Source organism: Nylanderia fulva, unplaced genomic scaffold, assembly GCF_048542155.1.
Source record: "Nylanderia fulva isolate GAGA-0341 unplaced genomic scaffold, ASM4854215v1 Scaffold60, whole genome shotgun sequence".
Classification (NCBI taxonomy): domain Eukaryota; kingdom Metazoa; phylum Arthropoda; class Insecta; order Hymenoptera; family Formicidae; genus Nylanderia; species Nylanderia fulva.
This window is the reverse complement of record NW_028190699.1, coordinates 127888-340148: the sequence shown is the minus strand read 5'-3', so window position 1 is coordinate 340148 and position 212261 is coordinate 127888. Positions and strand designations below refer to the sequence as shown.

Here is a 212261-nt window from a genome sequence, read left to right as displayed (position 1 = left end):
ATGAGTGGGAAATTACAACTAACATATACGTTACATGTAACATGCTTGAGTATATAACATTTATATACTGTGTTTGCTGAGGCAAATTCCAATTGGTGTCCCAAATCTCAATTGTGTTCCAAATCCCAAATGTGTCCCAAATCCCAATTGTGTTTCAAACTCCAATATTGTGTCCCAATATTGCGAAGAGGAAAATAAACTTTCTTTCCAGAAAAGAAAAAAATAGGAAATAGCAATCAAAAGATCGCGATCGAACGTGGGTATGAAGATTTTAACCCTTTACGTTTAGCGGTGATGCACCATCATCCCCCTTTAGCATCCCTCTCTCTCTCTCTCTCTCTCTCTTCCAACTCTCCTCTCCGCGCTTCCGCGTCCTCTTTCCACCCAGCCACCCACCTCCCTCCCTACCCTCCTCTTTCTTCCCGCTACATCTCCTTCCGCGGCGTAATGAATCCAGTTTGTCGAACTCCACCGCCTTCTCTCTCTCTGACGCGGCGCGGCCGGGGCATTTCCCAACCATCCTAAACCATCCTAACCATCCGTCTGTCCATATATACATATCCCGACCATTCCACAGTCCACAGTCGGTATAACTGCGCCGAACACGTGAATCACTGTGCTTTTCGGTGCCACCCGCCCCGCGGCGGCGGCCAACCCGCGCAGTCATTTTGCATCTCTCCACTCCATCTCATCCCCCTGCTCTCACCTCCTTCCCCGCCACGCTACGCGGCGCGCGCTCTCGATGCCCGTAATTACATCGAGTTCCCTTGACGATGGCCTGGCAAGAGAGAAAGAGATGGAGCGCAGAGGTAGAGGGTTCTAATTAATCAGCTAGCCGCACCGCGCGCGAATCGTTCTCGGTATACGTTGCGGCACGCCTATAGGTTGACCGTCAACCAAAGCCCGACCGTAGGCACGAGGGGGTGAGGGAATGGTCTTCCGGATCTGCCCCTTTCGTCCCCGCCGCCTTGTCCAGCCGACGTTGTTAACCCTTAGTTGGTCGCGTAGCATAATTAGTCACGATACCAATTTATATATATATATGTATATGTTGAACGGGATTCCTCTCTCTTTAAACTCATCATTTCATTCTTTTATCATCAAACACTGGAAAAATTGTATATAGTTTCATTTTTACACGAATTTTTCTTCACTTGGAACTCTTTAGGAAACCCTCTGTTTTTAAATAGGCGCCAAAAGGATTCTTATCTTAAGAGGGGAATTCTCTGAAGATTTTTAACATCAGATATTTCTATAATTTATAAAAATGTAGACGAAGTGAGATTTATTTTTACATTTAACACAAAAAGGTACATTTATTTTAATTATTTTTTACAGCACGTAGACAAAGGAAAATATGAAGCATAAAATAAAGAAGATAAAGGAAACCAAGACAAGACCTCTGGATCCAGAATGATTAATCCTGAAAATTAGATTGTGTCACACTTATTATTTTTAGTCATAAACACTTCTTTTAAATTGCTCAAGTCTTCGTTCTTATAACTTTTATATATATTATCTTCATTCACGTTCTTCTAATAAACTTCTAATGACAAATATATACTGCACTATAAATTGATGTTCTGGAAACACTGAAGAACCTGTTTAAGAGAGTTTTTTATAATAATATCTTTTACTTTGAGAATATGCAATTTTTTTGATAGATTGTTACACACGTATTTATAAGAAAATGGCTGAATAAAAAAGAATTGTACGCAAGTACACAATTAGTATAATACAGTGAAAGACAAGAAGACACATGATAGAAAAACTGCACAAATAGCATAGCCCATACAGCACAGATTATTGCAATTGTATTGCAGCAACGTTGCAATGTTGCAAGTTGCAATGCAACATTATAAAGACATTGCAGAGATATAGGTGCACAAAATTCCAGCACACTTGTAGCAACATGACATTAATATTTCGGAAATATTGCATGTAATCCAAATTCTATAATTTATATATTGTAATACATATAAATTAACTACAACGTATTTTCATTAATGATTTATTTACATTTATATACCTGTATATGCAAAATTAGTTTATGGTTGCAATAACAATGCATTATTGCAAATTTATAACATTGCAATATTGTTGTAATATTTTGTTGCAATCTTCCAAAAAGCGGACATTTTAACATTGCTGCAAGTCAACAGCAATGATGTAGCAACATTTTGCAGTAAATTTGCAATATTGCAATATTGCGGTGAAAGATTGTTGTAATGTTTTTGCAATCTATCGGTGCTGTATGGGAGATGAGTAAAAGCTTCATAAAGAGCAGACCCATACAGCACCGATAGATTGCAAAAACATTACAACAATCTTTCACCGCAATATTGCAATATTGCAAATTCACTGCAAAATGTTGCTACATCATTGCTGTTGAACTGCAGCAATGTTAAAATGTCCGCTTTTTGGAAGATTGCAACAAAATATTACAACAATATTGCAATGTTATGAATTTGCAATAATGCATTGTTATTGCAACCGTAAACTAATGTTGCATATACAGGTATATAAATGTAAATAAATCATTAATGAAAATACGTTGTAATTAATTTATATATATTACAATATATAAATTATAGAATTTGGATTACATGCAATATTTCCGAAATATTAATGTCATGTTGCTACAAGTGTGCTGGAATTTTGTGCACCTATATCTCTGCAATGTCTTTATAATGTTGCATTGCAACTTGCAACATTGCAACGTTGCTGCAATATAATTGCAATAATCTGTGCTGTATGGGGAGTTGTATTCCCGAATAGGAAACTGACGTCATTAAACGTTAAAATGACGTCTAATGACGTCATTTTGACCGAATACAACTTTGCTCTTTCTGAAGCTTTATACTCTTCTGCTATTTATTGTGTAGTTTTTTGATTTAAAAAAAGTATTTTAAAACAACGTCATTTTGACGTTTAATGAGGCCATCAATTTGCTACTTTTGGAATATTTTAAAAGATTCTTTTTTTAAATTAAATGTCCTAAAATATTTTCACAACAAACGTAAATCATCTATATATGCATATATATCAATCCTTGTTATAATTTATCAGAAAAACGAAATATATTTGGCTAAGCAGACCGATATTTTTAATCAGTAATAAATATCTTCCGTAGAGAAAATTCCCGCGATTATACCTATATAAGCACCTATCATTGATATCAGAGGTCGGCCTGAAAATTTCGCAATGAACACGCAACGAAGGGTTAATCGGCTCATCGCTCTTCAGAAACGAAGAAAATCGACGTTCTTTTGTTGTCGTTTTATCCCTCCCTTTCTTCTTCCTCCCCCTACCCCTTTCAGCGGTGATTTATCTTCATCGCCCTTTCGGCGTGCAGGAAAGAGAAAGAGACAGGGAGAGATTTCGGGCGCAACACTGGTTTCTCGGGCAATAATTACTCGCCGGAAACCACGGAAGCCGAGAATATATATATATATATATATATGTGTGTGTGTGTGTGTGTGTGTGTGTAGAGCCCGGGGAGGTTTCGGCCTGGCCGCAGCTGCACTGATGTCGTGCTAATGAATCTATTTTACCCGTTCTCTATATCGGCCCCTTCACCCTCTCCCACCATCCTTTCCCTTCCCTTCTCATCTTCCTCTCTTCAGAGCTTCTCCATATTAAAAGACTTTTACATTTAATATTCATCAGCTGCTCGTCCACCTCCTCCCATACCGAAAACGCACAACCGCGAATATGTTAAATATAAATAATTTGATACATTCTCGGAACAATCAAATATTTTTTAATAAAATGTAATATTTTTGGAGTTTAATAATAATTCATCATCATTATATATTCTAAAAAAATTGCAATCACTGCATTAATTTTGATACTAAAAATTAAAATTTGCATTTTTTAATTTATATAATTTTTTAAAAGTAATTTTAATAAATTTCTAAAGTTTAAAAGACATTATATTAAATTTAATATTAATATTCATATATATAATTTTAAATTAGAAACAATAGAAAGATATTTTATATGTATATCTAACAATGTATTATGTTACGTCATTAAACAAAATTTTTTTAATTATTTAAATTTTCTTATTATTTTATTTCTAATTTTTTAAAATTATTAAATTTTTTTATTATTTTATTTTTAACTATTTATTATGTTTTATTGCTTTATTAAAAAAAATTTTTTTTATTATTATTTTTAAACTACAAAAATCTCATAAATCAATTAAAATTATTTTATTTAAAAAAAATAAAAAAAAATATATAAAAATAATTTTAGTTTGCATATATAGAGATAAATCGAGATGGATAAATATAATAATAATAGTGCTTATTTTTGTTGCAGTATAACGCGTGATAGACAAATAATTATAAAAATTATTTATTAATTTAATTTTTAATTTTCAATATTTAATTTTAAATTTTATTTTTGAACTGAAAAGTTAGAATTTAATCTTTATTTAAATTAAATTTCCAATTTTATAACATAAATACACATATTTCATTATTTTGATTTTTTTATCACCATGTATTATAACGACTTTTTTATATAAGAAATTTGAAAAATCACATATATTTGATTAAATATATAAAAAATTATTTTTACCAACGATCGATAAAGTTGATCGCAAAAATAGTCGATAAAGTAACTATCATATTTATCGACTGAAAATGGCGGGTACTATATTAAATAATTTTGAGCGCCTTATGCGTGTTTACGCTCGTTTGATCACCCACAACTATCAATCAATCGTATTTTTTTTTAATCGACATGGATGGTGATTATTACTTCACTGTGTATACATGGTAAATATACATGTAAACTGTGTGTACAAATAATATATTATATTTAATTTTGGGATAAAAAAACATCAGAAAAATTTATGTCGAGGTTATTTATTATATATTTTTGCAATTTTTCTCGAAACGATTTTTACGTTCAACGCCAATAAAAGTCAATTAAATTATCTGTAACGTATTACATAATTTGTAATAATAATTTATAAATCTATTAATAATATATATATATAACTCTTGTGATATATAAACAATTCTATATACTTTATTTGTCATCTGTCTATTTTACTTTCTTTCCAGGTTTGAAAAATGTGGAATTATATCCAACATCAGAACACACCTCCGTCAGAACTTGGTGAATGCTCTGAAGCACAAGGATTTAACGCTGTGTAAGAGTAGAGAGGCAAGATCAGCAAAGCAGTATGTTTACGACATGTTGATAGCCGAATATCTGTTCAGCCACAATTATTCTTTCACTCTGTCGATATTTGCCAGCGAGGTACCACTTTTGGTGAACTTTTGCAACAGCGTACCGCAACAGCGCACCTCTAATGACAATGATGGAGGTGGTTGTGGCAATAAGTTGCAGAGTGATTACATAGTACATACTCTGGAAACATTAGGGATTGATCCCAGCAAGCCAGAAGGCCAGTACATTATATCAAATTATATGAATACCGAAGCACCACTATTGCTGTCCATTCTGAGCTCCATAGCTTCACTGCTCACGGTCAACACTCAGTCTTCAAGCAAAAGTTCCTTGTGCGACAAGAAAACACAAGCTAATTTACCTTTGGAAGCAAGTTTTTCAGAGGCAACAAAAATGCGTGCAGCGAGGAAGAAGCTTATGCAACAGAAACAACAGTACGATGATGAATTGAGGATAAAAGAAGGCAAATTGAAGCAGCAAGCCTCCATTATAAAACATCAGCTTGGTTTGTTAAATGCAAAAATGGTAGAAGCTCAGGTAAAATATCTCTTTTCAGTGACATATGTATTTAATACAAAATATCCTACATTCATCGTTATTTTATGATAGAATTTCATTCTATTATTAAAATATTTTATTAATGTAAAAGGTTATTTCCTATCATATTTCAATTATATTATATGAATTATGAACGTGTAACTACTTTTTTTCTGTTTATGTACTTAGAATTTAATGCAGTCTTTAATGCTGAAAGAGAAGCAACTGAACGAAAAGAAAGACAGCAATGCACAATGCATCTTGCAGAAGGAGATGGAGCTCTCTATGAAGCAGAATTTCTTAACACAAGAAGCCAACAGGTACTCGTTGTCAGCTTAATTTACTTCCATATAATCTTACAATTACAATTTCTAATATTCTTCATTTAATTTTGCTCTCCTAATCTTCCTTCTTTTATTTCAGCCGAATTAGTCATTCATTGAGAAATATAACAAATAATTATTTTTACAGATTGCAGAGAGAGCGGGATAGTTATAAAAAATTCGAGGGCGGTTTGAAGAAGCTGCAGCGGGAACTCGTCAAGATGCAGAAGGAGATGCCGCAGCAAGGCACATCGAGTCAGAACAACGTCAGGGATATTCACGTACAAACCGATCTGGAGAGCCACACGATAATGGACGAATGCAGAATTCTGCAGCGGGAGAACCTGGAATTGACGAGCCTCGTGCAGGAGCAACGATCGAGGATCGAGGAGATCACGCTGCGCAGCCTCCAGCTGGCTCGCCAGCTGGAGGCGGCGCGTTCGATCGGCGTTGAGAGACCGGCCAAAACCGCCCACGCCGACGAGGCGATCGTCAGCGAATGCAGTTCCGCGGAGAATCTTCTGCAGGACGCGAAGATGCGGCTGAAACGCTTGGAAGAGGAGACAGCGAAAGTAGACAAATATTTTTGCAGCTTCATCGACATCTCCTCTTCGTAGCCGGAATAGAATATTCTAAAATAGTTATGTAAAATTAATCTATTTATTTATTTCATTAATATTATGTGCATGTATAATTATTTATTTATCGTTATATATACACAGACTGTCATTTTAATCGATCACTTCCATAAACGTTTTTAAATGGAACCACTAAATTCTTTCAAAATAAACATTCCTTGTAATTTTCAGGATAAAAAGTTATAAGGGTAAGATGGTAAAAAAATGAATAACTTAAAAGATATTTTATACTTTAAGTTTTAATATATAATTTTACATAAAACTATGAAATATATATATATATATATATTCCATAAAATATTCATTTTTTATCGATCTTACCTTAAAAATCGATTTTTATAAAAAAATATGGTGGTTCCATTTAAAAAAACAAATGACCTTGAAAAACGCCTTTTAGAAAAAGTCAGTTGCATTTTCTGTCCTCTTTCTTCAAATCAAACTTTTTGTTTGAAACATTTTGTCGGACACTCAAAAATGAAAGTTTTTGGAGATAATCGATTTGTATATAACGATAAATAAATAATTATACATATAAAATAATATATATACGCGCACAATCGACGTTGCAAATGCATTTTGCAATTATATGTCGCATATGCACTCGTGTGATCTCTCTTCTATTCTTGAAAGAAGAGAGAGAAAACGAATTAAAAAAACAAGTATACACAAAAAGTATCGGACATTTAAGATAATTTATTTTCTATAAAACTGGATGTTTTTTAAAACATTAATATACAAATTATCCACTATCTTTTTTTTGCTTTATTTCGAATTCTACGTTCATTACATGCAACATCAAACATAGCATAAAAAATGTTAAGTCGAGCTCCCTTCGATTGTTGTACATCATCTTCGCTTTGGGTCTGAACTTCTTCTGGTGCACTTGAATTAAGGATTATACCGAGCATTTGTGCTTTCTCGTGCACAAGATAAATCATACAGTTATTGAGCAGTTAAGGACTTTTTCTTCCACAAAAGAAGATAATAAAAATTATCGCAAAAAAAAGATAAAAATATATATATATATATAGAAAGTTCAAAAGAAATAAATTGCAAATCTCATTATGTATATACAAAAAAAAATTCAAACATTTATATAAGTTAATTAAGTGCTAAATTATTGTCAAATGTTATAACCCATCTACAACCAACAAAAAAGTGCAATTATGAGAAACAACTTATATACTATATATTTATTGGTAAATCGTGTTAATAGCACGTTGAATTATTTATTAATATAAAAGTAACATATATATGTATGTTATGTGTGTGTGTGTGTGTGTAGAAATAAAGGAAATGATCTCCAACTCAATAATTGTACGATTCAGTCTATGTACATGAAACGTGAATTATTTTAACACTTAATTAGTTGCAACGTTTAATATATCAAATTGCAAATATTATGGTGCAAAATAATCTTTGTTGTAAAAAAAATAATATTTGTAACACTGCTACGAACATTTAAGGCTCTCGGATCCGCGGATATGTTAGATTGTGACGTCAGAGGCGAGAGTTTAGCGAGGAGCCAGGAGCCTTAAATGTAGAAAATATTTAATATAGAAAAGGATATTGTTTGTCACGGCTTTCGCGTCCTTCGCGTTCGTGAGGACGATCCTTTGCATATGGGGATTTCTCCTGAAAATATATTCTTGAATGAGTCTCCCGAATTCCAATGATTTCTTGCGACATTGAGAATACTTGACACCTATGTTTTTTTCTTGTTTTTTTTTTTTGCTATAGCCGTCCATTTCGTCCTTTTAAAGTACTTGTAGTAGACATCTTTATCAACTATGAGAAGTCAAGTAATAGAAAATTATTAAGAAATTACTTAGTTTTTCTTTTTCTTTTTGTGAAATAAACGAATTAGTGATAAAGTTCTACAGAAAAAAATGTGTACACTTTATATGAAGAATTGCACGACATACATGTAATAGTTTTTATAAATATATTAAAGTGTGCATATAAAGTTAAAAATATGCATATTTCACGAAACATGGAGAAAGAGAAAGAGATAGAATTGCAAGAACATTTTTGTATATACAGAGTGTCCCATTTTAATGTTCCACCCCAAATAAGTTTTTTATTTTTGATTGTAGAAAAAATGTTTCAGACAAAAATTGTATGGTTTCGTCACGTAAAGGTCACCTTGAGGTGAGGAGATCTTGTCTTATAACTCAAAAAGTACTTGAGATAAAAATGTTTCATTATAGTGTTTTGGAAAGTTCTCGATGTCAACTACAAGAATATGTAATAAAAAGTAGGTGGTTCCATTTAAGAAATTAAAGACCTTCACATGACCCTCAAGCAACTATTCAAGGTCAAACTAATGGCACCACCTTATGTCCTTCTCGAAACCATACAACTTTTGTCTGAAAAATTTTTTTCTACAATCAAAAATAAAAAAACTTATTTGAGGTGGGACATTAAAATGGGACACCCTGTATATTTGAAACATAATCTTCGCAAATGCATTAGTATTTTTTAACATATTTTCATTTAGTGTTAACCATCTAATTGTACCACATATTTCTTCTTCAAGTATTTTCTTTATATATTCTTTAAAAAAAACAAAAAAAAGGGGTATTGAAATTAAATCTCAAATATGAGATTATTTCATATTTAAAATCTTGGCCGTGTCCAAGTAAAATTTGGTGCCTTGTGCACCGGTATTTAATTCTAACGAAAAAAATTATTTAGTTTCGTTAGGATAACGCATTGTCATCCGCGATTTGGCTCTTGTTGCCCGTCTTATACGTTAAAAAAAAGAGTATTCTCTTATAAACTTAAAATAATATTGTACATCTATAGAAATATACCTTGAGAAATCTGAAAAAAAATTATGATTTCTTGAAACTAGCATTTATTGTAAAGAATGATTTAAAAATAAAAAAATATAATTTAATTTTATAATAATAATTAATACTTTGACTTTTTAATAATAATTAATAATTATTCATATAATTTATAATAAAAACGTTAAAAATATAAACGTAAATTATAAAAATATTTTAATTATATAATTGTAATTTAATAATTGTATAATTAATGTAATGTAGCAAAAATAACTGTTTATAGAAAATATAAAAGAATCAACCGAAAAAAGATCAAATATTTGCTATAAAACGGAAAATGAATGATTGATTATTAACCGTTGCTGTAATATTATTTTTAAAAAATACTGATTAATAATACTGACCTTACTGTAATGATGCTTCTCTCTATGTTCGGGAATGTCACCGTTCTGATGCGTACCTTTGGCTGGAAAAGACAAAAAAAAAAAAGTATACCCATATTTTAATATATTTATTCCAATTTGTTTACATTTATTCTTTTTATATAACAAGAATTAAAAATAGTTACCTCTTTCATCATCTTTTCTTCGCTTTTGTTCGGTGATTACCATAGATTCTTCCGTTCGATCCTGCATTATTATAACAATTTATTTAACAATAATAAATATATTATATAATAGTTAAATAGTAGATGATTGTACAAATTAATAATAAAATTAATTATACATTATATATTATAAATAATTATATAATTAATAAATAATTAATTTTTTTAAATTATATATAATTAATAAATAATTAAATTAAATTTATTTTTATTATTATATTATATTAAATTTTTTATATCATATAAATAATTAATAATAAAATAATTACCCTTTTTCGTCCCTGTTTCTTTTCTCTACGCTGCTCCTTCTGTTCATCACGCGTTTTTCCTTTGCTGGAACGTTCTTTTTTATCGAGGACAGCCTCTGCACGCCTCCCTTCCTGCTAGATACAAAATATTAAATTTATGCGTCTTAGGAAAGACGAAAAAAAGAGATTATAATATAGATATATAATATAGATTCTATAATCACCTTCGGGGTACTCTCTATTTTTCTTCTCTTTGTATCTGAAACTAGTATCAATTTATATTAGAATATGCAAAAGAAATGAAAAATATATTTTAAAGAATATATCAAAGAAATCAATAAAATAAAAATATATATAATTATTGGAACAATTTAAAAATAGAAATATTCAACGTGTTCGATTGCTATATTAATTATAATACAAACCTCTCTCAGGACCTTCTTGCGTAGGTCCCGAACTAGCGCTACTATTTGACACACTGGAAAGATCTCGATCTAAATTATCTATACCACTGCTATAATAATGCTCCTCCTAAAAATGTAAAATTTTATATTAAAATTGTACATCATAAATTAAATTGTGAAAAAGGCTTGAAAAATATAATAATAAATATATATAAAAATATAATAAGTATATATATATATATAAAATATATAATATAAATAATATAAAATTTTGAGTAAATCTAATGAGTATTGAACAACATGTTAAAGTTACAGTAAAATTTAATGTTCAATTATTTTTAGTTTAAAAATATTTTTCATGCAATTTCTTTAGTGGCTTATTTTATGAAAAATTTAATATAGTGCTTTGTATTAACATATCACTTACCTTATAATATTTGCGATCTTTTTTGTCTAATCCTTCCTCATCTTTTACTTCTTCTTTTTTAATATATTTCTCTTTTACTTCCGAGACGTCTTTATTATCTTCCTTCTTCCTGAATTTTTCAGAGTTTTCACTATTCAAAGAATTGATATTGCTGTACAGTGAATGATTAAATTTTAGAAAATATTCAGTTTGAAATATACTCGTACGATATTTGTAAGATATTTGTATGCATAGCTATTTTTTAATAATTATACATATCTCCTAAGACTGAGATAAATAAAGTTACTGAAGACAAAACGTATGCACAAATGTTGAAGTTCAAGAAAAAACATATTTAAAATATTCAAACAATCATAAAATATATAAATATAAATATTCGTATAAATAATTAAATATTCATAAATATTATAAACACTTATAAAATAAATTCTGACTTCTTGAAGTCCAAGAAAAAACATATTTTAAATATTTATAAAATATTATATATAAATATATAAATATTCGTATAAATAATTAATATACTTAAATATTCACATAAATATTATAAACGTTCATAAACTAAACTTCCATGTATTGTTATAAAACTTATAATAAATTACGATAGGTGCTTATTAAACTCTCCAGTGTAATGCGATAGATGTATGCATCTTATTTAAGTTATATTGCACTTACTGATGCGTCTGATTAGACGAACTTCGTTTTTCTCGTTGCTCCTTGTTTTCTTTTTCCGGCCGAGTGTCTCCGTTATTTTCTTTCGTCGCTACTCCATTGCTAACTTTTTCGTTTGTATCATTATTCGTAGCATCTGACGTCTTTCCAGTCTGCACATGAATATGATCAATAGTTCTCTCAAACACTTTTACAATTTACATATAATTTTTATATACGCAATATAATTTCTTAGATTCTTTTAAAATATATACATATTTCTTAGATTGTTTATATATAATTATTTATATAATTATTTATATATAAAAAATAATTATTTATATATTTATATTTATATATAATTTCTTAGAAAATAATTTAATCCCCATTAAAGATTAAAAAGGAAGATACACATCTTTCAACATATTTTTTTTCACAAGAGTTTAAAATATAAATTACAGAAATATTGAAAGATATTTTTATACGCAGTTTTTAAAATTTAAAAATAATTTAAAATATAATTTTTATAAATTTTTCGAAAGATGTTTCTTTTATACATAGTATATAAATTTCTGTATGTACACAGCTATTTTATATTTAAAGTATAAAACACAAACAAAAAATTAACTGATGTAGCCTTAATATTCCACCGTAAATAAATGATGTATCAAGACTACCTTGTCGCCAACATGATGGAAGTCGGATTCGCGTATCATGTTGGGAGTTTTAGCCTTCAACTGTCCACTGTATGATGTAGCTAAAACATGCAAATCCTGACGCTGCCCACGCTCTTCCTCTCTTACCTTCTCTACCTTCCGCTCCAAGATCTGAGAGAGTTTCGCCAGGACAGGAAAATGCGGCAATATTTTGATCAATATTATCAGAGAATTTCTTATTTGAACATAATCCTTAGAATCTAGACATACTACAATAGCCTATAACAAAAAAGAATAATTAAATTATTGTCAGCATTGAAATAAGATACTTTATTAAATATTATAATAATTTAAATATAAGATACTTTACTGTATCAAAGATACATACATGATACAATACATTATATAGGGTGCCCCATTTATCAATTTCAATCAATCATCCCCAGAATTTTCTTTATTTTAACTGTTTAACTGTTTATTCTACCAATTGATTCCTTACATTATTTTATGCATAAAAATATTCAGGTAAGATTGTCGAAAAATAAATATTTTACGAGATGTTTTAAAATTATGTATATAATTTAAGTAAATTTAAATAAAATATTTTATCACTCTTATAACTTTTTATGCCGAAAGTTGCAAAGAATTAATTTACATTAAAAAATATAGTAGTTCCATAAAAAAAGACCTTCAAATGACCTTGAAAAGCACGCTTTACAAAAAAAAAATCTGTAGAACACCATCTGTTCCCCAAATAAATTCAACTTTTGATTGAAACATTTTGTTGTACAATAAAAAATGAAAAACTTATTGAAGATGATCAATAAAAAAAATATTCATTATTACGTTCCTAATACCTTTGTAATTTTGTAATGCCACTTGTGACACACGTGTCTGTAATTTTCAAATCCGACCATATCGTTTGCTTCGGAAAATTGATTGCTCACACGAAACTTGGTTACAAACCCGGGATAATTGCTGCATTCCTATGACAAAAAAAAACATCAAATTAATATAGACGATAAATCTTAGAATTCAAAATTATATCTAAAAAAACGTATAATTATTTCTTTTAAACCATTTATTTTTTAAGTCTTAACAAACAGAATAATTTGTTAATTAATTATTACCTTATCAAATATGGCTTTCTCAGAATGCCATCTCATCACAGTTTCCAGCATGGCGCACAAAAATCTACCATACCGATTAGCTTCATTCTCTGTGCACGAAGTGACTGAATACGTAATATCACAGAAGAGCTGGAAAGATCAAATAATTTATATAATTAAATCTAACAAACTACAAATTTGTATAGTATATTCCAAGGTTGGGTAATAACTAGTTAATTAGTTGAAAATTAATTTTTAACTTAGCTTAATTAATTTAAAATGTATTAATTTTTAACTTTAACTAATTATTTTTGATCTTAAATTTATTAACTTTTTTCCTAAGTTAAATTTTTTTATCTCTGAATACTATAATTGTTTTTTTATAAACGTATTATTTTTAAATTAAAGTATTATTAATTTTTATGTCCATTTGTCATCAATTGTAATTACTAAAAAATATATTTCTATATAAAAATTAAAATGTCTTTGTTATTTGTTATTATAAATTTTAAAAGAATTAACAAACAAAATTCTAATTTAATAGAAATAATGTTTTGAAAAATAAACTTTTGATTTAACTTCAGTTAATTTAATCTTAACTTAACTGAGTTAATTTTTTACTCACATGCAACTTTTAACTTAACTAAATTAATTTTTCAAACAACTAGCTTTAACTTAACTTAATTCAAAAAAAAAAAAAAAAAAGAAAAACATTAATTTACCCAACCCAATATAATATTCTTGAAAAAAATTTTGAGACATAATTTTTTTCAAAATAATTTATATTTTGTTAAGATCGTAAATCATTGCTACCAGAAGGAAATGACTTACGCGATCATAGCAAAGCAGGGTCGAAAAGTTTGCAGTCTTCAGGGAATGGATGGTATGTACAAATTTCGCACAATACATGGCGTCCACAGTTGTGAATGTACATCGCGGAAACAGGCACAACTGCAGAAATTGCGTAATCGTTTCGTTCTTCGCAGACTTGGCGCTTCGTGACAAGAACCATGTATCCTTCTCTTGTCTACAGAACAATAAAATGTATCAGCTTAGTTTTCAAAAATTTCAGATGGCCTGAAACTTTTGAAACACCCCCCCCCTGTATAGATATATAATAAGACATTATGTATATTATTATATATCTCATATATAAAAATATTTTTGAAAAAGGTAGTTACATTTTTTACAATATATATTTTTTAATATAAAAAATGTGACTACCTTTTTCAAAAATATTTTTTAAAGTCTAAAGAAAGAATAATGTAAAGAAACAATGAAAATGATGTGCATCAGTGTTTTACCTCAGGTACGCAAAGACTTTTTCGACGTGTTCCTCTTGCTTTTTCTTTTCGTCTTGCAGCTTCTCAATAAGAGTAGTGTACTTTTCCTGTTCCTTCTTTCCTTTACTTACATTCTAAAAATCACAAGATGCCAGTGTCAAATTCCCAGTTAAATTAGAGAAGATAAGAAAAATATTATTCTCTTAAGAGGATTAATGTAATAACGTTAAATTTTTGCAATAATTTTTGCGTTTACCATATCTTTGGAATCAGCCGTCTGCGCTGCAAGTTGCTTCAATTTGCTGATTTCCCTCTGATAGCTTTCCACTGGTACATATAAATCGTACATCGAGAGGGACCAGAATGTGACTAAGAATTGCGGTGATATGTCCTCCCATACTTTTGGCGGATGCAATGGCCTGACTGACTGGGCCACCGGTGCCATAACAGCTTGAGCTGCTTCTGCATATTTCAGTTGCTTCATAGCAGTGGACATCTTCTTGTAATTCGGATCGGCTTTACGAAGAGCGTCATATTTTATCTTCAAAGACAGAAAAAATTGATTATAGATGCGTTAAATTGATAAATACAATTATAAGCAATATTTATAATAAATATTATGTAGTAAATATTTTTGGGACAAAATTTGGAAGTGATTTAATAATCAGCTGTGATTCTCTAATGTACAGGGTGTCTAATTTTAATCGACTACCTCCAAAAACCTTTTTATTTTCAATTGTACATGTTTCAAACAAAAGTTCTTTGATTTGAAAGAAGATTAAAGATGGCACTACTGACTTTTTTCTGAAGAATACATTTCAAGATCATTTATGTTCTTTTAAATAGAACTGCTATAATTTTTTATATAAATCCTCGTAATTTTTGCATAAAAAGGTATATATTAATATTCTAAATAATCAAATAATCGATTTATATAAAAAAATATAGTAGTATAGTTCTATTTTAAAAAAACATAATGACCTTCAAATGAAAAGCGTCCTACAGAAAAAGTCAGTAGCGTCACATCTTCTGTCTCCCTTTTAAATCAAACAACATTTTGTTTGAATATTTTGTTGCATAATCAAAAGTTTTTGGGGAGTGATTAAAATTGGACACCTAATATATATTTAAAATTGTTAGGTCAAGGAAATATTGCAGAAAAATTTAAACATATAAGTATATATGAATGACTCGCTCACATTTATGGCATGTGCGAACATCGGCCTCGCCAGAAAAAATGCAACATCGGCATGTATGTGATTATCTTGGAGCATAGAATGGATCGAAGGTAGTCGCTCCACGTATTCGTCTACTGTCATGGTCGATCCTAAGAACGTTCCGAATTGCACCAGCGTATCTTGACACTGATCGTACAACTTGCCTGTTAAAGATACGAAAAACAAAATTAATACAATTAATAAAATTAATAAAATAAAATAAAAATTAATAAAGTAAAATAAGAAGAAAAAAAGAGATAGCAATAAGGATTTTATTTTTATTTCTACTTGCCAACAAGTTTCAGGTGAGATTTATCTGTTTCTCTATAAACGACGCAGTGCTTCTGCTGTGCCATTAATAAGCATAAGGCGACAGCGAGATCGTGCTCGGCGAGAGCTTCCTTCAAACGCTGCGAGGATTTCTTCGTGTTACGGACTTGACTGAAGTAACCGGCCTTGAAGGAAATTATTTTCACACATTATTATTGATCTATGTACTGTCAAATTTTGAGACACCCTGTATATTTTTCCAAATAGCAAGCGTACGTTATTCTCATGTCAAATAATGTCATTAGACGTCAAAGTGACGTCATTTGACATCTAATGTCAATTTACAATTTACAACTTAGGATACGCCAAATTTTGCATATAATATATAATAAGATGTCCTAAAAGTCCTGCAACAGTCAAATATCTTGAAAACAAACCAAAAATAAATGTTTCAAATAAAATTAAAGTAATATTAGTGTGACTATAAATAGCATATAAAAACGTCTATTTTTTATTATATATTCATGTAGCGTTTATTTTATTAATATTATTACTTCATACTAATATTATTATTTAAAAAGCTCTACAAACTTCTTTTTGAAATATTTTTCTCAAAAAGCCTCTTTGTTTTCGAGATATTTAACTGTTGCAGAACACCCTATTTGGGACACCCTATATATTCAGAAAATGCCAGGACTTATACCTCATTTTTTAACAAATCTCCACCCGCCATTGCATCTAATTGATCAGATGTCATTTCTTCGGCTGCTTCGATACCAGCCATCTTTTGTACTATTTCCTTTAATATCAGTAAATCTAGGCTGCAAACAGATTGTAGAATGTTATTATTATAGCAATAAATTAATTTAGTAATTTATTTTGTATTTAATAGCGATGGGATTAAATAGATACACATTTATTTGCATGTTTCGAATTCTCTATTACTTAAAAAAAAAAAAAAAAAAATCAAGTAGATTCAAACCTGAACGACACAGATTCGAAACTCTCTGTAAGTACCTCAAAAAATAAATATATATAATAATTGTTCTAGATGTCCTTTTTAAGTATTAAAATTTGATCCCATCCCTAATGTTTAATCAAATACAGGAAACATACCTCTTTTGAGCTTTAAGTTGATTTGCTACATACTGCAACAATCCTGTTAATTCAATGTTATATTTTTTGAATATCGCTCCGCAAAACGAAGCCAGAGACTGCAACCATAAGGATATACTGGTACCATCGTGCTTGAATCTGTCTCTGTCAGCACCAGCCAGCGCCTCCACAAGACAGTATCCCAACACGTCATACGAAATATTTGTCAAGTATTTTAAAGAGTCTACCACAGGTCCTGAAATATATAAAATATGTTATAATCATGTTTTTCTTCAATTAAGTTTGAACGTAACACTGTCAAATTTTAATATTGAATTTTAAATGCATACTTAGTCATTTAAAAAATCCTTTTTAAATAAATGTATATATACTTAATATAATTCACACAAACAAAATTATTATATTTTATTAAAATAAAAAAATTATATTTTAAAAGTTATTATATTTTATTTAAATTTAAAAGTTTTTGCAGGTGGTTAAGATAGGAGTTTAAAATTCTATATTGAAATTGCAAAATTAAAAATGACGAAAATAATATGGATATTAAAATTTAAAAATATTTAAATTTTTTTATAAAAATGGAAACAAATTATATATACATATATACATTTTTGCAAAGAAAATTAAATATTTTTAAATTTTAATTTTGTCATTTAAAAAATTTTTAATTTTAATATCGAATTTTAAACCCCTATTTCAGCAACTTCCAAAAACTTTAAAATTTAAATCAATGTAATTGTTTAAAATATCAATAAAAATGTATACATTTAAGATAAATATAATAACACTCTATCAAGATACGCAACATTTTATCAAGGTACTCCACATCCTCCTCTACGTACCTATGAGATTATCGTACAACTGGATCTGAATTAGAACATAATCAAAGAGCACACCCGGCGAGGAGTGGGTGAGCTTGCCTATGGATCGGCCGACCGGCTTGATGGTCTCCTTGCTGACCCGCTTCATGATCGACTTGATCTTCTTCTGGGCGTCCGCCCGTTTCCGCAGCAACGCCGCGTGCTGCAACGGGGTGTCGTTCTTCCAGCGCGCGTACAGGCAGTAACGATTTTGATAGGGATAGTACTTGAGGATGTTCCAGAGCTCCTCGGCGACGCAGCAGTTGCAGTCCATGAAGGAGAGCGAGGGCAGCAACGCGACGTCGAGGATCGTCAGCACGTCATAATACAAGCTACAGTTCTTGTTCAACGGCTGCTTGCTCGCGTCCAGGGGACAGTGCTTCATCACGGTGTGGCACAGCCTCATCACTTTGTACATCAGAATGGGATCGTGATGCAGATTCGGCCCGAGAACGATCAACATCGGTAGCAGGTGCTCGTGAATATCCTCCAGGTTGTGTATCAACGGCGGCGCCAGGGCGCTCTTCAAGGGCGGCACCTTACGACCCGGCAACTTCGGGGAAACGATGCAATGTCTGCAAAAATTGCGAAAACTCGTCACTTGGAACAAATTAAAACACCTATTGTATTTTGAATATGAATTACTTATATTAATATATTTTTAATTATTTTATTATTAATATATTTATATTAATAATATTTATATATTAATATTATATATATATATTTTTTAATTTTATATAATATAATAATTATATATACAACATATTATATTATAGATGCTAATAATATATACTATATTTTTTATATACTATAATATACTATATTTTAATATATTTATATGTATATATATTAAATAAATATATTAATTAAATAAAAATTAATTAATATTATACACTAAATAAATATATATATTTTTGTGGCATAATGTGCAGTTTTTCTGCTTAACTGTATGCGTGTGATTCTTTCTACAAGTTGCCTTCTCTTGAAATAAGCGATAAATGTGAAAAAGAAAATCATTAATGACTTACTTTCTGTACACGGGTTCGATAAGGGTCTGAATCATTTTGCACAAGGCTAAAGCTATGGGTCGTTGATCCGTAAAACAACAGTCTGGTAAACGATTGAATAAATTTTGTGCCACTTCCCAAGCTCCGATTTCCAGAAGAGCCTCGCATAATACAAATTTTTGATTGTTCGAATATTTGTCCTTTAAATTGAAAGAGAAATTATGCAATAAATAAAATTATTTATTCAACAAATAATTAATAAACAAATATTATAGTTAATAATTAATCATCAGTCAACAAATTCAGTTTAACAAATTTAATTTTTAAAAAATTGAAAATCTCGAATTTGTAGAAAGATTGTTCCAGCAAAACTAAATCTTTATCAAATTTGATAATAGAATCATATATATTTAATTCGCATTTAAAATAAAATTCCGACATCAAATCATGTTTTCATGGATTTGCAATTTTGAAAGCTTAATTATAGAGAAACCAGTGCACAAAATAATTAATACATTATTTATATATATATGAAATATATATATAATTATATATTTATATTTATATAATATTATATAAATATTACATATTTATATAATATTTATATAATATTATATATTTGTATAATATATATTTATATATATAATATATATATTTATAATAAATTAATTTTGAGCAGAGATTCATTCCTGGATACATTAAATAACAATTGAGTAAACTCAAATTTGTGACGCAATGAGTAATTAAATAAAAATGTCTTTTTTCTCGCTACTTGTGCAATCTCCTTCTCTTCCACAACATCCTCTTTATCCTTCGTCGAGATGACGCTCAATTTTCGCACATATTCCTTGGCCTGTTTCATGCCCTGTTCGTGATCCGATATGATAGTCTTATCATCCGGCACCAGCCAGGGCAATATGTCATCCAGTTTAATCACATTGTGCTGCAGCATAAGTGCAGTGACCTTCTGCAGGGAGAATGGGGTAACGTTGACGGTGGAGCAATACTTGAATCCCAGCACCTCGCAGAGTACCTGTTGATCACTCATGTACGAGCGTATTAAGGGAATAAATAGAGCATCATCTTGCGGTCGGTTTTCAAAAGTTTCCAGCAAGATGTCGAGCACTCTGTTAGGATCGAGATTAAAATAACCTGCAAGGACAATAGCTTATATTCTTATTGCTCCTCCTTCCAATTTTTGCATAACACATCAATTCCTTGAGACATTTGATGCGTAACCAGCAGAAAGAATTAAGATGTAATTTGTACCGATAAGGGATTTCACGATTTCCAGGCTCGAGGCTACCTCGTTGTCCGGGCGATCTTGATTTAATTCTACAATAAGCTTGGAATAACCTTCGCTCTCTTCACGAAATAAATTAAACTTCCTCTGCTTATAACTGCAAGATGGGGTGGGATGTTTCTTTAAAAGTCGTTTGTTGCCTAATAAATTTTCTAATTTTTGTATACATTAGTGTGAAAATACTCACTATAATTTTGTCTTCACTTTTATAAACTTGGTTTGAAAATTTTTGTTTTTCAAGGTTCCTACATCTTGCAAAGTTTCAATTTCTAAACGTTCTTTCAATATTCTGTCGGTCAAAAACTATGAGAAACATAAGAAGGAAATATAAGAAGTTGAAGTGACGTATCAAGAGTCTTGCTTTAATTAAAATAATAAATCTATTTTAAAAACTGTAATATATATCTTTTCTAATGTATCTCTTTCGCTAATTTTATAGTATTTTTAAAGTAAGAGTATATGTTTAAAAATAAAAAAAAAAAAAAAAAGATATGTACGCACCTTTTCAGACTCTTTCACAATATAATAAAAGTTGTTCCTTTCTTCATTATACGCTTCTGCATCAATTAAAGTAAATATATCTACTATTGCAGATGGTATTGCACCATCAAAATTCTACAAAAAAAATTTGTATACATTAATACATATTATTTCATTTTTTTAACAGATTGTAACTTTAATCATTTTTTTTACAAAACTTAAAATAGTAAAAAGAAAACTTTATCATACCATAAGTTCACCTAATGTCTGAACCACACTGTCCTTTTTTATATTTCCATGGGTTCCATTTGATATTAATTCGTACAATCCGCGCTTCCATTCTATAAAAAAAAAAGTAAAATTTTTTTATTACATAGAACATTAAAAATGCACAATTATATATATATATTATATATGTATGAAATCAGTACAATAAAATCTGAATATAGAACATGTGTGAAAAAGTAGCAATGTATGAGGAACGAATGGAAAAAATTATAGTAAAAATTTAAAATAATTATAGTATACTATATATATTTTATTCTTTAATCTCTCTTTGCAATAATAGTCTCTCTTATGTATAAAAAAAATTTTTTATTATCATAATATTTATCACTGTAATATTTTAAATTCTACAAAATTTGTATTGTATAATATTATTACAAATTATTTTACATTTTATATTATATAAAACATGTATTTACATATAATATACAGGATGTCCGGTAACTAACGGACCAATGATTAAGGGCGGATTCTCTGGCCAATATATATATATATATATATACATAATATAGAAAAAAAATACAAAGAAAATAATACTTTAAACTTAAAAAAAACAAATTTCATAAAAATTGCAGTTGTTTTCAAAGAATTTTTCTCTTGCAAATTCAAAATATATATATACATATATATAGAATACTACATATTTTATAAATTTATATAACAAAAATATAAAGATACAATATAGAAAAGAAATTAAAAGTACTTAGAAAATAATAAAAACTTCAAGCTTAAAGAAAAAGAAACACAGATTGCTTCGAGATTGCAGATATTTTCAAAGAAATATTGTCTTGTTCCAATTCAAAATATATAAAATACTACACATTTTATGTATTTATATATATAATTACATAAATAAACGTAAAGGAAATTAAAGATACAAAGAAAATAATAAAAGAACTTTTACAAAGAAAACAATAAAAAACTTAAAAAAGAGAGACCTATCCATCCTCGCTCTAGCCCAAAGTGTATAAAATATTCATAAACAGTGGAATAAGTGGAAAAAAGATATTACTAGAAAACTTCGAGAATAAAATATATAAAAATTTCAAAACAATATACATGTTTCGGGCCAGTTTAGGAATAGATACAGATATTTTCAAAGAACTATCCTCTCGTTCCAATTCAAAAAATATAAAATACTATATATTTTATGTATTTAAATATATTTTATATATATATATATATATATAAGGGGAATTACATATATATAAATATAAAAAGAATTAAAGGCACAAAGAAAGTAATAAGAAACTTGAAAAGAGAGACCTATCCTTCCTCGCTCCAGTCCAAAGTGTATAAAATATAAACATAAATAGAAAATAAACAGAATAAATAGAAAAGGTATTACTAGAAAATTTCAAGAATAAAATATATAAAAATTTCAAAACAGTATTAATGTTTAGGGATAGCTAGGTAAAAACAATAATGGTGAAGGGAAGAACGGCATGTTTAGACGCTTTTACAACGGACACACATATATATATATGTATATACATATATATGTATAAATGTGTGTATATTTACCTGATGCGTGGCCTTCCTTAAATTTGTGCTTGATTAGCTTGAGGCTGCAAACATGCGTGAATTGACAAGATTAAGTCTTCAAGTAGTGAGCGAGTTAACAGGAGTGAGATAAGTGTTTTCGCGAACCAGCAAAAGGCACCCTGTCGATCGCGTCGACCAGGTGACGCGCCAAACAACACCACACTTACAAATCGTTTCTTCCGTGTTTATCCCACGACTTCCACAATTCTGTATGCCATACTTTGCTGGCCATATTTTATTCTCTTTTTTTCTTTTCCTAATCCGGGCTTCCAAGCGACTTTCAATCGAAAACTTCTCAATGGGAATTAAACTCATCAGCTCGGCATCGCAGGTGCAGGTTAACGTGTGCGACGAGAACGTATGTATCTCTCTCTCTCTCTCTTTCTTCCTCTCTTCGATTCGCCAATCGCGTTCTCGAACTAAGCTTCTCGAGAACTCTCGATGATGAGTTCGAAAAATCACTCGTTCGAGCGATCGCGCTCGATCGACCAATCGGGATGATAGGAACTAGATTCTCCATGTTCGCAACAGCCAATCAGGTTTGGTTGCAAGAGTCGTTAAGAGTGTTTATTTTGTTTTGTATGTTATTATATTATTTTATTATATTTATTTTTGATTTTATTCTGCAAGCTTTTCACAGCAAGAAACACTCCAAGTAGCAAACTGACGTAATTAGCCGGGTCTACAATAAATGTAGTAAGCTTTAAGCCTTAAGAAATTGATCAATCACAGTCAATTGTTCTCCTCATTCTTGACTATGAATGATGAATTTCTTAAAGCTTAGAGCTTACACCTGTTGTAGATCTGGCCTAAACGTCAAATGACATCATTAAACGTCATTTTGAGTACGTTTAAAGGGCCTTCTACAATGGAGTGTCGTAGGCTGTAGTCGTAAGAAATTGACAAACCACAGTCGATTATTTCAAAAATAATCAATTGTGATGGATCAATTTTTTACGACTACCACCTACGATACTCCAGGTTTGTTCGCGTCGCATTGCTCCAACATGCTCCTTCTTACTCCAATACGCTCGAATTGGTGCGCTCCTCGAATTGGACCAATACGAGCGCATTGAAGTAAAAAGGAGCAAGTTGGGGCATGCGACGCGAACAAACCTTTCATTGTAGAAGACCCTTTAAGGCCGTTCTACAATGAAGTATCGTAGGTGGTAGTCGACCTAAAAATTGACCTATCACAACCGATTATTTTTGAAATAATCAAATGTGGTTTGTCAATTTCTTACGACTACAGCCTACAACACTCCATTGTAGAAGGCCCTTTACACGGCATCCTTAATCAGGTTTAATAACATCCGTAGTTGTAAGACTGGCCAATCACAGCCGTTCCATTCTTCAGGGGAATGGCTGTGATTGACCAGTTTTACAACTATGGATGTTATTAAACCCGATTAAGGGTGCTGTGTAAACGTACTCTTGACATCTATTGACGTCATCGACATTAAATTAAATTAATTATTAAATTATTAAATTAAATTAAGAATTAAATTATTAATTTACATTATTAATTAAATTATTAAATTAAATTATTAATTAAATTATTAATTAAATTATTAATTAAATTATTAAATTAAATTATTAAATTAAATTATTCATTAAATTATTCAATTAAATTATTTATTAAATTATTCGATTAAATTAATGTAAAATGAAGTTAGTAGTTCTTTGTAATTCTCAGAGCTGCCGCGCTGTGTCGCCACATTCTCTTTTCCCAGGAGATTTTCCCCTAAAATTTCCCTCCTCCTCCTGTTCTTTCTCGTCTCGGTGTTTGTAAAGAGGTAACCGCGATTGTGTTGTCAGATTTATAATCTATTAACATCTTATGGTATATTCTTCATAAATACTTAAATTCTACAAAATATTATTCCGTAAATCTTTCTCTCGCCAATTAATATCGTAGTAATTGTCATATCTACTTCTTTTCATCGTTATTTGACGTTTGACACGTGATGGATGCGTTTGTTGTTGAACGTTAGATTTTATTTCTTGCTATTAATTAGGATTTAATAAATTTATTGTGTCGCACGAAATAGTTATTATATTTTATTTTCTTTTATTTTTTAAGAATTACTTTTTTTCAAAATATTGCTTAGATATTTATATCTGATTAACCTATTATATATCTCTCATTTATGCAATTTATAATTTTACAATATTTTGTTTCGTTAAGGATTAAATTTTCTTTTTTTTTTTTTTTTTTTAATGATTCGTTGTTTAAATATTTATATTTGATTAACCTATTACATACATTTTTCTCATTTATTTATAATTTTACAACTAGATAAAAAATGGCAAAGTCTTCTGAGAAGAAAGGAAAGAGTGCCATCAATGAGGTGGTGACTCGTGAATACACAGTGAATCTTCACAAGCGTCTTCATGGTGTTGGATTCAAGAAACGTGCTCCACGAGCTATCAAGGAGATCAGGAAGTTTGCGGAGAAGCAAATGGGAACGCCTGATGTCAGAATAGACACACGTCTCAACAAGCAGTTGTGGTCCAAGGGCATAAGGTGAGCTTGCGATAGAATTCAAATTTAATAATTTCACATTTACGTGCTTAAGTTATAGTAAATCGATATCCATTGAAAAGAAGTCTCATAAGATTGTAATTTCTCACTTTAATTAGCAGATATCAATAATTACTTGATGTATGAAATAAATTGTTGAATTTTTTAATGTAATTTTTTATACATAAACAATTTAGTTATTATAAAATTAATACTTTGTTGTTAGACAAAGATAAAGCAATAAATACGCAAAGTAATTTGCAATTCTTTTTTTATTTGATTTTTTTTTATATCTTTCAGAAATGTTCCCTTCAGAGTTCGCGTGAGATTAAGCAGGAGGAGAAATGATGATGAGGATTCTGCAAATAAGCTCTACACTCTCGTCACATATATACCTGTTGCGACGTTTAAGGGTCTTCAAACTGAAAATGTGGATGCTAGCCAAGATTAATGTACTTCTGTATAATAAATGATGACAAATTATTAATACGTGAGGTTTTATCTTAACTTTAATTTATACTATTTTTTTTCCATGATATTTGCATTATGTATCTTTTAGATTATTTAAAGGACAGTCTTTTATAATATTCTATTTTTAATTCTTCCAGAACTTTCTAGAAAATTAATATTGCAACTAGTATTTGTCTTTTTCTACACATTTATATCTAAAAATTTGAAAACTTTCCAGTAATTTTGATTAATAATGGAGATTTGTAGTTTTTTTTTATTATTATTCGTTTCTTTTGAGAGATAGTTACATATTTCTTACATTCTTTTTTTTTAACTATATTTTATTTCACTTCATGCAAACTTAAGAATTGTACAGTTTAACAAAAGTATTTTGAAAAATTTCCAGTTGCAAGAAAGCTATTTTAAAATATTTTATCCTATCGTAGTTACAATTTATGATATATTAGAGAAATTTTATTCCAATTGCACACAAAATTAAATTAATTTATTGTAATTGCATACAAAGTATTACAAAGACATAATCTTTGAAAGGAATATGTTATTGCTTAATTTAAAATTATTTATTACTAAATATAAGGTCTATTGTGAAAAAGTTACAAATTAGATTGAGGATTTACTAAATATAATTTGTATCATGTTTTCATGTTTATTCTTAAGCATTTTTTTAGATTGTTGAATCTAAAAAATGCTAAAACAAAATTAAAATATACATACATGAAGTTTTGCAAAAATCTAAATTTTTTTAAATTTAAATATTTATATCAAAATTCGTCATTTTTAATTTGTCAAAATTTTAAATTTATATTTATTCATTTAAAAAATCCTTTTTAAATAAACAATAAATTTTTTTGTTGGCTAAAAATTCTAACGATACTTAATTTCAATTAAATAAAATTTCTTAATTATCGAGAAATGCTTTTCTTTGCTAGGAAAATTATATCTGGATATATATATATATTATATACAGGGTGTCCGGTGACTCGCGTTTAACACGTTAATGAGAGATTTCTAAGGTGATTTGGAGACAATTTTTTTTCAGCGAAAATGTTCAGGCACCAATAATTTTTTAGTTATAAATGATTGAAAAGAAAAGCTTTTTTGTCAACTAAATCTTGTAAAATAAATTAACAAAACTACATTTTTTAGTTAATTTCAGGTAAAGTTTACTGTAATAGAATTTTAATTTAAGGCTTAGTTACATATATATATACATAATTTTAAAAATTGGGAACATTAAAAAAATGATGACCTTTCTCATCATTTTTACTGAGGAAAAATCGTTTCCAAATCGCCTCAGGAATCTCCCATTAACGTGTAAAACGCGAGTCACCGGACATATATATATATATATATATATATATATATATATATATATTATTTAAATTTAAAAGTTTTTGTAGATGGCTGGAATAAGAGAGTTTAAAATTCTATATTCTATAGAAAATGACGAAATTAATATGGATATTAAAATTTAAAAACATTTAAATTTTTATAAAAATAAATAATTTTTATAAAAATAAAATATATATATATATACAATATATATTTTTGCAAAAAAATTTAAATATTTTTTAATTTTAATATCCATACCTATTAATTTCGTCATTTAAAAAATTTTTCAATTTTAATTTTCAGCCACTTTTCTAAAAACTCTCAAATTTAAATAAACAATTTTTTAATATATCAATAATGTATAAATTTAGATAAATATAATAATTTTTATAATACAATAATGTTTAAATTTAAATAAATATAATTTGTTTTGTTCGAATGATATATATAATATATAAAAATAGTATATATATTTGAGAATACATTATGCAAACACTGTGAAAAATGAATCATTAATCGACCAGATTTACAATTTCAAGTGGCGCAACACATTCGTCTATATATGTACAATATGAATTAAAATTTTTTTGCTTTCTCATTGAGCTTCTTCATCCGATTCCTATATCGTTCCCGAGGAGAACCGCGCAGGCTTGGCGCGCAAACTCGCGACATCCGCATTATCGTACGATATCGTAGGCCGCTGGAGACGCTGGATCCCATCAGTATGCGCTCGGTCTGACCCGGGCGCGGATCGCGGCCCCCGAAGAAGGTGCGAGGGTGCCTCCTCCTTCAAGGAGTCCAGAGCGATGGAGCTGCGCGAGGTGAATCGCGCGTACGGCACTGCGGAGGAAATGACGGAGCTCCTGCCGCAGCGCGACAATAACGCCGAGTACGAGAGCTACTTCATCGAGTACGCGATGCAGAAGGAGATGATCAATCGGAACCGATGCCCCGCGAGCCGACGATTGCTCAGCCAGGCCGCACAGTTGGACATCAATTTTTCCAACAGCAATCACCTCAAGGTCGGTCCTTGGCGGTCGTCGCATCGCGCCGAGGATCCGATGATGCTGCATCCTCATCAGGATCCCGATTGTCATCCGACGAGGCGCTTATTATATAAATCTATATACATACCTTAGTGTAGGATTTGTAAATTCGCACGACATTAATTAAAGAGCTAGATATTCGCGCTAATCTTCTGAGATCAGAAGATCTTTGCTTGGGAAATTGTAGAAATTTGAAGATTTTTACAAATTTGTGATAGAAAAATTTTTATTTAATATCTCGCCGTCTGCACGTCATTTTTTTTTTATAAACATAGTTATTTATTGAGATTATTACGAGCGACATTATGTATTACATAAGATTACATAGATGCTAGTTTAATGATTTTATTTTAGTTTTATTAATATTTTGTTTTATTTACATTTTTATTAATGTTTTATTATAATAATATATGATTTCTTAAAACGATGTGACTCTACATACGTTAATTAATTTTTTTACAATTAATTCATATTGATTGTTTATTATCATGCAATTCGAAAACTTGATAAAAAACCCAATTGTATTTCTAAAAAAATTTCCTATTTTTTCTTAATTTTAGCAATACAATTTTTTAATATGCATTTATATATTTTTAATATACAATTTTAATATATATACATTTTAATATATTAATTGTTAATAAATTCCCAATTATTAATGATAGTCACTAGTATTTAAATAGGAGTTTTAGAAATAATCGACCAAACTAGCAAGTAATAATCGTTTATTAAATTTCACGACGTTTCGACCATATGGTTGTGATCCTTTTCAAGTGAGACTAAAATAATTTATTACATACATTTTATTATTATCAACGAACTAATATAAAATTCGCAATTGGAAACGAACGTAATACAAGTAAATTTAGTAATAATTAACTCATCATACAGCAATAATCAATATCAATTTTTAGTGAGAAATATATACAAGCCAAATTAAAATTAAATTGAGATTAATTGTTAAATTAATTATTAATATATTAAATTTATTTAATATATATTTAAATATATATCAAATATATATATTTAATATATATATTTAAATATATATTATATAAAAATATATCGATATATTACTTTTATTTTTAATAATTTCCTTTATAAATTACATATGTATGTATAAAGAAATTATAAATATAATATAAAGTATATACATTTTTTTTTAATTACAATTTTTTTTATTTTTGGAGCAAATGAAACTATACATATTAAGATACAAAAAAACTGAAATATTACAAATAACAAAATTAAATCATTTAATATATATTTAAATATTATTATAGATCTATAAACAAAATCTGTTAATTAATCCATGAATATATGCGCTCCTCAGGATTCACCATGTGCCGGAATCAGCATGATCCACACCTCGAGCGAAAACTGGCCTCCCTCGAGGAAGCGCGAGGAGGCGACGGCGTTGGAGAATCTCAGGAAGAGAGTAGAACAAAGCAAATTGTATAAGGCAGACCGAATCACCGATCATCCTGTTGCACCCACTTCGTCCTCATTCAATTACGAACAAACTCAACAACAGCTAGACAATCGGCCAAAACTTCTGAAAAAGGTAGGTGGTTTAGACATCGTGGAAACTTAAAAATAATTTTATTTTATAAAAAAAAAAATAATTTTACCAGACTTTATTTCATATTAAATAAAAGTTATAAATTAATTTTTTGTTAATATATATGAATATTTATATTTTTATATGGTATATGTAAATACATATTTAGTATATTTTTTCTTAGTATATATATATTTTTTTTCTTTCTTGAGATAAAATAATATTTAACAAAATTATAAATATTTTTTAATATAAATTCATTTTATTAAACAAATTAATTTTTATATGAATTTATACATGAGTATGTATTTATATATATTTATAATATATATTTTTTTAATACATACTTTCTATAATTCTATATATTTTATATAAATATTTTTTTAGTATGTATATTTAATATTTTTTATAGTATACATTATAGTATACATTTATAGTATACATTTTATAGTATATTTTTTTCTTGAGATAAAGTCATATTTAGTACACTATTAAATATAATTTATTTAATCAAAATTATTTAATAATAATTTTTATATTATTTTAAAAAATATTTTTGTTTTTTTATTAAATTTAAAGTAAATTGAATCTTTTATTCAACATATACCTAAGTATAATAGATATAAAAATTATAGATGTAAAAATTGTCATGTTTTGTTGTCAATAATCTTGAATTATGTCACATTTTATTGTCAAAAATCTAATATATAATTAAAACAAATTGCGAAATAAAATTAGTAATTAATAAACAATAACTGTAAGAACACATCTATGATTACAAACTTGATGAGTGAAGCATTAAGAATAACTGGACGAAAACGCTACATGGGATGTTTCTTTATAAGTTCGCGGAATATAATTTCTGTTGTGTCTTTGGTTCATTCGATGCGATGCGACTGTATTTTCGAAATAGAATCTGAAATCAAAAGTGCGAAGGAGCACGCGCACAAAAGTACTTGGGTCGATACTTTAGAATTCGCATGCAGGAACGGCGCACCGATATCTCAGTTCCTATGTATACATATGTTATTTTGTCTCCGCTTGGAAAATTACATCGTCGAGTCTGTTTTAGTCAAATTTTTAATTTCGCCAACTTTTTCAAACACTTTATAGCTAGTCGTATACGAAATTATTCGATTTTAGAAGCTGCAGTGTTCTTATAAAAATTAATTTTCCTCTCTTTGTAATGTTTAAGATTGTAAGTTAAATTCTTATAATATATTATGAGAAAAAGAAAATTAGATTAAAAAAATAAATACAAATTAAAGGATTTATAATTTAGAATTTATGAGGATTTGATAAATTCTCATAAATTTACTTTGAACTGTTTGATTCTTGAATCTAAGGGAATTATAAATTGAAAGAATATTCAGAAATCAGTACTTAGCAAATATTTGTAATATATTTTGAAGAAAATGAAAGCAAATAGTAAAAAAATTTAGAAAAATTTAAGAATATTCAGATATCAAAAAGTAGAACGTATATGAAGAAATTATAAGAAAATTATGAGGATTTTTCAAATCCTTATAATATATTTTTCTTATAATTTTCTTATTAATCTTTATAATTGATCAAATCCTTATATTTTATTATAAAGATTTGAGATATATGTATATATGGTATATATATATATATATATATATATATATATATATATATTATAATTTTCTTCGAATTGTTTGATTCTTGAATCTAATGGAATTATAAATTGAAAGATTATTTAAAAATCAGTATTTACTAAATCTATATTGAGGAAAAAAAAATTAGATTTAAAAAATATAAATAAATTTAAAAATTGAAGGATTCAAAAATAAAAAAAAAGTATTATGAGGATTTATGAAGATTTGATAAATTTTCTTCAACTTTTTAAATTCATAAATCTTAAGGATGATTTATAAAATGAAAGATTCAAAAATACAAAATTAAAGGAAATTTATGAGGATTTAATATATATAATAAGAATAAGAAAATTAGATTTTAGAAGAAAATAAAAGGAAATTAAAAAAAATAAATGAATAATTTTTAAATTTGATTTGATGATCTAAAAATTCGAGAAAATTCAAGTATTGGACATAATTTAAGAGATCAAAACATTTAAGAATATTAAATTTCAAAGATTTAAAGATCTGCAAATTTTATTTAAAAATTTGAGACTGAAAATTTTGCATTTTGATTTGTACTTTTTAATAAGTAGTTGAAAAATCAAGATCTGCATGTTATTCAATAAAATGAGTAGGTGTCTTAAAAATTATAGAAATCTAATGAATAATAAAATAATATTTAACATGTAGAGGCTTTATTTAAACAAAATATTTAAAAAAGTAATTCTTTTTGTCAAAAAATATATTCTTTTAATAATAAACATGTGATAAAGAAATTAAAGAATATTAAAACTGAATAACAACGTTCTAAATAATCATATACGTAGTTGATCATCGAAAGTCGTCGAAACTATTGAAACAAATTTTTATTAAACAATTTTTTATTTTTACATATATCGTTCTCAATTAATTTTAAGTGGATTTTTTCGAATTTTTATTTTTTCCACAAGTTAGTCAAAAAACAAAATAAAATTGTAAAAACTCACAACGCTTAAATTCAGAGTTCTAATATTGCAAAAAATAAATTACTGAAAAATCCTCTCCGAAAAAGTGTGTAAGATGAAAAATACTTATTTTAATATCTTAAAATTTTCTCATTTGTATTTTATTATAAAAAAAATATTTTTTAAGAAGGATAAAAAAGCATTTTTAATTATGTATTTGTTTAAATAAAAATTCTACACGACGTTGAATGATATTCTATTTTTCCTTACAGTCCTGCAATTTCTCTTAAACACGCGAGATGTATTTTTTCAACTTTTTCATTTGTATTTTATTATCAAAAATATATATTTTAAAGAGAATAATAAAAGCATTTTTAATTATGTATTTGTTTAAATAAAAATTTCACACGACGTTGAAAGATATTTCATTTCCCTCACAGTCCCGCAACTTCTTTTTAAACACGCGAGATGTATCTTTTAAAATTTTTAATCTTATTATCAAAAATATATTTTTGAAGGAGGATAAAAAATCATTTTTAATTATATATTTATTTAAATAAAAATTTTACACGACGTTGAAAGATATTCCATTTCCTTTACAGTCCCGCAACTTCTCTTAAACACGCGAGATGTACAGAATGAATAAAGTATGCGACATCGCGTGCGGCATATTATATCGCGTATAAATCAGGTGAAAAGTTTTATATTGCGTGGCTTCTCGATATCTCAGATATCTCTAACATATCTCACGAATTTTCTTTGCAGATACTGAGTAACCGGCCGATGAGTATCACGCACGACAGGAGCGACCTGGAGACCGACTGGCGCGACAGCGAATTTATCACCGAGTGCCTTTGTTGGCACAATGTCTATCGACAACGGCATAACGCACCCCCGTTGACCATGTCGCCGCAGGTAAAAAAAAAAGGAATAAAGAGAATGAGAGAAAACATTTGTAACATGTGTCGCGAGTTTGAAACGATACTTGTTATGATTACATGGTTTAACAAAAAAATATGTAAAAATATGATATTATTTTAATTTTTTTGTAATTGAAGGATTTAGAAATATAAAAATTTAAAGGATATTTATGAGGATTTATTAAATTGAAGGATTCAAAAATAAAAAATAATGAGGATTTATTAAAAATTTAAAGGATATTTATGAGGATTTAATAAATCCTCATAAATGTCTCTTAATAAGCCATAAATAAATCCTCATTATTTATTAAATCCTCATAAATGTCCCTTAATAAGCCATATCCTTTAATTTGTTGCTATGAATCCTTTAATTCGTTTTTATTTTAATTTTCTTTTTCTCATAATATGAGGATTTTCTCATATTATTTCCTTTCCTCATATTATGAGGATTTGATAAATCATGATTTCTGAATCCGTTAATTTATAATCTTTTAGATTCAATAATTAAACAGAAGAGAATTTATGGAGATTTATCAAATCCTTATAAATTATAAATCCTCATTTTTTAATTTTTTAATTTTTTAATTTATTAAATCCTTTGTTTTTATTTGTTAAATTAATATTCTTTTCCTTATAGTATATTATATAAGGTCTCGGGTTTGATTCCCGATTCAGCGACTTTCGGGTCTATATTTTTCTCTCGTGTTTATTTCTTTATTTTTTTTAGGGGGGTATAGGGGTTTATGAAATTAAATCTCAAGTATGAAATAATTCATATTTAAAGTTTTGGTAGTAAACCAAGAATAATATGTGACTTGTGCACATTTTCGTTTATTTTCCAACGAAAAATTAATTTTTGTTGGAGATGTACGCAAGAAACATTCGAGTATAGCTCTTAGGCCTTTCTTATTTGTATTTAATATTTAATTAATATTATATAAGGTTTTGATAAATAATATCTAAATCCATTGATTTAATAAATCCTTTAGATTCAAGAATGAACAGTTCAAAGATTTATGAGGACTTATTAAATTCTCATAATATATTATTTTAATATAATATTATATATATATTTAAATAAATTACATATATTATATATATTAAATAAATATATAAAAAATATATAAAAAATAAAATATATATAAATATAAAATATATTAATTAAATTAAAAAAAAAAACAAGTTATTTTTTTCTTACATTATATCATCGCATGTACTTATGTATATTACTGTCTTTGCAGTTGTGTGAGTACGCTCAATCGTGGGCGAATCATTTGGCGCACACGAATACGTTCTACTACAGAAATGATCGCAACGTAGGTCATAATCTTTATTGTCGCCCCGGGGGCGGCGTTCCCGGCGATGTCACAGGACAGGAGGTCGCGTCCTACTGGTACTCGGCCGTGAAGCAGTACGATTTTCTTAAGGAACCAGATGTTCTCCACGCCAACGTTAATGCGGGTAAAAATATGTTTTTCTTTTTTTTTTTCGAAATATATCAGAAAGTTCGACGTCATGAAAACATTTGACTCTATTTGCGAGATATTTTTAATATCACTTTTACTTATGGGGTCTCTCTTACGGAAATAACTGATTAACAAAAAAGCTTTCACTTTCCAGGCCATTTCACCCAGCTGATATGGGCGAGCAGCCGCTACTTCGGGGTCGGGAAGGCTCACAGCAGGAGCGGCAAGATCATCGTGGTGGCGAATTATGAGCCGGTGGGCAACGCGTCCGGTCAGTTTCAGAGCAACGTGTTACCCCCATTGCCGGAGAACGTGAACGCGGTGCTGATGTCACCACAGGCGACGCCCAGGCTGGTGGTGCCCCGGGGAGGCGGCAATTACGAGCTGCTGAGGACGACGGCGACGGCGACAGCGCCCTTGCCTCCGTTGTCGGACACCGCGTCCACCGGCAGCGACACCATGTCCGTCAGCTCGGGCCAATAATACTACCGAGGTCGCGCAAAATGCCTTCTCTGTATCTGCACGCGATGGGCCGGACGCTGATGAGATCCAAGGGTGGCCGAAGACTTGTCGCGTGCCGCCGCGAGTCGAAGACTTCCGGACACGCGAAACACGATGACCGATATCTCTGTCGCGAGCCGATGAGGTTTCCAAGGTCGTTCGAAGGTGAAAGTTTTTATAGGGGAGACCTTCGTAAACAGGGTGTATATTCCCTGGAAAACCTGGAATTTTGTTCTTGAAAAATCCTGAAATATTTGATGGGAATTTTTAAAAAAATTGCCTCTTTAATTTTAAAATATAGTTTTAAAGTATATAAAAAATTTATTAGTTTTATATAAAGTATATATATTAAAATATATTTTATTATAATATAATACTATATTACATTATTAATTATTATATTTAAAAATACTTCATTTATGTTAAAAAATTATGTATAACAAATAATTACTTTAATTTTACCTGGAATTTTAAACAAAAGTATCTGAAAAATCATGGAAGTCTCAGGGAATTTATTTCTAAAATTTGAGTATACACCCTGGTAAATTAGTTGACCTGCTGAAGATGATGATCTTTATTATATGAAGTGGCTCTCTACAAAAATGTCGGTCGTCAGGTTTTACTGCCCTCAACTACCGCTTGCAAAAGCAGTGATAATCAAAAAGTACATCGAGCTTCGTCTTGATAGCTGATAGTACGTAAATGCGATTATTAGATCAAGCGGAGATCAATCTGCGATGATCTGTGATTATTGACAGTGGCGTAGCTATTTTAATTCGCTTATCTGCTCTGCACGTGATTAAGAAATGTCATGCATAGGCAAAAAGATGTTTGAGGAGAAATGGACATACAAACTTGGAGGAATAAAGGGATATCTCGAGAAAAGCGATTATACAATCAAAATTCGGTTTGAATTAAGGCTCCAGGAATTGTGACGTCAGATAGCTTTAGCAAACTTTTAAGATACCTCTAGAACTATTTGATCCTTTCCCTTGACAGTCAAGTAACAACTGTAAAATGATCGAGATGTCACTTTGATTGACTATGAGTATGATGTTGATTGATTATAAAGGGAAAAAAATAGTTTTCCAGATATTTTAAGAGTGTGCTAAAGCCATCTGAAATGTTGTTTCATCGAAATATATTTTTATTTCGAAACGGCATCTAAGAATTTTTTACGTGTGCTTTATCGTCTCTGACGTCACAATCTGACACGACCGCGGCGAGGACCCAGGAGCCTTAAAAGAATAAAGCTAGAATTATAATATTGAATAATATAAATATAAAATAGTATAGCAAATACCACTCATATATGAGAAGAAACTTATATTTCTTATATAATAATATAATATCTTATATAATTAACCTAGTCTTTTTGAACGAATGCAAGAACCTCTTAAGATTTACTGTCTATTATTATACTTGTGTATCTGACTAAAAATTCATTTCAATAATATCATTGATTCGATGTCATTTTAAATCGATAAAATAAAAAATACATTTTTAGTTTAAAATGTATAAATTATAAGCGACTTAATTTTATTGATTTTTGCATATTTTTTATTTTATTTTTCTTGAAATTAATTGTTATATATAAATTAATAAAATTTTTACTATTAAAGTGACAACATTATTCTAACAATTTTTAGTTGGATACATGACAAAAATATAATATGCTAAACATTTTCTTTCTTTTTTAATTCTATTAAAAATTACTCTCAAAACGACAAGATAAAAATACATATATAAATTTTAATTTTTATTATGATCAGATAAAAAATATATTTTTTTTTATTATGATATTGTGCATTTTTAGAACGGGGCTGTTTTTTAAATAGTTGCGTCACTGTCCGTAATAAATAACGGAAGCTCAACTTTAGTATCACTATATGTATTTCCGGTTTGGAAAAAAACGGAAACGACTGTATTAAACTCTTGTTTTGAGGCTTTAAGTTTGCGTTTGCGCTGATTATTCGTTGCGTGGGATCACGCGTGCAGGAAAACGAGAGAAACAAAAAAATTATCGAAAAGAACACCAAAAAATACTCTACATGCTTATTTTGTATATGTCGGTTTGGAGGGATGGGACTCACTCGTTTAAGGGACTCGTATTGTAAGATATACATATAATAATTGTATATGCGAAGTGATATAGTTCGAAGAGCCTAAAGCGAGACGAATTTTGCGCCTATAGAGCAAGGAAATGTAATACTTTGCACATACTTTTCCGTCCTGTTATACTGGAGATCAATGGTTTTTGCACGAGGATAGACGTTGAATTTCTTATAGCCTTTAGTATTAAACAAACGTTCCTATCGAGCGACGAGGAAATGTAGGAATTCGTCTGGGAAGATTGTAAAGTCGAATTAAGATCGTAAGAGGGCGAGATTGCAATCACGATGTATCATTTTTACGATTCTATTTTCTAATGTGCTCAAGAGAATTTTTTAAAATGTTTATTCTAAGACAGAGGAGAATAGAATCTGACGAGGAAATTGTAAATCTGAAACTTCTGTTTTTGATAAAATTTTATACATATAATAGCGAAGATAAATGAATTTTATAAATTTTATTACATTATATATATATTATTTATATATTATTTATTTATATTATATTAAATATTTATTATATTATATTTAATATTATTATTTTTAATATTATATTAAATATTATATTATATATATATATATATATATATATATATATATATATATATAATAAATATTTATTATTTATATTAGATATCAAAAAATAGTTTACACAAAAATTTCATGGTAAGAACGATTCTATTTAATTACATGAATAATATAAATATTTTGAGAAAATAATTGTGAAAAAAAATTTTATTCTTTGAAAAGAAAATATTTTTTCAGAATTTTACTAATGCGATTAAATAGAAGTGTTCTTATATTATATAAAATATTTTTGATATCTGGAATACTTCTCAAGATATATGAAAAAAAATTAAAAACCGCTTTACATATAAAGGAGTGATTTCACCCCTTAGAATCATTTTTGGATCGCATAAAAAATTTCTAAATTTATCTATTTATCCTCCTTGTATATATGTAAAGTTTCATCAAAATCAGAATTTTCAGATTTGTGAGGTTCTTTGTGAGTGAGACTTGAATAAAATAAAAAAAGAGCATTGTTGGTGGAAGAAAAAAATAAGGTATATAAGATATCAATTTCGTATACTATGAATTTAAAATGAAAATTAGAAGCGAGGCAGAAACGGCTTATAGATCTATATTCATATCCTATTTAAAAGCACTAAATGTCAGGTGTGAATATAAATTTTTTTAGTGATTTAATTTAGAGTATTTTATCTTCACTTAATAAAACGATTTACTATTTCAATAAAATCTTGAAAGAATAGATTGAAAATAGAACTAAACGCACTTAAAAAAATTCTAGGACAAAAATTGAACATAATGAGGTCTTTAATTATCGATTATGTAAATCTAAATAATATTTAAAGATGATATATTACTCATTTTGAAAACGACAATTATGTCAATGAAGATTACTTCGTTCAAAAGAAAAGGAACGCACTAAAGTCTAAAGTCTGCCACAGTGATAATCATTATTAATATATATTATATATAGAGACGGCTAGCTGAATATAATTGCGTTTAATCAATGATAATTTTAATCAACGATAAGTATACGGTACGAGAGAAGAAATCGATTCTCTTTCGTTTCTCAATTCTTCCCAAATATAAACAAAAACGCTAAAGGACAAACAGAAGGTGAAACATTTTTAAATCGACTCGATTGACAGACATTGTAGTCGCTTCGAATGTTGTTGCATCGATTTTTAGCATCCTAAATAAGATATACAACACCTGTGTAAGATATATACAAATTGTTCTTCGCGTACAATGAGAGATTATGCATATTTATTAGCGATGGGATTAAATATCTCGCAAATAGGTTCGAATATATTTTCATGATTTCGAATTTTTTATGATTATTTAAAAAAAAAAAATATATATATATTTTCAAGTTCGAACCTGGACGAGATAAAACCTACCTCGAAAAACAAGAGCAATATATATTTTCAAGTACATTCGAATCTAGATCAAATATATTTGAATCTTTTATGAGTATTCATGTAGTAAATGACGTTATTTTGACGTTTAATGACATCATTTGGACGTTTAATGATGTCATTTTGATGTTTATGACGTCATTTTGCTACTTGCGAGTACTTATGAGAAATTATAAGGATAGATTAATGTATCTGTTAGTAGAATAGAAAGCTAATATTATATAATAATTTTTTTAACTTATTGTTCGAGTATCATTTGTAAAAGATTCGATTTTTTACAATAGAAAATATTTACAAGTATTTTTTCGAATCTTTTATTGATACTCGATCTAAAATTCGAATATATATAATTATTCTAGATTCAATTACTATAATCCAGATGACAAGCATAATACGTCATTTTAGCGTCTAATGATGTCATTTTGACGTCATTAATATCTTCTCAAGTAGCAAACTGACGTCATTTAATGTAATCAGTTTGCTACTTGAGAAGATATTAATCGAATCCTAGAAAATGGAAATGATTATTAGATTTGACTCTATTTTTAGTACGTATATATACATTGAACTAATATCCCATCCTAATATTTACAAGACAAAACTTGGATCGTCAGAATCTCTCAGGTACGCGACTTTTATTACAAGATGATATATAAAGATACATTAACAGGTCTTGTAATTCGACCTTGTTGGCCTCCCGATTTGCTAGAAAATAGATTGTTATGTATATATATGTATATATATATACATATATGTATATATATACACACACATATATATATATATATATATATATATATATGAAAGATATAAAAATTATTTTCTACAGATAGATATATTGTTATAGAAGGAAAATTATTTTTTCCATGCGTAGTCGATTAGAAACGCGCTTTTTACGATGAGAAGTAGAAATGTAAAGTGTAAATTATCTAAAAAGAGATATATATATTATGTATATATATTTCATCCCTTTAATTAGATATATCTTCGCTTCTATAGGATCTTATGCGGATGTGACGTGTTACGTAAAAACGATCAAATCGTTGACTAATCAATATCAAGTGATTTGAGAAATGAGAAATTTATTTAATCAGTTAGTTCAATCGTGCTTTAAATAAAATTTAATGTGAAATTATTGCCTGGGCTCACACGAATAAAGAACGACGTTTCGCAATGTCGATAGTAAATATTTAATATAGCGTATATATAGGATTAAATGATAAATGCTCGATGTGATAAATAAATATAGTGGCTAAGAGAGACTTTTTCGTTATAATCTCAAGAGGTTTACTGAATCAAATTATATATCAAGTTATACGTCGGAAGGATCGACGGGGTCGAAAAACACGTTATTGTTCGCTTTTGATTTTGCCATTCGATGCATGCAAATTAAAAAAAAAAATAAGAAAAAAATATGCGAATGAAGGAAGATATTTTAATGCATATGTAGAAATGCTCATCTGTTGACAATCGATACTGAGACGTCGTTTCATTTATATACACATATAATATAGTAATAATTTGCAACTAGGAGCTACATATTTTCTTATTATAAAAACAATTGTGTTTTCTTTACAATAATTGATTTCTCTCATTATTTTGTGTATAAAAGTATTATGAGATAAGATTATCGGAAAATGAACATTTTACAAGATATTTTATAGTTTAATTAATAATAGTAAAATTATGTCAAAGTATACGAAATATTTCGTAAATTATTCTTTTTTTGATTATCTTATCCTTATAACTTTTATATGAAAAAAATAAGGTAGTTTTATTTAAAAATCTAGATTGACCTTCAAATAATCTTAGTTAAAACTCAAGATTATCAACTTTTTCCCCCTTGAAATTTTTTTATTTTGTATTTTGATATAATATACATATATACATTAACTCGCAGTGATATAAAATCAATCACGCTTAATTGTTTAATTAAATTATAGCAAACTTTATCAAAATGCTACAGGGAAAAAAAGAATGTATTAAAGGTATAACAATAATTTTTTAAATCTTTTATTGACGTGATATATCATATTATAGAAATGTACTTTATTAGCTTTAGGGCAACGTTTTTATTTTTAACTATTTACCCCTATTAATCGATTATATAAGTAAAATAATATCAAGAAAAAATTTAAAGATGGAACGACGTTAATGTACTCGTTATTGTTAAAACGCAGGGCATAAGCCTTAACAAATGAATTAAATGTATCGCAAGCCAACGCGTTTTATAATGATAAATGTTAATAAAATTATCTCTTTGCAGAAAACATTTCTTGCATATATAAGTTTTATCCTGTTCTCTCTTTCGATATGTTGTATATTAAATTGTTGCAATATTTTTATAGCGAACGAGAAGATATATATTATGTAGAGGAGAATGAAATAAATATTTTTTATGATGCAAAATTCAATATTTTTTTATAATATTAGATAAGACAAGAAAATTATTTGGCATATATCGATGAAAAGAAACAATATCTTAAATAATTAAATAATCGTATTTTGCTGATAGTATATGAAGATAAATATGAAGATATATGTATATATGTACAAAGCTAAATTCACAATATACGTTTTTACAATATTATAATATAAGAAAATTATTTACTGGGTTATATTGGTTAAAAGGAAAACAATATCTTAAATAATTATATAATAATCAGCGTACTTTGCTGATAGTATTTGAAGATATAAAGATACATGTATGAAGATATATATATATATATATACATGAGAATACATGTATGAAGCTAAATTCAATCATTTCTTTTGCATTATTATAAGATAACAAAATTTATATTTGATATATATTGGTGAAAGGAAAATAATATCTTAATTAAATAATCGGCGTATTTTGCTGATAGGATATGAAGATAAATATGAAGATATATGTATGAAGCTAAACTTAATAATTTTTTGCATTATAAGATAAAAAAATTTTAATTTGACATATATTTAAAAGAAGAACAATATCTTAAATAATTAAATAATTGGCGTATTTCACTGATATAAAGATAAATAAATGAAGCTATAAATGTATGAAGAAAAGAGGATTTCGAAAAAGAAGAAATACCGAGTGTTTTGAATACAGCTAACATATATTTTCCATCGTATATCATATTTTGCTAATAACATTACATGATACAATAATTAAAAAATATACTGTACTTTGCGAAAAATTAGACAGTCGGTACTATAAGTAAAATATAGTATTAATATTAATATAACAATCGCGTGTGTGACGGGGTAAAGTTGTCTCTTTCTCTCTCGGCAATCAATCGATATATATCCTCGCCTCTCCTTTTATTTCTTTTTTTCCCTACAAGATATTATGAAAAAATAGTTTTACAAAATATATAGTGCAAATATATATACTCGTTCTATACACAACAAGAAGGGAGAGTCTTCTCGATCATCTCTCTCTTCTTCTTCCTTCTTTCTGTCTCCTTCTTTCCCTTTCCCTTCTTCTCTCACTTACTATATTTGATTAACAAGTTTGGGCTTCACTTCGACGTGGATATACATTTGAATACTCTTCTCTGTCAATAATAATTAATTCCTATTAATATGTCGAGTCACCTCGATCGGCTCGATATGGCTAATTAAAATTCAAAAAAGATTTAAGACTACGGACGATAGATCCTCGCTCGCGCAATTAATTGTACAATTACAGTGTATTGTTAAAAAAAAAATTCGTTGTGATCACGAGCAAAATCATTCGTCGTACGACAGCGTATAATAAGCTGCTCAGTATTATCACTATCGCTCCCAAGTAGAGGAATAGATGTAGATAAAGCCGGAACAATAGATCTTGACAGAGGCGCATAAAAGTGTGTAACAATATATAAATAAAACAAAAAAAATGCATTTTTTTATTCTAAATACGAAAAGCGATAATTATTGAAATCAGAATTCTGAGAAAACAGAAAAAATGAGATACTTTATTTATGGAAAGAATTTATAATAGGCATCAGCCATTGTTTTTGGAAAAGAAGATCATTGTCTGTGATGATGAATACTCTTTCCAGTAACAAAATATAGCGTTACTTGTAACTACTTAACTTTCCTACTTGCTATTTTTAATTTTTTTTACCACGAGAGGGCGGAACAGTCTATTTCAACTTTGTCGAAATTTAAAATTTTTTTTATCTATCTTCAACTCCCTAAGGAGTTTTTAATACCGTAGAAAAGAAAATTAATATTAGTGTAATATTAGTGTTGCATTTTGTATGCATCTCTTTTTTTTAAATTTTTATATATAATATTCATGAATTTAGAGGAGAAAATAAAAATATAAAAGATGAATCAATTTTCGCAAAATAATACTCAAAATTTTCAAGAATACTGTTGAAAAAAAGAGCCTCTCTTTATAATAATTTTTGTTTCACTCTGTCGTAACACAGATTGGACGGCGAGGAATGCAATAAAATATTGCATAATTTCAACAAATTCACCAAAGCGCCGAGTTGGAACGTGAATATCTGTCGGCTCAACCTGCGTGACGATTTCTATTGCGCAAAAATCGGCTAACACACGATCTCCATATTTGTACAGAGTTTACTCTACATAAGTTGTTCCTTAAATCCTAATATTGCTACGCTTTGTTCTTCACATTTTTTATTAGATCACTAAGCTCTTTTTTGGAATACTGCGTCACTATCCGCCACAAATATCTTCTCCAAATGTGAAAGAGTCTAAGAAGAATTAAAATTTAAGGTCTTACAATTAAATATTTCAACGATAACATTTTGATTATCACTTAATCGAGAAGACTAATACAAACTTAGAGTAGAGTGAGTCATTTAAGATCTCAATTAATCATATGCTGTAATTCTTTTGTAAAATATATATCTCATAAAGTATAAGTGAAAAAAATTATTTATGAATTAATTATACAATGTATATTGTACGATAGTAAGTAAAAGAAAATTTCCCCTGTTACACGATTTAATAATAAAATGTGTCAATACATTTTTTTTCTCGAAAAAATAAACTCGTTGATTTAAATAATGTTTTATACTTTTATTTATTATTTAAATTTAATGTAAGATGAGTTTTGAATTTAAAAAAAAAAACTTTATATACGCAATAAACATATATAGCAATATTCTATATCATTACAACAAAAATCTTTTAAGGCAATAATCTAATAATAATATCTTTATACGTTTTACATTTATTTAGACCTACAAATATATATTTATATATATATTATATACAAAACTAATATTTGAATTAAAAACAAAACGGTTAGAAAGATTTTTAAAAATAAATACACCGTGAAATGTCTTAAGTGATTCACTCTACACATTGATGAAAAATAAATTCCTATACAAGGGCGAGTTTTAACAAAGTATAATTTCTTCTTCTAAGTACTCTATTAATAAAAAGAGATAACTGTCGAAGAAAACTGAATGTGATTCCTCCACCTCTAGATTTAGATAAAAAAAAAAAAAAAAAAAAAAAAAAAAAAGTATTTTTTTCATGGAATATTTTATTTATCCTAAAAAAAAAAAAAGTGAAGTCTTATTCGAATTCTAAGATGCTATCCGTCAAGATTCTATAGGACGTATAGAGCTTCACAAATTCTATGGAAAATAGAACTTTTATTTCAAACTCTACGCAAAGTAGAGCCTTGATCTGAGAGCTAAGCTAGTGCTTGTCTGTACTTGTGAAATACGCATTATATAAATATAAATCTTTCTATCCGTATTCTTTTCTCACACACACACTCACACTCACGCACACGCACACACACACACGCACACGTACACATACACGCATATATGCTCTTTTTCTTCTCTTTTTCTATTTCCTAACTACCTTCACTACTTTGTCGTATTTCTTTTTAAGTGCATAATGGCGTAAGAGTGAGTAAATCGTATATATAATCGTATAATTTAAATATATATCTTAAACCTCCCCATCTTTTCTGCTGCTGAGAGATAAATATAAAATTAACGAATACAATTATATATGTGTATATATACTGTATATATACACACATATATACATATAATGTTGCCCAGGCTATTATTTGTCTCCTTTTGTACACCCACGACCCAGGTAGCAAACGTGCGTCATTTTGACGTCGAATGACGTCACTTTGACATATAATGATGTCATTTTGACGTTTAATGACTTCAGTTTGCTACTTGGGGAGCTTTTTTCGCAAAATCTGCATTTCTCGACAAAAGCTTGTTCAGTACTCGTGAGTTTTATCCTATGCCGTATCAGAGTCTCGACAAAGAGATTATACAATAATTATTTTATAATAAGATTATGTTGGTCCGGAAGTAATCAGGAATATCGGACGCGTCGCGCGCAAAAATCTCCTTCTCGTCGCGACTGTAACAAAAATACGTCCGCAACGTTTTATCGTTAAAATATGTTATTAATGGTCCTTCTTAACAGAACACACGCGACATTTTTTTTGGTCAAAGAGCTATACAAAATTTGTTTGTACTTTGACGCTACGTCGGCTAATCGGATTCATTCTGAATATTCTTATTCCCTATCAACGTCTCGTTAGTCAATAAAACTAATTATCTTACCATGTGTGGAAATACAACTATGCTCAGTACCTATACTTCTTCGTTTATTTGTCTCTCTCTCTTTCTCTCCGGCAGAAAATGCTCGACAAAGTATCTAGGATTTTCGGAGAAGAAGAAGAATATAAGGCAAATATTCGGTTATTAATTAATAAGTTGATATGAAAGTTATGTCTCATCAAAATATCTTTTTATCTAAAAATGATACGCAAGAACTTTGCGCTTTCTTCTCTCTGACGTCACAAATCCAACAGAGCCCAACCGGATATATCGGATCATATAAAAACGTTACTTTCTGTCTTATATATCTCTACAATATTCCAAACTCTTCCCTCCAAGTGTCCTAGATACTTTGAATATTTGAATCGTATCCCAAATAGCAAACCGACATCATTAAACGTCAAAATGACGTCATTCGCCATCAAAATGACGTACGTTTGCTATCTGGGATATCTTCCTATATCTTCTTGCTAAAGCACTGAAGAGAATACGATTTCGTTTAATTTTATCAGGTCCTATTGTTGTTGGTGTTATTATTACCGCTGGTGGTATTGTTGTTATTATTGTTGTTGTTATTATTACTACTGGAATTAAGCGGGCTACTGATGTTGTCGATTTCGCGCTGGGCCCGCGATATCTTCACTTTATCCCGCGGTGTGCCGTCCTCGCCGGTTTCCATCGCGAACATCTTCATCTTCTCCTTGAAGCTAAGCTTCTCCGGCACCGCGCCGATCTGCGAATTCTGCTGCTGTTGTTTCTGCTTCTCCGCTAGTCGTTTTTGTCTCGGATCCCTGAACAAGCAAAAAAATAGTTCAGATTCTTCCCCAGATAGCAAGCGTGCGTTATTTTGATGTCATTAAACGTCAAAGTGACGTTATTTTGACATTTAATGACATCAGTTTGCTGCTTGGGTCTTCTTCCTCATCAGAAGAATCCCAGGTAGCAAACATACGTCATTTTGACGTTTAATGACGTTAGTTTGTTACTTCGGATTATATGGTCTTTTTTAAATCTTAAATCCATAAATATACTTACTTATACACCTCTTGAGCCCCGATTACCCCAGGAGTAGCGCCAGTAAATGAAGCTCCGGATCCATCCGGCGTCTTCGGAGATGCCAATAGATTCTCCGCGTCGTTGATAAAATTCTGAAAGCATAATCAAACAGAAATGTTAATCAATATTTAAAAAATTGTAAATATATATTAACAGCAGCACATTTATATTGTATGGATTAAATTCTGCCAAAAAAGCTCGACTTTGAATGCCTTTTATGACAAATATGCAATTTTTTTGAGAGCATAAAGCAACGATTATTAACAAAAACTAGCATCGATCATGTACAACATGAAACGAAAACGTATTTAGAACACGACGAATAAAATAAAACATCTAGTAATGAATATACAGCGTATGAGACATACAAATATATATCCCACTAGAAGACAATCATCAACTATGACTGATCATTCATGCATCGTTAAATTAGACATTAGACATTTATAATGACGTTGTAACAACGATGAATATCTGTTTTGTGAATTATATCTTACTTGTTTATATGTATATCTGCCATTTGTATGCATTTCGAGAGAATATGCATATTTATAATAAATGCGTAATTAACAAGAAGTTAAGAACTCTTCGAGGAATTAAATTTTTGCTTAAGTTATTCATCAAAAGTACAAATAATAAACAGCGAAAGAAGTGTATATCTAACCAGGTAGCAAACTGACGTCATTAAACATCAAAATAATGTCATTTTGACGTTTAATGACGTCAGTCTGTCTCCTGGGTAGCTTCGAATAAGATAAATGTCTAAAAAATATACATAATTTTAATAAATAATATTTTTTACTTCTCTCCAGAGGATTAACAAAGTACATACATATATGTCATAATTATATATAGATACTGAAATATTATAAAAAACTGAACTAAAAGAGAAATAATAAATCGACAAATAGATAAATAAAATAGAAAAATAAATGAAGATTACAGAAAAAAAAAATACTTACGTTGGGATCCTCTCTAATAATGTCCATGGACATCGATGGCGGATTCGATGTTCCTGAGGAGGACATGTTGCGCAGCATAGACTCGCTATTTGCATTCGAATCATGAAAAGAGACTCTTTTCATTGATGCTGGCTGCTGAGAAGATACGGGAAGCAGATTAGATGTGGTGGATCCGTTCGACCTGAGAGCACTTTGCTGAGACATAACGGCGTAACTGGAGCCTCGTTCCGGTGGTGGAGGCGCGTCGTTGACGCTATTTTGTGAAGCTGAAATAAAGAAAACATTATATTTATCGAGATCAGAGAAGATTGAAATAGAACAGAAAATGATGTTAATTTGACGTCATATCGGTGAAATTTCGACTTCAAATTTGATCAATATGACTCTTCTGTTCCACTTGAGTATATATTATAAATATTACAAAAGAATTTTCTTAAGGAAAATATAAAAATAGAGTCAAAGTGCCTTCACTAAAGATGGAATCAAGCTCGATATGTACTTAAAAATTAAATCTACTTGCAAAATACTTAATCCTATTGCTAGCTCCCTTCCAATCCATAGAAGCTTCACTTTGATAAGAGCCTATAGCTTTATAATTAATTTACTAATCTCAATTTACTACTACTCTTAATTTACTAACGCATAGACACGCTGGGTCCATTGATGATGAGGTTGTCCAAACGCAGCATCCCCGGGTGCAGCTGACTCCTCGGCTGCTGGCTCTGGTAAGTTTGCTGCTGCGGCGGGTGCAGTTCCTCTTGCTTCTTCTGGCTCTCCTCGATCTCAGCCTGTTTCCGCTTCACCTCGTCCATGGAATGCGACATAGGATACGGCTTCTGACCGGAGCCAAAGTGGCTGGAAAGAGACGAGCCGTAACCAGGTGATACGTCCTGACTCGTTGTCGTTTGCTGTTGCTGCTGACTCGATTGCAGGTGCAAGCCGCTGCTCTCTTGACCGAGATTATTATTTATTCCGAGGTTTTGAGGCGCAGCTTGATGGGACAGGAGATGAGCTTGACTGCCGATAGGCTGGAGAGGTAGACCACCACTTCTTAGAGACTGATTGCCCGTGTTCGTTCTCGACAAGATCGGCAGCTGTTGAGTCCCTTGGACAGTCCTGTCCTGACTGGCTGCCATTCTCAGCAGACCTTGAACGCGCTGCGCGCTCTCGTTGTCCAGATCGTTACTTTCTTCGTCGTCGTCTTGATTCGCAGCCTCCTCCGCTCGCTTCTGAAAGTCCCTCTCCAGTTGGAGCGCTCGTAGCTGCTCCTCCTGCTGTTGCGTTCGATGCGTCAACCCGCTCAGCTCGGCGATCTGCTGATCCCGCCACTGACGGGCGGCTTCTCTTCTGCGGGCCTGTTCCTGAAGGATTACCAATAACGTTGAATGGCTCGTTTTTATTTCTATCAATTTATTTATTTATTATTATAATTTAGATGATTTCAGGTAGCAGACTGATGTCATTTTGACGTTTAATGACGTTATTTTAATGTTTAATGATGTCAGTCTGCTACCTGAGATGTTATTTTATAAATATAATAATAATTATAATCATATTATAATTATTTTAATTTTTTTATTAATTTCTATTTCCTTCACTATTAATCTCTATTACCTTCTCCCTCTCTTCTCGTTGCCAAGGGTTGGTCGCGCTGTACTGATACTGACGCGGTTGCTGCATGGCGTTGATTCCTCCCGCAGGATAATAACTACCCCGTGGTGGATCTTGCATGCTGGCGGTGTACCTGCAAGAAGAAATATCCTTCCGTTAGCTAGAAATGAAGGGAATTTGTCGAAGATAAAAAAGAAGAAAAAAGAGAAAAAATAAAAAGAAAAAGAAAGAACTGAAAAGAAAAAAGAAGAAAAGAAGAGAAAAAATAAGAAAAAAGAAGACAAGACTAGTTAAATTTTCTCAAATGACATGAACCGAGACACACCTCGTGTCGGCCTGCTTGTACAGAGGATGCGTCGAGGTGCTCGGCGGCGGCGGTGGCGGGCTCTCGTTAAACGCGCCGTCGGACGGCAGAACCGGTCTTGACGGCAGAGTCTCCGACGTCGTTATCGAACCTTCCCCATTCTGCGCTCGATTCAGGACGCCCGATTCATTTGCGTACTGATCTCCGTTCGGATAGATGGAACTATTCTGGGAGCTGACAAAATGTCGGTTCTGATCGGCGTACAACGGCCTTGCGTCCTGGCCACTCGGGTCCCGGGTGCCCAGCAGATTTTCACTGGGCATCGAGTGGTGAGCGCGAACCATCCCCACCTCTTGCTTCGGCTTAGGCATCATTTGGCCGTATTGTTGACCTCCAGCGGCGTTCGGATACCGATTGGGATACTGATTCGAGTACTGACCGTACTGTGGACTGTTGTACTGAGGGTACGGAGTATCCGGATAGTTGTAGCCGGACGCGTTCTGCCTCGTAGCCGCGACGTAGCCGGGAGTACCCAGACTCGACGTGGAGCCGAGCGGCGTCCTCGGCGAGCGGACGTTGGACATCAGGGTGTTCGGGACTTGCTGGATCGGAGGCGCAGCCACTCGCGAGCCCACCATGTTGTACATTGGCAGTCTGTGCTGACCGAGCATCGGAGCGCCGCCTCGCAGCTCGCGTCGGCGAACCTCCTCCTGCATCTCCTGCATTTTCGCCTCCTGGCGGATTATGTCGCGCGAGGATTGGGAACGCGGCGGTGGCGGTCCGCCGCTCTGCTGCAGCTGCTGACTGCCAATCATCGAGTAGCTCTGCTGACCTTGAACCGGCTGGGTGATATTGTACGCGGACGTCGGACGGTCCCGGATGTGGGCGCCGCTTACTTCCAATGCGGTTGGTCGGTTCAGAGAGTTCTGCGAACCTCTCAGGGAACTCTTTTGAATGTGCTGAGGGTTTCTGTAAAAGAGCGTGACGATGAAAAGATTTAAGCGTTAAAGAGAAAACATTTTAAAGCGTTTAACAAAAATGTTTAAAGCATTTAAGACTTGATTGCACCAACGTTATTTTTAAATAATAAAAATACAATATTATGTATATTATATATTTTTTGAAATATTAAAACAATTTTGAATTTTAATGTACCAGAGGACACTTTTTTTCAAAGAAATTATAAAAATATTTTTTTCTTAAGGTTTTCAAATTTAATGTAAATAAAAAAATATTTTATTAATTTTTTCTTTATATAATTTTAACTTCAAGCGGAATTTAAATATATGTCTGTCTTTATTTTTTTTTAAATAAAGACATATTTAAGTCTCGCTTAAAATTAAAATGACGTTGGTGAAATTAGACCTAAGAAAAAAGTTATAAAATTCTTCTAAATTAATTGTACGCACGATAATATTTTCATTCTGTCCCAGGTAGCAAGCATACGTCATTTTGACGTTTAATGACGTCAGTTTGCTACTTAAGGCGTAATCCCAAATATAAGTGAAATGAGAAAGCAAGTGAACCTGATGAAAAATGAAAAAGAAAATAAGAAAAAAGAACGAAAAAAACAGAAAAGAAGACAAAAGAAAAAAGATAAGAAAAAAGATAGAAAAGAAGATAAAAAAAAGACAAAAGAAAAAATTTTTTTCTCTTCTTTTCTTCTTCTATTCTTCTGTTATTCAGTTTTCATTTATATTTGGTCATACGTAGAATGAAAATAAATTGTGTGTACAATTAATTTCGAAGAATCTCATATATACATTTGATACATATATATATGAAATTAAGATTAGAGAATTTGATTATATTTTATACCTGTCTTCCAACTGTTGTGGGCTAATTTGCTGCTTCACCATCGAGTCTTGATTCCGATAAATGCTCAGATTTTGGTAAAATCTTTCTGCTTCTGCATTTTGCATATTCGACGGTGCAGTCGTGTGCGTCGTATTTGGATTTAAATTGGGCGACGATTGCTGTCTGCTAACCAATCCACTAGGCGGTAAAGTTCCGATTCTCATGGGATCGTGCAAGTTATGACTTGACCTACAACAGAACAATATAAAATATTATCCTCTTACAAATACATTTTTATTATTACTAATTTTTAATTGCGTTGCAAATTCATTTAATATTATTAATTAAACTATTTATATTCATAATATTATTTTAATTTACATTATTTCCAGTCCAGATAGCAAGCATACGTCATTTTGACATATATTGACATCAGTTTGTTACTTGGGAAACTATACACAATCTACTAAAATTTAGTCGAATTTTAATGGGATAAAAAGATAAGAAAAAAGAAAAAAGAAAAGAAGAAGAAAAAAGAAGAAAGAAAAGAGAAAAAAAGAGAAGAAGGAAGAAGAAAATAAAAGAAGAAACGAAGAAAGAAGAGAAGAAAAAAGAAAAAAGAAAAGTTAACACATATTAAGTTGCCGACAGGTATATATAATATTCACCTGGAACGTAAAGAAGTTGCGCTGATCGTCGCCATGGAGGGTGGTTGAACTGGGGGTGTAACGCTGTTGCTGGAAGAGGCTCTGCTGTATCCTGGGTTAAAGACCTCGTGTTGCTGCTTGGCCTCATTACCCATATCTAAATAAATCAAATTCATAATAAATACTCTCTTTTTCACTTGTTAAATATCTATATTTTCTTATTTTATTTAAATCCTATTATTATAAATTATAAAATAAGTTTCTCTTTCCCCTAAGTTGGGTTCAATCGAGTGTCAAAGTGATAAAAGCGAGTGAAAAGCTGAGTGATTCGGATGCGCGCATACACATACACAAAGCACGGTTTTACTTACTATGCAACGCCGGTACGGATTTGCTGCTGTGGATTTGCTGAGGAGTAGCTTCGCGTCCAAGCTGCGAAGGTAGATCCCGCTCGCTCATGCGACGTGGACCTGCAGACGTAGCCGAAGCGGGTACACAAAAGAGAGAGACAGCTTTGAGTTAATGCATCAGTGAACGCACAAAAGGCGCGATTATTATTAAATTACAACTCATATGCAAAGCACACATTTTGTCGAGAACAGAGAACGCTCTTTTCTCTTCTGGGCTTGCCGGGGTGTTTGAGGGTTTGCGCTATTTCAAAGCATATGTAGGAAGAAAAATTTCAGAGTTGGGAAAGTTATTGTATGAGAGAGAGATTCGTTAACAATTTTAAAAAACAACTTCGATAATCCAACTCAAAAAACGATGAAAATCATTATGATATCATAAATAATCGTTAATAAATGATAAAAAATATATATTTATTTTTATTATTTATATCTTTATTATTATATACATATAATAAAGATATAAAAATATAAATATTTTTAATAATAAAAAAGTATATAATAAGTCGTTACTTATTTTTTGACAAGGCCAAGTTAGACACCTAAAATTTACACTTAAAAATGTTTTTATATTATAAAATATAATAAAAATAATATATTTTTATATTAAACTTGTTATCGATATAAAGCAATATTATTTTTAAATAATAAATATTTAATATTATATATATTATATATTTTTTGAATTTTAATGTACCACAGAGAATTAAAAAAAAATTATAAAAATAATTTCTTAAGAATTTCAAAGTAAATAAAAAAATATTTTCTTATTTTTTGTTATAAATTTGTCGAAAAATATGGATAAAAATAAATTTATTCAACTAAATTTCTGGTTATCGAAGTTGTTTTTTTTGTTACACGAAATGTACGTACATATTGTTTATATTTATTACAAGTAATATAAAAATTCCCAATCCTGTTAATTTTATACGCTAAAAGTGTGAGACAATACTTATTAATTATGATCATAACATGCTAAGCTAACATTGAGTGAGCAAGAGTTTTGCATTTGCACATTATATTATTTATATTATTTTATATAAGATGATTTCCAATTAAAAACTTAAAAATCGTATATACATATATTCAGATAAAAATCCTAATTCCGTGTTATTAAATATCGACATAATCATTCGTTCATTGATTAACAGAAAGACATTAGAATTTTGTAGAAAAGGAACCATCTTGTATATATATTAATAAAGAGTAAGTGATATAAACATGCATGTTTGCAATTATATAACTAGTTTGTTTAGTGTAATTAAGTAAATTAAAAATAGAAATAAATATGCAATATTAAAAAAAATTATTCTGTTGCAATTTTCGCAAAATCCATAATTAATTAATTGATATAAAGCATTCTCTTTACGCATTCACAGATTATGTGAATAAAATTATATTTATTACTCTAAGAACATTAATAAGATAAAACAGGCAAAAATATCACAAAAATATAATAAATGTATTAATGTATATCATGATAGCGTAATTAGTGAAAAATCGTATTATTTATTGGAATAAATCTGTATATATATATATATATATATATATATATATAATAATTTGCAAAATAACTTGGTTTCACTTTTGCATAAAGTTAAATTAGATGTTACATACAAAAACCAATTTGACACAAATTATATGTACATTAATTGATGCATTTTATATTCATTCAAAAACTGATCAAACTAGTTTTTTAATTATTGAGAACCCTGTTAAAGAAAAAAAGATTTGACATTGTTTACAATTCTTTTATACAAGAATTGCAATGTTTAAGAAATTTTATATTATTTTAAAGCATATTATGTACAATATATTTTAAAATACTCGGTCAACTTTTCAAATAATAAAAAAATTATCCAAAAAAATTTTTTATCAATCATATGCTATAAAATAACGAGTTGTGGGAATGATGATTATATTTGGCATGTTAGAATCGCGTTATTAAAAAAAACAAGAAAAAATATATAAATGTATAAAAAAAAAGATTAAACTCTACATACAGTATGATTCATTTTAATCTTGACTTAAAAAGTAAATTTTATAAAAAAGATTGAATAAAAGTTATATGTTGTAAAAAAGACATACAATAATGATCTTGACTTGACATTTACCTAAGACTATATAAAGGTCAAACTTATTTTTTTTGTATATATATAAATCGATTCCTTGCAATATTCAGCATAAAAAATTATAAAGAAAAAATAGTTAAAAATAAATAATATGAGATACTTTAATTTGACATTATAAAATACCTCACAAAGTGTTCATTTTTCGCTTATCTTCTCTTAATGTAAGAAAAATATATAATCATTTTTCAGAACAAGTATGCAATTTAACAACTATATATTTTTTTCTTAAAACGAATCATTCTTCATATATATATATATATATATATATATGCACCTAAATATATATATATATATATATACCTAAATTTAAAAAAAACACAGGTCTAAAAAATCGTGCGACATTGATCCATCTGCGAATATCGATTCTCCATTCTGCGTTTAGGCAAAAAAAAAAGTGCTCGAGTAACGAAGTTTGACTAAAAATGCACATCGAATGCATAAACGTGGTCGGGTAGCTTACGCGAGGTGGATCGGTGGACCGATTTTAGTTCTTCTAACGACAGATGGCGCTTCGGTCGCATCTTCTCCGCGCTATTCTCGCAATCCGATTTATCACCGAAGAATTTCCCAAATTTTGCTCGATCTTTAGTCTTAGTGGTTCGAGTTAAAGCAGGATTCGTCGAGTCGTCCCGCTTCCTCGATCCCTTCTTCGACTTCAGCTCCTCGAGGGAACGCGGACGGTACCATCTCGGTGTCTTCTTGCGAACTGTACGAGACGAATCGACGTCTTTATCAAGACCTTCGACGGAATCTGATAGGAACTTGCTGCTTGAGATGCTCTCGCAGCTGCGGGTCAATTTGACGGACTCGCCGGGAAGATTTTTGGTTTCTTCCTTCTCGCAAATTACAGCCCCGATCAGATTACTCTCGCTGCTGCAGAGCGATCTGGCGATTCGCATCCGCAGAACGTTCAGTTTGTTATGCTTGCGACCTGGGGGAAGCGTTTTCGACGGATTTTCCGAGGAGTCGGAGCGAAGCTTAGCGGAAGAGTGACGAATGTCGATGAACAGGCAAGATTTGAGACGTTTCCCGCAATATTGACGAGCTTGGGAGTCGATTTCTTCCGGGAATGACGAGCTTTTGGCAGCATTCGAGAGTGACAGTACAATGGAAGATGAAGAAGACGAGGAGTCGGAAGTTTCTCGCTTCATTCTTCTGAAGCTATCGTTATCGATCAATTTTTCTCGACATTTCGCCGAATTATTTAAATCACCGAGAGAGGAAGAAATTCGTTTCGCGCTTCGTTCCGGTATGAACAAGGGCGCATCGGTGTTATTCAGATTCGAAAACTGCTCGAGTTGCTCCGCGATCGCTCGCTGCTGCTCCAAGGAAAGCTTGGAGCTTTCAGCGTCAGTGGAAATCTGAGCTTTATCATTATCTTCATTCCCCGCAAGTGTTGGATCCCTCTCGGCGAACTCTTTATTAGACATGTCCTCCATCAAAGCTGAACTTCTTTCTTCAGTACTAATCGCAGTTGGATCTTTATTGCTATCCATTAAATAAGGAATCCTAGCAATGGTAACTCGTTTGGCACCGCGATGATGAGATTCCCCCATCGCAAAGTCATTTCTATCATCATCAACGTCGATGAAGATGACGTGTCTTCCGGCTGGGCAGACTCGAGAGTTCTTGCTCGTCCAGTTTCCAGTCAGATTCGAATCTGATTTGCATTCTTTTTGTGCGTAGCAAGACGACTGGTGCAGGTGTCGCTCATCATCCCTCTCCGACAACGCGATGTTCGGCTCCGACACGAATTGACGGGAGTCGGTCAGTTTGGTGGACTTGAACTTGATCAGACCGGCGTCGCCGAGTTTCGAGAAGTGCTTCGCTAAAGCCGCGACCCTGCCGCACCCTAAACGCACTTCCTCCGGCGACTTCCAACATTTCTCCGGCTTGGACTCGTCGCTGGACACGTCGCTATTCAGCCCGCTCAGGTCCAAATGCAGCTCCGGCATTATGGTGTACATCTTTGGGGTCGAGATGCCTTCCTTCTCGACTCTGCTTGACGCGCAGTCGTCGTTAATCGTGGAACTGGACTCTTCCGAGTTAAAAGCATCATCCAACATCCTATCTTCCTTTAATACACGTCTCGGGTTGTCAACCGATAAAAAGTTGGGATTCCTACACGCAGCTGCTCCAAAATTGGACAGTGGCACGTTTAAGGTCTGCTTCTGGAACTCTCTAGAGTCGCGATCAGCCTTGCTACAGCTCTCGCCAGACCCTATCTGGATTCTACACTCTGCCAGGTTGCCGTCATCGGTCTGATCGATGTAGGGTATAGCGTCGAAGCCGTCGAAGGTCAAGGAATGTTTGAAATCATCCGCAGCCTCTGCGTACTCCTTCGGCGGAGCCGTGATGGTATCGAACGGGTTCAAGGTGTCCGGATGGTCCAACCTACTCGTCGGGACCTGGTCCAGGTTCACATCATCCTCCTCCTCCCCTACCACCCTATCGTCGCTCGCGTCGCTCTCGTCCTGATAAATGACGGACGAGATCTCGTTGTCGCTGGTGACGGAGATCAGGGGACAGAGCATCCGCGACCTGGGAAACCGCGCCGGGGAAACGATGGGAGTGGAGGGACGCGGGAGGACGCGCTTCCTCTCGTCTACCGGGTACGCAAACTCTCTCTGACGGGGGGGAATGGAGCACGGATGCTCGTCGAAATCATCGAAAACCCGTGGAAACGCTTGATTACGGTAAACTGAGGCCTCGGCGAGGCGCCGAGACAGGCTCGCACCTGGTTGAACGAAATCCTGACAACGCGCCGCCTGCTGCGGGAAGGACAACAGGTCGCCCATCGAGTGTGACGTGGCTGGCTGACCGCCGACCGCCGTCCCCGTCGCCTCTAGCGCCGGCTCTAAGAGCTCGGACCTCGGCCGAGTCTTGTGCGCTGCACGAAACAAGTGGTTAGTCAAGCGTTAATAAAGCGAGCTTCTTTCGAGCGAAGCGAAGCGGAAGGCTAGTTATTAACTCTGGACAGAGAGAATGTTTGGATTAGAAAATCACTGTGGTGATTTGGTGGAAAAAAAATTTCTTTCTACCGACACGTGTGCTTCGTAAAGCGAAAAGGTGACTTGGTAGCGTTTTTAACTTAATTCCATTTTATAATAGATTCTCTCTTGCAATTGCGTCATAAAATTCACTTTCATAATGAAAAAGTTTCTATAACTTTCCTCAAATACTCTATTATCAGTGTGAGTGAATTATTTACAAAGAAAAAAGATAGGAATTTTATTGAAGGACAATCGGATATAACCAGATAATAAGATTTCGATTATTTATCTCTTACTCCGGGGGCTAAATTAGCGTCGCGAATTGTAGGGTTAATTATTAATTTGTACTTACCTCGCGTCATCACGGGAGAAGGTTGAGACAACAATGTCGCGAGTCCGTGATATATAGCACCCTGCTTTGCGACCTCCAAAGTTACGATCGGACCGGTACGCACAAGATACTCGGCAGCCCTGAATTAAAAATTTAATAATAAAACTGTTGAAACACTTAAGAAGATTATTACGCTTTTTCTAGATTAAATCACACAAAATCTGCCGTACTTTTCTTGCGTAATCCCGACCAGACATTGTCCGTCCACCTTGAGCAATTGATCGCCTGCCGTCAATCTACCGTCCTGAAAAAAAATAAATATGCAAAAATAAGTCAAAAATCAATGATGAAATATATTAATTTTATTAATTTTAATTTCTTTTAACCTCGTGTAGCAAATTGACGTTATTAAACGTCAAAATGATGTCATTAACCGTCAAGACGTCATTAAATGTCAAAATAATGTTATCAAACGCTAAAATAATGTCATTAAATGTCAAAATGGCGTTATTAAATGTCAAAATGACGTCAGTTTGCTACCTGGAACAATAACAATTACTTACAGCATCAGCAGCGCCTCCAGCAACAACGCTTTTGATGTAGATACCCAATCGTTCCTGTCCTGCCCCCTACATACAACAAAATAAAAAAAATTATATATATATATATATATATATATATATATATATATATATATATAATGTATATACATAATAGATATGCAAATATAAATAGACAAAGATACATACTTTTGCCGCAACAATACTCAGACCCATGCCGTTAGTACTTTTGTGCAATTTAATGACAGTTATTTCTGGTTGAGCTTGACTTTGGTTGACGTGGCTGGTGTAGCCGCCGGATCTATTGCTCATCGCGCTGGGGCTACGCATCTGTAAAAAAAAACCGCGCGTTGTATTATAAAAATATTTTTTATACAAATTATAAAAATAAAAGCTTACATTGTTATGATGATCTATCATGTAAATGGTCCAGTAGCCGCTGCTGGTGGGTTGGGCCGCCATGCGGCATAGACCATCTCGTTGCAGCGGCGCCAGAAACTCGGCTAGTCCTGGTGGAACACCTCTAATTACCTCGCCACTATAACCATCCTCGGGAAGCAGCAATGCCAATCCTAGGATAGGTTCTTCCTCCAGTCTTATTTCACGGCCGTCTGCACGCGCGAGTGTATCTGCGACACTCTCCGCCACCTACGACATAGATTATAGTATATAATAATACGTGCTATAAAATCAAACAATGACAATTCTTAGGATTTTACAATCAATGACGAAGACAAAAATGATAGTATCTTCAAGTCTACTCACCCTCACAACATTCTCGATCAATTCGGCAGGTAACCTGGGCTCGTCGGCGGCCGGCTGATACTTCTGCAACAACGCTCTGACCTGCAGAGAATTCAGTTTAAAGCAAGTTGAGCTCAGCGTGGCTAGCTCTTCTGCATTGTACTTGGGAGCCTGCAGGAGATGAGTCGCCTGCATAATCGTCGCCAGATGACACTGACTGGCCAGTTCCAGTCCCTGCCTCTCGGCCCAAGTCTCCAAGGCATTCAGCCTCGCCTTGAGCCTGCGTCCGAACCACCTGACGCACAAATTCCCGTTTGAGACGAGGGTGTTGAAGGCCGTGGCATTGATCGCGTGAAACAGATGACTGAACAGCTGTATCGTCAACGCGGCGTTCACCCGGCACCGTCGCAGCAGCGCCATCGTGTTCGAAAAAATCTGCAGCACCCCGGCTTCCTTCGCCGGCTCGTCCGCGTCCGCCATGAATTGCGTCATCGCCGGCTTCAGCTCCTGAGTGACGCAACGGACCAGCGAGCCAAAAGCCGTGTGCACCGCGTCCGCCAGGATGTCCTGGGCCCGCGTGGAGAACGCACCCACGTGCCGGTCGCTCTTCAGCATGTGCAACAGTTCCGAGCCGTTCGCCAACCAAAAGGCCAAGGACGAGGTATTCATGCAACGGTCCTGGAAAGGTGCGATCCTCTTTGAAAACTCCGCAAGTGCAAATTGACGCGTTAAACGTCAAAATGACGATAATGACATCCCAAGTAGCAAGTATACGTCATTTTTACATCGACGACGTCATTAAACGTCAAACTGACGCCATTTTGATGTTTAATGACGTCAGTTTGCTACTTGGAATGTCTTTCTTTTATTCGAGCATTCGTATACGTGAATAGTAGACCCAGGCAGCAAGCGTACATCATTTTAACATCTAATGACACCATTAAACACCATTAAAATTAAAAAATGATATCATTTTGACGTTAAATGATGTCATAAAATGTCATTTTGACGTCGATGATGTCATAAAACATCATTTTGACGTCGCATGATGTCATGAAATGTCATTTTGACGTCGAATGATGTTATGAAATGTCAACATCAAATGACATTATTAAACGTCAAAATGACGTTTACTTGCTACCTGGGTCTATTATTCACCTTATACATTGATCAAATAAAAGAAACAAGTTATATGTCGAAGTATATACCTGGATAACGCGTTGAATCATAGTAGCGACGTTTGCGAGCATGACGGTGAGTCGGTGAGCTCTCTCCGTAGGTTGAAGTTCGGGTCTATAGTGCGTGCTGGCGCGATATCTCGCGGCCAGGTAGAGGGTATAAGTAGGCGCCAACTTGAACTGAGGCGCCGAAGGCTCCACGTCGGTAATGACAGTGTAAAAGAAGGTGTCCTCCGTCTCTTCGAGGAACTCGAGAACAGCCGGCAGAATCGGATCCGTGCCTCGCGGCTGTCGATCGTACTGCGAAAGCCTGTTCACAGTCGATACAGATTAATTCTCTTCCTTGGATAGGAATTTTCTATAGTATTTTTTTTCCTTTTAGAAATTCTTTTATAAATATAAATAATTTTCCAAATACTTCTAATTAATTATAAAGAAACATCAATAAAACATACATTACTACACTCTAACATTTAACAACACTTATAATTATTGTGCGTTCAATAAATCTGAAGGGTTCGACAAGTTGTTCAATGTAAACCTGGCGAAGAAAAATTTTCTAGAATATTTCTAATATATAGAAGCTTTACACAATTATAATTCTTTAATAAGGCTCTTCCGACAACAACTTCCAAGTATTTATTTTTCCTTAGCCAGAATCACAAGCAACCGTCGTAAACTGGCATAGATTTGCATCTCGCTACCTATTGCCGTCTCTGCTGCTGCTGAGACTCGCGGTCTCCACGTTCCCGTCTAAATCGAACGTGGTCTCGTAATTGTGCGTGGGTTCCGGCGGGTGCGTGGGACTACGTGGACTACGAGCTGCGACGGCGGACTTGGACGGACTCGACGGGGCCGCGCGCTCCTGGACCTGGCTCTGGGCGCCACCCCCGTTCAGCGTTCCGGTTCCCGGGTGGAACTTCACCGAGCTGACGTCCTGACTACTGACTGCGTCCGGCGAGCGTCTGTTGTGCGCGCGAAGCAAAGATTGGGTGACGGGGGAAAGCGAACGTAAAGCGAGCAAAATAAATATCAATGATAAACAAGGTAGCAAAATGTGATAAAAATCTGTTGGAAAGTGTATATCTTTAATGAAGCTTCAGAGCCAAAAATATGGAGAACCTTTAATAAGGTACAATAATTGAATTGGATATAAAGTCCATCGACATAGCAATTATGATGATAATTAATGATTCTAATTCTGATAAGCTAAACGTACGTATATGTACATCTAAAATGCATAATAGCTAAAATGCAACATTCGTGCATCCACATCTATTTTCATTCAATTACAGCAATAATAAAGTGTAAACATTTTTTTACAAATTTTAAGAACTTACCGATCATAAGCATAGTCAATTTGTTTGTTGGAGTCATGTCTCTGTCTGATGCGCTCCTCCGGCGCTGGGTCGATGAAGCGAAAAGTGTGCATCCTGCCGAATTTTATAATAGCTCCATTCTGTAAAAATACAAAAAAATATACTTTATGATTAAGTTATTTCTCGTCGAAAAACAAATTTTATACTTAAAGAATATTTATATTTAATTAAATTATTAGGCAGCACTAAACATGTCTAAAATCGGAAGATAAGACGTCTTTAAGAAATTTTTAAGATGCCTTTAGATATTATATCGTAAGATTTCTTAAAGATATCCCAAATAATAAATATACGTCATTTTAACATTTAATGACGTCAGTTTGCTACTTAGGGTCTTAAAAATGTCCTAAAAATATCTTATGTACAAATTTTAGATGGTACTGTATATCTAGGTAAATAGATCAATAAAAAACCAATTTAAAAAAATTAGCAACACACTTGTAGTATAGTGGTCTGGTGTATCCTTTGATTATTGACGTATGTGTGTGCATCTCTGGAGCACGGCGTGAGAGTGACAATGTTCTCGGTGAAGGCTATCACGCAATGCCTGGGCATCACCGTAGGTCCTGGGAGCGTCAAGGTTTGCGCCTGTACCGCTTGGGGCCCAATTGGCCTCTCCGAGCCTACCTCTGTGACATTCGGCTGCAATCGGTGACGCACTCCTACGCCATTTGGGATATCACTGCCGTCAGGATTGAGCTCCAATAGGAACGGTAACCTCTCGTCCTCGTACCTGATACAGATTAAGAGGTGCCAATGTTATCATCGTCCAGATATTCATAGAAAAGACCTGCTACGAATACACTAAAACGATCCCAAGTAGCAAATCCAGGTAGAACATAAAACTTATAATGACGTCATAATTATGTCATCATGATTTTATTCATTCACTTAAAAATGATTTAAAGATGACGAAAGGAATTATAGATTTAAAACCCTGTAATATAAAATAATCGCTTTATATAATTTTCAAAAAATTTATGTTGCTTGAATCTTATTAGAATATGTGCGAACAATAGAATAAATAAATAATTGCAATATATAAAAATGTTTTCCCAAAATAATTTTTAAGTAACGTCATCATAATGTCATGAGTTTTATGTTCTACCTGGGAACTGACGTCGTTAAACGTCAAAATGACATCATTTTGACATTCAATGACGCTTCGATATCAAAATGACATCATTTTGACATTCAGTGACATCAGTTTGCTATCTGGGATATTTTACAAGTAACAGATTAGTTTCGAACTCTCTAGATTATTCGAAAACAAAAATCTACAGTATTTGTAAAATTGTAGGAAGGAATGATTGTCAATGTTTTGACTTGAATTTTTAAGTACATATCGATCCATTCCTAAAATCCGGTGATCATAAAATTTTAGGATAACTATAATTAATACGATAGACATTATTTAATAATTGTCAAAAAAATAATCTATCGTGTGGAAGAAAGTTTTGTTCCCTTGCGGAAAAAAATTTCGTACCTGTGATCCAACTCGTTCCATTTTCCGGCAGGTTTCTTTTTACGTTTCCGCGGCATATAATCCGCGGGCCTCCTCCTTACATGAAACATAATGGAACCTGCAATAAAAGCACACATACATTTTAATTTAGCAACGTTATCGCACGAGCAATTTACACGCTATATACATTTTTTATCTACATAAATAAATAAAGACACACAATCATGAGTTATAATTCAAGATATATATAAAAAATACATATACATGAAAGATAATAAACATTATATAGAGCGTAAATACGTTTACAACAGAGCTTGTTCATGAAAGTATAGTAATACTTCAGGACTACTATTTCACGCACACAAAATTCACGCGAAAGAATCATATTTTTTTTTAAATCAAATAAATAAATCGCAAATAGCAAACTGACGTCATTAAATGTCAAAATGACGTCATTCGACGTTTAATGACATCATTTTGACGTTTTATTGTAACATTAACATCTAAGACGTCATTCGATGTTAAAATGACATCATTTTAACATTTAATGACGTCATTCGACGTCAAAATGACGTACACGTTTGCTATCTGGGATATGAAGCGCTTTTGCGAAAAATAAATAAGAATGACAAGTAAAAAATGCGATAAGGGGGAGGGGGGTATTTTATCAGGTATACTTCTGGAAACACAACGATGGGAAGAAGAAAAAAGGGGGAAGCTTCATCAAAGCGCCGTCGTACGAATGCGCATCGTTAAATTCAGAAATAGCGTGGCATACAATAAACGGGAGAAGCCCCCCGGTAAATCGTCGAATTAGTATGATGGACGAGAGATAGTGATCGTGCATTTTTTTTCTCGCGTTCAAAGTATTAACCGCGCACCACCGACCGTTCCCCCTTTACGCACAGAAACGCACGTGTGCTCCCGAAGCGCGGTAACTTCTCACGGAAGAGGACGGAAGAAAGGGAGAACGACTCTCGGCTTCTCGGGTCAGCGAGCCGCACAGTCATTGCACCCAGTCCTCGTCCAGTCGGCGGTTTTCATCAGCGTTTCCCTCTTGATTTTGCAAACGACGTTGTTTTCTTACTTTCGATTGGGGTACACCAATATAGGTTATAGGGTAATACATTCACGAGTGCCACTCATTATCAGAAATACAATTTTTAATTTTAATGACCTCGAAGGATGGTATAGTAGGTCAGGTTCGAGAAAAATTAATTTTCCATTGAAACTTATCAATTAATTACGTAAAACAAAGCAAAAAATCGAATCCCAAAGTGCGGTTGGGGTCAGAATTGCTCAGTTACTGTTTTTGTCTATGGCTTTTTTATAAAAGGTCAGAGGAGTTTAAAATCAAAATTTTGAATTAAGATTCCTACTAGATCCTCGAAATTTAAATTTATATTTTACTTTATATTGAGAGCCTTACTAAAATCCTTAACCCCATTAAGAGACTACTGATCCAAGATCCAAGAGTCTGTGGACTCTTGAAGTCGCAATTGCTTGAATAAGTTCGATAACTAACTAAACATTTATAATAGAATCCGAACATATAATTTTGGATTCACCAGCAATCTAGATTGGAGGGATTTGAAGGATTTAAATTGTTTTTCCCGAAGACACTCACCCAACATTACCTCCACTTTGCCGCTTCGGCGTGGCTTAAATGACCAAAGTCCGATCATATCTTCATATCTATGAAATATCCGATAGCACTTCTAGATCTAACAATTCGTACGTGGATAATAACACGAATATATTAAAAACGGGTCTCTCAAAATAAATACAATTTAAAATCTGTAAAACATATCTTTTGCAACTAGCTGCACCTGTCTGTACATAGAAATATACTTTTCTGGCTTTTCATATTTTTTTATTTTATATACTTAATTAATTTAATTTAAAAAGCATTTATAAATAATATACACGCTTTGCCTCGTATTTTTTATTATAATTGACTGCTGTTTGCGAGAATTAATATAAAAAATTAGTATGAAAAATTTAATAATGAAATGTAATGTGAAAATATCTGGCAGACATTTATAAATAAAATATTTAAAAATTGCACATGTAGAAAAAAGTTGATTATGAGTAATTAAAGTCACATTAGAGAAAGACAAGTGAAAATAATCCATCTAACCGATCGATTGTATTGTCTCGAGGACATCGAGGATAAGTATACGTTTCATGCTGATTTTCTCCTAGTAATGTACAGTTATATATAAATCGACTAGCGTATTATTCTTATCGATATAAAACGTCCCTCTAAAGTTCCAAGAACGACATTTTGTCATTAAATTACACCTGTTGCAATTTCTACGCTAGCTTTAACCTTTTCGGTTCACTCGATAGCAAATGCCAACGTCATAGTACAATTCGAAAGATTTGCAGATATCGCGCACGCAGTCAAACTTGATAAACACGCCATGAGCGTAAAATAAACAAACGATATCACTCTCAATATATTTCAAATCACCCATGACAATCTCGATAAAATAAAAAGTAAAATAAAACAAAAATGTAACCCTTGTGTTTTTTTCATTCCAAATAAGGATATTTTGTTAATCACTATATAAAGTTTCGATGTCTTATTAAGTTCCCGAATATTAGAAATAATAAATGATTTTTAGATAAGAATGATCAGCAAAGGTCCAAACTAGTTGCATTTTGAGAAAATTTTACCGCGAATGATGTACTTTGTATTCACAACCGCGCCTCTCATTGTTACTCAAGTACAACAGAAAATCAAAATAATATTATTTTGACGTCATTGATCAAATTTGAACTCTAAATTTGATCAATGACGTCAAAATGATATTATTTTGATTTTCTGTTCTACTTGGGTACTAATCAATTAAACAAAAACTTTGATATTTAAATACAAAACTTCAGGTAGAAAATGGATATGTCAATATTTATATACTATATAATGGAAATTAATCTGCTGAAGATGATTTAAAGGGGGAAAGATCGAAACGTTAAAGAAGATATCAAGATAAGTTTTCCAGGTAGCAACTGTATGTCATTTTGACGTTTAATAACGTCAGTTTGCTACTTGAGTTGTTACACCTGACTCTTATCAATCCATTTTCTACCTAAACGTTTGTATTTATAAATCAATTAATTAAGTAATAGATACTTTCACGAAAAATTGATTCAATTAAAATGAGGCGACTTTAAAAAAAATAATTTATTTGAATATTCGCGTACAAAATATATATTCAAAAAAACCGTGTCTAAAAAAACAAAAGAAAATAAAAACTGTGCAAATGTAACTTCTAATCAAATAAAAAGCTGTACGCGTGATAAAGAAGAATGAAACCTTGAACAAATTAATTAAGTGATAAGTTTCATATATGTACATATAGCCTACTGAGAATTAATTAATTGTATTTCATAGATGTAGATAAATTTTCTCTAGCCCGGCTATAGATATAGCTGGGCTATAGATTGTGGAGTATATTTTTAAATGCACTATAACACCGAACCAACAAATGGTGCACTTGAAAGAGCGGCACTTTCGAATTTTAACGCTAGCACACGGCGCGGATCAATGCAACAATTATGCAATTATAAGTAATTCGCGTAATAAAAAAAAAGAACGAACGTAGCGAGTCCTTTACTCGTGACGCGCGAAGCGATACTCTTCGTGGCTCGCCCGTTAAAACAACACTGGGGCGTGTGTTGTTCCTCTTGTTACTTTCGTTCCGTGGAACGTACACAGGATGTATATAGAAACCTAGAATACGATAGAGCGCACGTGAGATCGGCGCAAGCGTGTTGACGGGTGTCCCCTTACACGGAACTATAGTAGCTCTCCTTCTCCTGGCGTTTATATTCGCCGATTGAAATTATTTATTAGTTTTTTGCGTCGGATCGAGATGGATTCGTGCGCGACAGTTTTTCATCGAAAATAGGGCCGGGGAAGAAGTGCATACACATACAGAGGAAGATATTGGGTTCTTTATTGGATTACTATATGTTGAATCTCATGGGAATATTCGTACAAGAGTTGTAATTTTTTTATCGTCAAATGGATATTAGAGGAATAATATAAATAACTTCTAAAATTAGCCAACGGTAACTTTTTCCTCTCTATCTATGAAGATACGAACTAAAGGAAGCCATAGGTGAAGGCTATATGTGATTTCAAAGATGTAAGAACAATCATTTGTCACCATCTTGGGAACTTATTAACTGGTTATTGCTAGAAAAGTAGAATTATTACTAGTTATTTCTGGAAAATGATAATATATTCAAATATATGACAAGAATTGATTCCCAGACAGCATCGTGTCCAAAATTGGTATATAAGTTCTTTAAGAAGTCGTATCCCAAACAACATCACGTCTAAAATCGGGGCATAAGGCGTCTTAAAGATCTTATTGACGTCTCAAAAACATATTTTAATATTTAACTAAAAGACATTTTGATGACTCCTTTAAGACTCTTATATCCCGATTTTAGATGTTCTGTTGTCTAAGTTTCGATTTTAGTCCGAGTTATTCCAGATAGCAGCATACGTCATTTTAATGTTGAATGATTTTATTAAACGTCAAAATGACGCCATTTGACGTTTAATGACGTTATTAAACATCAAAATGACAGTTTGACGTCCAATTATTGCTTGGGATATATTCCTAAGCAAGATGGTCGTGATTGAATCCCCCTTAAGTCTCAGGAAACAGGACTTATAACTTCTTTTTATAACATTTTATTTTTATGTCATTTTTTGCTAGACTATTCATGTCAATCTACATTTATTTCTTGCTATCATTTTGCCATTTATTCGATATCTATGATACTACAATAAAAACAGGTTTCATCTTGAACAATAAAACATCTTACGATTCTGATATGATCTTCTTTTCATAAACCTATTTAGAATTTGCAATATACTATATTATTATTATAAATAATGAGATAAATGGAAGTTTCTTTAGATCAATTTCATCAATAAATATATATATAATGTGTATTCCGAAATTAATCATCAAACAAATATCAAAAGAAATCATCATGCTCTCTTAATTATCGCAAAAAGGCCATAAGAACTTTAGAACAATTCCTGTATAATAATAATTACAGTTAATCTTACTAGAAAATTCAACAACAAGATTCTTAAAAACTTCGTTTCCAATCATATTTAATTAATAAGGTATTCTCTTAATAGATACTCTCTCAGAAGTGAAAGTAATTTTGTGGTCAACTAAAATTCCTTATATTTCAGTTGTAATTTTAGTCATCATCATCATCATCATCATCATCGCAATCTCGCGATCGTAGAAGCTACGAAATTTCGCTTCATCGCGTAGAGGAGGGGGAGGAACGATCGGGATCGGCGCACGCGATTATTACCGGAAAGGAGAAACTCTATACCGAAGATATATCTTTATAGAGAAACGAAGGTAGCACGCTAAGCTAGGTGCGCTCGAATGTAGGTCGGCGTACAACGCCAGGTCGTTCCGGTGTTTTATTGATTTTCCGCACACCCCACAATTCCAGCCAGAGCGTACGTATATATACACATATACGTATATATAGGTATGTATACATACATACACGTACACCGGCCGCCGTCTCGCGATGCGTACGCGATGATGCACGCGAAAGGTCGCGAGAGATCGTCGCTGGTATTACTTTCATCCTTTGACCCTTCACCCGAACTTTATCGGTCTTTCGAATGCGATACAAGAGTGATATTCTATTTTAAATTACTTTAATATCGCTTCTATTATTATGTTTTTTCTTCTTCTATTCGATATTCTCGAATTAATTTTCGTATGGTTTAATGTAATTACTCAAGTAGCAAACATCATTAAACGTCAAAATGATGTCATTGTGACGTCTAATGGCGTCATTAGACATCAAAATGACGTATACTTGACGTTTAATGATATCATTTTGACGTTTATATATATATATATATATATATATATATATATATATATATATATAAATAATTTCAGGTAGCAAACATCATTTTGACGTCTAATGACATCATCAGACATCAAAGTGACGTCAGTTTGCTACTTGAAATATTCTATTTTCGATTACTTTAATATCTCTTCTACTATTCTTACTTTTCTTCTTCTATTCGATATTCTCAAATTATTTTCCGTATGATTTAATGCAATTATATATCTTCAGTTTTTATATAAAAATCTTATATAAAATTTCAGGTAGCAAATGTCACTTTGACGTCACAGACATCAAAATGACGTCATTTTGACGTCCTAAGCCGTCAGTTTGCTACTTGGGATCTCAGATAGCAAGCATACGCCATTAAATGTCAAAGTGACGTTATTTTGACGTCTAATAACGTTAGTTTGCTACTTAGGATTGTTCTTAAAAACATGATAATGCAAAATGTAAGAGATACATGCAAACAAGACAAGATGAGACAAGCTTTGACAATGATCGAAACATTCTATAATACGTAAAAGTTTATATACACGATGGAACATAAGATTTGCTTCTAGCTTCTAGTTTCATAAAACTTTTATCAATATAAAAAGCAATAAAAACAAATATTATGAGAAAGAATATCTTGCATATCTTGCAGACATCAAATGAAGAGTAAATATATATACATTGCTAAATAATTTTTTAAAAGGGTCTTAGATATTTGCAAAATACAAATATTATTGAAAATAATACGCCTCGATAAATGTTTATACATCGGGTTGATAACACATATATAGGATCACATTTGCGATCAAAAAGAAGTTCAGCTTATGCGTCATGCATGATTCTGTCAGCTTTAATAAGAGCTTACGTCGTATTCCCCAATCCATCATGTCGATCGCTTTATTTATTAAACTTCGTGGTCCCTTTGTCGATTATTGCTGTTGCTGCTGCTGAAATATTGGTCCCTTTCGTTGTCCCTTTCCTTCGTTGTTCCTTGCGAAACTGGGAAAACTTCCTCTTGTAAACTGGTTAAGCGAATCTTATCAACTAGTTGCAAAGTCAATGGAGGTGTTGAGGTATATAATCAAATCTCTTTAGCGTCAATTGCCACCAACAGTTGCTGACGAACTTGAAATCGCGATCAGACCCTCAAGTTTAGACCCTTCGTTCTATCTTCATCGAGAAGTTCGATGACGTTTGATTTATATCTTCCAGACACTTGAATATAAAAATAAGAACACTTATTCCCTCTCTTTTCCTCGCGCTCTCTTCATTTATTTTTCATCCCATTTTTAACAGTAACACAAGATACAAAGTTAATCAACTTATTTAGCTAATCGTTGTCAACAAGTATCGATGTGGACTTTCTTTGGACGTAATATTGATGACGATACCCTTCAGGAAGATACGCTAATAGTCGCATAAACACATCGCAGCAATATACAAGGCCGATACGCGCTAGTGATCGCATCAAGATTTCGCCTGGGAGATATAACGAACGACACTTTACACAATTCTGCTGTTTCCCGCAAATATTGCAATGTATTTACGAGACACTCGATTTATCAAAGAAAGTCATATTGACGATTGGAAATGAAGAAATTCCCCAGTAGTAGTCTGCGACGACAAGTCAATAAGTACGTCATCGATCACACAGTCGACGATGTCCTTGAGAATCAGCCTCTTCGTTATTTTTTGATAGATATAAATATGTGACATTTATAAAGGTATACTTGGAATACAGATTGCACTAATGTGGTCCGCATAATAAATCACAAGGATAATCAGCAACGTTCATCAGTAGTGATTAATGGTCACCATGAAAATGTTGCCTCAAAATCGTGTGTGTGAAGTTGGCATATCATTTTGCGGAAACTTATTATATTTTGAGAGCTCTGACTTCCTTTTTAATAGTTCTAGAGTTCCTGACAGGTAAAACATGTAGTTCTGCTCGTTAAAGCGAAAAAATTGCTTAATGCAAAGTAAGACGCAAACTTCACGCAGCGTCTCACTTTGTCCTACGACATTTTCCGTATCAGAAATGATCAGAAATGAAAAGATCTATAGTTCTACATGAGTTCTAAGAAGAGTTCTACCTTCTAAAAGCAAAAAATATTAATTAAACCAAAATTAAGATAATCGGATACCTGTATCTATAGATGTCGAAGGGAGACGCCAGTCAATTTTTAACAGTTCTGTTTTTTCTAAAACAGTTCTGGTATAGTATTCTGAACTATCGAGAACTGTTTTAGAAAAAACAGAACTCTCGAAAATCGACTGGCGTCTCACCTTTAGAGTCGAAAATAGGCGTTTTTCGGGTGAAATAATTAATTAAAATAATTTGTGTTTTAATTATCAGAACTCTTTGGAAACTCAATACACATGTCAAACACTATACAAGAACTGTTTTAGAAAAAAACAGAACTCTCGAAAATCAACTGGCATCTCACCTTTAGAGTCGAAAATAGACGATTTTTCGGGTGAAATAATTAATTAAAATAATTTTTAAGTGTTTTAATTATCAGAACTATTTGAAAATTTAATGCACATGCCCAGAATTATACCAGAACTGCTTTATAATAAGCAGAACTGTTAAAAATTGACTAGCTTCTCCCTTCGACATCTATAGATACAGGTATCCGTTTATCTTAATTTTGGTATAATTAATATTTTTTGCTTTTAGAAGGTAGAACTCTTCTTAGAACTCATGTAGAACTATAGATCTTTTCATTTCTGATCATTTCTGATACGGAAAATGTCGTAGGACAAAGTGAGACGCTGCGTGAAGTTTGCTTCTCACTTTGCACTAAGCAATTTTTTCGCTTTAACGAGCAGAACTATGTGTTTTACCTATCAGGAACTCTAGAACTATTAAAAAGGAAGTCAGAGCTCTCAAAATATAATGAGTTTCTGCAAAATGATACGCCAACTTCACACACACCTCAAAATCTCTTCAAGAGATACAATAATAATCAATAATGCTGAATTGGTCTCGTTTCTGATTAAGATCGACTTTGTCACTCGCAGTCGAATTTGATTGGAGATTAAAAAAAAGAGAGCTACACACTTATCTTTCACATATATAATTTTCTATTTTTATATTTCAATACTAATAGGTCATCACACAGCAATCTTTTATACTGTGTGTCTGTTATATTGTAACTTATGCATGTAATCAATAGAATCGTTTTACCCTTTACAGGAGAATTATGAGAGACAACATCATACTTCTGCTGTTATAAGATTCTCCTTTCCTTCTTCTTATATCGACCAAGCTCGATTACGTTAAACTACGAGCCAATGGTGCAATTAGATAAGATTAGTAAATCGTTTTTGTGTCATTTGGTCCTTCGCACTTGCAGAAAATCACGAAATCATCATACATAGATAGATGAATCCATCATCTTCCTTCATCAATTCCTTTTGATATGTCGATGTAAGAAATGAATCAGTTTTGCTAATATACGACGACACTTCAGATCGTATCTGCGCCTCCAATTGCAACAATTCTTTACACTTTCCTTATGAATTAACAAATCGTGCGTGGGTGGTGGATTCGCTTTCACTGTTGTATATATCTTTCATACGTTGACTAATTCTAATCGGATTCAATGAATGACGCCACGCCTCGGACGTCTCGCATCATAATGCGTGTAATTGTGCGACGGCTGTTTACTTCTTCTTCTTCTTATATGATTATAGGCAATTACAGGCCGCGCGAGTGGGTGGATCCAGTTTTATCAGCGCCGTAAATTTTCCTTGCCGCGCTTCGACGAGTTCGTCGTTGGCTATTAATACTCTGCGCCGTATTTATGCAAGTTGTTGCAAAGGATAGAATATATATATATATATATATATATATATACACACATATATATATATATATATATATATATATATATATATATATAAACTTGTCGAGACCACAATGGATCACCAAATGCGTGGGTGAATACACTTTCGTCGGGTTTTTTCGAACGGACGCGAGACGCAGCACCCGACGATTAAACGTTGACCTCGAATTCGTCGTACAAACATCTTTCTTTAAATAAAAAAATGTCACGCAAAAAATGTATATAAATTAAATATGTCCAGAAGGTAGATGAACGCCGGACCGAACTGTTACATACTTCATACATGAGGAACAATTGTAACTTTTTTTTTTCGTGAATGAGAACGTTCGTGCAATTTTTTTTTTCGACTCAGAATCACCACTGACATTTATCGAGATCGCGGGCAATTATTTCGTCACGAACGATGACGTTGAAATGAGGGCAAAGAGGACGACGAGGCGGCGACGACGGCGCCCGCGCACTGCCACCACCAGTGCCGACGACAATAAGCCAACTGAGGCGATGGTGGCATCGACTGTTCTCTTTGCACTACCCTTGCATCTCCCTTCGACCCTTCCCCCTTCCCCACCCCCTCTATTTTCTTTTCCTTTCGTCGAATTTCCCAACTGAGATCAACTTTCCGGTCTATGATCGTATTGTTATTTTATTAACTGTTTATTGCGTCCCCTAAAGGTTTACAAGGGCGCTTTTGAGCGTTCCCGAATCTTTACTCTACCCTTGCATCCCCCCTCTTCCTCCTCTCTCTTCTAATCCATTCATTGCATTTTTCAGCTTCAACCTTTTGGCCTATAATCACATTATTATATAATATATATTATTATATGTATATATATGTATAATATAATATATATTTACATAATATATATGTATATATAAATGTATATATATATATATATATATATATATATATATATATATATATATAAAATACATTAATATATATTTATGTTTATGGTGTCCCTTAGAGGTTTACAAGATGCTTTTGATGAGAAGGGTTTCTGAATCTTTACAGTATCTGAAAATTTTCTTGCGTTGTTTCTTTTAACTGTCCTTCGCATAAATTTAATTTCTTCTTCGACGTAGATTTTTTTAGTCTTAGTCTTCTCTCTCTCTCCCTCCCCCTCTTTCTTTCTCTATCTCCTTAAACTTTCATTCCTTTCTAGTAAATTTTGACGTCAATCTTTTCCGACGAATTTATCCTTCTATTTTATTCTACTGTTTCTTTTTTTTGGTAGATTCTTTCTTCTATTATTTTTCTTCTTGTATTCTTTCATTGTAGATATATCATCTCCATCACGTTAAATTTTAAAAAAATTAGATTATTTTTATAGTTTATATTTGATTTATTATTTAATTTTTATTATTTTCGTATAATTTTTTGAATTTTTTCTATGGGGAATTATAATTTATTCCCCTTACATATAACAGGTATGTTTAAAAATTTATATTTGCATTTTATGTACAAAATTGTTTATTTAATTTGCAAGATTAATAGTTTTTTAATAACAATTTGTTCAAATTGAAATTAGAGCTATTCTGTTTAAATAGCCTACTTAAAATTACTTACTTCATATTATATAATTGACAAATAAATTAATTATTTGTCATATAATATCCAAAATTAAAATTCATATCTTTCTTTGTCACTTTATATAATATATAATGTGCTGAAGAATTAAAATTAATTCCTCCAAAAATAACTCATAAATATAAAAAAGATAAGCAGACATTTTCATATTATTATTCTTGGCATGCTTTATATAGAATTATCGCTTACACAATATCAACTCGGACTATATTAAATTCTCGATAAAAATTGATAGACAAAAAATGAACTATTTTTCATAATATATAAAGATAAATTTCCTTATATAGCCTCGAAAGAGAGGAGTTAAATATAAATTTAGATTAAATACTTTAAAGCTCATAGTTGCATCTGCTTTTCTTTTATTACATTCTATTGTATATTATATATTAAAATTATAATATACAAACAAAATCAGAATCATAATTATGCAATTATAAGTCTAAAGCATTAAACATAAAAGTTATAAATATAAAAAAGATAAAAATTGTAAATTCTTACCTCGTGTAGAAGGATGGTTCATTAAAATCGCCAGAGGGCATTCGTCGTCGTCCAATATATACTCCTGATGCGCATTGCCATTCACATTTTCACTATTAACCTGTATCATAAATAAAATCATTATTTATACAATATAATTTTTAACAAAAAACATCTAATGTTTATACTTAATATTATATAATAAGTTAATGTTATATTTATCTCATATAATTTCCAAAAACTAGCAAATTAATCATATTTTAATATACCGAGAATATACATATATTAAAATATTTAATGTAAATACTAATTACAGTATTTATTTATAGCATATTAAAAAAACTTTCTAATCTTTTCCAATCAATTTCCTTTTCGTATTGCAAGAATAATTTTGCTAACATCTATTATTGTTATTTATTCTATTATTTTTATTATTTCTATTGTTTCTATTATTCTATTATTTCTATTGTTTTATTCTATTATCTATTACTTGATTTTAATTAATTTCATGTATATGAATATTACTTAATAAATTTTTACTATTAAGCCTTCAGTATATCTTTTTATCTACATCCTAATCTTATCTAATAATAATTTTTATCTTAAAAAAATCTGACGTCACAATTCCAACATGGTTAATGAAGAGTTAAGAGGCTTAACTTCATATTTCTGTTACAAATTGCTGATATTATCACAATCTATTTTATTATCATAATCTCTATTCTTGTTTCTGTTTTCATCGGACTTACTTTTATCTTTTTTTCCTATCTTACGGTGCAATTATTAAATCAATCATTACATACATATATATTTAAAATAAAATTCACAAATAAGTGACAATTTCATGTATAAATGCTGACCTGCACAAGGCAATACAACTGCGGATCCACTTTTTCTAGACCGTATTTAGCCAACATTTCCCGCACAACTTGAGCGGCGGAGTCTCGCACGCTCAACAGCAACGTTTTGTATGGCACGTCCTTACACAACGCCTCGCCATAAATTTTCAATGTACCACCAGTGTCGGGTCCGCCGTCTTTGCTGCGAAATTGCTGCAGCTTCCTCTCAAGCTTCTGCTGGCGACGACGTCTCATCACCGCTTCCGGATTCGAAATGCTCCTGGTGAAACTGGTCTCGGGTAGTTCTGCAAGCGATAAAACATTATCGTAAGTATCTAATATTTATTGCAATAAGGAAATATCTATATTCATCGCGCTTATTACTAAACAATCATCGAAATGACTGAATTAAAATAATTACGTGTGTCTGGCGTATTAAACTATTATTAGAGTTTGCATTTATCTTAAAAGAGACAAGATGAGAGGGTATCAAAATATTACAATGAGAGACAATAATCGAAAAATGTTACAATTAAGAAACTTTGGAGAGTAAATCTCTTTCAATCGATCATTCACCGAAGAATTTCATTTCGTTTCTTCAATATTTTAATGATCGTATACAAACGGTCTAAAAATAATGTTTGCTAACCCGTATAGAGCTTTTCGGCGACGCCGTTCTGATCGCCAGGCGCGGCGTTCTCGTCTTGCTCCAAGCTCTTTAGTCGACTGAGCTTCTCCTGCTTCTTGATCTGCTTTTTCTCCCGCTTGCTCAACTTTCTTCGAAAGCTAGAACCCTCGGCTGAAGAAAAACCGACGCCCTGGGCATTGGTCTTGTCGTCAATTCTCTTCAACAAGAAGCGTCCCTCGCGATCATCTATGTGCCAATTTAGTTGAACCAGCAACGGCTTCTCTTCCAACCCAAGCTTACGTTCTTCTGTAAATGAGGAAAGCTTCATTATAACAAGCGCTTATAAACATGTTAATACTACATAATTTAAATAAAAAATTAAAAATAATACAAAATTAAATATTAAATAATAAAAATTAAATAATCACCTCCATTCTCGTGAATCTCGTAAAGAGCATATTCCGGGACGGATAACATTCTCATGTCGGGACGAAACTTTTCTATGAGCGTTTCTATCACCGCCTGACTGGTTGCGTCCGAGGCAACCCTGATGCATTTGGTAGCGACCTTCTGACCGCTATCTTGGAAGTAGAATCTCATTACGCCATGAAACTCCAAATCCTAAAAAATTCGAAAAAAGATAATAAATTATAGGTGAAATAAGCCGCGCAAATTATAATATTGTTGAATTAAAAATTTAGATATTCGCAGAGCTGCCGTTGCGATACTCACCTCATTAGGCTCCGAAAGCTCGAACAGGTCCAAACGATTAGCATTCCATTGTTGTATGACCCCCCTGAGAGCCTCTCGCTCTGCCTTCTTGTTCGCCAATTCTGTCGCCATCCTGAAAAACATGATATATGAGTTATATACAATTGCAAGTAACCGATATAGTTGCAGAAGCTATAATGTATGTGTGTGATTTTTTTTAGACATAAACCGTAAAATTTTTTTTAGAATTAAATAAAAATGATAAACAAAGATACCTTCAATCAAAAGGTTTCAATCGTATTAAATTAATTAAATAAACCATTATAGATGCTTAACAAATAAATCTTTGAAAGATGCCTAGGGAATTTAATTAAACTTTTCGAAAAACGCACGAGCTATTTGCTGATTTTGTTTTTCGTCTCTTTTAGAGTTTCCTAAAGCCTTCCCTAATCAAACAACTATGAAGTTTTGTTAAAAAAAAAAAAAATAATAATAATAATAATAAAAAAAGCCTAGGACCTAAGAAATTTAATCAAACTTTTCGAGGGAGAAAAACGCGAATTTCTTGCTACTGGATTTTACGTCTCGCTTCTTTTAGAATTTTTTAAAGCCGTCCCTAATCAAACAACTATAAAGTTTTGCCTAAAAAAATAAATAAATAAATTTTTGAAAAATGTCTAGGGAATTTAATCAAAATTTTAAAAAATCGCGAATTTCTTGCTACTGGATTTTACGTCTCGCCTCTTTTAGAATTTCCTAAAGCCGTCCCTAATGGCCAGCCATCGTCTGTGTTGTGATACCTCGTCGAGATAAATTATCTCAGCAGAAATAAAGTACGAGGCGTCTGTTCGGTGCGCCTGGCTATCCCAAGTATTACGTTGTCTGTTATGAATCTCGCTATGCAGCACGAATGTCCGGTACATGTGCTGCATCAGAAACGACTCCATTGAATACTGCGAACTATACAGTGTTCGAAAAAAAAGATGGAAACAGTATTAACACTTTCAGTTTCGCGTAATTTCTTGGAATTTCACTGTTCGTTAACTAGTCGAAATTAAGATTACTTGACTAAATTTCATTATCTAAATTGATTCTTGTTTATCTCAGTTAAATTGCACTTAAAAAAAATTCGTTTAACTTTAATTAACAACTTTTAATTAATTAGTTACGATAGAATATAGACTTTATTTAATATATTAATTGGCAGAGATTAAGACGCTTATCAAGTAATTTATTTAAAACCTCTTAATTAACAATAAACAAAATCTATCTCAATTAAAGCCTCCGGAGTTTCCAGACGATTTTCGAGAGAAGGCAGTCACGTGCCTAGCATTCCTGTCATATCTCTCCCCACCCCTTCTCTCTTGTCAACACACGTCTTATACCTCGATCTTAAAACCTTAAAAGCGCGTTAACGCATTTCTGTTTTAACGGTTCGCTGCATTTTAACCCTTTGATGTTATTTTTATCTTTTTTTATATGTATATTAAAAATATTTAAACATTAATTATATTTTAATATATATATATATATATATATATATATATATACATATATATACATATGTTAATACATTCAAATATATTAATATATAAGTATTAAAATATTATACATAATGTAAAAAATAATGTTGTATATATTGTATAAAAATTATATAATTTATATGTAATTTGATTAATTTAAATTAAATACACAGCCTGGGTAAAATTTAATAGTTTACAATTATTATAATTTAGAGTAAATAAAACTAAAATTATGTAATATACAAGTTGGAATATATAATTTTATTCCTACTCATTACAACCAAAATTAAATTAAATTAAATAAGATTTCTTTTTTTTAATTTATTTTTAAATAATATATTATATATATATATATATATATATATATATATATATATATATATATTCTTGCTCAGTGTATATATACAATTATAAAATTAAAAGTAAAAAATCCTAGTATACTTATTCTAGTATACTATCGTAGTTTCGTATTCAACTCACATATTCAACTCGGAACGCTATCTTTCTGCGATTGAATTTTGCTTATCCAAGATTACATACAAGGGAGGGCCAAGATAAATATAATAAATGTGCATGAACATAGGAGTAAAATTACAAGCTGAAAACTTTAATATTAATATCCTAAAAGTTGTATGCGTAATAAAAAAAAACTATAAAAAAACTATAAGAAAAGCTGCAAAAGAAGCTATAAGAGAAGCTACACAAGAAGCTACAAGAAAAGTTACAAAAAAGTTATAAGAGAAGCTATAAGAGATGCACAGGAAATATATTGAAGCTATGAAAGGTGTACAGAAGCTACAAGCTGCAAAAGCAGCTACAAGAGAAGCTACAAAAAAAGCTATAAAAGAAGCTACACGAATAGCTGCAAGAGAAGCTGTGAGAGAAGCTACCAGAGAAATTATAAAAAAAAGCTATAAAAGATGTACAGAAAATCAATTGAAACTATAAAAGATGTACAGAAGCTACAAGAGAAGCTATACGAATAGCTACAAGAGAAGCTATGAAAAAAGCTACCAGAGCAGCTATAAAAGAAGCTATAAGAGATGTACAGAAAATCAACTGAAGCTATAAAAGATGTACAGAAGCTATAAGAGAAGCTACACAAATAACTACAAAAGAAACTACCAGAGAAGCTATAAGAGATGTACAGAAAATCAACTAAAGCTATAAAAAAAGATATACAGAAGCTATAAGAGAAGCTACAAAAAGTTTACGAGACATATATATACTGTATAAGATAGAAAGATCTGAGGGAATAGATTAACGCGCTTCTTGGATAAGAAAATGATGGAATCGATTGCGATTCTAGGCCACCTCTCTATTAAGGTCTAATTGCACGATCGCGCTGCGATAGCGCCGCGTAATCATTGCAGGTAACCTCGCGCAGATAAGTAAAACCGCGATGACTCATACGCTAAAATATGAAGCGCGCGTCACTCGTTTGCCTTGCAAACGTCGCGCGAGCATCGCGAGCATGCGGCGATGGCGAAAGAGATCCCGCTCGCGAGCGATCTCCGTGACAAAATTTACAACAATACGTATTACGACAAACGCAACCACGATTTTAAATCGCGGAGTTCGCACATTGCGCGATCCCCGTCTCGCATCCTCAATGGAATCGTGATATCAACTTTCTCGAGTGCCAACTTCTCTCGAGGAGTGTCAACCTCATGATACATTCGAAGCACGTAAACGCCTCTCTCGCGCCTCGATCAACATGCAATCAGGTACATGCATTAATAACTCCTGCATTCACGTGATGATGGAGGATAAATTCTCTTCTTCTTTCTTTAAATATAAGGCTAGTTTTCCATTCCCGCACTGGCTGAACTGTGCACACTGGTGCAGGAATAGAAAACAAGCTTATAGTGTTTCCCAGAAACGTATGTAGGTGACATTGGATGCTTTTTAGCAAGCAACACAGGTGTCACAAAGTTACACTATGTGTGCAAGTGCTTTTCTGCATCTATACAATATAACACAACCCTACATAGCTCTTTAGTTGAGTCCCTTTTCTTTTCAATTGTGCTATGGTGTCTTTTTACTGAAAAGGGTCCACTATGTATCACAGTATATTAGAATCCCTATAATCAGAGTTTGATCAACTGCTAGTTTTGGCAAAACTCTGCAAAAGAGAAAAAAATATACACCATCTTAGAATTTTGCCAAAACTGGCAGTTGTCCAGACTCATATCAATATTGTTATATTTGGTACTATTTTTTTACAGTGAAAATATCCTCTGAGATTTTAAATTATTACAAATTATTGATCTAACATCATATTCATATATAATAATTAGAGAATTAAGTATATTTAATAGCCTTTGAAAAATGTATTATATTGATGGTTTATTATGATTAAGTATGTGAAATCTATAATGGGGAAATGTTGCGAATATAGATCCTAATAAACAATATTCAATCGTATTTATTCAGAAGACTTTTTAGATCGCTGAATAAATTTGATAAAAACAATTAAGATAGATAAAAAATTAAACAGTTCAATTTAAAATTAAGTACATACATTGTGATTCTAAATAAATGCGAAAAATTTTAGGAGATGATTCTTTGTCAAAAATTAAAGAGTCTTTCATATAAACAGGAGTTACACTCCTTCAAAGAAAAGATGAAAATTTTATTTTCCTCAAATTTTTAGAATAAATTTAAAAAAATAAATAAAATTTGGTGCAGTTTCTATTAATAAAAAGGATACTTTTTAATATTTTTTAATTCCCCCGTATCATTATACGAAGCTATAACTAGCAACTTCTATTCAATTTTTTAGTAGAATTTTGTAACGTATCGGAATATGATCATTTAAAAATATGCGTTAATAAGCTTGATTCTTTTTGAAACTTTTTAATTTCTTTTATCTTATTTTATAAAATCAACAGTTTGCAAAAAAAGAAAAAAAAATTAAAATACATTATCATGCACAGCACGATGTTAAATGATATAGGTTTCAAATTACGAGAAGTTGCATTTTATTCTTAGAATCAAAAAAACAAGCAAAATAAAACTAATAAATGTTGGAAAAATGAGGTAAACAAAATTTGAGAAAGAAAATAAAAACCTAATTTCTGTCTCTCTCTCTCTCTCTCTCTTTAAAAGAATATAATTAGGGAGTATCTGTATATGTTTGAAATACTTTCCTTAATTTTCGACAAAGAATAAATATAAATTAAATAGATATAAATTAAAATAAAGATTAATATAAACTAAAAAAGTAAAATGTATAGATTTTTGCAGGTATTTTGAATTAATCAATTTTTACTCGTATTTAGCGACTTAAACGAAATTTCTCGAAATTATAATGTAGAGAAAGTTGATTCCGGAAATTGGGAACTCGCATTCAGCATCGAAAAGGCTATGGAAAGTGACTTCTATTCTTTTAAGAAAAAAACCTTTTTGTTGGATTATTCAAGCGCAAAGCAAAGTGTCGCAAACTCTTAAGCACGAGAACATAATTTCTACACCTGTCTATACAACTCGGCTTACTACAACGTAGTTTCCTCCCTCCCCCAACCCATGCCATCATCGCTGTACCACATATATACGTTACTCTTTTTGTCTCTCTCTCTTTCTTTCACTCTGTTCCTCACTATTATACGTCGCAAGGCGAGAGAAGAGACGACAAGCATTCATCAGGTCTCCCGCGTCTCGGTAAACACTGGACACTAAAACGAAGGCAAATGCGTGTACCTGAAGGCCCTATTTAAGCAGAACGATCTTTTTTTAAGTCTTTAAGAATGTAAGCGCCTCTGACCAGGGTGACAAAACCGTTTTGTCCCTCGAGGACACGTTCTTTTTTTTCGAAGAAACGTGACCTCGCTTAATTTAAAGTTTCATGCAGAATTCCTTTGTCCCGATGGATCCTAGTTCTGGCATTTGCAATGAACGATTGGGAAGTTACAAATGGAAAGTTATTTTTCCTTGTGTTAAAAACTTTGAAAAATGAATATGTTAATATTTAATATTCTATTTTGGTTGGTTTTTCTTTAGAAATAAAACTCGCTTTAATATCAATATTAATGTAGAATATATAAATATGTATCTAAAATTTTCCTCTTTAAAAAATTTGTGAAATTTCCAAGATTTTTTTTCGTTGGTCAAAATACGTAAGAAAAAAAATATGTTCTACATATGTATCGCATTTTCGTGTCGCTTCAAATTTGTGCTCCATTTTGATATTGTACTCACTCTTCGGATACCGTCATTCTTTCAGCCACGAAGAGATACTCTTCACACTTTTCACGTCACATGAAAGAATACGTCGTCGACCGCAAAGTCAATTTGCCACTGTATGTTCTGGGAACGGAAGGAACGATTCACAAAATTGAATTCTCTTTGAATTACAAAACTTTGTAACACCCGTTAAATTATAAAAAGAAATTTATATATATTTTTTCAACTAAATTCTAATGTAAAATATATATCCTTGAGTAGATTAAATAAAAAATAAATATTGTTTAAAAATGACTGGCTGTTAAACATTGCCAAGAAAAAAATATAAAAAAAAATTACTCTTGCAAACAATTCTAATTGAGAATAATAGAAACTTATTTGTATTTTTGTTAAGCTGCACATCTATTATAATCATTTCCACATCTATGACAAAAATTTCGACAAATAAAAATGTTTCAATAAATTCAGGAAATGTATAAGATAACGTGTAATCTCTTTCACAAAACTCTCGAAAATATTCAAGCCCAAAATTCCTCAGACAATGGCTTTCCGGCGGTGAATTCCGACTCCGAAAGAGTAAAAAGACTCGAGACTGACTCTGCAAAAAGGTCCCTTTTTACGTGCAAATATTGTCTCTTTCCCTTGAGTTTTCACTATTGTACGCAGAAAATAATGTTGGGCGCGTCGGAATGTAAGCGAAATTTATCTCGCGGACTCGGCCGGCACCTCCGAACCTCCGGCGGCACCTCCGATCCTCCGGCGGCACCTCCGAACTTTCCGGTGGTACCTCCGAACTTTCCGGTGGTACCTCCGAACTTTCCGGCGGTATTTCCGAACCTCCGACGACACTTTTGAACCTGCGGCGGTACCTTCGAACCTCCAGCGACACTTTTGTACCTCCGGCGACACTTTTGAACCTCCGGCGGCACCTCTGCTCGGCTTTTCTTTCATCCGAGTAAAAAGGAGAAAAAAATGATCCTTCTGCGCACTTTTTCGGCACCGTCAAAGCGATAACAATCCAACACACTCGCTCTGCCACACCCAACAACGCTCTGCTCGTTGAATTCCACGCGTGACGAGCACCGCGCGTTCGTGCGTACGGCAAAGCGACTGACAAACCGACGAGGTAACCCCGTCGGGCCCCGGGAAGGGAAGGAAGGGAGGGAGGGGAGGACTTCCCTTGCTACGCACGGTATCCCCTCTCTTCGCTCAGAGTCCCATCGGCCGTTAGGGCCGTTTTCATGAATCGTGTATCCTGCTACGCGTCGCAAGGCTAAGGATTGAAATTGAGAGTATGATGGGAAATTTTTTTTGATGATTTTGCATGAAATTTTTTATGTATCCACCAGATTAAAACGACATAAATTACTGGAAATTATTTACTATTTTTTTTCCATCACTGAGATTAGGATATAAGCTATATCCTGCTGCAGGTGACCCAAAGAAAGAAAAACGTTGAAAATAATTGGTGAAAAATTTAAAAACAAGTTCGTTGCATCGAATACAAAATTTAAAAAATTTAAAAACAAGTTCGTTGCATCTGCGCCTGGCTCTAATTGGCCCTTCTTCATACTTGATCTTGATATTATCTTTCATTCGCGATCCCGTTTTATTTCATGCCATTTCGCTCCGCTCTTATACCACAAAATTCAACTAAATTATGACGAATTTCTCTGAATACGTACACGATGGTAGTACGTTTCTACCTGCTCTCGCTCCCCCTCCTCTTTCCATCTCCCTCTCACTCTCACCCTCTTCACTCCTCGCTCTCTACTACTTTACGATACGCTCGCACGTGAGATACACAATTTCAGTGGTTCCCAAATCTTTATGTTTGATGCACTGAGAAATGACCTTAACCTTAAAGTTAATTTAGGATGTACTAAATCACTCTAAATGTGCTCAACTTCTATATGTAGATATATTCACAGCGTAAGTTTAGAAAAAATAATTGCACTTAAAAATAAATTTTTTCTTGAAACAAGATTATCGAAAGACAAACTCTTTCTGACACGTAATCGATTGAAAAAGAAAAAAAATTATTTTAGAAATATAAAATTAGTCATTAAACTTCATGTCAGAGATTTTGACAAAATTTTTCTTTGAAACATATTTGTTTTCATTTATAAAAATTTCATAAATAAAAATTTTGAAAAAATATATTTTTTCAAAATAAGTTCTATACAAATATTGGAGTTAATTAATTTGGCTTATGAGACTATCATATATATAAACAGATAGAAAATATATACATAAAATATATATATATATATATATATATATACACATAAAAAATTTTTTCAAACTTCTAAAAATTAAAAAATATCAACAAACCTCGGCCATCAAATTTTCAATCGGTTTTCGAGGGTTTGTAATATTATTCAAGAAAGATTTGGAGACCATTTATAGATATCGAGAATGCTCTATACTGGCACCATCGAATTCGGTAGTGCGTGTAATTGTTGTGTGTATCGTGCTCGTTATATTGCTCATTGTCCTTAGCCAGTTCCGGTGCATCACGACGTAACATCGAGAAAAGATTCGTATATGAAAGATTTAGATTTCGATCAAGAAAAAATCGCCGATCCTGCTATATATATATTTTATATTATATCCTATTTATTAGAATTGGTTTTCGGGTTTACATCGCATATAAACTTTTTGTTTGACTCCAACATTTCGTGAACAGTTCAGCTCATTTCAGGAAGGAACAGCCCCTATATATATATATATATATATATATATATATATATATATATATATATATATATATAATAGTATATATTATATAATATATATTATTTTATAATAATATATATTATTAATAGTAATATTAGGTAATAGTATACATTATAGGAATAGTATTATACAATAGTATACATTATATATTAGTATATACTATATAATATATACTATTTATATACTATTGTTTAATACTATTCCTATAGTATAAACTGTTGTGTAATATTATTACTAATAATATATATTATATAATAGTACTATATAACTATATAGTAGTATTACATAATAGTATATATTATATATAATATCTAGTATATACTATTTATATACCATTGTATAATACTATTCCTATAATATAAACTATTGTGTAATATTACTACTAATATATGTTATATAATATATACTATTTCACACATTATATATTACATTATATATTAGTATATACTATTAGTAGTAATATTACATAATAGTATATACTATAGAAATATTACACAATAATACTATAATATATTAGTATATATAGTACTATATTTTTTTTCATTAAATCAAAAGTAATATTAAAATATAGAATTTTTAAGAGAAATACCATATTTATTTAGTAATCGTCGTCACGTGTAATAATATAAATAAATGATAACTTCCTGAAATACAATGTGCAATGAGAAATATTTAAAATAAAACGTAAAAAAATGTCTTCCTCCTATTAAAATAATTTTGCATCAAAGTCGTTCTTTTGTATAAAGTTTACAAGTTATACTCGGCAATGTGCATTCATTCGATCGATGAACGGTCCGTCTCGGACGAGTAATACCTGATTTTATCCTTCGAAAACCGGTAGGAGACGCGAGGAAACAGTCAATGGGAATATAATACCTGCCTTACAGGAACATTCGAAAGGGTGAGCACATGCTCGTTCGTATATAATGATATAATAACGCGAATCGCCGCGAATGTCATCGCGCTCGTCTCGATTTACAATCAGAAAGTTTAGTTTAACGGTAAGTGAATTGGATGACGATGCAGGATGTGTGAATTGAGTTAACCATTTCCTTGATTTATTCGAACATATCAAGGTTAGATACTAACTAGTTAATTAGTTCAGAGTTACATAAAATATTTAAAAAGTCAATAATTTTTAATTAATTAATTAACACGGTTACTCTTCAAGTTTCGCCAGTCAAAATAAAGAATAAATAAATTTAAAACACCTTTTTCTCGACCAAACTGGCAATTCTTCTTTATTAATTCAAATCATAACGTTTCGACTATATTTTTAGTCCTTATCAAGTGATATAATTGTAACAAAGAAAGAAAAGAATTATTAAATTCCAAAAATGTTTTAGGAGAATAGTGTCTAGTAGACAATCACGTCATGTATGTTAAACAGATAAAGAGTCTAATAATTCGTTGTGATTTGAATTAATAAAGAAGAATTGCCAGTTTGGTCGAGAGAAAGGTGTTTTAAATTTAATAATTTTTAACTTAGTTTAGTTAATTTTAAATAAGTTTATTTTTAACGCTCATTAACTCTTTTCTAAGTTAAAAATTATTTCAATAACAATTAAATTTTAATAAGAGCATTATTCTATGATAGTATGTCATTTCTTACAAATATATAAAATAAATAAATATTAGTTTTTATTTTTTACATTTTACAATTGTAGTTAAAAAAAATGCATTCCTATATAAAAAAATTTCTTTGTTATTTGTTATTTTATATTTGAAAAAAAATTAATAAATAAAATTAAAAAATTTTAAAGTTATGATATTCTAATTTATTATAAATGTTTTTAAAGGTTAACTTTTGATTTAATTTAATTTAACTTTAACTCGACTTTTTACTGAGTTAGTTTTGTTGTTCATGCAATTTTTAACGTAATTAAATTAATTTTATGAGCCATTAATTTTAACTTAGTTTAAAAAAATAACTTATCCAACCCTAATATTGATATTCAAGTGTCGTATTTTTTAGTTGATTACAATTTTGTTCGAATTTCGTGATAGTCGAAAACATTATTATGTTTCTATAACAATGCAGTCTTTTAATTGTTATTTGTTATGGAGAGAGAGAAAATAATTATAAATATAGTATAAAAAATAAATAAAGTAAAATTAGAAGCAAATCGTAAAATAAATAATAAATAAATAAAAAAGAGGGTTAAAAATCTGATATTTTACAATCAGTTTTCTATAAAATATTTAAAGCCAAAATATTTGCAAATTTTTGTAACTTATTTGAATATGATTCCTTCTTTTTTATTAATCTTCGTAGTCTGATAAATAATTCACAAATATTGATTAGCTAAAGATGGTTCAGAAGAGACGGAGATATTTCGAGATGATTAAAGATTTTTAAATAATTCTTCTTGCATCTCTATTTTCTGCGTTTGACCCACTTTCTACCTGATATTTTATACTGATATATTTATATTTTTTATTCTTTTATTGTAAAAAAATATTACACAAATCTATGAATTTTCGGAATTCTCTAGCATCATCACATAGTATTTTAATTAATTATTATAATTATATTATTGTGATAATAATTCTCAAAATAATTTCTTCTAGCTTTGAACTCTTCGTCAACAATATTTAATTATTTTAAAATTATTCGTTCGTGAAATCATGCAATTGTACATATAGTTTTATCGTGCGATACAGCCATCATACATTCGCATATCTTTGAGAAAGATTTATGCTTTTACGCTCGTTCTAATCTCTTGCCGGATATTAAATTCATGATAATTGAATATAGGAACAGTTGGCAAAATCAATATTTGAACACATGCGCGAAAATTAATTTATGAATTTTATTAATACTCATTAAGAAAATTTCGCGAAAAATATTAAAATTCTATATTTAAAATAAGAATATATTAAAGCTCCTGGATCCTTGCCGCAATTATGTTGGATTGTGATGTCAGAGAAAGCACACGTACGCTAAAAAATTCTTGATAGATGCCATTTTTAAATAAAAAGATATTTCGATGAAACATATTATATTTCAGATGGCTTTAGCATACTCTTGAAATACCTCGAAAACTATTCTTTTCCTTTGACAGTCAATCAACAACCGTAAAATAATCGTGATATCAAACTTTACGCAAAGACCAGATGGACTAGACTTCATATCACAATCATTTTACAGTTGTTGATTGATTATAACGGGAAAAGGATAGTTTTCAAGGTATTTTAAGAGTGTGTTAAAACTATCTGACCTGCTGTTTCATCGAAATATCTTTTTATTTCGAAATGGTATCTATATCAGAATTTTTAACCTGTTTGTTTTCTCGCCTCACAATTCAAACATAGCCAAAAGCCAGAAGCCTTAAATATATTATATAAAAAATTCTGTATACAATATATAAATATGTATATATTTGAAAGATAATAATATATGTTTTATATATAAATATTATTGTATGTAAATATATATATTAAAAATAATAATAAATATATAAATATATATATATATATATATATAATAATTAAATGATAAATATATATGAATATATGAATATATATATATTTATAATTAAATGATAAATAATTTATATAAAATAAAAAAACTTGTGTTTGTACAATTTTCTCCTTTTTCCGGTGCAAAAAAGGACACTAGCTACTCATATTTACGAATAACTTGTTTCCCAAGCAATACGATTAAAACTCTAGCTCTTTTGGCGGCTATTATTATTGCGCATTTAATTAATTGTGCTGCCCGACTGTGTTGCACTATCGCGTTAATATACACATTAGAAATGATGTATATACTAACGGCTTGTTTATTGCACTTAAGCGACCGTTTCCTGCCTGTATCTAGGTATCGTCCCTCGTGTATGTACATATTCTATAATGCACATTCCTGCAGTAAAAGAGCACGCATCGCCTTCCTCCTTCTTCCCCCTTTTTTATTAACGTCCGTATGAATGTCTACGTCACGAAACATTGTTGCGAATTAAAACGACAAATTATATAGCGGGTGCAATTTATCCATCAGCGCACTTTCTCTTCGCGTCGATAGATTTTTTCATCTCCTAAATAAACTCGTGCTCGATGCCTAGCGCACTCTGTGCTATAAATATTTGTAGTTTCTTTCGTTAATTTGTTTTGCAAAATTTGTTTGAATAAAAGATATTCCAGAACTATATAATTTGCCATTTTTTATCTCTCCTCATTTTAGATTTATTTAATATCGAAAAAATTGAAATTTCTATAGATTATATTTATAAAATTTAAAAATAAAAACAATTTTTTTGCAAATAATTTTGAATAAAATTTTACATTTACATGACCGTTCCTATCACAGCACAATTTTTATGTTAAAACTTAACAAATTTGCAGAGATTATGGTCTTCTGTTTAATCTTTAACAATAGAAAATCGATTTAGTTGAAAACAAAATGTAATTATTATACATAATAATTAATATAATAATTATTATTATACAGACACTTAATATATTATATAACTATTACTATATAAATAGTTATAATTATAATAATATAGTAATAATAATGGTTACTATATTAATTCATGAAGTTACAACTACATTAATATAGTAGCAGTTATATTATTACAAAATTAATACAGTTGCAACTATATTAATTTAGTAATATAGTTAAATTAATATAGTTGTAACTATATTAATTTAGTACGATATAGTTAAATTGATACAGTTGTAACTATATTAATATAATAATTATATTAATTCATATAATTACAACTGTATAAATTAATATAGTAATAGTTATTTTACTAACAATAAGTTAATATAGTTATATTAATTTTTATTGCAATTACTATATTAATTAACAACAACTAAATTATCGATGATAAATAAGACGTGTGTAAATCGAATTTCTTATTGCTATATTAATTAATATATAGCGATAGTTATATACTATTACAATATATTAATTTTATTTATCATAGTTATAACAATATTAAGTATACTTATAACTAATATTAAAACATTGTGTGTAAAATCGAATTTTCAGTAACTTGCTTTCGAAAATATGCAACGCAAGTTTTTTTTAACTTCATCGTCGCGCTTTCGCGTTCGCGGCATCAGATTTAACGGTATAACGTCATGGGGATACTTTCTACTCTCATTCATACTTTCTATACATAAACGCTATCTCGCTGGAAATGTCTATCAATCCCATTGGTATATTTTGATTTGCGTATATTTTTCCTAAAAAAAAAATGCGTAAGAGTACTGATTCTACTTTCATAAATCATTCCTTACAATACCGTGAAGGAAGCCACGAAGCAACAACGAAGGTTGGATGTCATTGCATCGTTGCACCACGACGTCATTAGCTTGAATACCTCCAAGTGCCTAAATCTACGGAAGCACGTGTCACTGCGAGCAACAAATCCAAACGAGAGAGCAGAAGAATTTTCTTGCACAAAACCATTGTATCAGACAAAAATATTACATATTAATCGGGGTTGGGTTATAACTATAATTAATTAGTTAAAAGTTAATAACTTTTAACTTAGCTTAGTTAATTTAAAATGTATTAAGTTTTAACTTCAACTAATTATTTTTCACCTTAAACTTATTAACTTTTTTCCTAATAAGTTAAATTTTTTATACTCTGAATTATTGTTTTTTTTTTAAGTTATATAAATATATTATTTTTAAAAATTAAAGTATTATATTAATTTTTATGTTTATTTATCATCAATTGTAATTACCAAAAAATATATATTTCTATATCAAAATCAAAATTTCTTTGTTATTTATTATTATAAATTTTAAAAGAATTAACAAACAAAATTCTAATTTAATATAAATGTTTTTAAAAATTTACTTTTGATTTAACTTTTAATTTAATCTTAACTCAACTTTAACTGAGTTAATTTCTTGTTCATGCAACTGTTAACTTAACTAAATTAATTTTATAAGCAACTATAACTTTAACTTAATTTAGTTTTAAAAAATCATTAATTTATCCAACCCTGATATTAATGAACAGCAGTAGTTATGTGTCAAATGTTTAATTTAAAATAAGACTTGATATTCGCATTTTATTATATTTTTTTACATGTTTATATGTATGAAAAAAAAATTAAGTTGTTTAAATTTGACAACATAATGAAAAATTCAAACGCACGATTTATTTTTTGTCTTTGAAAATGCAAATTAAAGAATCCGTAATTAAATGATAATTCGCTAATGTTTGTGGAAAGAATCATGAATAAAAAATATCAGCGTGAATAAAAATATAATGATATATATAATTTTACATTAGTTCAAAATTATTTTAAATTAGATAAAATTTTTTGTAGATTTTTTAATGTTGTGTAAAAACAATGCTGCAAATCAAATTTTACTAGTACGATTTCCAAAATAATTGAAGTTTAATGTGTAAAAAATGGCTTTTTGGCAATATTTGAGAATTTTTTGTAAATTATTTTTTTTTTATTTTAATCTAATTTTTATTTAATTTTCAAATATTCTAACTTACTTTATCTTTCAAATGACGTATATAAATTTTGATAGATAGCACATAATATTTATCATAGCACATAATATTTGAAGATATTATTGAAGCCTATATATATTCTATATTAAATATGTTTTATAATTATATATTATATATATATATATATAATTAAATGTCAATCATAAAAAACTGTCTAACAAAGATAAATCGCAAACAAATATATGGTGCGCATTTTAATTTTTGTTTAAAAGAAGTTCACGCATTAAAAATAAAATAAATATATATGTATTTACAAATAAATTTATATGTATTTACATGAAAATTCGTCAATGCAAAATTCGGAATTCCTGTATACCGATTCATCGTAGATTCCCGTAAGAAATACCCGAGTGAAAGGCATCAATAATCGGGAGCGCGTATATAAGGAGCGTTTAAAAAATTCTTCTATTAGTTGGGCTGCATATGTATGCGTGTGAGTGAATATTGAAAAAGTGCAGCACAATTACGTTGCTTTTACTTCCTCTCTTGTAAAATGATAAAATGTTACTGCGTATATCGGGTCGACCGTATTTCTTCAACTAAATCTTTGTGTTTGATCGATCCCGTTCCCGTCTTTTCTCTCATGGCCTCTCCTTCTCCGATTATATTTATATATTACAGATATATAGTAATAGTTATGATTTTTTTATATATTATATTATATAACTATTATAATATATTAATATAGTTATAACTATGTAACTATTACATTGTTACAATATCAATATAATATTAGTTATATAATATAATCAGGATTAGGTAAATCAATGATATTTTTCGACTCAGTTAAGTTAAAGTTAGTTGCTTATAAAATTAATTTAGTTAAGTTAAAAGTTGTGTGAACAAAAATTAACTCAGTTAAAGTTAAGATTAAATTAACTAAAATTAAATCAAAAATTTAATTTTTAAAAACATTTATATTAAATTAAAATTTTGTTTGTTAATTCTTTCAAAATTTATAATAACAAATAACAAAGAAATTTTTATTTTTATATAGAAATATATTTTTGATAATTACAATTGCTGATAAATGAACAGAAAAATTAATAATACTTTAATTTAAAAATAACACATCTATAATTTATTAAGAAAGATAATAAGTTTTAGGTTAAAAATAACTAGTTAAAGTTCAAAATTAATATATTTTAAATTAACTAAACTAATTAATATAAATAAAATAAATGTCATTATTATATTATACAGAATGGCCCCGAACGTTCCAGTCAGACTTTGAGATTTTATAGAAAATTTAATTCTGAACAAAAAATTTCCTATACTTAAACATGGGTCGAAAAATGCTTCCTTAAGAAATTATCGCTCAAAAACCTCTAATAAAAAAAGAACAAAAGGTGAAAAGAAAATGAAACTTAAAAGGAAGAGCAAAAGGTAAAAAGAAAATAAAACTTAATAAATTTTTTGAAAAAAAAAAAAAAAAACAATACAATAAAAAATAAAAATTTTTTCTTTTATGAAAATAAAATAAATTTGTTAAAACTAAAATAGTACGTAATAGTAGAAAATGAATAAAGACGTTATATCAAAATCTATGGAATGTACAACAATCATTTTGATCTCATTTGAAAGATAATTAAAATTTCTACAACTTGTTTCGATAATTTTTGTTTAAAGATTTTTTTTACTTTTTGTTAAAATCTTCCATGATATTTGAAAAAATGGGTAAAATAATAATAATTTCAGAGGTTTTTGAGTGATAACTTCTTAAGGAAGCATTTTTCGACCCGGGTGTTTATAGGAAATTTTTTATTCAGAATTAAATTTGTTATAAAATCTCAAAATCGGGCTGAAACTTTCGGGGCTACCTTGTCTAGTCATTATATTAGCTAGATCTAAATAAGATTGAACGTTATTCTCCTCTAAAAAGTTTTATATCTCAAGAAACTTCGTGACTTCTTGTAGCAACGTAAATTATTTGACTTTCATCATCATATATATATAATAAATCATGTATAAATATAAATAAATTATAAATATTTTGCTGTAAATTAAACATTACATATTACATCTAAAACGGCGCTTAATCATCGTAAATAAATAGATACGTTTGTGTAACGTTTCGAGAAATTCAAAAAAATTCTGAAAAAAAAAACAATGACGCGTATAATATTCTTAATCCCAATCTCGAGATAGCTAGAAACGACAGGAGGTAACAGTTGACGATATCGCGATACTGCGATTGCAATTCGAGGCATCGTCAAGCAAATGCAACGGTGTCGCCGATAAGGAGGTGCGATATCAACAGGTCCGTCCGAGAGAAAGAGATATATATATATACATATATATATATATAACGCATTGTTGTCGCGTCTCATCGCCGAAGCGGACAAAGCGGAGAACGCAAATTTACTACGCACTAGGTTCATATTTACCTGTCAGAATCCAGGTGAGAGACGAAGGCGAAGGTTTCCTCAAGGTTTCTCCTCGAAAATTCCACACTAATACTATCACACCACCACCACCACCACTGGCATCACCTCCCGTACATGTAGTGGCACCGCTCCTTCCCGCCTCTCACCAACACACGCGAGGAGGAAGAATCTCGCGCGGCTGCTTCTTCGCCGGTCCTGCTTCTGCGTCCTCTTCCGCTCGTCGACGACCCGATGCGAGCGAACGCATATCTGGGCGCGCTCAATAGATTTCTCACGGAGAGACGATGCTCCTGCTGGCGCGAATTATAAATGCGGACGCGCGAGAGAGTGATACACACGTCCCACTCGCGCGCGTCGCCTCGCGGCACTGGCGGAGCCGAACCAAGTGACGTTTGACGTTCGCGTCAGTTCGGGCGCGCTCGACTGTCACCGCGACGCGCTCGCGGCCCGCTACGTAACTGCGAAACGCGTGCTAGAACGTTGTGTTGGAACACGCGCAAGCGTGAGCACGCGCGATCGACGAGGTCGAAAAGGAGTGTTGATGCTGTGTTGCTGCTGCTACGTTGCGAACAGGAATGACGAGTCGAGGAAGGAAACCGAGTTTGGAGACCCCTCGCGGTGAAAATGCGAAACTTTTTTTCAAGCTGTAAATTATGGACACGTAGAGAAATTAAATTCCCTATGTAGAAGATATTTGGGGATGTCAGGTGGGACCTGATTGGAGAAGATTATTGGGTTTGTTCTTTTTTGCTGCACCGCGGTGAATTAATAAATCAGAATGAGACATATTTATTTTGTCCCATTCTGGGCCGATTTTTCTAACTTCTCGGTAAGTTTTACTTGACAGGTAGCATATTTTCGTCTCTTTTCAGATAAGTTCTAAACAAAGAGACAAAGATATGCTACTTGTCGGGTAAAACTTACCAAGAGTTGGAACAACCGGCCCTCTAACTTGCATCACTGTGCACTGTTTATCAGTGCGGAAATAAAAAAACAAACTTGCAAGTGCAATATCAATAAGTGTATTTAACGTCAAATAACGTCATTAAACGTCAAAATAACGTCATTTTGACGTCTAATGACGTTTAATGACGTCAGTTTGCTATCTGCGGATTTAGGCATCTTCGCGTATCTTATTTTTTATCAATGCGATTAACATTAAATTAAAATTGAAAATAACCCAAGCAACAAATGTTATTAAACGTCAAAATGACGTCATTTTGACGTTTAAAACTTACCCAGGTATCAATTAAGTGTACATTTTATTTTGACATCTAATGACGTCATTAAATGTCAAAATAAAATGTACACTTGCTACCTGAGTAAGTTTTACAAAAAAAAGATTGTAAGAGAAGAAAGGGATAAGAATTGAAAAAGCTGAAATTTGTTTAAAAAGAAGTAAAAGAGAAGAAATTTAAAAAGAAGAAATTTATCATAAGAGAAGAAGAAAGAAGATAAAAGATACAAGATTTATTCAAAATATAAAAATTTCACTTTTTCTCTCTTCCAAAATTCAAACGTCAAAAAAATTCCCGCCAAATGTCAAAAGTACCACGTGAATCAGGCGAGTGTCAAAAATGACAAACTCGGGTCACGTGGTATATATATATATATAAAACACGTAACTGACGTAACACTTCCGCTTCCGCAGATGGTTGGGTTTCGCCATTTGGATCGTGACCATCGAGTTGAGGTTAAAAGGGCCGAGAAGACTGTCGTCGTCCACGACGAAAGGGGAGGCCGACTGCTCCCTGAAGACGAGCGCCCACGCTCATCGCCCAATCCACCCCGCTTCTTCCGTTTCGCGCCCAGCCACTCGCATCGACCTGTCGGCAACTTCGACAAATCGAGACACTTTTTACCTTTGGCACCTGACGAAACATGGCTTATTGAAGAAGATGACGGGCATGCGAAGGGATACCATTTCTCCGAGGAGAGGAGACGGAGGAGACCGCAGCTTCGACGAGGCGAGTCGCCAGACCGACTGTAATCGATTTGCAGATGGATGTAAAGATGAAACTCATGCCGTCCCCCGCCGAGGGGGCTGCCACTGATGCGAGAAACGATCGAGGTTCATGTCTTATCTTTTTTCAAGGTCATCGCTAAAAAGTCGGTTCCACCGAGGTATCGCGTCTTCTCACGCGTCTTAATGCTTCTTTCAGATGTTAGTGACGAGCTCTACCTGGGAACTTTGCGCAAGAAAGAACCTGTCGGCGCCTGTAATTTTCCTAAAAATGAACAACCAACGAAGTACAATAATGTACAGAAAGCAAAAGATTCTGCTAAGAGACCGAGATCTAAAAGACAACATCATGGCAGTGCAGAGAAGAATTCCAAGGTCGATTTACATGTGGATACGCTTTTATCCTTTTTCACATTTTCAAATTACACCCCAAGTAGCAAAGTGACGTTATTTGACGTCTAACGATATCATTAAACGTCAAAATGGCATTATTTTGATGTTTTACGATGTTATTAAATGTCAAAATAATATTATGACATTTAATGAAGCATAATAACGTTAAAATGACATTTAATGAGATCAAAATGATGTTTAATGATGTCAAAATAACAAGCTTGCTATCTGAAATATATATAAAATTATATATATGATATAATATATTTACAGGTAGTGGAAGAAAAGTTTTCTGAGTATAACTCAGTATTGGTCCAAAGCAGAAAAGCAAATGGCAATTTTTTGCTGAATTTTCGCTATGCGCGAGATGCACAAAGGGATATAGGGAGACATAGTTGCAACAATGATAGATCGCATCCACCGGTGCAACGGCATAAGTACAACAAAGAACAATTTATACAAGCCTGGTAATAATCCTTCTTGATACATACAGTCATCTCATTTAGCAAATGACATTAAACATCAAAATGATATCATTTGACGTCAAAACTTGCTACCTGGGATGGCAACTTCTTGAATATCCAAAAATTATAGATATTTTTTCAATTATTGTTTAGGTATCCAATATAGATAATAATTGAATATTCATGTATATGTAACAAGATAAAATAATATTCATTTGTTTATTGCTTTCTCAGTTCATTAAATAACAGAAAATTTAACATTAATAAATGAAAACGAATGAATCTGTTAGCTTGTCTATGCAAATAAAAAATATTTCAAATGATAATATTGTAAATCAAAATTATATAAAATTTTCCATGTAAAGAATTAAGAAAAATTCGTTTATTCGATTTCTTGAATTTTTTTTCAAAATAAATTATATACTAGAGAAAATTAAAAACTCAAAATCGAGTATTAATACTATTAAATGCATATTATTTATATGCATATATAAAAAAATACAAATAATATAGAAATAATTTTAAAATTCTATACATACACATATTCAATATACATTATGTTTTTATATCAATAGCTGCCAGTTTGTTGTAACTGCAAGTGGAGATTATTCCTCACATTTGACCAACGCTGATACTCTTGTTGATTGGAAATTGATCGAGCAAATTGTAAGTTGTTTCCTGATTCTTAATCTTGTTATTGTGCAAAATTTTCTTACACGCATATATATATATATACTGATTTATATTAATTAAGCCTTATTTAAATTTGATCTATTTTTAGAAACTACACAATTCAGAAAATCTCTCTTGCCCCATTTGTTTACACCCACCAGTTGCAGGAAAAATGACTCGCTGTGGTCACGTCTACTGCTGGTCCTGTATTCTTCGTTACTTACGTTATTGTCAAGAAACAGGCAACTACAAATGCCCCATTTGTGATGAATACCTTCATAAAAATGATTTAAAAAGGTAAAAAGTTGTCATTATTATATATCATAATATGTTGAATGATGAAATGTTTATATATTTATTAATTTATTATATATTTTATTAAATATTTTATATATTTTATATATATATTTATGTTTATATTATATATTTTTTAGTGTGGTCGAGATTACACGAAGGACGTATAACCTGGGTGACACAGTTACTCTACGTTTGATGCGTCGCGAGAAGAATTCCTTATTCGCGACACCTGTAGAGTCTACGATTCATCCACCAACAACATTTTTATCTGTTTCAAAGAGCGCCGCTAATCAGATATATTCGAAACTTCTCATTGCAAGCGTAAAGGATGTAAGTTTATACATAAACTCTTGATGATATTCACTTCTAAATGCAAGAGTGAAATGCAAATGATGTTTGTATTTTTAGATTGTGGATATCATAGAGCGCGAGCGATCTGAATTGGAACTTGAACTTAGGAATAATCCAGATATGGCTTCTGACATCAAGCAAGCGCTCGACGAATTATTAAAAAGGGAGGACCAGCTACCATGCAAGGTAACATTAATATTAATTCTGTAAATAATTATATATATATATATATACACATCTTATGTTATATATATTAAAATATATATATATATATTTCTATATATCTATACATATATATATATACACAGGGTGTCCGGTAATTGTCGCCTCAACCATCGTGTGCAGGTAAAGTGAGTTAAACCGAATAGGAAAGTTCTCTACCGTTTTGTGATTTTCGCAATAATTATTGAATTATTAAATAAAAAAAGATCGGCCAATCCACGCGAATAGAAGCGCGCGACGAGAAGAGACGTCCTACTGTAACACGATACACGGCACGCCGCAAAGCGGAAGGAGGAGCGAACGATGACTGTCGAAGAATCGTGTTCGAAAAATCTTCGTGTATCGTGTTACAGTAGGACGTCTCCTCGTCGCGCGCTTCTATTCGCGTGGATTGGCCGATCTTTCTTATTTAATAATTCAATAATTATTACGTAAATCGCAAAACGGTAGAGGACTTTCCTATTTGGTTTAACTTACTTTACCTGCACACAACGATTGAGGCGACAATTACCGGACACCCTGTATATTAAAATATATATGTCAGTATGAGTAATAAAAAATATGTATGTAATGTAAAAGAATATAGAGTCCAAAGATGCTGATGCGGAAAATACAACGAAGAATGATATTACCGAAGAAACACTACAAGGGAGTGAAATAAATGCCTATACATGCAAAGAGGATACTACATTGTTGGCAAAACAATCGTCAACGGACAGTGTCTCCAGTGACAGCCAATCTGCTTCGAGTCCTCCTAAATTTTTGTACTTTTATCAAGGTAAATAATCATATGGATTATTAGAAATTATTTATTGTCGAAAAATGAGAACTTAAAATATTTCAGATAATATATTCACAGATAAAAATGTCACATTTTTATGAATTAATTTTCAGTCGAAGATGGACAACACATATATCTTCACGGCTTGAATGTGAACATGTTGAAGGAACAATATGGCAGTCTCGAATATTGCCCGTCTGTTATAACGGGTAAACTTCTTGGAAAGTATGCAACCGTCTGCACGGAATACTTGAGAAGGAAATTGCCATATATTTGTCACTTACCACTCACTAGTATATTCGATTCAGTCGAAATTGAATTAAAACCACCATTTGTATCTGAAGAAGTTCTTCGTAATTTCAAAGGTAACTATTTAAATTATGTTTGTATTTTATTATTATATTATTGTATTATTATTATATTATTATTATATTAATTTTTTTACATTACCAGAGACTTTGAATAAGAGGCAGTCCGACAGAGAAGAGAAAGAACGTGAGGAAAATAAACGGGAAAGGAGAATAATAGAAAATGAGAATAGATTAATTGGTATTTATCCAACACCCAACATAGATATTGAATCGTATCAACATTTTCCTCAATTGCAAGCAGAACTACAACAGTTTTCCACGTGAGCAATTATTATCTTATCTTTATTATGTAACATTGTCTTCATTAATACATGAACACTATTTTATCCTGCTTTGTATCTATAAAAGTTACTCAGAACTCGTAGAGCCTCGTCAGAGACAAGAAAGCATGAGCTAAAAATTTTAAAATTCTTAAACTTATTTTTTAGTATTTTAAAAGTGTACTAAAATCTGAAATATTGTTTTATCGAAATATCTTTTTATTTCAAAAGTATCTAAGAATTTTTTGCGTGTTTTCTCGTCTCTGACAATTTGAATATTGGTTAGCAAGGAGCCAGGAGAGTATTCAATGATATAATTTAGTATAATATAGTGATATAATATTATATATATATATATATATATATATATATAATTTTTATATAACAATATATAATTACAATAATATATAATAATATATAATAATAATATATACATTAATATATAATAATAATATATATAATAATATGTAATAATTTTATAAATATGTTTTTTAAATCGGCCAACAGAGCCAAAGCACGCAAAATTAATTATTCGGAACTGTATCTCTTGGTTTGAGATCACTAAGTTCCATATATAAATTAATCTCGAAACTGTCGCTGAAGCGGCTTTTCGGACCTATATTTTTCGCGCCTATTTCTCCATATGTAAGTTGCGAGATTAATTTATATATGGAACTTAGTGATCTTAAACCAAGAGATACAGTTCCGAATAATTAATTTTTCGTGCTTTGGCTCTGTTGGCTGATTTAAAAAACATCATATTTATATTCTTAATATTGAGAGCCGATAAAAATATTTCTTTCTGGTAATAATTTTACTTATTTTTTGCATACATAGCGAACATGTGCTGTCGCAACTCGCAGAATCGGCAACATCGAGTATCGCTAGCAGTCCACCTCTGAGTGCACCAGCTTTCGAGGAAATTCCAAGACAAGAAACGGATCACTCGTCGCATGGACACACCCGAACATTTGCCGACATAGCGAAAAAATCACCAACGTCAATGATACCGATGAAGACTAAGTCTACCAATGCTTGGCCGTCTGTAAGATCAAGAAAACACCCCGGTACAACGTCATTCAACAAAGACGAAGAGGAAATCTCGAAAGTAGAGACAAGAACGGATGATAAGTCTAATGCTTGGTCCGTAAGACCAAAAATATCGACATATTCTGGTACAACGGGTACCTCTTCGTCCAATGAAGATGAAAAAAGATCTTATGCTTCTGAACGTGAGTTTTTTTCAATCTAATCAATAAATTATTATCAGAGTCAAGAATAATGTACAGAGTGTTCAATAGGAAATTGCTAAAACTAATCAGTCATCATTTTTTAATTCATGCAATTATTGGAAAAATAAAAGTTGTTGAAAATTGTTAAAATGAGGAAAGTGTAGTTTTTAATGGATATAAATAAATGTTTGTATACCAGTTTATTTTATTGAAAATAAGTAATGAAAAAAGTGCTAATAATAACATTTGTAAACTAATGATAAATATTTTCAAAGTGAGCACCATTTGAATTTTTACAAAATTCTGTTCTTTTACGAAAACTTGTAAAAAAATTTTTCTAACATCTCATTTTTAATGTTATTGACGATCCATTTAATAGCTGCTATTAAATTATTAGCACTTTTTTCATTATTTTTTATCAATTAAAGAAACTATTATAGTATACACACGTTTTATTTATATCCATTAAAATCTGCAGAGTTTCCTCTTTCCAATACAATTTTTATTTTCTCAATAACTGCATGCATTCAAAAATAACAGCTGATCAGTTTCAGCAACTTCCTATTGGACACTCTGTATATATCAGGGTTGGGTAGTAACTAGTTAATTAGTTAAAAGTTAAAAAAAGTTAAAAGTTTGTTTTAACTTAGTTTTTTAATTTAAAATGTTAATTAATTTTTAACTTTAACTTGTTATTTTTGACTTCAAACTTATTAACTTTTTTCCCAAGTTAAATTTTTGATCTCTGAATACCATCTATTTTATAAACATTTTTAAATTAAAATATTAATTTTTATGTTTATTTGTCATCAATTATAATTACCATAAATATATTTATTTCTATATAAAAACCAAAATTTCTTTGTTATTATAAATTTTAAAAGAATTAACAAACAAAATTCTAATTTAATATAATGTTTTTAAAATTTAACTTTTGATTTAATTTCAATTAATTTAATCTTAATTTTGAGTTATTTTTTTGTTTTTTCTAATTTAACTAAATTAATGTAATAAGCAACTAACTTTAACTTAACTTATTGCTAGTTTTAAAAAATGATTAAGTAACCCCAGCCTGGTATATATATTTTGATTACACTTGTTTAAAATGTTTCCAACTTTTTTCAACTAAATCATTGTTTTTCAGAAGCGAAAGATGAAGGTAATGCAGTTGGTAAGAAGAAGAAGAAAAAGAAGAACAAAGGAACTGTACTGTTAACGACTGGGATGACATCCGGTTATTCTTTGTAACTACCTGTATGATCGCATATTTTTATTTGCGTATAAAATTACTTCTTTGCTATGTAAAACGATAATTGGTAGAACCTTCATTGAATCAATTGTAGAAAATGGCAGTAATTAATTTTTTCACAACTCTTGCGTGGCTATCATCGTTATTATTTTTAACATTATTGTACGAAACATATGTGCAACATATTGAATGTCTTCACTTCTGTGCTGAAAATTGTAATTATTTACCGATATAAGGAACAATAATTTGTTGTAGAGTTCTCGCATATTGTGCTTACAAATAAAATTTTATTTTATTTCACACTGTTTGATATTTGAATCAATCACCATTTGTAGGAATCTCCGATAGTTCTCTCCAATATCTAAATATATGCTCATTTTAATTTTTTTTTTTTGAATTTTTCTATTTTATTCAAGCTCTTCAGAATAATAAAATTAAAATAAATTAATTATATATATATGTATATGGAAAATAAAATTAAGATAATTGGTAAATTGCTGATTAATTAGTAATAATATACATACATATATGTATATATTGCTAATATTATTAATATTTTTACTTTTTTTATATAATTAATACTTCTTATTCTTTTCAATAAAATTCTAAATTACATGCTGTCTTAAAATACTCTTTTTTTAATGATATTGTAGAAATAAAAAACATGTGTTTCTCTAAGTTTAAATTTTTTATTCAAGTATTTATTTTTCATCCAAGATCGCTCTGTGAATATTACAAAGTAAAAAGATAACAGATTCACAAATATTAAATATTAAAGTGATATTCACAAATATTAAATTGTTTCAAATTAATACATCAAATTATCGTGCTTTACTAAGTCGATTCTTTCCTAAATTATCGGGATAAAAAGAATAATACAATTTTCTTGAAGGGGAATCGCCCTATATATTTATACGAAGCCTGGAACATAGAAGATTAACAATGCAGATCTTTTTCTATATCGTCATAAATTATAAGTACACAATATATATACGCGAATAGAAATAAATAAAGCGTATGCGCAGTTCAAGTTTTGTATTCTCCTCCTCGAGGAGAATACAAAAGAAAAGGAACTTAATAAGAGACGCGTCGAAGAGGAACATAAAAAAAAAAAAAAAAAAAAAAAAACCCGGAATGATCAAAGCGAGCTGGCCGGTGTGTAATTAATTGTTCTATGTTCATTAATTGTTCTATGTTCATTAATTCGTTTAAAATCGCTGGCTTCAACGTGGGCAGTGGCGAGAATCGCGAAAAAGGTAACAAGGTGACGACGACCTCCTGGGGGACACCCCTTAGTCGACCTCCTCGATGGTGGGTCCGGACGCGCCGCCGCCGCTGGGCGCGCCACCTGGTGCGGCGCCACCGGCGCCCGGGAAACCTCCAGGCATCCCGCCGGGCATACCGCCCGCGCCTTGATACAACTTAGTGACGATCGGGTTGCAGATACCCTCGAGCTCCTTCTGTTTGTGCTCGTACTCCTCCTTGTCAGCGAGCTGGTTCGCGTCCAGCCACTTGATAATCTCGTTGCACTTGTCCAGGATCGTCTGCTTGTCGCTCGCGCTGATCTTGTCCTTGAGCTTCTCGTCCTCGACGGTGCTCTTCATGTTGAAGCAGTAGGACTCCAGGCCGTTCTTCGCCGCGATCGTCTCCTTCTGCTTCTCGTCCTCGCTGCGGTACTTCTCCGCCTCGTTCACCATCCTCTCGATGTCCTCCTTGCTCAGCCGGCCCTTGTCATTCGTGATCGTGATCTTGTTCTCCTTCCCGGTGGACTTGTCCACGGCGGAGACGTTCAGGATACCGTTCGCGTCGATGTCGAACGTCACCTCGATCTGGGGCACGCCGCGAGGAGCCGGGGGAATCCCGCTGAGCTCGAACTTGCCCAGCAAATTGTTGTCCTTCGTCATCGCTCGCTCGCCCTCGTATACCTGGATCAACACACCCGGCTGGTTGTCGGCGTAGGTGGTGAAAGTCTGGGTCTGCTTCGTCGGGATCGTCGTGTTCCTCTTGATGAGCGCGGTCATGACTCCACCGGCAGTTTCGATACCGAGGGACAGCGGGGTAACGTCGAGCAGCAGGAGGTCCTGAACTTCCTCGGACTTGTCGCCGTGCAGGATGGCGGCCTGGACAGCTGCGCCGTAGGCCACAGCCTCGTCGGGGTTGATGGACTTATTGAGCTCCTTGCCGTTGAAGAAGTCCTGGAGGAGCTTCTGGATCTTCGGGATTCGCGTGGAGCCGCCGACGAGGACGATGTCGTGGATCTGAGCCTTGTCCATCTTCGCGTCCCGCAGGGACTTCTCCACGGGCTCGAGGGTGCCGCGGAAGAGGTCGGCGCAGAGCTCCTCGAATCGGGCCCGGGTGATGGAGGTGTAGAAGTCGATACCCTCGTACAGCGAGTCGATCTCGATGCTGGCCTGGGTGGAGGAGGATAGGGTGCGCTTCGCCCGCTCGCAAGCAGTGCGGAGACGACGCAGGGCGCGCTTGTTCGACGTGAGGTCCTTCTTGTACTTGCGCTTGAACTCCTGGACGAAGTGATTGACCATACGGTTGTCGAAGTCTTCGCCACCGAGGTGGGTGTCGCCGGCCGTCGACTTCACCTCGAAGATGCCGTCCTCGATCGTCAGGATGGAGACGTCGAAGGTGCCACCGCCCAGGTCGAAGATCAGAACGTTCCGTTCGCCGGTGGCCTTCTTGTCGAGGCCGTAGGCGATCGCGGCTGCGGTGGGCTCGTTGATGATACGCAGCACGTTCAGGCCCGAGATGGTGCCGGCGTCCTTGGTCGCCTGGCGCTGCGAGTCGTTGAAGTACGCGGGGACGGTGATTACGGCGTTCGTCACGGTCTTGCCCAGGTAAGCCTCTGCGGTTTCCTTCATCTTCACGAGAACCATCGAGCTCACCTCCTCGGGGAAGAAAGTCTTCGTCTCTCCTTTGTATTGTACCTGGATCTTTGGCTTGCCACCATCGTTCACCACGGTGAACGGCCAGTGTTTCATGTCGGCCTGGATGGTCGGGTCCTCGAATCGACGTCCGATTAGCCTCTTGGCATCTGAAGCGTGTTTAAACAATTTTATTAGTAAGCTGGAATTTCAGTTTCTCGTTCAATTCATCATGCAGATGACAAAAGCAGGCATTCTCACATCAAATCACGTCAGTTTGCTACTTGGGAGTGTATTTTGACATCAAAATTATGGCAAAATGATATATTTTGGCATTAAATGTCATAATAATGACCAAAACTACCGCATACATTCCAGATAGCATAAATACCTCATTTTGATCAAATGGTGTCATTAAATGTCAAAATTATATATTTTGGTGTCAAAATGATGTCATTATAATTACTGTAGCTTTCTGGATATTGTATACATCCTAGATAGCAAACCTATCTCATTTTGATGTCAAATGATGCCATTAAATATCAAAATAATGTCACTTTGACGTCTAATGATGTCAGTTTACTACTTGGGAGTGTATTTTGACATCAAAATTATGACAAAATGATATATTTTGGCATCAAATAATGTCATAATAATGACTGAGGCTACCGCATATATTCCAGATAGCAAACCCATCTCATTTTGATGTCAAATAATGCCATTAAATATCAAAATGATGTCACTTTGACATCTAATAATGTCAGTTTGCTACTTGGGAGTGTATTTTGGTGTCAAGTAATGTTATAATAATTACTGTGGGTACCTGGATATCGCATACATCTCAGATAACAAATGTATCTCATTTTGATGTCAAATGACACCATTAGCGTCAAAATGATGGCATAATTACTGTGGTTACCTGGGTATCGCATATACCCCAGATAGCAAACATATATCATTTTGATATCAAATGATATCAGACGTTAAAATAAATATTTTATAAAATATGAAGACAAAGACTACAAAAATAATCCTTTGCAATGTAATTTTACATTCATTCAAGATAAATTTAATCTCATTTATATTTTTCAAAACTAAATCATTATTTATCAAAATCGAATAGATGTGGAAACATTTTTTTCTCAAATAATAATGCAAGATTAGCAATATAACATGATTTCATGGCACTCCGTGCACATTATACATTATTAATTTTAGTGCTGATCAATAAAGAATCCAATTAGATAAGCTTTACATCTACACATACACATACACACACACACATGCATCCATTATGAGTGTGCAACTTCCGGTTTGGCACCACGAGGTGACTCGAATCGACCGAGAATTACACGAGTCACGATTCACCGCGATTAATATTTCCGGATATGGCGATCGAACGAAAGGGAGAGACAAGGAGAGAGGGGAAAAGGCAAAAACTTACCGAAAATGGTGTTGTTGGGATTCATGGCGACTTGGTTCTTGGCGGCATCCCCGATGAGCCGCTCAGTCTCGGTGAAGGCCACATAGCTAGGCGTCGTGCGATTTCCCTGGTCGTTGGCGATGATCTCGACCTTGCCGTGCTGGAAGACCCCGACGCAGGAGTAGGTCGTGCCAAGATCGATACCGACCGCGGGTGCCTTCGCCGCCATTTTTTCCCTTTTCTTCGATTCTGCAACCACGAGGAAAGATATATAAATAAAAAAAAAAATATATATATATAAATAAAAAATAAATATAAAAATATATATATATAAATAAAAAATATATAAATAAAAAATTAATCTATGCTTCCGTTAAAGAAAGATAACCGGGCACAAAGGAACACAATTATACCTTGGTAGCTTCGTTAGAGATTCGATCACTTTTGCAGCGGCTGGACAAAGAAGCACTTCGTGTCTACGACTCACGGTGTTCAGTGTAAGAGTAACCGCGTCCGCGCCCCGGGGGCGTATTTATAGGCCGAGGCTTCTGGAACGTTCTCGCGACGCAGGCGCCGCTCGGCGGCCAATCGTGCGGCGCGCCCCACCGGAAAGCCGCGTCGCGATTGGCAGAGCAGACGCGCGTCATTCCCTCCCTACGTTGCGCATGCGCCGCGCGGCCAATCACCGCCGACGTCAGCCGAGCGTCCGTAGCTTATTCTGTTATCGATCGGAAATGAAATTTTTCGACTCGACACGAGTCCGAATTCTGAATTCCGATTCATGGGAATTTGGAGTGATTCCTGGATGATCGAGGACATCGAGGAAGAACGGATTTTTATATGACCGGAAGTGGAACGGATGATGGAAATGGAAGGATGGAGAAGATTCGCGGGCCCGATTCTAGAAACGTGTGGAATGTATGAGAGCAGAGCATGCGCGAAGCGCCCTCAAGGTTTTTCCTTCTGCTGTCTCACCTGCCTGCGTGACGTCACAGGTAAATCGGGAGGCCGAGCCTTCCCGCGTTTTCCGGAAGAGAATTTCACGCGGAGCGAGGTTATAGGATATACTTTCACGTAAAAGACAAAAATATATATACGGATATAATTAATTTTCGCAACAACTCACGGATTAGATATTGCAGATTTTATCATCTTAGGTTGTTTCTCGTGAGCGAAAAATTACACACTGCAATTAGATATTAAATGCACGGCTATAATCATATATCGTGAGAAATAGAAATAAAGAGAATAAAGAGTGAGAGAGAGGAGAAAAAAATTCCATATGCGATTATGTAATGTGGAAGTTCGATTTTCCAAGCCAGCAAATGCATGCGTCACTGTATATTAGATATATACGATACACGTGGCTCTGGGCAACTATGAGAAAAAGAGAGGGAGGGAGAATAGAGAGAGAGAGAGAAAAGGAGATCCAATAATCAATATGGATAGTACAATAGGAATTTGGAATATCCCCAGTAAGCAAGAAATATTTAATCAACATTTTATAATGTTGATTTTATATAAATTTTCTAAATGTTATATGTTTTTTATATTTATATATATATATGTTTAAAATATTATTAATAAATATTATAAAAAAATATTTTAACTGATGTTTTATAAATATGTTTTAAAAATATTATTTAATAACATATATTGCTCAAAATATTAATAAAATATTTTAAAAACGTTAATTTCAACATCACCGAAACCTCTAAATCGATGTCAAAGTTTGTTCATAATGATGTTGCATACAATGTTAAAAACTATATACTTGCCAACAAAAATAACATTGTAGCAATGATTTTTTGCTTACTGGGTCTGTTCAATTTCCACATCGCGACAGTAATAATTTACTGTCGTATAAATTGAATAGAATTCTTTATATATATATGTATAAAAATTACATTTACATATTACTTTTTAATATATATATGTATGTCAATTTCCAGAAAAAAAATTTTAATGTAAAAAATTACTTTTTTTATTTTAAAATTTTAATTTTAAATATATTATTATTTTAACATTAATATTATTATATTTTACAATTTTATAATTATATTATTGTATTTTTATAATTATATTTTATCTTGTAATTTTTATTATTTTTATTTAATTTTTAATTTAAAATACATATATATATATATATATATATATATATATATATATATAGTCATTTTAGGTAGACAGGGATATATTAGTTTACCGCCTGAAAATTAATCGTAAAATAATCGCGATGTCGCGTCGATGATCTCAAAAAATTACACAGGGGTGAGTCATCTTATACACGTTCTTTTTGTATAAGAGACGTCTGACAATGAGGTGTACGAGCAACTTTATATGTCCACACATGTGATATCATGGACACGCGCGTTTCAAGTTTTATTGTGTTTGTGTGAAAAAAAACTTGCAAGAAAGTGCAATTCATGCGGTCGATATAACGATAAACTAAACGATGAACGAAACTCTTGAATGTTTTATCGAAACAATAGAAAGTTTTCAACAGAAATCTATATGTATATATACATATATATACGAAAAGTACATCATAGGAGAGATAAATTTAATATATGCGAGAAATGGTGATAAAAAACATAAGTGAATTGAATTAAAAAAAACATTTACTTTTAAATATAATTAAAGAGATACTTACATTTTTATTTAAAATTTTTACATTTATATTTATGTATAATTAATATATTTTTTATGATTTTGTTATTAAATTTATATTTTTAAAATTTTAAAATATGTATATTATATAAAATGATTAAATAAAAATCTAAATAAATTTATATATAAAGTTTAATATTGAAAATATTTAGGAAAAGAAATTAATTTACTTTTGATTTACTTTTAATTACTTTTTATAAATTAAATATATTTTATAAGAATGGATATATGATATTAAAATATAATTCCTATTATTAAAGACATTATTTTTATAATAAAAATAAAATAAAGAATTAAATTTTTATGGAGAAATTGATTGATTTAACTGGAAGAATAATTAGATTTAATTTCTCGCATAATTATTAATAATAATCTTTTTTTTTGTTTTAGTCAATTATTTTAAAAGAGTAATAGAAGAGGGAAATTATTTATGAGGAAATCAATTATTTGTTTACAAATCCTCTTTTTACAAAAACAATAAAATAGTAACATTTTTTACATCAAATTTACAAGTCACCGATGACACATTTAATTATATTTAATTATATTCGCGGTAGAATTAGCGAATTATTTTTGACGTAGACGCTTATCTCGAAAAAATTGCTTATAATCTACTATTTGAAATGTACTGTTGTTATATCGGCAATAAAAAATTTTCAAAGATAAGAGCTAAACTCGACGTCGATTAATTGTGACATTAATAAGAGAAACAATGGGAAAAATAGGAAGAAAAATATTCGTCTTTTTATTAAATTTTCCTCCATTGAGTTTGTAATATAATTTATATTATTTAAAAAAAAGGACGAAAGAGATTCGTCAATCATCAGTGTTAATTTATTCATATTTTAAACAATGTGTTGTTGCTATAAAAAATATTTTATAAAAAAATGGAATTTTTAAAATATATAATACATTTTTTTATTATCTATAGCTACGATATGACTATTTGTTTATTTTAGAGGAAGAAACATCTTCAAAATATTTTTGAAGATAAGCATTTGTATAGATAGGATATCTTTTCTTAGCTTGATTCCTATAGAAACAGCCGGTATATTTTGTTCAACACGTGTTGCGAAGTTAAACCTGACCAGGTACGTTTCTCTGTAAACTTCAAACGGTCTTCAACGGTCGGCTCCTGCAGGATGCTGTGACACAACAATACGAGATAAAGAATATGAGACAAAAAGAGAAAGAAAACAAAGACGAAGGTTCAGGATTTCTCAAATAATAATTTGCATGCAAGGGAGACAGAATCTTCTTTCACAAGGAGAGAAATCTGATAAATATTTATTTTTGTAATTATATTTATATAAATTTAAATAATAGTTTAAATGAAATAATTTAAATTATATAAATAATAATAAATTAAAAATTTAAATTAAATAATTTAAATTATATAAATAATAATAAATTTAAAATTAAATAAAAATAAACAGAAATAAATATAAATAAAAAAATTAATATAAATAAAAATAAAACGGATTTTTTTCCCGCGTGATATATGAAACAAAAATATGTCAAACACATTTATGAAAGATATATACGAAATAATGACTCTGACGTCATCAAGATTAAATCATTTGTCGTGCGCAATTAAAAAAAAATCGTACTCAATTAAAAAAGATTTATTTAAAAATAATTCTTTTTGTCATATATACATATTTTTTTTTTCAAAATTGGAAGGCTCGTATAAATTAAACAAATTATTTAAACATAAAATGATATTTAGGCCAACTAAACGAGCAAAAAGAAAGTGTTATTTATTTATTAAAAATATTTTTTTTCTTTTTCCGATCTAATTTTTTCTCTACGAAATGCTAGCATTTTTTCAGTTATTTCGTCACGCAGAGATTTTTAATGGTCATTACTGAGAATGAAAAATGATATGAGAAGATAAAAAAAAAGCCATACATTGACGTCTTTGATTACTTATAATTTACTTCACGACTGAAACACAGTCTTTTGTCGAATTAACATTCGTTCTCTTCGAAATCTCTCATTTATTCTGTTAAAAAGGAGATGATAATAAAAATCATCCTTGTCCTTGTTCTCTCTTTTTTTATATCTCTGTCTTTCTCTCGTTTTCTGATCACGTGTTTCTTCCAGTAATTCAAGATGCTTTGAAGTCATCTGCTCTTATTTGTTTCGAACAAAAGCGAATTATTTAATTAATATCCGCAGGCCAAAATTATGGAAATATTAGAAATATTAATTAGACAAATTAGAATAAATATATCTATATATTATTTATACATTTAAATTTAAAATAATTTTTTTTAATAAAATTTAAATTCTTTTTTTCTGTTATGTACTTTGCAATTTTTAATAACTATAATAACTGTTTAAAGATATGTGTTTTGTTAGGGAAAATAATTTATTTGAACAACAGTCCTTATTTCTAGTTTTTGGTAGTTTGCAAAAAAATACTCGTTTTTTTCACAGAATTTTATATTCCAAAAATTTTGAATTAAGATAAGATTGGATTTCAATTTTATACAAAAAATTTTATAAATAAATAAAAATTTAAATATAATTATTATTTTAAGTAAATTAAATAAAATTTATTGTGTAAATAATATATATATACGCACACAAAGTATCAGATGTGCATTATTGTGTGATTCGGAAAATATATATGTATATTTTTACGCGAAGTATTTTTGATTTTCATTGAAACTTTGTCACTGAAAATAAGAGTGAAGACCTCGCGAAATAAATATAGCAGCAATATATAATGAAAGACGGTATAAATTTAAATTTTGAACGGAATCAAATATTTGTTCTATCTATATAATAGAATTTTAATTTAAGGCTTAGGTACAAAGATATATATTATTAATATTTATCAAAATTAGGTAAATTAATTCCTTTCTTAAGCTAAGTTAAGTTTAAAGTTAGTTGCTTTTATAAAATTAATTTAGTTATAAGTTAAAAGTTGTATGAAAAATTAACTCAAAGTTAAGATTAATAAATTAACTGAAGTTAAATATTAATAGTTAATTTTTAAAAGCATTATATTGATATTCAAGGTATTTTTGTAATTCGACCAATACTAGCTATAAATTCGTTTATTTTTTCCAACGTTAAGACCAACATAGATTTTGATCCTTTTCAAATGACCAAACCTTCTTTCTTTTATAAAATTAACAAAGGTGTTTATAGTTCCGGTGGAAAATCTAAAGAATAAAGGATCGTTCCGCTTTAATTATATTATATTGCAATCTTTTCTTGAAAAGGACCAAAACCTGATATGGTCGAAACGTGTTGTAAGAAATAAACGAATTTATAGTTAGTATTGGTCAAATTACAAAAACATCTTGATTTATTAATTTACTATAGAAGCTTATTTAGACAATAAAATTTAACTATTATTATTGATATTAAATAAAAATTTTATTTATTAATATTTTTTAAATTTATAATAAAATTAATAACAAATAAAGAGAGAAATTTTGATTTATATATATAGAAATATATTTTTTGGTAATTACAATTGATATGACAATAAATGATCATAAAAATTAGTAATATATACTTTAATTTACAAATAATACGTTTATAACTTATATATAACTTTTATAACTAATGATATAATAAATTATATACAACTTATTATATATAAATTTATAAAAAAATAATATAATATTCAGAAATTAAAAAATTTAATTTAAGAAAAATTCCAGGTAGCAGACTGACGTCATTAAACTTTAAAATGACGTAATGGCCTGGGATTTCATATATATATATATATATATATATATATATATATATATATATATATATATATATATATATATATATATGTATATATCAAAATATGATATATAATAATATATATTTCATATATTATTATGTATCATTTTGATAAATATTTATGACAACATTATTAACTTACCCAACCTTGTTATATATTAATATAATTATGTGAATTTATATAATAAACTTATTTCAGGAAAATAAATTCTCTATTTCCAATATCAAATTGAAATTGTGGCGTTCCGATTCCTACCTTATTGTAGGAACTTTTGTTGTTACCAACCTCATTCAATTAATCTGTCACTAACTTCTTATTAATTAAATATTGATTTAAACAATATGTTAGATTATATTTTGTTAATAACATTTATTCAATTACATACCCACAAAATTTGGAAAAGTGACGCCATCTGACGTACGTTTTAACGTCACAAGTCTCAGTATGGTCGGTAAATCAGAGATCTAATTTGAAAATCACATATGGCCGCGTATCAGCTGTACACGAATATTTTCCCGCAAGTGAATAATTCTTCGTTTTTGACGTCTCATTTGGTTGCAGCACCGGAATTAAAAGGTCAACTTAGATTCGATGCGATTCCCCGTAATAAGGAGCGTACCGAGAAGAAAAACCAAGGACGACGACGACCCGAAGGGATCCTGAAGGACGAGTTATGAGCACCTGGTGCTCGAGCACGAGTCTGTACTCTTACATGGAAATTACTCGTTCGGAACTGGAAAAGTTGCTTGCTTATCACTGTAATTTTTTTTTCCATTTGTTTTAAAGTGAAAATACACATTAATGTAAAATTACTATTTTTATGCAAAAATCATACGTAATTTTAAATTCACTATTTTTTTACTTTATTAAAACTTTATTTTATAATTATTTATCCATTTTATTTATAGCATTTATACATTCTAGCATTTCTCATCTGTAATTCCGCGTTCGGTGGAATATTTGTAATCTTGAAAATATATAAGAGTATATTTTTGGTAATTACATTAATTGATGACAAATGAACAGAAAAATTAATAATACTTTAATTTACAAATAATACGTTTATAACTTATATATTTCATATGAAATTAAATATAATCTGTAATCTTCCATACAAGTAGCAATATTGCATGATTGTGCTGGGTCGGGAAAAAACCTAATCATGTAATTTTACATAAATATTTTTTTCAGGATAGTTCTCCCCAAGTCGCGAATGACACATCTAGTTCGAGGCTAAAGGATGATGAGAAACGGCGATAATCCTGCGGCGATAATCCTGCAGTTATCATTACTCCTGCTCCGGACCCTGGGGTCCCACTGTCTGGAGGTGATATACGCGATAAACGCCGGCGGCGAGGCGCACGCGGATAGCTACGGGATACACTACGCCAGGGACCCACTGATGAGCAAGGTCGGCACCGCGTCCGATTATGGGAAACAGCTGATCATAGGACGTGTCAACAACCAGGACCAGATCCTGTATCAGACTGAGCGTTACCATCACAACACCTTTGGCTACGATGTGCCCATCAGCCAGGATGGCGATTATGTGATGATACTCAAGTTCTGCGAGGTCTACTTCAACTCACCCAATATGAAGGTGAAGCTCTGAAGATGTCCGCTCCCTGGAAAAACCAGGGAAGATTTTTTTAACCTGAAAATTGATTGGAAAATTGATTATATGTGGAAATTGATTGAAACTCGTGGAATTTGCTCTCAATAATTGTCTAAGATAATTTTTTAAATTTTAATTTAATTTAATTTAATTTTAATCAAACAATTTTTTTTATGTCTGACGTGATTTTTTATTGACGATCTCTTTTTAGTCTCTCTCAAGGTCTTGAGTTTCATATAAAATTGTTCAATTTTTTCAATGATATTTTTACGTAAATTAGAGTACTTCAGACTGTAATAAATATATATTATTCTTCTGCGACATCTACTTCAACTCACCCAATATGAAGGTGAAGCTCTGAAGGTGTCCGCTTCTTGGAAAAGCCAGGGAAGATTTTTTTTATCTTGAAAAATGTGGAAATTGATATTTTAATTTAATTAAATTATTGACATGCATGCGATATTTAAGTTTTCATTAAAATCTCGTGTGATTGTTTATTGATTTTTTTAGTCTCTCACAGTTTTTTAAATAATATTTTTAAGTAAATTAGAGTACTTTAGATTGTAATAAAATATTTTTCTGCGAGGTTTACTTCAACTTCTCCAATATGAAGGTGAAGCTCTGAAGGTGTCCACTCCCTGGAAAAATCAGGGAAGATTTTTTTATCTTGAAAAATCTGGAAATTGATTGTAACTTGCGAAATTTTCTCTTAATAATTGTGTCTTCGATAATTTTTTAAATTTTAGTTTAATTAAATTTTCTTTTATTTTAATTTTAATTTAAAACCAATTTTTTATGTCTGACATGCATTTTTGCGATATTTAAGTTTTTATTAAAATCTAAATGTGATTTTTTTATTGACTATCAAGGTCTTAAGTTTCGTAGAAAATTGCTTAATTTTTTAAATATATTTAAATAAATTAGAGTAATGTTATTATCGAAATTAATTTTACGATTAATAAATCAATATTAAATGCTAGGAAAATTGTATTCTTAGTAACTTTCTTTGCAATCATATAAAAAATATTAAATAAATATACAACATTAGAAAAACATTAGAAAGCGGATACGATAAAGAAATTTACTTTAGAGCTGTATTTACAGATTTTCTAATTTTTTTTACCTTAAATTTTAAATAGAAATATTTGGAAGAAAATTTTTTTTACAATATTTAAGCAAATTCTGATAAATATCCTTAAAAATTCGAATTTTTAAAAAATTTTCTGAAAAATTCCCTTCCAGGTATGTTCATTAAAAATTCAAGGTGAAATAAGAAAATTAGGACATGCTGTTTTTTTTTTTTTTTTTTTTTTTAATTGTAATTGTAATTGTTTCAATTTATTACTTGTAATGTAAAATTTCTTGCATAGGTCTTTGATGTCGTACTGAACGGTGATCATACTGTGGTAACTGATCTGGATATCTTCGAGAGGGTCGGCCGAGGAGTTGCACACGATGAGTACGTCCCGTTTAGGGTACAGGGTGGAAAGTTGATATACAATGATGAAGAATCGGACATTTTAGCAGGAAAGATAAGAGTAGAATTTATAAAGGTAATATAGTCTATTTTACATCTTTTTTTCTTCATATATATATATATATATATATATATATATATATATATATATATATATATATATAATACAGCGAATATAATTGGATCAATTTTGTGATTTTACAGGGCTACAGGGACAATCCAAAAATAAATGCTATAGCTGTTGTGAAAGGCGCTCTGAAAGGTTTGCGTTACTCTCGTTTTAATGAATCTTAAGGTTGAGGCTCCTCACTGACCATGTTAGATTGTGACATCATATTCGAGAAAGCACGCTAAAAATTCTTAAACGTCATTTCGAGATAAAAAAATATTCAGCATGCTTTTAAAATACCTTGAAAATTATCCTTTTTCTTTTATAATCAAAGACAAAGTCTGATATCACAATTATTATTAATATTTAATTAATTACTAATATTTTAAAAGTGTGCTACAATCATCTTAAGTAGTATTTCATCGCAATATCTTTTCATTTAAAAATGGCATCTAAGAATTTTCTGCGTGTGCCTTCTCGCCTCTGACGTCATAATCTGACATGAACGCAATGAGGATCCAAGAATTTTAATCTCTCTGCATAGCAAAAATTTATTAATTTATATATTAATATTTTAATTTATATATATGTCTACGTAGATATACCACAGTTGGGACCAATACCGCAAGATCCGGAAGAGTATCACAGCATGCAGGAGGAGGAAGAAGAGACTACTGTGCGTACACGACACACGAGTGGACCCAGGACACCGGATCCGTACTCGATAGATGATTCGTCTGTAATGTTACCTGTTTTCGTAGCTATTGGTGCTTTTATCCCCTTATTATTCTGCCTGTGTAAATTATAAACGGGCGATAAACGCACACGTGCATAGAAATGCTTTGTACTTAAGGGTACAACGTTGTGCCCGACTGTTTAGACTCGCTTGAATCATGAGAGAACGTCTAAATATGTAAATAGGTAATTAATAATTAATAATGCATCCTTTGCGTTGCATTGCCAGATTTAAAGAGAACATGTGTGAAAAAGTATTTATTATTAATTTATAAATCTAAATATAGAAGTTCCCACTTCTTCCTTCCTACTTAAAGTACTTTCATATGAATTTTTTTAGAACATTTCACATATTTTTCTGATGAAACTTATATTGTCTTTTTTACACAAACATTGTAATATTTAATTATTTAATGAAAAAATTTAATTTGTAAGTATACATATATGTATGTATAAATCTTCGACTCTTAAAATAATTCCAACTTTGATTTCAATTCTTAGAACTTAAATAAATTTTACTTAAAACTAAATTGTTATCTGTTCACAGTGCTGCAAAGTGCTTTCAACAATTTTTAATTCTTTCAATTTTAGAAAAACAAAAGAAAATTATTGATACTTTGACATTAATTAAATTACTTAAAATATGAAGAATATATTTGAGATATTTAAATATTTCAAAATATTTTTCCAACCTTATTTTTAATGTTGGATTATCAATAAATTTGTTAATATACATAATAGAAATTTGATTTCTGCAAATTTAATTTCAATTTATAATTCAAAAACTTGAGATTTGACGTTCTAATTAAATCTACTCCAAATTGAAGTTGTTAAAAATATATAGTTGAAAATTTTGTAGACAACCTGCTCATATGTATTTTACATATATCAGGTAGATATAGTTGACTCAAGAGAATACATCTTGAAACATATATATATATATATATAATTTTCAGAATAATGTAATGAATTCTGTTACAAAATCTTTTCGTTTTTTTATTTTATTTTATATTCTAATAACCTGTTTTATACTATTCGTTACGAAACATTTTATATACAAGTTTCGTTCACATGTTTCCTTTTTCAGTTTAGAGTATAGAAAGTTTAGATATGTTAACATGGATTATATAATTTTAAAAAACATTTAGTTTATATCATAGGATATTATTAAACAGATCTTATAGTCCATTAAATACCAAAGTATATATGGATTCATAATACATCAATTTTTTGCATGTTTAAAAGAGAAAGAGAGAGAGAGAAAGAGACACAATAAATGAGACTATTATTATATAAATGATTCTCTACATTGTATTTATCTGTATTTTTCATACGAACGCGAGGCCTCACGTCATGCATTTTTATTGGCTCAAAGTTGTAATCTTATATCGCACATATATATAGTAAAACGATATTATCTAATATCAGATAATACAATTCAATAAAAAAATACTTTTTCGAATAAGGATGATATTTCCTGCATTTTTTATATTTAATATCATGTTACAGTTTTTCAGAAATTTTTTGCCAAAAAATTTCCTGGAGAACGACCATCCATCACTGATGTACGAGTTCGTATAAATTAAATTCTCTTGTGAAGTCTTGGCGATCGAATGATCTTATTGACGATAGAACCTATTTGAATTGTACAAACGGTAATACTCCACGTTGTTATGGACTTCCAAAGATTCATAAGAACGGATATCATTTACGTATCATTGTCTTTTTTTATAGAATAATTTATCACTAGTAACGCCAATTTATCACTTATTTCGAGTACTTAAATTACTGTATATCAGTATTTTAAATACTCGAAATAAGTGATTAATTGGCGTTACTAGTGATAAATTTCTACAAGGGTTGACACTTGATAGTCCGGGATATAATATTGCAAATTATATTCACAATGTTATGCAATGTTCGATTAAAAAATCGAACTCTTACATTAGTGATGGATGGTCGTTCTTCAGGAATATTAGAGATAGAATTATTAAAGATAATAAAATAATGATATCGTTGGATGTTACATCATTATTCACTAATATTCCTAAGGATCTAGTTTTAAAGGGAATCGAAAAACGCTGAAACGATATTTCGGAAAAAACAATTTTTACATGCTGTGGAAACCATTCTTGAATCGACCAGTTTTTGTTTTGAGGGACAGTTTTACGAACAAAACTTTGGGAAGTCCAATGGGTTCTCCGTTATCTCCTATCTTGGCGGATATAGTCATGGACGATCTTAAGTTATTCTGGTTGAGTTCTTTGGATTTTTTGGTTCCTGTCTATTATAGATATGTGGATGACATTTTTGCTATAGTTCCAACTGGCAAAATAGGCGAAATATTGTCTACTTTTAATAAACTACCACGAACGTCTTAAATTCATGTGCGAAACCGAACTTAATTCTTCACTTAATTTCTTAAATACTACAGCACTCCGGTTTAATAGACTTATAACGAATTGGTTCAGAAAACCGACTTGGTCGGGGAGATACATGAATTTTTTCTCTTGTCACTCTTTAAAATTTAAAATCAATACGACCTATAATTTAGTCGACCATGCTATTCTATTATCTGATAAGTGTTTCCACCATGATAATATAGAAAATATTAAGAATACTCTATTAAATAATTGTTTCCCCTCAAAAATCATTAATCGCTATATATACAAAAGAATTAAAAATAGAAATGAGGATGATATTGAAAATAATGAATCTTTTGAAAAAAACATTTTTTATATGTCGATACCGTATGTGAAGGATGTTAGTGAAAATATTGCACATTCTTTTAAGAGGTTTGGCATTGATGTTGTCCACAGATTACCCAAGAAACTCAATTCTCTTATTAAATGCGGTAAGGATGTTCTGTTTAATGACCGTGCGACTAATGTTGTCCATAAAATAAATTGTAAGGATTGTTCTGCGGCATATATAGGACAAACTAAGAGGCATCTTAGCACGAGGTTTAATAAGTATCAAAAAAATATAAAATTAGATATTACTTCGCATTTAGTTATTAGCAAACATCGGAATTTGAACACAATTTTGATTGGAATAGTTTTAATATTTTACTGAAAAACATGTAAAGAAGAGAGAGATAGCAGAGATGTTTTTTATTAAAAAACTCAATAACAACATTAACTCACAGAAAGATACAGAGAGTCTAAATGATATCTATAACAAAATAATTAAGGTCGTATAAAATAGCCTTACTGACAAAAATTTTTGTATTACACGTGCAGGCAAAGTGGCACTTTCGGTGCGTGTTTTCTGTGCGGAAAGCGGCCGATTTTCCCCGCCGCCATCTAGCGACGACGCGGTGAGTGAATAAGCCGCATTCAAAGCCATTATCTACGGCTCAGCCGCGTTAAAAGTCATTGTATACGGCTGAAACCGTAGGCAATGTATTGAACACGGCTATTCCCCCACCGTGCCGCGGCAAGATGGCGGCGTGCGATCGGCCGCCTCACGCACAGAAAACGCGCAGAAAAAGTCACTTTGCCTGCACTTGTAATACAAAATAGTATGTGTATCACGTGCGGATTGACAATTGTTCACTCGTCCCACACAACACATGGACGTAATTACAACATAATTTGGATGTCCGAAGCGAGCACCAAGGACATCCGATGGACGTCCCGTGTACATCCTGTGGATGTATTAAGGATGTCCTATGTTCCGCCTAACAACATCCATAGGCTATAAATGGGACGTCCAGCGGATATCCTTAGTGCTTACTACGGACATCCAAAGTATGTAATTATGTGGATATAATGACTGCATTCAACAGAAAAAGAGCACAATGGCCAGTATTCATAGTCAGATCTTATATTTAAGATCGTCTTAAGATCTCGTTCAACCAATCAAATGACGTTATACGGCTATTTGATTGGTTAAACGAGATCTTAAGACGATCTTAAATATAAGATCTGACTATGAATACCGGCCAATGAGTGCTTATTAATTCTTTAATGTGATTAGTTTCTATGTTTAGATCCAACGAAGAACTAAAGGAAATAATCACATTAAAGAATCAACAGTCGCCGCATGAGCTGCTTTTTCTGCTGAACGCAACAAATGTTTCAATAATGCTCATTGAAAACTATTAAGACCATATTATATATTTAGATAGTTAGAATTTATTTAAATCAATAAAATACATGTATATAATTTTTGCAATATTATCTTAAGTATACTACTTTCAGCATTATAACCAGTAGCTCATCAAAATTATCAATATGTTTATTTATAAAATTTATGTTAGTGTAACAAAAACAAAATAATATATTACTGACGTGCTATTTTTTATATGTTCACGCAGTTTACTTAGTATAAAAAAAATTAAAATAAAAACTCCAATTAAAGTGTTCAAAGTTAACGTATACAATTATGTGTAAATTTTTATAAACTTTCAGTGTTTTTTGTCAATTTAAATTCCTTTATCATTTCTAGAGTAGTAAAATATGAAAATAACCCATGCATTACTGTTTTCAGAATTCTAGAGTACGTTATATAGTTCAATTTTTACATCTACCTGTATGAAAATTTTATCATAGAAAGTTTTTAATCAACACAAACTGTAAAATCTGAGGTTATGATTGTTGTCATTCAGTAGTATTTTGGCGGTGCGTCACTGACTTACACAGAATCCGGTATTATTGATATTTTCACTAAGACTTTTCTATATATTCTCTGCAATAAATATCTCTTTGTTCAATAACACGAGGTATGAGAGATACGAGCGGCACACGAGAGCACGAGCACGAAACATGTTGTGACACGTGAAAACCCGGCCGACCAGGACATGCGCAGCGCATTGCGCACTAGCGCCTAAAATTATCAGGATTAAAAGTCATTCTAAAAAAAATTGTAAAAAATAAAAATTATTGTAAGAAAATTATAATTAATAATAATAATAGAATTAGAATCTTCAGCTCAGACGTCCTCACAGAACTAAACGGAGGATGTCTACAGGACATAAAATAAACGTCTTATTTTGGATATAAAAAGACACAACCAAAATTTATATGTATTAAACGAATGTTATCGATAAAAATTAAGTTTTCAACTACAGGGTATACATATACTCGATATATTGTAAGATGTCCGGAATATGTCTTTTTAAAGTCCTACAACTGTCCATCGCAGTTGAAATTTTAACAGGACGTCCGACTAACGTACTTTGGACGTCCCACAAATGGGGACATGTGAGGACATATATCGGACGTCCGAATAACGTACTTTGGACGTCCCACGAATGGGGAACATGTGAGGACATATATTGGACGTCCAAAGGACGTACATGTGTTGTGTGGGGTGTGGGGTGGTCGCACTCGCCTTCGGCTCGTGCGTCCATCCCCCGTACTCGTGACCAATTGTCAACTTTCCGCACTTGTAACACAATATACTATTATTATTCTGTTGACGATTGTTACCGTGACATGTTTTATGTTGTCTCTCGTCTTTTTATTTCTGACTATGCTGTCATGATGTTTTAATTGAACAATAATTTGTGAACTTTTGTTATGACTTAGTAATATTATTATACTAAAATATCGGTTCTGCACATTATTATATGCAATTATTTGAATAGTTATACTTTTATTTTATTTTTGTATTTCTAATATTATTTTTAATTTGTTTTTTTGTAGTATTTTTCACTTGACAAGGACCACAATCACATGGTCGAAACGTCGTAAAGATTAATGAAATTAATTTTTGCTGGTTTGGTCGATTATTTAATTTTCCTATAAATTTTTAATTTAAATTTTAATATAATGTACACTCTCCATCCCCTCGTGTTTTATTGATATCAAAATTAGATATATATTATTAAAATTTTTAAGCCTTAAATGGAATTTGTTGTGATGATAATTAATAAAATATTTGTGATTTTTAATTATAAATAATTCAGTCTTTGTTGCGGAAATATTGTAAATTAGACTATTATAAGAATCTATCAAAAATTATCAAACATATATTCACTTAACAGTGTTTGATAATATGATTTTGATGTCAATACAAATTGAATATGATGAAATCAAACAGATAAATAATCTGATAATTTTTTTTTAAATTTTAACATTAATTTTATCATTTAAATTTATCAATTTCGACGAATTCACATTTAGCAGTCTGATATATCGGATTGTTAAAGTCATTTGATGCTTTATATAATAAAAATTCTTAAAATATCTCGTAAAATATACATTTTTCGCCAATTTTACAATCTTAATGTTTTTTTGAGGTTTAATGAAAGAGAATTAGTACACAGAAAACGCAGTCTTTGAAAGAAAATATACATTAATATTAATTTGTATATTTCCTGTGAAGAAACAAAATGTGTGTGAATGATTATTTCTCTTCTGTTGATCTTCGAACAAAGCAAAGGTTTCGCGCAAAGTTCAATATTATACTTGTAGAGCAAAACGTAATTTAAATTTTTTGCATCTTGTATTTTTTTAGCATAATTAATATATAAATATATTAATTTTTTCAACTGAGAGATTTTCTTATGGCTTGTACATTTAATGCTTTATACAAGTCTATACAAATCAATCAGAATTATCCCGAACAGCAAACTGACGTCATTAAACGTCAAAATGACCAACAGTTTGCTACACTTGGACGCAATTTTTATTATTATATATTCCCAGATAGCCACAGTAATTATTATGACATTATTTTGATCAAAATGATGTCATAATAATTACTGTGGCTATCTGGGTTATGTATTTTTTGTGTAACTAAGTCTTAAATTAAAATATTCTATTAAATTAAACTATCTAAAATTAATTATAGAATATAGTTTCGTTAATATTTTATTTCTACAAGACTTGCGAGAAAGCTTTTATTTTCAATTGCTTGTAACTCGAAAGTGATTGGTGCCTCGACATTTTCGCTGAGGAAAATTCGATTCCAAATAACTCCCGGAATCTCTCATTAATTCATGTGATACGGTGTAAGTCTGGGACACCCAGTATAGGTACAATAAATTCAATTGAGCATCGCGCAACGTAAAGAATCGTATGTACATACATACGCGATCTTAATAATAGGAATAAGCTCATTCATCTCGTATAGACACGAGACGTCACGTGACCACCAGCGCGGCAGAACGCGTCGTGTCTAAATCTTTGATGTATGCTCGTCGCCGGCAATTAGCTGTCAATTCATGGCTATACTTATATAGTTTTGGAAGGCGGAGACAAGCAATCTGCGCGAGGAGTGGCTATATATTTTGTACCCTGCTGTCTCTTCTTTTGAAGAGCCACAATATATATTTACATATAATATATTATATATTATTTATATATATATATATATATATATATTTTTTTTTTATATAAAAATATTATATATAATATATTAAAATTAATACACAAAAATGTCTATTACAGTTTTTTTCCAAAATTTTACTGTTTCAATTTAAATGATTTTTATTTTATTTTAAATGTATTTTGATACTGATATATCCCGAGTAGCAAACTGACAACATTAAATGTCAAAATAACGTTTAATGACGACAGTTTGCTACTTGGATGGTTAAATTTTTATATAATATTCGAATGACGTCAAAATGATGTCAGTTTGACGTTTAATGACGTCAGTTTGCTACTTGGGCATGTAAACGAAAAGTGAGGAATTTGCTTTTTGAAACCCTTATTTTTTTATAAGCACGTCCCATTTTTATAAAGTACCTATTGAAATTAAAATATTATTTTAAAAGAATCATTGAATGTCAGGGTAAACAAAATATAGGATATACATAGATGTAGATATAGACAGATATAGATAATAGAAATAGATATAGATAAAACAAGATGGATAGAAATATTTTTTTGTAATCTAGCTCATATATAAAATATAATATTCAATTTTTTGTAATTCAGCAAATTTATATTAAAAAAAGAAAAATTTATACATATATAAATAATAAAAAAAATTATTTTTAATTAATGTTATTTAAAAAATATTCATTTTTCATTATTTTATTAACTCATACAGCACAAATTTTAAAATCTTTTAAAAATATGTCTTAAAACATAAAATAATATATTTTTAAAATTTATACATATATAAATAACTTAAAACAAAATAATATATTTAAAAAATTTAAACATAAATAATAAAAAAAAATTATTTTTAATTAAAGTCATTTAAAAAATATTCATTTTTCATTATTTTATTAACCCATACAGCACAAATTTTAAAATCTTTTAAAAATATGTCTTAAAACATAAAATAATATATTTTTAAAATGTTTCTATGTCCGCTTTTTCATGTTTAAAAAATATTTTCAGAAATATTTTTGAATATAGATATTTAAACTAATATTTCAAAAATATACGTATCAAATATTTAAGAAAATATTATCTGAGCGATAAAGAAAAACATTTTTTAAAAGTTTTTTAAAATATTCTAAAAAATGTTATCACAAAAAATTTTTAAATTATTTTAAAATATTCCTAAAACCATTTTAAAATGTTTTTATGCAATATTTTATAGAAATATTTAGAAATATTTTTTGAAAACGTTCATAATATTTTGTGCTGTATGAGAAATGAGTATCCAAAAAGCATTTTACATTTTTCATTTTTCAATGGAAATAAGGTTCTATTTTAATATTCTAATTTAAATCTATTTTAAACATGATCTGACTTTCTTATCATATCGATAAGCGCGATTAATGGTGACAAAAATTCACGTGTATGTATATATACATATATATATATATATATATATATATATATATATATATATCTGTGTGAAAACAAAAATTAAAAATATACCGAAGATAATGTATAAAATTAATAAAATTATATCGCGGGATTTTCTTCTATATATTTATCTGTAAATCTACATATATATGTATATATATATATACTCGTGTATGATTCACTCGCTTCGTTAATATTACATAATAAAGATGATGTGTTTTCCGCATTGATTAATGAAAAAAACGTAATGAATAATGATCACTGATCTCGTCTAGTGACCGTGAAGCATTTCGCTCTCTGGAACTGTTTTCTTGATTCTTTGCCGAGAGATACGAGATGTACGTGTATACAAGGTGTTCGAAAATTATACTATAAGGTGTACAATAAAAGTTCTTTAAATGAGTTTTTTAATTAAAAACTTCTGATGCATATTTATTAGTGTGATATAGAATTAATTTTAATTTAAGGCTTAATAATTATACATTAAAATACGAAATAGAAGTATTGGAATTTTTAAATATTAAAATAAATAATTATACTTTTCAAAAAATTGACCAAATTAATTTTGGTGTAAAAAACACATAGTTCTTAAAAAAATTTGTAGTTACAAATTACAGATTTTATTTTCTTAAAAACATTCTGTATTTTCTCTACACTAATTCATTCCTCTTATTTTATTTTGCAAAGTATTGAGGTAAGATTATCAAAAAATGAATATTTTATAAGATATTTTAGTTTATAAAAAGTTGCCAAATTAAAATATGAAATAGTTCAACAAATTTATTCAATTTTAAAATGTTTTATGATGCTTATTGAATTTGTCTCAATATCCGCTGAAAAAATATAGTTAATGTTAAAATAATAAAAGACTCAAGATGACACATACACATCTTAAAAACTGAAAAAAATAACTAAAAAAGTGTATGATTAAAGACCTTTTTGAACTATATTATGCGACGTAAAAAATATTGATCGTCCATTAACAGCAGAATAATTTAAGGTAGTCACGTTACGCGAATCGCACCCTCTCTCTCTATTTTATTATTATTATTATTATTTTATTTAAAATATATCAATATATACTTAGTTACAAGAACGTACACTATTTTTAAATTATAAAACTTTAAAGTAAAAATTTACATGTATTTACAATGTTAACAAGTAAATTACTTAAACTTTTTTTCGCAAAAGAATCCTTTCGATTGAACCGTATACTCTTGCTTAATTTTTAGATAGTTTCTGCTTTCAATATATAGCACCAAATTTTCGTAGATCTCCTGTAGAATTTTTATAATTTTTTAAATTTAATTATAATTTTTATAATAGAGCTCTGTCGAGTTTTTCCCATGCAATGTCATATTTTTTAAATTACGTTATTTTATTTTGTTGCTTTCATTTTTAACTTTATCAAAATAAAATAAATAATTATAAATAAACATGGTTTTTATCAAGAAAATAATTTTGTATTGGTGAGAAAAATATATATAATTATAATTATATCTTCTAAAAATTTTAAGATATGCCAAACATTTAAACGATAGTTATAGAAAATGAGGAAAAAGTTCTTATAAGATATTTTGCACTTTAAAATATATGACATAATTTTACATAAATTATTCACTTTTTGATCATCCAACCCTTATAATTTTTCATGCCCAATATTGCAAGGAATCGATTTATAAAAGGATTATAATATGGTTCCATTTAAAAAAAAATTAAGTTGATCTCAAAAAAGTAAAGTTGATCTTGAAATGATCCCTATTAAGTCAAAATAAAGGTCACCTTCAAATGCCGGATTTATATATATAAATTGTACTATATTTTTATATATTATATAATATACATCTTATACATTAAACGAGAATTTTTTGCCAATAATGATGTCACCAGTTATTTTTGTGCATGATTTCATTGTTAATAAATTGTTACGTATGTTTCTGCGGATAAAAATTATGGAAAAAACCTATATATATATGTATATATATATTAACGAATATGTGATGGATATCCGGTGCAGCTCGTGTACTTTCGTATCTCACACAGACAAACACACACACACACACATACTTATATGATCGATGCTCCGTCTCAAAGTCTCAAGTGTTATTCAAATTGCCGCGAAATTTGCCCTGCCCGTATAACACTTGAAGTTGCATCCATCTGCTCATCTGTGTTTAACTTTGCTCCTTTGCGATAAAAGCGATACGTAAAATTAAATTTTTAACTTAAAAAGGTGTACATGCAGACATATCTCGAGACAAATAAGCGATAATAAAAAGTCCGAGGGGAGATTATCGATATAATATATCAGGTCGATATATATAAGATTATAACTAAATTGGGATTACCTCATCATTATCGAATTTGTGATGATATTTTACGAAGATACAGTTATTTATTCATTATTGTTGTGATGAAAACAATTATAATGATCATGTTTATTGCAATTTCAATTTTTTGCATCGACCCAGATAGACATATATCAGCAGATTGCCTGCATAATGACAACATTTTAAGATTGAAAATGCTTGCATAAACATTAACAGATGCGTCCTCATGTATGATACATGAGTATTATCAGCAAGTGAGAGGATCTTCTAATTCTGTGAAAATTGCGGAAATATGCTGCTTATTTTGTCAGAAATATAATAATTGCAGAGAGCCAAATTTAGTAATTTATAGTCTTATAATAATTGCGTTTATAGTGAAGTGCATGATATTGCTATTTTATAAAATATAGAAAATGTATGTTAACAATATAACATCATAATGCACAATTAAAATTTATTAAAATGATTCGTAATTTTATGCTATTTTAATAAAAATAAAAATATATTTTTTATATCCTTTTCATACTTTACATTTTTTTATAACTGTATTTATATATGCACAATTAAAATTTATTAAAATGATTCGTAATTTTATGCTATTTTAATAAAAATAAAAATATATTTTTTATATCCTTTTCATACTTTACATTTTTTTATAACTGTATTTATATATAAGTACTTTTAAAAATAACATTATCTGAAAATTATCTAAATAAATCGCCATATAATTTTATCTTTTATCTAGATATATTTAAAACAAAATTATTTTTATCTTATATAAGATAAATTTACAAATTTTTATCTCATCTTTATCTAGCTAATTTTAAAATCACCTAAGCGCAACTGTATATATAATAATGTAATATAAAATGCACCATAATTTCTGTATAATAATATAGAATTCAGCAAATTATATAATATTTATGTACAAAATTATATAATAAGCAGATTTATAAATATATACAAAATGATTTTATTTTAATCTTAAGAGGCAAAAATTTATAAAAAATATATATCAGGCAAAAATTATAGAATTTCGAAAGGCATATACATATAATATCGTGATCTAAAGTTCTTCTTGGATGGCGTCTTTTATAAGGTCATTTGAAGGTCAATCTAGTAATATTAAATAAAACCATTCTATTTTTTTTTAAATTGTTTACGAGATATTTTATACCTTTAATTTGATCTAATTTTATACAAAAAAATAGTACGATACGAAGTTGACGTCAATTCCTTATGGAAATTTATCACTATAGTAAGTCCAAAAATAATTATTTATTTCGAGTACTTAAATTACTGATATACAGTAATTTAAGTACTCGAAATAAGTGATTATTTAGACTTACTAGTGATAAATTTCCATAAGGGATGATGAATGCTTGTATACATCAAGAAAGATATAAATTTACCCACTCCGAGAGTCGGAGCAGGATGTAAGTTGCAAAGTAACCAACACACACAAATGGACCCGGCAAATGGACGCGAATAAATGCGGCATCTCCCTTCCGTCGCATATATACGACGACAAAAAAAACGATGGGTCTCTATCCGCCTGTCGACTCGGATAATCCGTCGAATACTTTGTCCGGAACCGTATCAGCAGATTGGGTTTCTCCCTCTCTTGCGGAGAGAGATATCCCTTAACGAAATCTCTCTCTTCCCTCTCCCTCACCTAGCCCCCTCTTTGAATCTACGGATGTCGTTATAAAAGCCGGCGCGCCTCTCACGCGCCGAGTGTCTCCCTTTGACGGCCAATTTTCCGCCATCTCTCTGATTTGTGCGCGCGCGAAACGTTAGATAAAATCCTTATAACCTATCATGGCGCACATTGTGGGCAAGTACCAGTACGAGTCGAGCGAGAACACCGAGGAATTCGTCAAGACCATCGGCAAGTCCGAACTCACGGACTCGTTCATACAGTCCAGCCCGATCGTGGAGATCCAGCAGAACGGAGATCAATGGGTGGTCTCGATCACCAATCAGAACAAGACCGTCTCCAGCACCTTCAAGCTCGGGGACGTCTACGACGAGCGATTTCCATCTCAGAGCGTCCCTTTTAAGGTAAAATATAGACCCAGTAGATTAATCATTAGTCATTAAAGCCTAATCTACAATGTGACGTTTAGTGACGTCAATGACCGTTATTTTGACGTTTAGTGACGTCAATGACCGTTATTTTGACGTTTAATGACGTCAGTCTGCTATCTGAGTATCGCTTTTGAACGGGGAGTGGTATACGTCAAATTTAATAAATTAACAAAAAAATTTTAAGCTTTTGAAAGCGTTCAGGTTTGCTTGAGATTCCCAAGTAGCAAGCTGACGTTATTAAACGTCAAATGACGTACGCGCTTGCTACCTGGGTTGGAACTTGGAAGATTTTCTGCATCCACCAAAATTCTGGAGACGCTATATATATTACGATGCGATATATATATGATCTCTATTTTATTTTTTACCAAAATATAATTTAGGGGTAGTTTCATCATCTGCGGTTAACTTATTAATCGACCGATTAAATTTAAAAATTACCAACTGCAAAGCACAGACATATGTTATATGTAAATGTGGATAAAGTTAGTTAATTTTAAGCTTTGAAGTTGCAATTCTTAAATTTAATTATGACTGATTAAGTTAACCAGAGATGGTGAAATTGACCCTTAAAATCTCTGGATTCTCGCCGACCATGTTGGAATTGTGATGTCAAAGATGAACATCACTTTAGATAGCTTTAGCACACTTTTAAAATATTCTGAAAGCTATCTTTATCTTTTTACAATCAATCAACAGCTATAATAACTATGACTATGTGATATGAATCTGTATATAGTCTTGCATTTTGAAGAAAAAAAGAGATAGTTTTCGGAGTATTTTAAAAATGGTGCTAATGCATGAATAAGTCTGAAGTTGTCTTTTATCAAAGTATTTTATCTAAAAATGGCACGCAAAAATTTTTAGCGCGTATTTTCTCTGACGTCACAATCTAACATATGAATTAGGAGTCCTAAAAAATATTTATCTTCTTAAAAAATTATATAAAGTAAAAATTGAATAAAATAATTTATATATATATAACATATATTGATTTGCTCGGTTTGGAAAGAATCTTTCATTGACAAAAAGGGACAAACTTCATTTTTGAATCTTGCTGCAGAGCGTGACTACGAAAGAGGGCAACGGCTTCAAAACGGAGACCTCCTTATCCCCAGAACTCAAATTAACCAGAGTCTACGAATTCACAGACACAGGAATGGTCGCGGTAAGTGTGATTTTTAGTAAAAATAAATGCGTGAAACCTTTGAATCCCTAATAGCACATCCGAATCATATCCGAAAAACATTCTGAGGATATCCAGAGGACATTCGAATATCCTCAGGATGTTCTCTGAACATCTTCGGGATGTGTGCTGTTAGGAATGCTAGAACTCGGTTCAAGTTTTCTTGATTAGAGTTCTAGCATCCTGGACACAAAACTTAATAATATAAAAATGTTCCTATATGTATTTTCTCTTTTTTCTTTTGTTTCAGCACGTATCCACCAATAGAAGCGATGTTAAAGCCAAACGTATATATAAAAGACTGTAAAACCACTTTCTAATTTAAATAGTATGTAATACTTAATACATCGGATTGTTCTATTAAAGAAATCAAAGGATAATGAAAACATTTTCTTTTCTTCCTACATTATTCTCCTCTTAAAAAAGATCCAATTGATGTAAGATCAGATAAAAAATTAGAACTGGGATCAAGTACAATATGTACTTAAAAATCCGAGTTGAATCCAATAATAAAAAATCATCATTGAAAAATGGTTATTTGGCATTTTCTATCCTGCATTGGTTCTTAACTGCCCAGAATTAATTTTAAATTTTAATATTTTATTGAGAACCTTATATCATTATTGTTTAATTTCCAATAATCAAGTTCAATTTCTTCTAGGATTAGAATACTCAAGAAATAATATCTTATATATATTGTATTTGTGAAATAATCTCTAGAACAATTATTCAAATTTTAGATAGAGTTACACCTGCAAGATTCGAAACAATTCTTATATAAATTAAATACTATTTATTAGGTTTTTCCATTTAATAATGAAAGTTGAAAAAATCAACTTTTTTCCACATTGGAAGAAAAAAGATAATTTGGATCGTCTTGTATCGTTAAATGGAAATCACCCATTGTAAAGATTCAAATCTTTTACAAATAGTGTATTCTAAGATTTTTTAATTCCATAAATAAAAAATTCTCAGAAAAGTAATATCGACATACTCTTAATCTAGGTTTTTATTTACTTTCGAATCTACTATTTAGTTCAAGTTTGGGTCTTGATTTTTTTTCGGGTCTTCGCTGGCCATGTTGGAATTGTGACGTTCACAAAGGCAATTATTGTTTTACGCTTGTTGATTGACTGTTAAGGGAAAAAAGCCATCTGAAATTGTCCTTCATTAAAATATCTTTTTATCTACAAATGATACGCAAGAATTTCCAGCGTATATATTTAATTTGTCTAACGTCACAATTTAATATGGCCGCGGCGAGGAGTCAAGAGCCCCAAGAGAATAAAAACGTACAAACACTGACAACATTATAAAATTCAAACGTAATATGCCATTTATTTAAGTATGAATTCTAAGAGAGAAATAAATGGTGACAAATACGCGTAGATATAAGAAATCGGAATATCACACGCATTCGCGTGCAAAACGCTCGCTCTTTCTTTGATAAACACACGAGAGACGTTACAATAATATATATATATATATAACGGATTGAATATTGTGCGTGTGTGTGTACATACAAATATCTCATCGGGTATCGCAAAAGGATTCTCGCGAGCGCATTCAAACATATTATTTGTTCGTTCGCTGCATATTTGAAGGCCATCAGTGCAATAAGAATAATTCATCGGGGACGAAATAAATATTAAGCTTCTCCACGATCAGATGTCAAGTGCGATAAAAAAGGAAAAGAAAAATTTTTTTAATCTCCTCGAATGCCTCTTGAATACATCATCCGTTCCGAATGTTTTTATCATTTGTGAAAAAAAACCTTTCTTTGATTTGATTTTATTTACTGATATTTGATTTTATTTAGCGACTTTCATCAAATTTAAATTAATTTTTATTTATTTTATTTTTTTTACTTCGTTAACATAATAGAAGCATATTCGATGTCTCTGTGTGAATAAACTTTAAAAATAAAATTTACGATTTTTTTATTATGTGGTAAAAAAAAGTTTCGCGCGCGTGCAGCTCGAGAAATAAAAAAAAAGGAACGAGATTTGAAAATTTCGATGAGAGAAAAAATTAAAAATAAGAGAAACAAATATATATATATATATATATATCTATACATACACATATTCATGATATATATATATGGTATAGTATAGTGTAATATATGTATTTCTTACGTCTATGTTTCCTTTTGAATTTTCTCTCATTTTAAAGTTTCGAGTGAGGGAATCTCGTTCCTCTTACTTTTCCCCTATATCCATATACATATATAAAATTCTCCCCCTGTATCATTCAAATTTACTTAAGAAGTATTTTAAGGTATCACATTAAAATCATAAAGGTGCTGTACATAGATTAGATAGAGATAGCGTTGTATTATCATGATTACGAGTCGATATATAATCTCGCAATGAATTCAACTTCAAAAAAAATAGGAACAAACAAGAATAAATATGTTTTTTATCCCTCTATTTTTCCTTTCCCTCCTCCACTTTTCTCTTTCTTTTGTCATTCAAGTAAAAGTGTATCGCGAATAATTGTTCATCAATTGCAGTTGCGCAATATAAAATTAAAAAATGATAAAAAATCCATACATGCGTATTTTATGCGTTAAATGTTTAAAGATTAACGTACTGCCGTATCAGAATTTTTAAATCTGCTTCCAGGTTTTATCCTCGGACGGTCTCAGGTGTCCACAAAGAATTAACTCATTATTTGAAAACAAAAGGAAAAAAACGACGCATGAAAAACGCATCCAAATTATATATTTACATAATAAGAGAGATTATCGATTTTTATTATGATAAGGCAGTAGTTGAAAGCGATATTTTAGAATAACTATGCCTCGCTCGCTTCACTCGCCTTACGTTAGGACAGCAAAAATTTGTGTCTGTTGTTCATTCGACATATATATTATATCCTAAATACTAAAAATCTCCTCCGCAGCACTCTCTTGTTGTTCTTGTCCGTTCGTTAAATAAGAATTATTATAAAAAAAAAGAGGAAAAAACCTACAACGGTTCGCATAAAAATTCTACGTCTTAATCCCTAGGCCGGTAGATCGCGCTGTCGGCGAGCTCCATCTCCTCCGCCTCAATCGGTGAATATTAGCTGATTGTCGGTCGGTATGTCCAGAGGCGACGCGTCCTTCTGTGGCACGTCGTCCTCCGGCTTGTCGCTCGTCGCCGTTATAATTCTGTTCGCGTTTTCCACCGTTTGATCCTCGGGGGATCCGTTCGACAAATTCTCTAGCGACAGGAGCAGGGTCGACTTCTTCGTGGAGAGAGTATTGTCGTCGCTCTTCTGCTCGCCCGGCTTCGCTGGCGGGCTCGTCTTCTTCGTCGAGGGCGAGATCGCGGTCTCGGGCGCTTTATTGCCTCCTGGTGATTTGCCGCCAGAGCGCGATTTTCCGGACGCGAAAATTCTACCACTACCGATCCTGGAGGACCCACTGCTCCCGGTCGCGCTGGACCGGGAGATCTGCTTGTTGACCGTATCCTTGCTCTGTTTGTCGATCAGCGGCGACTTGGCCGGGGTGGTCGTCTTCGCGGAGCTCTCGCGGGGCTTCGGGACGCTGACGGTCGACGGCGCGGTCCTGGGTCTCGATGTCGTCGTCGACAGTCTCGCGGACGTCGTCAGCGGTGACGTTTTAGCGATAGTCCCAGCCGAAGTGGCTCTCGGCGACTTCGACGTCGCGGTCGACGTTTTCGCGATCGTCGACAGCGAGGTATTCACGAGCGGCGCGTTCGTGGTGATCCCCGCGGTAGTCGTGCTTCTCGCACTCGTTGCCCTGGCGGAGGCGCCGGCTACCTTGTTCGTCGTCGGTCTCTTCTCGGCCGACGTCGCCGAGGCGCTTAACCTCGACGAGGCGGTGACGGTGGCGCTGGTCTTGGACTTTACCGTGCTGACCCGCGGCGAGACGCTGGTCTTCGTCGCTGTTACCGTCGTCGTCGCGCTCCTATTGGCCGACGACGTGGTCTTGGTGCCGGTGACCTTGCCACTGGTACGATCGGAGATCGCCGCCAACGTCCTAGTGAAAACTTCCGGCTTAGGACGAGGCGCGGCGAGCTTCTTCGCGGTGGCTGACTGCGCCGGCGACGACGCCGCGGTTGTTCGCGAGCTGGTGATCGAGCTGACCGCTTTGGTGGGTGATGTCGCTTTCGTCGCCGATTTCGTCGTTGAGGTCGTTGCTGTTTTCGTTGAACGCTTCGTCAAGGTCGTCGTCGCCTTCTGGTCCTTCGCTGGTGGTTTCGTCTTTTCCTCTTTGCTGACGGGAGTATCTTCGGATGTTTGGATCGTTTTCCTTCTTACCCCGAATAATTTTAGTCCTTTTAGGTGCGCCTCGGCTTGCATGAAATTTGATAATACGCGGCGAGTCGACCCGGGCGTCTGACTCTTCGGTTGATTTGGCTTCTCCTTGAACTCTAGACACTTCAATGACTCTTCGGAGGAAATTATATTGTTAGGTGCGACGTCGTCGTCGTCGTCTTTCTCGAATTTGTCGGGATGATCGTTGCAGCATTGCTTTTTAGAACTGTGGGTATCGCGATCCTTATTGTGGGTATCATCTTTATGGGTATCATCTTTATGGGTATCGCAATCCACTTTGGGAGAGTAATCGGATTTCGAAAAGTCGAGAGTAGTTCTGCCTCTTACATCTTCATCATCATTCAGAAACATTACATACCTCTCTTCTCCGTACGGATGTTTCCGGATAGAGGGGTCGCGAGGTGGTTCATATTCGCCTAACTGTAGATATGGTGCTTTAATAATTCTCAATTTCCATGGTTTTTTAATGTCGTCAGCCTTCTTGTCTTCGCTTAACGGCGGCCTGACCGATTCAGGAATCTCAGGAACTAGAATATCAGAAGAGAGCGGAACTAATTCGCTAAACACGACGCGCGATTCGGATTGCGTCTCGTCAACATTTTCCTGCAGTTGTTCATGCTCCATAAGTTGCTCTATCAGTGTCTTGTTTTCTTCGCGAACCTCCTGCGTGGATTCCGCGGGAGCCGAGGATTCGGTATAATCGCGCTCGCTAGACTCGTTATTGTCCACTTGGAACGGATTCGTTGACTGATCAGGACGGGAAATGGTCGATTCCGCGAGAGGAGCGACACCGAGCTGCTGTTCCGTAGATATAGCCTCGTTGCATGTCATGAAGGCCGAGTACGTCGGGGCTTGCGCTCGGTCATCCGACTCAGAGGTGGTGCGTATCGATTGGCTGTCCGCGGGATGCGGTGTCGACGATAACAGAAGATCAATCGGGTCCTTGCAGTCCGACAAGGGCGTGTACGCGCGTACATTCTCGTTCGCACGCTGTCCACCAGGCGAGCCTGGTGGCGTGTTGTCGTCCGAGCTGTCGTCCAGCTCATGCACAGCGTTCAAATCGACGCCCTTCTCGAACGCCGCCTCAAGGTCGCCCGGAGTGAAAGACATCGTCATAGGATCGCTGTCCCGGTTGACGATATCGTACTCCTCCGAGTCGGAGCCGGCGTCGTTGCGAGTCGTCGTGCTCCACTGCGAGAGGTCCGCCTGCCACTGCGTCGTGGACACGTTACGTGCCAGGGAATCGTCGCCCACCTCGACCTTGGTCGACGAGATCTCGGACACATCCAAGTCTAGATTATTGTCGCACGCCGCTGCTGCGGCGGGCTGTTGCTTCTGCTGCTCGTCATTGCTGGGGAAGTCCTCGTCTATCTCCTTAGGTCGGAGGCAGACCTCTTTCTCGAACTCGCTCTGACTCGGTATCAGGATGTCGTCCATCGCCGGCGTCTGCTTTAGGGGAGAGCCGCTGATAGGATAATCCTGAAGAGCATTGTTCCTGTTATTCAGCAGCGGTGGCGATGACGGGACGAACTCGGCCGCCTCGGGATTCAATCGGGATTCCATGTCTTCTTTATCGTCGTCGTCGTCGTCGTCGTCGTCGTCGTCTGCCTGTTTTCTCTTCTCTCCGTGATCCTTCTTCTCCGATTCGCTCGGATCCTCTTCGAAGCTTATCTGAAAGTGGTAGAGCGATATTGTTATTCGAAATTGTATATACAGGGTGTTTCAGAAAGATGAACACGATTTCGAATCTATATTTCAAAATGGAAATAGTTTTTTATTGAGAAAAAAGAATATGACCTCGGCAGCGCCATTTGGCGAGTACAAATCGAAAAGTTAAATTGTAGTGCGCTGGGATCTAGTGGTGATCACTCGAAACTTTATGACTCTCAAGTGTTAATGATTTCATTTATAGGCGGTTTGTGATTCCAGAAATATACCCAAGTAGCAAACTGACGTCATTCAACGTCAAAATGATGTATGCTTGCTTCCTGGGTAGAGATTTGAAATCGGGTTCATTTTTTCGAAACACTACTTTGGCATGTGAATTATGAAAAAATAATAATGCAAATTGTATTTAAAATTAAAAGAATAAGAGGAATATGGCTTGTGTTGCAAAGCAAATGAATTAATTCGTTCTGGACCAAATTAAACGAGCAATTAATGTGTCAATTAAACAAAAGCGCTTTGAATAAAAATTTAAACCTAATAATACAAATGTTTAGGCTTTACTTATTGTTAGTCTTCTTCAGTGTGTATGTTAGAAAATTACAATTAAATAATAATGAGATAAATTAAATTAATTCATATTTGTATGTATAAAACAAATATCGGCAAATTAAAGAGTTTAAATTTAATTACTCGTTTAATTTGGTCCAGAACGATTAATGAAATTATATTTACATCGAGTTTGAGATCGACAAGCTTAAGGGCGAAGCTCTCTAGGTCCTCGAATTTTTTAAATTTAACGCCGACCTCCTCGACTTTTGAAGACTGGACCTCCTCCGAACTATCTCTCGGAACAGATTCGGGATTCTGTGCGCTCCTTTGCTTCTCAACGTCCTCGATGGATTCGCTAGCCGCAGATTCCTTTTTATTCGGATCGATACGGTAATAATTCCACTCGTCCTCGGAATCTTCACTGTCCGCTACATTCTCCGCTTCAGGGATCAATGCATGCTGAAGGGATTCTGAAATAAACATACGAAAGTTAAATCGAGAGTCAAGTATCATGTTCGCCGGATATTATTATTATCTACGTATATTTAAAATCATAAAAAGACACTTTTCTTTCTATGTTTTATTTTATCGAATTTAAAGTCAAATGCCATTTTTTCAGGATTATTCTAATATAAATTGACATTAAAAATAAATTAATTGCTTGCTGCATGATTTTAAATTTTAATAACTTTTTATATGCTTTCTAGAGCAGACTTATTTTTTAAAAAATGTTCTATCTTAAACAATTTTTATGTAGCACAAAATGTCAATTTTTTTAAATGTCTGTAGCTTTTATTATGATAAGACACAAAGATAGAAAGCTGGGCTCTTATTTTCAAAACTTAAAAGTTAGAGTTTCAAGCATATATGATTTTTTTATAAAATTTATTGTATAATGAGTTGCATAATTCTCAAAATTGACAATCGCGATTACATTTTGGGAAATAATTGAGGAATTTTTCTCATTAGAGTTCATAGCCATTTTTCACAGATTTAAAAAATTTCTCCTATCAAAAGAATTTAAAAACACAATTTAAAATGTTTACTAGTTTAATATATATCATAAGTATTATGTATATTAATTTTTCAGATTTTTAAATTCCTACATTAAAATTCTTCACTTTAAAATTGATAAATTTAAGCTTCTCAAATTTGGAGCATTTATTTACTCTAAAAATATTTTTTCTCCAAAAAAATATTCATGCTAAAGTAGAAATTTTTATCACAAAAAATCATACATGCTTAAAAGCACACATTTTCAAGCTTTAAAATGAGACTACAATTCTTTATTCTGATTGTGTAATAATAATTTATAGACGTTTAAAAAAGTGTCAGTGATTTTTTTAAATATCCGCAGTATATTGACTGTGCAAAGGTAGCATAATCAATTATTTTTTAAATAAAAACTGGAATAAAGGGATTGATGAAATTAAAGCTGTTTCAATTAGTATATTTAAAATTTAAATTTTAAGTTAAAATTCTTAAAAGAAATTATGGGACGAGAAGACCCTATTGAATTTAATATAATTTTTAAATTTATTTAAAGAAATAAATTTTATTTTAATATTTATATTTTATTGGGAGGATAATTAAATAAAATAAACTTTAATTTTAAGATAATTTGAACATAAATTAATAAAATTTTTATAAAGGATTGATTATTAAATTAAGAAAAAAGAATTTTTTTAATAATAATTATTGTAAAAATTAATTACCTTAGGGATAACAGCGTATTATTTTTAAAAAGATCTTATTAAAATAAAAATGATTGCGACCTCGATGTTGAATTAAAATAAAAATTAAATGAAGAAGTTTAATATTTTAATCTGTTCGACTAATAAAATTTTACATGATTTGAGTTCAGATCGGTGTAAAGCCAGATCGGTTTCTATCTATAATAAAATTAAAAAAATTTTGTACGAAAGAAAAAAATTAGAACTGCTACGTATAAAATTGACTGTAATCAAGGGCAAAATTTTTTTCAAGAAAGGAAAAAATAATATTAATTATTTAAAAATAATCTTTGTACCCGACTTGTTGATTTAAATAGAATTTTCTAACTTAAATTTACTTTTGTGTTATTTTACTAAAGATATCAAATTAGTATCAAGTAGATATCACAATATTTTTTACTTGAATGTTTTCAAGTTATATAACAGAGATTTGTCTTTAAAAAAAAATTGCGTTATTTAAATTAAGAAATTTATCAAGAACGAGATTACAAAAAAATTTCACAAAACTTTCACTGTAATTTATGTGATTAAAAAATTTATCTACAAATTATAAATTTCTTTTATTCTCGCATTGAATATGTTTCAATCACTATGTAAGAATATTAATAAATCACACAATTGTAACAATCATAAAAATAACTGTTGAATTTTTTTTACGATTTTTACTTCACCAGAAAAATAAATAAAACAAAAAAATAGAGCGACAAACGAACTAAAACGAGCAACAATCAGATACCAATCAGCGCCCTGCGATCAACCTACACGTTCGTTATCGCGCGAGTTCCACGTTAATACTCGACGCAGACGTTACTACTAACCTCCTGCTCGACGCGCAGCCGGGAAACGACGGCTGTAAAACGGACGGATATCTTCCTCGCGGGAGTGATCGCCCTTCGGTGACTAAGAGAAACTACGCCCGCCAAGAGATGTATTATCGATCTAGTCTCTCCACCGAGCCCTCCTTCCCCTCCCACCCTCTTGCACTTCCCTTCCTCTACAGGCCGTTGCCCCCGCCGCCGCCACCCACCTGTGCACGGTGCGATTATTAGAGGAGCGACCCCATGGCTCCGGGCCTTGGAAATCGTCGAAATTCGCCCGACATCCACATTCGATTTGCACCCATTTAGGGAATATTCGCGCGAATGGGAATTCGGCTGTTCTCTCGATTTAAAAAAGAATTATTATGCAGGGTGTCTCAAAATTACCGGATACCCTGTTAATAGGGAAATTCCTTAGGTTATTTGGAAACAATTTTTTCTCGGGAAAAATGTTGAAGCATCAATAATATTCGAGTTATAAGCGATTGAAAATAAAGGGTTTATCGCAAACTAAGCCTTGTGGAAATCAAGTATTAACAAAAAATCACATTCTTCAATTAATTTCAAGTAGAGTTTACTTTAATAAAATTTTAATTTAATGTTTAGTTATAAAGATACATGATGGCAAAAATTGGGAACATGGAAAAAATGATGATCTCCCTCGACAGTTTTGCAAAGCAAAAATCGTCTCCAAATAATCTTAGGTATCTCCCTATTAACAGAGTGTCCGATAATTTTGGGACACCCTGTATATATTACTATATTACTATTATAATACATTATTTCAGCACATTTAATAAGGATCAAAATTATGGTCGAAACCTTGTAAGATTTATTAAATAAAGACAATGTATTAGTCAAGAAATATTTATTCCTAAAATTTTTTGATTTAATTTTTAATTTTTTTTCGAAACGGTGGCACGTAAGATAACTAAAAATCCTGAACTAAAAATCCTGAAAATTTTTTACCTAAGCTTGTTCGAGCATTTTTATGTAAAGCGATAAAATGCAAAGAAATACAGAATAATGTGAAAGTCCATTCCCATATAATAATATTAATCAATTGTCAGATTCGTCAATCGTGCTTGATAAATCTATTCTTTGAATACTTGTGCGAGGAAAGTAGAAAATTAATATAAAAAACCCAAACAATAATGGATTAATATTAATTAAATGCAACGTGAGGTAATTATAAACGGCTTAATAAAAAAAACTCCATGTAAATCCGTCAATTTGCAAATTTAATATTGTCAAGATACAATAAGATTGCAATTGATATATTCTTTAATTTTATCATCAATATTGAATATTGAATGTTCTTCATTAGGCTTGCGATTATATATTATTCATTGATATTGCAAATTTGTAACGTTATACGTTAATCACCTATCAAAATGTACTTCTTACAAATTACAGAGAGCAAAAGAACAAAGTCTCGAAGTAGAGATACTTGCGTGAAATTTTACTGCTGCAGGATTAAGAAATAAAGTGAGGGCACGAGTTTGTGGTGGGAAGAAAAGTCTCATATATGAGAATGTAAGAAACGCAGCCGAGAAAGATAGGAACGTCAGGTTCCACCTGACCAAAGTTTGGAAAATGCTAGGTGGAACTGGTTTAGGAACGCTAAGAAAAAGCGCAGCCCACGCTTAACCTTAACCCCTTCTTAATTCCGTCCAAGTCTCTTTGCCACCAGTGCAAACTCGCGCCAACTCACCAAGATTCCCACACACTCCATCGCATTTAACGCATTTCAGATCTATGATGACGACTCTGTGAATGCTTTTCAGTAACGTACACACTGTAACACAGTGTACGACCCAATATTTTTAACTACCATACAATTGTACACACAGCTGAAAAGCTGCGTTTAATGTTTTGGGTTTTTCTATTATACTTTGTTCAACGAGTAAATGTGCATCGAATCGGAAAATTCGTCCGTTTTAGGCAGATTTTCACCCATTAATCTTCCCCTTCACTTATTTAATGTGTCAGTGCCTGCAATAAATGGCACCAGGCCCCAGAAGCAACGGATTGTCCATATTTCTCCCTATTTTGCCTATGCGTAGATTGATGCACGTTCTCTCATTGGATTAAACAGAGTATAGATACCAACATTGGTATATTTGCTATTATTTTTTACAGTGATAGTATCCTCTGCGACTTTAAATTACAAATCATGCACATACACAGAAAAAACCTAATTACAAGCGAAGAAACTGCGCGTGAAACTACCACCCTGCCCTCTGTGGGAAAAAACAAAAAGTAGTAAGTAAGGATGCTGAGCAGCGTTCCAGTTACAAATCGACTGTGTTACACAGGGTATGATTGTGTGATTTCGTTGCTGGAAGGCACCCTTTGTCTAAAGAGCTGGTCCACGATTCATGAGATATCTCGCAAATGCGAAAATTCGCACGAAATATTCAGTTTTTCTTCTCCGATCAACTTCCTCGATGTCTTTCACATAAATTTCAAGTACATCAGTTCCTAAGAAGTATAATACATAGATCTCAATCTATATATCGAAACTTTAGGTTTACAGGGGATAGTGGAAAAATATATAGCTCTTATAAACTAACTCTTTACTACTACTTCAATTATTATTTTGAAAAATTGTAACGCTGTAGAATTCTTATAAATGTTACTTCTCCATTAGAAAGCTCCTCTTTAGTAATAAGTATTACAATAATTAATCGGCTCTTTCTTCTCCGATATTAAATTAATATGTGTGCGAAAGGAATCTCCAACATCCTAATTATTTCAGAATCATTTTCATTCCAAAAATGTTAAAAATAGATTTTCAACGTGTAAGGTGTTTTTTTAATACAGACACATGTTTAAAAACTATCTGGTCATTTAAAATAGCTATAAGATTTTCCAAACATAATTTTTTTTGTTAGCGCTTAATTTACATTACAAATATAGGAGGTAATGACTTTAAACCAACGAGAATAAAAGAGGAAAGAGATTTAATAACAATAATAATTCATAAGATTTCACTTTCAAAACATGAGAAACTTATAAAGAGGATCTCAATAATCTCATTGAAATCTTTTTCTAACAGTAAGATCTATTTGCGTCACAAAGTTAAGTTATTGCAACTATAACTTTCAATATATCTGAAAATATTCTTAAATATTTAAATATTCTTTCGAAATAAAAGATGAATTTTTTTCATTCAGTAGGTTTTATCATTTCGAGATAGAAACCGAAGTTTAATTTTGGGATTTCGTGCAGACATAGAAAACGAAACGACGAGAAGTCTCTATTTTTAAGAGAAAGTTGCAGAATTCTACAACCTATCTTTAGCTTTTTTTCCACTTTTAATTGAATATATAAATTTCTTTCACCTTTTTTACGTGCTTTGCTAAATTTTTCTTATATAGTAAATTCTTCCTGAATTTTAATTATGCTTTGAATAAAATCAATATTTTTGGTAACTTTAATCCTTCGTACGTAATTTTCAAATTAAAATTAAAAGTGCATAAAGTAAAAAATCGGACTAATAATTTCCAAGAAAAAAGTACATAAAGATTGAAGGAAATATATTTCTGAAAATTTCAGAAATATATATATAAATATCTAAAGATTCCAGAAGAACACAAAAAATAAGAATTTCAAAGGTTTTAACGTTATTTTTATAAACACTTGGATACATATCTAAAATTACTTTATATAGCTCAAAATATTCAAGATATTATGTGCCTTGTTTAAAAATAAAAAATGGGATATTTTAATCATTTCGTCGAGACCTGATCGATGGAAAATAGTAGAAACCAAATCTCGAAAAAAAGGATCAAGGATAAATTCATAATTATTCTACGATAATAACAAATGGCAAGTTTAACCGGTATGTAACAGGAGCGTTCGTTCGCCTCGATAACGAACGGAGAGTCATCGCGCACACATCGTTACATTATATATAAATAATTAGTTATTATCTAAGTAAAATGAGCAAGCGTTTATTTAAGAGCAGAACGGTGCAGCATACGGGTCATGCAAATTCACCAAACCGGCATCTGCGGTATGTCATCATTTTTTCTCTTTCGTTAGATCGAAAGTCATCATGTGCTCATTTGCATCTTTTGACTGCAATCTTTTTTGCAAGTAAAACGCGCGTTCGATAAAAAAAAAAAGCAAAAAGTGCAGAAAGCGTAGATACGCACTGGGAAGCAAACTCCGTCATAAATTGTGCAGCAACATGTGACTCCAGTTAGTAAGAGAGAGAGAGAGAGAGAGAGAGAGAGAAATAGCGGTAAATTACCGTTATTAAAATCTAAAAAATGACTGTTATCTGTTTTAATGTTATTGCTACGGTTTCTGAAGCTAATGTCATACACTCGCGTCGCTTTAACGTCGTTTTTTTACATAAAGCATCTTCGCCGGACGGTGATTTCTGCCTTTGCAAAACCGCTCGTTAGCCTCGGAAAACTCATTTCAGAGACTCTTTATCTCTATTTAAAATCTATAAAAATTGTTAATCTGGTTTTTATCGATAATAAAGAGATAAAGAAAATACATACTCTTTCGTCTTTTTTTTTGTCAATCTGCGGTTGACAGAAGTCGGGAGTAAAAAAATGAGAATTTAGACTTTTGTCTTACGTAAAATATTTCTACGAAAAACAATCGAAATTATTTTATCCAGAATTTTACAGATGTAGCGAGAAAAAAGAAAAAACTTAAATAAATTGGAAGCAGTTTTGCAACCTAAAAAGCAAATAAATCTTGAATATAATCTAATATATTTTTTATAAATTTAAGTATAAGTTTGTCAATTTCTCAACACATATTTGCACATTAAAGTTTGTGAAATTAAGTTGAATTAAAATAAAAATAAAAAGAGTCTATGATTCCTTTTATTTTAACTTAATCTAACGTAATTTCATAAATTTTAGATTAAAGTTAAAATAAGAGGAATCTAGTTTTCTTAATTTAATCTTAATCAATAAAATAAGAGAAATCGTAAATATATTCCTCCTATTTTAATTTTAATCTAATCTAATTTCACAAACTTCATCGCCAAACTTTAATTATAAAAGAAGAGGAATCAGATATTTTTATTTTAACTTAAATTTAATCTAATTTTGCGAACTTTATCGCCAAATTTTACTGCGCAAATATGTTAAAAAATTTTAAAAATTATAAAATTCATAAGAACGCTATTTAGAGCTCCAGGATACTCGCCGCGGCCATGTTAGATTGTGATGTCAGAGGCGACAAAATACACGCTAAAAATTCTTGCGTGCCATTTTTAAATAAAAAGATATTATAATGAAACACAACTTCACAGATGACTTTAGTACACTTTTAAAATATTAATAATTAATTAAATATTAATAATAATTGCGATATCAAACTTTGTCATGGGAAATGACTATACGGATCAGTCATTTTACAGTTATTGATTAATTATAAAGGGAAAAAATAGTTTTCGGAGTATTTTAAAAGTTCAGAGCCCATAAACTTACATATTCAAAAATCTCTAAATATTCAAAAAAAAATCTATACTTCTTATTTCAACCTTAAACTTTACAAAATTGAGTTAGACTAAAAGAGATCTATGATTCACAAATTCCTCTTATTTTAATCTTACAATTAATCTAATCCAATTTTGCAAACTTCAAGAGGAATCATTAATAAGATAAGAATCATAGATTTCTCGTATTTTAAGAGGTTGCCGGATTAGTTCTGTTTTATAGATCGAAAAGTGAGGTTAGATTCGACTATAAATCTATTTATTGGCTATACAGATTGTTTAGTTCCTGAAATTATAAGCTAATGCGGTTTATTAATATTAATACTTTAATTGTGAAAGAAGATTTATCAATCTGTATAGCCAATCAAAATATGAATAAAAAAATAAAAATATTTTGATTTTCTCTCTAATTTATTTTGATTGACTCTATATAGATTTATAAATCCTTTTCCACAATTAAAATATTAATATTAACAAACCACGTTAGTTCATAATTTCATAAATAATCTGTATAATTAATAAATAGATTTATAGTTTAAATCTAACCTCACTTTTGGATCGATAACACCAAACTACTCCGATATCCTCTAAAATTTAAATCTTATTTTTAATTTTACAAACTTTATGTGTAAATATGTGTTGAAAAATTGACAAATTCATAAAAGCGTTTTTGCCCGTGTTTTCTCGCCTCTGACGTCACAACTCCAACATGGTCGACCAGAGCCCAGAAGCTTACAAATTCAAATAAGGATCTATGATTCTTTCAACCTTAAAGTTCGCAAAATTGAGTTAATTAAGAGATCTATGATTCATAAAGAACATTAAAAAAACATTTTTTTTTTAAATTAAAGAAAATTCTATAAGATTCTTCACTGTCACGAATGATTCGCTTAAATTCAACGCAAGACGAGATTGGCAGCGCGATGATATTTGTCTGGCGATATGGATCCAATTACCGCGCGACGAAATCACCTTAACATTTGAAAGATGATATTGAGAACGTTAAAACTGAATTGCGCGCGTTCATATCTATAAATAGAGACGGCGACGCGCGATGCAGGAAGGACACGCATGATTGGTGAATTAATTGCATCATAAGACCGATATGAAAAAGTCATATTGGGTTTGTTTTCCTTTTACTGGTACAAATCTAAGGTTTGTTCCTTTTAGCTGCGCCGGCTCAAAGTTGATCTTTTTTACTCCATTTTAGAAGGAAAAAGATGAGCTTTGAACTTATGTGTAGTTAAAAAAAAGAACAGACTTGAAGGTTATTAATAATTTCTCTATTAGAATCGTATTTTTTCCTTTAACCCTTTATCTCTCTTTTTCTTGCTTGATATTCATTTCGTTGTGTTAGGAAAAAATTATTATTAAAATTTCTTAAGTGGAGCAATTAAAAAAAAATTTTTTTTTCGCAAGATCAAACATTTTCTACGTCAGAGATATTACTTAATGAAACTATTTTTATAAAGATTGCATTGTAAGTTCCTAATTTTCTGCATTGGTCTTTAATATATAATTTTTCTTTGCAAGATTGCGAAATTTTAAATCGTCTAATCGATGAAATAATAATAATAATTTTGAGTTCTAATATCACCTGCGGAAATTGCGGAATTTATCGCTTTATTATCGGATGATGCAAAGAACTTTCATTATCGCGTATTTACAATAACTGTCACGACTCATTCGAAACTTATCGAAATATAATCTCCACCGCCTCGATACGGGACAAAACATCTCGAAGCGACCTCGTTCTCAAGCGCGACAACACAGCGACGACGGTAGACAGAATACTACACAACACACACGGCGATTTCACAACACACGGTATTTTCGTACATGCTTCGCATGCAATGCGACGCGACGAATCGTTCCTCCTCCCCAAGCCCCTTTTCTTCTTCGTTTCCTCTTTCTCCGTTCGCACGAAAGACGGAAACCAGAGCGCTCGGGAGAGGAGGCCTTCATCCAACTCCTCCGTAGGAGTCAGTTCGTTTCCTACAGGGAAGCGAGAGAAAGAGGGAGAAACGTCGGGCGTCTCAATCCGAAGTTTGAAAACCGGTATGCGTCTATTCTCTATTAATGACGTCGATCGTCGTTCTCGAAAAACCTCTAGGCACGTCATCGACATAGTTGTCGGTTTACCGGCCGGCGACCGGCCGGTAAATAGACAACAGTATCGAAGAAAAATCTAGGGTTATTTCCGAGGGTCAAAAAATCGACGAAAAAAAAAAAAGAAAAAAAACCGTGAAAACGTCACCTTCAAATTTAAATACGCAATTCACAATTCCAATAAGACCGATGGTCGCCAATGCGCGCGCGCGCTGGCTGACTCGCACGCGGCATGAAACGTACCTCGGGGACGGGTTCACTCGTGCGTGCGCGTCCGCTCCTCCTCGCGACGACGATGCGACACGCCGGGACGACGAATCCGCGGTTTCGGAAAGGCGAGGATGTACTCCAAAGCGAGGCAGACGAGGGCTCGATCGCGCATTCACGAGGGATACGTACGTACGAGGTTCGGCGAGAACTGTCGGGCAGGCCGCAGGCCCCTTCCGCGCGGCCCCGGCGACAATTGGCGGCACGCCGCCTGATTGGCCGCGGCGCGGCCAATCAATGTCGCGGACGCGCTCGCCGGCGAGCGCGCGCGATTCGAAACGCGGAGCGGTACTCTTGCGCGTCGTAACTAATCTGTGATTTTTTAACGCATGCAATTATTGGAAAAACAAAAATTATGTTACAAAGAGATTTAGTATAACATAATAATTATTCATAAGATTTCACTTACGAAACATGCAAAACTTATAACTAGAGGATCTTAATAATTGAATCTTTTTCTAACAATAAGATCTATTTGCGTCACAAAGTTAAGTTATTGCAACTATAACTTTCAATATATATCTGAAAATATTCTTAAATATTCTTTCGAAATAAAAGATGAATTCTTTTCCTTTTGGTAGGTTTTATCATTTCGACTCGAGATAGAAACCGAAGTTTGATCTTGGAATTTCGTGCAGACATAGAAAACGAAACGGCGAGAAATCTATTTTTAAGAGAAAGTTGCAGAATTCTACGACCTATCAAATGATCTATTTTCTTTTTTCCACTTTTGATTGAATATACAAATTTCTTTCACTTTTTTTACGCGCTTTGCTAAAATTTTTTTGCAGAGTAAACTCATTAAGTGCGGAGTAAGTGCATTATTTATTTATTTCTGCACCGACTAAAAAAATGATAACACTCGGATTAGTAATTTCTAAGAAAAAAGTACATAAAGATTGAAAGAAATACAGAATGTTCTATATAAAAAATTGCTAAAACTAGTCAGCTGTTATTTTTTAATGCATGCAGTTATTGGGGAAACAAAAATTGTGTTGAAAAGAGGAAAATCTGCAATTTTTAATGAATATAAATAAAATAATTGTATACCAGTTTATTTTATTGAAAATAAGTAATGAAAAAAGTGCTAATAATAACATATGTAAACTAATCATAAATATTTTCAAAAAAGTGAGCATTATTTGAATTTTTACGAAATTCTGTTCTTTTACAAAAACTTGTAAAAACTTTTCTAACGTGCCATTTTTAATGTTATTGACGATCCTTTTAATAGCTGCTATTAAATCTGGCACTGATGAAAATATTTATCATTATATAGTTTATAGTTTATGTGAATTATTAGCACTTTTTTCATTACTTTTTATCAATAAAATAAACAGATATACAAGAAGCATTGTATCCATTTAAAACTGCAGACTTTCTTTTTTCCAACACAATTTTTGTTGTTTTCTCAATAACCGCATGCATTCAAAAATGACAGCTGATTAGTTTCAGCAATTTCCTATGAGACACCCTGTATTACCCTATCTTTTAATTATTCGAAATGTAGGAGTTGTAGAAATAGTTGATTCGATGTTATCATAAGGGATAGTTTGGCAATTGGTTAAAAATATCAAACATTATTGATCGAGAATGCAATGCGATTTATGATTTTTTACAAAAATTTCCTATGAGACACCCTGTATTACCCTATCTTTTAATTATTCGAAATGTAGGAGTTGTAGAAATAGTTGATTCGATGTTATCATAAGGGATAGTTTGGCAATTGGTTAAAAATATCAAACATTATTGATCGAGAATGCAATGCGATTTATGATTTTTTACAAAAATTGGCTTTTTCGATATATTAGAGATGAATCATTCAATAAATATTCAGAGAAAAGAAGATAGCGAAAATAAAGATCGTGGAAATATTTTTTTATCAGATATAAATATTTTTTTGAAAATAAATTTTATGTATATAAATGACAATTGTTTGCACAAATAAAAATAATATTTATAATGCAGAGCTGTAATTGAAAGTTATTATAGCACATATTAATATCTCAATGTAGTATTAAAAAGCAATTATTTTGTTTGCTATCAAAGCAAATTGATAAGAATATACCTCATTTAGATTTTTTATTTCATGTATTTCAGATTAAGATTCATCAATTTGAAATTTTTCAATATTGAATCTACTTTGCTACTTTTCATTTATTTAATTATGAAATAATCTTTACTTATTTTTCGAATCTCTTTAATAATAATCAACACATATTAATTATTTATTAATTATTGCTCTATAATAGTATTATTTATTATTCTTTTCCATAAATAATTATATTATTTATTCAGAAACATTGCTCTTTTTTTTTCATGAATATAACAAACTAGAAAATTGTATATCTGATGATTTATGTTAGCGTGTTTTGTTATACTAAATATTTAATATTTTCGCTATTCGAGAAAGCAATTTTATGGAGAAAAAGCCGATTTTTACATATTGCACGTTAATCTTTGTTTTCACTTTGTCTGCCAATACGAATTAAATAGAATCAATTTCAAAATCAATTAGAGAATCAATATTTCCTACAATATTATTGCTAATATATTCGTTACTTTCGTTAATTCACGAACTTTTAAGTTTTGTTGTTCATCAAATTGACATGAGTTTTAACACTTAAAAATTTCGTGTTTTTTATAATCGAATTAATTAATTTTATCAATTTATAGAGGAAAAAATAATTTTCTCTGATGTCAATATTCTAAAAAAATTAAAGAGAAAAAGATGCCTTCTTTTAGAAAAAAGATGAGAGTCTCAACTAATTCCACTCTACCCTAATAAAGCTAGAGCTGAGAGATATTGATAAAAACCAAACGTTTGTCGCGTACAAAAAAATAAATAAAAGAACATAAATTTCATTCTTACGCGAAAATCTTACGTAAATCAAATCATTACAAAATGCAATCTATTTTTAGTGATATAAATCGCATATAAACGCACCGTGCATTTAAATATATTTCAGTTTTACTCTTTTACGATGTGCTTATATAAGTAAATAAAAAAATCGTATATATCGTAAAAAGCGTCAAATAATGGCAGTATAATTTTTATACTAAACACTAAACTAACTTTTCTCGGATTTTCGATGCAAGCAATATTATCAGCCAGAGATACAAGCTCTATCCTATCAAAAAGAATTTGTTATGCCATTTCTCTCCCTCATTCAAGACATTTATGTCATTCGTATCGTTTTTTAAGAAAATACAGGGTACATTCATTATAATCTTAACAGCTAAATATTTAGCAATCCCGGGGGTTTTAATATATATATATATATATATATATATATATATATATATATATGTATGTATCATGCAAAAATTGTAGCATTTCGAGGAAGACATATCGTGACTTAAAACTACCCTCGAATAATATTTAAGTCATTTAAAGGTCAACAAGTTTTTTTTGTAATTAAATATCACCCTAATTTTTTATATAAATTGATTCCTCGCAATATTCGACATAAAAATTTATAAGAATAGAATAATCAAAAAATAAATGAGTTTACGAGATATTTTATACTTTAATTTTAACAAACTATGAAATATATCTGTAAAATATTCATTTTTTAATTATTTTATCTCAATACTTTTTATATACAAGATACTTTGTTGTAAAAAGTGCATAATTACTTTTAAAAAAGTATGTAATTTACAACTATATTTTGCCTGATACATTTCTTCTTAAAACCCTGTGATTTTCAAATATTTGCCTGTTAAGGCTCCTTATTTCTCATCGCGACCATGTTAAATTGTGACGTTAGAGGCGAAAAAAATACAGGCTGAAAATTTTTCCATACCATTTTCAGATAAAAATATAGTTTAATAAAATACAACTTCGGACGGCTTTAGCGCACTTTTAAAATATTCAGAAAACTACCTCTTTTCCTTTATAATCAATCAACGCAGCTGTAAAATGTCCGTAAAATGACAAAGTCTGATGTCACAATTATTTTACGGTTGCTGATTGACTGTCAACAGTTGTGCTTAGATGATTTTAAAATTATCTAGATAAAGATAAGATGAAAATAAGTAAATTCATCCTAGATAATATGAAGATGATTTTGAATTTAAACATATCTAAATAAAGATAAAATCATATATAGCGATTCATCTAGATAACTTCCAGATAATTATATTTTTAAAATTGCTTATGTAAACATAGTTATCAAAAAATGTAAATTATAAAAGGAATATAAAAATATATTCTTACTTTTATTTGTAAATTTTTATCGCTTTACTGCTTAAGTCTACTACTTAATAATATATATTTTTATTATCTATATAAAGATAAGATGTCAAAATTTTATCTAGATAATCATCTATATAATTTGATTATGTAACAGGAAACTGACTGTCAAAGTGTACTAAAAAACTATCTGAAGTTGTGTTTCATCAAAATATCTTTCTATCTACTAAAATGTTCAGCGCTTCCGACGTCATCTAACATGGACGCGGTGAGTATCAAAAGGAGCCTTAAGAGAGATTACAAATGAATCATCCTATACAAAATCCTTCGCAATGTATAATAACCAGTGCAATATCCTATCGCTGATGTATCGTTTCTTCTAAATCTGCTCATCATTGATATTATACACATATATATTTACATCTTGGGCAAAGAGCCGCGTCCTCACTTCTTCCGCAGACCGAAAACATGCGCGGCGAATGAGCCCGAGACGTAATTCGCCAGCGACACGAATAGATTGCTCACCAGGCGATAAACGTGGCCGTAGACCAGCACGGCGCACAGGCGAGTCTTTACAACGGACAAGGTGCACTTACTAGCAACTCGCGGCGAGGGTGGCGACTCATCGTCGTCGTCCACGAGGGTATGCGCGCCGGTGACGGTGGTTGTGGTAGTGGTAGTGGTGGTGGTGGTGGTGGTGGTGGTGATGGTGGTGGTGGTGGTGGATTCCACGCGCGACTCCTCGCCATGGTAGTCGTCGTTGTCGTTGTCACCGCGTTGTTTCTCATCGTAACAAACCTTGTCCCTGTCACTCAGTTCGACACGATTGTCATTTACCACCGAGTCCGCAAGACAGACGTTCGCATTGTCGCGATGACGCGGATCCTCCTGCTCTTTATTATTATCCTTGCCGTTGTCCACCTCGATGTCCATCGACGACGAGGTGACGAGCGACTTGGTAAGCTGATGATTGTCGACGGCGTCCTCGCCAGCGTCGACGTCGGTCTCGGGACCCAAGTCGGAGTAATCATAATCATCTTCGTTGCCGTCGCCGTCCTGATGCTTGCCGTTCCTGTCCATCCCGCAGATCACGCAATTCAAATCGAAATCGGCGCGATCGTGCAGGTCTTGCTGCTGCTGCTTGATGAAGGCAGCGTCGAACTGGCCGGAATTCGATGAGACCGGGTTATTCGGGTCCATGCTGTTCAGTAGTAGACCATTCGGTGCTGGATGAGTCAGGAGCGAATGCCGCGAGGCGATCTCGACGGGCGGTGTCAGGAACACGACGATCACGGTAATGTTGTCCAAGGACCCCGCGCGTTTAGCGCTCTGCAGTAGCGCCTGGTGCACGTGCTTGAGATCGTCTGCAAGGATAAAGAAACGACGTGAGTTAAAAATCTTGTACGACCGAATGATTGCTTTTTAATTGCTACAATTATATGTATTATATATCGTCCGGAGCATAATTTTGAAACAGTACACGTACATCCCTCACTGTTTGTCCCCAAGTAGCAAATTGACGTCATAGATGTCAAAATGACGTATGTTTGCTACCTGGGTCCCGTTTGTTGATTCGGTTTGTCTTCCGCTACCAAAAGTTCCGGCGCGACGGAATTTCGCGTTTTGCGGAAATAATTTTCCGATGTACACCTTAACGAAGCGCATAATTTTCATCGCGTGCGTGCCTTCTTTACATATATTTTCTCAGTACGAAATTATATTATGCAATTAAATTATGAAAAATTGCTTTATTTACGACATAGCAAAGAAAATAAATATATAATGATTCAAATCGAGATGTATTAATATTATAAAAATTAATAATATTATTTAGTATTGATCATAATATTAAGGCTTCTGGTGCTCGCTGCGGCCATGTAAGATTGTGACGTCAGAAACGGGAAAATACACACTGAAAATTATCTTGCGTGCCATTTTTAGATAAAAACATATTTTGATGAAACACAACTTCAGATAGCTTTAGCATACTTTTAATATATTAATAATTAATATAAATATATATATATATATATATATATATATATACACATATATATTAATAATAATTCTGATATAGTTATTTTTTTACAGCCGTTGATTGATTGTAGAAGAAAAAAGATAATTTTCGGAATATTTTAAGTGTGCTAAAATCATCTGAAATGATGTTTCATCGAAATATCGTTTTATTTCGGTAAAATGGCATCCAAGAATTTTTCTCACCTCTGACGTCACAATTCCAGCAGGGTCGATGAGCGGCGAAGAGTCTTAACATTAATATCAATTAATACATACTAATATTATAATATTAGCAATAATTAATAATACAAAATATTAGTATAAAAAAATACTAATATTAATATTAATTAATAAATTATGTAATAACTGATATTACAAAAATTTTTTAAAAGACTTGATGCGAGAAAAGAAAGTTCTAACTATAACAGAGAAATATTTTTCAATGGAATACGTTGTTCCGTAGTTAATTAGCTTATCGGCGTATTTCATCGAATAATAAAAGTGCAGCTACGGTTTATAGTCGGCGAAGTCAATGGTTCGTGAATAAAACATGCTCTCTTCAAGATCATCACGCGATCGCATTCAAGAACCATCGCGGCTATAATATCACATATATATATTTGTTTTCTAAAATATATGATTATGTACACAATCCACACTGATATTGCTATTGCAAGGTGTCATCATTCTCGTCACAATTTACATCTTTGATTTAAATCAACGATGCAAGAATTAAATGAGTTTAAAGAAGAAGATATAAGATAGATGAAGTATAAGAAAGAGGAATATATAAAGTTTTGGATATAATTTGTGGATATATAAACAAATATTTGAGAATATTATTTGATACGCGATATGTAAATATTGTTTAACAGCACTATTGTTATTATGTCCGAATGTATTTTTACATAAAAAAAACTTATTAATCACAAATCATCATTATTAAAATTATTTTTAAGGAATAAAATCTAGAAAAATATAATTATATATTTTTTGTTTTATTTTTAAATTTAATTTTCCATTTAATATCTACTTTAACACTTTAGGCAGTTAGATTATTTTCTATTTTAAAACTATTTAATCTAGTTTTGCCGTGAACTCTTTTATTAAACTCTAATAATACTTAAGGTATATACATAATTCCTACAAAAATGACCTAAAATCAAAATCCTTCAGAATTCATAAACGTAAAAAAGTAGAAGTTAAAAATATAAGAGCAAACTTTTTCGACTCGCGAATATATACAATAGATATAGGTATCCTCTTTTTCTTTATAGAATTCTTCTATGTAGAATTCCTCTTTTTTTGCATGTATGTGTATATATATATATATATATATATATATATATACATATATATATATATATATATATATATATATATGTACAGAGTGTAACTAAAAAAATATATATGGAATATTATTCAAATTCTCTGGCCAATTTGAAGATAATTTTTTTCTCAGTGAAAATGTTGAGGCAGAAATAATTTTCAAGTTACAAATGATGAAAAAAAGTATGCTTCTCGTAAACTAAACACTTTGTGGAATTAAAATATTAACAAAACTACGTTCATTAGTTAATTTCGAGTAGAGTTCACTTCAACAAAATTTTTATTTAAGGCTTAGTTGCAAAGATACATGATAACAAAAAATGATAATCTGCCTCGACATTTTCGCTAAAGGAGAATCTCCAATTGGCCAAAGAATCTGAGTGTGCTTTATATACATATATTTTTCAGTTACACTCTGTATATATCACCCTTACCTTCACTTATGTCAAAAATATTAAGTAAACTTGTTTATTAATTAATATTAATTATTCAAGTTTATTATACCCAGGTAGCAAACTGACGTCATTAAACGTCAAAATTATGTCATTCGTCGTTTAATGACGTCAGTTTGCTACTTGGAAAGCTTAAAATTTAATGTAATTTTTCAAAAAATTTGGTTATATTCAGTTAATAAATGTATTCGCTGTAAAGATTAAACACACTGTATCTTTACAACCAGAATAAAACACATCCCACGTAGCAAATTGACCTCATTAAACGTCAAAATGACGTCATCGACGTCAAAATGACGTCATTAAACGGCAAAATGACGTCATTAAACGCCAAAATGACGTCATTAAACGACAAAATGACGTCATTAAACGACAAAATGACGTCATCGACGTCAAAATGACGTCATTAAACGGCAAAATGACGTCATTAAACGTCAAAATGACGTCATTAACCGACAAAATGACGTCATTAAACGTCAAAATTACGTCATTAAACGTCCAAATAACGTCAATTTGACATTTGATGACGTCAGTCTGCTACCTGCTTATGCTTATATACATTTTTTGCTTAAAATGTACAATCATGTCCTAGAATACTACCCATTCCTGCTGAAACACCCTGTTCAGAATTTGTCAAAAATTTCACGACTTTATTATTGTGCAAAATCAGTATTCGCGAATATTGTGCGGCCCTGGCGGAAAGTACGTTGACCTACGCGCTACACCGCCTATCGACGCCTGCGTAGTCCTCTCCCTCTCATTCGCTCCTTCGTCCTCCGCCCTCTCTCTTTTGGCGTTTCTCCCTCGTCGTTCCCCCTTCCTTACACCCCGATTCCTCTTTCTTTCTGCCCATCGCCGTTGCCGCTCACCTCTCTCTCTCGTCGTCTTCTCTTTCATTCTCTTGCATTCGCGCTCTAGTGACTTTATTACATTGCGAGAACATTTGCTTGCCATCTGGAGGCGAGGGAAGGAAGGGGGGAAGGAGAAAAATGTTAAAATTTGTCATCGAATTTCATATTTTTCTTCATATTTCTCTACCTCTTTTTCTTTCGCGAATGACGTCACTTGTCAAAAATCATCATAAACATGAGCAATGAAATTCCTTAAAAAAAAAAAAAAAGCAAAATTCGCGTTCCGTGAAATTCGCCGAAATTCACCAAGGACCATGCAATTCGTGACTAACGTCAATGTCAACACGGTCATTGCGGATATCCGGATGCAGTTCTCTGGTGACGCATCGGGCAACCATGGGGGGACCGACGTTACATCGATCAATAATTGGGTATGTCAATGATAAATTTATTTCTAATTGATAAGAAAATATATATATATAGTAAAAAAAAAAAAATATATATATATATATATTATATATATTATATAATAAATTAAAGACGAATAAAAAATAGTGCAGTATTTATTATTGTAAAAATGAATAAATTGCTAATTGAGAAAGCTATATATATACAATATATCGAAATATGCAAATCAAAGTGCCATAGCAAGAAAGTTTTTGAAAAAATAAATTATATAGTATATAGGAGTAAAATCATATCTGAATATTTTGAACACATGATGCATTTTTTAATACATGGTGATATTTCTATAGGAAAGCGTGTAACAATATCGGGGGAAAAAGCGAACGGGAAAATCGGTGAGTCGCACTAACGATTATCCATATATTCTCTCGAGGATTCAATTAACGCGTGTCGCATTGTTAGCGCAAAGAGGGTAAGCGAAAAAAACGAACGTTCACAGGAACAACGCGTAAATGATGTGATAGAATGACGCTTATTCCCTTTGAACTCTCAATGAAACCGAAGTTTTCAGCGCATTAACACTTTGCGTGAATTGTAAAAAAATTATTTATTATATATCAAATTTATATCTAAAAATATATCTAGTAGTGTTTATATCTAAAAAGAATATATTAAAAATATTTTTTATTTTGTCATTTGTCGTGTATATCATTTTTATTTATTTATTTTTACGTTATTTTTGTGTTAATATAATGTGTTAGAAAAAAGAGTTTATAGAAAAGAATGCAATAAAATTAGGATATACTAAAATTTATATTTTGAAAGACTCGTAGAAGAAATTTGATTATGAATAGAACCACTTAAAGAAGATTAATAGATTCTAATCATGTTTTCAAGGCGACATTGATTGCTGTCCAAGGTTATTTATGGTAGAGACCGGCTACATACACTGATGAAGCAGAACTGTGATAGACTGTGAATGACATGAGATAGTGCATATCGATGTTCGTTATAATGATAATTATGTATGACACGATAATTAAATCGATGTGGAATAATTAAATAACAGATGTTTTTGTGAATAAAATAATATTTCCCTCTAAACCAATAATTTATAAATGAAACAAAGATCTAGATTTAAATTTTTAAAATGCAAATAGTAAAAAAATACTTCAAATTATAGCTTAAGAGTTTCAAAGATATTTACTTATCTAAATTGCATATTTAAAAATACCGTAAGAATTAAATCACTGGTTGTTATAATTTTCTGTTAATAATTTTTGAAATTTTTTATAACTTTTCGTTGAAGCTAAATTAATTTTAGATCGAGAATAAGAACTGATAACTGGAAAGAGTAACCAACTCGAAATCACATTTTCATATTAAGTATATAGACATATAATGATGATATACTTAATATAACCTCGCAATATAATTTAGCTATTCAGAACTCATCATCGAAGGCCACGTAAAAAATGACGACATTAGTTATCGACTTGATTGTGCATGATTTTACATGAATAAATTACTTTCGAAATATGGGAAAACAGAAATCGTCGCAATAAAATTGCTCGATAATTTCATATTGTATAAAAAAATGTCTGCTAGCAACGTACATAAACAACACTGATAGGTGTAATCATTTTTTACAGTAAAAGTATCTTCTGTAATTTTTAATTATTACAAATCGTAGACTGTTCACTGTGCATAAATACACCGGAAAACTGACAATAAGTGACAAATGAAGAAGCGACTGCCCTATACTCTGGCGGTGAAAAAATAAAAAGTAGTAAGTACACAAGCGACACTGATAGGTATAACCATTTTGTACAGTAAAAATATCTTTTGTGATCTTCGATTATTGCAAATCGTTGACTATTCACTGGGCATATACCTCGAAAAACTTAGAGACAAATGGAAAAGCTGTGTAAAGCGACTGTCTTGCCATCTGGCGGTGAAAAAGTGAAAAGTAGCAGTAAGTAAAAAAGTTAATCGTACACGCAGTTCCAGCTACAGGTCGACGCTGTGTAACACCGTGTCACCTAGTGTTCAGCTGTGGCATTTTGCGAATTACTTAAGTATTAAAAATAAAGTAAAATTTGTTTTTTTTTCTCGCGAACGAAGCCCGTGTAAGTCGGGCAACCGATGATTGTACGGACTCTCTGCACAACCGACATATACAGCTGCGAGATAAATTACACGGAAATATTGGATTACGCGTGTATACCGGGACGTGTATATGCTGCCGTGAAGAAAAAAAAAAGAAGAAAACGAGGCTTATTCCTCTCCACATCCGCTCTCTCGCGATCTCGGGACTGATCGGAATTTTGCGCGGCCAATCGTCTCGGTCACGAATCCGTCTCTCCACGGCAGAACATCGTCCGCGGTTTCTCTTTTTTTCTCCTCGTCAAAACGGTCGGCTTCTATATACCGATATGAATTATGTAGGTGGCACGCGCGTAAGTATTGTATCCAGGTTCTCGCTCGCGGAACGATCGTTGAACCAATGTTCATCGGAGCCGACTGCCTGTCTGTGTTCGCCTAAGCCTAAGGTTTGCGAGCTCACGCCTCTCCAAGTAAATCAACGTTTCACAAGAGTCATCGCTACGATGACCATTTTTTCTCATTTTTATCCTTAAAATACACCATTAAGGTCTCTGACATAGCTTTAGAAACGCCCTATTTTCTCAGAGAAAATAAAGAACAGAGCTGAACATTTTAGGGTCCTGTTTCAACATGTTTCCAAATCAATTTGCGGTCAAATTCTCATGTTAATACAACGATATTAGCAGTGTTGTGCTTAGATGATTTTAAAATTAGCTAGATAAAGATGAGATAAAAAATGTAATTTATCTTAGATAAGATGAAGATTTTGTTTTAAATATATCTAGATAAAAGATAAAATTATATGGCGATTCATTTAAATAATTTCCAGATAATATTTTTAAGATTGCTTATATAAACAGTTATAAAAATGAAAATTATAAAAGAAACGTATTAATATTTTTATTTATAAGTAAATATCATTTACTGCTTAAATTTTACTACTTAAGTATTTTTATGTGCTATGATTCTAAACCAAATAATCTAAACATTATTCTAAATAATTTAATAAAGATAACACTTTTTTTCATGTAAGATGCAGATGTAGATAATACATATTTTTATTATCTATATAAAGATAAAATAATGCCAAAGTTTCATCTAGATGATCATCTATATAATTTTATTTATAAATAACAGCAAACACTAGATATTAGATTTTAAAATGCTAAATAAAAAAAAGGACAAAATTGTAATATAAATAAATTTTTTTAAATAAAGAATAAAATTGAGTTTTACAAGAATGAATAAATCTAAAGGACAGTTACTTGAAATAACGGACAGATGGTCATCGTAGCTACATATTCGCTGATTAAACAAAATCGGAAAAGCTCTCGGTGTGTATCTCGCAGATATTTAATATTATTTCAAATCTTATCTATTCTAATGCTCGATTTTCCCAGACCGGATGAGTATTTATAAATTATTTTCAGGTAACACTATTTTTTATCCGAAAAATAAAATTTATTAGACGATGCCAAAATATAAAAATAGCTCAATATTTTTGTTTATTTCAGTTCATGTATAATAATTACCTGCGTTAAAAAAATAAAGAATTAAATAATATAGTTTCTAAATATAAGAGCCTAAAAAAATTATATTTCTTCATATCATTCCGGTTTCACTAAACAATGGTATATAATTTTTTTTTTCGACTATTATATATATTATATTCGATAAATAAGAGAAATCGTATTTGTCCGATTTCTTGTGTCTTGCTCTGTTACTAAGGGAGAAAAAACTCCAGGTTTCAACGTGTTTCTTTCTACATCGATATTTTTCAAGAGGTTTACAAATTCTCGCAATTATCGAAGGTATTTCAATTTTCTCGTATTTCCCAGATTTGTTTTACTTATAGACGAAATTTAAAATATTTTTATGAAAAGTTTAATAATTTTTTTCGCCGAATACATCAAAATATTGTGAAAATTGTTGTCACAAAATTTGAAATGTTCTAGACGACTTGTCAGGTTGTCCGTTACTTGGCACACATGAAGGACGTTACTTTTGATCTTATTTAAGTACACATACGCCACAATAATATAGAATTAATTTATTGAAACATATATATAAGGGAAAAATTATGAAAATTTTTCTTCTAATTTATTAAATATTTTTCATCCCTCGCAAAGTCTCTTTCTTCGATCGCGGATTTGCAAAACAAAAAAACGGTTTGAAATTTTCGAATGATCGTCAAGGACGGGGCAAAGATATATAAAACAACGAGCGAAAAAAAACTGTGTAGCGATGACTCACGCTTTATCAGAAGATCCCAGGACTCGAGCAGCAGGTTTCCTGCGAAACAAAGCTTCGCAACGAGATCCAAAGTATAAATTTGTGTGCAGACTCCGACGAAATGACGGTGCACAGGACAACGAAAGGGAGCGGATGTTACGCTCTCCTACCGCAAGTATGTGTATATATATATATATATATATATATATACTAATGCACAGGTATGTTTTCGAAGGTATTTTCTACCTGACCGCGGCGGCGGACGTCGCGCGCGGACCAAGTTTACGTTTGAAAACCGTTCGCCGCTCAAAGCACGACGTTACACCGGGCGTGGCGTGTCACGACTGAGCCCTCGCCGGCGCGAGGCGCGATCTCGCCGGCGCGCTGCCGCTGCCGAGACCCGCCGCCAGGCGGCGCTACCGTCGATCCCGGTGCGATGACTCATGCGTCACCCTCGTGCGACCGGCTTCGCCCCGTCGCACCTTTTCTACAGGGTGTCCAATGTTGTCTAAACAATCAATTTATGTAGATGATCTAGATTAAATTTTTTGGCGTCATCTCATCTTTATATAGATAAAAAATATGTACCATCCCTAATAACACAACATATGCGAAAGATATTCAGAGATATTAAAACATCCTCAGGATATTCTCTGAACGTCTTCAGGATATGTGCGCTGTTAGAGATCTATTTGTTAGAGAAGAGAAAAATTATATTTAGAATAATGTTCAAATAATTTGGTTCAGACTTATAGCACCTAAAAATGCTTATAATTAGCAGTGAGCGATAAAAACTTACAAATAAAGGTATAAATATATTTTTATATTTGTGTTTATATAAACGGTCTTAAAAATAATATTTATCTAGATATAAATCGACATATAAATCAAAAATATAATTTTATCTTTTATCATCACCCTCGAAATATATTCACGATTTCTCTGATACATCAGAAAAATACATGCATTTGTCGTGAGCTTCGTGGTTTTATTCACAGATATTAAAACAGATAGAGGTAAAATTTCAATATTCTATGGGCAAATGAAAATGGTATCAATCGCGACACTTTTGGCGCGCAATGCAATTTTTATTCTGCAGTATATCGAAGATTGAACTCGTCGAAATTATACCACTTGCTTTCTCACACACACACACAATCGCTACTTTCACCAGTGTAGAAAGTTCCTTTTTTTAATGAACACGATCGATGCTCTCGCGCAATTGTTTATGTCGATGAGAGAGTGTTATTTCGTACAAATATGGAGAAACGCAATAAGCGAGAAGTTTAATATGAAGATTTTGCTTTTTGAGATTTTTATGTTTATATAAATACATGTGAATGCTCCTTTTCTTTTCCTTTTCAAACAAAATCATTTTGTAATTAATAGCAAAACGAAATGTCGCGTTATCGTATTTAAGGGATTTTAGAAAAATACGTATTATATCGTATACATATATATATGTATATATATTGTATATATATATACACACACACACACATATATATATATATATATATTAATATATATATCAGGGTTGTGTAATAACTAGTTAATTAGATAAAAGTTAAAAAGTTAATAACTTTTAATTTAGCTTAATTAATTTAAAATGTAATTTTATTTAATTATTTTTTACTTTAAACTTTTTTTCTAAGTTAAATTTTGTTTATCTCTAAATACCATTATTGTTTTTTTATAAGTTATTAATGTATTATTTTTAAATTAAAGTATTATTAATTTTTATGTTCATTTGTCATCAATTGTAATGATCAAAAAATATATTTCTATATAAAAATTAAAATGTCTTTGTTATTTGTTGTTATAAATTTTAAAAGAATTAACAAACAAAATTCTAATTTAATATAAATAATATTTTTAAAAGTTAACTTTTGATTTAACTTTAGTTAATTTAATCTTATTAACTTTAACTGAGTTAATTTTTTGTTTATGCAACTTTTAACTTAATAAAATTAATTCTATAAAGCAACTAACTTTAACTTTAGCTTAATTTTAAAAAATCATTAACCTACCCAATCCTGATATATATACGAAACATATGTATATTAATTTAAGAGAAAAATTTTAGACAAAAAAGTAATTGGAAATAAAGATAATTAATATTGAATCACTATTAATAGAATAAGAATCTCTCTCTCTCTCTCTCTCTCTCTCTCTCTCTCTCTCTCGAAAAAAAAAAAAAAATGCCAAATATACACGATAAAATATTTAACGAGCATAATATCGATTAAAAGATATTTTATAAATATAATTTTATTATTCATATATATTGATTTTATTTAACACATAATAATTATTATTATATTTAATTAATGTTTTAGTTTTAAATAAAATAATATAAATAATTCACAACTAAAAAGATACTATTCGGAGTTATCGAATTAACAATAAGTCTCATTCATTGTTTTTTGAAAATTTATATAACTATTCAATAATATAGTAGTAGAAAGAATTTGCGTTTGCATATTGTAATTTTATTAAATAATAGAATCACATTAATTATCCATGTACGCAATTAAAATGAGAAATATACTCGATAGAAAAGGTTGAATATTTCTGTGGTAGAAAAATTTATTTTTACGCAAAAAGTTAAAAAAATATTGGTTAATTTACTTTTCTATACATTTTAAATGACATACGTATCACAATAATACGTCTCTCTGTTTCGCGGTTAAAACCTTGTCATAACGTATAGCTAGAGAGAACAAACAACCGCAAACACACAAGTTATGTTAGCATAAAATTATTTTTTTCCATCAAATTTAGATTTATTCAGTCTATATACTGTACAAGAACCTTGAGACTATATAATCTTTATATTTTAACGAATTTTTAAGAGCTATATTTTAATTTATATTTTACATATTTATTTTATTACATATTTATATTTTATTATATATTTATTTATATTTATATTTTACATTTATATGCTTAAGATTCATAGATCAATTTATAAATATTTCAATATTATCATGTTTATTTGCGTTATATAAAAACAGGAAATAATTCGCCAAATCTTGTCGCCGTCTAAAAGATGTCTTAAATGATACCTGCTTTTACAAGCCTCTTTTCTGGGTTGAGCTACGTCGCACCGAAATAACGACGGCGTTAATTAGCGTAATAAACACGATATGCGCTATTTTTGAGAATTAGTCGCGCTCTCGGGCGCAAAACGAGGAAACGAACGGAATTGTTCGACTCTAATGAACAAGCGGATCATGGGTCTCTCCAACAAACAGCTAGACCAAGGACACAGTTTAAGAGTTAACACACCGATATTCATATTTTCTATGCGACGCGTGCGATGAATCATATAGCTAGAATATTCTCACCGGCTGAAGACCAGGCTCTCTTAAATCATGCTTTGAATTATGTAACGTCGCAACAGAATTTTTCACGGGCGAATTCAAGTCAGGAAGCAATAAGTTTTTATTGATTTTACATAATCTTAAAAGAAGATCGTGCGCCAAAACGAGTATTTCAAGACTGCTGCATGAATTCTATGAATTGTCCAATTCTTTAATTTTTATGTGTAAAAATATTTTATAGTTTATGTAAAATTATGTCAAATTTAAATATAAAATGTTTTATAAGCTATATTCATTCCTTATCCTTAATCTTTTATGCCGAAAATTACGAAGAATCGATTTGTATAAAAAAATCTAGTGGTTTTATTTAAAAATATATAAATGACCTTGAAAAGCGCTCTTTAGAAAAAAGTTAGTAGCGCCGTCTTCTGTCTCTTTTTAAATCAAACAATTTTTATTTGAAACATTATTGTACAATCAAATTTAAGGTTTTAAGGGTGATCGATTAAAATATATAGAGTATTCTATATTCTATATAATAATATATAAAAATATATAATTTAAATTTTATATAAACGAAAATATATTAATTATAAAAAAATTTAAAAGAAGATATCGTAAACGAACAATCATATAATGTGATCCCCCTCCTCCATATAAAAATATATTTTAAAAAAAGCAAACTGTGTGTGTATTAGTGTGCATGCAAGACTTTTCACGCGAATCGCACCGGGTTAGGCGAACGTGACGCAATCGCATCCCGCGACACGCATCCAGGCGACTTCCGAGCAGGAGATAGAAACACATGACGGACGGATGGAGGAAGAAAGATTGAAAGAAAACCGGCCAAGTGCGCGGCGCCTTCGCTCTTTACCAGATCCCTCAAGGTAAAATCAAGAGACGGCGAGGAGAGTCGACTATGTTAGCGAACGTTGCCACATCACATTCCAGCCGGTATGATTCACTAAGTACTTAACGCGGTCTGTGCATGAAAATGAACGATAGGATGTGCATTACGGTACCGCGTTGCTGCACGACGATAACCGATCTTATCCGGTATTATAGTTGTCTATACCACGATGAAACTGAAGAAAACGATGAGCTGTGTAAAGACTCTGAAAGAACTCTTGTCTCTTTATAATCAAACCCGTTATTTTTAATAGGGGAACGCTAAAATATTTCCCCAATCATAAATTTAATAAGAAATATATAATATTTTCAATTCTACTAATAATAATGAATAAAAGTTTTTATTAATGTATTTATTAGATGAAGTAATAAACATTTTTATCTCAATAGTAGCAAACTAATCATTAGACTTAATAATAGTAGCAACTGGTCATTAGATGTTATTTTTATGTTTAATGACGTCATTCGATGTCAAAATGGCGTATGCTTGCTACCTGGGATATTTTCAGTATAAGTTCAATATTTATTTCTTAATGATGAAAATTAAATCATTTTTTATCCACTACAAACGAGTATTTGTAGCATGAATTTTTAGATTATGAAAATGATAGATGGTATAAAGTTTTATTTTTAACGGAGCGTTCACAAAATATTCCGAAAATCAAGCGATCGATAGATGCATGTTTATGACTCATAAACATATAGGGTACTTTCCAGCAAACTGTACACATACAACACTATATAATGTATGATTCAATGCTTTTCTATGACCCAAGTACTGTATTCGACTATATCGTAGTTTCGTGTCGTTTCATGGATAGATTAAGTTAAATAAGATTAAATAACCAACATTTTTACATTTGCTACCATTTTTTACAGTAAAGCTATCTTCTATGATTTTAAATTATTACACATCATTGACATACACCATATACTCATCATGCATTTACGTATACACTCTAAAAAAATCTGCAAACAAATGAAGTTATTAAATTAAGTGCCCCGCACTCTGGCGGCAAAAAAGTGAAAAATAATAAGTAAAAAGGCTAAACAGCTTCCCGGCTGCAAGTCGATACTGTTAACGTTTTCGGATAAAGCAAATCTAATTGACTCGAGATCGATTAATAATGTGATTGACCAATCACAGATCATTTATTCTTTGGAGAAAGGGCTGCGATTAGTCAATGGCGTCATTAATCGTTCTCGGATCGATCAAACCTGCTATGTGTAATACTGTGTTATCTAATGTATGGCTGTGTATTCCATTGCTGGAAAGCACTCATAATCGGGTATAATTAGCAAATTATGGATGCACTTCAATAAATAACCAGTAAATGTGACAGCTGCTATATCTCGCAAAAATTATAAAACATGCTAATAACCCTAACCTATCTCAAGATTAGATGACAAATTGCAAACACAGTTTTTGAAGATTCGTGGTTATATTTTATTACACCCCCCAAATAGAGCAAACTGACAATTAAACGTCAAAATGACGTCATTTTGACGTCTAATGACGTTATTTTGACGTTTAATGACGTCAGTTTGCTATTTGGGACGTATGATGTCCAAGGCAAGGAAGAAGGAAGAGAGGGAGGGAGGGAGGGGGAAAAGAGATTAAAGAATCTAAAAACTAACTCTCTAATTCCGTTTTCTGATATTAGCAAGGAATTCAAGAACATTGCGCCTTCATGGCCGAGTGAATAAGTTTGTCCGAGTTTAGCCTCCTTTCTCTCCTATAACTAATCATTTTTATTTCGAGAGATTTTGTCTCTAATATTTTTCTTAAGTATTCCTCCAGATAACTTGAATGTAAATAACAAATGCTAGAAAATTCAGTAATTGAAAAATAAATTCGTCGATATAATATCACGTGTTCGAAATGACACAATCTCCCTATCCCAATATTTTTGAAGCAATCATACGAAATTTAACGCATGTGAATAGTAAAATATTCAATAAATAAGATATATAAAAAAAGATAAAATAAATATTATTAAAATAAAACAAAATAAAAATTAAATTAAAATTAAATAAAATACGAAATCTATGTTCAATTTTGCTACAATTTTTTTCAATTTTCTGGAAATATTTTCAATGTGACGGAGAAAATTCTGATTATATTATTAAAATAAAACAAAATATATATTAAAAATTAAATTAAAATAAAAAATTAAACAAAATGAATATATTATTGTTTGTTAAAAACAAATATTAAAAATTAAATTAAAACTATTAATAATAAATAAAATACAAAGTTCGAATTTTGCTGCAATTTTTTTTCATTTTTTGGAAATATTTTCAAGGTGATGGAAAAAATTCTGATTTTCTGCGCGGTAACCTTGATTTATCGCAGTTCTAAATACGCCACATTCTGCATTATCTCTCATAAAAAAACGACCGGACTTAAAACCACAATGAATATGGATCATTTTTGCTCGATCTTCACGGTGTGGAACGATCGCGAATGCGATCGTACAAGCATAACGAACGCTCGCTTTATCAGATGCGCCTGGCTTTTGAGTGACTTTCTCGGCGATAATTTACCGTATAATTATCGGCCTCATCGTGTTAAAAATTGCGCTTACTTACGCAGTTACAAGTTAGTCTCGGTGTTTATTCGCGAGATAACATTCTCAACTCGAGTTTATCAAACTCATATATATTGCTCGACGAGCGTAAATAACTCGAGATGAGATGTGCATTATGTACCTGGAAAGTGTTTTTCGTAACGAGAAACTGGAAACTCCTCGCTTTAATTCGCCAATTTCTGACTTTCTCCATTTATGAAAAGTCGCCCAGACGCGACCAAACTGTAACCAGCCGTACTTTTTTATTCTACGAGAGATGCGCTCGCGACGTAAATCAAAAAGCGATCCATTTTATGTAATAACATGTAATTATCTTAGTAACTGTCAGGAATGATATAATTCTCGAGATTAAATAAACTATCTTTTTTTTTTAAATCTACCTCATTTAAAAGTGGTCTGTCTCCAAAACTGATGAATCTTTAAAGAAAAGAAATGGACTTGTCAAAATTTTTTACCAAACATGATTAATCGGATTATTTTTCAGACTAATTGTGAGAGTGTTCACAATAATTCAATTTAATAATTATTAAAAAATATTAATAACATTTATGAGTGTGTGTTTTTTAACTTCTCTGTTTCTTACTATAAAAAATTATATGTTTAAATTTAAATTGTAATTATACACTTTAAGTTAAGCAATATAAAAAACATAATTAACTATAATATATAAATAAATTGGACATAATTGAAACATCAAATATATATGAATTCTACCAATTTCATATTTGAAAAATAATATAGTTTATCTTAACCACCGGTTCATCTATTGAAATTGTTTCAGATAATCATTATTTCCTTCAAAGTTTATATTATTATTATAAATGTTATATATTATTTATTTTTTAAGATAAATTTATTATTATTATTTAAAATAAATATTACTTTTTCAGTTAAAAAAGAAACAATGTATCTCCATTTTAATGTAAAAAGAGATTTTTGAGAGTTAGTTGGTCATTTATTAAGAAATATTCTATCTACATTAAAACACTATATCAATGAATAACAATACAATCATTAGATAAATTCTCTATTAATCTAATAATGATTAGACATAATTATAATAATTTAATATATATTCAATTTATAATACAATATAAAATAATGTTTTGTATTTAAAAAATTGTATTTTACATTATTAGTCAAAATGACAAAAACATTCATATTAAAATAAAAAATCGATTAAAAATGTTAAATAACATTTCTTAACCTTGCGCACAGTTTTATATTCCACGAAAGAAGAAGAAATATGAAATTTATATCTAGATCATTATACGCATCGCAATGAACGAAGCATACTAAACCGACCTACTTTCTTCTTTCGTATATTAGAAATAATTAAAGAAAATAAAATCGCATAAATTAATAGTCATAAAACATGTACGCCTGGCTTAAAACTGCTAATTACCGGACCGGACCGAAAGTTTCACGCTATCGTAGGTGTGGCCTCTACATTGTGGCTCTGATATTTCCCAACGCGAACGAGGAAGTGTACCAGATGGTACATATCACACACGCATAATATATATTTTTACACGCCTAGTACCGATTAACCACTCCTGGCATTCGTCGGTGACATCATCGCGTTTATTATCATCCTCGCAAGCACGAAAGCTCGCGTTACTCATTGCTTCGATGAAAACGCAATGTGGCAGAAAAGAAAATCCCCCTTTCTATCTATCTATCTATCTCTCTCTCTCTCTCTCTCTCTCTCTCTCCCTCTCTCTCTCTCTCTCTCTCTCTCTCTCTCTCTGTCTTTCGTATAAACTATTATTATTCCGAATGTCGATCACGTTTTGAATATAAACATCCGCAGTCGGGTTCTAAACGGAAGTCGTTAATGGAGTATTCTCTCGATAAAAATAGTCCGAATAAAGACGTAACTATAAGTGATGACGTAAAAATATACTGCTAAAAATAGCAATCAAACGACAGTTTTAATGTCGCATCGTTCTGCAATCGAGAATCCGTCTGATAGGCAACAGGAAAATTTCTGGCAACTGACGTACATATGTTAAATCAATCATTTTTTTCGAACAGGTGGCTTTCCACAAGGTGATTTATTCTAATTTTAACAGGCAAATATCTGGAACCCAGATAGCAAAATGACGTCATTTTGACATTTAATGACGTTAGTTTGCTACTTGGGAAATAACGCTGTTTTATAGAAAACAATGTATCAGGCAAGAGTTGTAGAATTTCAAGAAAGACATAATATCACCTAGAATTGTCTTTGGATGACATTTTTCAAGGTATTTAAAGACCAACCTAGTTTTTTTTTAATGGAATCATTCTACATATTTTATATTTTAATTTTACATGAACTATGTAAATATATATATATATCTCATAAAGTATTCATTTTTCGATAATCTTACCTCAACACTTTCGTGCATAAAATGAGAAAAATCAATTTTGGTATAAAGAAAACACATACATAGTTGTGATTTGCAACTAGCAGTTACATATTTAATGATTTGAATCACTATTCCTGATACAAAATGACTTGAATAAGAAGCGAGAAAATCGTCAATCGCCATCATTCAATATACATCCAGCCAATTCGTGAACATTGCCAAGCTATCAAGTTGTGCAGGTCAGTACCTCGCGCGAGAGGAACCGAGTTTACGTTATTACAAGACGGTTTCACCGTCTCCGACGTATCGTGCTCTCTTGGAAAAGATGAGGTCGTCGACCTTAGGTGTATCGCGTCCTAGGACGAGAAATGCCTTTCAGCTGTTAAAATCCTTCAAACGCCGACTGCGCAGGCCCCCTAGCGGTGAGAAGCGGCCGTTTGTATTTTTAGCACTCGCCGCGAAGTGACATCGCGAGGAAGTAATTTTCAAGAACGTCGTCTCCCCCTCCTTGTCGTTCCGTTTTTACTTTTTCGGATCCATACTTGCAAGATTCGGTTGTCTCCCGGCAAGAGGTTTCTCTCCTTGGAAACCAAAACGCGCTTACTATCACCTAACCTAACCCTAACCTAACCAACACGCCGGCATCACTCGCTAAAAAATCAAATTCATCCGGCGAGCGATGCCGGGAATTTCGCAGTGAGTCAGATACGAATGTCTCGACGTGCGAGCATTCGCTCGCACGCTACACTAAAATTGGAACTACTCGCTGGCGTCATAAGCGTAAAAAGCACGAAGACGTCTCGCCTCTCCTTGACTAGGTTTTGTTTTCGACTGTAATATCGGACGCGTTTATATCCGGCTTCGTGTTAACTCCTTGAGAGAAAGTGTTAACAGCATTCTGTTGATCAAAAAGTCTTCAAACTAACCTATATATAACTACAAAAGTAACTCAAATATCAGACTAAGCGCCATATTGTAGACAAAACTCACAACTTTCAATTGGTCACATTTTTTATTCTATACTATATCCAGTATACATATAGAGATCAGTGCTTAAAATTTAAAGGGAAAAAGTGAAAATTTTTAATAAGTTTCCCCAGATTTTTTCTGAAGAAAAATCCATTGTAAATTCGTCAGTGGGTTTAACATCTCTATAATATGAATTTAAGAAGCTGTCTTTGAGGCAGATATGTGGAAACTACAAGGATGGGTGCGACATCGAAGGATTAAGACGGACGGGATCCTTGGGACCTTTGGGATGATTCATCGGGTGTGGAGGTAGGCTGCACCGATGATTATACGAACGATTGTTGTGAACGCTATTGCAATTCAGCGGTTCTCATGCGAGACAAAAGCCAAGGGACTCGTTACGCGAGACAATCATCCGATCATCGCATGGAATAACGAGGCATATCCGAGCTTTTTCACAGCCACAGAAATAAAGAAGATCCGGAACGACGATCGATCTCGCTGTTCGATTGCAGCATCAGTTCGTGGATTCGTCAGGAGGGAGAGTCCGAGTCTAACATCATTTGTAATATGTTTAAATTAATCTTGTAATACAAATATACTGTATATTTCGACTTTGTATAATAAAGTTCTGTTTCTAAGCACACATTCTTCAGAAATTCTTAGTTTCGTCTAATTTCGCTTGTACATCCTTAACAGCAAAGCATGTCCGAAAGACGTTCAGAGGACATGAAGATATTTACGTCCTCTGGATGTCCTCTCTTTGATCATGATCTTCGATTGATCTTTTTGAGGACGAGGTCTACCACTGTGTCATACCAAAATAATTCGTTATGTGACGAAAATAAGCACCAGCGAGATACTTCGTTCCGGATGTACAATCTTGCTAATTTAATGCTGATTTCTTTCACGACTGACGATCGACAATTAACTTTGATAATTTCTTCAATTAATTTTTTTTATTTCTGCATGTTTATTTGATCGTTTGCTTTATGCAATGAAAAGGATTTTCTTCTTTTTATGTACACTATATCGTTCGAGAGTTTGAAAACAGTCATATTTTTTAGGTAAGCAAAACGTTATTTCCCAAGAAGACCACTGTTGTGTCGATATGACACCTCATCACTTATTTATATTAAACACTAAAGTAATTTTGGATGACTTTGGTATAACTAGAATAAGTATTAGTAGAGAGAGGTAAAGGATACATAACAAGATCGGAAGAAGGAATCATTAATGGATTGAGTGTAGCTTGGTAATAAGAAACTGGTGTAACCCAAATTTCACCTTTCGCGCAATACTTCGTGAATGGATGCCTCCTCTTCACGTCCCTCTAACTCTCATCTCTCATCCTCCATCCTCGCATCCTTCCCTTCTCTCCGGAACATTCATTCTTCCTCTGACGAGTCCCTTCGAGACGAAGAAACGCTCTAGGCGTTTCGCTTCAGTAACCGCGGTCTTGGTTCAGCTCTTCCCAGATTCCTTTGTTTAATGCCTTATTGCGATATTTTAACGCCATTGCACTGTTGCCATGCGCCGATGTCGAGCGGAGCCGAGCCGAGTCGAGCCAAACCGAATCGCGCGCGTCTCCTTCCGGAGATTTCAATTAATTGGGATTAAACAAAACTGGTTTTCATTAAAAATTTATTATTATTACTAGAAAGTTGTAAGCCAAGTGGTAATCAAATAAAAGTAAAGCCTTGACATTCAATTTGGTGTACGAGTCCTCAATTATAGCACCAGTCAATTATAACGTCAGAATATTAAACGTGAATAATTTTTGTAATTTATATTCAAACAAATAATGTTTCGAATTTGATTGTCTGGATTGAATGAAACGAATTTATAAAATGTTTAAAATATATTTCGCTATCAAATCTAATACTATTGTAAAGTGATCGTCACAAGTGTTCAGAGAAGAGTCCTAAAGTTGCTAAATGTAATTTTTAGAGAAACTATGAATTATAACTATGTAACTAACTATAGAACAATATTACATTTATAGATAATATGTACGTCAAATAATTGATATAACAGAGTTTCTATTAAAATTTATAAACTCACTAGTTATTGAACTGGAGCAATTTCGTAAAGAAAATCCCAAAAACTCGATTTTTCGATTTTAATGATTTCTTATAGAGCAATCTTACATAATATAAAAGAAAAAAGAAATCTATTGTATATGTCATAGGAGCTATTGAAATAAATTATGTAATTACTAGTCTTGATACCAAAAAACAGATGTAGCTGCGGTGAACATGGAATTATGTCACGGAATATTGTACATAATGTTAGGTTGGAATATTACAAAATTTATATAAAACGATCAATTAAAATTAATATAAATCAAAATTAATATTGGTCGCTAGTGGTGAAAATAAGCTTAAAAAACTTGACTTCGACGTAACTAGCAAATTTTATTTGATTATTTCACGACGTTTCGACCATTTGGTTGTGGTCCTTTTCAAGTGAAATTTCCATCAATTAAACCGAGGTTAACGTAACATCGATTTTAAATAACACCAGTGTGATGTTACGTTAACCTCGGTTTAATTGATGAAAATTTCACTTGAAAAGGACCACAACCAAATGGTCGAAACGTCATGAAATAATCAAATAAAATTTGCTAGTTACGTCGAAGTCAAGTTTTTTAAGTTTATATAAAACGTTGTTTATAAAATATGAAGAGTAGAGTTATGTCGGACTATGCATGGAGTGTCAAGGATGCATCACAGTGCGACAGAATCATCGACGTATTTTTGGGATGTCGCACGTTCTCCACTAGTGGCCTCAAGGAGTATCTTTCCTGAGTGCCAGACGACAAATGTCGTCAATTTTAAATGTATATCGCGTGACTCTGTATGCGAATAACGCGTTATTTCCGCGCGTTACACCCGAATCAGCAATTATAGGAACGCGAGACGAATAAGAAGGATCTCTAATGCTGCACATTCTCTTGCAAAGTATATAATTTGCAATTAGTAGCTACATATTTTTTCTTAAAAACAATTATGTGTTTCTTTACACCAATTAATTTCTCTCATTATTTTGTGTATAAAATATTGAGATAGAATCATGAATAATGAAAAATGAATATTTTATGAAATATATTTCACAGTTTATATAAAATTACGTCAAATTAAAGTATATAAATTTGACCTACCATCATATCCTTGTAACTTTTTATATCAAATATTACGAGGAATTGATTTATATAAAAAATTAGAATGGTTGATTTAAAAAATTAAATTGAAATAACCTTGAAAACAGCACCCAAGGGCAATTTTAGATCCATATGTTCCTTTTCAAAACCCTATAACTTTTTTATCTGATACATTTTTCTAAAACCCCAAATATTTACCAAATATTAGTTAAAATTAAAATGAATCACTCTGTATATCTATCTGTTTACTAACAATAAAGTCGATCTGTTTAGATGAGTCACTGTTAAAAGAGGTTTATCTCTCTTTTATAAATCATGTATTTTCAGTTTAACCTCATACTAAAGAAGAGATTCGTTTCATCCTTATCTTTCTCTGTTCTGATTACAAATATTTACATCAGTAAATATAGAATACGTATGCGTTTCAGCTAAATATTGCAGTGATTAAAAATACATTTGTTCCTTTTTTAATAACCCTTTTTACAAAAAATGATTCAAGCTTTTTTCAGGGATTAACGATTTGTGTTAAAAATTAATAAGCCAACTTAAGTGATTAACCATAATAACTATTCATGTGATTATCAGGGTTGGGTAAACTAATGATTTTTATATATTTTTTATAATACGTTTATAACTTATAAAAAACAATGGTATTCAGAGATAAAAAAATTTAACTTAGGAAAAAAGTCAATAAGTCGAATTAACTAGTTGAAGTTAAAAATTAATACATTTTAAATTTAAGCTAAGTTAAAAGTTATTAACTTTTAAACTTTTAACTAATTAACTAGTTTATCCCAGACAAATTCTGAAAATTTTGAAAAAAGCGTTCGAAATTCAACGCAGATTCTAGGATGAAATTCAACGACGCAAAAATTCGTCGGCGCGGGATTTACGTAATTTTCGAATTTCTTTGCGCAAAAGCGCGAAAGGAAGATTACGTCGGCGCGGCGGATGGCGCCGATAACCGCGCGCTTCCTAACGGATAGACATATTTTCGCAGACGGCAATATACGGTAGTTTCACGAGGGAGGGAGAGATTTCCGGACTCCTTTCGCGATGAACGTGGACGCAACATCGCTATGGGAAAATATCTCTCACGACGACAATGGCCGGCCCACGCGCGCCCATTGCTCGATTAGTTAAATCTTCTTCTTCTTTTTTTCTTTTTAGTCATTCAAAAGAGAAAATATTGAAGGAGCTTTCCGAGAAACACATAAACACAACGTCACACGATTAACTATTAAATAATTATTAAATAGAAAAATTTTGAAGACTTTAAAAATTTTCTATTCGATAGCCAATCACATCAAATACACTAAGGCGTTACGACATGTCTTAGGCGCCCCAGTGACAAAGGCTCCATTATTTTGCAAAACTGCATAAATAATTAAAAAATAGACTATCAAAATTTTGCGCCCTCCCTAAACTTTGCGCCCTACGCTGAAGTGTATATTGCGTACCTCCTTGTATAACGCCTCCGCACATACATTGTGCTTATCTCTGTGCTTTCTTACTGAAAAGCTGCCTGCCTGAATCTAGTTATCCTATTCACGTACAAAATTACAATTTCTATGTGAATCATATATACATAAAGGAGCAGGAAAAAATGTTATTTTCGGGACTTCTCAATTTAATAGGTCAATTTCATAGGGTTTTTTAAACTAGAAGAAGAATATGCTACGATCTATAGTTTTTAAAATAACGATTTTAAAAATAATAGCAATACTTTTGCCACAACAATTATGATACTGCAATATGTGTACATTTAAGAAAAAATAGACAATATCTGATAGAACAATTTAATGTTGTATTTGTTATAAAACGAAAGCATGAGCGATGGAGTCCATCCCCATGTCAAAAAAATTTTAACCTCATCCAAACCTATTTCTGATTAAATTAAAATATATTTGTTATATTAAAAAATGGTGAAAAATTTCTATGCCAATATAATCTCTTGCAAAAACTTTCGAAAACTTCAAATATATTAAAAAAAAAAAGAATTACAATTTTAAAACATTATAGTTTGCGACATTCCTTTTCCTCGCTAAAAAAATTTCTCACACTTATCAAATTGAGGAATCGCGGAAATATTCTCTCCCACGATGTGATATCGACAAACATACATTCATGATTAATGAGCATTAATTTCGAGATAATCTCGGGCACTCGATAAATTTTCGATACTAATTATAAAAAGTCAACGATCTTCTAAAATAAATAATAAAACCAAACAAGGCAATTAAAAATTTTTAAAAAATAGGACCACGTAATGATTTGTTAATAGTTCATTTAGTTATATTTAGTTTATAAATTTAATTATTAATTAAGTTACTAATTTCTCTCTCATCATTAAAAATCTCATTATTTATTTACATTAATATTGAATTATTTTTCAATTTAATCCCAAAAACACACAAAAATATTTGGTAGCGAAATTCTCGATAGTGAGCAGTTTTGAAGAGACCTGGTTATATTTTTCCATCATATTATTCGCGGTCAATTAATTGCGGGTGGTCTGGAACTTACCAGCCAAGAGTCAAAGACGCGAAAGCTTATTGGTCGAACTCGTAATATGCTCGCTCCTCCTCAGAAACACTATGAATCACTGTGAATCACTGAGTCACCAACTAAGTAAGACGCGAGGTTCGGCCGTGGCGAAAAATCGATCGAAGGAAAAACGTCTCGGCGATGCGAGGGAAGACGGCCGACTGACTGAACAAAACTCGCGAATGATCGGAACAGCGCCGGTCAGGCTAAATCTCGACGGTTTCATTCGTATACGCGAGAACGAAGGAACAAGAAGAAGAAAGCGAGAGAAGCACTCGGATCGATAGCGAGAAAAAAAATTTTCATGCGCGAGAGATGTGGCGCCTCTCGAGCGGTTGAAGTTGAAAAGATGATTCAATGATCACGAGGTCATTAGCTGAATGAAATTCGAAAAACAACTTTTTGTGTCGAAGATTATCGATATTTGAAAAAAAAATGTTTCAACTGATTTCTACAATACTTTCTTCAATATAGGGTGGCCCATTTTAATTCTAACAGACAAATATACTTGGGAATCACGAGGTTATCACAGACAAAATTGTACTTTTATGTACTAAAAAATAAAAGGGATCAATGTAGTTGGTACTAGTTGTTTTTAAGAAAAAAATATTTAATTGCAAATAATGTACTTTTTTTTTTTTTACTAAAAACAGTTATTTATATTTTCTTTACACCATTCTTATCATTATTTTATAAAAGTATTGAGGACATTGAGATAAAATCTTAGAAAATAAATATTTTTTAGTTTATGTAAAATTACATGCACCAAATTAAAGTCTAAAATAATTTTGTAAACTATTGTCTTTTAGTCATTATATTCTTATAACTTTTATGCTAAATATTGCGAAAATTCGATTTATAGTATATGTATGTAAAAAAATTAGAAGATGTCATTCAAGGACATTTCAAGGTCACGAATTAGAATCTCATTACGAAACCCATAATTTTTGCTTAACATGAATGACATTTTTTCTTTAAACCTCATGATTGTCTGTTAAAATAAATAATTCTGTATCCGCTTTTTCACTAACAATAATGTGGATTTTTCGCTTTTGCGAAAGTGTCAAGACATTTTAATCACTTTAATCAGATTGAAAGCTTGATGATGAAGTTTAGTGTTCGGTGTAACTTAATATTATTTAAGCGCGGAAAAATCAAATCTGTCATTTTTTTTACTCTTCTCTAGATAATAAAAATATCTCGTGTCGCACAGCTGTGTGCATCTGCACGAAATTGTGGCAATTTCTCGCTCACCTGCTGCTTCAGCTGTTCCTTCTCGCTTTCTCATCTCTTCTTGTAAAAAAAAGTAGCTCAATCTATGAGAAACGAATCGGCAACCGAATAATTCTTAAACGATGGGATTGCTAAGGTCATCTTCTTTAGTATCGATAAAAATTCTTTAGGGCAAAAAACACGTCATTGATCGATCTCGATCGATTGATCGACGAAAAAAACGCGTCGTAATATGCCACGCAAATTTTATGTCATGTCCATCCCGGAAATCAGCGAAACAGAGCATGACAGGTAAAGGCCACGAAGAGAAGAGCGACTAGATTAGAAAGAGATTCGTCTTTTCTAGCGCATATTTCTCGACGAGAGACCACATTCTTTCCCCCCGACTTCTCGAATATCGTCTACGTATCGTCTACGAGCGGTACGATAATTACGGAAATAATTCGCCTTGGATTTTATATTTTTCTATTTATCATCTAAATTGTCAATCAATTCGATATATCGATTATATTGAATACTTATCGAGCGGCGATTCGGAGCTCGATTAGTATTGAATACTTATCCGAAATTTGAAACACATCATTTTTTTGCGCATCCTTTTCTTTTTATTGGGTGAATAGAATAATAAATGCCTTTCCACGATTAAAGTATATATAGAAACAAAGTGCGAACTTACCGATTTTATATTAAAAACAGAAAAAAAATTTTTATTTTTTAATTAAAAAAAAATATATATAGAAACAAAGTACGAACCTACCGATTATATATAAAAACAGAAAACAAATTTTTTTTAACATAAAAGCGGTAGGTTCCGACTTTTGTTTCTATATGTGCTTTAATCGTGAAAAAGCATTTATTATTTTGTTCAATCAATAAAAAGAAAAAGACGCGCAAAAAAAATGATCAATTTTATCGATAAAACAGAACGGCGTTTAAGATGCAGTTCGATAAGTATTCGATATAATCGATATATCGAATCGACTGACAATTTCTTCTATAAAAAAATTTATTAAATTAAAAATTGAAAATTTTTTTGTTCTTAACATAAAATCGGTAAGTTCTGAATTTTGTTTCTATATGTACTTTAATCGTGGAAATTTATTTATTATTCTGTTCAACCAATAAAAAGAAAAGAGTGTGCAAAAAAATGATCGATTTTATCGATAAAACAGGACGGCGTTTAAGATGCAGTTCGATAAGTATTCGATATAATCGATATATCGAATCGACTGACAATTTCTTCTATAAAAAAATTTATTAAATTAAAAATTGAAAATTTTTTTGTTCTTAACATAAAATCGGTAAGTTCTGAATTTTGTTTCTATATGTACTTTAATCGTTGAAATTCATTTATTATTCTGTTCAACCAATAAAAAGAAAAGGGTGTTCAAAAAAATGGTCGATTTTATTGATAAAACAGGACGGCGTTTGGTATCTTTATAACTTATAATTACTATCGAGCACTACGCTCATTACGTTACTATCAATGAAAAAAAAAATAATAATGCTTACGGGGATTCTGCAGCACCTGTCGGTAAACACGGAGAGCCGCAGTCCTCTGGTCCACGTAGTCCCACAATCCGTCGCAGGCGATTATGAGAAAATCTTCGGTACCGTCCAGAGACACGCATCGGATCTCAGGCTCGCCGCTAACGTACGGTTTATACGGGACGTCGCCTGTGAGAAGAAAGGAAAAAAAGATCAAGAAACGATGAACGACCGTTCTCCGCTCCGTGTTTTCAAGCACTCGCGCTTGAACGTTTCAGACGCGAATGCGAAAAGCGGAAAGGAATGCTCGGTTCCGAAAGTATGCGCGTATTAAAGATCGTAGAGGTAGGTAACTGTTTACGGTTTATAATCCATATGACTAAAAAGCCGTAAATTCAGATATTTTACACATAAAATAAAAACATGCTACGCGGCGCGCAAATTAACTATAATTAACTGTTTAATGAATGAAACGCGGTTAATTTAAATAATGACGCCGCGCGCTTCCGGTTATTATTATATGAATCTGAACTAGCCGCTCTTTATTTTTTTCTCTCTTCCTCGCCTCTTTACAAAAATTACGTAACGCCCATACAGCGTATATACATATTTGTATCACGCAACACCGAAAGTGTTATCTCATTTACCGTAATGAAATTAATTTTTATAAATTCCGTAATTAACTTGTCGGAATTTTTTATTTCACTTAAAATCACATCCGCTGGATCAACAAGAGAGTTGACTATTTAATTAAATTCTCGAGAAAGAATGGGCTCTGAACGGGTACTAAGGCTCCTGGGTACTCGCCGCGGCCATATTAGATGACGTTGTGACGTCAGAGACGAGAAAATACACGCTGAAAATTATTGCGTGCCATTTTTAAATAAAAAGATATGCTAAAGCCATCGTGATGTTTCATGATAAAGTAATGTTTCATCGAAATATTTTTTTATTTAAAAATGGCACGCAAGAATTTGTAACTCTCGCCTCTGACGTTACAATTCGACATGGTCGGCGAGAACCTAAGAGATTTCAGCCGAACTTAATTCACACTAGGTCTGTTTTTTTTTTTCAAGTAAACTAGCTGCACTAGTTTAGAGTTTATTTATTCTTTCCTTTCAATGTGAAATAAAAAGATAAACTCTGAACTAGTGCAGCCAATTCAACTGAAAAGAACACACTTATTGTTAATACCTAACCTAATCAAATTAAAATATTTAAATAATTAAAGTAATAAAGAGAACTTTCGATAATTGAAGTTATATTTAATAAATAGCTAAAGAGTAATAAAAAAAGATTTTCGATAATTGAAGTTATATTAGAATTCTTCGTGAGGTCATCATTTTTCATCTTCAGAGCGCATCAAAACAATATTAAAATTTATGAACGTTCCAATATTGACTCCGCGAACCTCTTTTAGCATCTACGCTAAAGATATGGAAGCATACATAGTGTTTTTTAATTATATTCTGGACATGCAAGCTACTCATGGAATGCTCCTGGAGCGTAACTGCACGTATTATTGTGTCAGCGGACAAACGGAACCAACAGGATACCCGCCGATACACGCGGCCAGAATTTTTCCTCAGTTGTCTTCGCACCTCAAACCGTAATTGGGTATCCCTCGCTTGTCCTTACTTGGCACCCGCTTCACGTTTGGGCGCGAATAATATAGGGTGTCCCATAGGAAATTGCTGAAATTAATCAGCTGTCATTTTTTAATGCATGCAATTATTGAGAAAACAAAAAAGAAAGAGTTTGCAGTTTTTAATAGATATAAATAAAATGTTTGTAATACACGTGCAGGCAAAGTGGCACTTTGTGTGCGTGTTTTCTGTACGCCAAGCGGCCGATTTCCCACGCCGCCATCTAGCAACGACGCGGTGAGTGAATAAGCCGCATTCAAAGCCATTGCCTACGACACAGATCAATGGACAGATCGCCAAAGGCCTATCTAAAGAGGAGACCGTCATTTTTGCCCCTTATCAACACACTTTGCCCCTGGTTCGAGTCCAGGCTAATAAAATCCTTTAATTTTACCAAAAAATTTTGCCTCTAGTGCGAGTTCAGGCTAAAATCCTTTGATTATACGTGTAAAGTAAAAATATTTTAGCCTGAACTTGCACCAAAGGCAAAATTTTTTGGTAAAATCAAAGGATTTTATTAGCCTGGACTCGAACCAGGGGCAAAGTGTGTCAGTAAGGGGCAAAAATGACGGTCTCCTCTTTAGACAGGCCTTTGGCGATCTGTCTATTAATCTGTGCCTACGACTGAAGCCGTGGGCAAAGCTTTGAACGCGGCTATTCCCGCACCGTGCCGCCGCAAGATGGCGGCGTGCGATCGGCCACCTCGCGCACAGAAAACACACACAAAGCCACTTTGCCTGCACTTGTAATACAAAATATTGTGTGTTACAAGTGCGGAAAGTTGACAATTGGTCACGAGTGCGGGGGATGAACGCACTCGTGACCAATTGTCAACTTTCCGCACTTGTAACACAATATACTATTGTATACTAGTTTATTTTATTGAAAAAAGTAATGAAAAAAGTGCTAATAATCACATATGTAAGCCAATGATAAATATTTTCGAAGTGCGCTTTATTTGAATTTGTACAAAATTCTGTTCTTTTATGAAAACTCGTAAAAACTTTTTCTAACATGTTATTTTTAATGTTATTGATGATTTATTTATTAGCTGCTATTAAATCTGGCGCTGTTGAAAATATTGACCATTAGTTTATGTGATTTTATGTGATTATTAGCACTTTTTTCATTATTTTTTATCAATAAAATAAACTAGTATACAAACATTTTATTTATATCCATTAAAAATTACAGACTTTCTAATACAATTTTTGTTTTCTCAATAACTGCATGCATTAAAAAATGACAGCTAATTAGTTTCAGCAATTTCCTTTGGGACACCTTGTATAAATATTCCACGCGACTCTAGCAGCAAATATTTTAATCAAATTTTCCGTGGACACGAAAAAATGCACCTCGCGTCAATAATTTAAATATTTTTTACTATCATCAAATTCGGATATGCACAAATACGAAAAAAAAAAAATTATAACTTGCAGAAAAAAGAAGACAGACAGAATAGAGATTAAAAAACATTTTGGGCGAAGTTTACGATATTTGTGATCCCGGCAAACACCAAGTAACAATTATATAACTGTTAGTTATAATTGCCCATTCAACAATGTAAATGCAATATAACACGTGTGTTGAATGGGAAATTATAATTAACAGTTATATAATTGTTACTTGATATTTGCTGGGATTTAATACACTTTTCTGAAAACTGTAGGTAATTAATTGAAAAATTAATTGGGAATAAATTGCTTCCAGAGAATAAATTTAAATTGAGAATTAAATAAGAAATTAAAAAATTTAACTTTATTTAGATTACTCTCCTCAGTTTCTTAAAAAGTAGTACAGTCATTTGGTAGTTTTACCTGGAAAGTTTTCCGGGAGTTTTGATATTTGACATTTTGATAGATTTTGAGGTGCTCTTTTCGAATTTTTACTTTGCCACCTCGTATCTTTGCCGCTTGCACCGCCATAATTGAAAAATGCCGCCTAAGAACAGTTTTTCGACAATATCTTAATAGTTTTACCCGGAAAATTTTCCGGTAGTTTTGATATTTGATATTTTGATACATTTTGAGGTGCTCTTCTCGAATTTTCACTTTACCACCTCGTATCTTTGCCGCTTGCACCGCTATATTTGAAAAATGGCGTCTAAAAAACGGTTTTTCAACAATATCTCCTTTCCGGCTGATTTTACGATAAGAATAGTTATTACTAGAGGAAATTTTCTATAATTTGTCTTTATAATTTTTTTTGTATAACAAATAGTTTCGGCATACAAGCGCCGCAAAGTTTATTGAAAAGGGAATACCGATTAATAAATTAACTTAATACATTCTCATTCATTTTGTTGTCCCTGATGAACCAGGTTCTGCAAGTTTTTCGTCGTGAGTTTCGGCGTAAAATATATATTGTCCCCACTCACCGCTCGTGCGTTAGCAACAAGTCGCCAGATACGCGTAACTAAGAAAAAAAACGTAATAAAATAACAATACTACGCAATTTTTCAATCCTGATATAAAAACTTTTCTTAATATTAATTAGTCGTTAGTGTTATACGCATGAAGTCATGGCTTCTAAGCAAAGTAATTGTTTTATTTGTGAGAATCTGTTAATAGAAAGTAAAATAATTGAAGTAAAGGAAAAAGGATTGGAGACATTTCGTCAGTCAAGTATTAATTAATTTATTAATCGTTATTCCCTCCTCAGTAAACTTTGCGGCGGTTGTACGCCAAAACAAAAAAAAAATTTTTTTATTTAAAAAATTACATAAATTAAATTTTTTTACTAGTTTAATTTCTTACATAACTGTTCTTATCGTAAAATCAGCCGAAAAGGAGATATTGTCGAAAAACCGCTTTTGGGTGCCATTTTTCAAATATGATGACGCAAGCGACAAAAATACGAGGTGGTAAAGTAAAAATTCGAAAAGAGCACCTCAAAATCTATCAAAATGCCAAATATCAAAACTCCCGGAAAATTTTTCAGGTAATCTCCTTTTTTAGCACCAAATGACTGTACTAAAGTGTGCAAATTGGAAACTTGCAGATTTCATTCATTAAGCTTCCTTTATGATAGTGAAAAAAATGAGTATATACATACATATTTTTAAAAAATGTAATTTTTCAATGTTTTTGGAATATTCTAAACACATTGGCATAGAAACTGAAAAACTTTTTTTTCATTCATTTTTAATGGATAGGAACATTCATTGATTGATTATTACTGGAAAACGCTAATTGCATTAAAATATAAAATGAAAATTAATATTGATTAAAATTATAAAATATTTAAATATTTTATTCTTTGATCATGAACAATTTGCTGAGTTGCTGTCTCCATCTGTACATTAATTTTGTACCGCAGCGCGGCAAAAACCGACTGGTAAGAAACTCAAAAAAATCTAATATTAACAGAGAACGGAAAAATACATCCTTTCCATAACACGTTTTTTTCCATCACACAGTTACTGCAAATATTTTCACGCGAGAAAAAAATTAAAAAATACGAAATCTATATTATCGTACCGAAAGAACCATATAATCACATCATAAAAACTTACCTATAGCTCGAGATATGCTGAGGAAACCATTTACTCGTAGGACTCCCATACAATGAACGACGACACCTCCCATATTGCGGATTCGCTCATTTTCGTCCTAAGGGGGAAAAAAAGATCGTGAAATGTAAAACATGTCATCGAGTTGCCTCGATAAATCTCGTGCGTGACATTGTTAATAAAAATTAGAACACATCCCCGCGATAACGATGAGCCATCAAACATGTCGATACTTCGATATTCTCGCTTATTGGATTGTGCATTTCACGTGCCTCGATTGTTTGTACAGGACAATATGAGGTGCTTTATGTGTTGACAGCGTCGAAATTACTGGTATAATCGAATATCCCTTTTCCTCTCGACATGACTGTCATCGGGACGCAGACCGACAGTGACAGAAGACTCCTGGACTTTCAGCATTACGAGGAGTACTTGGACTCTCTAGTGAGCCCAATAGACATATATTACCTCCGAAGCAGCAAAATCGCCCGGCAATTGGCCAAGCTCGGTTATCGCTGCACCGGCGAGACTCTGAACGAAAAGTGCTTCTATCGTCGGTTACAAATCGTGAAGAACCTGCTGCTTCCCATCCATCGGCCCTACGTACTCGCTTGTGAATATACAATCCCCGTAGGCAGGTTAATGGAGGAATTGGATCTGCGCGAGCGACTCAACAGATTGGGACTCCTGTCGACCATCATCTATGTTCGGCACTTCGCTACAGAATTACGGCAGTTCGAGGAGTCGGCTTATATCGACTTCGAAGATCGACTTAGGTCAGAAAATTGGTTGCCGTATTATCGCGGCGAGAGAAGATTGTCACCGCTCAAACGAGACCTCGCGTATTACCACTGGAGAACCGGGAGAACGTGCTTGAACGAGACCCGGAATTACGTACCCTTTGTGGATCCCAAACGTGGCCTGTTGTTCAAAAATATTCACGACAGGCAGACAATCACTGTCGATCCGGCTGTCGCGTCGCCTGGGGTATACACAACGAGAGTGCGAATACGGTGCCCCTTTTACGAGCACGTGATACTGTATGATCATATGATCAGAAACAAAATTAGCTTTGAAAACTAGAGGCGTCAAGAGCATTCGGCTTTGTTATACTGATTGGGCATATTTTGCAAATTGCAAAATTAATCTTAGCTCGTTTCCAAGGAATTTTCTCTTTCCCAAGGAAAGAAATGTACAAAAAAGCAGCCATTAAAGAAAACGTTTTAATAAATAAAAAAAGTTAAAATACACCTATAACTTCAAACTTGTTTTAGGAAAGATTTATGTACCGTAATCCCTCTGGGAAAATAAAAAAAAAATCACACTTAATCTTATAAGTCAAAGAATACACATGTTGCAAGAACAGGACATTTTAACAATCAACTGGGCACATAATCTAAATTAAGATTATTTCGCTGAAAATGAAAATACGTTTCTTAATCTTATTTTATTATGTAAAAAGTAGAAATATGGATCACTTACTTCTCGTGCGGGTCGATGAGGGTTCACCAGCTGTTTCACGTTGCCGTTCGAGACTAGCGAAGCCATGCTGTCGCCTACCCAGGCAATATACAACTTTTTGTTTAACAACAGTGCACAGACCGCGGTGGTCCCGCCATTCAATTTCTACAACAGACGATAATGATCAGAAGAGATTATTGACGAGAAGCGAACGAAATATTGATGTTTTGGATGTTTTCCAATAACACAGTGTACAATCCAGTCCAATTACGATACAAATTGACACTATCGTACATAGCTAAAATGCTGTTACTAAAATGCCATGTTCATCGTTTTGTATCACTCCATACCAACATTTTTACATTTGATATCATTTTTCTTTTCTATGGTATTTGATGTTAAGTAGGAGGTAAACTTTTAAAAGAACTTGAAAAAAACTTTGAAAAAGCTTTGCAAAGGAACTGCCTCGCATTCCGACGGTAAAATAAAGAAGCTAAGTGGTGTTCTAGCTAATAAGTGAACATTGTGTAACACTGTATCACACAGTGTACTTTTCTACAAGGAAATACAGATAAACACAATGTGATTGGTCATCAAATAGGGAATTGTTAAAGTCTCAAAAATTATTTTATCAAATCACCAATCGCGTAATATGTTTCTTATTGGTAACCTCCTATTTTCAAGTAGCAAACTGACGTCATTCGACGCCAAAATACTTGTTGTAGCTGAGTTGTAACTATATCATACAGTGACGCTATGTTGCTGGAAAGTACCCACTGAATACAAGCGACCAAATGTTTACCTGCGTACTCGATTTCGCTATAAATTGCTGGTCAGTGGTCAGAAAAGCATCGCGCAACGCAGCTTCTGGATCCGTGGGATAATAAACGCTCTCGACCAGATACTGGTGCAGATGCGTCGCGCAATAGGCTGCAGCATCCTGTCCGCCATGGCCATCGAACACGGCATAGTAATTCGCGATCGTATCATCCTGGGGATTAATAAGAGATAGTATCAATTCATATTATAATTTCGGATTCCTTAATTTTAATCGCTGTGAAACTTCTTACAGCTAAATTGCTAAATTTGTCCTTACCTGAATATTAAAAATAGTGTGCAAATCGTGTAGGATCATATGACGATCTTCCATTTTTCTTCTGGCATTTCTGGTGGCGCCCACAGTCACTTGTGGCGTCGACGAAGGCGGCGGCAGAAGCGCCAGCCTGCTGTTGTCCAAATATCGTCTGCAGATTTCGTTTACCTCGTTCGTAACAGCCTGCATGAGTTTCAAAGGCGCATAAGCTGAAAAAATTTCAAGATTAAAATTATTGTGAAATGATTAATTATTGTGAAAATTGTAAAACAATGGAGAACTTTCTACTCTATTTAACCCGCTCTAATTTTATGGACACTATATATTTTCTTTCAAAAATAATTTCTTTACGCATTAATAAGTGAATAAAAATAAACTTACTCTTCTCTTGCTGTCTTAATCCACAAATTTCGGGTTGTTTTTTGCATGTTGATTGAATTGCTTGTATCACGAGGTGCATGATGTAGGATTGTAAACTCGGTGGACAATATCTGAAATCATATCGATTTTTCTTATGGAATATGAAGATGTTTTATAGTTTCTAATGATAGTTTTAGTAATATTATTTATTAATTAACCGATATATTTAATTAAGTTATAAGTAAAATAAAATAAATAAACACGCAATTTGGAAGAGAAAGAAAAAAATCGTAAGATAAAAAAAAGCATTAAAAATATTAATGACTAAGGAGAACAAACTTAAATATTCAAAGCATATGAGAAAGGTCCGTGTTCACTCCGCTATCTCTCATTTATCATTTATCTTTCATCGTTTATCCTTTTCACTCTACGACTACGATGGACGGAGATAGCCTCTCGTGACGGCTTCACTTGAAGCAGATAACCGCGTCAATGGTGCGGAAATAGTTTTCACCACGAGTGCTCTTTTTCCAGGAACGAAACACAATCATACACTATATGCGACAGAACGTTACACAATGTCTACTTGTAACTGAAATCTATACTTATATTAGCAGGGTTGGATAAGTTAATGATTTTTTAAAATCAAAGTTAAATTAAAATTAGTAACTTAAAAATTAATTTAGTTAAGTTAAAAGTTGCATAAACAAAAAAATTAACTCAATTAAAGTTAAGTTAAGATTAAATTAACTGAAGTTAAATCAAAAGTTTATTTTTAAAAACATTATTTATATTAAATTAGAATTTTGTTTGTTAATTCTTTTAAAATTTATAACAACAAATAACAAAGAAATATTAAATATCACTCCATAGAAAAAAAGTGATAATAAAAATTAAAATATTGATACCAGAGATATCAATATAGAGAAAACATTTTAGCAATAAAGTCGAGTATTTTAGCTCTGTACGATTTGTATTGATTTGTATCGTAGTTGGAAAGCATCCAATGATTCTGTTCTTTCTTCTGCGCCTTTTCGCGAAATTCATAGTTTTCAAAAGAGCAAATACTCACGATGAAGAAAATATTAAAAGCCAAGTATAAAATTCTCTCTATCCTTCGCATATATGCACATTTCTCTCCCGCGTGATACACCGCGCAGCTATGCGTAACTTTTTTGCGTGCTAACTCTTTCACGCCTCACATGAGATATTCTTGTGGTTTTAAAAACACTCCAACATTTCTATACTACACAACTGCGATACAAATCGCATTTACTCGAAGAGAAATTATACGCAGAGCTTTGTTTTTTTTTTGTAGAAGTGGATTACTATAGTACATCCATGTATATAGAATCTCAAAATTATTATTTTTAAAATATATTAAATTTCACTAATAATGTTTGATAGAAGATTAAAAGATTCGGAATTATTAATCACAGATTTTTAATTAAATAAGGTATATATGATTTATTGAAGCAAATGTCCCAAAATAATTAAAATAATCTTACTTAATTAAAAATATATTAAATATATATATATATATATATATATATGTATATAAAGTTAAATAATTGAGATATACTGAGTTAGATGAAAATATTATTCAACAAAAAGAGTCTCTTATATTAGATGACAAATCAACAAAATAAAAAAAGATAGATTTCATAAAAAATGGCAGACGTTTCGTAAATGATGTCATCAAATTATTTAGAAAAGTTTTCTTGCCATTATTTTTACGATTTCTCATAAAGTGATTGAATATTTCATATCCTTAACATTCCTTTAAACATTTTTCGAACATATAACTTAGGAAAGAAGTTAATAAGTTTACGGTCAAAAATAACTAGTTGAAGTTAAAAGTTAATACATTTTAAATTAACTAAGTTAACAATAAGTTAAAAGTTATTAACTTTTTAATTTTTTTAACTTTTAACTATTTAACTAGTTATTATACCCAACCCTGATATATATATATATTATATATATATATATATATATATATATATATTTGTATAAAATAATTAATTAGAATTAAGTATAATTTAAGTTGCTATTTCTATCTCTTTCCATTTTTACTTCTAAGAAACAACGCAGCAATGAAATCATCATCGATTCTCCGATTAACACTCGTACAAACGAGTCGAGATTAATTAAAGAGAATGTATATTTCTCTATATTACACGTTTGCTAATGTTCTTCTCCTTCGACATTCGAGCCAAACATTTTTCAAAGATAAGATTTATCTATAGCTCGCGTTACGTTTTTGAAAGCGTCAAGTTCCGCGCATGATAAAAGCAAAGCCGGGTGCAATTCGGTGGAATATTAAATACACACACATATTTATATATACAGGGTGGGCCAAAGTCTAAATACAATCGAATATCTCGTAAGCAATGCATTTTCGAAAAAAATGTTTCAAATAAAAATTGTAAGTTTAAAAATATTTACAGATCTATTTACAGATCTTTATCACTTTGACTTTGGGTGACATTGCCAAGGTCAAGGCAAGATCTATCTTGAATTTCTTAAATAAAACCATCATATTTTTTTATGCAAATCGATTTCTCAATATTCTATAAAAAGTTATATAAGGATAGGATGATCAAAGAATGAATTTACGAAACATTTTATATTTTAGTTTGACATAATTTTACATAAATTATGAAATACCTCAATTATTCTCAAGAAAATATTTTCAAGAAAATTATTTTCAAGAAAAAATATGTAATTGACTAGTTACAATTTATATATTTTTATATTTACAATTTATTTATTTGATTCCTCTTATTATTCTGTACATTAAAGTATTAAGAGGTAAAATCGAAAAATGAATATTTTACGAGATATTTCATAGTTTATTAAAAAAAAAATTATGTCAAATTAAATAAGTATAAAATATTTAGTAAATTATTCACTTTTTGACCATCCTATCTTTATAACTTTTTACGCAAAATATTGTGAGAAATAAATTTATTTAAAAAAATATGGTAGTTTCATTAAAAAAATTCAAAGTAACATTGATTCTTAAAATATTTTTTCAAATTTTATTGCATGTAATATCTTTTGTACAAAACAGATTAATTTTATATAATATTTAATATAAATAAATAATATAAATTAATTAAAAATATTTAATACAAGTATATATATATATATATATATATTTAATATAAATATAATAATATTTAATATAAATAAATAATTAAAATTATAAGGCTCCCGAATATAAAAACAATTGGAAAAAGAAATGAGCTATTGAGCCAAGCGCTGTTGTTGGAGCATTAATTGTGTTAAGTTGAAGTTTATTCAATAAAAATAGTAAAACGTTTTGACCCTGACTGGGTCCTCTTCAGTTACATATATCAACTATAAAATAAATTATAATACATGATAAATTTCCAAATTAAAAGTAAAATTATAAATAGACTCAATAGCTCATTTATTTTTTCAATCGTTAATAAATAAATAATATAAATTAATTTTATATAATTATATATATATATTTTTTTTAAATCATACACCCGGTATATACAATGTATATACGACAAGCGTCACCTCGCCCACGCGATAATTACTCCGAACAACAAACAAAAATGTTTGATGTATACTCACGTCTTATTGAGGTACTGTAGAGTCACGCTAATGATCTCACCGACCAGCTCGCTCTCGTTGACGTCGTACGCGCTCACCTTCACCGGCAGTTGATCGTCTGGGTTCACCCGGGCGACGAACTCCGTGAAGAAGCGCGAGTACGCGCCCAGGTAATCGCCGTCAACCACAGAGTCCGTGTCGTCCATTTCGTACTCCACGGACGCACGTGTCGCGTTCGAGAAACGCGCGACGCGACGCGGCGCCGCTGACGTTCCGCTTCACAATGAGATTCCGGAGACGCGTAATAGAGACCGGACTCCGGTCTTGCCTCCGCACTGTTTTATGTCAATCGCACACAAAACGAAGTCGTCGAGCAGCGCGCAAACTTACTCTGGAGATGCGCCGATATCCGCATACGGATATGTATTATTACGTCATTCATTCACTGCGGCGTCTCGTGTACAATCGCTACGCGCTGCGCGTAAGAATGTAGGAAGAGAAACGCGCAGTGGCTCCGATAATAGGAGAAAGGGTGCGAAATGGAGGGGGGACAAACGCACGCGCGCGCGCTGCGTTCGAAACGTCATCGCTCGAGCGTCCCTTGCACTTTTCTCTTTTTTTATTTTTTAAATTTATTATTTTTTATTATATTCATGGATCGTCCCTATCGCAGATCAGACCGTATCGGATTTCTCCGAGTTAATTCCGTTTTTCGATTCGTGATAAAAAATATAAAGATATATTTATTAGAAATTATCAGTCACAGCGTACGCATGTCCGATATCAGCAATATCTCGTTTTCGTTCCACTCGAGAGATGCGCTGCTACGTTCACTATGTTAGAGATGACGCTACGCATGCGCAGTCTACCGACGCGCTCGACCCGCAGCTACGTTCGTGTCGATGAGGATTTTCATATTATTTCGCGGGAAATAAATATAAACAATGAATTATACTTGTTTTCTTGAATTTCCGCTGTAAATTTTATATTGTAATTTTACGTAATTTATTTTATATATATAAATTATAAAATATCTCGTAAACTATTTGTTTTTTTCACGACCTTATTTCAATATATATTTTTATGCACAAAATATAAGAAGCAATTTGTATAAAGAAAACACATATAATTAGTTTTTAAAAAAAGTATGTAAATTGCAACTAGCAGCTATTTTATGTAAAAATGACGTGAAATTAAAGAAATTATTCACCATCCCTGACTTGTTATGTCAAAAAATTAATCTAGTGTTATTAAAAGAAGACTAGATTGACTTTCAAATAACTTTAAAAAATAATTTCAATTAAAATTTAGAATTATCAATTTATTTCTTTGAAATCTTTTAACTTTTATATGAAATATATATATATTTTCTTGTTACAGCCATAGTTTCTGAGATAATTCGACTATTAATTAAAATATAAAACATTTGGTATATTTGTTGCATGTAATTTTTGGTTTATATATAACTTAAATACATATATACATAATTGTACATGCTATACTTAATCTTATAAAGATCTAATCCACTGCTTATTGTCATAATATAGTACATCTCGAATCAAGCTGAGATGGTATTTCATTACCTTGTTTTAACTCTTCGCTTCTTATATGCAGATAAGAATTCTTGAACTCCTTCTGCATCCATTCAGGTAGAGGAGCGTTCCAATTCTCTGGTGGTTTTTCTCTTTTCTCCCATACGTCGTTCTGATAATGGGCATGTAAACGGTCTATCCTGCGTTGCTTTTCACTCATGATCAATTCTTTCTACAATTTTCCATTATTTTATGATATAAGGTGTCTACTAATAGAAAATTGCTGAAACTAATCAGCTATCATTTTTTAATGCATGCAGTTATTAAGAAAACAAAAATTGTATTAGAAAGTCTGCAGTTTTTAATGGATATAAATAAAATGTTTGTATATCAGTTTGTTTTATTGATAAAAAGTAATAAAAAAAGTGTTAATAATCACATAAATTAATGATAAATATTTTCAACAGTGCCAAATTTAATAGCAGCTATTGAAAGAATCATCAATAACATTAAAAATAACATGTTAGAAAAAATTTTCACAAGTTTTTGTAAAAGAATGGAATTTTGTACAAATTTAAATGGTGTGCACTTTAAAAATATTTATCATTAATTTACATATGTGATTATTAGCATTTTTTCATTCCTATTTATCTATAAAATAAACTGGTATACATTTTATTTATATCCATTAAAAACTGCAGATTTTCCTTTTTCCAATTTTTTTTCTCAATAACTGTATGCATTAAAAAATGACAGCTGATTAGTTTCAGCAATTTCCTATAGAGTAGCCTGTATTAAATATATTAAAATTGTCAAAATAGTAACAGTAATTCACATACATATGCTTTTTCTGATTTATGTTTCTCCCATTCGTAACAGTTGGTATAATCAGTTTTCCATTGACTGCAATCAATCGTTTTGCCAAATACAAAATATTGATGGAAACGAGCTCTTATACTGGTACAATCATCGTATTCGGCCTTATATATCATACATGGTCTCACCTAACAAAAACAAAAAATTGATAAGATATTCAATAAAAAGATGATGCAGAAAGAAGTATAATAAAGTACCATCCATTCATCTTTGGGAGGTTTTTTTTCTTCTTTGGCTTGACTCATATTTATATCAGTGCTTGTTTCTCAGTGTTGTAAATTCTATATAAAAAATAAAACTGCTTATTATTTACCAAACACGTGTGAAACATGCAAAAGAATATTTAAAGTATGAATTAGATATAGGTTAGGATAACAAATTAACGCAAACGACAAATATTAAATAATTATCATATCTTCTTAAAAATTGAAAAAAAAATTATTCAACAAACTTATTTTGATATTTTCTTACATGTAATAAATGTTAATTCTTTGAACATTTTATATCCTTATTTACGCTGTGCTCTAAATAAAACAAAGCAGTCAAGAGTTGCCAACCTTCTTCTTCTCAAAATGTAATATTACTAACCTTATTTTTTCCTCAAATTAAAGTTCTATAAACTTTACCTGAAATTAACTAAAAAATGTAGTTTTGTTAATAATTTATAAAAAAAGCATTTATTTTCAATTGTTTATAACTCGAAAATTATTAAAATAAATGTGTGGTACGGCAGATCTGGGACACCCTGTATATGCCGTAGGCACAGATTAATCTGTGGCGACGCGACAAACCTATAGACTGCGCGCATGCGCCGCACTTCATTTACAAATCATATTCTTATCACGATATAATCATTTTTGTTGAAAATATTTTATATTTACATAACACAATATTTAAAACCTAATATGTACAATTATGATTATCCGAAATAATCTAAGTTCAAATTATCGTGAATGAGGCCAAACAGCATCTCTAAATTTCAAAATCATAATTAATGTGATATATAATTATTATAATAATTTATTAGAATAATTTAATCTTATTTTCTGTCATGATCAAAAAATGACTATTATTTATCATTATGTCATTTTGATATTGTGACTTTTTGTTCTGCTTGGGCGACGTCGATTTATCTATCATTTCTCGCTGGGCATAGTTATGCTTTATTTTTTTCGATAGGTAATTGTTTAAATAAGCAAGCATTGCACATCATGACAATTAAGAAAAGATATATGTTACATCTGACTGTCACTGTTTATATTTTTATTTCTTTATTACCAGCTATACGTTTATTACTTGTTATGATGTTCATAGTTTGCTTATTCAAATGAGATATACATAATTTTATATTTGTTTTAATCTAAATATAATTAATGAATGTTTTATTTTTATCATTGTATATACTATATTTCATAAAAAATATAATGTAATATTGTAAATAAACCTCTAAAATATATATTCTTTCATTTTTAATATATATTTGGTTTCAAAATATTAATATTTTCAATTTGATATTTCCATTTTTTAATTTCGCGCCTTATCTAAATAAAGATATGGCGGTATGTCACGTGATGCGTATATAACATCAAATAGTGCCGAAGAATTTGGTTTCTGTGACATGTCGATTATGACGTCATAGCCCGGTGTACATTATTATATTTCGCGAATCTCGAGCGGCATTTGCAAGAAAGTGCACGAGTGCGTTCAATTTACACGTATGGGAAGCTTAAATCAAGCGTGATGGAATAGAGCGACGAGCGACGAGAGAACGATCGGTATATATTCGTACCGCAGCCTCTTCTGTCGCTTTTCTAACCTGTTCGCATCATTGCTCGTCTTCCATCACGGATGTCCGGGTGTTTTTCGTGTAGGGACTGGTGCAAAATCAATTACCGGTGATTATTTAATCGCACGAGAAACAATAATATGATGTCGCGGTCAGTGCGCGCAGAGACCCGTAGTCGTGCTAAGGATGACATTAAACGTGTAATGCAAGTAGTTGATAAAGTTCGTCATTGGTAAGTTTCTTGGAATAGCTTCAGAGAAAGAGAGAGAGAGAGAGAAATGTCAATTTTTGCATTTGACAGGTAGCAAGCACATGTCATTTTCACGTCTAATGTCATTTGACGTCAAAATGACGTACGCATAATGAAATGTCAACTTTTGCGTTTGACGTCAATTTTTGCATTAGACAGGTAGCAAGCACGTTATTTTGACTTCGAATGACATCATTAGACGTCAAAATAACATCAATTTGACGTTTAATGACGTCAATTTACTACTTGGGTTGTTACATTCGGATGATGATGTATGAAGAAAACAGTTTTTATTTATTGAACAGAATGAAAAATGGGATTGAAAGATATTAGAATGGTTATTAGTGTTTAAAGTCGAAGTACTTATTTGTAAGTAAAAGATTACAGTAAATATACTGTTACATTTCAATATCCAAATACATCATTTTGACATCAAATAATGTCATTAGACGTCAAAGTGATGTCATTTTTATATCTAAATATGTCGCAAGTAGCAAACGACATCATTAGATGTCACTGTAACGTTTAATGACGTCAAATGACGTATGCTTGTTACCTGGGGTCATTAAACATCTAAATATATTATTAGATGTTAAGGTAATGTCATTTTAACATCTAAATATGTTATTAAATGTCCAAGTGACATCATTATGTCTAATGACGTTAGTTTTCTTGGATAAGAGAGAGAAAGCGGCAATTTAATCTATCTAATCTAAAAAATTTTATTGTTCTATAACAGAGCTTTGTATGCATATAATGCTAGTTTATTTTATATACTTTTGACATATATCTGTATATATGTTTCTTCATCCACATTTGATTGGGTGGCTAAATTATGTTGTTATAAAAGAATAATAATATATTATTGTGAAAAATATTAATGCTTTTCTTCTGTTACTATGACTTATATAAAAATAAACATCTATTTAGAATCCTGAATGCACTTTGCAGGGAAAAAAAATGGGTTACTATAGGAGAAACAACTATGAAAATATACAAATGGGTTCCGATTTCGACTCTTGATCAGGTACATAAACGAATTTGGGTTGATAATAAAATTATAATAAAAACAAATATTTACATAGAATTTTCTTTTGCAGAAGAAAAAAGGTAAAACAGTTTCTGATAAGGAGAATGGTTTACCAAGAAAAGGAGGAATAGATTCATCAAATTCCAATTTTGGACTTACAGAAGATTCCAATACATGTGAGTTTGATTTTAATGATAATTTAAAACCAATATTATTGCCAATTAATAAAACAATAATCTATTTCCACATTTCTAGGTTTTTCCACTGTTAGTGATTCTCAAGGATTGACAGATTTTTCTGCACATTTGGGTTTTTCAGAGGACTCCAATTCACAAAATAGCGAATCTGCACCTAAGAGATTAAAGACTGACTGAATGTTTAATTCACAATCAACATCATTGTCGCTGTCACATATGATTTAACACATTATTTAGGAATCATTATCTCTTTTGGGATTTTGCACTTGACAATTTTGTGTTAATTTATATCTCTTGACACGGATGAATTGCAAGAGAAGCATCATCCAAATTTAGTGTGAGAAATATCTTATATATACATATACATATATAATATGTATATAATTATATATATAACATACAATTATATGCATTATATATAATTATATATATATATATGAAACTGAGTAGTATTACTCTTATGGAACTGAATTATGTATAATGAAATTTATTTTTTTATGTATGGATTTATTATAATTTTTTTCCATTGAACTTAGGAGTTATAAATAATGATTCATTAATTGGAGAGATAAAAACTGGCAAATGCTCAATCGTTTATTAAAAATCCGGGTTTTTCCAAAACAGCAAGACTATGAAAACAGTTTTGAAAGTCAGGAAAAATAAAAATTAATAGCACATTGTACATTTGCAAGCTATTCTGTAGCCATGTTAAAATATTGTATATTTTTGGTTTGTTTTTTTTTCTTAAATTTTTATTTTTCTGGCTATAAAAATAATAATGTATTGCTGTATCAGAATATTTTTGCAAAATACTCAAATGTTAAAATTATTTTTTACTGCAAGTTAACTGCTGATGTCAAAACACATAAGTACATATACATTTTATGTCTAAACACTTATTTTTGAAAAGTTGTGAAAAGTCATTGTATATATACCAAATCATTTTTTTCTATTGATATAAAAGAATTTGCATTCCTTTGTGTTATAGCACCGTGACATGTACAAAATAAGCTTGAACTCATACAAATAAAATAGTTAAATGACTTTTTGATCAGTGCGTACCATACATTGCTTATGGAAAAGTTGTGATACATTTGTTCTTTAGATATTGTAAAGAAAAACATTTAGTTTATGAAAGTATTTTGCCTAAAATCATTTAATCTAAAATTGTCTTGGTCACATTTTGAGATAAGTTCTTATTCGTTTAACAAGCCTTTGCAATGTATATTTAATGTGTATATTTTTATTATTTAAATTATTTAAATCTCTTTAATACAACACATTATAAAAACATGTATTATGTATAAAAAATATTTTATTTGCCTAAGTAATTTATTTCATTACCACATTATTACCAGGGTAGTATTTTACCATCATACTGAACGAAACAACCGGTATGCTCTTTTGTCAATGAATTCAAGGTGTTTAGAATATTATTGACGCTGGTGTCGACGTCCATCGGAGCATTGTTGCCACCTAGGTCGGTGCGTACCCATCCAGGGTGCAAACATGCCACTAAAATTCCATCTGTTTTCAGATCGATGCTCATCGATTTGGTCGCCGCATTAAGCGCCGCCTGTATATACGAGATTAGATAAGGTACATTTGTTTTCCAAGATTTGTGCTGTAAGTGGGTGTGTTTGATACGAAATACCAATATCAATTTTGACAATAGTTTAACTTTTTCGAGTTCAAAAGAATTTAAATAATGAATTTCTAGCTTTAACAAAAGTTCCAAAATTTTTAAAATTTAATGACATACATATACAGGATGGAGCATTTTAAGTATTACAAGCTATTATTTCTGAAAATACACATAGCAAAAAATGTTTTAAACAAAAGTTATTTGACTCGAAGAGGGACATCCATATATAATATGGATATATTTTAAGTCTTAAAGTGTTTTACCTTACTACATCTATAGGGATAAAAACCGCCGTCATTATTTTCAGCAATGCTGCCTAAAATAGAAGTCATATTGATGACAGCTGCTTTTCTTACGCTTAATTCAGCTTTGTCCTTGGCATGTTTTGTAGCCGTTTTCAATAGTGGTAGAAAAGCCTTGAATCAATTATTACACGAATATTATATTACATACACATACAGAGTATCCTATTTTAATCGATCACTTCCAAAAACTTTCCATTTTTGATTGTACAACAAAATGTTTCAAACAAAAGTTGTTTCATTTGAAGGGGAACAGAAAATGATACTACTGACTTCTAATGAACGTTTTTCAAGGTCATTTATACTGAGCATTTTAATTCAATAATGAATATAAAGCGTTTCATAAACATACTTTTGTGAGCATAATAGGTGCCATGGTATTTATTAGAAAAGCGTCTATAATTTGCTGCTCCTTCACAAGACCAAGGCGCGTGAATTTGCTGGAAACACCAGCATTATTGAAGAGAAGGTTGAGACCAGCGCCATTTACTTTTTCGCTGACCGTATCTACGATTCTTTTGTAGTCATTTGTGTTCGTCAAATCTGAAAGAAAAAGGAGTATGGTTACAAAAAATTGTTTATTATAAAATATAGAATAAAAGTTTTTATTTTGCCACGACTAGACAATTCTTTCGCAAGTATCTTTCTTAATAAAATAAAATATTTAACAATTAAATTGAAAGAAGAAAAAAAATATTGACGAAATAATTTTTTTTCCAGGAATTTTTACTGTTTACGTAAATTTTTGAAATAAAATTTTTATGTATTTGATCATATTATAGTTATGATATATGTATGTTGGAAAAGTTATAGTGTAATTATAAGTATGTTATAAAATTTTTAATTTCGATATATATATATTACATTTAGTTTTAATTTAATTTAAAATTGTTAATTTTAACATCGTATTCAATTTTAAAAATCTTATGTTTGAAAAAAATAGTATAAACATTAATTGAAAACTTTAATAAATCCTCAATGATGTAATTCAGATACAGATTCAATAACAGATTGTATACTTTGCAATGAATATTTTATTGATCATAATTAACACAAATTTTTATTGAGAGCTAAAAGTTCTAACAACGATATTTAATTGTGATTACAATATAAAACTTCAAAACATTACATACCTAGCTATAATATGACAAAATATTTTTAAAAGGCCAATTTTTGCAACTTTAATTGCAAATTTCTCAAAATTATGACGTAATAAAGCATTTTAGAAACTGCAATTGTATACAGCGTTAAAAAGAAGCTATGGAAAATAATTATAATCTTATTTTTGTTATGTTGAACTATGTTAATAAACCTAGTCACGTTTTATGTGTAATATTTTACATAATTAGGCCGCAGTAACTAAAAAACATTGGAGATTTAAAGAGAAATAAATGCACATGTTTTTTTTTATATTTATGTATTTTATTATTATTGAATATAATTTTATATTTGATCCGTAAAATATGTAAGAGATATTTTTTGCCGCGAATTTAATTTTCCGATAAGTTATATGCAATTATCATTGTCGCCTTGTAAAAGAAACAGTCGTCGCGTCATGCACTGATAAACAATAATTATTAATTTTCTTATCACGCGCAAGAAAAGATTGATCTGTCTCATGTAGAAAACTAGCGCCAAATGATATAACAGACAGTATACGTATCGATCAATATAAATATAAATCTCCGACAAAATCGTGTTTTTTTTCTTACAATATGAATAAGGCGCATAATAAAGCAAATAAGTCGAATACGTGGTTTTCGATATGTCGCAAAAAATCGCAAACTGTAGATTTTGATTCGAGCGATCGAGAAATCGAGGAAGACAGATAATCAAGTACAATTAGTGCAGGATAAAGTGAAGGATGATGTAGAGAATAAAGTGGAAACTCGACAGAGGAATGTTACTCCCACATTGAGTAAGATCTTCAGCAATTTTTTAATAATTGAGATTTCCTGCACAAGTACGACATATACATTAATAATGCTTTTATAAGGTCGTCTAATCAACACTTGTACAATATCGATTTTTATTGATGCAATCTACATATATAGGATGTCTTATTTTAATCAATCACCTCCAAAAACTTTTATTTTTGATTGTACAACAAAATAAAGGGAACAGAAAATGGCGTTGCTGATTCTTCTCTGAAGGGCACTTTTCAAGGTCGTTTGATAGTTACTTACATATTTTGTTAAGTAGAACTATCAAATTTTTGTAATAAATCGATCCTCGTAATTTTTAGCATAAAAAATCCTACAACTTTTGTCTAATACGGTTTTTACTAAAACTTCGTAATTTTCAAATCAATTAATTTTGTCTGCTTGTTAAAATTAAAATAAATCATCCTGCGTATATAAAATTATTTATACATATATATATTTTAATTTTTAAAAATATTTTATATGCATATGCTTTCATCAGATTTAGTTGCAATCTCACTCTAACGCAATAAAAATGTTATCATGATAATAAAGATAATAACGGTATAATATTCTTCCGCGTAGCGAAATTTAAATTAGCGTAACCAAACGAAACGAATAAACAATATAACGAATTATATAACGACTTACCTATCTCGATAATATGTATATTCGATGACTTATCGGCGAGTGCACGTAATTCCTATACAAAAATTTTTCTCTTTTATTTTTTTCCTCTTTTTTTAAACACAGTTATTGCGTAATTGTGAAAAATATCTCGCATTATTTCGAATCTGTATAAAATCGCACGTGTGATGAGGTAAAGAATCTTGGCAATCCGATCAAATAAAGTAACGATTTATATACTACCGATGTACAGGGTGCCCCATTCTAATCGATCACCTCTTGTAACTTTGCAGAAAGCAATTGTAGAGAAAAATGTTTTAGGCATGTTTGATTGCAAGGTCAAGGCCAAGATCACCAGCTTATGTCCCCCTTGGAGCCATACAACTTTTACCTGAAACATTTTTCTCTACGACTGTTCCCTGCAAAGTTACAAGGGGTAATCGATTAAAAAGGGACACTGTATATATATATATATATATATGTGTGTGTGTGTGTGTGTGTGTGTGTGTGTGTATCGAACGCAATAATTGCTCGTCATCACAGATTCATCGTTGATTCGTATTACAAAATTGCAGGGTTGCGCAAGTTATATATTAATGATTTTTTTAAACCAAGTTAAGTTAAAATTATATACAGTTGATTATAAAATAAATTTAGTTAAGTTAAAAGTTGCATGAATAAAAAATTAATTCGGATCACTCAAAGTTAAGATATTAAATTAACTAAAGTTAGTTGCTTAAAATTAATTTAGTTAAGTTAAAAGTTGCATGAACAAAAAATTAATTCACAATCAGTTAAAGTTAAATTAACTAAAGTCAAATCAAAAGTCAATTTTTAATAATATTAAATATTATTTATATTAAATTAGAATTGTGTTTGTTAATTCTTTTAAAATTATTATAATAACAAGAAATTTTGATTTTTAGAAATTATATTTTCTAGTAATTACAATTGATGACAAATGAATATAAAAATTAATAATGCTTTAATTTAAAAATAATACTGTTATAACTTATAAAAAACAATAAAATATAGTATATTCATGCAAAGATTTAAAAATTTAGTTTATTTATTGTTAGAAAAAAAGTAAATAAAAATAACTAATTGAAGTTCAAAATTAATACATTTAAAATTAACTAAGCTAAGTTAAAAGTTATCAACTTTTATTAATTAATTAATTATAGTTATTACCCAATCTTGCAAAATTGCGACAAGTTTTCGAGAATATAGAGGAGACCTGGGGAGAGGGAAATTAGAAGCCGCGGACATAAAATAGATGGCGTTGACGAGGACTCTGACGACAACTTCAAGTAGTAGAGTAGACGTGTCTCGGTGTCAGTACCACTTGAACTGTTGTTAGAGTTGAATTCCGAAGAAAAAAATATATTCAAAATTACATAGCACGAGAACGTATAAAACGTTTGAACAGTTTTTATCGATCGAAAAAGACGGACCACGTGAGCGAAATACGTTCATTCGCGCAAGGAGCAAAGAGAATCGCGATGGCGCCGATTGGTGAGTAGTAACCTATCTCCTATCTCAAAAAATTCCGAAAAAATTGTATAAAATTGTGCTAATTGAAACGAAAATTGACGCCATCGATTTTTTATCAATTTTTACCGTCGCCTTGCTCGCGTCGCGACAGGTCGCGAAAATATGCTCGGGCGGTTTCGGTGATCCTTCGACTAGATGCTTCACCAGACCCAAACCCAGACCCCGGTTGCATCCGGTGATCAGAATCGACCTCATCGCCTCTTCTGCGCCTCGAATCTCGAATCACTCCGCGAAAACTGTGCGCCCGATCGAGGAGGGCTTTATCGCGATGTGAATGGCGATAGGCTGATTCGCGACATGACTGACGTCACTTGGCGCAACCGTGCGGCCAAATCGTCATGTCACCGATTATCATGGCGTTACTGACGATGTTCACGCGGCTCGTCCCGCTTCGGAACGCGCGGGCCAAGTTGCTCGGGTTACCGTGCAATAACTATCAGTCTCTTGTCAGATATGACGGCTTCGTTTACGGCAGAAGCGCGATGGCCTGCATGTGCAGTGAGTGTGGATTTACATGCATGATTAGGGCTTTTAATCGCGATAATTTTAACGCCATTGTAGATGTGTAAGAAGTTGGGTCGGTCGAGTGTTTTCGCGCGTGATTCGAAGGACTTAAGGATTTTGACATTTATAGACTTTTGACGAATAAGTTTTTCAAAGAAATGCGTGAAAACATTTTGTGATGGGAATTATCAAACAAAAAAACAGATTGACACGATATGATGTAATTTGCTATCGAATAGAGAATTTTTTTAAGTCTCGAAAATGTTCTATTTTATTAATCACGTGACATCCCAAGTAACAAACTGACGTTATTTTGACATCTTGACATCATTTTGACGTCAAATTGTGTCATTTGATGTCAAAATGACAAAAGCTTGCTACCTGGGACTATTTCTTGCTGGATAGCTTTCTTTGACAGAAATCATTTTGCAATGGAAGCTTTTCAACAGAAAAACATAGATAAGCATAATTATGGTACAATTGGCTGTCAAATAAAGAATTTTTTGAAGTACCGCACAAATTGTTCTATTTGACAGTCAATCATATGACACTCCCAGCAGCAAACTGACGTCATTTGACATCTAATAACATTACTTTGGCGACTAATAACATTATTTTGGTATCTAATAATGTCATTTTGATATCAAATGACGACATTTTGATGTCAAATGTCATTTTGGTATCTAATAACATCATTTTGATGTTTAATAATGTCATTTTGATGTTAATATGATGAAAGTTTGCTATCTGGGACTATAATTATGTGTATTTCTTGCTAGAAAGCTTCTATTGTAAAATAAATATTAATTTTAATATATAATTAAAATAATTGTTATCAGTTTTTCAGCAAGATAGTGTCACGTGGTTGATGACAAAATTGAACAATCTCCGAGACTTTAAAAATTCCCTATTCAATAACCAATTGTATCACGTTATATCTATTTATGTTTACTTACTGGAAAGTTCCTAATATTTTTTAAGAAATGTTTTTTGTTCAGTTTTTATGATGACATTTGATATTTTTCAAGAACTTGCTTTTTTAAAAATATTTTTCTTGTATATGTACATAATAGTAATATAAAATTATCATTTTGTTTTAGCGAATCAGAGCTATATGTTTGATCTCTTGGTCATTGGTGGAGGATCGGGTGGCTTAGCAGCAGCTAAGGAAGCAGTGGGATTAAATGCAAAAGTGGGAGTTTTGGATTATGTAACCCCTTCTCCTTTAGGTACCACTTGGGGCTTAGGTGGTACTTGTGTCAATGTAGGATGTATACCGAAAAAGTTGATGCATCAAGCTGCATTGCTTGGTGAAGCTGTTCATGTATGTAAACATTTAAATCTATTGCATTTATGTGTAGTTCAAAGACAAAAGATGACTATGATTTCTCTAATCTCTGATCTGATACATTGCCTAATTTTTTTAGGAGGCGGCAACATTTGGTTGGCAGCTACCTGATCCTAAGACTGTGAAAATTGACTGGGAAGCCTTGAGAACTGCTGTACAAAATCATGTCAAGTCTGTCAATTGGGTCACTCGTGTCGAGCTTAGAACAAAGTTAGTTTTTTCATTTTTTTGTTCATATCTTATTATTTTGTCTATGTTTATATTATTATTTCCTTCATTTAATTTCTTTTACATTAGTAGCTAAGTATTAATTTACGTTACTATAGGAATGTCGAATATATCAATGCTCTCGGACATTTCAAGGATGCGCATACGGTAGTTGGAATCACTAAAAAGGGGGAGGAGAAGATTCTTACAGCTAGAAACATAATAATTGCAGTTGGTGGTAGACCTAGATATCCCGATATTCCAGGTGCTCTGGAGTACGGCATAACTAGCGATGATATCTTTAGTTTAGAACGTGCTCCAGGCAAAACTCTTGTTGTTGGAGCTGGATGTATCCTTTCTCAGCCAAATTTTATATATAATATATTTTATTTATTTTTATATAATTTTTTTATATAATTTATTGTTTTTACATAATTTTATTTATTTTTATATAATTTTTTATATAATTTATTATTTTTACATAATTTTATTTATTTTTATATAATTTTTTATATAATTTATTTTCACATAATTTTATTTATTATCAGATCTATCAAATATTTATAATACAATTTTGCACAAATCTATATTTTCTTTAACAATGAAACAGATATTGGCTTAGAGTGCGCTGGTTTTCTTAATGGCTTAGGCTATGATGCGACAATAATGGTCCGATCAATTGTGTTGCGAGGATTTGATCAGCAAATGGCAAACCTCGTTGCTGAAGAGATGGAACATCGCGGCGTGCATTTCATCTATCAGGCAAAGCCTAAAAAGATCACGAAGCAAGAGGACGGCCGCCTTCTTGTCGATTGGGTTGACAAGGTGCGTGCAATTTTGTGTAAAGGTTTATATTTAAAAAAGAACAAATACGTCTTTCAACATTAGCATGTAATACAATTTGGATCTCTTTTATTTAGGAGGGCACAATTCATCAAGACGTATATGACACCGTTCTATTTGCTATTGGCCGACGAGCGCTTACAGAAGAGTTAAAACCGGAGAACGCCGGATTGAAGCTTGTCCCAGAAACTAATAAAATTGAAGCAATGAACGAGCAAACGAATGTTAAGAACATTTACGCAGTTGGTGACGTACTTCATGTGAGTTTTCTGTGACATTTTATACCAAAATTAAAATTAACATTTTAATAAATAAGTTAAATATAAATAATATTAAATATAAATAAATTTGACGTCGGATGATGTCATTTTGGCGTTTAATGACGTCGGTTTGCTTTTATATTTATTTAAAAACGGCATCTAAGAATTTTTAGCGAATGCTTTCTCGTTTCTGACGTCACAATCTAACACAGTCGCAGCAAGGATGCAGGAGCCTTAAAAAATACAATTATAATGTAATTATGTAATAAGTAATCTAATTTTCGAATGTTTATTATAGAAAAAGCCCGAACTGACACCCGTTGCTATACACGCCGGCAAATTATTAGCAAGAAGACTGTTTGGTAATTCTACCGAGCAAATGGATTACACAAATGTAGCAACGACGGTGTTTAGTCCTTTGGAATACGGATGCGTCGGGCTGAGCGAAGAAAAAGCGATCGAGCTTCACGGAGAGGAAAATATAGAGATCTATCACGCGTATTACAAACCGACGGAATTCTTTGTTCCCCAGAAGAATGTCGATCGTTGCTATGTGAAGGTCGTCGCGCTCAGAACAGAGGATGAGAGGGTGCTTGGCATGCACTTTGTTGGACCCAACGCGGGCGAAGTAATTCAAGGATTTTCTGCTGCTATTAAGTAAGTATTTGCTCTACTAGTTTATTTTAAGTCTCTTGGCTCCTCATCGACCGTGTTGGAGTTGTGACGTCAAAGGCGAGAAAGCATAGGCTAAAAATTTTTAATGTCATTTCGAAATAAAAGGATATTTTGATGAAACGAAAGTATTTTAAAAGTATACTAAAACCATTTTAAATGTTTTATCGAAATATCTTTAGATAGCAAGCATGTTATTTTGACGTTTAATGACGTCATTTCAACATTTAATGACATTTAATAATGTGATAGTTTGCTATTTATTTTTATTTAAAAATGGCATCTCTAAGAATTTTTAGCGCATACTTTCTCACCTCTGACGTCACAATCTAACACAGCCGCGGCGAGGATGCAGGAGTCTTTAAAATATGTATATATATTACGAAGCTATAACTTTTGTCGTATTTTTGTCGTAGATGTGGCTTAACAATCTCGAAATTAAAGTCCACCGTTGGAATTCATCCAACGGTAGCAGAAGAGTTTACCCGCATATTAATTACCAAACGTTCAGGCCTGGATCCTAAGCCGCAAAGCTGCTGCAGTTAGATTCATGTACATAATACATAACGTCATCATTCAAGATACAGATTATTCTATTACTTAGAAGATAATATTTACTTTTGTAACAAATATCAGCCGATCTCTAATCCATTTTAGCTAAAATAGCGTTTCACTTTGACACTTGCGCAGTACTAAAATATCGCGATACCGCGTAAAATAAGCAGCGAATAAAATAAAATCTAGAAATGATCCATTGTACACACTACAGTGATCTTTTATATATATATATTTTTTTTCAAGAAATAAAGCGTCTTTTTTATGGCGTATATATCAGTGATAAAAAAATTATAATTATTTTAAGCATTGAAATGAAATAAATATATTAATAATATTAGTATATATAACATAGAATTATATTGTTTGAATTGGCACTTGTAAATTTTTAAAATACTAATTTTATGAATAAAATTTTTTTTTTAATTTAACAAAAATTCTCTGTAATAATTGTTCTATTTTATTATTTTCTAATTAGTAGTAGAAAAAAAGTAAAGTTAATTTTTTTAATAACCTTGTTAATCTTTTGTAATTACTTCTTTGTTTCATTAGTAAGATAGTATCACAAAAATAATAAACATGTATTTCTACTATGACAAACGAAAGCTTTAAGAATGCTTTAAATACTCATTAAATATTTATATCTACAATATTGATGAGATCTCAAGTTTAAAAAATCAATAAATATAAAAATTCGATTTTAATTTGTATACTTTCATACTGTTGAAACTCGACGAAAAAAAGCATCGCAAAAATTAATAAAAAAAACGCCTTACAATTTGAAGTTTATACTTTTATGTCCTTTTAGTCGTTTTTTAAAATTGTTTAATTTTTCAATTCTGTATTTTAAAAACAGGAAACATTATTTTCCTCAAAATTATATTTTTTCTATAAAATGCTTTTTTTAAGTTTTGTACAAAATTTTTGGCTATTTGCAATTAACCTTGTAAATTTTTAAAATAATGTCGAAAATTATTACAGACACAATTAAGTAATAATGTATATTTTTTTTTACTACATATATAAGTAGTAAATGTAGGATAAACAAAAGATAAACTCGTTTATATTTAGGCTTCCCGAGAATAATGTATTATAATTGTTACGTTATGATACAGAGAAATCTTACAAAGATTTTATCACCATGGGCATTATATGGATATCGAAATGGAGAAAATTAAAATTTGATGCTCGAGGAAACCAACATGGCGGTTACTTGTAGCATTATTTTGCATATTCTAGGTTTTTTTAAATATATATATTGTTGCGATGAGAGGAATAATTGTAATGGAAATAAAAACCGGAACTGCTTAACTGCTTATTTCTTGTAAAGTTTAGATTAACATATAAAAGAACTATTAAGAATAAAGAAAGAATAAAATGCTAACAAAATATGGTCGGCGACGTTTTTGTTCACCATTCATTCCTTCAAGAGACTTGTGTAAAAAAGATATAATAAACGGCACGATTTTTTATGTACATATGTGTGTATCTTATATACATATAGGCCTGAACACAAAGCCTGAGCACCGTATATTATCTTTAAATTTTCAATATTGTATATTTTTCTAACTAAATATTAGCGAATTGTACATAAATATGCGAAAAAGTATAATAAACGCTTCAAATTGTCTTCTATCAATGTCAGTTTATTAATATTAAAGTTATTCGAATAATTTTGACATTGAATGGCGTCATTAGATATCAAAATATGACATCATTATTTTTAAAATTCATCACTAAATATCCCGAGTAACAAACTGACGTCATTAAACGTCAAAATGTTATATGTTTATAATGTTATAATTAAGGTTCTAAAAAGTTTCATTTCGTTCCTTTTATAATTCATATCTAATAAATTATTTCTTACAATTGTTAGATATGTGTACTACATCATTTCATTTTTTCCCTAGTTTTTTATAGACACAAAAAAATAACGATGATTGTGTCTATATTTGCTAGTTGTTTATTTTATTTATTTTTATGATGCCTTATTTACATACAATTCGTCATGATTAGCGAATAAAAAAGTATATCATGTACAATTAAGAGATATATCGACACGTGTTACCTTTTTTGTAATAAGAGTAATAAGACAAAAATATATAATAGGATAAAAAAAAATACTTTTTTAATAGCAGCGCAAAAGTTCTCGAAAGCCATTTTTTTCTGGAAAACCATTACTGAAAAAAATCACAAAAAAATACATCAGTACTATCATGGATAATGTAGAAATCTTGTCTCGCAATTATAATTACATTATAGCTGTATTAGTTTTATATTATATAATTATGTAGAATGAACATGTTTTTCATCTCCAATCGTTAATATTATTTTAATATATTCATGATTTATGTAATAATGATACATATAAATAAATGACAGATACATGTAAATAAATCACATGATTTTAATAAATCAATCAATGTGTATGATTGAAAACTTTAAATAAAATATCACAAAAATACTTGAATTTTTGTAAAATATATATTAATTAAATAAAATATTATAATTAATAAAACAAAAAAATAAATAAAACGAAACAAATAAATCGATAAAATTAATAAAATATAAAATGTGGAAAATAAATTTTAATTGCTTTTGCCATTTAGAACGGTATTTGCTATTAAAAAAGTATTATTTTGGATTTTATTATAAATGGAGATTCCCGATAAAGCTCCTTTTAATTAATTGCGCATTAGGAAAGGGAGAAGAAATAACGTGAGTCACAAAATCTGACCGAAATAAGTGTAAGTAAATTCCAGCACTGATTTACATCAATTGTGCGTTGATTTACATCTCCAACTTATGTTTTACGATTTCTATCGGCACTGATTATTACAATTTCATCTGTGTTTGCTCAGGCTCTATGTCAGCATCAGTTCTTCTTCTGATAGTCTGTCGACATAATCAAAGTGAACAGACTCGATCTGTACTAATTTTATAGCCTTCCTTCTGAGAAAAATTTATTAGATATTTGGCAGAATCCGCTTGAACTCTAGACTTAGCTAACTGGGAAAAAATAAGTCGAAAATGTATAATAAACATTTTTTAATATAAAATTTTGTTTTCAAGATAATTTACTTTAAAGTATGGAAAATTGATAAAATATATTTGTGTTAGTTTTTAAATTTGAATAGACCTTTTAAGATTTTGTCATATTTGAAAATTCGGCTCGAGAGTGATTGTTAAATATGTATATATATAAAAATACAATATTCTCTCTTTGTGAAAAAAGAGGTCAAATAATTTAAATAAAATTAAAATAATTTACATTGAAGAAATATTGTATAAGAAAAATATGTAGATAAATTTTATTTCTCCTGCAAAGAAAA

At 31.5% G+C, this 212261-nt stretch overlaps 15 protein-coding genes and 1 long non-coding RNA gene across 34 annotated transcripts; 10 read left to right on the top strand and 6 right to left on the bottom strand.

Moving 5' to 3' along the window:
- Nucleotides 1–4647: 4647 nt before the first annotated feature.
- Nucleotides 4648–9421, top strand: LOC114933261 (uncharacterized). Its single transcript, XM_029305751.2, has 4 exons — nucleotides 4648–4787; nucleotides 5079–5745; nucleotides 5935–6065; nucleotides 6217–9421. The coding sequence occupies exons 1-4, from the start codon at nucleotides 4753–4755 to the stop codon at nucleotides 6683–6685; spliced, it is 1302 nt and encodes a 433-aa protein (XP_029161584.1). The 5' UTR covers nucleotides 4648–4752; the 3' UTR covers nucleotides 6686–9421.
- Nucleotides 7380–23351, bottom strand: tho2 (THO complex subunit 2-like protein). Of its 5 annotated transcripts, none has more exons than XM_085487982.1 (28): nucleotides 23134–23351; nucleotides 22946–22989; nucleotides 21386–21477; nucleotides 21158–21271; nucleotides 20844–20959; nucleotides 20623–20753; nucleotides 20126–20505; nucleotides 19375–19553; nucleotides 18326–18918; nucleotides 17484–17718; nucleotides 17071–17188; nucleotides 16390–16552; nucleotides 16080–16261; nucleotides 15137–15421; nucleotides 14902–15014; nucleotides 14429–14624; nucleotides 13619–13747; nucleotides 13346–13474; nucleotides 12510–12767; nucleotides 11857–12005; nucleotides 11185–11335; nucleotides 10779–10884; nucleotides 10578–10618; nucleotides 10375–10488; nucleotides 10067–10127; nucleotides 9903–9964; nucleotides 8277–8341; nucleotides 7380–7626 (listed from the first exon to the last, which is right to left on the bottom strand). In XM_085487982.1, the coding sequence occupies exons 1-28, from the start codon at nucleotides 23196–23198 to the stop codon at nucleotides 7602–7604; spliced, it is 4296 nt and encodes a 1431-aa protein (XP_085344108.1). In that variant the 5' UTR covers nucleotides 23199–23351; the 3' UTR covers nucleotides 7380–7601. The 5 variants fall into 5 exon arrangements, with proteins under 5 accessions (XP_085344108.1, XP_085344106.1, XP_085344107.1 ...); XM_085487980.1 differs by having other exon boundaries at nucleotides 7380–7583; XM_085487981.1 differs by having other exon boundaries at nucleotides 7380–7583; nucleotides 10375–10485.
- Nucleotides 23352–24691: 1340 nt separating this feature from the next.
- Nucleotides 24692–25979, top strand: RpL31 (ribosomal protein L31). Of its 2 annotated transcripts, none has more exons than XM_029305752.2 (3): nucleotides 24692–24762; nucleotides 25266–25493; nucleotides 25791–25979. In XM_029305752.2, the coding sequence occupies exons 2-3, from the start codon at nucleotides 25273–25275 to the stop codon at nucleotides 25939–25941; spliced, it is 372 nt and encodes a 123-aa protein (XP_029161585.1). In that variant the 5' UTR covers nucleotides 24692–24762; nucleotides 25266–25272; the 3' UTR covers nucleotides 25942–25979. The 2 variants fall into 2 exon arrangements, with proteins under 2 accessions (XP_029161585.1, XP_085344115.1); XM_085487989.1 differs by lacking the exon at nucleotides 24692–24762 and adding an exon at nucleotides 24766–24809.
- Nucleotides 25980–27544: 1565 nt separating this feature from the next.
- Nucleotides 27545–37911, top strand: LOC114933259 (uncharacterized). The gene is made up of 5 exons (XM_029305749.2): nucleotides 27545–28315; nucleotides 29673–29903; nucleotides 33211–33360; nucleotides 34607–34826; nucleotides 34986–37911. Exons 1-5 carry the CDS (start codon nucleotides 28100–28102, stop codon nucleotides 35312–35314), a joined length of 1146 nt encoding a protein of 381 aa, XP_029161582.2. The 5' UTR covers nucleotides 27545–28099; the 3' UTR covers nucleotides 35315–37911.
- Nucleotides 37912–42469: 4558 nt separating this feature from the next.
- Nucleotides 42470–95436, bottom strand: cno (adherens junction formation factor afadin). 8 transcript variants are annotated; one of them, XM_029305773.2, is made up of 28 exons: nucleotides 84094–84318; nucleotides 83240–83347; nucleotides 77538–77649; nucleotides 77234–77426; nucleotides 76827–77111; nucleotides 76199–76482; nucleotides 75360–75459; nucleotides 63531–63627; nucleotides 62483–62777; nucleotides 62006–62124; nucleotides 61370–61630; nucleotides 60696–60975; nucleotides 59509–60165; nucleotides 59143–59391; nucleotides 58933–59073; nucleotides 58747–58812; nucleotides 58414–58487; nucleotides 58205–58323; nucleotides 55320–57749; nucleotides 52692–52790; nucleotides 52342–52477; nucleotides 51695–51922; nucleotides 49898–50845; nucleotides 49576–49705; nucleotides 48602–49322; nucleotides 47962–48227; nucleotides 46979–47091; nucleotides 42470–46734 (listed from the first exon to the last, which is right to left on the bottom strand). In XM_029305773.2, exons 2-28 carry the CDS (start codon nucleotides 83254–83256, stop codon nucleotides 46452–46454), a joined length of 8703 nt encoding a protein of 2900 aa, XP_029161606.2. In that variant the 5' UTR covers nucleotides 83257–83347; nucleotides 84094–84318; the 3' UTR covers nucleotides 42470–46451. The 8 variants fall into 8 exon arrangements, with proteins under 8 accessions (XP_029161606.2, XP_029161613.2, XP_029161607.2 ...); XM_029305780.2 differs by having other exon boundaries at nucleotides 57597–57749; XM_029305774.2 differs by lacking the exons at nucleotides 83240–83347; nucleotides 84094–84318 and adding an exon at nucleotides 94847–95436.
- A 1046-nt stretch (nucleotides 95437–96482) lies between these two features.
- Nucleotides 96483–103401, top strand: LOC114933273 (E3 ubiquitin-protein ligase RNF10). Its single transcript, XM_029305766.2, has 12 exons — nucleotides 96483–96917; nucleotides 97009–97184; nucleotides 97476–97669; nucleotides 98242–98332; nucleotides 98448–98635; nucleotides 98773–98965; nucleotides 99044–99172; nucleotides 99788–99986; nucleotides 100103–100354; nucleotides 100443–100620; nucleotides 101458–101852; nucleotides 102997–103401. The coding sequence occupies exons 1-12, from the start codon at nucleotides 96848–96850 to the stop codon at nucleotides 103098–103100; spliced, it is 2169 nt and encodes a 722-aa protein (XP_029161599.1). The 5' UTR covers nucleotides 96483–96847; the 3' UTR covers nucleotides 103101–103401.
- A 369-nt stretch (nucleotides 103402–103770) lies between these two features.
- Nucleotides 103771–107912, bottom strand: Hsc70-4 (heat shock protein cognate 4). The gene is made up of 3 exons (XM_029305767.2): nucleotides 107811–107912; nucleotides 107419–107646; nucleotides 103771–106144 (listed from the first exon to the last, which is right to left on the bottom strand). The coding sequence occupies exons 2-3, from the start codon at nucleotides 107624–107626 to the stop codon at nucleotides 104394–104396; spliced, it is 1959 nt and encodes a 652-aa protein (XP_029161600.1). The 5' UTR covers nucleotides 107627–107646; nucleotides 107811–107912; the 3' UTR covers nucleotides 103771–104393.
- A 6363-nt stretch (nucleotides 107913–114275) lies between these two features.
- Nucleotides 114276–119222, top strand: LOC114933275 (malectin). 4 transcript variants are annotated; one of them, XM_029305771.2, is made up of 5 exons: nucleotides 114276–114519; nucleotides 115018–115421; nucleotides 116807–116989; nucleotides 117118–117175; nucleotides 117622–119222. In XM_029305771.2, exons 2-5 carry the CDS (start codon nucleotides 115062–115064, stop codon nucleotides 117828–117830), a joined length of 810 nt encoding a protein of 269 aa, XP_029161604.1. In that variant the 5' UTR covers nucleotides 114276–114519; nucleotides 115018–115061; the 3' UTR covers nucleotides 117831–119222. The 4 variants fall into 4 exon arrangements, with proteins under 4 accessions (XP_029161604.1, XP_029161603.1, XP_029161602.1 ...); XM_029305770.2 differs by having other exon boundaries at nucleotides 115013–115421; XM_029305769.2 differs by having other exon boundaries at nucleotides 114276–114579.
- An 11302-nt stretch (nucleotides 119223–130524) lies between these two features.
- LOC114933272 (fatty acid binding protein 1-B.1-like) lies at nucleotides 130525–132470 on the top strand. The gene is made up of 3 exons (XM_029305765.2): nucleotides 130525–130871; nucleotides 131962–132066; nucleotides 132335–132470. The coding sequence occupies exons 1-3, from the start codon at nucleotides 130629–130631 to the stop codon at nucleotides 132389–132391; spliced, it is 405 nt and encodes a 134-aa protein (XP_029161598.1). The 5' UTR covers nucleotides 130525–130628; the 3' UTR covers nucleotides 132392–132470.
- Nucleotides 130580–193321, bottom strand: LOC114933269 (uncharacterized). The gene is made up of 10 exons (XM_029305762.2): nucleotides 192841–193321; nucleotides 189250–189359; nucleotides 188872–189077; nucleotides 188578–188766; nucleotides 187797–187940; nucleotides 186318–186414; nucleotides 181182–181346; nucleotides 153783–154550; nucleotides 138775–139061; nucleotides 130580–138045 (listed from the first exon to the last, which is right to left on the bottom strand). Exons 1-10 carry the CDS (start codon nucleotides 193023–193025, stop codon nucleotides 135139–135141), a joined length of 5058 nt encoding a protein of 1685 aa, XP_029161595.2. The 5' UTR covers nucleotides 193026–193321; the 3' UTR covers nucleotides 130580–135138.
- On the top strand, nucleotides 157127–159305 carry LOC114933271 (uncharacterized). The gene is made up of 3 exons (XR_003820037.2): nucleotides 157127–158265; nucleotides 158590–158634; nucleotides 159137–159305. It is a non-coding gene; the product is annotated as an uncharacterized LOC114933271 (long non-coding RNA).
- On the top strand, nucleotides 186582–187428 carry LOC114933270 (cilia- and flagella-associated protein 299). Its single transcript, XM_029305763.1, has one exon. The coding sequence runs from the start codon at nucleotides 186678–186680 to the stop codon at nucleotides 187395–187397; it is 720 nt and encodes a 239-aa protein (XP_029161596.1). The 5' UTR covers nucleotides 186582–186677; the 3' UTR covers nucleotides 187398–187428.
- A 923-nt stretch (nucleotides 193322–194244) lies between the features above and the next one.
- Nucleotides 194245–195824, bottom strand: LOC114933268 (synaptic plasticity regulator PANTS). The gene is made up of 4 exons (XM_029305761.2): nucleotides 195699–195824; nucleotides 195425–195508; nucleotides 195191–195355; nucleotides 194245–194583 (listed from the first exon to the last, which is right to left on the bottom strand). The coding sequence occupies exons 2-4, from the start codon at nucleotides 195470–195472 to the stop codon at nucleotides 194356–194358; spliced, it is 441 nt and encodes a 146-aa protein (XP_029161594.1). The 5' UTR covers nucleotides 195473–195508; nucleotides 195699–195824; the 3' UTR covers nucleotides 194245–194355.
- A 982-nt stretch (nucleotides 195825–196806) lies between these two features.
- On the top strand, nucleotides 196807–199817 carry BCL7-like (chromatin remodeling complex subunit BCL7B-like protein). The gene is made up of 4 exons (XM_029305746.2): nucleotides 196807–197245; nucleotides 198215–198290; nucleotides 198364–198469; nucleotides 198549–199817. Exons 1-4 carry the CDS (start codon nucleotides 197154–197156, stop codon nucleotides 198665–198667), a joined length of 393 nt encoding a protein of 130 aa, XP_029161579.1. The 5' UTR covers nucleotides 196807–197153; the 3' UTR covers nucleotides 198668–199817.
- Nucleotides 199714–204972, bottom strand: sni (SDR family oxidoreductase sniffer). 3 transcript variants are annotated; one of them, XM_029305743.2, is made up of 5 exons: nucleotides 204607–204971; nucleotides 203011–203062; nucleotides 200790–200980; nucleotides 200399–200551; nucleotides 199714–200066 (listed from the first exon to the last, which is right to left on the bottom strand). In XM_029305743.2, the coding sequence occupies exons 1-5, from the start codon at nucleotides 204733–204735 to the stop codon at nucleotides 199842–199844; spliced, it is 750 nt and encodes a 249-aa protein (XP_029161576.1). In that variant the 5' UTR covers nucleotides 204736–204971; the 3' UTR covers nucleotides 199714–199841. The 3 variants fall into 3 exon arrangements, with proteins under 3 accessions (XP_029161576.1, XP_029161577.1, XP_029161578.1); XM_029305744.2 differs by lacking the exon at nucleotides 204607–204971 and adding an exon at nucleotides 204178–204600; XM_029305745.2 differs by lacking the exon at nucleotides 203011–203062 and having other exon boundaries at nucleotides 204607–204972.
- Trxr1 (Thioredoxin reductase 1) lies at nucleotides 204272–210564 on the top strand. Of its 2 annotated transcripts, none has more exons than XM_029305742.2 (8): nucleotides 204272–204501; nucleotides 206145–206368; nucleotides 206472–206602; nucleotides 206719–206948; nucleotides 207210–207424; nucleotides 207520–207702; nucleotides 208001–208359; nucleotides 208791–210564. In XM_029305742.2, exons 1-8 carry the CDS (start codon nucleotides 204489–204491, stop codon nucleotides 208918–208920), a joined length of 1485 nt encoding a protein of 494 aa, XP_029161575.1. In that variant the 5' UTR covers nucleotides 204272–204488; the 3' UTR covers nucleotides 208921–210564. The 2 variants fall into 2 exon arrangements, with proteins under 2 accessions (XP_029161575.1, XP_029161574.1); XM_029305741.2 differs by lacking the exon at nucleotides 204272–204501 and adding an exon at nucleotides 204864–205038.
- The last annotated feature ends 1697 nt before the right edge of the window (nucleotides 210565–212261 follow it).

What these genes read in the sequence shown, in the direction of transcription:
- Hsc70-4 (XM_029305767.2), bottom strand. Translation starts at nt 107,626, where the DNA reads ATGGCGGCGAAGGCACCCGCGGTCGGTATCGATCTTGGCACGACCTAC. An exon ending in TCCCAACAACACCATTTTCG is followed by an intron (nt 106,145 to 107,418) that starts GTAAGTTTTTGC and finishes AACACGCTTCAG; the next exon opens with ATGCCAAGAGGCTAATCGGA.
- LOC114933272 (XM_029305765.2), top strand. Translation starts at nt 130,629, where the DNA reads ATGGCGCACATTGTGGGCAAGTACCAGTACGAGTCGAGCGAGAACACC. An exon ending in CTCAGAGCGTCCCTTTTAAG is followed by an intron (nt 130,872 to 131,961) that starts GTAAAATATAGA and finishes ATCTTGCTGCAG; the next exon opens with AGCGTGACTACGAAAGAGGG. An exon ending in CAGACACAGGAATGGTCGCG is followed by an intron (nt 132,067 to 132,334) that starts GTAAGTGTGATT and finishes CTTTTGTTTCAG; the next exon opens with CACGTATCCACCAATAGAAG.
- RpL31 (XM_029305752.2), top strand. Translation starts at nt 25,273, where the DNA reads ATGGCAAAGTCTTCTGAGAAGAAAGGAAAGAGTGCCATCAATGAGGTG. An exon ending in TTGTGGTCCAAGGGCATAAG is followed by an intron (nt 25,494 to 25,790) that starts GTGAGCTTGCGA and finishes TATATCTTTCAG; the next exon opens with AAATGTTCCCTTCAGAGTTC.
- LOC114933268 (XM_029305761.2), bottom strand. Translation starts at nt 195,472, where the DNA reads ATGAGTCAAGCCAAAGAAGAAAAAAAACCTCCCAAAGATGAATGGATG. An exon ending in CTCCCAAAGATGAATGGATG is followed by an intron (nt 195,356 to 195,424) that starts GTACTTTATTAT and finishes TGTTTTTGTTAG; the next exon opens with GTGAGACCATGTATGATATA. An exon ending in ATAAATCAGAAAAAGCATAT is followed by an intron (nt 194,584 to 195,190) that starts GTATGTGAATTA and finishes GGAAAATTGTAG; the next exon opens with AAAGAATTGATCATGAGTGA.
- BCL7-like (XM_029305746.2), top strand. Translation starts at nt 197,154, where the DNA reads ATGATGTCGCGGTCAGTGCGCGCAGAGACCCGTAGTCGTGCTAAGGAT. An exon ending in CGATTTCGACTCTTGATCAG is followed by an intron (nt 198,291 to 198,363) that starts GTACATAAACGA and finishes TTTCTTTTGCAG; the next exon opens with AAGAAAAAAGGTAAAACAGT. An exon ending in TACAGAAGATTCCAATACAT is followed by an intron (nt 198,470 to 198,548) that starts GTGAGTTTGATT and finishes CCACATTTCTAG; the next exon opens with GTTTTTCCACTGTTAGTGAT.
- tho2 (XM_085487980.1), bottom strand. Translation starts at nt 23,198, where the DNA reads ATGGCCAGCAAAGTATGGCATACAGAATTGTGGAAGTCGTGGGATAAA. An exon ending in AAAGTGAAGACAAAATTATA is followed by an intron (nt 20,754 to 20,843) that starts GTGAGTATTTTC and finishes CCCATCTTGCAG; the next exon opens with TTATAAGCAGAGGAAGTTTA. An exon ending in AAGAAAAGATGATGAAAGAG is followed by an intron (nt 9,965 to 10,066) that starts GTAACTATTTTT and finishes TGTCTTTTCCAG; the next exon opens with CCAAAGGTACGCATCAGAAC.
- cno (XM_029305773.2), bottom strand. An exon ending in CGCCGAAAAGCTCTATACGG is followed by an intron (nt 76,483 to 76,826) that starts GTTAGCAAACAT and finishes TATCGCTTGCAG; the next exon opens with AACTACCCGAGACCAGTTTC. An exon ending in CCACAACAGTTGGAAGACAG is followed by an intron (nt 50,846 to 51,694) that starts GTATAAAATATA and finishes GCTCTTTTACAG; the next exon opens with AAACCCTCAGCACATTCAAA.
- LOC114933275 (XM_029305771.2), top strand. Translation starts at nt 115,062, where the DNA reads ATGATGAGAAACGGCGATAATCCTGCGGCGATAATCCTGCAGTTATCA. An exon ending in TAAGAGTAGAATTTATAAAG is followed by an intron (nt 116,990 to 117,117) that starts GTAATATAGTCT and finishes GTGATTTTACAG; the next exon opens with GGCTACAGGGACAATCCAAA. An exon ending in TGTGAAAGGCGCTCTGAAAG is followed by an intron (nt 117,176 to 117,621) that starts GTTTGCGTTACT and finishes ATGTCTACGTAG; the next exon opens with ATATACCACAGTTGGGACCA.
- LOC114933273 (XM_029305766.2), top strand. Translation starts at nt 96,848, where the DNA reads ATGGATGTAAAGATGAAACTCATGCCGTCCCCCGCCGAGGGGGCTGCC. An exon ending in GAACAATTTATACAAGCCTG is followed by an intron (nt 97,670 to 98,241) that starts GTAATAATCCTT and finishes TTATATCAATAG; the next exon opens with CTGCCAGTTTGTTGTAACTG. An exon ending in ATTTTTGTACTTTTATCAAG is followed by an intron (nt 99,987 to 100,102) that starts GTAAATAATCAT and finishes ATTAATTTTCAG; the next exon opens with TCGAAGATGGACAACACATA.
- LOC114933270 (XM_029305763.1), top strand. Translation starts at nt 186,678, where the DNA reads ATGACTGTCATCGGGACGCAGACCGACAGTGACAGAAGACTCCTGGAC.
- LOC114933259 (XM_029305749.2), top strand. Translation starts at nt 28,100, where the DNA reads ATGGAGCTGCGCGAGGTGAATCGCGCGTACGGCACTGCGGAGGAAATG. An exon ending in CCAACAGCAATCACCTCAAG is followed by an intron (nt 28,316 to 29,672) that starts GTCGGTCCTTGG and finishes TGCGCTCCTCAG; the next exon opens with GATTCACCATGTGCCGGAAT. An exon ending in CCACGCCAACGTTAATGCGG is followed by an intron (nt 34,827 to 34,985) that starts GTAAAAATATGT and finishes TTCACTTTCCAG; the next exon opens with GCCATTTCACCCAGCTGATA.
- LOC114933261 (XM_029305751.2), top strand. Translation starts at nt 4,753, where the DNA reads ATGGATGGTGATTATTACTTCACTGTGTATACATG. An exon ending in TACTTCACTGTGTATACATG is followed by an intron (nt 4,788 to 5,078) that starts GTAAATATACAT and finishes CTTTCTTTCCAG; the next exon opens with GTTTGAAAAATGTGGAATTA. An exon ending in TTAACACAAGAAGCCAACAG is followed by an intron (nt 6,066 to 6,216) that starts GTACTCGTTGTC and finishes TTATTTTTACAG; the next exon opens with ATTGCAGAGAGAGCGGGATA.
- Trxr1 (XM_029305741.2), top strand. Translation starts at nt 204,879, where the DNA reads ATGTCACCGATTATCATGGCGTTACTGACGATGTTCACGCGGCTCGTC. An exon ending in CGCGATGGCCTGCATGTGCA is followed by an intron (nt 205,039 to 206,144) that starts GTGAGTGTGGAT and finishes ATTTTGTTTTAG; the next exon opens with CGAATCAGAGCTATATGTTT. An exon ending in TCTTGTTGTTGGAGCTGGAT is followed by an intron (nt 206,949 to 207,209) that starts GTATCCTTTCTC and finishes ACAATGAAACAG; the next exon opens with ATATTGGCTTAGAGTGCGCT.
- sni (XM_029305743.2), bottom strand. Translation starts at nt 204,735, where the DNA reads ATGAGGTCGATTCTGATCACCGGATGCAACCGGGGTCTGGGTTTGGGT. An exon ending in GCGACGCGAGCAAGGCGACG is followed by an intron (nt 203,063 to 204,606) that starts GTAAAAATTGAT and finishes ATTTTTGTATAG; the next exon opens with GAATTACGTGCACTCGCCGA. An exon ending in ATCCCTATAGATGTAGTAAG is followed by an intron (nt 200,067 to 200,398) that starts GTAAAACACTTT and finishes TCGTATATACAG; the next exon opens with GCGGCGCTTAATGCGGCGAC.
- LOC114933269 (XM_029305762.2), bottom strand. Translation starts at nt 193,025, where the DNA reads ATGGACGACACGGACTCTGTGGTTGACGGCGATTACCTGGGCGCGTAC. An exon ending in ATTAAGACAGCAAGAGAAGA is followed by an intron (nt 189,078 to 189,249) that starts GTAAGTTTATTT and finishes AAATTTTTTCAG; the next exon opens with CTTATGCGCCTTTGAAACTC. An exon ending in TAGCGAAATCGAGTACGCAG is followed by an intron (nt 187,941 to 188,577) that starts GTAAACATTTGG and finishes CGTCTGTTGTAG; the next exon opens with AAATTGAATGGCGGGACCAC.